The following is a 288,358-nucleotide window of genomic DNA, read 5'->3' as shown; positions in this document are numbered from 1 at the left end:
TCCTTGGATCGTCCACTGTGCTCCCATTATCCTCCTCCAACACGGATTCTTGTTCTTTGACACTAACAGGGTGTCACGCAATCACAAGCATTTTGTTTTTCATATAATTTTTTTTAATAAAACTTGAAGTATACGAGACAAAACATGGCACATGACGGCATTTGCCTGTTTGCCGGCTGCGGATTACATCTGCAGAGCATGCTGTGTTTGTACGTTTGCTTGTGTGTGTGAGAGCGCGTGTGCACCACGTGTTTGGCTGCCTCGCATACCAGAACAGACACAAACACAGACATACTTCAATATGGTCCCTGATTAGGACACCAGACTGTCCTGACTTCAGCCTCATCACAAAACATGAACAACTCTATCTAAATACCAAGAGTGATGCGAACAGTGTTTACCAACCTGATATTCCAGAGGAAAATTAGACTGGAAAAGTTAAAAAAAGGGATATATTTGCAGTTTTTCACAGTACGTCTTCATCACTTCATAATGGGTAATGGCAACACGATATCTCATTTTTAGCACTGTCTGACTGTGCTGTTTTTGTCTTGTGGAGTGTGAGGAGGATCACATCTCTCTGTGATCACTCGTCTGCTGTCCCTCACAGACATGTGGGCGTCAGACTCTGGTAGGTTACATTCAAAATCCCATTGAATATTATGTACTTATTTTTAAGCAGAAATCAGCAGTGCAAAGACATGCATGTTCATCCAAACCTAACCAGATGAGAAATAAGAATGACATAGTCACTCAATCACAAATAATTACATTTTTAGAACCTTTTGGACTCAATTACCTCTGATTTGCCTAAAAATCTTATGTTGGACATATAAAACGATTGCTGTGACATTTTAGATTAATATCGTTTACTTTTTAGGATGATTTTTTAAATGGTCTGTTGATGAAGATTTCACTGTTCTTTTTGTTTTGCCATAGAAAAGAACCCGAATCTGTCAAAAGTACAGACATTAAATTTTTCATATATACAAATAAATGTGGCAAAAGTTCATTAGGAATAACAACTAAGCTAATTTCACATGGCTCGATTGGTACTCTGATATAAGACTCTAACCCTAATACAAGCAGTGCTCAGGCAGTTGGCATGCTGACCACCAGAATGAATGCTGCAATAATTGTAATTTGTTTTTAATACCTCTTAGTATATTTTAAACTTAACCTGTAAGATGCTAAAACTCCTCCAGGGCAATGTGCTTGCCAACAAAGTGGGTCTCAAAAATGAAAAAGAAACAATTTTCTGAGATATAATTAGAATACCATCTGGAATTTTGTTCTATTTGGATTAGACTGTCTGCTGATATTTTTGTTTTTGTGGTACAACTTGTCATATTTGCTCAATCCAGCGTTACATTTGAATAAAAATTGCATTTTCTACATTTTTGTGAATAAATACTTCTTCTTGTTCCACATCCTAAGTGACCAAAACCTAATATATTGCAGCTGTAAAATACTCAGTTGATGTATTTATGTTTGGCATGTATTAAAAAAATTACAACAGTATAAGCTTCTGTTTGTGCAGTTCATTAATGTATTTGCTCAGGGTTTCCCTTACAAAGAGTTGCCACAGTTGTGTTTATTTGGAAATGAGTCCATGTATTGTGTGCAGGTCTCCTTTGCATGCCCTCTAAGTTTACACACTATGCACAGGCTGCCCCCCCTCCCCAATAACACTCCATGCCATATGTTACCCCTAAAGGAGCAGCTAACTGTTGTCAGGCTGTTGCCATAAAAAGTGAATATAACTTGATGTTGTCTGGGCGATAGGCTGATTAGTGGGAGAACAGCGTCCTCACAACCTCCACACATGTCTGCATGGCAACCAACTTGTTTGTCTCCTTCGGTCTTGTCCTTCCTTCATTTGTCTTTAGCTCAGGGTATACCAAACTATTAGTGCATTGTTAGAGGATGTGTATGATGTGCATGCTTTCGTGTGTATGTTATATAATGTATGTCTCACAAAAAGTTGCATTCATTAAATTCCACCTTTTTTGAATCACTATGCATGGTTGTATTTTCTTAAGGGACTTACTCACATACTTTTACTAAAACTGTTTTGCTTTCATTAGCTCATCCAGGCAAAGGACTCACTGTCCACAATATTGCTGCTCCTCATAGATTTTTGGTATTCGTTAAATTTTAATGAAACTTGCACATAGCGTATTCTACCAAACGCTAGCTTGAACTATCACTTTCCCCCAGATGTTGCACACTTCTTATATCCTGATCATGGAAGGAGAGGTCCTATAGTTGTCACATTAGGAAGGTGTGTTTGGGCCTTTCTATCAACACTGCTGACATCAGTCATATGGTCAATGCTTTGACATGTGGATGGGTTTCATGGTTCCATCAATTACAACAAGTTGTCCAGGACCTGAAGCAACAAAGAATCTCCAGACCATCACACTACCCCGACCATGTTAACTGTTGGTATAATGTTCATTGTATTAGACCCTGGGTTAGTTTTAGACCAGGTGTAAAGGGGTTCAAACTTTACACAGAGTTCAACATTTGCATCACCAGTCCACAGATTATTTCCCCTTGAGGATCAAGACGTTTTTTTGGCAAATGTAAAATGAGTCTTTGTGTTCTTTCTGGTCATCTGCAGTTTTCTCCTTGGAACTCTCCCATGGAGGCCATTTTTGAACAGATTCTTCTTACTAAACATGAACTCTGACCTTAACTGAAGCAAGTGAGGCCTGCAGTTGTTTAGATGTGGTTCTTGATTCTTTTGTGACCTCCTGGAAGAGTCATCAGTGCACCTCCAGGACGCAATGGATTTTTTTTTCCATTTGTGGATAATGGCTCTCCGTTTTCTGACCGATCGATGTCAATGACTTTGTTTGTCATATTTTCTTGAGTTTCTTTCGATCATGGCAACATGTATTGCTTTTTGAGTCCTTTAGGTTACTTCCCTTTTTCAGACAGATTTTATTTAGTAAATTACTCGGGTTAACTTAATTAACAGTCTTCTCCAGTTTCTTAATTTACTTTAGAAATCCAGATTTTTTTCTTAACAGTGGATAAAATGGAAGGAGATGATGACCCAACACTGCACTTCACTAGGGTTACCGTGTATTTCAATGTCTTTCAGTTCTTACTTCATCCAACTCTATTCTTAACTCATTAACTAAAGCAGCTAACATAAAGGTCTCCTGCTACCAGCCAACTACTAAATGATAAACAGGAAGATGGCACATAGCTGGTGAGCATTTAGCGACAGAAAGCATTTGAGTCTAATATTAATATTTATATATGTATATATTATTCTGTATTATATATATAAATACTTCACATCTCTGTCCATAAAATGCAAAATAAATATGTCCCTTCAAGGTATCCTATTGAGTTACTTTCCAGGGTTACTGCTCCATTTCCCTAGAAATCATTTTCTGACACCTTATATATCAATATCACGAATAATATCAACTTTTGTGTCAAATGGACCCCCTTTCCTGTTGAAGATTATCACTAGTTATACCAAAGAAAGGTCATCAGGTCAGGATCAGGAGGGTAATCAGGAGTATGTTTGTAGTGCAAATCAAAAAGTTTTTTTGAGGTACAATAACTCTGTGTCACTCAACATATCACCGGCTTGCTGGATTTTACTTTCTTGGGACTTCATTGTTCAGTGCAAAGAGATCAGAAGAGGATTTCCAGGAGAGCTGAGATTTGTGCAGGAATTCATGAGGAGACAACCTTGAAGTCAAATTTAAAAACTGTGTTTTGAGCCTTTTATCGGCAAAGTCATTCAGTGCGGGTCCACTTACATAAGAAGGTGAGAAGCATGACTTTTTTGTGACAGCTTTGGTTTTCAGTTTCTATTGTAACCAGTAAGGCCTGAGATTTTTTTTAAAAAAGAGAAAAAATATATTTCTAAAAGAGTGATGGGGAGATAGAGACCTGCAGTAGCAGCATGGTGCTTCATCATTGAAAGCTTTCCTGTTTATGACTGCCTCTGTCTGCCTAAGTCAACAGCCAGACAGGGAAAAAGTAGTTCTGGTATGCATTCTTTTCCATCATACTCACACTCTCCCTGTTTTAGTTTTAATAAGCTGTTCCTCTGCTTTCTCCTTTCCCTCACACTCAGTGCTTCTTTATTTATTTCTTCACTCTTCCTTTCTTCTTCTTTGTCCACCCTTCTCACTGTGTTTTTCTTATTGCTTATTCTGTTTCACCCAGCTATTTCGCTCAGTATCTCCATCTTAGTTTCTTTCCCTGCTCCAGCAGAGGCACTTTGTTTGTGTCAGATCTTGGCATGGGTGGCATGCTTCCATATGGAAGTGTTCAGGAGATGATATACAACATATGTGACCCCAGTTCGCTGGCTAGGGACTCTGTGGAGATCACACCGTGTCATTACTGCGGCGAGAACGCCAGCACTGCAGTGCAAGGGAGGGGAAAGAAGGACAGATATAATTAGGTTAACGAAGGGGGAAAGGGCAAAAAAGGAGGAAAAGAACAAGAAATGGTGCTGAGTACATCGTGTCCTTTGTGAAGCTTAATGCCTGCCTAGCTGTGTGTTCTGGCCACCTAGATGGTTAGGTCCCAGTGATGTAGTAAGCTGAACTGAAGCAGAAAAGGCCAGGTAGACTCTCACGCTTCAGTGTGCATTCAGTGTTTGCTTTGAACCTGAGTCTTTTGGGACAAACTTCAGTAAATTGATTTTCTCTCAACCTTTGTGTAGCAAAATCTGTCAGGAACCATTAATGCACAATCCCGTAGAGAAAGACTACTTAGTTAAATATGAGGCTTTCATAACATTTACCCAAATGTCAGCTTGCTAAACAATAAATCCAAGATTCCACCAAGTTACAAAGATATGCACTGATGTCATAGCGCTTCCAGACCTCAAAATGAAAACCAAGACTTGATCTTCAAATTTTCCACATAATGCTTCACACAGAACGAATCTGTTTGGATTGTTGTTGTCACAGGCTGGCCTGTGGAAGGATTTGGTCAAGCCACAGTTATTTTGGTTCAGCTTGTGAAAGTCAGCAGAGCCTAACTTTATTCCCTTACATTGCACACTGTATGAGAAATATTGCTCATGTTAAGCAAATTCACTGCAGTGCAGCGCCACAAGGGACACTCATAAGAAGTATGAGCTGATCTTGTTGGATGTGTGGTTTAAAGTAAATATTATATATAAAGTAATATTTAAAAATATAAAAAAATAAATCAAAGTTGATGATAAACTTCCAAACAAATAGAATATAAATGTGTTGTACTTACTCATTTAGTGCTTATAATTTTTCACAAGGTTCTGTCAACAATATTCACCCCATAAGAGAAGAAAGTGATCTATAAGTAATGTAATGTCTTACTCCAGTCAATTGTAAGCAATTTCCTTTAAAGCGACCTTCATTTTTAGCTTTAATATGTGCAGTGCAGTAGCCCACATTACCATCTAGTGGTTTTATTTTCTTTGCTAGGATTCCAGTTAACAGCATATTTCTACTTCTGCTGTTCTTCCCGTGGTTCACCACACACACAAACAAAGGCATACATGCACACACACTATAACTATAACCTACATAAACATACTTTCAGACATTCCTGCTAATCTCTTAGAAATGTTGTATATACACAACGGAATAGGAAAAGATATTTAGAGAGGCTACACAAACATTGCTTAAAGTTACAGTGGTTACAATCTCACCACCAGATGTCAGTAGATTGCAGATTGCAGTCAATCAAATTTGCTTTCTTAACCCTGTCAGTTCAAGTGCATGAGCCTAAATACAGTGGCCGCCGTAGGACAACCAACTCCGCCTGAGTGTAGGATGTTTACCTCAGCTGTCAATATGTTTCCATTCCAAATGAGTTTGATATGAGTGGGTGAAGCTCACATCTGTCCAATGACAGTGAGACTGAGGTGAGTTGCTGAGGAGATCCTGAACTTTTCTGGCGGTAAAAGCTGGGGTTTTTTTTGCTGATGTTAGCTGGCATGAATTAAACCTTTTTTTGAAGTGGATGTAATTCTGTTGGACTCAAACACTTAGTGGAAAAACTCATATGAGTCTCATAAGTAAGAATGTAATCAAAATGTTTATCAGAGGAAAACGTATGACTGTTTTAGGACACTAATGTTAGGTTATAGCTAATTGTTGCTGTTGTTGTTGTTTAGCCAGCTTGTTGTAAGCGGTCTGGAGACAAGACGATCGCATGAGCTATTTGTGATTTTAATTTAAGGGTAATTTATAAGGCGCACTACATATGTGGCCGGTCTCTAGTAACTAGAGATGGCACGATACCACTTTTTTATGTCCGATACCGATACCGATATCATAAATTTGGATATCTGCCGATACCGATATGAATCCGATATAGTGTGTTTTTTAATCAATAAAACTGTTTTTTTAATATATTGCTGCATTTTGTATAAGTTCATACTCAAGTTTAAATAAACAACAACACTAAAGCTATTCTGTTATACCTGTATGTAAAAAATACACTGCACCCAAAATATTTCATAGTTCAGCAATACTGATCAATCTGATAAACTTAAACCTACTCAATCCTCCCTATTTTGGTATTTTAAAGAGTACTTAGCAGAAATATTAAGCAGCCTAACTAATAGGGAAAGAAAAGTATGTCTTTGTGCCCCTTTTCCCTGTTAATGCCCTATCGGCCCCCCTGGCTAAACTTTGCTAGATCCGCCCCTGCACAGTTACCAGCCGTCAGCTATGTAGAAAAAGATCCTGGTGTAGAAAGTAATATTAAATAAATTCTAACAACAGATTATCAAGCTTAAATGTGCTGCTGTTGTTTAGCCGCTGGTTTCTTCTTTCTGGCGAGAAGTGGGCCAAAAACAAACAAGAGAGACGGAGTCGCGACAGAAAAGCCGATCAGCTGATCATTAATCAGTTTCAGGATTGAAGTAGCAGCAGGAGAGGGAGAGAGAGAGAAGAGGCAGTCGCTCCATATATCGGTTTTTAAGTTTAATGTGGGAATGCTTTACAAACATTCAGAGATGAGCTTACACACTTGCTTTACTTCTCTCTGGGATAACTTCATCGGAGATGAAATGCTGGTTTGGTAGCAAGGCTACAAATACACACAGCCGCTCTATCACATGATGCATACTGCTCCAACGTGCTACGGTTATGAGCCGAGTTATGCCATGTTGCAAGTTTTGTGAGGTGCTTTTTTTGATATTTAATTGATCGGATTACATTTTTTTTTCTCCGATATCTGATCCAGTAATTTAGGTCAGTATCGGACCGATACCGATACGTAATATCGGATCACCCATCTCTACTAGTAACATGCATGAAATGTGATGGTGTCCATCTTGGCCATATCATATATTGGAGGGAAGATTTTTTTTCATCCACTGCTGAATTTGTAAGTTTGCTCACTTCCAAAGAAATTACATTTTCATTAAGTTTTACGGTATTTTAACTTAATGGAGAAAGACGAAATATCAATCAAAACTCCACAAAAACACATGGCATAAAAGTTGGACGTTGATTTGCATTCATTGCATTTATTTGTTAAGTGAAATATAACATTTATATACAGTATATATTCAGTATTTTGTCCACTAAAACCCAGCCACGGCTCTATGTTTTTCTATGTGGCACACAGATTACAGTCAAGCAGTCAAAGGATGTCAGAGACAAGACTGTAGACCTACACAACACTAGAAAGGGCTGGAAGACCATCCGCAAAAAACATTGGTGAAGTGCTGACAGCTATTGGTGTGATTATGCTTGTTAATGATCTGAAGGCAACTGGGACCACCGTCACCAGGGACAACATTAGTAGCACACTATGCTGTAATGGACTGAAATCTTGCAGCACCCTCAATGTCAACCTGCTCAAGCAGGCACATGTACAGGTCTATCTTAACTTTGCCAGTGAACATCTAAATGCTGCTGTGGTCTGATTAAGTGGAGCCCAAAGAAAAGCATCTCAACAGTCAAGCACGAGGGTGGAATCATTATGCTATGGGGCTGTTTTTCTGCTAAGGATACAGGATGACTTCACTGCATTGAAGAGCCAATGAACAGGGCCGTGTACCGTAAAATCCAACTAGAATAGTTCCTCTAATGGTGTACGTTTTACCCAAATTACTCATGCAAATGCAGTTGCTGGAGTATTTTTGGACCATTTTATGATTAGATAATAATAAAAATATAGAAAATGGTTTGCCTTGTCTTTGAAGACACGAGTCAGCAGACTGACAGGTCTCTCTGCTGCTCAGCCACCAGCTTGAGCTGATGACAAGCATCAGTCTGTGGGCTGCCTGCGGTTTTTGCATTTATATATACTGCTAAGCAAAAGTGGCACAGATGTCTGAAGGAACAAAATAAAAACTAGGTTGCAAAATGTCCCAGTTTTTTATAATCTCAAATTTCTTTCTGTGAGGAAAAAGTAAACAAGAAAGCAGAAAACCATTGAAGTTATACCGATGCTTTTTGGATTAAAAACAAACAAACAAAAAACTCAGTCAGCATTCTCAAAAAATGTTGCTGTTATAAAAATCTAGTTGGTTCTACCTAACTAGAAAGATCAGCCAATAGATGAGTGTGTCTTTTAAGAGCATTAAAACCATTTGCCTTATCAAGTCAAAATACAAAAATACCCTTTTTTTAATGTAGTTTAATTAATGGGTCAGGAATAGAAAAGATGTGGTTGGAAGTGGGGAAGAAGAGAAAAAGAGACAATAGCCTGTGGGGTAAGACAAAATGCTGAATAATTCAAAGGAAATTAGGAACATTTTAAAGTAAAAATCGGATTTAATTAGTTGACAAAGTGTATGTAAAACAGTCAAAACTGAATAAAAGAGTATCTGTAAGAAAAAGGGTCAGCGTGAGCAAGACAAGGCAGTGAAGCTGAACAACCGGGGAGAAAGATGGCGTCTGGCTGAGAGAGACAGACGGAGCTTGTTTGCTCAGGCATTGATTCAGGGCCCCTCGAGGCTGCGTCTTCCATTTACCAATTTGTGTCTTTCCTACTCTCATCCTCACCTCCGCCCATCTTCCCTCTCTCTGGCGGATCATTCGCAGGGAACAAACAACGTCGCTCGGGAACACCGGACCCTCGGTTGCCAGGCAACCACACACTGACTTGATGGAGTGGAAGCAACTTCAGAGGCCTCTGTGAGAACAGTATCAAGGTTGTTATTAGACTTGAGTCCCGATAACCCCATACACACAGATACATGCAAAATGCATCGGAAGTGTGTAGACTTGCTAGAAACACACAACCGCATAAAAAGATATATAACCTCTGCTACTATTAAACGGCTGCTAACCGACAGCTGGCTGCCGTTACAGTTCGCATGTCAAACTTCTCCTTTGCCACCCTCCCTGGTTTTATGATATATAAAAGAAGCACGTCCTCTCTCCTCCCTGCTAAAGATGAGTGTGGTTTTTTATAATAACAGACACAGTTATTAATTAAAGGGAAACTGACTCATAGCTCCCCCCTTTAATTCACCATCACGCCACAAGAGGTTGAGATGTGGAAAATATACGTGCGCGCATGTATGTGCATGCCTACTACATTTTTTTCAGCATGTCGTCTTAATGGAATTGTATCTATGTCCTTATTAAAGCAACTATGTCTTTTTAATTTATATAATTAGATATTAGGTTTTGTTTAATTGATTAACTTAATATCTAACTATGTGTGAGTTTGTGTTTACAAATAGATAAACACTCCAGCACTGTGAGTTTTGAAGTAGAAAAATGTACTTACTGTACTTAAGTAGAACTTAAGTCATATTTTATTTAGCATTTATTTTTGAGTCAACGTTCTTTTACTTTTACCGTCTGTATTTTACACAAACATCCCTACTTTCCACTTCTTATGTTTTTTCAAAGCAGGCTTGTTATTTTAGGCTTAACACATCTGGAGGCAGTTACTGTATCCTGTCGCTGCACGCCTTTAAACGTCAAGCTGATTTGAAGCTAAATGGGGGGAACAATAACACATGAAATGTTATCCTAGTGGTGCATTGCTGGGATTACTGGTTTTTATGGTAGACAACAAGAAGAAGAAGAAAAGAAAAAACATGTAATTTATTCATCATTTATAGAATTACATCCGGGTTAAAATGAGTTAGACTCATCTAGAGTTGTGTTTTTGTGCAGATGTCAAATTGTACTCAGCATTTCAGCACCTGCATTAGCTGGCGATATCAATGAGGAGTGAACATAAAGAGGCCAACATTTTTTTTAAGTGGCAGATAATTTAAAGTTCAGCATTTATAACAGCTAAACATTTATCATCAAACATGCAAACTGTTTCTGTGGAAGCTCATACAATATCTGCTTATATCTTGATGAGTGGAGAACAGTAAACCTCAGAGCAGCAGCACAGCTTAGCTCACAAAAAATACACTGAAGCTCACAATAGAAATTAGTGTTGTTGTTTTTTTAATACACTAGAGACACATATGCCAAACCCCACTTTAACCCCTAACTCTAGTTACAATGAGCTACAGTTACAATGCAGGCAACAGCAAATAAAGTCATTTTTTTCTCTGCTCCTGTTCTACGCAACAGATGTTCAAGCCGAGAACATTCATTATAATTTGAATTTAGTTTAAAATAGAGTTGATATTCCCTTAATTTTATTTCATTATTATGTTAATAAAAACGATTAGTTAGCTTTGCACAAAATAACTGGCAGAAATTTCCTCCAAAGAGCTACTTTTCACTTGTTATAATACATTTCATAGCCTGTGCTGTTTTTGCTTTTACTTGAGTAGGAAATTGTATCAGTACTTCAGCTTTTACCATTGTGGTCAGAAGTTCACATATTACTCAAAAGCTTTCTGAATCATCCAGCTTAATTAAACTGTAACACAAGTTGCACACTTTCAATATCCTTCAGCCTGACATCTCTACCACATAGATCTAGGGTGTCTGATAACCTCTGGTTACTAGAGATTGTATATTCCCACAGTAGTTGGCAATGGGTCTTGGAGGTTGCAGACCAGGTAAAGTTGTCACACAGAGGAATGCAGTGCTAACCTCTTTTCAGTTGCTTTGGTCACTAGCAGATTGCCACAGTTACACATAGTTTGCATAGAAGACACCAGCTTGTCAGGATTTCACACCCCAAATTAATTTATATCTTTAATGACTTTTTATGCATATGCAATCAACAGTAGTGAAACATTAACTTTAGGTTTCTTGTTTGAGTTCATGAACTTTAGAAGGGGCAGTTATCCATGCTTGCTAAAAGCCCAGAATTTAGCAGGTGAGTTTTTAAGCATGCTTTATTCATTTATGTTGCATAAGCTATAAGCTGTACCACCTTAACACTTAACACCACCACACACATTTATTTTCACCATGAGGGTACATTAACTGTGTTGTAAATAATAATCCATCTGCCAGCAGTGGTTCAGGATGTGTAGCACATTTTGCATAATATAGTGATCTGTAAATTTCCACTTGGGGGAACACACACACACGACATATACACAACATAGCTGATGTCTGTCAGTAGAAGCTTTAGATAAAGCTTGCAAAGAGGACAGGCACAGAAAGGGGACAGCCATCATACAACACTTGGTCACAACCTCTGTGCCGCTGGGGATACTCTACACTTCCTTTTTTCCTGTTTTACAGAAGACAGAAAAGCTTTGACTTTTATTACAGCTTCTTCTGGGAAAACAAAGAGGCAAAAATAGGATTTTATGGGCCTTTATAATGCATGTCTTACTATGCAGAAGATACGTTCCAGGTATACGGAGCGGTATCTTGGCAATAAAATAGTTGGGGTGAGTTTTGGAATGCAGATTAAAGGGCTGTTGGGCTATATCTCACTCATCTGTAAGACAAGTGGTGCGGTGAGACTTGATTTCTGCCATAGGAGAGAAAGAGATCTACTTATGCTAAAGTACAGTGAATGTTGTTTTCTCTGTACACAGTGGAACAAAAATTTAAACTACTTTATCAAAGATCTAAAACTAGAACAGTAATCAGGTAAAAAGGGAAAGAACAGACAGAAAACATTGTTTTTTTAAAAAAGGATTTCTTTCTTTCTTACTTTCCATGTTATATCTACGTGCCATTATTACCTGTGTAAGTATTGCATGATGAGTACTTTTTTTCATTTTTTGTAAATCTTTTTAATATATTTGATCAGTTACAAATAACTATTAAATGAAACTATTGAACATATTTCATACATGAGCAACTAAACATCTATCATTCTCTTTAAAATAATCCCAGTTTATAAAGGGTATTTACTCAAACAAAAGATGCAAATGTCATTTTGTAGATACAACAATGTCTGAGGTAGACATTAATTGCAGTATTTTGTAGCTAAATGGGTTTTTAGGCAAAGGGGTGCTAGAAAGCCATGCACAGAGAGTGGTGGACAGTAGTGTGTCTCTGCTAAAGGGGGCAATCTTAGCCTTAGGGAGCAAAAGTACTGTAAACCTGCCTGCCCCACATAAGTATATTATCTTTATTGCTTCAATATTTGAATAAGATGAGATTCACATACTAAAAAAAAGTTGCAAAAATATAATTTCCATCGAATGTACTTAAATTTCCGCTTTAGTGTTTACGTAAGTATGTATAACACAATAACACATCAGCTTTGTGCCTTCCCTTATTTCAAAACCAAGAACTGTGTTTACTGTCACAGTACCCTCCATACTGTGCATAACATCACCATTGAAACAATGAAATAGAGTAACATTGGACAACATGGCACTGCTGAAATTTTCTTTAAACTAAACTAAAAGTCTAAAAAAAATAATCACAGCTTCAAAGCACACAAAATTATACAGACATTTTGTCCAAATACTTCAAATACACATTTAATACTTTTCAGTTTTTCATGTATTCAGTAACATATTTATTCAATTAAAATATCATGACAATACATTTTAATTGAATTAAACTGAGTTCAAACAAGCGATGGCATACACATCTGTGTTCCAGCTGCCACAGTTGAGGCACATTTTGGGATAGTGGAAAGAAAGGATTCTTAATCCTTAAAGGCTGCAGGAACTTGTAGAGAGGCATTGCTTGTATGTTTCTGCATGCACCCTTCAGTCTGTGCATTCATAGGATCTGTGCACAAATGCAACGTGGTGTGTGACCCTCTGGCACCTCTTAGAGACAGCTTGGCTTATGCAAGTCCATTCTAATTCATGTGGATGAGGTATTACAAACTTCCAATATGAGTGGTGGTGTTCTAATGACCTGGCCCGCCCAGGTATTTCTCTGCTTTCCTCTAATGCCTGCCATCATCCTCTTAGTGGGCCAGAGGTCGATTAACCACAATGAAATGTTCCAAAGAGAAGTGTGCAAGCAGTGTGTGTGTGTGTGTGTGTATGAGACCATATATGCAGCTATGCTGTGTGAAGGCTGTAAGAGGTGACAATGCCCGGCCTCGTGTTGCAAGAGTATGCAGGCAGTTCCTGGAGGATAAGCGAATTGATACCACTGACTAGCATCCACAGTCACCTGACTGAAATCCAGCAGAATACCTCTGGGACATTATGTTTTGGTCCATCTGATGTCACCAGGTGTCACCTCAAACTCTCTAGGAGCTCGGTGATACCCTGGTCCTCATCTGGAATGAGATCCCCCTGCCCTGTTGTCTCAGCATCCCCTGATGCTGCCAGACATGCACGCAAGCACGTGGAGGCCACACAAACTAGTACCATTCTGAGTTGCTGCAATGACATTTCAGCAAAACAAACTAGACTGCTGCATCATTTTTTCACTTTGATTTTTGGGGTATTTTTGATTTCAGTTGATAATTTTCAGTTCCATTAAACAATGTGACATCCTTTCATTCCTAACACATTAACCAGTCCATATCAGTATAGACATCCAGCATGATGTTTTATTGAGATGTGCTGTGTTTTCAAAGTGTTCCTTTTTTGTGGATATGTATATATAGACCCATATTCATCCGGTGGGAAGGGTTCTGAGCATATATGGGAAAACTTTTCTTTCTACTAATTTCTTTTTTAATTATCTTTTCTCTACATTTCTGCCTACCGCAGCTTTCTGCAGTCTTTTCAAAGAATCAATGCAACCCAGTGGCTGTGATATGAATTCTCGTCCCTTTATACCAGATTAGCATCCATCTGCCGCTTTGGAACTTGATTGCTGTAAAAAACTTTTTTTCTCAGTTGCTTGAAAACATACTGAGGTAACTTTGCAAGCTGAAGATGTGCAACTGACTTTTTGCTAAGTCTGACATCCAAAGCATCACAATATTCATGAGTGTTGTGATAAAGAAATATATGAATCATCTGGTGTATAATCTAACCAAGAGTTAAGCAAGCTGATCATTATGACAACCACTTCATTATTTGTGTTTACACTGCTCTAACACTTTTTAAGGTACTAGAAAACAATCAGAAGTAACCGATGCTGGCCACAAATATAAAGCCATGGGTGACTTCAGGCCACCCATGTGCTACACTTGCATTATGTACTAATCTCATCTCAGCAGCAGTGTACTTAAACTGTCTGTGCTCATGCTGTTTATTCTTTTGCTGCATGCCTGACCGACCGACTAACAGACAGACAGACAGACAGTCAGTATCATCTTGTTTATGTGACCAGATATTAGTTACATAGCATATTTGCTACAAACTGATATTCATGCTTCAAGCATTTATACTATTATTTGATTATTTTTGTGCTATAAAACAAATTAGAAATACATTTTATATTACAAACTAAATGATAATGTTTTTCAGTGCATAGAGACATTATAGGCAAATAAAGTCTTGGGCTGAATTATATTTCAGGTGATAACTGCAGCAATCAATAAATTACCTTCAGCTGCACTCCAAACTTTTCACTGTCAACAAAAACTCTGGATTCAATTTAAAAGAGGATTATACTGGCAGCAGATGGGATAAAAGGCTATTAAACCTAAACCCTAATTTCAAAGCCTCAAATTAAATCAAATCCATGTATAAAAAGGGATGCATTTATGAAGCACACCACTTCCCTGTCCTTTGTAAGGAGTGCAGGCTGCTGTTGCACACATCTACTCTGGGACATTTCTTTGAGTTTAGTTTTTTATGGGGTTCATTTCAGATTTGTCATATCTTGCTAATGTGGGAAAAGGTGGGCTATATATTTAATACCAACCAGACTATATGTCATGCCAAAAAATATGTAAAACCACAAATCAAAAAACCACGTGTCCATGCTTCACAAATGGTTACACAGACTTATTTACTCTATGAAAATAAATATTATTCAGGATTAAAGACACAAATTCAAGCAACGTTGAATGAAATAATAAGATGATTATGCTAAAAGAGAATGTGGGATAACAGTGAAAACTAAATGTGCTATTTGAAAATTAATAGCCGAAGTCTTTTACAAATCAGCGTTGTTAATTTTAAAGACGGAACCAGTTTGGGCAAGGATGGTGAACAGAGTTGGAGGAATATGGAGTTTAGAATGAGAACACTCTGCATGTGTCCAATTACCTTTAACCACATCAAAAACAAACCAGTTTGAGATGGTTTGAGCTCTCTGACATGGCATGTTATCCTGTTGGAAGAAGATGGGTACACTGAAAAAATGACAATGGTCAGAAAAAACAAGTTGGCACTAATGGACCCAAAATGTGCAAAAAATGATCCACCACACTATTACACCACCAGCAGCTTGAGACCTTTTTGTCTGTGCCACATTCTGTCTGAATGTTGCAACAGAATTTTAGATTCATTTGACCGACCAACATTTTTGTAATCTTCTGTTTTCTAACTTTGGCCTGTGTGAATTATAGCCTCAGCATCCACTTAGCTGAGAATTACACCTGGTGTTGTTTTCTGCTGCTGTAGTAGCCCATCTGTTCAGAGATGCTCTTCTGCATGCCTTTGTTGTAACGAGCGGTTACTTGAGTTTCTATTAACTTCCTGTCAGGTCAAAATAGTCCAGCCATTCTGATGGTCAGTTTCAATTTCTTGTTCAGTTAGAACATCAACATCTTCTACTTTAATTTGCTGTTCTGTGACTGGCTGATTGCATATTTGTTTTAATGTTCAGTTGAACAGGTGCACCAAATGAAGAGGCTAGAGCAGGGGTGGGCAATCTCAGTCCACGAGGGCTGGTGTCCCTGCAGGTTTTAGATCTCACCTTGGGTCAACACACCTGAATCACATGATTAGTTTGTTACCAGGCCTCTGGAGAACTTCAGGACATGTTGAGGAGCTAATTTAGCCATTTAAATCAGCTGTGTTGGTTCAAGGACACATCTAAAACCTGCAGGGACACCGGCCCTTGTGGACTGAGATTGCCCACCCCTGGGCTAGTGAGTGTAAAAAGAATGTCCCCATATCTGCATTTACAGTCCATAAAAAGATTGTCTTGGGTCTACTTGCTGCTGTGTTATGGCAGGACAGAAAGACTGATAATAGGACTACAAATCAACAACTTATGAGATAAAATCAATAAACTTGCTAGCTGCCCAAACACATTTTACACACAGCAAAAGCCAAAAAAAAAAAAAAAAAAAAGCCAGATCTCTTCAGATGTAGCTAAAGTTGGGCCTGTAAATGACCCCAATATTGTCCCACAAAACATCCTGCAGGAAGGGACCTGTGGATGGTGATCCAAACCGTCATCTTGGAGATCCATCTGTCAATCCAGCTGTCAGCAGTCACAGTGCAACAGTTCAGTGCTTCAAGTTTGTTTTCCAGTGTGTCGCTCATTTAACTAGAGAGATTGTATATTGGGCTCTGGGTGCTTCTATAAGTAACCAGCAGCTTATTTCAATGCCCGAATTTCTTCTGTGTAGATATAGAGAGCATTTTAGCTGCTACCATGCTTACTATCTGCTCCCGCTACAATATTTATGTAGACCCTGTGTAATTTGCACATTTGCAGTTGTCTGATGAGCCATAACATTTACTGAAATTTATCACAAATAACATTTGTGATCTTGAATCAGTCTACCCTGTCTCTGTGTGCTATAGTTTATCTGTCATATTGAATATTAAACATGTACTAATAACAGTTCCAAAAGCATATAAGCAGCAGCATAAATAATAATAATATTAAAAACCCTGAAAGCATCCAAACATTAGTTTGGTGTTGCACTTCAGACCTAATGAACTTGATATATCTATCTGATATTGGATACTTCCTCATAACTACCTAGATATGATTATTAAACTGAAAGAGGGTAAAGAAGGAGAGAATAAAATAAATCCTGTAACAGCAAGACGAGACAGTGGCAGCAAGTTTTTCATCTGTTGTAAAACAGAATATGTCCTGAGTGGGACATATCAGAGGGGGCCCTCCCAGAGAGCAATGTCTCCAGATTGCTCCTGACACCCTCTATTACAGGGTTATGTGGTTGTCAACAGTGGTTTGAAAAAGGGGTCAATGTGTGAATTGAGGTGCTATGAGGGGGTGCTAAAAAACCGAGACTATTTCACACAAAACATGAAGGTGAGAGACTCTCCATTTACCACAAACATGTCTCTCACTTTCTCTCGCCGAAACCTCAAATGAAGCAGCACAGCTCTCCAGCTGTTGCTGAAAAAGTTCCAGCATGTGGCAAAATGTTCTAAATCCTCACTGTTATTTTATGGTAACAGACATAAAACTAATCACACCGTGATGCGCTGTTTATTGCACTTTAGCTCCACATAGATTGGATAAACTCTACCACTGGGATGCCTGAGGCAGATCAGACAGTGGGCGGGGCCTGTTTTACCATGGCGACCTTGTTCATTTGCTGTTGAGCCCAAGGGGAGGTACAGAGGAGTGAGGTCGAGAGAAATTGGAAATCTGATCCCCTTCCAAAAACAGAGAAATGACATTCTAATAACCCTGAGACCTTTGCTTGGACCTGCCTCAGATAATGGCCTGGGGCCAAAGTGAGTTAGTGTGTTTACATATTAATAATGTACACACACACATGCATGTGTGCACCTGAATGTCAATATGAAGCCACAGTTTCTGAATAAAAAACAGAACCTCAAAGCTTAACTACAAGAGTTGGTGTTTTTTGAACCACAAATCAAGGAGCTTGGAATACTTACAGGTTCTTATAAAGAAGTCAGTATGCAGACAAGAAAAAATGTTATGATGGAAGAGGTGGAAAAGTTGTGAAATTAAAAGTCATGCAGTGTTTCGTGGTCAGGGACGATAACGAGGAGTGCTTGGAAGGCTTACCGGTATATTCTTTTTATCTTGTCATGTTGGACATCTTTAGGAAGCCACTTTGCCTCAAAATCCTGTAAAAATAATAATATTAATAAAAATATAATAATATATCAAAATAATATTAATATCACCAGTATCATTTTGTTTCTGTTGGAGGCTGTTGGCATATTAGGCAACAGTTTTGTTCTATAACTAAAATGTGCATGTGTCTTTATGTATACATTTTTATGACTATCTTTATGACTTTTAGAGTTCTTGACATATGAAATGAAGGCGTTACATAAATGTGAGGACATTTCGTCTTGTCTTTCTCTACTCATATGCCTTCAAAAAGCTTTCCCAAAGCTTTAAGACGCATGGTATAATTAGTTTATGTTAACTGGGATAGTTAACATTTGGGTAATGGAAAAGGGAACACATTGTGTCTGGAAATGCCTTAGAAAGATAGAAGTACAAAGAGTTGATTAATATGCATGTGTATCAGGTTGTGTTTTTTGCTTGGGGGTAGATTCACCTTGTTCTCAGTAGCAGCATCTACTGTTTCACAAAGGGGAAGAAAATCTGTTTGTATTTACCCGGCACACTCTAGAAAAAGAAATGAAAAGGAAAGAATAATATGTATAACATTTCCTGCTACTCACCTAAACTTGCATAATCATAGCATTCCTCTGTTGATAAGTAAGATAAATACTGTCCAGTGAGCAGAATGGATTTTCCTATGTTTCCTGCCAGTATTTTTTTTGTGCATCTTGAATTAAAGAATTTTGTTGCTCCTTTAATTGTAAGCTGATATTCAGTTATTATTATAAATTAGTAATAGAGTAAATCAACCCAAAGTACTGGATAAAGGGAAAATGGTTCTCATCGAACATTAATGACCACTGCTGGCTAACACAGTCTTAACCCTCTCGAGGCAGGCGTTGCCGATTTGCAACAGTTAAAAACTAACAACCTGATTACCCCACATACATATTTTATGAGTTTTTTTTTTTTACTCAGAAGTAAAGAAAAAACTTGGTTGCAGGACTTGGTTGTGCATTAGCAACAAAAAGTTTAATTTGAGCCTGAGAGGGTTAATACTTGGAAGATTTCTCCCCACCTGATGACACCTGCAGTCCTTTCATGTTGACTTAGTACATAATGTCCCAAACTACAGTCGAACCGCCTCAAACAGATGCTAAAAGAACTGTATTTGCCCTTTGAAGTAAATCTAGTGAAACTGACAGAAGCTTCTCTGCATCTGTTGTGCAGCAAATGCATCCTGCAGAAGCCAAGTCCAACTGTGTGAGCCGTCTTCACTGCGGATCATTTACTCTCTAAATCGTTAGGGATGTCTGGAGAGGAGACCCCACACACACCTAGCTTTTCGTCTCCAGACGGGGAGAACACTTACTTCAGGTAGGGTAAGTGACTTCTGCTGTATGTTTACAGTCCTCAATCAATGAGTGTTGCATAACTTTTGGTTGGACAGTCACCAAACTGCTTGTTTCTTCCCCCCTCGTTCCCTTCTAAGGCACTGCCCCTTCATCTGTAAGGAAAGCCACCTAATCGAGGGGAGCTGTGACCTCACCACACTGTTCCCTCATTTACGCATGGGCTGCTCCCTAATTGGCAGCTGAGACAACAAGTGGACCACAGTGGTATCTAATTAACAGCTGCAATTGAATTATTGAAAGGAGAGAAGAGAAGTGATCCGGATCTTCAGCTTCATAGAATGATATTTTCGTTTCAACAAAGGCCCCAGTGTGATTTTTCTTTATGCATTTTTACTGTAGCCAGTGAATTTTATCAGAACCCATCCTGAGACAGGTTTGCACATCCATGCAGATTTTCCCCATGATAGCCATAATGACCTAATATGAGAACAAACAGTTGATAATAACCTTTGCTGAAATTATGCTTAAGTTCATTTAATTGATAATAATGTCAGTCCACAGGAGCCACAATCTCAGTTCTCAGTTGAAATCATATCAATGCCAGTCCACATCAGCTGATAGCTCAGCTTTCACAGCTCCCTTTATACAACGAGTTTGCAAATCTTATATAATACTCACTGAGCCATAACACCAAACACAAACATCCACAGATAACATTATAACAATCTCTCTACTATAGTGGTCCTAGTGACCTAAATTCATTATAGGTGATATACACATATTACCAAAAGTATTTGCTCGTCTGCTTTCACATGCATATGAACTTGCTGACAGCCTATTCCTAATCGATAGGGTTGAATATGCCTTCACAACAATAACAGCTATAAAAGCTTCAACTCTTTTGGCTTTCCACAAAGTTTTGGTGAGTTTATGGGAGTGTTTTTTTTCAGAAACACATTTGTGAGTGCAGACAGTGATGTTGGATGTGGCCTGGCTTGCAGTCTCTGAATTCCGAAAAATATTTCTATCAGGTTTAGGTCAGGACCTTGTGCAGGCCAGGCAAGTTCGTCTGCACCAAACCCGCTCATCCATGTCTTTGTGGACCTTTATGGACCTGGTGCACGGTAATGGTGGACCAGGAAGGAGCCATCCACAAACTGTTCCCACAAAGTTGGGAGCATGAATGTAGCCTTATTTTCATTGAAACTAAGGCTACGTTCACACTGCAGGTCTTAATGCTCAATTCCGATTTTTTGATCAAATCCGATTTTTTTATCTGCTCGTTCACACTACAAATAAAATGCGACAGCAAACGCTCTCTAGTGTGAATGCTCAAAGCGGCCCGCATGCGCAAAAGAAGATGTCACACACAACGCGCTCTGTTTAGACCCAGAGCAAACAGTATTGTTTGACTGATGGCCCTTAATATAAAGACTTCGGACTTCACGTTTCCCAATTTTTGCTTTAAGTTATTTTGTTATTTACATAATAATGTAGATAACCTAATAATGATCCTTATTGCCGTTTAAGAGAGGAGCGGTGCTTCAAAGGATAGCTGTAGATTTCTGTCAGAATCTGCAGATTATACAGTACAAATAAAATGTTTACGTTGTCTTCCCAACAGTTTCACTGACATCTACACTGGATGGCCAGGAAGCGTTCGCGATGTCTTCTCGGGCGCTTCTCTGGCGCTGATAATTGGCTTCAGTCTTGTGTCGGTGACGTAAAAGGCGGATTTAATGCGACTTGACCGTTCAAACAGCAGTCGCTTTCTAAAACATCGGATATGTATTGGATTCAGTACCACATACGAAAGTGACCCAGATCGGATTTGAAAATATCGGATTTGCGCCGTTCACACTGTCATAGCATGATCGGATATGGGTCGCATAGGGTCAAAAAAATCGGATTTGATGCGCTTTCGCCTGCAGTGTGAACGTAGCCTAAGGGGCCGAGCCCAACTCCTGAAATACCATAATCCCCCTCCACCAAATTTTACACTTTACACAATGCAGTCAGACAAGTACTGTCTCCCTGATAACCACCAAACCCAGAGTTGTCCATTGGATTGCCAGACAAAGAAGCATGATTCGTCACTCCATTGAATGTCTCCACTGCTCAGAGTCCAGTAGCGGTGAGCTTTATACCACTGCATCTGACACTTTGCTTTGTGTTTGGTGATTTAAGGCTGCCATGCAGCTGATCAGTCATGGGAACTCATTCCATGAAGCTCTGTACACACTGTTCTTGCACTAATCTGAAGGCCACATGCAGTTTGGATGTTTGTAGAGACTGACTGTTTATTCTGGGTGGCTGTAGCTCAGGTGGTTGAGCAGGTCACCTACTAACAGGAAGGTTTGTGGTTCAATCCCCAATCTGAATACTAAATATCCTTGGGAAGGTACTAGCCCCAAGTTGCACTCCATGCATCCAACAGAGTATGAATGTTAAATAGAAAGCCCTTAGAGCATTGAAAAAAGTGCTTAGGTGATTGAGGCAAGTTGTGTAGAGTAGAAAAGCACTACATAAGAGCCAGTCCATTTATTGACTCTGCAGAAAGTTGGTGACCTGTGCACACTATGCATCTCAGCATCCATTTACACCACTCTGTGATGCTGCTTCATGATTGAGTTTCCATCCCAATAGCTTCCACTTTGTTATAATACCACTAACATTTGACTGTGGAATATTTAGCATTAAGAAAATTTTCTCTTGTTGCACAGGTGATATCGCACTGTATCACGGCACCACGCTAGAATTCACTGAGCTGCTGAGCGCGACGCATTCTTTCACAGATGTTTGTAGAAGCAGTCTTCTTGCTCAGGTGCTTGATTTTATACACCTGCGGCCATGGAAGTGACTAAAACACCTGAATTTGATGGTTTGGATGAGTGAGTGACTTCTTTTGGCAATATAGTGTATGTAAAAAGTTTCAAACCTGTATAATTAATGCCTATTAAATAGACCCCTGATATTAACTGTGAAAGAACAGCAGCGTCACTTCCAGGGGTTAAATGGGTCGCAGCCCACCAGAGCTCAGTTCCGCCTCCTGTCTAAATCACACCCTGCGGGAGAGCATCTCTATCTCCTTCAGTATCAGACTGCTGCCAACTCTCACACAACTCTTGAAACTGCTTTCAGACACTGTCTCATGTTGGCTCTTTGTCAATGACTTTATTAAACAGCTAGCAGCGGGACCGATACATGTGTCATCAAATTGAGAAAGGGGCTGTGTGTAATTTTCGCACATGGCCCAGCAGTGAATACTGCTAGATTCACAGTTTCTAAATTGAAGTCGGTGGGAATAAAGCAGCCACAGAGTGGATGAGTCTAGCTCCATCAGAGCTGTTATTTTGGGCAAAAGTCCAAATATCCCTTCTTCTGGAATATCTAAAGATTTTTCCTGCTGTGTCAAGTGGAGCATTACAAGACATGTTCTGCTTCCCAGTTATAATATAAATTTGTACTAGAGGCCTTCTGCGGGATTGGAACCTATGTAATGACATTACTTTTTTTATTACAAAACCCTCAGTCTAAAGTTTCCTGCAACAATAAAATTAATCAACTGATTAATTAATTTTTAAAAGAAGTAAAAATACTTGCTATATCCAAATATGTTACTACTGAAACATATTTGGACATATATATATATATATATATATATATATATATATATATATATATATATATATATATATATATATATATATATATATTTATTTGTAGGACTCAAAAACTGAAGTGAATATTTTAAAATTCAAATTACTAATGTAAGGAAATCAATTCAAATAAATCGTTTGGCTCTCGGCGAAGGCAGTCGCACTTTTCTCCTCTCCTCCTTCCCCTTATCTTCCCTGCTTAGCCTCTTGTGTCCTTGTCTTGTCTCGTGTGTATTACTTTCCCTGGAACACTCTCTCACAGTCCGTTCTCTAAAACCTAAAAGAGAATTAGGGATTTGATCAACTGGTCTCTGAATGGTCTCTCTTGACACCCTTTTCTCAACGAGAAGTCTGGGCTCGGGAGAGCCCGAGTACCCTGGAGGGACTTTCCCTGCCGGATACACGATGGACGGGTGGCAGAAATGGAGGGTCGTGTGCCTGGCGGGACTGTCGATCGAGGACGCTGAAGATATACTGTATCTACCTATTCGGAACCATGATAACAGGGTTCTTGCTGATCGGAGCTGGCTTGGCCCTGGCTTGTCGGAGAATTAAGAAAACGGAACCGGCTGTTCAAACCCCCACGAGGCTGCCCGCTGGGATTGAAATGATGGGACGAGGCGCAACTTCTCAGAATGGGCTCACTGAGTGCAGCATGGTTAAGATCTTGGAGAAGCTTACGGCTGCCGTGAATACTCAGAATAACACCTCTGAGCGAAAGTTGGATCACATCGTGGAGCAGCTCACTGCAGTCGTGAGTTCTCTGAGCACAAGAATGACAAGACCACGGAGTGCAAGTTTGATAACATCATGGAGAAGCTCGCGGCTCTCAAACGGGAGATTGAGAGACCAGTGTCGGAGTGTTAAAGAACAGCTTTGAAATTCTCATGAGTTGTTCGCATAAAAGAAAAATCAACATCATAATGCGGATATCTCTTCGGCGCCAGCTGTGGGCTCAAGGCTGGAGCCGAACAAAAACTCCCTGATAACGACTGTGTTTTGACTGTTCTTCCCACTCTATGCAAGGCCACCTGGGTTGGCTGGCAGACTGTTTACTTAGCCTGGTAGGGCGAAGGACACTGTCTCAGCTTAACTATGGACACGCACACACATACATTTACACTGATAAGCATTCACACATCCCCCATCCCCTTCCAACGCCTTCGATGCTTGTTGCCTCCTGGGAGCACGAGGTGGGTCTGGGCCCGCGCTGGAGAGACGTCGCAGTGGCAGGATGGCTGCTGTGTTGCCTGGGATTACTTCTTATCCCCTATCCAACCCTGTTGCTGGTCACGTGCTCTATAATGTTGTACTGTGGACATTTATGTGCTTTCTGTGCAGAGGAGTTTTTTTTGTTTCCTGTTCTCATGCTGTCCTCCTATCGCCCAGCATGAGTAGAGGTCTCTTTTTTTCCTCTTGTACTTTCCCATTGTAGTGTACATTTCAGTGTTTTTTCTGTAATGCAACCGTTCTCTGACTTGTATCCCCATGTGATGTCTGTGTTGTGTGTGTAAAGTCGGGGGACGGGTTCATTCCACTGCAGGGCAACCTGCCACTGCATGTGCCGAATAAAATTTGAACTTGGATAATGTTGTTAATTGTTAAATTTACCCTTCATTCTAATTTGTGTTGTACAGTTATTTCATTTTTAACCTTAATTTATATTTTATTCCTTCCTAGTTAAATTTACCCTTTTTAATTTTTCATATTTATTTCCTATCTTATTCATAGCCTTTTCCTTTTTTGTTTTCTTTAGGTCACGAGCAGTTGTCCAAGCATTTCACTACATATCGTACTGTGTATGACTGTGTACGTGACAAATAAAATTTGAATTTGATTTGATTTGATTTTAATCATCCCCACAGCTAGACCTTGCTTAATCAGGAATTTCCCCAAATCAACACATATGAATGGACTTCTGCTACACATTTAAAACATTTTAAAAATAGTGTCAATATTACTGTGAACATTCCACATTCAAAAGCTATGAAAAACTCCTGAATTGTAGGGGACGTTTAACATGCCCATAATAATAACAATTTTGTTATCTGGTTTCATGTAATGCACAATTTAGTGATCAGCACCTGCACACTGGGCGAATTCAACAGTGCTGCTGTAGCCACATCCGTAGTGTGTGAGTGTGATTTATAGGAGATGTCCTGTAATAAAATGGGTTCTTTAAAGTGCAGAAGTGCAAATATGGCCCAAATAAGGTCTATTTAAAACCAGAATGGAAATTTGGGCAAAAACTATGCCTGCTGTAAAGCTAGTAAACCTATCAGTATCACCATGCTAAAGCAACGGAAGCTCACGGCAGTTGAAAGCATTATATTGCATAAATGCATGAAAGCTTTTGCCTCCTTCTTTCTTTCTCAAACTGTGTGACTTGCAAATTATATATAAGATCCGCAGTTGCTAGATTTAAGGTAACATTACAACAATAAATCCCGTTAGTCTCATAGTTTCGAAATGTTTTGTAGCCAGCAGGGCAAAATGCAATGAATAAGGTTTCTAGGTTCTATTGATGGTCATCAGTAAAAGATGGCCTCTAAAACATACTCTCCTATTTTTATAATCTGCAAAATAAGGGTTTTACCAGGAATGATGAATCTATTTTCCAGTGAGCAGATTGGTCATCAGAAGGTAGTTTTGTACAGGATGATCTCCTTTTCGAAATATAAGCTGCAGGTTAGGTCCACAGCATAAGTTACCATGGCAATGTGCTGAAGAATGACATAAACTGCCTTTTGTAACCTCTTGAAAGCACGGAGTTAAACCTGAAGTTACCTAATCCTGCTTAGTAGTGCAGGCCTCAGGTGTCTCTGCATCACTCTGCCCATTTCTTTCAATCCTTGATGTTTCCCTGTTGGCTGAGGGAGTCCTGGATAGGCCACTGCTATTACTGAAAGATCATCCAGCATCCGGCTACATCATTTGTTTGCCTTTTCTGTTTTCCCTTACAGTTTATATAGCGATATGTTCATTAATCGTGTCACATTGTGTGCGTTGTGATGCTGTGTTCCCCATTGTACATTAAAAGTCTACTCCAGCTGGTGATCTTCAGAGACATTTTGAGGTGTCTTCACCTTTAAGGAGACGGCAGACACAGAGAGCTTGGTAAATATTGGGGGTGTGCTGTCGAATACATTATTGGCAGCCGACACAGACAGCCAGGAATTTTCATTTGCTTTGTGTGTGTGTGTGAGATTGTATACTAAATAAGTACTTGTGTACACTGTGTTTGTGTGGATAATTAGTCCTTGGAGTGTACATATATTTGTATAATGGCCATTGACCATTACAGTTATTATTATTATTTATTTTTTTGGCATTTTAAGCCTTTAAATGTCATGTCTGCTTTGTTGAATTGTCAGGCAGATGAATCTCACCACTCTAATGTAATGGTTGAAAGGACGTTGTCACTGAGAAGATCAGCGAATATGCTAGTAGCATCTAATCTGGTTACAATAGCTACAGTGTCACGTACTGGGTCTGGCACCCAGTGTTTTGTGTTTTTTGATTAAGTTATATTCTTGGATTTATTGTTTTTCATCATTTTGATTCTCACTGTTGTTTATAGTTCCTGGTCTTTAGGTTTCTGTCTGCGCCGCCGCTGTCTTCCTTGTGTTACATCTAGTCAAGTTGTGTTTTCATGTCTGTGCTTCTCATGTTCTCATGTTTCCTGTTTTACTTTGAAGGTCTCATGTCCTATGTTAGTGTTTTCAGTTTTGCTTTCTCCCGGTCTCGTTGTGTGTGATTACTCCCAGCTGTGCTCTCCTCCTGTGTCTCAGGTATTCATGTATTTCCCATTGTTCCTGGTTTTTGTGTATTTTGTTTTTCCAGTTTAGCTTTATTGTGATTAGTTTCTCATTTATCTAGTTTTTCATGTTTGGGTCATATTCTGTTTTTTGGCCAGTTCCGTTTCCACATTTCGTTCATCTGCATTTAGGTCTGCTACTTTCCACTCCACATGGTCTGCAGACCTTGACATGCAGTATTTAATGTAAACTTTTGGGGGGGGGGAACTATGACCATAAAGACCTTTTTGATCTCACCTTTAGCCATTATACCCCCTGAATCATTGTCACACTGCTTTCGATGGCAGCAATTCAAGAAAGTTACACATTCAACAAAGTTCATGAAATTAAGAACAAAAATTTAATAAACTCTAACTTTTCTTTTCTTCTCCAGATAGATACAGTAGTCTGGTAGATAACAGTGTTAGTGAGATTAAAGACTTACCAGAGGCTGATGTGACGCTTAAGCTGTTTTTAAGATCTCAATCCATTTTGTGGTGATTTCATACAATAACTGTAAGGGTGCATGCAGTCATGTGAACACTGCGTATGGACTTTTATGTACTCATGTACTGCATGGGTTTTGAGCTCTTCCCAGTGTATCTTGGCAGCAGTTGAGCTGTGATGAACGAGCATCAGCACTGAGCCAGTGTTTTTACAGCTGGAGAGTATTACATTGAGAATGAGAAGTATTTACAAAAACACTCAACCCTAGTTTGTCTTTATAATCCAAACGGATATCAGCGATTGCACAGACAGTGAGTTATCAAGGAACTGTAAAATCTACACCTGCACTGTAGTATCTATGTATATACGCACATACACAGTAGCGAACCCCTACACTCACCTTTGGTGGTTCTATTCTTAAATACTTTTCACTTTTTTTTAACCTTTTTCATTTTGCAGCAGTATAATGGGCCAGGGGTCATTTGGCGTTAGAGTTAGGTGTGTCTGGCAGGCAACCTGCCTCTCACTGGGATGGGCCCCATCTCTAATTCTAGCCTGCCAATCTGTTATTGGCATATGGATGTCAGCCAGTAACAATAATTTAATACTTGCCGCCTCATGCTGTGAAAATTACAGCAACAGACACAACTCTATCAGTTCCGATCTATTAGTTTTTATTACCCATTTTTCATGTTTCTTGATATTTAGAAATGAGTGCACAGTGGGATGTCAGAGAAGGTGAAGCTGATGTGTAATTAAATCCCACAGCATTTGATGTGGATGCTTCATTATTATACTCTCTGCTTGGGATAAACACATCAAAGGTAAGTGCATTTTCTTTGGTCACCAAATTCCTGAGCAAGCTTAGCTTACACAAACAAAGGCTTTTAAATCTCTTTTAAGTGTTACTTTTAAGTATGTCAGCATTCTGTCAAGATCAATCTAATTTTGGGTAGCACTGTATAATACTGACTGTGACTGAGGGTGTAACTCCTCTGAATTTAATTTACCTATAATTCACAATAAATACTTACCAATAGAAGAGTAAAATGAATATGTTTTTACAGGGATGTATGTTTAAAAATTTTCACTTCTTTTTTTTTTTATGTAGATACAATAGTGACAGGGAATTTTCCTCCTCCTGCTCACATTCACTTTCATCATAAAAGAAAATAAAGAATAACAGAAAAAAAGAGAGCAAATAAGCAAAAAAAATGTAAATTACAAAAAAATCACAAACTTTCCAAATAAAAATATATATATGTAAAATTGTTCGTAGGTAGCAAGAATAATTTTTGGTTATTTCTGTCATGTTCAATTTTGGGTTTACATATTAATACAAAACCAATTATTCTTAATTTATGTCAATTCAGTTTTTTGTAGTTTTCTTACAGTCCTTTGAAGTTCTGCTTGTTAGCTGAACAGTGTTTGTGAAAGCGAAAATCAAGTTAGGCTTGGATCCATCATTAGAAGATCACATGAGCCTACGTCCGGCACAATTTGATGGTACTTGTTGAGTAAGCAGAAAAAGGAGAACTATCCTTATTACATTTTTATGTGTAATAAAAGAGGACACTTGAATAGTGCATTTATTTGGTACATAAATCTAATTACAGTCTAATTTTAAGAAATTCCACTTTAAATCTGGTAGGATCTCACCATTAGTTGTGTGCCATATTATATAGCACTGCTGAATTTTCTTTATGTACCCATGGTTAAATTTTTGTAACATTAACAGTAACAATAAAAAACTGTGTTAAAGTTCTAAGATAAATAAAAATCTAATCTTGTAACTACCTATTTCAGTGTAAACAGAACCATGGTGATTTTGGTTGAAAGTCACTGTGACTATTATAAATTATACTTAAAAAAAAAAGGTTCAGAGAATGTGTCATATCATATAGATTTATGGTTAGATGGATGCAATCTAAACATAGTACGTGAAGGTGGAGCGTTTAACATTGGAAACATTTTTCCATTTGGAAAATTCATTTATTTAAAAACTACTGAAGCCACAGAAAGACAGCAGCTGTATGGCGAGACAGATGTTAAAGTATACAGTAGGCCATGTGTGGTGTGTTTGTGTATTTTTCTTGACACTTCCAGCTGCCAAGTACTTTCGTGCTTTGATGCCACAAGACAGTCGTGATCTGTCTAGTGATGAGTACATATGTTCGAGAGAGTGCTAACATAAGGGCACTGAACTGGTAAAAAAACTCTGGATCTACCCCAGTTTTTAGGGATATGGAACCTATATAGGAAATAATGGAGGATTTACCAGCTCATTTGTTTGAATATCCATCCTTCTGTCTCCATCTCATTTTTCTCCATTTGTTTCCATGATACATCCTCTCAAGAAGTAAAGGGGTTCCTCGTGGATTTATGTGTTACCTGTCAAAGATCTAACTTATGGAGAATATGTTGTTGATGCTTGCGGTGTTTAAGTGATTATGTTGATTTAACGTTACTCCTTCAGAGTGAAAGACATGTCTGCTGGTGTGGGTTTTTTGTTTTCAGAAGTTCTCACTGAACTTGAATTGAACTCGCCAGTTATCAGTGTGTATGTAGCGGATGCTTTCCCGTGTTTGGGAGTACTGAACCACACGTGATTAACACAGTGGTTTATGTTGGGCAGTGGCTATCAGTGATTCACATGGTTGATCTACTTTGTCTCCATTTTTTTTTGTTTTGTTTAAATGTTGACACTACACACAAATTTGCTTCTCCATCTCTGAAAAGCTCCAGTCTGTTTCTCATCTTGAGTGCTGTGAAGGCACCGCCACCGCCACGGAGCACCTATGTGTAGGGGTGGCTGCCTTCATTGATCTGTGCTCACATAGCAACAACATGATCAGTGTATTGATTATTGCTATTTATCGACACACGCTGAGAGAAATTCTTGCATACGTGGCTGATTGAGTAATCCTGCTTGGGCCACCTGGAAGGCAGATGCCTGACTGATGGACACTGTATACAAAATCAAACCTGACATTCCTGCACTTCACACTGAATAGTAGGGTCGATTTTCTTTATTCTATCGTTTATATGTGAATTTTGCACTTTTTGCAATAAAGTCAAGTGAGTGGTAGGATTTTCCAGCCATTTCGTATCACACTGCAAAGTGTTTTTTTTAAGTAACTATCAATTCAAAGTCGTTTCCCCTACAGTGGTAAGTCACTGTTGGGATATTCACCGTGTCTTCAAGGCAAGGCAAGGCAAGTTTATTTATATAGCACAATTCAACAACAAGGTGATTCAAAGTGCTTTACAGAGACATTAAAAACAAATAAAAAGCATGATTTAAAATTGATTCACTCTGCCCAAACTTGCTATAAAGCAAACACTGGTCCATCAAAACTCAGTGCCCTTTCGATTCCACACACATGGGAAGAACTTGTGCCAGGACATGCTGGTGCTTACATCTTACCTCATCCTCTCACCGGGATTGTAATATTTTCAGGCTGTAACATCCTCTCTTTAAAAACAAGCTAATAATAAAAAGAGTTCCAGTTTGCATGGGTTTGTCTCACTGGCATGCTGCATCATGAGCTAAACATGTCTACACTGTCTCATCTCTCTAAAGCTGTGCTGCGGACAGAAGGACCCAGCTTACATTAGATTTTGTGTTCATTCTGATTTTTTTTCTCCCGAAACTCCTTGCGTGCTCCTAAGTATCGATTTCTTCACTGACAGTTATTTTAAGGTGGATTTTGAGTTGTTGCATGGTGTTCAAAGAGTTGCCAGCACCTGTGGCTGCACAAAAACGTCGTCATCAGACATGGTAAACCAACTGTGACTAGTGGGCGGACAGTAAACGGTAACATGGAAGGCATTATACCACAAAGACGCACATTAATGCTAGCAAGGTATTATTAAAAGATGTGTGAATTTAAAGTTGACAAGGCCATCTCCTGCCATGCCTCTATTTGTTTACTTGTTGTCTTTGTCAATTAACTCTAAAAGTGGGACAAGGCTGCACATCAGAACAAAGCTGCTGCTGCTGTCAGTGCCTCGCCGATCTCTGACTGTTAATCACAAAGTGTATTTTTCTCTAGTCTGCATTATTACCTTCTGAACTGAGAGCAAAAATAGATTTTCTTGGAATTGATTTCATGATACAAATTGAAATAGTCCATTCCAATGTCTTGTTGCCCTAGTGTAAGTGTACGCATGCAAACACACACATACTGTATACACGCATTAAAAAAAAATGCAACGTAGACAACGACCAACTCACAGCTCACAAACACGCTTCAATTGCAGCCGTGGCAACTGTTTTTCTTTCTTTCTTTTTTTTAATTAGAACAAAAGATCAGAGAAATACCAAGTGTCAATACCACTGAGAATGAGAATATGGCAACGGCGACCTTTTAGAGCTCCTTGATCTTTTATAATGTCAGGGATGGAGCATCTCGTTCTTTTCTGCTGTGAGACTATGCCCTCTTCCACACCCCCTACATGAAAATATAGAGAACTGCAGACTAGTAACAAGCATGACTATGTTTCATATGGAGTTTTCGTAAAATAGTCAGATGGCGTCGAGCGTGGGACTGATCTCAACAAGTCTGAAACCTGACACTATATCGTTAGACTTTTTAGGGGTTGTCACCAGTCCTGTTCAGATTAGGTCATATGTCATAATGGCCATGGACTAATTTGCATCCTTGTAAGAGTATTTTCTAATTTCCATCCCTTAAACAAAACCTTTTGCAGGTAGAGTTAAGCCAACCAGTAGCCCAGAATTGCTCACACTTGTTGCTACTGGTCTGGTGAGACTAATATAAGATATTTAAGAGGTTGGTTTGTTGAGTTGAAGGTTAATACCAACAGTTGGTGGAAATCGGCACATTCTGTGTCATCATAACCATCATGATCCTAGTATCCCTTTAAAAGGCTCTAGTTAGACAGAACAGCTGACAAGCAAAGCAAACAAAGTGTTTACTTTGGTTTGGGGAGAAATTTGTCAGTTAGGATATGGAAAAGAACAGTGTTTGGGTTAGAATAAACATTTTCCCAGCGCTAATTATACAATGCAAGGTTAAGCTTTATTACCAGGGTTACAGTCCTTTCACAGTGGCAACAACAGCAAAGCTAAAATGGATCCCACTCCATTGAAAAAACATGCAGGTTGAGACATGGCAGACGTTCAGTGAGCATACTGGAGTTCCAGTCTTGTCTGTGAATGTGGTTATTGTCAGTTGTGATTTGCAACATTAAACCCACAAACAAGTAGAGTTTTTTTGAGGCTGCCAGCGTGACAACTTCAGTACAGTTTTTACTGTGAATATGTTTTTAACTGTTCTGGCAGAGTGCATGATCTGAAGCCAAAGTTTGATTTAAACACAGATTTATTTAATGTTATATTTGGAGGAGGTGTTTTAAAAAAACACTTCATGTAAAAATGAATCAAATGTTGTTTGCATGGAAAAACAGCTCATTGGCTTGTTTTTGTGCTCTTTAAATGAACCCGGTTTGAGACAACAACAGTGCTATGAGGCACTTCTGCCACACTCTGTGCAGGCCACATGCTCCTTTCCCACTTTCCCCAAGCAGCAGGCAGAGGATGAGATAAATCACCCAGGCTAGAGGCCCACTGGCTTGGATCACTTCTATCTGAGCAGCCCTCGTCTTTTCTTTCTGTAGATGAAGGTGTTAGCAGTTAGCACAAGTATTAGCCTAAGGCTATGAGATAACCAAGGATTTCTGTGTGGAGCTTTTGGCCTGGTCATGTGGAAAGCAGCCGTATCCCCTAATCCTGTTAAATAGATGGCCTGTATTTATGTTGTAAGTAGGCTGGAATAAAAAAGGAGAGAGTAATAAGATCTATAATAGCCTGTGAGATAAATGTGTTCTTTGCCCTTCTTTACTGATGATGTTGGGGGTGGTGAAATGATAGCTAGGGAACTCTATGACCCTCCATTATTCTGTTTGTTCTTCTTGTGAGGTACTTCTGACTTTAAGCAGTATGTTCACACTGTAAAAAGGATTATATCTTGGTGGAAATGCTGTTGATTTCTCGCCTAACACGATAAGTGCAGTAGCTGGAGAAAAAGCCATTCAAAGAGATGAAGATAACAACAGCGTCAGGGCCAGATTTATCAAATGGTGAATCAGGAAGATTGAGAGTGAAAAAGAAAATATTACCCGAGTATCAGTAGACATGGGGAAGAGCAGCGGTGATATGTGTGTAGTGATTGAGCACCACGGTCTTAAACTATTAAGTATGTGCATGCTCCAAGTTTATAGTCTGTGTGTGCTAAGGTGTGTGTGTGTGATCTCATGTCCATGCATGACTGCCAGTAGAGTGGGTTGGCCTGGCTGGTGGCCTACGTTTGTTTAGCTGTGAATTCTTCCTCCCAACCTGACTCACAGCCTGTTTGTGTGCCCAGAAAACATTCATCTGGAGCACATGGGGCCAATATCATTGTATCACTATTACTATATTACATTTAATCAATGTCCAGCTGCAATACAAAACGGAGTAAAACAGTTCATTAATGGCAAGTTAAAATTAGTTTGAAGTCATTTAACTTTAAATGGAAGGGCACTGAACATTGAGCTTGTTCATTTTTAACCATGTATGGCCAGTAAGTGATCCAGAACAATGATATAACATTTCCCTTTTTGAAACTTGATGACATCAACTTAGGACTTGCAAAGATATTGCCACAAAATCACAACAAATAAATAAAAGAAAATGATGGTAAGCTTTTAAAAGGACAGGTAAAGCCACATGGCCCTTTAAAATAGTATCATCCCACTATGACTCTGATCATCAAGACATGGAGCAAATTGTTATAAAGTGTGATTCGCTTCTGTAAATTAACTGCGCCCATGTCTTACAAAGATTAAACAACTATATCCTGCCATTTGAGTCAACTGAATTCAAAGACACTGCAGTTTTGGTTTCTTTGGGCAGCCAAGAACTATCATCTAATACTTGCAGTCTAACCCCAAAACCCAATTTACAAAAGGTTGGGATGCTGTGTAAAATGTAAATAAGCATCCCCTCTGCTTTTAACAAGAGAAGTTTTCACTTGCTGAAACTTCTACTATGAGGCCATGCTATTGTAATAGATGTAATAGATGTGGTTTAGCATTGTCTTGCAGAAATATGCAAGACAAAGGCATATGTTGCACAAATACCTGCATGTATCCTTCAGTACTGACTATGCCTTTCTAGATGTCCAAGCTGCTAATTCAATAGGCACCAATGCACCCCATACCATCAGAGTTCGAGATAAACTGTCTGAATTTCGGGAGAGGGACCACGTCTCCCAACACGCTCCTTTTGGTTCTCATCTATATATGTTCCCCCAGCTCTACAAGCTGTTGGTTTTCGTTTATGTGCCCCTCTCTCTCTCTCCCATTTTCAATTCTTTAACTTCTTCACTTCTATTTAGTACATGGGGATCTGCCAGGCCAGGGAGCCGCCGCTAGTCCCCTTCGAGGCCTTGCCCATACCGCAGCTCAATTCACGTCCAAGCCATTCACCTTTATCTACTAAAACGCTGTCAAACCTCAAATGAGGACACGGGCCCAACTAGTGAAATGCAGGCTTTAAAACTGAGTGCTCATAATAAACCCCGGTTCCCCTCCTCTTTAATCCCGAGTGGTGGCCGTGTTTTTAGAAAATAATTTCAAATTTCAATTTGTCTGACCACAGAACAGTTTTCAGTAATATCAGTCTATTTTAAATGAGCTTTCGCTCAGAGAAGACCGTGGAGTTTCTAGATCATGTTCCCAAAAGGACTTCTTCTTTGCAGGTTGCAGAGTTCGAACCTGCATTTATGAACTGTGTTTGCAGACAGTGATTTCTGGGAGTGTTCCTGACTCATGAATCCTGCTGCCTGAGGGCACAACGATCACAGGAATCCAATATTGACTTTCTGCCTACTCCCCTTACAAGATTTCTCCAAATTCTAGGAATCTTTTGATTTTATTATGTACTGTGGAAAATAGGGTTTTCACAATTTTGTTTTGAAATTGTTCCTCAATTTGTAGATCCAGTTGTTTGTTTTTTGCAGATTGGTGTACCTGTGGCCATCTTCATCTGTCTAAGATGCTCATGTTGTTGACCTGTTGCCAGTTAAACTAATTAGTTTCTTTTTAGTACCACTGATTGCCCTGCAAAACTCTGATGTGGCTAAAGCCTTTGGACAGAAAGACATAGACATGTGCTTCAGTAAGCAAACATTTCAACGTCATCATTTTATGTTATGACTTTACTGACTCCACTGTATTTGCAGATACAGAAAGTAGGAGTGAGTCAGGAGAAGGGTGAGGATGATCCAAGTGTATGAGCTAGTCAAACAACTGTCTCCAATGACTTTCAGCTCATGAGTTCTCTCCAGGTAATCCAGCTTCCCCCAACAGTCCAATGACATGCTTGCTAGGTTAACTGGTGATTCCAAATTGATGGTAGGTGCGAGTGTGAATAGTTGTCCGCCTCTCTGTGATGACCCTGTAAGGGATTGGCCGCCTGTCAAGGGTTTACCTTGCCTTTTAACTGCAATGTCTGGGAACTGGATAAGTGCAAGGAAATGGATTGATGGTTGGATGGATTTCAGCCAGTCTCCATTTAAGTAACACTGTAGCATACAGAAATAAGAAATCAGAATCAAGTAATCATCTTCTGTTATTGGTTGTGTTGAAGTGTTCACACTTAACAAATCCAGCTGTGTTTCTAGAGCTATATTGTAAAATATAAAATATATTCTCATGTTCTTGTTTGTTTACTTTGTAACTATCAAACCTTCTGATGTGCTCAGACTGTAAATATGTAAATATGGACAAATATTAAAATATTGTCCCACAAGAGCCAATAAAAGAACTACATTTATAATGAGATTTTTCAGATCATTGAAAAGTTAACTTATTTTTCTCCAAGAACTCTTTGTTTTTGTTGTCTTTATTTAAAAGTGAAGTTAAATTAAATAGCTCCAGCTGCCCACAAACAGCAACAGTAAGCTAGCCTTCCACTTCTGATTATCATTTGTGTCACATGAACCCACAGTTCATGTGACAATCTCAGCGCAGGCTTTCACAGAAGCTGAAATTCTCCCCTATTTGCTTTGTATTTGGTCTCAATATACTCGCTATACATCAGATTACGATGTGTAAAGCATAGTGTAACACAAACAAACAAAAAACCCATTTTCTGTACTGTTTTTTTGTTTTTGTTTTACAAATGTCTGTTAAGTAATTGTTGTTTTATGTGTGTGTGTGTTATTCAGAAATTTAAATTTAAAGCACCATGTTTTGAATGAAGTCTTTAATGGAAATTTCTGAGGTTCATGTCTCTGAGTGTTCACATTTGTATTTGAAGTTTTAACAAACTGAGCAATGCTTTCAGAAAATGCATGAGAAAAACTGAAACATTCAAAACATTTTATTGCTGAAATCTGAAAACTGACTTTGCTATAAAACATTATTACTTGGTAAGAAACATGAACGGTCAAACAAACATACACGGTTTAAACAGATCACCACATCAACAAACCTTTGGGGAAGAACAAACCAACACGGAAATGATCCTTTGTGAGCGTTTTACACAGATAGACTTTTGGCCTTAAACTTGACCTTACTTGCTGTAGTTGTGCAAACACCCCACACAGGACGACGTTACAAATACTCCTTATCTGGATTTCCTCCTTTTTATGTGAAAGGTTTAACCTCTTGTAAAATGTGTATTTTTACTTCAATTTCCAGGTTTTCTTGCACCATTAGACGTATATTAGAGAAATCCGGGATCGTAAAACTTTTTGGTGAGTATAGTGCAGACACTTACTTAAATTCATCTTGCATGCAGTATTTCAGGCCACACTGTTGGGCAGGTTCCTCTTCTCCCACAATTGAAAAACCTCAGTGATAACTCTTTCTTTTGAATCACTTATTATGCTTTGTCAAACACAGAAACAGTGCTGATTGCCTTGCTTTCACTTTACCTGCAATGAAGTAATGTTTTGAGTCCTCACACAGCAGATGTGCTCATATGTCTCAGACTTTCTCGCGGAGGTCAAAAGTTCAATCAGTTCCTAAACCTAAAATGCGATTACTCAAAATCTTTATGTCTCTATGCTTTTCTCACCTAGTCAGTGCAGTGCAGCTTAAACTTCATGTGTGACTTCCAAATTCTGCCTGAAGCAAAAGCAATAAATTAACATTATGTTAAAAATGTGTCGGTATTATTTGGGAATTGCCTGAAAGCCAGGGGTGGAGCAAATAGGAGTGACAGAGAAGGCAAGGAAAAGAGAATTTATTAATAGTGTGGTCGTGTGAGAAACAGACTTTGCAAGGCCAGGGGGACATGGAGGGAGTGTTAGAAGAAGTACTGGCAGTACACTCTGTTATTGTGTGTGTATGCATGTGTATGTGGGACCCAGATGAACTGCACTAATGTTACTTGGAGAAGAAGAGAAAGAGTCATGTTGCTTGGGAAATTGACTTGTCTACAAAATCTGTTGAATTCGTAACATCTCTGCAGAAGATGTTGTTGTACTGCACTGTCAGCTGTCAAAGGTAATTTATGCTGGCTGGATTTTCAAGAAAGTAGCAAAACATTCGACAAAAAATCAGTCAAAATAGAAGAGAAGTGGGAAAAAGAGAGGAACACACGTCTTACCTCGTGATGTACTTTATACTTTACAAGGCTCGGGTAAAAGAGGAACTTTAAACCTTAACCTAAATCAGCTTGACCGTACACATGTGCAGGAAAACGCCTCAGAATTGTTCTTGTTACACAAGTGGCCAGCTGGGTGGAAATCAATCAGGTAAATTAGGTCAGGGAAGAAGAGGAGTGGGATATGTGGGAGGTCTCGGGGGAGCAGGCCTTTGTTCCACATACAAGGTAGATACAGAAAGATGCATCAACAAAACACCCCTGGCTTTCTCCTAAGCTGCAGAAAACACACCAGCTACTCGGTACGAGTCTCCAAGTGGTGGATGAAATGTATAAAGCAGCTTTTTCTCTCATGTGTTTGGAATCTGCTCGTGGTGCAGCACATGTGCATCTACAGGTTACACAACATTTGATCCACATGTCTGTGCACAGTTGATCGTTCTCCATCTCAGAGGTGATGCCTTAAGACCCAGAGCCCAGTTTCACTGGGGCATTACCTCTCCTTTTCCATGGAAAGTCCAATAAAAATCTACCTTGCTAAGCCTGATCCAGCAAGACAGATCACCATGTTATATACTAAAAAAAAAAAAGTGCAATGTAACACTCAAGCGCTATGCACAGACAGGATGAGAGTTAGATAAAAACTATTCAGAACCAATTTCTGTGTACTGTTCTAATAACTGGTGTTATTGCATCCTCAGTGGTTTCCCACATACATTGAAAAATAATGAAGCGCAGAATCAAATCAATGAAATCCATGCACTTTGATGTAATGGAAAGATGTATTATAGGTTTATACGATTAGTCATGCAGTTTGTTCATTTATGAACCGCGTGTCCTCAGGATTTACCAATATTTATTTTAGGTGTTGAATTTGAAATCGTAAGTTATATAATGATTTGATTATGCATCGACACAAATTATTTTGCATCCTCAGTGAGTCGGTGTATGTGAGACAATCTGCTTCTCCGCATGAGCTGCGGGGCAGTTCCATAAAGTTTAATTATATGTTGCGTTCCCAGTGGAAGGGCTGAGATTAAACCAAATTAAATTGTGTTGGGGTGCGTTTCTGTGCTGCAGAGGATATGCACACACTCAGGAAACACGCCACGCTGCAAAAGGGATATAAAGCATCGCATTGTTTTTAGAAATGATTTATATAAAGTGAAGAAAATGGTTGTGGTAGTGATTTTTTTGAAGTGAAGTTTTATGTCAATCACACAAAGTTACCGACTTGTGAAAGAAAATGTACAACTCATATGATTGTATGATAGTGTTTTTAGCTGTTTGTACAACCGAGTTTACAAAATGAGGGGATAATAGATACTTTTTTTTTAATTAATCAAAACAGTCATTTAAATGTGTTTTTTTTGTTGTTTTTTAACTTCATGCTCAGTTGGAATTTAATGTGTTCAAAGGATGTGGAAAAAAGACCTCACCAAAAAAAGATTGGAAAGGTTGAGTAATGCTAAAAAAAAAGAAAAAGAAAACCCACGCACCTGGTACAACATCTGAGTTTAATTAGTAGCTCTGTGTATTAAAAGGGCAACTTAAAGAGTAAAGACAGGGACTGTTTCACCGCTCTGTTAAAGTAAATCCTTTGATGAATATTCTTACCGCTGAAGGATTCTTTTTTTGGCAGTGTTCACCTGTGTGCGTGTCATTCTTTCATTATGTCAGTTAAAGTGAATGAATTCTAATAAAACTTTGTAGGGGTCATGTTAACAGTCCATTAATAATTGAGTCATCAAGGTCAGCTTAATGATTTATTGATTGAAAATGGACAAAAACCCTTATAATTCGAAAACAGTGATTTTTACAATTGTCCTGTGTATCGTCGTAGTAAAATATCATGTCACATTTGACCTCTGACCTCTTTTCAGGGTTGATAGATTGATCTGAAGGTTAAAGTGATACTAATGCTATATAGAGCTATTTAATAAAACTATGATTCTCAGTAATTTAAAAGAAAATTTCTGCTGTAAACTTCTTTCTAGATATATAAACCCATCAATCAAGACCTACATTATTTCGTCATTTAAAAACTTGCATTGGGACAGTATGGCAGGAAAAACTGCACTCCTTCTTCCTTCTTCTCCCCTTTTTAAAAAAGAGCGTAACAGCTAATTCATCTAATAAATAACTTTGAATCAGAATGCTGTATAAAAGCGTGTTTTTAATGTAAATACCTGATGTTTCTTACACATCAGAATCATCTCTCTGTTGTATTGCAAACATCAAACAGCAGCACTTGTAGTCCGACTCAGTCGGTTTAGTAAGATAAGAAACAGACTTCAGAGCAAGAGGCCAGGTGTGGCCTACTGAAGGCATACTAAATCTTATTCTGACATACTAAATAGTTTTGTAGTCTGGGTGTTGGAACGCAGATCTGAGGGGAGCTGCAGAATTGGCTGGTAATTTGCTCTGTTATTATTGTTGGGAGCTACTCTATTCACATGAAATTAATACTCAATCCAGTGTTAATGTGAAAATATTAAACAGCACACTCAAAATAAATGAAAAGAGCTATGAAAAACAAAAGTGAAGCGTAAATATTAGTAGCATTGGTATGAATGGAAAAAGGCCCAGATGCCTTGATTTGGACACCACTGCGCAATGAGGATAAGCTCTGCTTTACTTTGGCGTAGTGTTTATCCATCAGTCCTGTATGAATCATGCACCTATAACACTTGTTTATTTTTATTTGTTGTTGTTTGCTTGTTGGTGGAACTTTGTTCGAGTTTAATGTAAGATATTGTAGTTAAAACCGAATATATGTAATGACTGAAAAACACATTTAATCAACTCTAAGGAACTTTTCAGCTCTGGTCCTCCTCTCTTGTGGCTCTGTGTGGTGAACACCAGCATCACTGTGTTTGATTGTCCTTATGAAATGTTCTTCTCTGGTATTCAAAATATGGCTCAATGTGTAATGTGAGTGTCCTACTATTTTGAAATGCTATCAAAACATGCCACAAGCTTAATTAGGATTAGAGCAGTGATTATGTTTTACTATCAAAGCAATAATAGTATGACACATTTTACATTTAGCTGTGTTAATCCAGGGATAAGTATTTATAATACGGAGACAAATATGGATTGGAACATCGAGTTGTTCACCACGCTCTGATAGCTTGCTGTCTTCCAATTTTTTTAATTGTGGTTGGACTTGATATGACTTGTCTTCTTCCTCTTTTAAGGTCTTTTTCTTCCCACTCTTGCCATGTTTTGCATACTTAAAATAGCAGAAAAGAACAGATAGTTGGTTTCTGTACAATTGTGTTTGTTGTAGTGAGTGCGTGTGTTTGTCAGAATATAATAATTGTGGAGATCGGAATCCGTTCTGATGTATTCCATGTGGTGGGTGTCTGGTCCTGGTGGAAGTTATTAGTCTTTTGAGACACTATAAATATCCGCTGGAAGAAGAGAGTGGTCATTCTTCTTTTATGACTTCACTTTAAAAATGTGGCTCGTGATGCTAAGAGAACCAAAATACGAATGTGCGCTTACTCTTATGGTTTGATAGGCACTTCATCAGTAAAGCTCTAATGTACTCACGTGGATAAAGCATGGAAGCTAACTCTTGGCCAAACAAGTGAATAATCTAAATACATAATATTTTGAGTTAAACGTGATTGGAAACATCAGAATAACACAGCTTACTTTTCATTCGCGATCATTCATAATAAAGTGAACAAACCTTTTCTAGAAACATTTTTTTTTCATAATCTGCTCAAATGAAAGGTACTAACTGTCTTTCAGTTGCCTCCTTTAGGGGTCCCCACAGCAAATCATCTGCCTTCTGCCATTCTCTGTCACACCAACTCTCTGCACATCCTCCTTCACTACATCATTAAAATCTCCTCTGAGGTCTTCCTCTTGTCCTCCTGCCTGGCAACTCGGTATTCAACATCTTTTGCCCACTATATCCACGATCCCTTCTCTGCGCGTGTCCAAACCATCTCTTTGCTTCTTTAACATTGCCTCCAAACTCTCTCAACCTGAGCTGTCCCTCTGATGTACTGATTTCTAATCTTGCTCATCGTCGGCATTCCCAATTTGTTATCGTTTCCAACTATTCCATCTCAACCTTGGCCTCCTGTCTTTTTCTCAGTAACACTGTCTCAAACCATACATAAGGTCTCACTACCATCTTTTAAACCTTGCGTTTTGCTCTTGCAGCTATGCTTACAAAATGTGTTACAAATCACCCCTGACACTTTCGCTCACATCATCCTACCTGTGCTCCCTTGTGCACTGTCCATTGCTTTGAATGGTTTATCCAGGTATTAAAAATCATCCACTTTCACTGCCTCTTCTCCTTGCACGTCGCCCTCTGATTCACAGACATGTATTCTGTCTTGCTTCTATTGACTTTTATTCCTCTTCTCTCCACAGCATACCTCCACCTCCCCAGGCTCTCTTCCACCTGTTTCGTACTCTCACTACAGATCAGTGTCATCTGCAAACACCATAGTCCAAGGAGAGTCCTGTCTGATCTCTTCTGCCAACCTGTCCAACATCAAAAAAAGAAGGAGCTCAGATATGATCCCTGATATAATCCCATCTCCACCTTGAACCCATCTGTCTCCTGGTGCACAGCTCACCACTGTCTCACTGCCCTTATACATGTCCTGCACCACCCTCACATATTTCAAATGGCCACTCTGCCTCCCCTATATTGTTTTTTTTTCCTTTTTCCTCCACATCTCTTGCTCTTTCTGTCATTACATAGATAGTCGCCTTTTCTCTGTCTTTTTCTCCTTACCGATGCCCTAATTTGTCAGCCAGCCACTTCCAGTGCTCACCCTGACACCCTAAATCGTTTATCCTTTGATCTCGGACCGCTGGCCCTGCTGAAACTGCAACTGGAGTTAAGACAACAGGGAACACCCACCAGTCCTGCTTGTTTTACACACAGCTCACACTCTAATGCATAACTATTGTCTATATTTGCATGTGTCACAGAGCGTTCAGACTTTATCAAGAATTGAAATGACCTTTTTTTATTATTTTTTTTAGTAATTTTCATTAAGAAAGAAAACAATGGTTAATGCGGATCATTCTGTGACTCCTCTCTGCATTTTATTTTTAAACACTAAACAAATCGTGGATTCAAGCAGGATCAGCAGACTCCTTCAATACAACTTCCAAAGCATCTCGTTTGTTAACACCTTCACACACTCCATTATCTGGATTATGATTAAAACTGGCTGACACCCTATATGTTGATATAAACTAAGCATTTGATTAACAGGAAGTAAGAAGTAATAGAGTCCACAGCATCACTGAAAAAATCCACCACAATAATGGAACAATACTGCATCATCCTATTCTCATGAGACTGTAATGCCAATGTTGCACCATTAGAGCAGGATGTGACTGCACCAGCCTCGACCCCGAACTCACACTATGCACAAGAGGAGAAGAAAGGCCTTCTTGGCCTCTTGCTTTCTGCAGATCTGATAATGTACCTACAGTACGCATGCGTGTGTGTGTGTGTGTGTGTGTGTGTGTGTGTGTACATGTGTGACCATGCAATCATAACTCTTATTTTTTAGAGAGCTAGATGTTCCTCTGAGGGAATATCCCATCTTAGCAGCAGCATTGTGGCCAAAAATTGCTTTGTCCACTTTACAGAAATGCTAGCCAAGACATTCTTTCTATAAACACTCCTTCACACTGAAACAGGTAACTAAATGCAGCTCGTGTCAACGTTATTTTCTTTAAATCCTCTGAAGGAATACTTTAAACCTCAAACTACTGTTTGAAGAGACCAATAACAATTAACTATTTTCCCATCAAACTCTGAACCCGAGCTTTTGAGTCCAGAATGATCACACTGGCCTGTTCTACAGAGGGGATTTGCAAGCATGGCTTAATTGCAGAGAAAAAATGCTACAAGCACAAATTTACATAAATGACTGCCCTGCAAATTGCAGATAAATTTGTGAGGCCTACAGGGCTCTCTAAGCACAGGCGTTAGTTGGGTTGCAGATATGTTTTTGAATATTGAAATATAATAAATATAATTAACCATGGGGAGAAAATAACTCTTGTGGCAAGTTGGAAATAGATTTTATAAGTTAAAAAAAAAGATCAATTTTATCCAAATAATTTGTTTGGCACAGTTTTGAAAAAAAGACTGTTTATGGTGCTGGAAATTGGCATTTTCTTCTTTCTTGTACAGAAATGGGTAAAACAGCATAAATTAAAGTGCTATTGGCTATATTGGGTGACTTAATTACCATCTTCCGCTGGATTTGCCATTTAGGGCTGCTATTGTCGGTTATAAAATTCATACAAAGTACACTTTTTAGCCTCCATTTACTATCACTGTCACGGGAGTGGAACGGACTCAGGCGCAGACTGAGGTAGCACAGTTCAACGACACTTTATTAATCACACTGGTGCACTATATACACGTGAAGGGGGGGGAAACACCAGGGTCCCGGGGATCACTTGGCTGGGGAGACACACTTCTTCGCACTCGCTCTGCTCCTCGTCCAAACAGTCTCCACACAAGCAGCTCAGCTCACTCTCCTACTCACGGGGTCCAGGGGTCACAAAAGGGCTGATCCAGGTAAACCTGTTTACACAGACGAGGGTAAGTCGAAGGCAAACACGGGAACAGTAGAATCGCAAGGAAGCCAGGCAATACTAACGAGAGTTACTCAATATTCCAGCGACGAACAGCTCAGAGCCCCAGCCTTAAGAGCCAGAGAACTGCAATCCGCTCGAGATCAGCTGCAGGTGCGTGGGCCAAGGGCAGGAGCCCAATCAGAGCTCCGCCCAGGCAGACAGGTAGGAGAGACAGAGTGAGAGAAAAACAACAAACACTTGTGGCCACACTGGGCTGGCCGGGGAGGCACAGGGACCATGACAATCACAGCTTAAGCAAAGACACGAAAAGGCTCAGACTGGCAATCAGCTAAGTTCTTACTTATAGACAGGGAACTGAAACCGAGACAGAGGCAAATAAAATGTCAGATCAGGTAATCAGACAGGCACAGAGGTAGGAAATAAGCTTGCAGTGTTAAAGTAAACACACAATGGCAATCTGGCTGCAGAGTGAATTCTGAATATTGATATTTCTATACAGGGGAGCTGAGTGAAGGGGTGGGGATGATCAAATGTTCTGACAGGCGGTAAAGCAGGTGGAGTGCCTGTTGCTAAAAGGGAAGGACAAACAGTAACTGAGAAAACAGGCAAGCAGTTAAACAGTTAGTGATTTACTGAGTAACAAAGATTCCACAGCTGTCAGACTTCGAGCTACAGAACAGGGGAAGATTTTCAGCCTTTGTCTTCCAGCATATCACCCTTGTCTACTCGATGACCTGATCCTGTCATAGGAGCCTTAAAAAAAGAACCCAATCCAGACATTTCAATGCCTTTTTTTTCCATGCCATGGATTTTTCTTTCTTTTTCCTTCTTTCTTGACTCCCCCCCCCCCCCCCCCTTTTCTTTCTTTCCTAAATCTCACAAACACATACAAACTCCCATGGATAATTATAGTACTACAATAGTACTCATTCTTGGGCAGGACATTGAGCTTCCTGTGGTCAGGATAAAATCAGTGACCACTGTGCCACTGAGGTCAGGGAGCAGAATCTGTCTCTTCTGGCATGGCTCCCTCTGTGTGGGATGAGGCACTGTTGGAATTAAAAGCCAGACTGCCCTCGATCATCCAGGCCCATTTCGAGTTTCCTATTGCCCTGGTCACTGGCACAAGCCAGGTCTAGGCAAAGATTAAAATTATCCAGAAAAAAAAATCCTCCTAATCTTCTTATGTGGGATGAAGATTAAGAAATATTAATTTAGGGCTGATAAAGTACTGAAAACAAAACAAAACATTTCCCCATCAGCTATTAAGAATTATTTTCTTTAGGTTTTTTTTTTTTTGCATATTTAAATAAAAAAAACAAACTTTTCTTTTTTTACGTAACAATGCTGTAATGTTAGTAAAACACACACAGAGATAGGAGCTGGATATTAGTTGAAAAACAAAAGGCACCTCCATGCTCCAGTTCCACAGCGATCAGTTATCTGATCAGTTAAGGGCAGTAAAGGGAAATAGGCCACAGGCACCCACTGAGAGCTTAGATAACATATGGTGCATGATAGCAAAGGCTTGCATGTGTGTGTTTGTGCGTGCATGCCCTTGTGTGTATTTGCCAAACTAAACACACACCTGAAGAAGGTCCTGCAGTGGATTGGCATTGTGAAAGGTATTGACAAAATCAGTCAGTTTGCTTTAGTGTTGAAGCATAAAAATTTGAAGGAAAAAATCTTAGGAAAGAGTATGAGCTGTATTGGTGTATCCACCACTGACCACTTTAGTGTTCTCTAAATATTTTGCATTTAATCCTACTATACCATAGGTTTTTTGTTGTGTGTTGAATGTAGACACCCTCATTGGCTGAACCGTGCAAAGGGTTATTTCAGGTAGGCAATGAAGTCAAGCTTGGCACAGGCCCATTTTGAGATGTCTATCATGGTGATGGAGAATCCAGCCTCAAACCCAAGCTCATGCTTTTATGTTGTATCTGGCATAATTGGTGCCATGACTGATAAAAACACTATTGATGATAAATGCACAAGCTATATTACAGCTTTGATCGGCGCCTCAGCTGTGATGATCTATGCAGTCATGTAAAGAAAATACACATCATGTGTGTACATCTCCACTGTGGTCCAAAAAACAATGGCCGTCATTGGGTTTTTTGCAGTTTCTCTGAGCATTGCCTGGTGTGACCTTGGCGAGAATTTTCTAGGACAGCCACACCTGTGAAGAGTTCAATTTTTGAGACCAGCAACCTGTCAGAACTTGTGCTTTTAAAAGCTGGTCACACTTGCTGAGAATCAGTTAATCAAGCGGTTTTGATGGGCAGCACCTGGATCCTACTTATCCTCTCAAATCCTGCGGAAGCAGTAAGGCTGTAGCTAGTTTTCCACAGGACTGTGCAGTCTTTTTTTTTTTACTTCCTTTTTACTTCCACTGCGTATTTGTACAGACAAACTGTGGCACCAAAGCAAATCAAATCATTGATGTGAGTTTTCATTTTCTTCTGGGCTTTTGGGGTTCATCAATAACCCATTATATTCCTCATAGTCTACACATGAAATGCAACTATAAGCTATGAGAACTTATATGATAGCCAGTGTATTTACACGTGCAATACATTGTTAACACCTGCCTTTTTATACACAAATGCATACAATCACACATTAATTTCCATGTAGAGTTATGACAATCGACTTTCAGGAGACACCTGTGTCCGAGTTCATGGCTTTGACTTGATGTGCTGTCATGGGGCTTTGATGTCTCATCATGTAACCTCTTTGAGACGCTGGAAACACCTGTCCTTGCATTCATAAGATATGCTAATAAATGCTGACACATGGTGGCCTGCTGCCTGACCTTGCTAGGACAGCAGGAGTCATTGGAGAGACTGGCAATGGTGGCCCTGCAGGACACTTTTCAGCATATGCTCACTCAGTATAGCCCTTAACACATGCAGCATAATCAAGTTGCTAAAACACAAATTTGAGCAAAAACCAGAATATATTTTTAAATGATTTTATGTAGTATTAATAATCTAGTAAGGATTCACTTGAATGCCAGTACCCGGGGATAACCATAATTCATTAAAGTGGGGGATAGACACTTGAAGGGGTAATCTAATATAACAATTTGTAATTAAAATCTATATTAAACGCATGAAGCCCTGAAACAGTGCAACATGTTGAGAACACAACAGATTTTCTCCACTTGTCTCGTCTGACCATGTAGCTCTATTTCTCCACTCGCAATCTGTTTGCACATGCACAGGCAATGGACATCTGAACACCCACCTCCCATAAAAACACACAAACATAGGCCTGCACACACACACACACACACAAACCCCGGCACCGCCAAACCTAGTTATAATAACCTCCACAAACACAAGAGTTTGTGCGCTCGTGTGTGTGTCTGTTTGTCTGGAAATAGGGATATTATTGTCTGTCTCTCCTCGACTCCTTCGAAGTGCACTTTTCAAGGTGCAGGGCTTGGTATCTCCATGGCAACAGCAAAGTAACCAGGAGCGAGGGGTGGGAGGAGATGGTGTGAAGGGTGGTGGGTATATGCGGGTAACGGCATAAGTGTTCATATGGAGGCAGGGTGTCCACTGGTCACAGACTGGCATGCAGGGTGTGTAGATCGGGAACGCTTACATGTGCGTTGTTATGGTGGGAACTCGAGGCAAAGCAGGGCGTGGCTTTTTCCTGAAAAAGAGGTATTTTTGTGTGTGTGCATCTGTGTTCCCCTGTACCCAAACAGGCTTGTGAAGATCCAGGCACTGCGAACCAAGGTGTAACCGTGATGCTTGGTGAAAGATGACCTCTCACTGCGCAATACACACACACACACTGACACAGTCGCACTCTTTCTCTCTCAGCAGAGGGTCACTGTGTGTTTGTATGGCGAAGACCTCCAGGTATAATTGGACTGTGTTTACATGTGCGTGCTTTCATGCTGGCCCAGATACGTCCCCCTGTCTGCATTATTCTTCTCTTACTCTATCCTTTCTCTTTTTTGACCTTAACATGTCTCATGTTACTTTTTGTTGGCTTTTCTTTTTGATGTAACAAGGTTTTTTTTGTTTTTGTGCGTGTGTCCTTGATGTTTTCTTTAAAATCCTTTTCATATTTTTTGTTTTGTTTTGTTATTTGTTTTTTGTCTCTCCTGTTCATCCTTGCTCTCCGCCCTTTCTCCTACCCTCAGTGGCGTTTCTGTACATTTATGGCCATCACTTTATTATGTTTTATTCACATAGAAACAGTACAGAATACTCGTACAAAAATCTTTAATATTGTGATGTAATTATAATAAGGAAACATATCTGAAACACACACCATTTCAATGTTACATATAACAATAACTTACCCAATGAATTTTGCTCATTAACTGATCCTGTTGACAGGGTGAGCAGTCCTGCCAAAAGTAAACTATTTCCTAATTATTTCAAGCAGTGCACTGCATGACTATGTCGGCAAGACACTGAAATGTTAACATTACTTTTTCTGTTTCTTCCTACATCACTATTTCTCAGGCTCAGAAAATAACATTTACACATATGAGGTGGCCTTAGATTCATTTTGGTTTAGCTCAGCTTTTTTATTCTTATTTTTATTTTTTAGAATAATCATTTTGAAGTTGCTTCTTTACAGTGTAACTAAAGACACGGAATATAAGAAAATCTAGTTCAGACAGCATGGAAACCACAAACAGAACCAAAGGCAGTGACTATGTGGACATTCATCAGCAGTCTTCCAGATTTCTAGATATATTTAATTTGTGTAAAATGGTGGGATATTTTAATTAGAACTATTTTGTTATATTTTGAAACTATAATTTATTTTAGTTTAGTTATTTACTATCATAGGGCAACTGTGACCACATAATTTCCTGGGATTAATAAAGAATTCTGTTTCTCATGATTCCAAAGGAACAAACCAAAGAATCGTCTTGGGTCTTCACTCACTGGACATTTTGTTAGATGCACCCGTTCAACTGCTGCTTAATGCAAATATTAAATCAGACAATCACATAATAGCAACATATTGAGTTTAGATATGTAGACATAGTTAACAAGTTCAAACCGAGCATAAGAATTGAGAAAAAGGTGATTTATGCGACTGTGACTGTGGTATGATTGTTGGTGCCAGATAGGCTGGTCTGAGTATTTCACAAACTGCTCATACTGGGTTTTTCCCACAAAACCATCTCTGGGGTTTACAGAAAATGGTCTGAAAGAGATAAAAATATCCAGTGAGTGGAAGTGCTCTGATGCCTTGTTGATCTCATAGGTCAGAGGAGAACGGCTAGACTGCTTTGAGCTCATAAGGAAACAGTAACTCAAATTATCATTCTTTACAACCAAGGTATGCGGAAAAGCATCTCTGAATGCACAGCACATCCAGCACTGGAGCAGAGCAACAGCAGCAGAAGACCACATAGTGTGCCACTTCTGTCAGCTGAGAACAGGAAACTGAGGATACAGTTCAAACAGCCTCACTAAAATTGAGCAACAGAAGATTGGAAAATGCTGCTCAAATCATCTCAGATTAGTTTCTTGAACGTACCATTGAGTATTTCATTGGCCTCCATGATCACTAAAACCCCAACAGGATCCAATAGAGTAACTTTGAGATGTGTTGGAGCAGGAGACTTGCATCACGGATGTGCAGCCGACAGATTTGCAGCAACTGTGTGATGCCATCATATCAATATGAACCAAAATCTTTGAGGAATACTTCCACAATCTTCTTAAATCTGTGCCATGAAGAATTAAAGCAGTTCTGAAGGCAAAAATAGGTCCAGTACAGTCCAGTACTAGCAAAGTGCACGTTTCAAAGTGTCTGGTGAGTGTATATTACCACCTTTACTATACTGGGAAAAGCCAAATTTGGGCAAATTATGACTGACACGGTACATCGTACTAATCGGTAACAAGATTCCTCTGATAAGCTTGGAGATACGTAAACAAATTCCTTTCTTTAAGCCTTTTTGTTTAAAGCTGACACACATAAGCACACACAGACACACACACAGTGGCGTGTGGAATTAGCTACCAGATCTTTGTAGAAATCAGAGTCTAAAAGCCACTGTAGCAGATCTGTGAGGCTATTTGCACAGCACTGCTTTGATCTAAATACTAATTAGAATGCTAAAATGCTCACAGTAAGCAACTTTATTTGTGAAGCTGACAGTTTTGTCAGGCAGCTGTGACTTTTTCGAATGTTGTAGTCATCCGAAATTTACAGCGAACAAAGTGTCTCCAAGGAAAACTGAAAAAGCGTATAAGTCAATTCATATCACGATTTGTAATGATTGGAAATTACAGTATCATTAATAGAATTTGACCCATACAGCTCTGTGTTCAGCACTTATTAATCATCAAGAGTGAACTTCACTCCAGTGCCAGAGGCTCAGTGATATATGTGTTAAGTATAAAAAGAAAGCTGAAGACGAATCATTCGTATTTCAGATTTGTGGTAAGGCACAAAATCATATAAGTCGACTTACTTTATACTGAGTATATTTCCTCAATGAAGCGCATTTAAGAAAACCTTGGTAACAATATATTTAGAGCAGAGCTGCAGCAGATTCACAGCAGTTTTAAACAGAACCTTTTATCTGAAATATTATAATAAAAAAAATGTTACAACAGGAAAACAGCTATTTTAATTAACCTACATTTTTAGACGCTAATAGCAAGGCCACTCAGACAATTAACTTTTTTAAAAGTTAAAAATGTACAATTTTCAGTTTTCCTGTGGCTTCCCATTATTTACCTGACATAAACTGTCTGCCTCTAGGTTGCAACCAAGCAGCACTACACTGACTGAGCTTCTGCAGAAAGAGTAATTAATACCATCATCTAATTATGCACGATGCTTTATTGGATCAGCCTGAGGGGCTCAGCGAAAGAAAGCCTCTACTGTAACTGGTGGTTAGGCTACTGATTGTTAGGATTGTTTGGGGTATTTTATTGAGGGACAGTAGATCTGTTCCAAACTAGCAAGTAGCACCTTCTCAACTGACAGGGTTACTGTTAGACAGGTGGGAAATCTCTGCTATTGCACGATTAATACTGTCATTTGAAGTTATGTGTAACCTTTAAGCAGCTGTACAGGCTTAACTCCAAGAGCAATCCAGGCCGATTATTTTACCTCTGTAAAAATCTGTTTTCCTCTATATGTTTTTCTGTTCCACAAAGAAAAATCAGCTGTGTGTACTGAGAGTCCCACAAGTAACTGTCTGTTAAGTCAGTTAAGAACTAGGATGTATTATTTATTTATTGGTTGATCTTTGGTGTAATTCTTTTTTTCACAATTATTCCATTTTTTAACACCTGCTCAGGATCACTGTAGCCTCCTCAAAACACACACCTAGACGATCATCCACAACAGCAAAAGCGCTGAAAGGTGAAATGAATAACTTGTGCCATAAGTGCAGCGTGAAGCTGGAATATGGGGGAAAAAAAGCCCAGGCATGCACAGCTTGAGGAAAATGACAAAGAGCCCAGACTCCAAACTCCCCAGATCCCAATTTGATCGAGCATCTGCGGGAAGCCGTCCCACAAGACCCAAAGGATCTGCTGCCAACATCCCAGTGCAGGACACCACAGCACACCCCAAAATCCATGCCCTTGAGGTTAGAAGCTGTTTGACCGCATTGAGGAGGACATATATTAGTCAGATGATCATATTTTAAAACTAATGATGTCATGGAGGAACGGTCAATTATAATTACGCTGATTGTTTTGCACTTCAATCTGATGTGTTTTGCAGTATTTGGAACTAAGTAAACAGTGTTTTGCATCTTTGGAACTCTTTGATCGCTTTTTGTTGCTTTGAAAATCTTGGCACAAGAATAAAAATGAATAGAAACTAAAGACTATAAATAAATCTGCTGCCTTAAAAAAATTTTTTAAAAAAAGCTTATTTTGCGACTCAGCAGATTAAATTAATTGATTTTGATGTTATTTTAAAGATTTATTTATTTACCTCTCCTTAATGTTATTCTTAAAAGGGAAAAAAAGGAATTTGAAATAAAAATGGTTTGCCTCGTTTCTGTAGTTCACGTCATGCATCTTATTTCTGTTTACAACAGTTGAAGATTAGTGGTCAACGAGGGTAAATGATGTGCTAAATGAGGGCAATGCAGGTTATGGCTATAAGGCTTCTCTTTTCTCTCTTTTCTTTTTTCTTCTTCTTCTTTTTTTCGCTGGCTGTAAATTGGACCCTTGGGCCCTGCAAAACTCAGTGCATTTCTACCAGCACACCACGCGGGGCGCTGCTGCGTACTGAAAACAAGAAAGCTTAACGGAATATTCAAAGTTTACAAAGAGGTTCGCAGCTCGTCGGAGTGCGGTGGAGTGCAGGGTTTAACAGCAGTTATGGTCCCGGAAAGGGTGTCTAAGTGTAAAAAATAAAAAATAAGAATCAATGCTTCGGGTTTGTGACATGCGCTTGATGTACCATGAAGCGCATTTCTTTCTTTCTTTTCTTTCTTTTCTTTTCTTTAAAAAAAAAAAAAGAAGCTGTCTGTCGGTCCATCAGTGCAGCCGCAGCACAGCCACCGCTCTCACATATCCTCACTTATCACACAGAGGAGACACTCCCGGCGGCCGGTCTCTGTGTGTGCGTGTGTGTGTAGTTTCAGAGAGTTGTCAGAGGTAAGAGAAATAGAAAAAAGTGGGAGCACGCAGAATTCAAGAGAGAAGTTGGGAGAAAGAAGGAGAGACAGAGCGGAAAGAGAAGAGTTGAGTGAGAGAGGGCGCGAAGAAGAGTGAGCGAGCGAGAGTGAGAGACCTCGACGGAGAGGAGGAGGAGAGAGAGAGAAAGAGAGAGAGAGAGGGGAGGAGAGCTCCGTCTCTCCCGGTGCACTTGGCAGTCTAGTTGCGGGCTGCTGTGCTGTTGCTGTCGTGGCGTGGCTGGTCGCGCCAGGCGGGGAACTTCACCACACTGGAGCCCGGAGTCCCACTCTCTCACCTGCGCAGTTCGGAGCTGCCATGGGTTTCTCAACAGGATATACTGTCCTAATTATTCTACCGGCCTTTCTGCTGCACACCAGCGGCCTTTACATCGCCAGTAGCGTTGGTGAGTGGAGTCCACTTGAGCGTGGTCAGTGTTTACGTTGTTCTTCTTATCTGATCATATCTTATCAGCTGGGCTGCGCGGGGGCTCTCGCGCGCTCACTGGAAGTGTGGAAGCTCATCGTAGCGGGGAGGCACTGTCCTGCTTCTTGCTTGTGTTTCATTTTTGCCACGCTTTTGCAGTTTTGTTGCAAATGATATTGTGGTGCGCATTTGCAACTTCTGTAGCCCGTGTCCTGCTGTGGTGCTTAAAGGGACTTTCCGAAGGTCCCTCAGCGGTGCAAGCAGTGTTGTGATTTGCCCCCCCTGTCCAGGGTATAATTTTATCTGGGGTGTAAGAGGGCATCTGATGCACCGGTTTACTGTCGGATTTCGCAGGGAAGTAGCCTAACATTATCCGATTCGGCCGCTGTCGCATCTATCGATCTGTCACAGGACGCTGGAGTCGGATGTCAGCCTATTGATCACACTATTATCAAATCATTCCTCCAACATGGAGGATGAAGAAATGTTTACACTGTGTGTTTGGCTTTTATCGGTTTGCAAACTTTATGAATTAGATGTTATAGGTGGATACTTAAATATTAAAATAAAGAAAGAAAGAAGTGGATCTGCATCCGGGGACCATATACAAGGTGACAGCAACATACTGTTTGACTGTGTAATGGCATTGACACCATAAAGTGGCCTTGGCTCAGTGTGTGCAGGCTATGTGTTAGTGTATGAGCGCTGCGAGGTTGCACCTGTAACGTCAGTGTCACATGTCACTAAAAGAGAAAGAGCTTTCTAATCTTAGAAATCGTCATTTGATATCAGTTAAAAACGTGTGTCTTATACTTATCTGTACGAACAGTTTAAATATAATCACTTAATCATAGATATTGATGATCATGAGAACAGTGGTTACAGATGCATTTCAGTTCATATTGATAAGAAGCGGCTGAGGGGGGGATCTGAGCCACTGGATCAGTTTTGTTGTTGTTGTTTTTAATAGAGGTTTTCTGTTTATTCTCGGTTTGAGCAGGTTGTGGGTGATATAACAGCGTGATAAAGCAGCAATTAGCACCTTGATCTTGTACTGACTTTCCCGTTGATGGTGGAAGGGCAACAGAAGGTGTCAGGAGCGCAGCGTGCACTGCTGAGGCTGCCGTTTCCAAACGCAAACTGCCGAGCACGGGGGTCGCCTCTAGGTTCATGGGTGGGGCTGTGTGTGTGTGTGTGTGTGTGTGTGTGTGTGTGTGTGTGTGTGTGTGTGAAAGGTTACTGATTTCACTTTTTATTTATCACTGTGCTACCCTTACCGCAGCTTGGAATAAGGAATAAATAATTCCTTGCCAAACTTGACATTTTCCTAATCCCTTTTTTCCTCCCCCCACCTCTTTTTTTCCATTCCCATGACTCCTGATTTTCCCCACTATTTATCCCCCATTATTCACCCATGACGTACCCTCCTCTTTGTGCTGTTTTTTTAAATTTTCTACTTCTCCCTCTTGACTGCCTCCCACATTTGTGCATTTTACCATCTTTCACCTTCTCTTGTCTCATTCCCTTCCTCCCTCCCACCCAACTTACCTGTCCTTTTCCTAGACTCCCTGCAGCACATCCTGGGGGAGTATGGACTGGTTAGGCCGATCAGTGTGGACGCAGAGGGCCGCTTCTTGTCACACGCCGTCTCGGCTGGCAGCATGGCAGGAGGGCAGTCCCGTAGGCGCCGGAGGAGGGAGGTAGGAGAAGGCAATGATGAGTGGGAAGGACCAAGAGGAGCTGTGCCCCCTCAGGAGAGGCTTTACTACAACGTCACCATCTTCGGCCGGGAGTTCCACTTACGTCTGCGCCACAATGCCAGGCTGGTTGCACCCGGAGCCAAGATGGAGTGGCATGATGACAACGACAGCATCCGGTACTCTGAGCCATTGCACGATGAATGCTTGTATGTGGGTGACATCACAGACAGGCCAGGAGCCACTGTGGCGATCAGCAATTGTGATGGCCTGGTAAGTGTGTGACCTGTGCTCTTCTCTCGTGACTGAAAAGTTGTCTGTGGACAAAATGACACAAGGAGACACAAGGGAATGGATAGAGCTGATCATAAAAGATTTGATCCTCACAAGCACTCGTGGGGTCAACCATCCTGCTCTGCCTGGTGTCCTCTAAACAAGCTTCAACACTAGGTCTGCCCTGAGAAAAGCCTGAGTCATGTTTTCATCCCTCTGTCCTCTTGCCTCTTTTAGTTTAGTCATGCAAAGAGGAAAAGGAGGGATTACTGATGTTTCAAAGATAACCTCTTTATTTATCACTACTTCAGCTATTAAAATAGCATTTAGCAGGCTTGTAATACATAGATACAGAAGGTGTGGACAAGTCGCTAACACTACAACAGCATTCAAATTTAAATAGCCACCACAAAATATTTTGGTTGCACAACAGTTGCTCAAAGAGCTCAAATTGTAAATGCTTTTAATAGAGCTGATGATGAATAGAGAAAAAAGAAAGGAGACGGCAAACAGTTGGTGAATGGCTGTCAGTAAGGGAGAGAAGTGAGATATAGACGGTGTGAAAACTGTGCACAGGAACCGAAATGAGACGACGCAGAAAGATGGAGACCGGTGCTCGGGGAAGAGGTGGAATGGACAAGTGTGAAAGATATGCCTCGGGGCGGAAGAAAATAGGCAAGCAAATATGAGGAAATATGCACATGGGGGTTTGCAACCCACAGGCACTGATGAGATTTGGGGAGGAGTTTTCCTCATTAGAAAAAAGGGTTTGTTAGTCAGCCAGATCTGCCCCCCGCTGGAGCTGAGCAACAGCAACTGGATCCGTTTAGGGTTGGGGACACTAGGGACTGAGCGAGCAACTGAGAGAGCAGGCAAGGTGCCAGGACAGCATAGGCCTGACATGCCCACTTAGCTTGACACCAGCCAGTGGCAACTCACTGCTGTTGCTGCTTGCTCCAGACTGTCATTTCAGAGCCTTTTGGCAATTTCTAATAAAGATTACTGTCGCAGTGTAGCTGGTTACACATAACAGATCAGCCAGTGCTGATCATTGGTTTGTTGAGCGCACTGCTTTCTTTTATTTAAACATGCTACTTGTGTGCATGGATTTTGATTTTTTTTTTTGATATAATCTTGATCTGTCCATAGTAAGAAATGGGGAACAAAATCCCATGTTATCCACATTCAGGATGTGATAGTCAACTAGACCATGGCAGGTCCGTCTAGTGCAATTTATGGTCCCACAAATGTGTCTGTTTGCATACGTGTCTCTGTGTGGACATGGAGATGGGTTTCTGCAAACGTACTTCCTTGTAGTCCTTCAAAATACCAGTTGCATGTTGCTGGGCATGGATAACCTATGTGTTGGTGGAATGCTGAGTGGTTAAAAAGTGGAGCAGAAAAGTGAAGGGAGTGATGAAAAAATCAAAAATACAGCATGAAAAGCACAGAGAGTGGCTGCGGTGGACACTTTTAAGTGTTTTGAACACTCGGTTTCAGATCTTTGCATGTTATAACGTCGCTCTTCTTCGCGGCTGGTGAACAGACCAAGAGTGGACCACAAACTGGTTGTACCACATACTTGTGACACTGCCCACATTGACAGAAAACACTCTCTGCAGGTATAGGTGGACTGCCTTTGCGCTACACCTGCATAAAACAAGCATCTCTCACTCACTTTGTCTGAAGTGAAGTTAGAGGAAAGGAAAGGAAAAAGGCGACATCTGTACTAACAGTGCTGTTGTTTGGGCTCTTTGCAGTGTTCGATGTAAAATAGGATCAGCTGTATGGTGTATCAGGATAAACCGGGATATAATCAAGCAGCTAAAGGGGCATGTAACCATATTCTGTACCAACGTGTGGCTGCTAACATGAGATAAACCACAGCTACTGCTGCTAGCACTGCTATAGTGAGTTAGCACGTTTCAGTAACATTTTAAACATGATCTGATTCACGAGGAACATCTTTAATCGTATATATATATCTATATATCCTAAATACAAACTACACAGGTTCCTTTAGTGTGCAACTACCTCCATTTAAAGTTTGCTCAGTCTGACAGTTTTCTGTCTTTTAGACTAGTCAACTAGTCACATTTTTTTCTGTTGTTTAAACGACTAATAAATTAGTCACTAGAAAAATCCCTAATCTGCATGGATGAATTCCTGAACACTCCACTGGTATTATAAACAGTAGTAACTCACAGGGACGTCATCATACCAGAAATTTAGTCGTTGGTACAGATACCAGAAGAAGTGGTGGCAGACTGCTTATTCGACAGCTTAACGTTACATTTTGTTAACAGGACACAGACAGAAATGCTGGGATTGTTGCTGAGTAGCCCGCTAACGTTAAACCAACCTTATTTCATTACATTAGTTTAAGCCATTATATCTAATTATCCTGCATGAACATCTTTTCTAATGTCTATTTCAGGGTAACAATGCAAAATACTTACATAGCTGACTCTTACTGCCTTTTCTTGCCAGTGAATCCGGGCATCAGCACTAGTCACCATCTTCCTCATGTAGTTTCTGCTGTGCCATGTGTACTTTTTCCTGTGCTTGTGGGCATCCTTCTTCTTCTTCAGCATGTAAGGAAAGACTAGAGCATTTGTGTGCTGCCCCTCACGTCTGTGTGGACCTTTTAGGTATTAAACCAGCCCAAGAACTTTCTCTTATCATAATCAAGTGATATGAGAGACTCAGCATAATCATAAATAAGTTGAATAATATTTTTTGTCACCAAAAGTGGATATTATATTGCAGTATTTCATACGCATTGTCTGTGATATGTTCAGTATCCACATATCTGTCTGTCAGTCTCCTCACTAAAAAATAATATCCGTCCACTTTTATGTCCTGTTGCTTTTCAGTTACACATTAACTCAAGAATGTAAGCAGTATACATAAAATATAAAACATACATAGATTTGAAATGCACTAAAATATATTTTAGCCCTCAAGTAATGACACAAAGTGTTTTGGAGTATAAAACTAAATGAAAAGACTTCTCAAGACAGGCTTAAGAATCGTTTAAAAATCGTATCTTCTTTTGCAGTATTGATGTCAGCGTTGTAGGTAACACGTGAAAGAGTCAAAAGAAAAAGAGAAGAAAAAGCCTTTTTAATAATCACGTGAGGCTGTCTGCTTAGATTTAATTTGTTTCTCTCTGCCCTTGAACAACTCACATCATTACTAATCAATTCTTACAACCTATCTCCCATGCCAAGAAATACAGCCAAGTTCTGCCTAGCTGTGCCCACATCCGTCTTTTTTAAAGCCAGAAGAGCCGCGCAGGACATCTTTGCCCAGCTATTTCATTGTTCTTGACAATGACAATAAATAAATAGATACCAAATACCAAATAATACCTCCGCTTTCTTTTTTTATTGACCCAGACACCTGGTTAGAGTGTCTTCTGCCCTCTGTTGTCATTCACAACCAAGAACCTTTAGCTGGCTATGACCCAGGAGTGTGGTAAGGGAAGAGCGATTACAAAAAGGAAAAGGTAGTGTTTAAATGAAAAAATACAACTTAAACCAAAGCTAACAATAATAATAATAATAACCTCTTAAATTCTTTTAAAGGCAAAAATGGGGCAGAATACCATAGATGGTGAGAACTGAGCAGTGTGTGTGTGTGTGCATGCATGCATTTGTCATTCTAAATGAAATTTAAATACAACTATGGTGCTGTAAAAACATCAAGCTTCATTTCTTTGCACAATGCTCTTTTAACTTTGAAATTCTCAAATATATATATATATATATATTTATTTATTTTTTCATGTAAAAAAAAAAAAGCAAAAGGTTTATAAAATAATTCCCTTCATAATTGTTGTGGTTTCAGGGTCATGCTTTTGTGTATGCTGGCTATGTAAGCGCCAGGTTATTGGTTTACCTGTTTGACTTTGAAAATGTTGTGTCTTCAAATATAATCCCTGTTAGAGGAGGAAAATCTGACAATTCAGAGAATCACAGTCTTGATTTTATCTGATTAACGTATGCAGCAGCATGAGTGGAAAACCCTCCGACTGCAGCCATGTCAGAAAGGCTTTATTCGGTATTTGAGTTTGGAGGTTCAGAAGAATTGTTCCAGGATTTTTTTTGGCTGTGCTGTTGCAAAGATAGAGGGACATATTGGGGACTGCTGCTTACTTTACATTTCAAATTTGAAGGCGAGGTGGTGCCGTGGTTGGCACTCGGAGCAGGAGGTGCATCTTCTCTCTCTGCCTATGCGGGTTTTCTCCGGGTGCTCTGGTTGCCTCAATGAGGTTAGCTGGCAATTCTAAATTGGCTGTAGTTGTGAATGGTGTGTCTATGCTTTCATAGTAGCTTTGTGATTGTCTGGCAATCTGTCCAGTGTTAGCACAGCTGGGATAGGCTTCAGCCCGCTCCGCTTTATTTGGATAAGTGGTTAAGAAAGTGCTAAATGGATATTTAAGATTTTGTCATCATTATTTAACAAAAAACAAAACTCTCTCACTCTGAGCTTACGGTTCAGCTTTGACCTTAATAGGAAGAAACACTTGCTTAGATAAAAGCGGTTTTATGAAAAACTGTACAACAAAAATCTGGAGTTTTCTGAGACACAAATGAACTGTGAGAAACTGGAACTCCATATAGAGACATGTTAATGTCTATGTGTATGTGTGAGAGTGATTGGCCATACTTGTGGCTTTCCTGCCGTGTTTGTGACTGTGTTGGCCTGATTGTGGAAGGTCAAGGGTCAGAGGACCTCCTTTTCCCCTGCAGTTATAGGACATCGAGGATTACAAAATTATCCATTAAAACGTTCTCACCTTGAGATTCTGAGGACTGACACAGGGTAGCTTTGTAAACTGTCAGCCAGAGATGCAGTAATTTCCACTTGGGAGGCTTGTACATCATATAAATTAATTTTTCTTTCCTAGTAATGCTTTTCTTTAAGTTTTTATAAAATTCTGCTTTCGATGAGCTCCGCTTATGAGACCAAATAATCAGAGCGAGCGCTCTATGCACACTATTAAGTTTGAAGTGGCCCTGTCTTTCAAGTGGCCACACAGGCTGAAATGGTCAAGGATTACACTGCAGCAGTTCATTCTAAACTTTAAAGTTTGGCACACATAAATGCGAACACACAACAACTAAAGAGAAAGCTTGTAAAGACAAGAAGAATCTTATAAAAAGAAGGGAGAGAGAAAAAAAGATTATGGACAGACAGGAGATGATGGAGTAAAATGACTGAAAGTGTGAAATATCCACATACCCCACCTGGAATATCGACATATTCCATCAGAAATATGTCAGTATTCCCGGTGGAATATTTAGACAGCCGTTTACAGGTAGAGCTCCAACCGTAATGTCAAGACTGTGCAGCAAATCGTGTCACAAAGCAGATAATGCTTGAATAATGTTTAAACTGTGGTAGATTGAGAGATGAATGCTTTGTCCTACTAGCAGACAAATATAATCTGCAACTGCAGCGTGGCAAATGCAGATATTTATCTCCAGTTTGAGGCTTTCTGATTCAGGTAATCAGCATGTTGTGACAAATGGGGTGTCAGCTATAGTCTACTGTGGGAACAGAGGGTCTGGGTAGGCCAAAAATCTGGGAGTATGAGAAGCGATCCTAAAGGCTTTAACAGAGGAAGTGAGTTACCTGTCATCTTGGCTTTTTCTCCTAAAATCAAGGTGGATACACACCTGGATAACAGAACCCACATTTCCACAGATAGGATATATGTTGCATACCTTGTCGGTCCTCATAAACACAACAGAAAACACACCTTTGCAATTCAGTCAAATGCTCAAGCAAATGGTAAAATGAAAAAAAAATTTTTTTAATCTGAACCATCTTTACCTCTTTGCATGACAAAAACTACTGCACACATTTCTCTTATTGTCTCCACCCCTCACTTCTCTCTCTGTCTCGTGTTTTTTGGCCAGCAGCGGTAGCAGCAAACAGGAGAGCCCTCCTAATGAAGGTATTAAAAGAGTCAGGGAAATGACAGAGAAAGAGAAAGAAAAAGAATGTGGCTCCCCAACACCCACAGATTCAGAGCTCCGGCAAAAAGGAAGGAGACAGTAAGAGGCAGTGTTCCTTTAGTGAGCGGGCTTTGTCTGTTTTTAGCAGCAGCTCTGCTCCTAAGTGTTGATCGCACAAGTGGTGTTGGGGGTTAAGGGCAGTGCCCGCTGTTTGTGTTAACAGCAAGCTCAAGATCTTACTAACTAGAAGATATTTTATGTGTAGTATTTTCATAAAGTGGCTATAATTATATTAGCAGATAATTAGTCCTGAAGGCGTAGCCCTTTCTAGATTCTAATGTGCCGTATTTATGCGTGGCTGTGTGCCGCAGTCTGTTCATGTGTGTTATTAGTACACAGCAGGAATGCCGGAAGGCGGCAGTGTTATTTTGGTGTTTTCATTGAAAAGACTCAGATATGAACTGCAAGGAGAAATGCCAAAGCACTGACAGGTGTTTTATTTATTTATTTTCTGTGGGTGGATGCTTGGAGTTGGCACATTCCTTGCAAATACTACATACTATGAAAAAATACATCATTGTATTAATTCAATGCAACTGACGTTGTTACTGTTCTACCTTAAGTATTAAAGATGGTAAAGTTTTAGCTTCTAAACACACACACACACACACACACACACATACACACATGCATACAGTATGGGAGTACACACTCACATGCACCCAGCTCTGTGCCAACTGAGGGGTAATCATGTGAGAGAGTGTTGACAGAGGGGCAGGCCTATCACAATAATAGCCCCAGAACTATTAAATGCCAGCGACACAGACACTTGCGCCAGCCATGCCCCTGTAATGCACTCAGTCATTACCTCTGCATTAGAAGTCAATAGAGAAGGAAGCCCTGGGCTGAGCCAACTCATCCATCCATCCAGTCCAGCAGTTAAGCTTGGTCAGGCGTGACAGCTCGCTGGGCCCTACAGCATGTTATTCCACCCCGGGTCACACGATAAGCAGCTCTCAACTGTAATCAGCTCAAATTGAAATGATGACATCAATTACAGCACGGCGCACAGCTGTTATTGACCCCGGCCCTCGCTGGCTGTGTAGACTAAGCTGTGTGTAGAAAGAGAGGGAGAAAAAAAACGAAGCATAGGGGTGAGCCCTGCAGGAACTGCAGGGCTGAAGGGAGGGCTGGGTGTGGAGAGGCCAGACTGCTGAGGCATGGTATGAATGAAGAGACAGAGAGAGAGAGAACTGTGTTCTCAGTATCTGATTGCAGGTTTCCACCCTACAGTGTAGCGCTACTCAAACACACAATTACTCAATCTAGAGCTATTATCAGATCGAGAGAGAAGCAGAGGGAAAGAGAGCTAGAATCAGATGGAGAGGAGGCCCATTCTGAGGAATGCAACACAGAGCAAATGAGTGCTTTTACCAGAGCTGTGATTACTGCCACTCACTCAGTGCACTTAACCAGCCCCCTTGCCGTCCTTTCCCCTCACTCTCTGTCATTCACAGAGCGCTGGCTGCCTCGGAGCTCTAGGTTTGTTCGAGTGGTTGAAATAACAGGATTCACCGAGGAAAATAACGCAGTGGAACCCCAGGTGATTTTTAAGGGAATCACCTCTGTGATGTCATGATTACAGAGAGTTATTTTTATATGCCGAAACCTGGTAAAATAAGCTCAAATGACGTGGCAGTGGGGATGAAATAAGGCACTTCGTTGGAGACATTTTAAGAGAGAGACGAGGCACTCAGTGAATCCCGAGTGGAAATCTATGGGAGAATTTTTTTAAGGGTAAAGTTTAGCTGCCATAACTCAACAGCCGAAGCAGAACTGTTCCACTGATTCACAAGGTAGATGTTCACAGACCCAAAACAGGAGTTATCATAATAAAAATCACAAGTGTATCCATAATATATATTATCATAGCATAAGTTCATTAGTTGCTCTGGTGAAACCTGTTTTCTAACTTTTATTATCATATTGTTCTGCAAACTCTATACATAGAGTTTTGTGTCTCTGAAAAATTTGCTGTGCTATTCCCTCTTTGAAGCAATACAACATGATCTGGACTTTGCATTAGTGAGTTTGCCAGTTAGAAATTGCCTCAGACATTTGTGTTCTCACATGTGCCGCCGCCAGGTAAGTCCAGGTGAAGTTCAGGGCTGCAGTGCAAGAGTGAAGCCTCCTGGAGCCAGAACCAATATGGCTAATGGTATTGGGATTTCCTGTTTCCATTATGTGCCCTGGGCTGGCGACCTGTCCAGGGTGACCGCTTCTCTCACCTTATGACAGCTGGGATAGGCTGTCAGCAATCAGGCATGTCATTTCAGGCAGTGACAATGATCCAGAGTTGTACCACTTGACTGGACAAAGAGCATTTCAGGATCAAGATAAACAAATTAAGCCTGTCACGCCCAGTTTCTTACAACGAGGAGAAAAATGCAGGGATAAAACTAAATTGAATTCTGACCATCAAGTTAAGACGAGCTAAGTGAAAGCACAATAAAAATGAATAATAAAAAATGCAATTCAGAAGAAATGAGCATTTTTGGAAATGTTTTCTTGCCTGCTGGACAGCCACCATCAGCTTGACAGACATTCAGTTAGCCAGCCAGCCCCACAGGCTGCAGGAAGCTGATCGATGTTGGCCACATCGGCAGTTCTGTAGGTCCCAGCAGCCTCCGAGGAGGATCTTGGAAACAGGACGAGACATCCTTTGCTTGTTTCAGCATCTTAACAAGCCTTCTGCCTGCCTCCCCTGATTGACCTGACCCAAGTCTCCAGCGGCCACACTGTTTTACCTCCCAGCCACCACACAGGTGGCTTTGTAGTCTTAAAGCTTCCACTTGTCTGGAAGTTTTCCCCACATAATCCTCACAAACAAAACACAACATGAGAGAGAGGGAGAGAGCGAGCGAGAAAGAGACAGACAGGAGGGAGTGTGGGGGAGGGAGGAAAATGAGAGTAACTCGGGGGTGGGGGGGAAGCACAGCTCAACAGAATCTTAATGTGCGCAAACCTGAACAAGAACAACAGCGACGACATAACCATCACCACCTGCTCAGTGCTCTGAAAGAAGGAATAGAGAACGGGGCTGTCTTAATTAACTTGAAGAATTGTGGCTTTTTATTGTTTCGACTAATCCGAGGTCACTTACTTGCATCCAGAAGCTCACACACTCTGACCGAGCATAGATAATATATGTTTACAGTTCCTGTCCGTGCGTGTGCGTTTTCTGCCAGCCTGCTTGTATTAGTTGGATTGTGCCTTCTCATTTTGGTTTTCAGTTTGCATGTTCCTTAACGAAACAGATCTTGTCTATCTGTCTGCATCTCTGTCGGCATACAGTATCTACAGTTCAAAAAACATTTTGCTTGGTGCAGCAGGCAGCTAAGCGGCAAGAATCGCACCTCAAAACAGAAACTCACACCCTCCTCATCTTACTAAGGCTTTCTGTTTTTGTTTTCTGCAAGAGAAAAATAATCACTTTTTCTCTCCCAGCATGTTAGGTTTGGGGTTTTTTGCCAGTGTATGAGGATCTCGGGAATTGTTACAGTACCAGCATATGTAATATATTATATAATAATATATTGTATTCTAATAACTGACTCTGTGGGGGCTGGAGTGGAGCAGCAAAAACAAAGAAACACATCTAGTGCTTTGATCACTGTGACTGATCATCTGCCAACATGTACAGGGAAAGCTTTGGATACTGCCTTACAATTATGTAATCTGTTTGCCAAGATGTAATGGAGACTTTGAGATGACCTTGACCATGTAAAGCACTGTGTGAGATTTGGCAACTGCATTGTTAGGCTGAATGCATCCTCTGAATCAGGGACAGGGTCATGCACCTTATCAACAGCTGCTGTAGGTTTTAATAGGATTAAAAAGAAGTTTAAACAACATCTGAGATGGAATAACAACAAAAGCGTCATCATCATTATTATTATTGTTATTATTATTATTATTATCAATACAGATAATACAGAGCAAGGCAGAGAATGTGAGAGAAAAGCAATACTTTGTCATTACTCATGAGTATTATTCGAGCTTAAACAAGTAAGTTCATGGCTAAAAACAAAATTAAAAAATTACCAAGGAAAGAAAAGTCAAACGTACTCTCATATTTAACATTTCCAAGAAAAATAATATAAATGATTCAGTGAAATTAAACCCACTAATTCAAACAGGGAATGACAAATGGAGTCACTGTTGATGAGGTTGAGTGCATTTTTTATGGATTGTGTATCAAGCAAAATCCTTCCACCCATTCATTGTTTTCTTTCTTCTCATAAGTTTCTGACTCTAATCTCAGAAAAATTCTCCCCCAACGCCCTATTGTTTATTTTTATTTACTATTATTATTATTATTATTATTAGTTTATTTTTTTTACTTGCATTATATTATAAAACTGCCACATCTCAAAGGTGCTCTGTTGGATTGAGATCTGGAAGCTGTGAAGGCCATGTGAGTTCAGTGAACTCACTGTCATGTTTAAGAAACCAATTAGAGTGAATCTTAGCTTTGTGACATGATGTGTTATCTTGTTAGATAACACATCATGTAAACAATGCTAAGTTGGTACAATGAGGCCCAGAGTGGGCCAATAAAATATCCCTCCACACCATTACACCACCACTAGCACCCCGAAGCACTGACATAAGGCAGAGTCTGTTGTCCGGTTTTGGCAAGTCCATGAGAAATGTAACCTCAGTTTCCTGTTTCTAGCTGACAGGAGTGGCACCCAGCGTGGTGCTCTGCTGCTGTAGGCCATCTACTTCAAGGTTCAACATGAAGAGATAAGAGATGCTCTTCTCAAACACACAAACCTTGACTGCAATGAGTGGTTATTTGAGTCACGCTCTTTGACTCAAAGAATTCTGATGTTTGGCATAAGCTGAGGATGAAGATCTTGGCCAAAATCTGATGTGCTTTTTTTTCTGGATTTTTGGTTGGTGCTCCCCATTAAAATTAGACTGCCATAAAAGATAGTGATTGATCATTTCTTTGTAAGCGCAAGCTTACAAATTCTGCAGGAGATCAAAGAATTATTTACTGAACTGTATATGCCACTGACACATTAATAATAGTATATGATTATGCATAGAGGAAGCCCCCCATTAAGAATATAGGGCTGGAATCCAAAATCAAGGATATTACTTGGGTAAATGACGTGCAGAAAGGTGTCCTGAGAAGTAGGTCCTGGATGAAAAGGAGGTGCAAGAAGATGTTCATAACTGAGGCTCTAAAAAAAGAAAGATTTGCAGCTCTGGCCACTTGGCTAAAGTGATAGACCAGAGAAGCAGAGGCCAAAAGAGTAAATTGCCTGTTTTCCGATCATCCATCGCTCAGCTACAAGGGAAAAATAGCACAAGAACAGACGTACCCAGAGCTGAAACCAGGCATTACTAGAAAAACATCTGACAGAAAGATGCATCACACAGAGCAGACCACAGCAACCTCCTAGAGCAAGAGCCAGTCAACATCACAAAGCCAGACATCCAACAATAAATCTTTGAAGAGCTGGACAGCACCTGACAAGCTCCACACCTACTGGCTAAAGAATCTTAAAGAAGCACTCCATGATTACCTGGCAGCACAAATAACAGGGCTGCTAACAGTAGGTAGTTATCTATACTGGCTAACACAGAGTAGAACAATCTTGATCCAGGGTACGACACCATCAAACTACTGGCCAATTATCTGCCTCTCCACAAGATGGAAGTTCCCCTCAGCAATTGCAGCAACCAAGCTGAGTAGACATGAGTCAAGACATAGGCATAGCTCAGAAAGGCATGGGGTCTAAAGTGCCAGAAGGCCAAACCACAAGGTCCTGGTCGATAAAGCATATGCAAGGACTTTAAAACCAGGCAGTCCACCTGAGCACCGCCTAGACTGACCTCAAGAACGCCTACAACTGAATGCCTCACACATGAATATTGGAGTCCTTGGCACTGTACAAGGTTAATAGTGCACTAATAATATTTATCAGAAACTCAGTGGGACATCACTAGAGGACAATTACAAGGCAAGTGCACAAGTTGCCATCAAGTATGGAATATACCAACGTGATGCACTGTCCCTGATATTTAGGCCTCAGCCTCGTAAGCCCAAATGTGAATATAGATATAGATTCAGGAGTAAAGTGACCATAAGTGGTCTCCTGTACATACAGTAGATAACATCAAGCTATATGCAAAGGAATGATTGAGGCACTAAGTCACTGATCCATCTCACCAGGACTTTGGAATGTGATTTGAACTGGATAAGTGTAGCCTAAGGGTTGCAAAGAGAGAAAATGTAATCTGGACTGAGGGTGTGGAGTTACCAGAAGGCAGAGTAGCAGGTATACAGGAGAGCTTCAAGTATCTGGGTATCCCACAAACAAGTGGGAACCATGCTAAAGATGTACAAAGGTCAGTGGCTGACATCAAGATATCCTGCCAGTGGATAGAAAATGTCGGCCTAAAGGACAGCACAGAGGCTCATTTCATGGCAGAGAAAGAACAGCGCCTAAACACCAAATCCACAGAGGCAGAAGTCTACCAACAACCAACAGGACCCAAATTGCAGACTATGTAACGGGGCCCCAGAGACAGTCCTGCATACAGTAGCAAGATATATGATGCAGACTGGGACCACAAACACTGAAAGGCACAATCAAGTCGCTGGGACAGTGTACACAAACATCTGTGCTGCATACAGACTAGAATTCCCCAATTTATGATGGGAGACACCATCAAAGGGGGCTAAATGTGACAAGCACTGAAGTCCCGTGAGACTTCAAGCTCCAGACAGCCAAGTAGCTACTGGCCAACCAAGCAGACATAGTGGTGAAACCACATCTGTAACTGTGGCAATCCCAGCAGACAGCAACATCAGGAATAAGGAGCACAAGACAACAGAGACGTACCAGGGGCTCAAGGAACAACTGGAGTGAATGTGGAAGTTAACGTCCAAGGTGGTCCCAGTGGTAAAGGAGCATTAGGATCTTTAACCCAAATACTGGAAGACTGGCTTCAGCAGATTCCAGCCACAACATTAGAGGCCTCTGTCCAGAAGAGCACAGTCCTAGAAACAGCTAAGATACAGTGCAGAACCTTCAAACTACCAGGAAAAACTCATGAAGGCTGGATTTAAAATTACACCAAAAAATAACTTCCCTTAATTTTTTTGAGCACTAGATAAAAGAACTGGTTAAACTGCAAGCAGATAGTATATTTTTAAAAACCCTGTCATCATAAATCAATTAAATTCTGCTTTTTTGAAATGTTTACAGCTAGAAAGCTTATATCCCGATCAGTTACTTTAAATTTAAACGATTGTCAGTATATTGAATATGATCATCAGATTAAAACAAATCTGCTCGGCTGAAGTGTCCGTCAACCCCCACACGTCAAGCTCCTTTCATAGCCAGCCCTTACCCCTGGCCTCTGTGGAAAGGGGAAAGAAAATCCCATCAGTGATCAATAAAGAATGAGGTTAAACAATTTCCTAGTCCACCATTTATGTTTGCATTTGTGTAAGTGCTGCACAGGTCTCCTTTACTGCGATGTCGCTATTTATTTTTGAAATGCATGGTGCCATTTAGTCACAAGGTGTATTAACTATATCAAATGGAAATGAAGGAGCAAAAGATAAATGCTAAAATAGCTCTGCTGTCAGACTATGACTATTGGTTTTTTTTATGGCCATATCCAAAACATTCTTTTAGCTACCAACCTATTCCCTCTCTCGCTTTCTCTCTCTCACACACGCACACACGCACACACACACACACACACACACACACACACAGTGAGTGCTCCTTTTTACAGTGCAGTGATTGACAGCATCACTTGGAATACAAAGGGAAATGATTCCTTTCTCACAAGCTAATCCTTCGCCTCTCTCTTTCACACAAGCTGACACTCAACTACAGACACACTGGGGAGAAGGGACTTATTGTCAGGTTGTGCTCTATCTCCACAGTTCATTTCTAATCCTCTTTCTCTCTTTCCATTTCACCCACTCCTACTCACACACAAACCGCCAACCAAACTATACTCTGCAAGCGCTGTCCTGAGACTGGGATCCACCCCACAAATCCCTGTCATGGCCAAATCTGGGAGACTTGCAGCATGCGAAGAGGGGAGGGAAATGGCTGGATGACAGGCAAGCTGGATGAGCAATGAGATACAGCTGAAATAAGACATTTTGGAGAGTTGAGACTAATAGAAGAAGGAGGATAACAGAAGGGGATACCACCCTCCTCACCTCTCCTGTCCTTGCTCAGCAGCAGGGTTTATGCTCTGAGGGCGGGTGTGGCTGCAGCTGACTGTGATGCGATGTGATAGGACCCTCTTCTCTGTCCTTTTTGCTGGCGTGTGACAGCATGAAGCCATCATTCACCCCTGTGTTTTTATTCCCCCAACCTAGCTCTTTATTTATCACCAGCTGAAAAAAGAAAAAGAAAAAAAAAATACATACGAGTATTTGTGAAGTACCCGCTGAGGAAGAATGAATAAGGATTAACATCTATTCAGTTACAAATCCCACGAATAAGATTTGATCAATAAATAGTAAAACAGAGGGCTGCACACACTAGATTTACTGTTCGAGCAAATAGCGGTGCTGCAGATAAAGTGCTTGAGATTACATTTATTCAGTAATTTTGGGAAACATGCTTCCTCATATTTCGGCTGTATTTGCAGTACAGTTCTTCTGTCAGCTGAGTTTTTTTCTGGTCAAGAGTTTGGAATCAATCATAATCGCCATGGAGTTTTCCACTGTGTGTCATATATTTTTGGCCAAATGTAATTTCCTAAAGCCACTCATATTTTTTGTGCCTTTTGTTGTTTGGGCGTGTTGGCTTTGTGCCAACTGAGCCGAACGCTTTCCTGTAGGAGTGAGCTCCGCGGTCAGTTGTCAGATGCACTGGGATCATTTGCAGGTAAAAATGCAGCATGTGTAGACTGTATTTGCGCTGCTTGTTTAGTTGCTGAGCTAATATAAAGTTCGAAGTACCTAGTGAGCTGATCTTTGTGATTTAAAAAGCTAAAATCTGTGCTTTGGAATGAATCCTATTCAAAATTACACTGAAATCCTGCATTTTTTTTTTATATGATCTGGCTCGTTGTAAGTGCTAACATTAAGGTAAATTTTTCATTTTTTTGTATAACAAAGTCTTGGCATAGCTCAAAAAGACTTCTTCTAAACTGCTTAAAGGGTTGAAAATGTTGCACCATAGTTGTAAATTTTGTATTTACTACATGTCTTTGTAAGATAAGCTACTGTGTGTCATTTCCAAGTGTTTTCCACCGTATCGGTCTAGTTAAAGATAAAAAAAAAATAGTCTTTACGAATTAAAGTGGCCAAATTTTTGTGTAGACCTTTAGAAGTTTGACACTGGGGCAGAAAAAGGATGCAAAACAAGTGTGTTTTCATGTTGTCAGTGTTTCAGAGCTTGATGGCGGCTTGGTAAGACTTTTTTTTTTGTTTGTTTTCTTTCCTTTTGCTTTTTCTGTATTTAATATATCAGCACAATTATTGGCAGCTGTGCTCATGTCTTTGAAAGTGCAGTCTCACAGTTAAAAGCGTTAATTCAACTAAATAACCTCTAACTAATCATGTGTGTGAGGATATGCTGAGGTGTTTAGAGCATGACAAAGGCAGGTAAAGGTGTTCAGATAAGGCTGATGTTTTGAACTGAAGCCTGCTTTGTCTGATGCACTTTTCTTTTTCTTGCTGTTTCTCTTTTCTCCCCCGGCCATCCATCATTATCTCTCTTTTGGCCTCTTCACGTCTTCCTCCCTCCCTCCCACTACAGTGTGTAGAGGTCATAGCCCCGGCTGAGCCACAAGCTGTTGTTGCCATACACTGAGTACTCTACCTGCTAATGTTACCAGTGAGCCCAGTTTATCATGTCACTCTCAAGCTCTGCATGAGAAATATAGTACACTGTCAGCTTTAAAGTTGCATTGTTCACTTAAAGACAGTTAGGACAGAAACCTGGTATGACATTCGTCATTTTTGGATAAAGGTGAAAAAACTATTTAGTAAACCCAGAATTTTAAGGCCGGTATCAATAACGGTATTTAGTGAGTTATAAATCCGATATATTAGCCAATTATTTTTCCTTTCAGACATATATAACATAGATTTCAATAACATGTGATATATGTAGTTATTTACACGTCTTTACTATGATAAAATGACTATATAGTTTCAAAATCATCGTGGATTACTCTGTGGTGCAAACAGGTGTTGCAAAGCTCCCTCTGGTGGCCAACCTATGCAACATCAGCATTTATTATATTATTGAAGGGTGTTTCTTATCTCTTCTTTACTTTTTAAATTGGTTTTATCGGCCAAAATAAATCCTGATACTGATATTTTTGGCAAATATGTGCTTCTGCAAATATAATGGTCAGTCTCCATGAATTATTTCCAAGAATATTTTGAAAACAGTGCATTCAAGTGTATTTTCTGTTTTTATTTTAACCGATGTATTGTATCAATCAGATGTATGATTGGCCCCAGATGTTCACATTCTGATGTCCCATATAGCATTTGATCCAGTAAGAATTTGCAGCATTTTGGATTGAATTAAAGGAAGATTCACTAAAGTGATATATTACGATATTCACATTGACATCAGATGGCGCAGAGATCAAAATGCATTGTGGTCTCCACCTGTTTTCTCAACAGATTGTTGATTCTTAAAGCGTTCATGAATGAACAGGCAGGCTTTTCCTCTGCGTTACAGTGGGAAACTTTGCTTGCATTTCTCTGTTTACTTTGAACAAAGGCGCTGCTTCATGCTTCCCTGTGTGCAGGAGGATTTTCAGTGATCGTAAAAGCATTCACAAACTGGCTATAAATGTTATAGTAAATGGTAGTAAAATTGATAAGCAACAGGAAAATATCACTCTTCTTCTAAATGGGTTTTGAGCTTCTGCAGAAAAGCTGGGATCTTTCTTTGTGGAATTTATTCATTTATTCTCATTTCTTCTGAGATGCGACTGGACATGGCTGCTGTCTTTTTTTAGGCAGCTGTTTTCTGAAACTCATCTCTCAGTGTCTAACGGATGAGGGGGCGGGTGAAGCAGGGGTTGGGGGTAATTTGGTTAGAGGAGGTAACTATGAGATATGGCGGAGAGGAAGGCAGCCTTTTTGACACAACCATTCGCTGGTGCTCTGCTGTGATGTATAATGGCAATACGAGGGAGCTTGCAGAGAACAAAAATGGCCCGCATGAACCACACAAACACACAAGAAAATTGCAAACAAACTGAACGTATAGGCTTTCTCCCTACCATGTGAAGTAGCAAGCACGAGCCTGTGTGTGTTCTTAGGATTAAGGTGTCTGTTTGATCTCTGAGAAAGTATTACATGAAAAAGAACGCAGAGGATGTCTCTCAGCAAATTGCATAAAAACCTTTTCCAAAAGGAGCTCAAGTCATTTTTTGCTCTCTTTCAGAATATGATAGCTTTAAGTGTCTTTTGCTGAAGCCCAGACCAGCAGCGCTTAGCTCAAACCAGAAGTGAAAAGGGGCTGATTCCCTCCTAGACAATGCGATTCTATAAAACTGTGGCTGTTGACTCTGCTTCCAGACCCCAGTAATTGCGGGCAATAGAGGAGCGTGGTGCTTCCCCTTTAGATGAAATCTCAGTTTTAGCTCAAATGGGGCAAATTTACTGTGTCTACTGTACCCAGCTGCTCAGGAAAACAGTGTTTCACATGTATGTCAATGCGCCTGTGAAATTGTGTGTGTGTTTTTGTGAGATAGTACACGTTGGAGGGTTTACTGGTGCACAAGCACATATTTATTTGTTTGAAAGTGGTGGGATTCCCCAGTGATTGTCAGTTTGATAGCTTGCCACATCTTTTATTTTGCTGGAGTTTTCTCTGAGGAGATGCTGTATAAATGTTTTTCCTTTTTTCCCCCTTTCTGTATGTGTCAGTGCATGTGTGCTGTTTATAGATTTGGGATTATCTGTTATATTACCCTGAGCCTGTAGAGCAGATTTTGGAATCCTATGTAGATAAGTCAAAGTTTTTTTCCCTTGTAATAGTAAACACTTTAATTTAGAAACTGCAGTTTGTGTTTAGTTCTGTTATCTTTGTCTAATATTTAAATTTCTTTGATGATTTGAAACAAAAAACAATAGGAAATCAGGAAGGGGGCAAACACTTCTTCACACCACATTATATGTGATACAACATATAGTATAATGTATGCGCGCTGAATGTCCTTAGCTCCTTTCCCTTGCTCCTATTGTGTGCTTGCATAGACACTCTTTATGTAGTGGAGGGTGTGACTCTACCTGTTCTTTTACTGAGAAAAATTTACTGAGGAGATTTAGCTGGTAGGCAAGTTTTAATTACTCGATAACATTACGGTGTTTAATAAGGCAATACCTGGAAATAATAACTAAATAATAACTGGAAAAGTTATTATCTAATTAAACACCAGTTTTGTAGGGCAGTGTATTAAAAATTGAGATGTTACTACTAGTACTACGCATAAGAGGGATCTTCATGAATCTTTAGGCTAATATGAAAACACTGTTCTTACTTGTTGTCCTTTCAAAAATCGTATAAATTGAGCAGCACGACCACCATAATCAGGGCTCGTCCACACTCATAATTTGCACGTGTTTTGCCACCAGATATTGTCGTTCATAGCTGAAGATGCAGTCTTTAAAGTCAAGATATGAATGCACAAACTCAGATAAACTATACAATGGCTGCAGTTATTTATCCCCAACAAACTGCAAATATCATAATATGCTTTAAATCAAGGATGTCAAGCTCATTTTACATTGAGGGCCGCATGCATACAGGCCACTTCATACTGCAGTGGGCTGAACCAGCAAAACTCCCGTCTCTGTCAGTTTTAAGATGTTTCACAACACATTTTATCCTATTTAATATAAGAAAAGGAAATTCAATTTTAACAGCACATCTCACTTTTTCTACGCAATAAAGAAACTTTGCTGCAGTAAATGCAAGAAATTGAAATTTTTATAGTAGAAAGTAGATAAAAAAACACCTTTTTTTGTGTTTTAATTGTCATTGTTTATCTATAATTAAATTATTTTTAGTGTTTATCAGTAGGAAACAATCTTCTCCTTCACATTTTCCATCTTGTGGGTCGGTTTGGGGTCTTTGCTGAGCTGATTCTGGCGCCCCGGCCTTGTGTTTGACACCCCTGGTTTAAGCAAATAGATGACACAATGAAGTTTCAGTGTCTCATTAATTCTTGTTGAATATCTTTAGATAGTAACCCCTACAGCAACTTCTGGTTGCTAGTGAAAAATGCAGGTGGGGAACGGTTGCTGGTGGTCACAAGATGAAATATATACAGTACTGCACCAAAAATCTCCTTATGATGGCTTTGGCTGCTAGGAGAATGGTCTGAGCCAGATCAGCCCTACAAAAATGATCTCGCTCTGCCGCTGGTGTCTTCTGTTTTTGTTACTTCACACCACACAAAATATGGAAATAAAGAGAGAGCTCTGAGATTCTGACAGCTCTAAGTGCATGTTAATCTCACCTGCAGGAATTCATATCTATTTATAATTATGATGTGAGTTTAAAAAAAAATAGAGACCATCTTACCATGGGATCACGCCAGCGTCCTTCAGCGTGTACTACATGTAATTACTACTTTATATTTTATAAATACACAGCAAGTAAGGGCGGTATTGTTCGGCGATGCCTCTGTCCATGTCATTGTAGCAAACTGCGCTCCTGGTGAAAACCGCTGTAGAGTCTAACTTCTCTGATGTGGTCTGATCTGAGATCTGTGTTGTTTGTATTTCAGTTTGACTTCTGTTGTTTCACCTTGATTTTTCTGGGGGGATTTTTCACTTGCAACAAATTAATCATTTATACATCACAGTCACAATAAACAGAAACACCAAATCCTCATCAGGCAGGTTGGTATAATAAATCTGACCAAACTGACAAAAACTTAGGACATGTTGCTTGTGTTTATTTAATTTTAGTTAGTTTTGTGAGTCCACACTACTGTTTCTGTTATTGTGTGTCTTTTTCAAGTCTGGTCTTGTCAAACTAAACTTCACAGTTGCAATGCCGTTGCTTTGTTTGGCCTCAGACTGACAAAAGAGACAGACAGTCATATAAACATTTGCCAGAATTTGCCTCTGTCATAGTGCGAGCTCCAGTTGATGTCTCCAGGATCACTTTTTACTAAAATGACAAGTACACACAGATTTATATTCAATTGCGTATAACTGTATACTTAAAATTATACCTTTAAAAAAACCCTCCATTTTTTTTAATATAAATGGACACAAATTTTCTCTCTCTCTCTCTTGCACTGACACAAACGCACACACATGCAAACACACCTCTCCAGGCAAAGAAAGTGAAGCTCGGAGCATGTCTGGGAATATTGTTTCTCAATTTGTGTGTGAGTGCCATGAATGCACGGGTGCTGGCGGAGGCCCTCCTTTGTCATGGAAACACCAATTTTTAATCGCGGGTCCTTGAAGATATCGCATCAGCTAACTAACTCACTGACTAATACATTCACCCCAGTGTAAGTGATGCATGCGAAATGTTTGTCAGATCTGAGCATGCACGCGTTATTATGGATGCAGAGGTGTGCAAAGAGGTGGAATATAACAAGCTGAGGTCCGACGGATCAAACAGCACCTGGGTTCTTAATAACATGTTGCTGTATTAAGATTGCGGCAAAGATGGCAAGCTGAGAACTGTTAAGGGTAAAGTGCTAAGTGAGATTTGGAAAGGAATCAGCTTCTTCTCTGCATAAGGAAAAAGAAAAAAAACAAAACAAAACGAGACTGTGATTGATTCTGGATGGCTCAGCAAACACAAGGTTTGCATATTGGATGCACTTTAGATGTAAGTTATTTTATGTCCAGCCTGTTTTTTTTGTTTAAGACTAAGAACATGAAACGTTAACTATCCAACTTTGAAACCACACAGTTTATAAGGTTTCAAGGAGCATAAAATTGTGTCCTTCATAGTGGCAGTTTTTTTATTTTTTATTTTTTTATTGACACGTACATGTGAGCGTTGACAAACTAGACTTTGGCCACACCCATATTCTACATTTTCACAGGCGGCTCCGATGGTATCCCTGGCTACCGCTGGTAACCTTGGTGATACCGGTGGAGATATGCTGCAGTCAGTGGGCGTTGCCAGGGCGTGATATGAAAGCATAGCTGGAGCAGTGTGTGTGCGTATGCATGTTTATGTGTGTGCTTGTCTGAGATCCTGATAGCAGCCCCTGCCAGTGCCTTCATTTTGACATATCCTTTGATGATGGCACTGGCATTCGAGCAGCCACACACACACACGCACACGAAAGGGGAAGGGGGAGAGATCGAGGGAAAGCTGTGAAATATGAAACAGGAGCATCTAAGTTCAGGTACACCATTGCATAAACATCTTATTAATTAATTGTGGAAGCTTGCAGCTCATGAGAGAAGATGTTAAGTGTTTCTTTATAGTACTTCTGCTGTATAAACTGTAGTGTGCTCGTGTCTCTCCCTGTGGGCCTGCCTGTGAGAACGCTGTGGTCCCTTTGTATGTGATTTATGGTTGAATAGCTGTGCTTAATCAACAGTTTTGTACATTGTATCTCCAGAGAAGTACAGCTGGACATCCTCAGCGTGGCCACTAATTCTGGAATTGCTAGGCTATAAGGAGTGGATAATAAGATAATCGATAGAGAAAAAAATTAGCATTTGCAACTATGTAGTGCAAACTGCAGATTCAAGTTGAAAATAGTACCCCTCTGATGCACAGTAAATTAATAGGAATTTTAATGTAATTTAGTGTAATGTTTAGCACAATTTTAGCTCCTAAAGCCGAAACCATTTGCTTTTTCAGTGCTGTTAAGACAGCGTGTGAAAGTAAAGAATGAAATTAAGTCGCTTTTCCTACTTTGTGCTAATCCTGCACGCTCCTACATGTTCTTGCCTTTTAATGTGCATAAATCCCTCCCTTCCATGTTATCACAGGCTAACGTACAAGGAATAGCAGAGTGGAGGGGATGCAGTTGCAGGCTCAAGCTAGCAGCTTCCCAGAGAGGGTTGAGGCGGAGGCCAGTGATGTTCACTCGTCTGTCGAACACGCACACTGTCTGTCTTCCACAGGAGAGAGACTCCCTTGGCCTGGACTGCCTTCATCAACACATTAGCAATGTGCTGCGGCCAGCGTTTTTGACTCACTACAACAACACAAAGACACTTTCCAGAGACACGGGGAAAAGTGGGGAGGAGGTGTGAAGAACAGTCACCGGTTACAAAGTTCTGTGTATTATGACAGTCGTGCTTTATTTACATTTTCCTTCTCCACTACCGCCACTACTCCTTCCATCTCTTATCACCCTCCCCTAAGAGAAAGCGGTCATTACTAGGCCCACCCGCCCAACATCCCCAGTTCTTCATAATCAAATATTTGACATAATGAAGGGTTTTAATTACTGGTTGCCCAGCACTGGAGGTGTCAGATTACTCCTTCCCCTTTTATCCCCGATTTATCACCATTCTGACTGCAAGGTGTGTATGCATGTGCAGCTATGTGTCTGCACTGCATTAGTGCGGGTGAAAATATTCTTTGACGCAGCATGGTGAAGGAGTGAGTGTGGACCTGTGTGCAAATTTGTAGTTAGTTGGCCACTTGAGACCGTGCTAGCAGAATGGCTTGTTGGAAATGGCATCTAAACTATGCTAATAGTTTGGTTTTTTTTCTGCAAAAGCACAGCTGCGCTTGCACATTATTTCTCCAGGTCCAAGCAAAACATGGTGATCATAGCTATGTGCTGCTTCTTTTTTTGTTGTTGAGAATGTCATACAACCTTGAATTTTTTATGCTAATGCACCAAAATTACTATGGGTGCCAGTACACACACAACATAACCACGTGTCCAATATTGTACAGGCCCCTTGAGTCTCTGGAACAGCTCTGCTTTGTATAGGGACATGGACATTTGACCTCTGTATTTGTCCTGTGTCCTGTGAGAAGTTGATAGTGGATACATTGGTTAATTTGGGGTGGGTCTCCACAGATCCAAGTTGGGATCTTGGAAGTATAAATGTGTTACACCCAGTCTCGGGAAACCTGAGCAGTGTATTCTTTCATCCCCTACTTCCAACATTAGTGAGTGACACAGCAGTGCTAAAATCCAGGACAGAGTTGGGTGAAAAGCTTAGGCTCTTTATTGTATTCCTTGTGCACTTTTAGATGCCCTTCCACTGGGAAGGGCCGTCTATATGAGGGGGTTGGTTCAAAGCCACTCATAACAATGAGGTATGTGTCAAATGGGTACTAGAAGCCAAGGGTGTCCCACCAGAACATGCATTGTAGTGAGATGATCAACTGATGATTAGTTTTGTACACACCTGTCAGTGCTTTTTATGTTGTGGCTGACTTGTATATACAAAAAAAAGCACATTTTTACACTCATATGTGTTTGCTAGATGTGACTGGATCCAGGACACACACACACACACACACACACACACACACACACACACACACACACACAATAGTACAACCTACCAAATCCATTTAGGTTATACAAAATGAATAATCTTACAGAATCCCAACACTGCAAGAAAGACTTGAAGCTCAGGGGGTGTATCAAACATAGTTACCTAATTTGCTGTTGCCAATGAAGTCTCTGGATTGCTGGTTAATTTAAATTAACCAACTGCTCTGTGATTTTGACAAGACTGTAATGAATATAGTTGGCAGGCAGGGCTTAACATGAGGCATTTGTCATAGAGGACAGCTGCTACCCACCTTCTTTAACTGCTGTTTACTATTGAACATGATTCATTCTTCTCTTCAGACTTTCTGGGTTACACTACAAACTTGTTGTTTTGAGTCATAAAATCTATATTGATACAAGCATAAATGTTTGCCAGACAACATGTTTTTTCTGTGCTGTTTGTCAGATGTAAGTTTGCATGGGAACATTTCTGGCTTTTAAGTGATTTTAAGTGCAAGTTTTTTCTTTTTTCTCTGTTTTTAATGATGTGCAATTTTTATTTTGAATTATATATCGGCTCACATGTGCATAACAACAAAATCCTAATGTCCTAATGTCCACATTTTGATAAGTGTAAGATGACTTAGTAATTGGTGGAGAAACACTTGTTGGAAAGCATGTAAGATGGGTTTGCACACATCTCAGGAGGGGTTGAGATGTAGTATGTTTTGTGTCACTGTCATGCTTGAGGACCTACCAATGATCCGTCTTCGGTATTTTGGATGAGGTAAGGAGCTTCTCATCCAATATTTTACAATACAATGCGGAAGTCATCTTCTACTCTTAGCCAAAAAACAACCCCAAAGCATAATGTTTCCACCTGCATGTTTGATGTAGGGTTGGTGTCTTTGGGTCATACTCAGCATTTCTCTTCCTCCAAACACAGCGGGATGAGTTGATGCCAAAGAGCTCAATTTTGGTTTCAACTGGCCACAGCACTTTCACCCAAGCCTTCTCTGAATCATTTACATGTTCGCTGGGAGATGGGTCTGTGCATGTGCCTTTTTGAGCAGAGGGACCTTGCGGCCAGAGCAAGATTTCAATTCATTACAGCGTAGTGTGTTACCATTGGTGCTCTTGGTGACTGTGGTCCCAACTGCCTAAAGATCATTAACAAGCTCCTCACATGTAGTTTTGGGGTGATCCACCACTTCATGGTCACTCCCCCCACCCCATAATGCAAGATCTCACATGGCGCTCAGGACTGAAGGGGATTTTATGTTTCTTCTATTTCCAAATAATTACACCAATAGGTGTCAGCTTTTGTCAGCCTATTCCAGTGATGTGCAGGTCTACAGTCTTGACTGTGATGTCCTTTGACAGCTCTTTGGTTGTGTCTGGGTGGTGGAGAGGTTGAAGTGGAAGGAACTGATTCTGTGGACAGGTGTGTTTTATATACATAATGGGTTGAGATAAAAAAAAGTATCTGTAATTGATTGATTGATTGTAATCTGTGTGCCACATGGGTATAGTGGGAGTCATAATTCTGGATGGGTTGTAAGGTATTAAATACTTATATGACTCAATGCATGCAAATCAAGTCACAACTTTCATTTTTGGTTGATATTCTGTTTCTGTCCATTAAAATGAAACTACCATGGAAAATTACATTTCTTTGTAAGTGTGCGAACTTACAAATTCAGCAGGAGATCAGATAAATATTCCCCCCACTGTAGCTTCAGCTAGAACACAAACTGCACACATATTATATTATCAAAGTATGAAAGTGAGCCTTGAACCATTTATGAACTCCATTTACAGCAGGAAGCAGAATCTTTTCAACCAAGTCAATGATTATACACTGTATACTTTATACTATAATTTAAGTACAGCAGCACAGAACAAATCTCTGAATAAGAATATAATTTTCCACCCATCTCTTCCAAATAAAATGCTGTTTATCATTGCTTTGCTTTGGATTTCACCAAATACTGAGGCTTTGCTTTGCTTAGGTAGGAATCAACCCTGCACTTTCATCCCATGGAGGTGAAATATAATTTGGTGAGGCTTCTATCCAGTGAGTCCAGTGTAACAGAGGAATATGAGCAGAGACAGACAGCTCTACTGTGAACCATAGAGCAGCTTTTGAACCATAATTTTTGTCCTAGTTTCAAATGTGTCATATCAGAAATGTTGATCCTGGTGTTAGATTAAAGTTAGACATTCTCAGGTTTCTCTTATTGAATATCCTGACCCTTCATATCAGTGTACAGTGCTTTAAATGACTTTTTAAAGTTGTCATTGATTTACTGTATGTTTCATTTGCTCAAGCAGACACAATAAGTATCAGTCCCACCTTTACAAATACAATAAACACAATATATATTTTCCAGTTTAATGGATCCCAGCTAACACACAGGAAAGCCATGATCATCTTTGTTAAAGAGTTGAATCCTCAGCTACTTGTGTGTGCTGCAGATAAGGTGCAGTGCATGCATATGAAAAGAGGGAATGAGAGTGGAAAGATCAAGTTATGCTCTACTTCTTCGCCATACACAGAATTTTTTCCTGTGGTTCCTGTGGCAGCTCCCATCTCCACTCTTCACATCAATCCCCTGAGGCCTAGTCTGTCTCGCTAGGCCCTCTCCTGACCCAGTGAGGGTTAAAGAAGTGTGAGGAAATTTGAGGGGATGTGGCAGTTTTCCCAGTTTTAGTAGCTTTCCCTCGCCTGTCCAGGAATTATTAGGCTAATTCCGGCTAATGAGAGAGGTCATGGTGACTGCTGGATAAATGCCGACATGCAGTCTGTGTGCGCGTTATGTGTGTGTGACATAAATGCCTGAAATCACTAAAATGCAAAACCGCACATATTCCTGACCTACTGACCCTGTGTGTTACCATGACAACGAGGAGTGGTTATGTTCTGAGTGCACCGATGTTGTTATAATTCACTGAAACATTAGGTGTATGATCTGTGGACCCTTGTAAACCATTGAAAATTAACCATGAAAACTGCTACACAGCTTATGTTTTCACTGTGTATCTGTGAGCAGAGCTTTGTGTTTATGCCGCCCTTCTCAGTGTCTAAATAGTCGTGTCTCTTCAAAGCGGGCGGTTTCATTTGAAAGCAGCTCTCTGTAACCTTACAGCTTGCAGAAATATCAATAGCATTACCACTAAGCTTTCCTTGACACGTCTTGAAGCATCTCCTCCATACAGATTGAACAAGATTCCAGCTGATAGATGATGTTATGCTTTTCAAAAGACATCTCTGTACTCTGTTCTCTCTAGGATCTTGCCTGCTGTGCACAGTTCTTATGGCTTCTATTCACCGAGTGGCACAAGGTTTGTGACATAAAGACGAGTTGACCTTCAATGTGCATTTGGGGTTTTTTGCGTGACGAACACAGGAACATTGAGGCAAAGGGTCAAGCGAAAATTCAGTAAAGCAGTTTTGTGTTTGCATCTACCTACTGTATTTACAGAAGTTACTATTCGAACAACTTGTGTCATCAGAGCTTCCGTGTTGTAAAACTAACTCAAAATATCAAGTTTCTAATCCCTATTGAGGAGCAATAAAAAAGTATTTTAGCCATGTTTTTTATTGGCCCATTCATAATCATTACTCTGGTGTGGTGCATAATATGCTGACAGTAATGGAGTATTTTATTCTCTCATCTCACTCAGTCTTTCATTCTATCTGTCGCTTTCATTTTCCCTCATGTTCTTGATAATCACAAGCGTTCTATTTTAATCAGTGCAGCCATCAGTCATCAGACTGTATCAAGTCTAGCCACTCAATACAACATCTTGTAATATTAAGCTGTTTGAGTTTTAGCCTAAGGTAAGAGAGGATACCCAGTTTGCGTGATTATCTTCTCATTAATTTGAACGCTGTACTCACTGGATGCTTTGATTTTGAGTTGGGCCCTCTTTTTCCTTCAGAACTGTCTCAATTGTTCGTGGCATAGATTCAACAAAGTGATGGAAACATTCCTGAGAGATTTTAGTCTACACTGACATGATAGTATTACGCAGTTCCTGCAGATTTGTTGGCTGCACATCCAAGATATGGATTTCCTGTTTCACCACATCCCAAAGGCGCTCTATTGGATTGAGATCTGTTGACTGTGGAGGCCATTTGAATACAGTGAACTCATTGTTATGTTCAAGAAACCAGTGAGAGATGATCTGAGCTTTGCAACATGACACGGTATCATGCTGCAAGCAGGTAAACTGTAGTCATAAAGAGGGAACATGGTCAGCAACAATTTTCAAATAAGTTGTGGCATTTTAAACAATGCTCAGATTGTTGTACCACTGCCAGCAGCCACTGATACCAAGAAGGATGGATCCATTGCTTCCATGTGGTTTTTGCTCAATTGTGACCATCTTAATGTTGTTGCAGAGTTAAAGACTCATCAGAGCAGGTAATGGTTTTTTCGTTCAATATTGGTGTCCTTGGGCCAATTGTTGCCTAATTTTGTTTGGACTCATTGTTCATAGCTGGCAGGAATGGCACCTGGTGCAGTCTTCTTGCATTCTGGCCATTCTCCTCATGCGGTCGGAAGAGAATGCCCAGGTATTTTTGCCCAAGGAACTACCACTCATTGTATATTTTCTCTGTAAACCCAACAGGTTGGTTTGTGGGAAAATCCTTGCCTATCTGGCACCAATAGCCATGCCACATTCAAATCACATCACCTTTTTTCTATATTCTGATGCTCAGTTCTGGACTCGAGAAGGTCATCTGTACTATGGCTACATGCCTAAATGAATTGAGTTTCATATTTAGTGGTTGAAAAGGTTCCCTTACTGAAGTGTCTGACTGTCTAACATAACTGTTAAAAAAAAAGCTGTTCTGACTTTAAGGTTGGACCACAAAACAAAGGGCAATCCTATAGACATACACAGTTTAGAATGTGCAGCCTTAGTTTGGCTTTTCACCCAGTGCAGTAGTTTTCTGTGCTATTTACTGATTTTAGTGCTTACTTTAAAGGTAACCATCCTCTTACCGAGAAATGTAGTTTGGCTGTCCCTATAGTGCCATTTATCCCTGCCCGTTACACACCTAGAATGTTTTAAAAAACAGAGCTCATAGATGTGCTTTCAAAGCTTTAAGACCTCAGAGGATCTTGTCTAACCTCCACACTGTAAACACGGATTCTGTTTGACTTTGTCAGAGGGCTAAATAGTTCAATTTTCAAATGCTCCCTTTGGAACTCCAGATCTGATTTTCTCCTGTCCTTTTCTCTGGATTTATTTTTCTTGTTAAAACTTGGTCTGATGTGGAAATTTCTCTCAATGTGGCATGTTTTAGGGGTCTGTGTTTTCTTTTTCTTTCTTTCTCCTTTTGGGGATTGCTGGTGGAGGACTTATAATCTTATATAGTGCTGAGATGATGCTTCAGTGTATTAGTTATCCAGTATGACACTAATTTTATTCATATAGAAATAAAACCAGAACACAATCTTGAGCTTTGCTTTAGGATTAAACTGAGACGATGGACTTTCTATCCATGGAACTCATTGCCCAATTTATCAGGAATTGGGCAATGAGGAAAACTCCTGTTGATCCAGAAATGATGAAGAAAAAATGTATTTAATTGCTTTTATTTGACTGCAGCATGTTTAAATTATTATCTATTTTCAGACTACACCCTTGATTTGTTCAGAAATTCAGCGTAGTTTTAATTCTGGCAGGTCGCTGCGTTAAGCTGAGCCAGCCATCCCAGCAGATCAGCTGCTCTAGATGCCAGCTCATATCAGCTGATGACACGTTTCTGTGGATCCTATTGTCATATTCCATAAGCAGCGTGCTATTTAAGCCTGCATGCTATTGCTCCTGCCTCTGCAAGCCACTTTGCAAACACACCTCCACCCTAGCCAGCACCATTTCAGGCTATTCACGTTATATCCAGCTTAGTCAGTGTAGGATCTGCTGGCACTGTTGCCTGCTCTGTGAGGGGGTCTTGCTGCTGTTCTCCCTGTCATTAAGCTTTCTGTGTACTCACATGTCCCACAGCAGAGCCATTGCTGCGTATGAAATTAACAGTCCTACTTTGACTAAAGTACTCTTGGCAGAACTTACACTTATAAACATCTGCTTGTAAACATCTCTAGCTTTAGTGAAGCTGTAAACAACATATATTTGGCACTTTTCTGTAATAAACATGATCACAAAATGATTAAATGAAGAATGACTTGGAAAAAAATCTTTCAGGCCTACAGGGGGTAAATATTTGGTGCCAAAAGAAAAACTTTCTTTCAAAAACCACAATGTAAAGCCCTCCTCATGTAGACTTGTTTGTGCCAGCATGACAAGAGGAATGAAAGCTCTTATATCCTTGCCAAACACATACACAGACACACAAACACACGAATGCAGATGACCCCATTGGCAGGTGACTTCCCGTCTCGGTATCCAGTCGTCTCTGCAGCAGCGCCAAGGGTGCCGGGGGCCTTTCGGTTTTGTTTGAAGTGCAACAAGCCGTCTCTGTCCTCACACATGTCGCAGATGGGAAACCTGAGCTTGACTTCAGGAGAGAGAAGGGACATCCTGGAGAGATCAGTCACAGGAAACAGAAAAGTGTACAAAAACCTGGATATTCAGAAAAGAAAAGTGTATGGCACACACAGAAAGCCTTGTTCTGATCTACCGAGTGGAGAAGAAGGACTGACAGATAACCAAAATCCGTTTGTGCCTCAGTGTCACTTCCTCTGATTCCCGCCTGTGTAGGTTCTATAGTGCTGTCCCGACAGCTTAACTGAATCACTTTATGATCATCTTCCCAGAACCTTCCAAACTATGTTTTGTGTTCTCATTGTCATTTGTCTCCCCCTTGTCGCTTCCACTTTGTTTTATTTATTCTAATCCCTCTTGTACTTTGTCTATTTTTTGTGACGTAAACCCTTGTTGGTGCAGAGAGCGCAAGCAGATTTACTCACCAGCAGGGAGCCTAATATGTCGGATCAGTCTGTTTGCATTTGAAGTGCAAAATCTTAAAAGAGGGATTTGAAGCATGCATTCGTTTAATGAGAACAAGTTTGTTGACTTTCTTGACAAAAAATAAAAAAAAAGATATTTAAATGTCATCTTGGGTCCTGGGAGATTGAGCAGGACATTTTTCACTATTTCCTAAATGTTGGTAGGTCAAAAGCTTAAACAATAATGAGGTTAGACAGATTGATTATGGAAACAACTCGTACCATCGTTTTCAGAAACGACAATCAGCCACAACAATAACCTGTCTAATAAGTAGGTAGGCCTCCACACACAGTTCTGTCCCCTTTGGAGCACAGACACAGTATAATAGCAAGTGTCCTAGCTTTGGTGAGTGACACTCGGATAATGGCAGATCCTTTTGGTCCTTTAAATTGTGGTCTAGGACCACCATGTATTGGGCTTGTTTCAGCAGATCCAGTGGATGCAATGTTAAATAGGAACAGTTAAACTTCTTGGGGCCTTTTTTATACTCCTTGACCCTCTCCTGAGCAGTTTTTTTTGTCTGCAACAATATTTATTTGGGTGCTACATGTATGCGAGGAGTCCCTTCACGTTAAAACAATCCTCAGTGTCATTCGCTTTGGCTGTCAGTGGCTTTAACCCATCAAAGCCAATTGGATCATAGGTGAGTTTGTGCGAGTTTCTAAGAGTTCGACATCATCCTTGACCTCCCACCCTAATTTTGTAATTATAATAGCCTCTCTATACAATGGTCAGCAAATAAGGCATACCTGTGGTGGAGTGATGGGGTGCCTACTTTGTGCATTCAGTATAGAAGTATATGTTAGGAGCTTTGTGGCAGTATTTAGGCATGATGGTACTTTGAGTTAAATTATGATAATAGCCTGACATCATGCTCACATACTAGTGCATCTCAAGGAATCTGAATATTATAAAAAGAACATATATATATATATTGTTTCATATTATTTCATATTTCTTACCCTTAATGTAAATTAAAACCATCTGCCCATTCTCTTCCACGTATCCATTTCAGGGTGATGGAGGGGCTAAGGCCAATCTCATAGGGCAAGAGGCAGGGTTAAATTAAAACATTTAAAAAATGAATAAATGCATTGTTTTTTTATATTTGTTAATCATTCATAGGGCTTATTTTCTTTCTGCCAAAAGATCAATGAGCGATAAAACAATACATTTCATCAAAAAGATGTATGTCCACATTATATTAAAGCTTGTAAAACAATCATATTCACAGACAGACAGTGCAGACAGGTTGTGTCTAGATACACACAAAATAGGCCCACTTAGGGAAACACACACACACTCATATACACAGTCAGACAGAGGAAAGATCAGAGATCAGATGTACACAGACAGTTCAGTGCAGGCGGTGCTGCTCACATCTCTATTGGCGTCTGGGCCAGAAGAGGAGACATCAGGTAATTAAAAAGAAAAGTGAGAGAAAGAACAGGAGTGAGGGAGATGGGGAGAGTGGGAGGGAATGAGAGAAGAGGCCAGTAGGGAGAAGGATAATGGACAACCTCATGCAGCTTTGCCTGAAAACATAACTTGTCATTAGCACTGCCATCAGCAACCACCATGTTAAAGCCTGTGGGTACCGCCAAGAAGCCGTCACTTAGGTAAGACTCTGAAAGTTCTCCTGGAGGAGTCCCGCTGCCTCTTTTTTATCATCAGCGTGCATTTAAACACTTCTGTGCATGCCCTGCATGTGTACAATATGGCTATGCGTAACTGTGCCCGTCCAGTGGTGAAATATTAAACTGGAGCTGTCAGAGTTGATCAGGAGGAATTTCGCTTCCAGGCATGTCCACCTCAGGCTTCCAGAAAGCACAAAAAAAAAACATAGAGGAAAAAGGTGAATAAGTTCAATCATTTACAGCAGAAAGCAAAAACACTACTACAGAGGGAGAGTGAAAATTTCACAGGAGAGAATGCAAGTGACAGATTTTTGTCTCTCTCTTCCTGAATCCTCTCCAGTCATCTGTACAGCATGAGGGAGAGAACGTGAGTGAGAACAGGGAGAGAGACAGAACTGCCATTATGAAAATACAGTATGTTTTAATTTGTTTTGTTTTCTGTTGTCATGGCAGCAGCAAGCGAAGTTAGCCTGTGTCAGGTGCCTGTTGGTTTGACCCCTGTCTTTGAAGCTGACAAGCTCCCGAAAGACACACCGAGGAGCTTGGATGTTTCCGTTTCACACACCGTCGTAGGATCACATACGCATGCAGAGGGACATTAACATACACACACACACACACACACACACACACACACACTGTGGTGCAGGCAGGCCTGCATGAAATGTTGAAATCAAAGTTGATTGCAGCTTGTCAGTCATCCTCATAGTTCTTTTAATATAGACTGAGAGATATTAAAAATATGCGTGTGGAAGAGAGATGGGAGGGATGTAGAGAACAAGATGTCCTAGAGAATAGTCCAAGTCCAAAAGCACAGAACACTGCAAAAGAATTAACAGGGAAATAAAAAAAGGAAGAAAGACACACAGTGTACACAGGGTCAAGCTAAAGAATAGGATAACAGTGGGGAAGCCAACAGGAAGAAACAAGTTTGTCTTTCTACTTCCTCATCTTTAAACCATCTTTTTGCCCGTTATCAAACTGAAGCAAAGGTCCAACACACAGGGGCAAAAATGAATAAGTAAAACAAAAAGTCTCCATCCATTTGAACTACGTGTGCTGCTACAGTGCAGCAAAGAGGGAGGAAAGTGGCCCGGCTTGCTCTCCCTCTCTGCTCCAGCTGATTTGAAGTGAATGAGCCTCTGGTTCTGTAAGCCGTGTAAATATTTCAGCAGTGCACACGCTTGTGCTAAGCCCAGCCACAGCGCTAACATGTCATTGACCATTAGTGCTAACCTGCTGCTTCTGCCACTCTGCTTTATCCGTTACCTCTTTTGTTTTTCCCAACTTTATTTCCCTCCTTTTCCCTTTAATCTCATCTCTAGTCTGCCTACATTTATATTTTTTTATTCATATCAGGCGTCCATCATAGAGATATCAGCTATTATTTGATGTTTTTAACATAAAAAAAAATAGCAAAAATGATATGGGGTCGAGGCAGAATTTAAAGCTACCTTTAAATTACAATCCCCACATTAGAGTGTCCTTACTAAGCCTCGGTACAACTTCCATGAGTGAGTTACTATAGAAAATACATGCACAGTTGTTGATGTAGAGGAATTAGCTATGCCAATAGCTACATCTTTATCTTTGGTCTAAAGTTGCACATTTTAACACTGGGTTTGATGCCTAAGCACTAGTTTGTTCATTCCAATTTTTTGTATATAATAAGATGCATCATTTGTGTAGTTGTATAAAGGTATAGAGGGATCATTTTATATACTTTTCTTAGTATTTTGTAGGCACACATAGACTTAGAACACCCACCCACATAACACAGAGTCTGGATCAATCAAAAAACAACAAGCCCGGCCTGTCAACTCATGCACAGTCTGAGTCCGATCGATCCAGAGGCAGATCTTATTGGTGTACTCTCTATTTGGGCTGCAACACACACACACACACACACACACACACACACACACACACACACACACACACACACACACACACACACACACCATAAATCCTTCACAGATGTACACAGGCGTTAGATACAGGCAGGAAACAAGTTGTTTTGGCAATAGCTGGTCGTCTGTCAGTACCACATAGATGCTGTTGTGGGATGTCTCTGAATGTGTGGCTCACTGTTCAAACCATTACCATAGATTCTGTAGAATGACAAACCTTTCTTTTAACATATATATAATTTGTGTATTAGAAAAATGTTTTAAGGTAAGCGATCAAAATTTATAGTGCTTTTCACAGGTAGTAATGACACAAAGAAAAAGAAGTACAAGAGGAGAAAAGAATATGAAATTAAAAGAACAGCGAATTTATACAAATATTTAAATGTATCATAATTAGGAGAAAAAAAACAATGAATAAAGGGTTTTTGTTGTAGGCAAATCACCAAATAAACAAACATGTCCTTTGCTGTTTTAAATGTCAGTGGAACTAGCAAACCTGAAAGTGGAAGCAGAGAATTTCGCAGGTCAGGCGTCACCGCCTTAAAAGCTTGATCACCCCATGTCTTGAACTCTTTCTAGTTGACAGCTGTTTGCTATTGCACAGTCAAGAATCTGGTTGCCTAGGTAATGTATCTAACACTCCCTCATAATTCAGCTAGTGATACCCTTCACTCTCATTGCCAGTCACTTCAATTGGTTGCCTTAAAACAGTTATTTCGCCCATTGTTGGTTGAAGAAACTGAATGTCTTCAAAATTTGATGATCTCTCATTACCACATTGCTGTTAGTCAGTTGACCACCAGCTTGGGCATGCATGGAACCATGGGATCCAGCAGTTGTTTGCATTCTGCATTGCTTACAAGCACTCCAGGGCAGATTTACTGGAGTTGATGCTGGTTGAGATAAATAAGATGATGTAAAGGCCATCAAGGGAAAGTCAAATGGATCATATCTTATTAGCAGTCTTTTATTGTAGTCATTCATATTTAAAATAATAATAACATTTCAACAGTAAGTAATTTGCAATTTATTTTAAAACTAACAGCAGGCATGAAATGAAGACCCAGAACTGAGCCCTGTGGGACACCAAAGGACAGTGGGAAAGAATTAGATGCATTAGATAGTGAATTAGATGTGATATAAGAGATAAGATTTGAACAATTTTAACTCTGTATCTAAAATGCCCAATATTTTGGCCAGTATGCCAACAGCTGTTTTTTTGCTAAGCCACATTCCTGGAGGGTTGAGGTTGTGTGTGTTAACATTTTCGTTTTGTGTTTTTCTGGCTTAGAGTAGCCCTGCATTGATAAGCACATTTTTATGATCTGGTCTGTCACTTGTGGGCATCCATTGGTCCAAGTTGAATTGAAACTGCAACCCTTGATATTTTTACAAAGTTTTTTTTTTTTATAGTGTGTGATTCTATCCATTTGGGATGCCTCAGCTGCTTTAGTGGCCCACAGGTCCAGACTCCAGATCTGCTATGGCTGGTTACCTTGCAGCTTTTAAAGGAAAGCCAAAACAAGAATGGACTAAAATGATTATTCGCTTCCCTTTTCAGGCAGCTTGATTGTTTGTTTAGAACAGCTTAATAAGTTCAACTGTTCTGTGCTCATAAAGGAAACAATAACTGCTGATAAGGCAATGTGGAATACAATTGGTCTAAGTGACCATGCAGTATACAGGCACTTCCTGTTACAAAGTATGAAATGCACTTTGTTATTTTAAACTTTTGTAAGAAAAACTTTTAATTTCTCTCAAATATTCGCGCAGTAAAACTTGGAATAGGATTCCAGTCAGTACTGCAGTCTGAACCACATGATCCTGTAAATATGACAACTTTCAAACAACATTTTCTCATTTCAGGTTTCACACCTGTATTAGTTTTAACCCATCTCTTGCTTATAATTTATATCTGCCTCTCCTATTTTAGACTGAAGCCCCACCGTGTGTGTTTTGCTTGTATTTTATTTGCACTATGATGCAGTGAAGTTCACATCTGTCTGATGTTTCTTTGCTAATTAAAGCTGAATTATTGATGGTCTAGTTAATTATTCAGAGGAGAAGATTAGATATAGAAACAATGGAAAACACAGGTACAGCTGCACAACAGAAGAAGTGAGTGGGGAATTCATATGGACAGTGAGAAAAGGGACGGCATGGCTTTTATTCCTCTGGCTGTTTGCCACCCCTCTCACTCTTTGTGGCTTCCTCCACTCCTGTTGTTTTTTCTTCCTTTTTTCTTCATGTCTTCATCTTTTTCATATCCTTCCCAACAGACCAATGTTTCTGTCCTTGACTGTACAGTGTTTGTGTCTTCCTTAGTTCCAGGGTGTCTTCCTTTCCTTCTTTTTCCTACCTTCCTCCAAACATTACATCCTTCATCACTCAGTTTCTCCTCCCTTACCTCCTCTTTCTCGCCTGTACCTGCTTTTTACTCGTTTTCTCTGTGCCGCACCCATTAGACTTTCCTTCTCCCTGTTGCTATGACATTAGCTAGCTGGAGCAGTGTCAGGCTGGTCTTGAGGGATGAGACTAAAGAGCTAAGTCTTGCTCTTTTCATTTAATTACTCCCTCCACCCCAACCCCCCCTCCAAGCCTTATACCCCTGTATATCACCCTGCTTTTCCCTCCCTCCTCCCCCTTTTCCCCCCTTTCTCATCCTTATGCTGCTTTGCTTTTTCCACTTTTTCTACCTGACTCCACCTGTGTTCGATCATGCATCCTCTCCCTCATGTTCTGCCTGTCTCTCTGTCTTCAACTCACAAAAAAAAGGAGGAAGCGAAGACAGGGGGGACATAACATCACACCCACATCCTTTCTTAGCAACTGTTGGGATCACATGGGAGGCTTATAGAACTCCACCCTTTTGCCTCTTGCTTTTGCCTTCCTTTCTCGTTTGTGAAATAAAGCTATATAAAATGGCTATTTATTGTAAATGTGTTGCTAATTGTGGCTGTGCATACACAATCACTTCCTCACTGGCTCCACAAAGTGTGTGTCTGCCTGGTGTGTCTGATTCTGTGTTTTGGCCTAGGCTTGACCTTGATTACCACAGTGATGGTGAGGCTCCTCATTAGTGCTGGACTGGAGGAAACAGGGTAATGAGGGAGTGGTATTGTCTTTAGGCACACAAATGCACACGCATACACATGCGCGCACACAGATGCCAATGCACGGCTTCGTATTAGTGCTTTCACGCACCTGCTGACACCTGAGCTTATGCAAGATCTCATACATAAGCCTCATGTTCACACACATAAACACACACACACTCCTTCTGAGTACATCTCAGTCTCATGGCCCCCCACTCAGTTGTCTCGCCTCACCTTCTGTTTAGTGTTTTTTTCTCTCCCACACACATTCTGCCTCTTCCCCTCGTCTCTGTCTTGCTCTCTCTGTTCTGCCCACCAGACAGACCTCGCAGACCTTGCTGCCCACTGAGTTCCTATGGACCCAGAACGCCACAGTGTTGCCCTCTGGTGGTAGCACTGACACCTCAGAGGCATATGCCTGGAAGACTTGATGAGAAATTTATGAAATATGGTGTAGTGGACTTTGATGTGTGGCAGCTTACAGGAAGTAGGGACTTTACAGGAAAAAAAAATGCAAAAAATGTATTATTAAGTCAAAACAGTTTGAGAAACATAATACACAGACTTAAGAAATTAATCACATCGCTGCCTTTCACTGTATGGTGCAATTCAGTGATTACATTTTAGATCAATGGATAGTCAGGGAAAAGTTTTTAGTTAAGAATTCCCGTTTTTGTTCTCTTCCCTTAGTAATAATAATATTATAAGCTTGTCATAGTGTGTAGAGCTGTAATAAGAGAGATGCTCCAACTTGGTTAGCCTGTCCAAGAACAAATACACAAATAAAATGTAAGGAACAGATTTAATATGTTTAAATCTCAGGGATTTAACAAGGACAGCTGGATACTGGATTACAAGATGTCGCCTTATTCATTCAAATGAAAGCTGCTTGTGGCACATATGGCCAAAAGAATTTCCAAACTTCCACTTTTAAGTATCTGGATGTTCTGTTTTTTGCTTCCCCAGTTTTAGGCCTGTGAGGACGAGCATTAGCATTCATCACAGTTGAGCTGGTAGAGCGCATACGTGAATAAGACTCCAGCCGAGCTGTCTGATTTCTTGTTGGCTCTTCACACACATTAAAGGGATAAAAACAAAAAAAATCATATAGCTCTTCTACAGTTTTTTTAATGTTACCAGACAAAATTGATCAAATTTTCAAGAGACTCTTTCCTGATGAGTGTCTCTGGGGGGGAAAGCTTTTTGGACCAGTCTGCAGTATGTGATGAGTAATTTAAATTGTACTAACACAGTCTGGCAGGGAGGCAAACCTGATCGTTAGCATGAATAAAATAAGACAGTTCACAACCACTTTATCAAGTAAGAACCAGACCTTGATGGTAACTTTTCATCTATCACTGAGACGCAGTTCTGCTTAGCGAGAAGTGTGTTTTATAATTTTTTTCCTTTTCAAAAATGTAAAATTTAAAACAGTTTAACAGTTTTGACACCACCATAACTGTAAAATTTTAAATGTGCTGAACGTGAAGTTGTTGTAGTACAGGAATGCTGGACACAAAAACATGCATAGACTGTAAATAGATGGGCATAGCCACCATGATGTCACCTACTGGTTTGCATTTTTTTTGCTGTTTTCACCATCTCCGTCTTAGCTTTGTGAAACCACATCACAAACACGGGTGGTGCACGGTGACTGTGAATCCAGTCATACAGTGGCAACTTCTCAATAACAAGGTGGCCCCACCCTAATGAATGCCCTGCTTTAACATTCTTCTGGACACTGATGGGGACCATAATTTACAAAAGTAAAGCTTGTGTTGTATACAGCAAGACTTGAAACCAGCCACTGATGTCTTTTTGCAAACGCATAATCGTAAAAAAAAAAAAAAAAAATCAGGTTTAAGCCATTTCCACATAAGGTTCACTTTTCAGATTCCAAAGTTGCATCTGGAGAAGAAGCACTAACATACTCATACCAGGTTGGACTTGAAAAATCATCAGTCTAAATAATCAAAAACTGATTTTTTTATGCAGGGGGAGAAATTATCTATAAGTCTTGAGGTGCAGTAATAGGCATTGAATATCTAAAATGAGTGGTGCACCATAAACTGTTCGATTGTACATAAAGTATACCAACAGCATCTGTAGCTCACTGTTTCAACATAATCAACTATGAGGGTATTCTTGAAATAAGATATGGAAATTTAGGATGGGAAAAAAGGTATGACAGACTGAATTGCATTAATAAATAACCCTACAGCTGGTCTCAATATGGCAGCTTTGCCTTATACCTTCCTCCTACACTTACATGCAAATCTATAGGCACACACGAACAAATAGGTCAGGTAGAGCTACGATGGACGGCATACCTGGAATTTTTGAAATGCTAGTTGAAGACCATTTGTCTGTGAGTAGAGTGAATAGATCAGCTTTCCAGTATGTGCATCAAGTCTGGGCCCATGTGAAAGGGAATATTTGCAATAGCAGTTGTGTGTATTTGTTCGGACCAGCATCTCGTTTCCCCCTGTCTACTTTCCCATCTTCCATCTATCCGACTAGAGGCTGATTAAATTTAAAATTTTTCAGTTTTGATTCCCCCTCCCCTTCCTCCCCATTGACACAGTGCAAGGGAGTGCTGTAACGATTCAAAGGTAGATCTTCTCCCTCGCACGCCACCTTCCTCCCATCCACTCGCATTAGTTGTGACAGATTCCAGGAAAGGAGCAGAAATGCAAAAATACAAGAAGAGAGAGGCGACGAGGCGATGACACAGGACAGGCGGATAGAGAGATCAAAGAAGGAAAGATAAGCCAAGGAAAAAAAACCCTGCATGCATTAAATATGTTCATTTAAAACACTGTTTACAAAGTGCTTGATGTGACACAGCAAGAACTGAGCTAAAACTCAAAGATAAGGACCAAAGGATAAGACGGATATAAAGGTGGATTTCAAGCAAAACTTCCAAAAGAAGAACACCAAGTCAGAGTGTAAGTTTACTGTTGATGAGTGCTTGATTGACATTAAGAAAGCAATTGATCATTATAGCATTATCTGCAACTGGGGAAAAGGAATGTAAATATAGATCTGTACATATAAATAAGCTTTATAAGCTCTGAATGTTAAAATTTAACTTACATATTTTTAAGGTTTTGCACTTAATATTGATTATATACCAGGGGTACTTTGGGATCCGTAGAATAATGTGGGTGGGACACATCTGTAGACCATTTGTTCCTGCACTGTCGATGCTGTTTGTCAGGTTTTTTAAGCCCGCAGTTTGTGTCTTTTAGTTTCAGCTTTCAGGTGTATTGTATCTGGGTATTGATTTTATTGCAAAAAAGAAAATACTATAGTCTATCCTACAAAGAGGAAGTATGGGCATGTCAATACAAAAGGGTTCTGAAGGAAATAACGCAGTGTTAGGGTGGAAAAATAAAATGTGCTTTGAACAAAGTAGGTGTTCATGTTTTCTGGCCACATAGCGACACCGATGGCTTTGGATTTTGGATGTTGATTTTGCACCACAATAGTACAGCAGGAACGCGCATTGATTCATCTAGAGAAATAAATCAAGAAGTATTCAGCAGTGGTCAAAGAGACACGACAGCAAAGAGGGTATTTTTTTATTAGTTTGTAATGTCAGTAGCCAAGAGAGGCGGAAAAAAAAAGAGTAGAAAAGGAGCAGGCCTTGCAGAGAAAATTCGGTATGAAAAGCAGTCTACCTAACATTTTATTCACAGTGTATTCTGTGCATGTACTGAGCAGTTTATATGTCTTAGTCTGGAAGACTACTCTTGCAGTCGTTCATCAAGAATTCTGCAATCACACATTTTATTTTCCTCTTTAGTAAAGTACTGGTTCACATAATCAACACAGAGCCCAATGCTGTGGTCTCTGTGGTCTTTATAGACCTCTCCTTCTGTGTAATGCGTAAGCATGCATTGCATGGACATGCATACTCCTGCATGTGGGGTCAAAAGGGTGGAGAGCAAGGGGCAACTCCCAGTTATAGCAGAAATTTGATTGGCTCTTGTTGCTGCCCTGACACGGTTTGATTGGCTGTTAGGGCTAGGAGTCAGCGCAGTGAGCAGGTAGGGGTGGGTCTTTGCTCAGCTCTGTTGCTAGGTTACAGGTATACCCAATAGATGTGAAGATAAAGAGATAGAGTAGAGATAAGGTTGAGGATGGGCGTTAATCGGAGTGTCTATGTGCGTGTGTGGAAGTGTCACAGTGTGTGTTTGTAGGTGATTTTAGGCATCAGGGAGAGGTCAATGGGTCAGGAAAGAACAGTGACACTGAAAGAAAAATAGTGAGAAGGCTTACCTGGAAAAGACAAGATAGGAGTGGGAAAAAAGCCACTTTGAAGTCTTCAAGTCTTCATACAAACATTCCAACAACCCCAGCTGACAGCTTATACAAACAACTGTAATACGGACAGAATATGGAGAGATGTGAAAAAAACTGAATTTTCTTGCTGTTTTATTTGGTTGGTTCTAGTTGGTTCTGGGATGCTTGTATAACACAATATGTCATGGTTTTGCCACAGACCTCAAAATTCACAGGTGGAGCTGTGTACGTATTACCGGCCAGCAGATCCGAGGCCTGTGGTTGATTTGTAATTCATTAAAGTGCTGTTGTATTAATCGCAGACTGCTCTAGACAACACTGCCCCGAGAACAGCTGTTCCGCTACACTTAAATTGCAATCATAGAGCGGTCAGTTGCCACTAATCGGGGTCATTTATCAATCTGTACGACCACGCACAAAACTGTGAACACCCCAAAAGAAGAATGCAGACACAGTCGCGCGCGCACACACACATACTCACTGATCGATGGCAGGGCTTGGGCAGTGAGAAGGATTGATGGGTACTTGGCTGGAGCTTTGTGTGTGTGTGTGTGTGTGTGTGTGTGTGTATCATTAAGAGTGTTTGCTGGCATGAGCACAGGAAAGGCTGGGAGCACACAAAGGCTAAAGATCTGTAAAGATTAACCTTCAGTCCATTAAAATGTGTGTCAGCCCTGTTCCCTACAAATCAGCTGGACTGCACAATTAATTGTGGACTTTGTGTTTCAAATTATTTCCGCAGATCAGTTTTTCATGCCAAAAAAACAAACAATTTTGGAACAATGACAGATTTATTGACACTTTATAAAATTATCTCAGCAAGGTCACTTAATACCTTGTTCCACAGCTTTTTATTCACATCTTAGTCTTTTTTCACCTTGCAGAGGTCATTGTCGACTCGTTTGCCAGCATCAATGCTTTAAGTGTAATCTGTTACATGCATAACTCACGCCATAGGTTTGTTAATGCATTTACTTTTATCCTTGCATTAATTTGTTAGTGTATATAAATAGACTGTAAACATCTGTTGAATTCTTTATGAAAGAAGTGATTTAAAGTTTCATTTTTTTCTCATATGAACATTTAAATGCCCTTGTAGCTGATTTACACTGCATTAAAACGGTTTATAAACAGTAAATACAGTGTAATTAACATCTTGATGCACGCTCAATTATCCAGGTAAGTAAATCCCCAAAAGTAACTTCCCAGCCGATTGTTCATTCAGTGGTGCTGGTTTCAGTCATTATGCAAATGTTCTGTTTATAAGGTTGGGGAAACCTGCAGTCAGCTGAGACTGAAGAAGTCACTTGGATGAATGACAAAACGTTTCTCCCACTGAAACTGCTATGACCAGATGAAAAGAATCAACTTTTTGGGAGTGTAATTAACAGTTAAGTGTTAACAAGATACTTTGTGTTATGGATAGGCGTAGCTTTGGGTCACGTGGTGTCAGTAATAGTGATTGCTATATCACCTGTTCACGGCCCGAGGGAAATTTTGTGAATGAGTGGGTGATGGGGGAAGTCGACTTTTGCTGACCGCTCAAGCTTGGAATGTTTTTGATCACTGTTTTTCTACGGATTTTAAGGATTTGATAACAAATAAAAGAGTTTTAACTTGGAACTTTGACTAACGTTTTAAACAGCGGGCGCGTCAACATTATTCCCCTATTCAGCTGCTCGGCGACTCAAAGGCTTGAAAGTCGCCAATATTTGTCAGCAAAAAGCGCGACGGCAATGGAGCGTCCCGCAATCAGCGCTGAATAAACGCCGACGCGAGCCCACACACCGCCACCACTACACCCATAAAATCGGCTAGTCTGACAGATAAGGAGAAGACGACGGTGGTATGTAAACTGTGTTTTTGTGCTGCGTATTGTTTGTTTGAACGCAGTTTGGATTCTGACCATACGAAGATGTTTTTGTGACACGCCCACCGCTACGTTTGCTATTCGGTTTGGTGTGTGTGTGTGCTGTGGCTCTGCAGGCGTTCACCTGAGTTTGAAGGAATTGCTGTTGCCTTTGTTTTGGATTTTGGCATGCTGCTTATGTTGAATGCTTAAAATGAGTGGATCACAGGCTGCATCTGTTGTTGGAAAAACTGAAAAGGATAAAAGAATAACTTCCCTCACTGAGAAAGCTCTTGCAAACAAAATTGAAACCATCCAAACAGATCGGAAAAGGCATGTAAACAAAATGAAAAGTGTTATTATGTCTCTTAAAGAGCTAATGAAAGATGATAAAAATCATTCACAAGTCAAAAAACAGTTTGATGAGTTAACACACCTGTTTAAGGATGCCAGTGCATTGCATGAATCTTTACTTTCTCTAATCTCATTTGATGAGAAAGATAAACAAAATACATGGTTCTCAAGCATCTCTAAATACAATAAAGGGTTTATGGAGGATGTTAACATATGGCTTTCTGAAACTGATAAACATTCAGGGAGGCCATCATCTGACAAGGCACAGTCACAGGAAACTTCCCTGGGAGGAGAAGTGGAGGTTCGAGAGCACACTGGAAAAGAACCACAATTATCTCTTAATCCTCAGAATGATGTTAATGATGACGTGTTGCCATCCGACAGTGTGTCAAATCAAGGCAGTAGGTCAAGCTCAAGAGTATCATCTACTTCATCTGCATGTCTCAGGGCAGAAGCTGAAATGGCCGCCTTGCTCGCACGTCAACATATGCTGAAAGAAAAACACTCTCTTGAAGAACAAGAGGAACAATTGAGGAGAAAGAAAGAACAACTTCAGCTTGAAGCAGATATAGCTGCAACTGTTGCAAAGGTGAACGTGCTGAGAACTGGATCCGCTATGCGGAGCGTCGCTTCACGGAAATCTAATGGAATGGAATCATATTTTAAAACAAAGGGAAACAGCCTTGAAATTCTTAATGCGGATGCAGAGACTTTTGTTCCTCAGACGCTTACAAAAGGAAATGCAATCACTGGGAATGCAGAGCTTCAAGTAAAAACAGTGCAACAGAATATCAAAAGGGAAAGGCCTGCACCAGCTTTTATGGGGCCTTCTGATGCTTTTGGATCAATTCCACCTTTGCCTAAGCCACAAGCTGCTCTTCCAGTAGCCAATGAAAATCTGTTGTCCATTATGGAAAAACAAAATGAATTAACTTGTATGTTGGTCCATCAGCAAGGTCTTTCTTCACTGCCCAAAAGGGAGATTCAAACCTTTGATGGTGACCCTTTACATTTTCAGGCCTTTATGCGCTCGTTTGAACAGGTCATAGAAGCAAAGACTGGCGATGCTGGTGACTGCCTGCATTATCTTGCACAGTACACCAAGGGGCAGCCCAATGAACTTGTTAAAAGCTGCCAACATATGTCTGGAAGTGCTGGATATGTAAAGGCAAAGACTCTGCTGTATGAGCACTTTGGGAATGGACATGTGATTGCATCTGCCTATTTGAACAAAGTTCACTCATGGCCACTGATTAGATCGGAAGATGGAAAAGCTCTTCAGGCATATTGTTTGTTCTTACGTGGATGCTGCAATGCAATGGAAGAGATTGATGATCTCTCTGAATTAAATACACCTGCCAATATGCTTGCTGTGATTAGAAGACTGCCATATAAGTTAAAAGACAAATGGCGAACAGTAGCATATGACATTCAGGAGAGGCAACATCGCAGAGCCGCATTCATTGACATTGTTTCCTTCCTTGAGCGTCAAGTTAAAATTGTAACAGATCCCATCTTTGGAAATCTATGTGACGTTCCAGCAACACATCTAGCAGCCAAGGGCAGCAATGGAGGGAAATGTTCTCCACATCTAAAAGCTAAAGGAAGTAGCTTCGCCACAACAGTCTCTGACGTCGAGAGACAGAATCAGATAGAGGCTCAAGATCGTCACAGCACTGTGAAGGCTTGTTTTTTCTGCAAAGGCGGACACACACTGGAGTCATGTGCTCTGCTTGATAAGAAACCTCATGATGAGAAGATTTCTGTTCTTAAAAAGAACCGCATTTGTTTTGGCTGTTTGTGTACTGGGCACATAAGCAAAGAATGCAGAAAACACCTTTCATGTAAAATCTGTGGCCTCCGACATGCAAGTATACTCCATATCCACCACAAAGAGAAGAATGAAGTCAAACCTAATAATGAGGCAGATAACATTCCTGTTACGATCCAGACTAGTGGTCTTACTGGGGCCGGTGAACAGGACTGTAAGCTTGCCATTGTGCCAGTTAAAGTAAAATCAAAGAGATGTCAAAGAATAGTGGAAACGTATGCCTTTCTGGACCATGGGAGTTCAGCATCCTTTTGTACAGTGGGTCTTATGGACAAGCTGAATATTGCTGGGAGGAAGACAAAGATTCTCCTGCGCACCATGGGACAGGAGAAAGTGGTGGACAGTTTCATTGTACCTGAACTTGAAGTTGCTGGATTGGACAGTGACATGTACTGTGATATGCCTAACCTCTTCACTCAGCATAAAATGCCTGTAGATACTGGTAACATCCCAAATCAACAGGACCTGGATGACTGGCCACATTTGAAGCACGTTCATTTGCCAGAAATTAAGGCCAATGTTGAGCTTTTGATTGGCATGAATATGCCCAGAGCTCTAGAACCTTTGGAGGTCATCCGGAGTGTAGGTGATGGACCCTTTGCCATTAGGACTGTGCTCGGCTGGACTGTGAATGGGCCACTTAATCGAGAATGCTGTGGAAGGCCAGGATGTTTGGCAACAGTTACCGCCAACAGAGTTTCTGCTGTCATACTGGACAAGCTATGGAAACAGCAGTTCAAGATGGATTTTCCTGAGAGCAGCAATGATGAACAGATGGGGCTGTCAAAGGAAGACTTGAAGTTCCTGGAATTGGCCAGCAAGACGGTGACTTTGGGGGATTGGCACTACAGCATTGCCCTGCCACTAAAAGACCGAGACATAAGAATGCCTGACAACCGTGCAATTGAGCAACGAGCCTTAGGTTTGAAGAAAAGGTTCATCAGAGATAAAGACTTTCACAAAGACTACACTGCCTTCATGACAGATCTTATATCTAGAGGATATGCAAAGAGAGTCCCAGTCACAGAATTAGAGCGCCAGAAATGGGGAAGGATTAAACGCAACTTCGTTCCCGGAGATGTGGTCCTTATAGTGGATGATTCTGCACCTCGTGGTTCCTGGATCATTGGGAGAGTCACCGGAGCTGCACCAGATGAAAAGGGGCTTGTGCGTCAGGTCTGGATTAAGACCCCAACCAGCCATGTGTGCAGACCCATCACAAAGATATGCCTTCTTCAGGAGGCTTCTGACCCATGACTATGACATTTTGACACAGTGTGACATAACTAACTTTGAATTGACTTTAATGTTATGAGATGTACATTACAGACTGACTATATTTAGGCTAAGTGCTGGTAACCTCTGGCCTATGACTGACTGACCATGTGCAGACAGAAGAAAAGAAGAGAAGACATGAGAAAATAACTTTGGTGGACTTTTTGAGTATGTTATGTTGTCTCACTGGGTGTTTGTGATATGATGAAGTGTGTGTTGTGAGTTGTGGTGTTGGATGTGTAATTATTACTGTAAAAATGCTACGCCTATCCAAATGTTATGGATAGGCGTAGCTTTGAGTCACGTGGTGTCAGTAATAGTGATTGCTATATCACCTGTTCACGGCCCGAGGGAAATTTTGTGAATGAGTGGGTGATGGGGGAAGTCGACTTTTGCTGACCGCTCAAGCTTGGAATGTTTTTGATCACTGTTTTTCTACGGATTTTAAGGATTTGATAACAAATAAAGGAGTTTTAACTTGGAACTTTGACTAACGTTTTAAACAGCGGGCGCGTCAACATTATTCCCCTATTCAGCTGCTCGGCGACTCAAAGGCTTGAAAGTCGCCAATACTTTGATTAGGGATGGGTATCGTTTAGGTTTTATCTGATACCGGTGACAAATTGGTACTTTTGACATGGTGCCGGTGCTTAAACGGTGCTCGAACCGGTGCTTAAAGAATGGAGAACACAAACTTTGTCCAAAAACCTCTTATGTTTTTATTTTTAGCAGTCTCTTTTTTCTGCAAAATGATAAGCACTGTCCAGCTCACGCACGGGGCGATCCACGCTAACTCGCTAATGGAGATTTACTACACCGGCAGTAGATGTGCTCGGTGCTCGGTCTTGCAGCAAGCTATCAAATACAGTACATTTCTCGGCTTTAAAAAAAACGCTATGCATCGCCAGGATTCATCAGATTCGAGGCGTTATCTCCTTTGCACAGTATCAGCTTAAAGCACTTGTTGCAGGCTGCTGAGTTTGCATCTTTTGCTGTGAAGTAAAGCCAGGCTTTTGACCGCTTCGCCTTGGGCATTTTTAATCTGTAGCTCTGCTCTAAAAGAACGTACGTACCTGGGCCCGCCTACTATCCTTGGAAAGGTAAAATGATTGGCTAGAATCCAAAGTGTATGACATCTCAGGAAAAAAAAAATAAAGCACCGAAATGTGCGCTGCTTTTCGGTCTGGTTACTACCGTTTATCGGTACCCATCCCTAACTTTGATACAGTTGTACACTTATAAATAAAGGACTCAAACCTATGTCCTATCAACAACCAAATTCCCCCCAACAAAGTGATTTCTGGAGGAATTATGAATGTAGTTCCATCAGACAGCCCAGATTTTTCCAGATTCTCTGAATCTTTTGATGATTGTGTACTGTATATCATAAGATATTCAAATAATTCCATAATTCATAGGAACATATTTTTTTATATTAGTGAACCTCTGCCCATCTTCACTGTTAACTCTGCCTGTCTATTCATCTTACGGACCTGTTGCCAATTAAAAAACGTAGCTGCAAAATATCTTTTTAGCATCACATACTTTCCCAGCTTTTTATTGGTCTGTTACAACTTTTTTGAGAAATATTGCTGCCACTAAATTCAGAGCTAATATATATATTTTTTAAAATGGCGCATTTTCTCACATAAACATTCAATGTGTTTTCTGTATTCTGTTCTGAGTAAAATATGAGGTAACAGATTTGCATATCATTTAATTTTGTCTTATATATGTTTATATATGTCTGTGTTCGTAGCCTCCAGCATCCACATCACATGTGTCTTGCAAAATTAACTCAACACCTTTAATATTTTCACCCTGCAAAGTTCTTGAATTTGTTCTAATAGTTTTTCACTTAACTCCTAATGTACACTGGATATAATGAAAATTGCCAAGGTGAAAACAAACACGAAGCCCTATAGGCGTGCATTTCCTCAGAGACCATCTCTGTTACAGCGCCCCAGGGTTTGTTTGGAGTTCTGAGTTTTTCTTAACAGCATTGTTTTGTCATTGTTGGGACAGTGTTGTAAATCAGCTCCTCTCCACACAGTTGTTCATGATTAGAATAAACCTTCCTGTGAGATTAGAGTAGCTTTATGTTATGGAGCCTCTGGCTCTTCAAGTCAAACCTGACACTCTGTTCAGGAATTACAGGCCCTCTGCTAATACCTGAGCCACACAGACAACAGTAGAGACCAAGTATGGCTGCTTCTGATAATTGAATCAGTTGATTTATTCCAGTTTTGAGCTAATTGTGATTAGGTTTTTAAATTATCTCTTATATGTGTTCTTCAGTGACTATTCATTGACCCATAATTTCCCTCAAGTCTTTCTCTAGACCATCCGCAATGTCACACTTAATTCTCACCTGTCACTTTTAAATTGTCTCATTTTTAGCAGAAAGAAACACCTTTACCCAGCTGGTTAACACATATTTCTGTTGTTTTGGCTCCTCTTTTTATTCTGTCTACACTTGCCTGTACTGCTGATTCATAATCTCTGTTTGGATAGACAGCAGGGGGAGGGAGCTTCTGTCCTAATGAATAACAACAGGAATAGGGAGAGAGACAACGGGACAGTGAGGCAGCTCCAAACTGTCTGTCTGGCTAGGTCTAACTGCCAGACTGTCAGCAACTGTGTTTCTGTCTGTGTCAAAGCTTTGACCCCGAACCAAAATTTCCACAGATCGTGCTGTCAGGCTAACTAAGTTTGGCTTACTACTGCTATTATTAGTCTGTTAAAATAATACGTGCTGCACTCTGCTTTTGTCCTTTTCCAGCACCTGGGTCTTCACTCTCACCCATCGGAGGCCTTCCCCACTTACTTAATGGAAAGAAATGGAGGAAAGTAGAATGGAATGCTTACAGAACTGTTTGAAATCATTGCAGATGCAATAGCAGAAGTTTAAAAAAAAAAAAAAAAAAAAAAGGGGGGGGAAGGGGACACAGGAAAGAGAGCTGATTGGCCAGAAACAGAAAATTCCATAAGTGCATCAATGGGGAAGAGTAAAGCCCCAGAGTGGTGTTGTAGGGGACTCACAGAGGGCTTTTCCTGTATACTCGAGTCTCATCCTCTTCCTTTGACTGCTTTGTTTTTTGCTTTTTTTTTTCAATTTGTTTTATACAATTTGTGTTTGTAGATCTTTAATTTGTGTCGGCCTGAGTGAAAATTTTAAACCTGAAATGACCCCTAGTGTGTGCGTGTGTGTGTGTGTGTGTGTGTAAGGGAGAAACATAGAGATAGGGTGATCTGAAATGTAGGTCAAAAATGCACAATTTAGAAATGAGGTGCAGAAAGAAGACTTATAAGGGCGACTGGGACAGAGCTGCGACGTGTGTGTGCGTGCGTGTGTGTGTGTGTGTGTGTGTGTGTGTGTGTGTGTGTGTGTGTGTGTGAGAGAGAGAGAGAGAGAGAGTGTGTAGGTGAGTGCTTGCAGGTTTTTTTCTTCTGTTTTTAGTGGCCATTTTTAGAGACCACTCTATGTAATGAGCTGAGCAGGGTGACAGGGATGAGGCAGTGTCACTAAGTCCTCTCTGGCTTAAATCACACTGGCATCTGGCTCACACACACACACACACACACACACACACACACACACACACACACACACACACACACACACACTCGGTCATCCTATGAGTGTGTGGGAGCTGAAGTAGAAAAGCTTTCAGAAAGTTTAAGTACAACAAGGCCTGACTCTCTTTATGCGTTTAATGTGTTTAGATTCATGTTTTTTTCTGCTGTGTCAGATTTATTCTCCTCATCCTGCTTCCATATCCCGGATTAACATAATTGGGAAAATGCCTCACTCCTGACAACATTAAGAAAACAGTTTAATTCACTTAATGAATCTGTCCTAATCTGAAGTTTTCTGCTGCTTTTGCTCTCCATCTCTCCCCAGTGAGAGTCAAGCGGTACATTTTTCCAGTTTCTTTTATATTTACCGTCACTAAAGGCTGGGTTTGAGTTATATAAATTTACATTATTTCCAGAGCCGTATTTATAGTCCACAATACAAATCTTTTTTTTTTTTTTCAGAGCTTGTTTTCGCTGAGCCAAAAGCTATAATTTGCTGCTGATGCGAGTAATTAAAACAGTATTAATGTTTGCGATGACGTCTCCTCTTAATCTGTCTCTCTGAAGTGTCTCTAATTTTCCAAATCAGCTTTACTATTGTATGACACTGATTATCTCATGACTCAAAGGGTGAATGAATGGAGGGTTACACAGTGAGAGTGAGTCACTATCAAAGCTATATTTGTGCGAAGATGTGTGTTTGGGTTTGTGTGACTGTGCCTGCTCCGCCTGCCTGTGGATGCATGTGTGCAACTGTGTGTGAAGTAAGCCAGCAGTAGCAGGGTTATGAATCAGATCAAACACACACACACACATACACATATAGTGACACCAGATCAAACATACGCATACACACACAATGACTGCCACTGGACTGAGCTGGAGGGTCCCAACCGGGTGTGACTTTGATCCTCACCACAACATCCACTCCTCCACTCCAACACGGCTTTTCTGCTACTCTGTCTCATGTCCTCCTCATGACACTTACCCTGGACTCAAGTTACTACCTTCACATCTTCAAATAGAGCTCAGTGTGGTTTCAAATATCCCCCAGATGTAAAGTGAGACTCAGTTTAGGATCCGCATTTGGATTCTTCAGATGGACATCAGGGTCTCAGAGGGAGGGTTGTGGTTAGTGTCACTGTCTCAGTTGTCGTGAGAGTAATGAAAACCCATTATATACAGCACAGTTTGCTGAGTTGTGAACATGAATGATTGTTTGAGTGTGAGCCAGAAGTGAATATGTGGCGCATTCTATGTGCTAATGTTTTCATACTTGATAGTCGATTAGAATGGCAATTCACTGGCGGTTGTTTAAGCTAAGTTTAAGCTGCATTTGTTTCACTCTTTTAAAAAAAAAAAGTATAATTTTGGCATCGTTTTGAGTGTGGATACAAATTTTGGTGACCATGAAGTTACGTATGGGTGACATACACTGAACATGACATGACAAACAAATGCAAATGGATGCATTCACAGGGCGATGATAAATATGAAAATCAGTAGAACTGGGATTTATAATACATGTTCATGATCACTGTATGCACGACGATGTTTGTGTAAAGTTCCTTTGAGATTCGCCCACCAGTTAAGGAGGAGATTGGGTATATACAGGCATATTTACATACTTAAGGCTACGATCATTATACTAAGAAGATGTAAAAATCTTGGTTGTGGCTCCTCATCTACTTTCTCTCCTGCTTACTGAGATCCAGGTTCCAGACTGCAATAGCAGTCTAGACCTCCTTTTCCTTAGGGACCTCCTCCAGCCCTTCTGGGAGACTTAAAAGTGTTCCCAAACCAACCAAGAAAGACTTTAGCTTTGAATAAGCTCACGAAATAACCTCAAAGGCTAAAGCCATGTACACGCTGAAGCTCCAGTTGCCTGGGTGACCCTCTAATATATTTCCTAGAAGGTCATATCTCAAGTAACTGTATTCTTCAGTGTCACTGGCTGTCTCTTAGGTCATTTACTGAAAGTTTAGCATGGGTGGACTCTACTCTCTTCTTGAAAAGTAAAACCAAGGACGACAGTCTCAGATGCCTATTTCAGAGTCACTGTCTTTAAACTTCCTGTAGTATTGCAGTAACCCTAACCCAGAGGGAGTAAACTGTCTGCACTTGTTGGTTGTCAGGTTGAGGTGGCTAGGCCATCCTTCATCTGTCTGTAAATTTGGGATAGCACAGAAGATGAAGATTTGCAATATCCCACTTTCACAGCGGTTGGTGGGACCCAATCCATCTCTAAGGGGCCTCCCAAACAAGATATCCAAGACACTGACATATCAGGTTGAGTTGTTTTCCCCTTCCCCTGCAACAGGTAGCAACACAGCATCATTTAAAACACTGCAGCACTTGAAAGCGATGTCTGCCACGCCAAGTGAAAGTTCACTATATTTGACCAAAACAGAGTGAGGGCCAAAATCTTCCTATCTGTCTCTTGAGGAGCAGATTTGATACATCAAACATGCTAAACTATGTGTTTGTTAAATGCACATTTATGTTTTGACATGAACAAGTGTGTGGTCATAAATTCTCTGTGGCATTGTTTCTTGAAGTCACTATCGATATCTATAGAGACACGTGAGGTTCAGTGCAAAGGATCAAGATTTTACGATTCAGTTTAGTAATTACTTTCTAGAAGTGGTTGTTCTTTTCAGTTTTGCTTTTGCTGCTTATAAACACATATATATATATATATATATATATATATATATATATATATATATATATATATATATATATATATATATATATATATATATATATAATAAAAGCTTTTTATTCTTCTTTTAATTAGCTAAATTGAGATTTTACATTTTCAGTTTGGTTTTAGCTAACTATATTAATGGGGGGAAAAGGAAGACCCATTATTAAATTAATTTTTTTCATTATGTTTTGCCTTGTTTGATCGTGTTTTTGTCTTTGTTATTGTTGTATTATTTTAACACCTTAAAAATAAAGTGTTAAAATAATACAAGGTACTGTGGCTTTAAAAATAAAGCCACAGTACCTTGGTGTGTGTGGTGTACATTTCCCAGCATCTACCAAAAGTAGGTCACTTATGTTACCACCTGACAGCTTCTATTGATTAAAGCTGATCAGGCCTGAAAATGTGGGGGTCAGGCTCAAACCCTTCAAGTTTAATTACAGTGAGGCCTTCAGGGGTTCAAATACCCAAACAACACATTATATCATGGCATCAGGCAGACAGCAAAAATGTTTGAAGTTTCAATTTCCTTCATTCATCATTACACATAAGTTTTTTTTCTTACCACTTCTCTTCACCCTCTAACAGACGAGACACAGGTGCCACTAACCTGTGGAGGAGTTTGAAGCTTTTGGTTTGGTAGGGAATAGCGTGTGTTACTAAGCGTGAGCATAGGGTGTGTATGCTATCACCTGTGTGTGTTGTAGGTGTAGCACCGTCTACTGCATAGGTGTCAAACTCTGGCCCGCGGGCCAAATTTGGTCCGCAGCCTAATTACATTTGGCCCGCGAAGACATGCCAAATTACTATTAGAGCTGGCCTACTGGTATTATACAGCTAATATATATATCGTTTAGTATTAAGCTTTGCTTGTTCCATATTCAGTTTTTCAGCAAAACTTGTTTGAGTCCATAAGAAAAGATTCATTCTTATATCTAGAGGAAGATTTTTTTTTCAATAAATATTAATGTTAGCCCGTGACTTTGTTCCAGTTTTGAACTTTGGCCCACTGTGTATTTGAGTTTGACACCCCTGGTCTACTGCAACCATCAGCTGAGTCAGAGTAGTTGCATGTCTCTCAGTGTTGTCCCTGCTAAGGCAGTCTGTAGCCCAATGTCCTTTCTGATAGCACTTGAAACACATGTCTGGGTCATATCGTCCCATCGCTTAATTGTTAAAGATAGCACGCATCAAGCAGGAGCTTTGTACATGGTTGCTGTCAGGGCTTCTGGCACAAAGGCTGTAGCTTGGCTAGACTGGTACATGGTTAGAGCTGCTATGCAGAGCTCTTTGTCCATTTTTTGAGGAGATTGTCAAGATGACATGATGTCTGACCTTACACGGGGCTGAAATGACCTCCCTGTACGCCTTATTGTCATCATCATCCGAGTCATGATGTTGTCTGCTGATGTCTCATGTAGGATATTCACTAGAATTTTTTTTTCCTTAGTTAGGAGTCAAAGGTCGAGCAGGGGCTGTCCACTGATGCATATGAATCGGAATTGGAGGGTCTCACTGTTTGGTGGGATATCGGGAAAAAACTCTGACATGAAGGTGGTTGTGCTTTCTCAGGCTTGTTGATGTGAAACCTTCAGTGGTGGGCTGTGGTCAGAGAATGGCTGGAAGGGTCAGATTTAACTGTTTCATTCGTATCCCCTTTACTGTTCTGCTGAGCCCTTTCCCTTAATTTTCCTTCTGTCCTTGGACTCTGTGTCAGATTTCTACACATTTAATGCCTTCAGGTACTTTTCAATTTCAATAAAATGTTTCATTTTTATTTTTTTCTTGGCTTTTGCCTCTTTTATTTGATCTTTATTTCTTCCAGCTCCATTAGCTGTCTCATGTTTTACCCAAACATGAATAATAGAGCCCCGTCTCCATGTTTTTCCTTCCCCACATTTGGAGACATGGCACCCATTTTTCATTGGGGTTTTCTTTACTGGACTTGTTGTTTAGAACTACGTAGGTTTATATGTCTGGTGTGCTAATCTCTACAATAGACACGTTTGCCACCGTGAATCCAGATTATCTCTTACTCAAACCTGGCAAAAGTAGTCACAACAGCAGGAAACCTTTGGAGGACCCTGTTCTCAATTTACTTTCTCCCTGAGAAAATACTGTGTTCCGAGAACACAGCGTTTACTTGGCTCTGTAATAACTAATCTCTAAACCAGATGTGAACCTGGAGAAACAAGCAGTTTTCCTTTTTTTGGATTTAACTTTTTATTTGTTTCTATATTTTTTTTTCAAAATGATAGCAATTTATTTCAGATGTCTCACCTTTAAAGACAATGTGGTCCATTTTCCCAGGATGATCAGTTACTATCTATCTCAGACCCTAGATCCAGATTCTTGCAAAAATCTAAAATAAATTACAGTGCACACAATGACCTTTGCAAAGAGGTCAAACAACAGCAAGGACAGCATGGCAGCAGCCTGCCTGTTTTTTTGACAGTTAGCTATCAACCATTATGGCAGACTAAATTCACAACACTGTATGCAAACGATAACTCACATTAACATGTGGCAATCTAAACTATTACACATTGACAGAATAAGACAGTACAATATTGCAGAGACATGCTAATCAAGACAATGCTGTAAAATCGAGAGCTTTGACAAACAGGGTGGATCTCATCTGTCCTCAGCCGCCGAACAGCTAATGAATAACTCAGATAGTTCTCTGCTTCCTCTATGGAAGTACGGCATGCCACTGGAATTCAGGAGATCCTCAAAATATTCCTTCCACTCCCACCACACACATTTTTGCCTAAAAGCTGCTTCACCCCTCTGAGTTTTCTGACAGAATTTCTCTTGTTCCAAACCACACTGAAATCCCATCACACTGGTTCTTGCCTTGGTAGCCACCAAAACCACATTCTGCTTAGCCCATTAGTACTTGTAAGTTCTCTCAAGAGTCCCACAGGTTTGACCAATTTTGATAAGGCTTCTTAAGGATGGTGGCCAACTTTACCTGTGTTGTCCATGATCTAGTTTTTCGAGTTATATTGGGGAATATGAAGCATCCAGACTCGCTTGGAATGTTGCTGAAGTTTTGCAGGAGGTGAAGGTTTGCCTTTGCCAGACACTCCCATCACACCCTCACTATAATATTAGTGACACCGCATTATATCTATCAACTGTGCATAAGCACTCACTATGTAATTAACGAGTGCTCCAGCAACACTTAAAGTCATATGTTTGCATTTTGGTTGCACGTCACCAGCTGCTAATATCTCCTCCTTTGTAGACTACTTTTACTTGAAAGCATCTTTTTGCCTCAAGTGGTGAAAATTGTGTCAGAATAAATTTCGTACATATTTTGCGAAGTATAGTGCGCTTCAATTTGTGGAGTAGCTCCCTTTATAGGTATTAAATCATCATCAAAAGCTGACACACTGCTCTTGCTCTCAGACATGCCTGGGCTCGTCTCATTGTTGTGTTCACTAGGGGATGTAAATGCTGCTTCTTGCAATTTGACATTTTTATATCAGATAAAAAATATATATACCCCACCAAAGAAACCTAAGAAGTCCCAATGCTCTACACTGGTTGTTGATCAGAACCAAAGTGAAGTCTTAATCTCGTTCACTTGAGAGAACCCCAGCCAACAGGCACTCTACCAGGACTACAGCTATACACAGCCCTATCACATACGGCTATCATAAAGTGAATATATAAATATATATTTACATTCATATGATGAAAAAGATATTAATCCTCCTTGTGAAATTCACGATCATTCCCAACCTTTTCACCCAAACCCAAGGCTGCTTTATGTGTGTGATCTAATATACAGATTATAAAAGGTTTTTAGATGATGATGAAATGTAGAGAGTGATTCTGTTAGAGTTAAGTGCCTCATGAGGGGAGGGAAGCTAATAAGCTAAATTTTAACATGTCAAACTTAATAAAACGTGAGGCTCATCACCCAAAGGAGCACAATGAATTTACCGTAATAAGAGAACAGCAGCTAGCAAGGCAGCTGAGCCTAGAGCAGTCCCCGAACAGGCAAAACTAGTTATAGGGCGATGATTTTTTAAGCTACAGCAATTACAAAGGAAATGAAAAAAATTCATAAAAGCAGCTGAATATCCACTTGGCAGGAAGCTTGAGATTTTACGGATCACCAGATGACATCATTTTAATGTGTGTTTCTGATGTTACATAATTTTAGAGGAATACAGACATTTGCAAACAGTGTTCTTTAAATGGAGACAACATTTTTGTGCACTATTATTGAAGTTACCCATCAGCCAAATGCCACACGTCATGCAGAGCCATCAGATTGCACAACACTTACTGCAAGGATCATCGAATTAGCAGAAATCACTCTCCTTAGTCAAAGTAGTGCAGTGTCAGTCAAGGATACGTTTCTTTGCAGCTTTCACCATTAAGCGTATCGGTGTGATTCAAGCGGGAAAGATTTTACGTGAAAGCAACGACTGCCAAAGCAGCGTGGTTTGAAGTCATTAGACTTCAGAGGTTACGACTACAAAGTTTTAAAAATTACACTTGTGAGCATTTGTGAGTTTTATGGAAATTGACAAAACTGAATTATGTGCTGATGCTCTTCCTGTTTTCTTTCATGGGAGTTAAACAAAATGATCCCTGTGTAAATGAAAATCGCTGCTTCCGTTTCTAATAGCAAGTGTTATAGTTGAAGCTTTTCTCACAACAGGGAGACAAACAGTAACACACCTCATTTTTTCATGAAGACCAATAAAGGAAATTTCAAATAAGAGAGACTTAATTGAGTAGCAAAGCTAGCAGAGTCCAGGTTGCCTACATACAAACATGGTTTTCAGTTGTGTCTTTGAATGACTCTGCTTTGATGACTCTGTATCTGAACTTTTGCTTCATCCGGACAAAGCATTTGGACAAGCCTCCCTTTAATCCCCTTGGCTTGGACTTGGGTGTCCATGATTTAGAGGAGATAAAGACGGTGCTTTTCACTGTTCATTCTATTATAGTGTCTATTTACATCACTTTCTCAAAGCTTTTCTCCAGTTCTTATATGATCACACTCATTTTCCTCTCTCTGACCCTCCACCCCCACTATGCGGGCTCTGGTTGATCTAAGCATGTCTCCCAGTCCTACATGTCATCTTTTTTTCTTTGACACGGCTCTCCTCTCACATCTGCTTGGTATTCTAGAGTGGGAAGGCATGCACCATCGCAGATCCATCAGATCCAATCAGAATGCTGCACCATAGCTCGAAAAAATAGAGGGATGGGAAGAGAGAGCTGAGAAAAGAGAAAGAGAAAAAGAGAAAAGGGGAGGCAGGTCAGTGACTTGTCAACATCCTTCTGGGACTAAAGCATCAGACTGGCAGGGTGAAGGAGAGAGGCAGACAGAGGAAGGAACGAAGAGAGCAAGAATAAGAGCACCTTTTAATTTCTAAGGGGCAACTTTTGCTAATATCCTTTCAAATCAGCCTCTCTGAGGAATACTAGGAGCATACAAATTCATATTCTCCATTTCTGATAGAAAAGTCAATAAGTACTACGCATACTTTTTTCCACCAAGCATATTTCTTTAGATTTGATGCATTTAGACTCCCTGTACTCTACTATAGAGACATTACTGATACAGATGTAGCCAATAAAATGGATTTTTTAAAGACTGCACTGAATAAGAAAAAGAAATAATGACAAATGTAGTGCATGTGTTATTTAACTTTTTTCTCACACAGCATGAAGTCTAATCAGTTGTATTCATACAGCGCAGTGGCAAAAAACACACTGTACATCGCATCAACTAAATTCATCATTCGTGTGTATTTGTCCACTAAATCACAAGAAAATGATCTAATGTCCTAGAAAAACTCAAGCAAAAACAGAAATGCTTTGAATTTCTCCAAATACATAAATAAACACACCAAGCAAATAAACAGACAAAGCTTATTTTAATTTTTGGTTATGACTGAGGGATTTCGAGGTCCCTCTACATCAGCGGTCCCCAACCTTTTTTGCGCCACGGACCGGTTTATGCCCGACATTATTTTCACGGACCGGCCTTTAAGGTGTCACGGATAAATACAACAAAATAAAACTAGTACCAGTATCGAAAAAAAGATTTATTCATAACACACGTGAAAAGACCCAAGAAAACCGAGTTAACGATAAAAACGATAACAAAATAACACTGAAAACCGATAAAAACCCTGAAAACCATACATTTCACACCTGAGCCTCAACTCTCGCGGCCCGGTACCAAACGACTCACGGACCGATACCGGTCCGAGGCCCGGGGGTTGGGGACCGCTGCTCTAAAGGTCCAGTATCTTATATTGGATATAAAACCAAACTAGCACCATTTTTTAAAGGTAGCATGGCACATTCATTGAAGAGCCAGCCTAATTATTTAAGTCATGTACTCATTCCATTGATCTAATGACATCTTGATCGACCTTTGTAACCTTTCATATTTACCATATTAGGCACTCAGGTATATATCAGATTATAAAATCATCAAATCCTATATCAGTTGGACTGTAATGTGTCTTGAGTCTTGAGTTTTACAATGGAACAAACACATAGGTTATTATGAGATAGCATGCTTGTCCAGGAGTTTCACTAAAAACCTTGGAACTCGCTACAATACACTTCATATAAACTGTTCATATTAAAAACCCTTGTATTGGATTAAAAGCCTTCTTTTCTCAATAAGCCTTTATTGTGTAACAGTTGTTGGCATACTTTGCATTTAAATTTGGCACTGTGTTGCAGGGGGACATGCATTTGGGGTCTGCTTTTTAAGAGATCATGTTGACCACGCCCCCAGACATTATCAGAGCTTAATAGACTGCCTGTTTTTATTTGAGGTGTTGGTATCATTGTAAGGCTTCTGACTCCACCTGCTTCAGCTAATCTCTATGCAGTACAGTACACACGCAGCTATTTATTCCTCATTCATCTGTAACGCATGTTTTTTTTTTCTATCATCAGCTCACTTTCCTGTCTTCAGCTTGTTCGTCATATTTTCCTTCTCCTGTCAGAGCGGAGAGAAAAGCCGACAGGCACATGCTGATCGTATCAATGTTTTCCCTTCATTTATCACCCTCTTTCTTTTGCTCTCTTCCTCTCAAAAGCCTCGCAATCCTCTCTGTGTGTTCTCTTTCCTCTACAGCAGTGCGTTGCCTTGGTAATTACCAGTTGTCTTAAACAGACAGATGGAATAACAGAGAGTGACGGGCAATTTTCCTAGTGCCTGTTTTCCCCATGTATGTGTACGCAACCCCCTTTTGTGTGTGTGTTTTGTGGGTATTCTTCTTTACTTGCCACCACCTCTTCTTCCTCACCCCTGTTCACATGCACATTCCCAGTGAGCATGGCTGATGTGTGTTGTGTGAGTGTGTGCACAAGGGATGTGGGGAATTACCTGACAGGATGTGTTAGCGGAGGATGGGAGTGGGACAGTCTCATCTCCTGCTCTTGTGTTGGCCATTTGAGATGCCAGGTGTCACTCTGGACCTCTGCGGGGGCCCCAGGAGGGATCACCGCTCTCCCCTTCTCTTCTCCTTCGATTCTTTCTTTAAATTATCAGGGAGGTGAGGGATGGAGGCACATATTGGATGAGGAGAAGCTGGGTGTCATGTTAGCGACTGATAAGTATTACTATGATATAATGAGTCATGTTTCTTTTTCAGGCCGGTATGATCAAGACAGAGAGAGAGGAGTTTTTTATCGAGCCAGTCGAGAGGGGCGATGGAGTGATAGAAGAGGAGGAGGAGGGGGGAGGAGGAAGGACACACATCGTCTATCGCTCTTCAGCCGTTAAGAAAGTGCCCATCAGCAGCGCAGCGAACGACTACCACTCCAGAGGTTAGTCTGTAGTTCTCATCGCACTGTCCTCTACTTTTGAAGCTCTTTAGGCACGATTCAGCTCTACACTCTCCTCTCTTTTTATATCGGAGCTAGCCACACGTGGAAGTTATTCAGTAACACTGACTTCCAACTTAAGTGCAGGTCATTCACACTAAATTTTAAACCTGGATAAGTCGTGCAAGTGTTAGTTGTGCCATGGTTATGTTCTCAACAATATATGCTGAAGCACAACCCAAGCTGTTCTCCCATTAAATAAACTCTTCCCTAACGCTCACCTTGTTATATAATCATATCAAACTATTGTGTGCAAAGACAGTGAGTCACAGTGCGAGCGTGCCTCACTGTCAAAAAGATTACACCTACACACCCTCAAACACATCTTGTCACTGCACTAATTTTCCAGTGAGGAAGGAGTAACATATGGAGACACACATGTGTGACTGGTGAGGTACCACCCTCTGTGTTCCTGTACAGAATTATGCACTGCCTTGGCTCCCTTAATAATTGACAGCTGCGTCTTAAGTCTTTTGTTTCTCGTCGCGATTGCCTCCATTTTCCACTCTACAGATGAAATCAATAAACTGAAACAACAGGTATGGATGTCATTTTGGCGAGCAAAATATAAAAGTTTCCCATGTTGTGTCAGCTCACGAATTAGAGGAAGGGAAGATGAGTATATAGTCAAATACTCAATATTCTGAATATTATGATATAAATGTAAATTTATTGCCAGACAATGCAGCAACTAAAAGAAGAAGTTAGTCTTAAATTGTTTGAACTCCATCAATCGGTGGAGTTGAACATTGCACAGCTGCGGTGCTTTGGCTGTCCGGAGGCTCAATGTGCAACACAATAACCCTGTGATTACATGAGAAACATAATTTACGCATAGCTGTACATAAATGCTATAAACATGTTTATTCTGGTAATACTAGTCTGTGTACCTTGGCAGTGTGTTGCTCTTTGTTCATGGTCATTTGACCACTCAGAAGAATGCTATTAATATGTTGTTTGACAATGACCTTCAACCATATTAAATTTTCAAACACATTTAGATGCAAAAAGGTTTCTTTTTAAAGGTTGATGAGTGGTCAACCTTATTTAGCAATAAAATAATGCAAAAAAGATGATGGTTCATGTGGGGGTTGGGTTTAAAAAACCTTTACTGATGCAACCTTCCCACTGATCCCAGCTTGGTACCTGCAGTTGGAGTAAACTAGCTTGTGTTAACTCATATTTACATAGATCGTTGTGGAAACTTCACTCTTTCCACTGCCGTGTCGTGCTCTGTTGTTGTTGACCTTGAATCTAGCTTGAAATTTTTCCAATCTCACTGAGTTTGCTCTCAACCACAGATACAATACTATTCAAAAGAGCTGAAGGTTTTAGATACATGAGTTTTTGAAAGGTCTACATCATCAAGCCATAATCCTAACCTCCTTATATGCTAACATAAACTAAACAAATAGAAACAAATATACAAATTGATTCAGATTATTTATTTCTTTATTTTAATTGTAAAAAGGTTCAATAAACACACCTGTTTATAGTTAGTCATTCATATACTGACTAAAGCAAATGTAAAGCACGCATTATTGTCAGAATCTGCTGGGAAAGCTTCTTTCTTTAACGTCGTGTGAGAAATACTGTTTGTTATTTAGCAGATCTAAATCAAAGGAACTGCAAAAAGTCTGCAAAAAAGAACTGGACTAATTAGTCTGTTACATGTTACAAAAACCTACTAGTATTAAATTTGTTTGTTTTTGTTTTGTTTGGAGGTATGTGAGTATTTTTTTCACAAGGCCTTCTTGTTTTGTGCTATTACTAAAAGAATTAATCAAACAAAAATCGAAAAATTACCAGAAAATAGAGCGCCGCTATTGCTCTGCACGCCTCAGGCCCGAGTCAGTAGACGTGACCCTCCAGTTGCTCTCATTGATCTGATGTCTACAAGTTAATAAACTGACCAGTTCAAGAGTCAGTATCTCCCACGATCGCAAAAGTGAAAATAATTTCAAGGAAATTAAGCTGCCGCGCAGTTCAGGTGTGAGCTGAAGGACTTTATACTGAGTGCATTGCAATAGATGAGATCTGTGTCTTCCTATTCTGAGCAGTTGACTCAAGAATGTCTAATAATATACAGAGAGAGAGAGAGAGAGAGAGAGAGAGAGAGAGAGAGTTTCCATAGGAACACCCAGTGAGGACAGACTGCATTAGAGTAACACAGATCTGCTCCCACTGTTACTGATACCTGGCAGTACATCCACATACATACATGCACACATGCATATGGGTTTACAAAAACGAAAGAAAGAAAGAAAAACTTTATGGAATCACATACATATACAACCACACACAGCTTACACAACTCCCTTGATCATACGTTTACACTTAGCCTTACACATAGGCACACACAACACGTCTCACTGCTCCTTCTTGCCTTTGAATCTTTCTTTCTAATGAAGAGTGGGGTGCAGATCAATAGCGTAGGATAGAACAGGCTACTGTGCGAGCCCGTTTGTGTGTGTGTGTGCGCGTTTGTGTCTGTGTGCGTGTGTGGCGTGGGCATGAGTTCTGTGGTCGTCTGGCTTTGAGTGCTGGGATTTTCAAGGCTAAGCGGACAGACAGACTGACAGACAGACAGACGAGCAGGCATGTGCTGCTCCCAGTAGCATTTGATGTGGATCGCTCTCTTTGTTTCTCTCTCTTTTTTCCTTTTTATCATTTTTGTCCTAGCTATTCTAGACCACAACATTATGTAAACACAAGGTTTACCTTCCAGTTGTTGCATCATATCGCTCAGCGCTATACAAGAAATGCAGTATAGATCTTACACACAGATTCTTCTTCTCTCCACCTTCCTCAGGTTAAAAAGAAATCAATTCTTTCTTCTTCTTCTTCTTTTTACTTTCCTCTTGTATCCCCCTCATATTCTCTTTCCCAGACAATCACTCCCCACCTGTAGATCAATCGAGGACATTAGCAAATTAATTAATAATAGATCAATCATTTCTGAAGATCTCCTATGCCAGGCTTGTGTAATTCACAGCCAGATATTGAATGCTGGACTCATTTCCTGGCTAAAGACAGAGGGAAGGAAGTTATATTTAGCAAGGTAATAGTGGAGCTCAAGAAAGAGAGAGGGAGATGAAGAAGGAGTGAGATTGATCACTTTCTTACACCATAAGCTGAGGAAGGTGTAAATCAATGTCCAAAGTGGAGAGAGAGAGCTTTATTATTAATGTGACACATTTGTCAATTAATTGCTGGGGCAATAAAAAAGCAAAGGATTGCCGTATTTGTCTTCTTTTTTTTTTTACTGCTGGGCGGGCAGAGCCCCATCTTTTAATAAGGCATTTCTTCCTCCCCAGTAATTTCATTTTATCTCATTTTATCTGGTTTTTGGTCAGTGCCCTTCTGTTCAGCTAATTTTCCTTAATCGTCTGCTCTCTTATACAGAGTTTGACTTTGCTTTGCTTACTTTATGCCCCAGACAAATTCCAGAGGCCAGCCTATAAGGCTGTAGTTGAATGTTTAGTCTTTGGAGGCAGGACTGTCTGTGCATGTGTTCCTCCAGCTGCATGCATGCAAGCATGTGTTTTAGTGCTACTGCAGTGTTTGTCCAGGGCGCTGAGACATGCCCAAACAGATGGACTACTGGAGGGCTTTTTCCCCATAACGCTCTTCACAAACTCTTTTACATGTGCCTGAATCTCACATAAATATTCTTTATTAATGCTACTGTATCCTGCATTATTACTTAATTACATCGGATCTATTGCTTTAGATGATGCATTGCTCTAACATTCTGTTTGCGTGGTATCATTTGGTTTTATTTTGTACTTATATACATAATATAAATGTAATTCATTGCAGCTCTTGTGTTTTCCCTGACATTTCGTTCCCAAGGTTGATATTTTGTTCTCAAGGCAGAAAGGCTCCCTGCAACCTTGGGGGGAAATGCCTGCAATTAGCTGGTGGGCTGACACCGGGCGAAGGGCTGTGGCAGCTACACGGGGCTTTATACATGCATACAAAGCCTACATTTGTTTTACCCCGCAGGCGGTGATATTCTCTGTGTTCTCGCATGTTTTGTGCTGTACCCTAATCCGCTTTAACGTTCAGGGCTGATGTGAGCTGTTGTTAGATTGGTGCTGTTGTGTTGTTCGTGTGCGCCACGTTGCACAGCGCCGATACGATGACGTGTCAGTCTTGGCCTGAGCTAAGAGGAAGTTGGAGAGGGTCAGACAGAGGCCAGTAGTGCTAGTCACTGTAGCTTAATGTCTGCCTCCCACATCCAGAAAATGAAGGAGGCTCCCTCGGGTCCCGCTCTCTCTCTGTATATCTTTCTTTGCCTAACTCTCTCACTTTACTCCTTTTTTATTTCCTTAAACTGCATCCCCTCCACCACTGTTGCCCCCACCTCTCCGTCTGCTGGTGTGACACATGGATAGTCATATGGTGCAAGGGTTTTAAGAGGCGACTCATGACTAAGCACTTAGAGATGTGAGCACACGCAACTCATAAATGGCCTGAACTCATCTTCAGCGTGTAACCGGGGCCCCAGCAGACACTTTGCATTATGGCGTGCCTCTTGATGGAAATCCCAAATAGCTACGTGAAATGCTGGGAAGGTCACATTCTCTCTTGCTTGAGTCATTTTTAACCCCTTTGTTTCAGACCACAAGCTTTAAATGCATGAAGAGAAAAAAAAACGACTTCCACACAACCAAAGTCCCATTTTTAAACTTTTCCCCATCTGCTTGTATAAGTCCATACCAACCCTCTGGCTCCAAGCTATTACTCAGTTCATTAAGGCTTTTGTCTTTTTAACATGTTGTCATGATTTATGTCTTATTTTATTTAATAAAAACAAGCCCCTAAAAACAGAAGCCGTTCCTGTGAAGCATGTGTTTAAGCTAAATCCTTAAAAACTCATTGTGTAACCACAGGGCTGACGGTGTCTGAAACACCAAATATTTGAACACTTAACACTGTTGATAATTTGCTAAGACCACAACTTTCTCACAGTGCGTAATCCAAACCATGGAGAAATTTATGACTAATCTCATGTTGTGGGATGATCTCCGGTGTTATCTGGTGAGATTTGCTCCATTTCAGTTCTTCCTGCTGTATGATGGTTTTTTATCTCTGTTCATTGATGACCCTAAACTTTTATTGAGGAAAAATGTAACCCTAGTTTTACATCGTTCTTATATTGTGTTTATATTAGCCTAAGCATAGAATTGTAGCTAGCATAGCAGGTAGCAACATTGTAGCTAGCATAGCAGATAGCACATTATTATACGTTAGCTAGCCCAAGTTCAAAACTCTCCAAGCATTCCTGTTGTTAAGTTTTGTGTCTTTATTTGCGTTCAAAGTGATAGGAGAGCTGTACATTTTATGTATTTATTTATTTTAGAACAAGTCAGCACCTTTAGATGGAAACTAATGAGTTAAGTTCCTGCTAATTTCTAACTCTGCTAAACCCTTGTAAAGCCTCTTTTATGGGTGCCTGGATGCTAGATTTTATTGCAACATCTGGGAGAACAGCCACACTGATCATTTTATTGGAGCTGTAAGAATTTGGAGAATTCTTAACTCTCGAGCTTCAGTGTTTGTTTCATTTTGGGGAACCAAAGGAACCTTTGGACACAGAAATGGTTAATGATGTCAGACCATTCACGCTTACATTCTTACCTTCAGCCAGTTTAGGATCAACCTAAGTCAGCTTAACTTAATTGTTGTCTTTGACCTGATGGAGGAAGTTGAAGTACCTGCACTGTCACAACTGGGGCAACTGGCCAAGGATACTTTAGCACACGGAGGAATCAGGGATGGATCTACCGACTGATAGTTGACCCACTCAACCACCTGAGCCACAGCCACCGTTTTCTTCCTTAGTCTCTCTCTACCAGCTCACAACCAGAATTGCTCAAACTACCAAAATAAACCAGAACATCTAGTACCAAACATGTGTCCCTTGCCTACAGATTCTACATATTCATATGCATCTATCTGTTTATAGCGATTAATTTCCAACTGTTCTGATTGCCTAATCACAGCATGTTAACAGACAACAAATTTCCTACAATCAAAGCTTAACAGACACAGTACATTGCACTTGCACAATCGGGTCCCTCGAAACATCGCCCATCTCACTTTTAACTGGCAGATTAATACTTCTGTCAATTTGCATTATCTGGCCCAGTTCCCTGAAGCAACATAATCCCATTCCAGCACTGTCTTTCCATTCACCCTTGAATAAAATGGCTCTCTGAGCTTTAGCTGAATGAAACTGAGCTGTCTGACCTTTGTCTTAAGGCTGGTGTTTTTAGCTCTGGAAGAAGCGGTTCTAGAGGAGAACCTTTACCATATGTAACCTGTGTAAACAAAGTCATTTTCCAAGGCTGGGCATCTAAAGCAGGGAAACCCCAAAGTTGGCAGCAAAAATTATTAATTTAAAAACCTCACTGTTTTTAAATAGGGGCAAAACTAAAGCTAGCTGTCCAAAATAAATATAGAGAGCTGTAAATGGAAAACCATTGAATTAAGAGTTTTTTATTTATACCCAAATTTTCTAACAATAGTTTTGCAGGCTTTTCTTTTTTTTTTTCCAAAAAAGATACTAGTCTCAGATTTTGTGCCAATAGCTGCCTCTGTAACATGAGCCTCGTGTTTGTAATAACTTGTAATGCTGTATAATAATATGGGTGTTATATTGGGCAGCAGGGATCCACTTTGAATTAGCCGTGAACATTAGTGACAGCATAAACACACACTCACACACACAGGCGCGCGCAGTCAAGCAGAACTAAAGAAGAAACACATACGCAGATGCGAAAACACACATGCATGCATGCACTGTGCGCAAACATACACAAAGCACACACGCGCATACAGTACGTATGTGTGAATGAGTGTTGGCCAGGTGTGCCTCTGGGAGGAAATTACAGTGCTAGGAGGGGAAGTATTTTAACAGCCAGCTGCTTCCTCTCTCTCTCTCTCTCTCTCTCTGTGGCCACTGGCTCCATCCCTGAAGAACATGACTGCCTTATTACCATACTCAGCATGTGTGTGTTTGTGTAGTCATGTGTCCCTGCATGTATGTGTGCTTCCCACTGCATTTGACAGTTTTATCCCTTGCCTGTTTAACTCACAGCCAACTAGGAGCATTGATGTTTATGTGTCTGCCGGTGTGTAGGTGTGTATTTGCCGGTGTGCCTGCACTATGTCCCTCTGTGTGTGTTCTCCCTCTGGTTTGTCTGACTCCTCACCTGCTTGTAAGCTCCCAGCGGGCCTTCCATTGAGCTGTCACTCAGTGCGCCACAGCACTGCCTTTAAACTGAACAGGTCTCTGGGGATAATAGCAGGGTGCGGCCGACCTCTGTTCCAGTCTGCAGCCACCGGTGCCGCACTGACCCATGCACACACAGTCTGTCTGTGTGTTTGTGTGTTTGTGTGCATGTGTGCGCATGTGTCTGTGCGTGGGTGCCTGTCTGCCTGCAAGACAAAGAGAGAGTGAGTGAGGTGGAAGAGAAGGGAAGCCTTACAGGGATGAAGGGGTAGAGCGTTATTACAGGCCTAGTGATTGAGAGAGTGTCACTATAATCATGGTGATCATAGTGCTCTGACAAGATTAGCACCTTTCTGAGCCTCTGCACTGCCTCTGGTGTGGTGTTCAAATATTCAGAGCCTTGCCCTTGATGGTGAAATTCGACGGCACAGTTAAATGTGCGGCCTTTTAACTGGATTTTCTTCAAAAGGGTTCTCTTTGGGTTTTTGTTTTTTTCAGCACCGTCAGTTAAATTGTAAATGAAGTGCAATATTGAAAAGATCACAGCTTAGATGTTTAGCTTAGATTTAGATAGATAGATAGACATTCTAGCTGTGATTCTAGAAGACGTGCGCCATCCTGTTTTCGAAGTATCCAACGAGTGTCCAAGAAAGGGATCTCCTCTCTATTATGCTAAAAATACAGAAATTGCGTCAAGAGCACAGAGCAGACGAGGAGGGCTGGAAGTCAGACAGCGCTGAATATTAAAAACACAGCCTGTACAGAAACTCTCCCACTGTGGTGGGAAACTGTGTGAAGGACAGAGCAAAGCCTTACTGAGGACGCATACCCACATCTGGTGTATTTATATAGCATGTTTACAACTTATTCAGGCATTGAAAGTACATCATACAGCTGTTAAGCCTTAGTCAGGTATAAAATATACTTAAAGACAAAATAAATAAAAACAAAGATAGGTTTATTGCTTCAGATTTATATGTGGTATAATATTGATCTAATTGACGAAAGTAATAAATTGGACTGAAAGTGTGCAAGGCTAATACAATAAGATACATTATTTCTACCTGTGCAGGCTTCTTCACAGGGCTGGCACAAGGCAGCAGGTACTGTGTAACTACAATTTCGTGCCACATACCTCCCTAGAGGTGGCCAGCGTTCTGTCTTGACATCAGTTATATAACCAGCCAACCTAAGGGACAGACGCTCAAGGAAGATGAGATGGTGTGTGACTTCCTTCCTCCCACTACTGTCACAGTGCTGCAAACATGCACATACACACACAGTCACACACATGCTGTGTTAAATCTGGCACACCTCAGAGAAGCGCCAGATCCGCTGCCATTCCTAAAAATTCTGCGCCTTGGCAGAATTTTGACATTGTTTCCAAGGGTTAAACCTTCTACATGGCTCCGGTACAAATAAATAAATAAAATAAATAAAAAGTTATTTTTCCTGATTATGGTTCCTCCCAGGATAATTTCTATTCACTTGAATCTGTTATGGCAAGGCAGCTTGGAACCAAATAACCTGGATAACTACTCCAAGTTTATTACTGACTTCCATTGCAGTTCAACCCAGCATAAGTGTGAGATTAACTATAATCAGCCAAAATAACTTAAAGTGCCTGTGTGGGTGTACGGGGACTTCAAATTGCAATATAATGGCGCACAGGATGAGAAACCATTCATTGAAAAACCGTGTAGGTTAATGCAGGAATGTTTGTGTGAAGAGGATGTAATACCGAAGCAGCTGATTCGGAGGTTAATGGAGCCTCTCATGTGAATGAGGCTTTCATCCCTGTGGAGACAGAGATGCATTCAGCGCTATTACAGCAGATTCCCCATCCTGTGTGTAGCGCTTACAAGCACGAGTAAACATGTTCCTCAAAAGCAAAATTATTAGTGAGTGTGTAGAGAAGGGGTTTGTTCTTTTGTTTAGTTTTTTTTTTTTTTAGATATGCAGCATGTGATATTTAAAATACACAGTTCTTTAGACTTTATTCTCTCTGTGTGTGTGTGTGTGTGTGTGTGTGTGTGTGTGTGTGTGTGTGTGTGTGTGTGTGTGTGTGTGTGTGTGTGTGTGTGTGTGTGTGTGTGTGTGTGTGCGCGCGCACTTCACCTGATATTACAGCCAACTCACATGGTGATATATGATAACGCTGAAAGGTTAGTGTTATTGATATAGTTGCCTTCAACTAAGTTTCTTAATTTACTGGTAATAAAGTCAAACCACATATTTTGTTTCTGTTTGTGGCTTGTGTAAATTAAGCATTTTTATTTTTTTGAGTTTGTGTGTTTCTGTTTGCACGATAGCAGTAAAGCTCAGATATCAATGCAGCGAGATTGAAAATGTCAGAGAGTGTGTGCTTTGTTGCCTTTGCCTGATTAGCAGGGTGATGTGTAGTGGTGGGAGTTTGTTAGGCTGCAGTTCATTTGCCGCTGCGCCCCCTAGGGACTTTAATTGAATAAAGCGCAGCTCTGTGCCTGTTCATTCCACAAAGGCTATAATGCAAGTATCGAAGATAGACGCATGCAGTTATGACTCTGGGAAAACTCGCTGATGGTTAACATAGTATTTAAGTCTCCTTTTTTTTTTTTTTTGTAATCAGTGCCTTTTTTTTTTTTTTCAATGTCATGAAGAAAGATGAGGGAGGGGAAGGGGAATCATCAATCATCCCTTTCTTCCTGTGTCTTTTCTTCCACCGAGCCGGCTGATACGTCTTGTAGCATTAGTCTGATGTGTTCAGATTTAGCTCGAACAAAAGCGGCGAGTGCGTAGAGATGAGAGGATGAAGAGAAGGAGGAGAAAACAAGGCCCGATTAGAGCTTAGAAGGAGATGAAAATACCCGTTTTGTTATTCCGTTTACTGCACCCACTGACCCGGAGTGACCGTCAAATCCAGATGGGTCATTTTGTGGTTGATATACCGCTGATCCCTGACTTTTAATCATATGTGCTTGTGTGGAGCAATTACAGTAATACAGTAGTGGTACTGTAGGAGACAAACTCTGCAACTCAGGCTCTGCAAACCCTTTTTGTAATAGGACTGCAGCATCACAATTTAGTCACTATGAGGGTGGATGAAAGGCCAAGTAATGCATTGTTATTTATCTATAATGCAACTGGTCACAATTAAGTAGAAATGTGAAATTAAAAAGTTAAAAATTGATAATGAACTAATCTGCTATTCGGATAAAACATAATTTCTGTTTTAAATTATGAATTTAAGATTGAGTTTTACAGTTTTTCCTCTTATTAACATTGTTGTCTTTAAGAAATAACTTTTTGAGAAAGAGTTTCTGACTGCTCACTTACTAGGACACTGCATTTCCTGTGACTACTTTATTTCAATAACGAGAGATCACTGACCTCCAGAGTTTTGACGCTGATATTGGAGCAAATGGACGATGATAACTTGGATGAGGCTTTCTGAGCGTCTGGGATAAGGTGCGTGAATGACAGAACTGAGCTGCATTTTAAAGATACTGATTGACTTACATTAGTCTGGCAAGATGATTATCAGAATAATGAGAAGAGCACTCGGTTTGACAGCGTGGGAAACAGGAAGTGACAAAAACTGCAGATTAGACACAGACAAGCGAACACATATCTTTGTTAATTAGTCTGTTAATGAGAAGATGCAGCAGTATAAAATGTTCTGTTTACATTGGCAAAATGTTGCTATAAACACTTTTTTCATAATACTGCAAAAATATAAATAATGCGCTACCTTCATTAGTGGTTCGTGTGTTCAAACACCAGCATTACGTATTCTGCAATGAAGACTGGCTTTTTCACAGTTATTTTACAACAGGTTCATTTTAGACTCACATTTCCCGAGAATCATTGAAATCTCAGCTCATAATACAAATACTTCCAGGATATCTGTACATCCCTAGCTTTTAAGTCTGCTCTAGCGTCTGTTGCTTTAAATGCAAATGAGTTGCTGCTTGCCACACCCATTCCAGAACGAGGCTGTACCTTTCTAGCTAGCATCATGGTTACCAAATATCATCTAAGATTAGGCCCACAGATTGGACAGCGACCCCGGAAAAGGGTTCCTGGAGGTTTCTAGTTGTCGCAAGGTGAAATTGGTTGCAAACAGGGTGCCACATCCAAAAATTGTTTTTGATTGCTGCAGCTGCCTATAGTTTGCATGGAAGACATTGGGTGGTAATACACGTGAAAAAGTCCAGTGCAAACCAGAAATGGAAAACATTTACTTTTACGGGAAACTCATGCTTTCTGAAATGCCTTATTGTTGAAAAGTAACTCATTTTAAAAGGTGCAACTTTTACTTGAATGGTCTCAGTCCCATATCATGCAAAGTGTGTTCGTGAGGTCTTAGGCTTTGGCAAAGGTTCTGTTCTAGCTGGAGGTGGTAGTATGATGCTCTTCTGATGTCATTGTGAGCTGAAAAAAAAGTTTTTAAAAAAGCACATTCAGCCATGCTTTTACTTTCTTTGGAAAGTTTTCTCGTGTTTTATGGGGCATAATATTTTGTTGAAAAGCAAAATAATTGATTTTGCGATGTCCACTTTAATTTGAAGTCTGCAAGACTTGTTACTTTAAACATATAAATGAAAAATTATATGTCAGGAAGAGAAGAAAAAATGTTTTTCAGGCAATTCAAAAAGGAGAGGTCATAAGAAACTTTTATGTAGTTGGACATGAAATACATAACACTGAATCTGCATATTGTTTTCCGTTTTTAGATATGTTCAAGATAAATGTCTCCTTGTTGTGGTGAAGAAAACTAATGAGATAATTTGTCATTGGGCATTACATTAAATCAAACGTACTTCATTGTGCAGACAATCCAGACTTTTCTGTGTAGGAGCAATGATGATAACCAATAAGTAAAACCTTTAAAAATCATATCAGGGTCAGTTTGATGTGTTAAAACATTTCAGTTTGTTCCAACTGCGGAGTGTTTAATGGCCATAAATAAAGCAGTGGTTTGTGCAGTCAGTTGAACTACTGAAGGTCTTTGCTTTTATGTAATACTCCTCTGCAGCTGTGGTCACAATCACACTGAGAGAATTACAGAGCGAGCTGGCATGTCATGAGTGTGGCGCTCTTTGCTTGTGCGTATGGGTGTGTGTTGTCAAAAAGCAGCTTATGTGTAGACTCTACCTCTCCTGCCATGTGTGTCATCCTGTAGCAATGAGAGGGAGATAGATCAGTCTCCACAGAAGATGTGCTGACACCAGAGAAAAGTTAGTTCGCTTCCTTGGCATATTACCCACAATCCCCCTGTGATCCCTCACTTTCTCCAGACTTCACCATTGCTCAGAACTCTGGGAGATTTCTGAAAGTATTCCCAGGCAGTCTGATAAACCCCAGTTTTTTGGCTTCTATGTATTTTCTGTGCTTATTCTGCTCATTCAGCACAGCTAACTTTTCTGTACCCATGCATTCTCCTTTTGACCTCTGTTTCTCAGCATGTTCTTCCTGACTTTCAACCATCTGTCTCTCTCTTTTGCTGTCTTCTGTTTCTTAGCCTTCCAGCTTATGCGCCGTCACACCTCTAAAGACCCCCAAAAGGGATACAACACTATATTGAAAGAAAAATTGTATTTGAAAGACAAATAATGAATAAAATCAAATGAATTATTTTGTTTGGGTTTCTGATCTAAATCCAAAAAGCTTAAATCCATCCATCCATCCATTTTTCTGACCTCTTACTGTATTATATTCAGGGTTGCAGGACAGTCTATCCCAGGTGACATAGAGCAAAAGGCAGTGTCCATCCTGGACAATAGAAAACAGTGTATGGATTTGAATTTGTTTTTGGGGTTGGGAGGCTTCAGGATTTTAGTTTTTTGGGGAGATGGAGCTGGGGTAGCAAATGGCCAGGTGAATGTGACTTTCAGGGGCCGAGTATATAATTGGAGTGCGTTTTTTTTAAAAACATAACTATTTACCTAATTAATATTTACTTAAGTCTTAGTGTTATACAGTCAGCATGCCACTCAGAGTTAAAATAAATGCATCTGATGGCTATTAACATTTTCAAGCAAAATAAAGATTTTTAAAATCGATTTAACTCTTACAGATTTAAATCTTGCAGTTTATCTATTCATTAATGTTCTCACTCCTTCCCCGCTTCTCCCTCTTCCCTTATAATAATTGTCCTCTAGCTTGCATGCCGAAATAACTTTGAGCCATGTTTGCCATCACAGCAGTTCTGACTATGCAATATTCAGCATGACTCACATGCACGACAGTTCAGAATTTGGGCCAAGTTCACTTCTCGCTTTTCTTCCACATTTCTTCCCACTGTGTCGCTATGCATGTGATATGGTGTCAATATCACAAGAGTGCAGTGGCTTGCAGACTTCCTCTCTAATAAGTCCTCTGGTAGTTTATCACTTATGTATATTTAGGATCTGTCTTACAGTGTACATGTCTTACGTATGCTGTTTATTGTTTTTTGACTTGAACTAGATTGCAAAGGTTTTAAAATAGAAACAGGATCATGAGTAGATAAGTGAAGTGAAGGAGAGATGCAAAGATGCTACATTGCCTGGGTTCTAAAGCTGTAGTTCATGGCAGGATTATCTGTAATTTAGTCACTGAGATATGATGTTAGGGGCCATTAAACAAAGAAAGGCTGTAAACAATCAACATCTTCTTAAAATAACTGATGGGAACACAATTAAATGTTTCACAAACAAAGCTGTCAAGTGCTTTCAGGAAAAGAAAAAAAAGAAAAAGACTGCCATGAGGAGCTGTTTTCAAATTTCAGCAAACAAAACAGGAATATGTCTTTGGCAAAAGCTGTGACACTGTCACAACCTCTCTACATGGGTTATTTTTACTGTGAAAACAGATAAACAAGGCAATTACTAATGTTTAGCTGAAGTTCTACAGCACCAATCCTTCCTTTCAATAATCCTTCCAATTAAGCCCAGAGGTTAACAAAAAGGCAATATTTCATCTAATAATTCATGAAATCATCTTGCATCAAGCTGATTTTTACTTTTTATTTAATTGTTTGGTTAATTTTACTTCAATTGCATGTATTTACTCTTACTTTGTTGTTAGCTAGCTAGCTAGCTAGCTGTTCGCCTGTCATTAAAAGACTTTTCAGTGATGTTACATCAACCAGCTTCCAGTTTGGATTCAAGAGACAGGCACTATCTCTACTTTTAAGATTAGGCTTAAAACTTTCCTTTTCGCTAAAGCATATAGTTAGGGCTGGACCAGGTGACCCTGAATCCTCCCTTAGTTATGCTGCAATAGGTGTCGACTAGTGATGTGTCGGTTGCGAACGAAATGGCTCTTAGAGCCGAATCTTTGTGAACGACGCGAACCAACTCCTTATTGGAAGCGTTTTTTTCTCTCTCTCTTTCTCTCACCCTCTCTTTCGCACTTTTTTTCCGCTTCACTCCGCACGCCAGCCTTGTGCTTGCGCTGAGCAGAGGGGGGAGGGGCGGTAGGTAGGAACAGAGCGGAGGGAAAGGGAGAGAAAATAGAGCCAGGGACAAGAACATCACATTAGAAAGGTATAGTAATCATCCACAACTATTTTCAGTTGCAGATGATAAAGGATTCAGAAAGTTTATTCATGCAGGCCCATATGACAGAGAATATGCATGTTCTTTTTGTTTTCATATTTTAATTTATATTTAATTGTGTTGTGGTTTGCAGTGTTTTGTGTTGTTTCACTTTAAATTTGTTTAAAAGGAAAAAGCTGAAAATTGAAATAGTTAAAAGTTGAAATGGAAATAGTTGGTTTTTGTATTATATGATTTATTTATTACATTTTATGTGGAGTGAATAAATAAAAGTATATTTACAGTGGCCCCTAGAAGCAGCACGTGCAAACTCTAAAACACGTACAAACTCCGAAGTACGTAAAAACTCCAACATAAATGCAAATTCCAAAACACATACAAATTCTGAAGCACATACAAATTCCAAATCATGTGAAACCTCCAAAACAAGTACAAACTCCAAAACACAACGGAAGTGCTTCAGGATGCTATGGGCAGTGTTGAGCTTTTGTTACCTAGTGGCTACACAAGCCAGGAAGTACCAACGACCGGATTTGGTGTGTGGTAGTAACAGGTAAATGAAAATTTTTTTTTTAATTATTTGAATATATGTGAGTGCTTGTGTATAAATACACAAACAATACACACATGCTTTCAATTATATAATTTAAGTGATCTAGGTAGCTCTGTTTTGGAAGTTCAGTTAACGCTAGCAATGTGTTTTGGAGTTTGTACGTGCTTTGTCTCTAGGGGCCACCATATATATTTATATGTAAACATATACTAAAAACCATGTTTTTTTACATTAGTAATTCCTTTTTGTATATTGTTGTTGATAATAAATTAATTAAAGCAACAAAACAACCTGAAGAGCCGGTTGGGAGCTGAAAGAGCCGGCTCTTTTTAGTGAGTTGAGCCGAAAGAGCCGGTTCTCTAAAAAGAGCCAGAATTCCCATCACTAGTGTAGACTGCTGGGGGATTCCCATGATGCATTGAGTATTTCCTTTTCAGTCATCTTTCTCACTCACTATGTGTTAATAGACCTCTCTGCTGGATCACACTTGTTATTAATCTCTGTCTCTCTCTTCCACAGCATGTCTTTATCCTGTTTTCCTTCTCTCACCCCAAGGTCGCAGCAGATGGCCGCCCCTCACTGAGCTCGGTTCTGCTGGAGGTTTCTTCCTGTTAAAAGGGAGTTTTTCCTTCCCACTGTCGCCAAAGTGCTTGCTCATAGGGGGTCATATGATTGTTGGGGTTTTTTTCTCTGTATGTATTATTGTAGGGTTTACCTTAGAGTATAAAGCGCTTTGAAGCAACTGTTGTTGTGATTTGGTGCTATATCAATAAAATTGAATTGAATCGAATTTAACTTTATTGTGGAATGTGGTTTTAAAACAGCGAAGTTTGTCCTCTGGTGGACAAACTGTATAATGTAAAAACTCATAACACTTGCAAACATTGTTTTCTCTCATCTCTTCTTAATTTGTTAAATTTTCACTTATCCTTTATTGGTCTTTATAGATGTTGATAATATTTGGTCAGCATATAGTGTCTTTCAGTTGCACAGTTATTTAATTTCAATTCATGTTTATTCATTATAGGGACAGATCACAACCATAGTCATCTCAAGGTGAGTTATACTGTAAGCATAAGTATTCTGAAGAAAACTTTTACAACTTATGAGCAAGTACTTTGTGACAGTGGGAAGGAAAAACTCCCTTTTAACAGGATGAAACCTCCGGCAGAACCAAGCTCAGGGAGGGGCAGCCATCTGCCATGACCGGTTGGGCAGTGAGGGAGAGGAGTCACCACACCGCGGATGTTTCCTGATGCATCCTTTGAGGGATTTGTATCTTTCCATGGTCTCAAACCAATGATCCTTTGCGTTTTAGGTTAATGTGTTAGCCGTTTCATAGTGCAGTGGCTAACAGCAAATAGCTAATATTAGCCAATATGTTAGCCAGCCTCTAACCATCACTGTGGAAACTGTTAAGTTCAAATAAACCATTGTTTTTTTTAATGAATTGCAGATGCATAGTGTAGAAGGTCCATTTGTCCTTATGCTGGCCTCATGCATTCTTGCAACATCACATCTACATAAAACACAAATGCTTACAAATACTGGTGTGTGTGCTCATATCATGTGCATGCCCCTGATTTTGATGTGCATGAGTTTTGGGACTAATTAAACACCATTATAAGGCCTAATCTGCTTTAATCACAGCCTTGATGTGGTGATTTGCAGCTTTAATACCTGCACTCTATTCAAACACCAACACAAACAAAAATGAGGAGATTCCTCCATGTATGTTGCTGTGTATTTGTATTTTTTTGTGGGGGGTTTTTCAAGCTGTTATTTCATCGTTGTAATACTTATATTTATTATATGCCTGCCATCATATTTCCTGTAGCAAATTTGACTTGGAGCACATGAAAAACACACACAGACAGACACGTTGGTGGTGTCTGCCTGTGCAAGCGTGTTGCTCTCTCTGTCTGGGCAGTTAGGGCTGAGATTGCCAATAAATAGTGGCCGGTGGCCTTCAGTATCACCAGTGGGGAGAGATTTGTGTCCTCGTGCCTGATTGGCCGATGTCTGAGGAAGAGAACAAACCATCTCGTTAATCAGGGAACGCTGTGGGGACACAGTGTGTGTTTCTCTCGCCACTCACACTCACGGTGGCACGCTGTCAAAATAATGCGTGTAAAAGGGAGAGACAGAGAAAGTGTGTGTGTGGAACATTATGTCAGCTGATTGAGATGGCAGCAGTGCAGAGCTTAGTTGACGTATGACAGATGGGTGTTGAAGGCCGCAGGAGCTGCCATTATTCACATACACACATGTGCGGACTGACTCCTTGCTGCCATGGCTGTCACATTATAATCCTACCTGTGCTTGCATTTTCACTTTTAGGACTGTCAAATAAAATCTAATGCAATGGCAAGTTTGAATGCTAGCTCTTATAGGCTCCAAGTAATGTGGGAAATCCTCAGCTTTTTCCAAATACTGAACTTTTATGGACTAAGAACAGCAGACAGTAGTTTGGTATTGATAACTTTACTTGGTTTATTACTTTGTTGAAGAGTTGAAATTCATTACAGCTGTTTTTGCTTACCCGGTCCAGTGTGTCTAAAGTGTTTTGCTTTTAATTGAATGCAATTAAATTAGCTGCTAATTGCTTAGAGCCTGCGAAGTATAGCCTTGAACTAATATTACACACCTAACATTACAATAGCATCAAATAAAATTAAAACACTGATGTTACACTAAAATAATGAATGAACATGGGATCGTGGGATTTATGTGATTTAAGTATTGATTTCTCAAGTTTCTCTTTGAGAAGAATACTAGATACTAATACTAATAATACTAAATACTCATACTAAAAACACTATCATTTATCATCATGGCACTGGAATAAAGCAAAATCATTACAGCAGAATCTTTAACCAAGTTATTAGTAGCAGTTTTTCAAACTTTTTGCACTGATAATAACAGGATATGACGTTAAGTTTGCATTGCACTGTTGAAGTGTGGTGTTTTTTTTAACTGGCACAGACTGAATCAGCTGAAAACTGTAATATTTGGGGCCAAAGGAGTCAGTATGGTGCATCTCTACATAGGTCTGTTCCTTTCTTAACTATCACCACAGGGTGACTGTTTTTTTGAACCTGACTCAGGTGACATCAATTTATGAGACATTTTCTGGGCCATGAATGGCTTTATATAATAAATGTATTAGAACTCTTTCTATAAACAAACAAACCAACAAATATATGGTGAATAATGCAACCACCTCAATTTACAGTAAAGACCCTGCTGACTGAATTTCACCTCGAGCAGAAAATACCTGCTTAACTATAAACCGCAAAATTACACAGGGAATGCACATCAGACTCTCTGGCACTCTACAGATAGAGTACTTAATCCTTATAGAAGGTGTGTGGAGGATTCCTGATTCAGCGCCAGGGAAGCCCAGAGTTGCTGTTGTCAAAAAATATCAACCACAATACCGGAAAAACAACAGAAGGTGAGAAAATAATTGTTAAATGTAACGAGTCGATGAAGGATTGTGAACTAAAACAACAGTTACATTCATTTGTTTTACCTCTTCTCTTCTTTCTCTTCACTTTTCATGTCACAAATCCTAACTTATTCCACTTGTTGTGTTTCCTCCTTTCCTTCTTCCAGCTGCACTTCTGTCCTGGTGGTAGCCCCAGGCTCTTTGTGCATTTGTGTTTGCACGTATGTGTGTGTATCTGTGCATTCCTGAGTGAGCAATGTGCTCACCTGCATTTTTTCAGCAAGTACAGAGTGAGCATGCGTCTCACTTAGATATTTGTTGGGCTTATTCTGCAAAAAATAAAATTAAGCAAGATTGCGTTCTGTAGCACACATAAAATTAAAATGTCAGTTACTCCTTCTCACCATACTTATTGAGTAGCTTCTGAAACTGAAAACTGGAAAATAAATAAAACCTCAGTCACACCAATGAAGTGTTTAGAGACCGGTCGCTGAGCGCCTGGAAACAAACAGTTGCTATGAAAAAAATGTACATTCCCCAACCAGTTTGTGAGCGGCTGCTGACGGCTGGTGGCTGTTACCAGGTGAAATCATACATACAAGTATATGGTACTGCACTGAAAACCTCCTTATTATTGACATGGTCACCTCTATTTTACATTGAAACTTGAAAAGTGTGACACAAACCGGACACAGAAAATGTTCAGCTTCAAAATAAAAGCTGTGCCTTATTGCTGCAACCAACACATTTCAAAATGTGCAGCTTTTACTTTGAAGGTGAACAGTTTTTCACACTTGGTGAATAGTTTGCAAGTGTTTGCAGATAAGTCCACATTCTAATGCAAACTACCGGCAACAGTTGCAGAAAACACACTTTTTCCTCGCGATCGCTCCCTAACGGAGGGGGGGGAGGGTCACTCACTGATCTCTAGGCCTGTGTGACTGTGACTTTACCAGTCAGTTTCACAGCGACTGCCAGCAACCACTCACCACCAGTCACAGGATACACTTTTTTCCTGGTGAGCAGTTGTTGCCACGTGGTTGCAGACCAGTCTCAAAGCCTGTGTGTCTAACATGTCCCTATAAATACATTTTGAAGTACAGTTTAGATCAGTTCCACATTTTTCACCAAAAAAAACAAAATTTCAGTTTCATCTGGTCCTGCAGATCTTTTGCAGTCGTGCTGGGGTTTAACATTTCATTCTGCCAGAACCACAGTTTTATTTTAAACTTTTCTTGGTCTTCCAGGTTTTGCCTTGATTTCCACAGCTCCTCTTAGTGCTTTTTAATAGTGACATTATGGATGATAGAAAACAGCAGCTGGAAGAACTTTGATACCTTCTTTATAGCATTTCTTTGCTCTGTAGTTTCATTAGCTGACTCCAAATGACACGTCGACTCTCTTACAAACCCTAACAAGGGAATCAAGACTTAACGAGTGTATGAAGTTCTGTGACATATCAAGTAGAAAGCTACACAAACATTTCTCATCCGCTTTCAATTACTGTGTCTTTTTGCCATAACTGATCGATTCCAGTTCCAAATCAGTTCCACAACAAATTAATTTCACTCAGGCGTTCACAAAGCAAACTTAAACTATGCAGCTCACAAAATATCCAAAGCAATAATGCGGTGTGTCACTGTTAAAACAATTTTCCCCTATCAATATTCCCAGTCTGACATAGCGAGGAGCCACCAGCGGGGTCACGGGCAGCAGAGTGAAAGGTGGCGTGCTGTATTTAAACGAATGAAATATTAATAGAGGCAGCCAATTAAAATAGGGGCAGCCGGAGTGTCCCAGGAATCCAGAGCAGACATTAGCACAGCTCTAATAAGATGATTTCCATCAGCTAGAGACAGACAGTGCAGGCAACGACAGCCAGGGCCAGAATGTCCTGGGGTGGGTGGGCAGCAGGTTGGGTGTTAAAGTCTGACTTGTGCCTGGGGGGGGGGGGGTTAGGGTTGCACTGGGTAGTGAGGAAGATGTCAGTCAAGTGGGAGGAGAGGAGAAAAAAGAAGAAGAAGAGGAGCAGGATACTAAAACAATTTGGGGTTTTTTGTTTTTTGGGGGGTTTTTTTGGGTTTTTTGGGGGTTTTTTTTGCCTGTCCCATTTGGTTCTTTAGCCGTCAGAATTGTTGTCTGAAGACCAACAAGGATACCCAATGGATTTATTTTGCCAAATGGATCATCATGACAATGCCGTATTGGTCCATTTGATCGACCTTTGTTTTTATTATTTATTTTATTTTATTTTCAGTTGTTACAGACGGGACAGACATGAGTGAGGGATAGGAAAGGGAGAAAGAAAGAGGAAGGAAAAGAAAAACAGAAGGGGAGAGGGACAGTGAGAAAGGGAAAAAAAATCTCCTGGATCACCTGTTGAGAGAGAAAGAATAGAAAACAAGCAAAAAAACAAACAAAACAAAGCAACATACTAAACACAACACCATCGCATTAATCTAGCTAAGTGTAAACAGCAGTAAATACTAAATATTCAATGTTGTTGTGCAGCACGCAGGACAGACAGCGCACAATGTGCTTTGAAGTAAGAAAGGTGTAATTTAAGTCTACGAGCAGTGAACACCCGTGTGCACACCTGTGTGGATCAGCGCGCTTGCATTCAAATGGTTTCCACATGTAATGGTCTGCAAGAGGATGTAGAGAGCCATAGCCCTGTCCCCAGGGCATGAAGCAGGCATGGAGGAGATCCAGGCCCCAGACATCCAGAGGCCCCAGAGTGCGAGAGCCCAAGGAGGACCACCGGAGGGGCATCCGTGCCACCCTCATGGGAAGGGCTGAGGATCCCCAGACGAGGGGTCACCCAGTAGCCACCGAGCAGAAGCTAGAGGGGGCTGCACCGGCGTGCCCGCCGGCTCTGCCAGAAGCCAGCTGTGCCAGAGTGAACCGAGCCGCAGGCCCAGAGGCCGGAGGCCCGAGGGCCCCCCGCGCCCCAGAAGAGGGCTGACCGAGCAACAGGCGCCAGGCCCAGCCAAGTAGCCACCGGGAGTGAGCTGGTACATACCTGAGCGCCCAGCCCCGGACACCAAGAACCACCAATGCACCGACCCCTGAAGGCATCAGTCACCGGCAGGGGGTGAACAATTGTTACATGGATTGTTGAGACAACACTGCATGTGGATCCTTTAAATCTAGACCCACATTCAGCTGACCTGTGACTGTGTTACAACCCTAACAAACACACAGTACCTTCCTTCTTCTTGTTGTTTAGCACTTTCTTTCCTCCTGTCTAAATACAGCTCAGTGTAATTCATCAGGGAAATGAGAAATGTGAATTTTTCAGGTGTTTGAGACTCTCAAGTACGAACACACGCAATGTGTGTGAGAGAGTGTGTGCGCGCACCTCATGCTGCTGAGGCATTAGTACGCTGCCCTTTTCTTGCAAAAGCGATGCCTGTAGTTGTATTTTATCTTAAGCCAGCATATCACAAGCAAAAAATCATTTGTTAGTGAATATGTCATTTTTGGGTTTCTTTTTATTTGACATGTGTGCCACTGTAATTCCCCTGACTCATCATTCCTAAAGGACACACAGCTCCTGGTGTCACACTCCCCTTTTTATCTGCAGCCTTACTTTCTCTTCCTTTTCATGGCTAGCCCTTGCTATTCTTAGCAGAGGATAGGACAGCTCTCCATTACAACCCACTGGATTCTGATGTCTACTCTTGCTTTCCCATTGCCTTAGTGTGTGTGTGTGTGTGTGTGTGTGTGTGTGTGTGTGTGTGTTGTGTCTGGTACTAAGCTAGCTTAAGCCAGCTGCATCGCACACGACTCATGCATGGCTTAACTGAGCGAATGCTAGTCTGTGTGAGTGTTTCTGTATGTCTTTGCATTTGCAATTGTATTTATTTGTGTGTGCGTGTGTGTGCACGTTGTTTCACCACGTTAAATTCTTTCCCTTGTGTCTGTGCACGTCTCTTCATATCATCCCTGCATCCTCCGGCCACACTTCTGCTCTTTTGTCCTTTGCAAAACACAAACACCAACGCTGACATAAATTACAATGGATTTATCATCGTACATTAACCTTTAACATCCCCGGTGTTATGTAATTTAATAATATTTAATTTACCTCAGTAATGCAATGTCAGTGATCATTTTGGAGTCATTCACAGTATAATATGCCAGTGACAGGCAGAACAAATACTTGGCTCACGCACTGTGAGTAGGCATACTTCCATGTGTATACACACACACACACACACTCAGTGGTATTCACAGAGTAATCAGCACTGCAGCTATTATTAATGAGAGAGAATCAGGTCATTAATATTTAAGCAGTGTCACTGGGGCTACTGCCATGAGAGTGTGTGGGGTCTGTTTGTGCATGTGTGTGTCCACATATAGAGGAGGGCAGAGGGACTATAAAGCAATTTCCTCAGGCAGGGTAGTGAGACCCACCCATTACAATACTATAGACATAGATGGAGACATATTACTGCCTTAAACAGAGAGAGAGAGAAAAGAGAGAAGCAGAGGAATCTGATTTTGCTTCGTTCACTTTAGTTTCTATCCTCTCCCATCCCCATCCCATCTCCATCAGTTGTTTCTGTTCTGTGGAGGATAAAGAGGCTCAAATGGGAAACAGCAGATATCTCATTACATCACAGTGGATAGGATAGGCCTGGGAGCTTCCTCTGTGCGTGTGTGTGCGCGCGCACGTGTGTGTGTCTGTGCTGCCAATGTGAACTCTTCTAAATGAACACTGTTGGGGATTGCGACTCTTTGCATGGTGTCACACTGGGTATGCACTGGTAACAAAGCACTCACACACATACAGAAAAATCACACATTTCCTTAAACCCACAGGCTTGCAGAATCCTGGGGTCTGAGGCTAAAAGTTTGAATGGCTGAAGAAAGGGCTTCAGTACAAAAACTAAATAATGACATTAGCTTTATCATGTATTCTCTGTCCTGCTCTCAGCCCCACAGTGTCTTTCTGTGTCTAGGATTAGTTGATATTACTTGCTCTGCTGAGCGAGGAGAATGAGACAGGTCTTACTGCCAGTTCCTAGATTGGGAGGACAGGGAACGTTGTTTTTGTGTGCGTGCATATTATAATCTCTCATTATTTAATCAAGCTGGAGAACACACAGCAGCTGAGCAGCTTCTGTACACCTGCCAGCACGTGTGCTCGGATAACGCTGAGCTTTTTTCTGATTTAATCACTGTTAACGCGCTGATTGAAAGCTAATTAGTTAATCTTGAATTCTTTATGATATGGTGCGTGTGTGATTCAGATGTGACTTTCCTCAAATTAATAAATGTGAAAATTAAAGTTAAAATTCCTGATCAAATGCTCTCTTTTTGCTCTCTTGGCTTGAGCTAATCTTACCAGGCGAGGGCCAGGCAGGGAGAGAGTCGGGCCATTTAGGGACAGGCGAAAGCACGGTGCCCTGAAGGGCTGTGCTGGATTTATAACAACAGCAAAGCTAGATGATCATTGTGAAATGGGCTGTGGCACACTAAGTGTTTTAGCTTGGATAGCTTATATTTTCTTGAAAATAAAATTCAATCAACTGCCCAGCCCTGAGGAAACATCATTCTGGAAACCTAACCACACAAAATATTTACAGAATCGAGAGTATGTTTTAAAATTTACACTCAGCTATCACACAATCTGTTCGTCAGAAGGAGTTTGACAAAACTTTATGCAAACCTCATGCACGGTATCATCCCAGCTGCTGATGTGGTTCTAGTGATTCTTCACAGCCTGTTAATCAAACGCAGTCATTTGTCTGCAAAAACATTTCAAATCATCATCATAATAGCAATCTGCCACATTACCTTATACTTTCAGTCACACAGCTCTCATTTATTATAGGATCACAATCTAGTTAGAGTTTGGCATCTATAGGCACCATCACTAGAGTGATGAGAAAACATCCTCCTGGAGCCTACAGGTGAATGCTCGAGTGTCAGAGAGTTTGAAATAAGGATTCAGGTCTGCAGTACTGACATGTCAGAAGGAGAGAGGAAATTTCCCAGCTTAAATAGATCCCCAAATTGAGAGAGTGTGTTTGGAGGCACGAGAGCGAGCTATGTAAATGCGCATGACAGAGTGCTGCTTGACAACTGAGATACACATCCACTTCAGCCACTACAAACAGGCTTAATTGATGTATCCTTGATCATTTAAAAGAGGGATGTCAAACTCATTTTACACTGTCAGCCACATATATCCCAATTTCATCTTAAATAGGCCGGACCAGTGAAACTCCCCATTCTATCAAAGTAAAGAAGTTTAACTGTTTACATTTTTAAAAAAAAATTTACATCGTCATAACATATCAGCATTACGTGACATAGAAATGTTGCTGTATTAAAGAAAGATCTGTCGGCACGACTCTTTAAATTATAAGATATAAATGTGAAAAATTGCATTAAAAAAATTAAAGTAGATTATTGCCTAGGCTGTCTTGTAATATATTCATTAAAAAGCAGATTTTTGTTAATTCACAGAAAAGGCACTTTTTTTTTTTTTTTAAATTTTGCACCCATAAAAAAAAGACACATTTCTATATTAGATGGTGAAAAAAAATGGATTTTACTGTCTAATACTTACCATAATTTTCAGATTATAAGGCACTGGATTATAAGGCGCATTAAGCGAAGCAAAACAGTCAGATAAGTCAAACTTTATTCAACTCATTCACAATAATTCTCAACACTGTTCAGTTGTAACACAAAAAAACAGAACAATACACTCACTTTTTCAGTTCATTCCTTTTCCACAAATCCATCAAATTCTTCATGTTCAGTGTCTGAGTTTAACGGTTGGGCGATTTCGGCATCAAGCATGCCCGGATCCCTCTTGTCATTGTCCATGTCACTACTTTCCTCCGCGAGGCTCCTGACTACAGTAGCCGTACTGCTCCAACAATCCATCAAGCGATGTAACTTTGTAGCTTACCAAAGTCATACTAAAACATTTTGACAGATTTTTGAGCGCCATGTAGCACATAAAATCAGTTCGAGGTCAGTAAGCACAACCAGAATTAATACACAAGGATTATACGGTGCACTATCGATTTTTAAGAAAATTAAAGGATTTGGATTATAAGGCCGTATTTTTCGGTCTTATAGTCTGAAAAATATAGTAATTACTTTGGTGTAGTATGAATGGCCACGGGGAAGGCTTTTATCAGTAGGAAAAGCTGCAAAACTCTCTAATATTTATGCCCTACTCTACATTTTCCAAATCCAGTGGGCTGCATTGAAGTGTGCACTGGGCCGATTCTGGCACCTGGGCCTTATGTTTGACACCCATGATTTAAAATATCATGTGGGTTTAGAGCTATATTTACCTGCACACAGATTTTCTTTGTTGTTCTATTCTATGGTATCCAAAGCACATTTTTTTCATTCTTTTCTTCCCCACTTTTTTTTTTAACATTTAAACCTAGACTTGTCACAGCAGGAAAGAACAAGAGCAGAATGATGGATATTTCCCAGCAACCAATGCCATTAATTTTAGCAGTTTGACTAGTGTTTGACAATTTGAAAAGATTCACTGAGCTTTAGTTTGACTTTACATTTTTTCACTTGATAATGAGATAACGAGCCAGAGCTTATGGCCATAAATAAAACTGAATAAAGTTAAAGAGAAGTTAAAACGCAAGAAAACAGTGCATAAAAATACATGAGACAGTTAAAAAAAGAGAGGCACAAACAATTAAGAAGGAGAAAAAAGAGAGAACTGGCATTGCTCTAAAGAAAGTTCATAAAAATGTGCTTTTACAAGTGATTTGAAAGACGTGATAGATGTTGCGAGCTTTACCTCCTCAGGCAGATTCTTCCAATTCCAAGAGGCCCCGATGGTCACCTCAAGACTTGAGCCTTGATTTTGGAGGGAGGCATTTGAGGATCTAAGGCTCATGTGGAGCCATCGTATCTGCCATGTTGCTTGGAGCCAGACCGCAACATGCTTTAAAAGTGACGAGTAAAGTTTAAAGATCAATTCTAAAGCGTACAGAGAGCCAAATGAGATGAGCCAGGATCGGGGTAATATGATGCCGTCTGCTAATACCAGTAAGACGCTGAGCTGCTGCATTTTGAACCAGCTGGAGAGGAGAGAGTGACCAGAAAGAAGAGAGTTGCAGTATTCTAGCTGAAGGAAAACAAAAGCCTGGCTGCAAATATTGGTTTCATTTTTGCTCCTTTTACTGTTAACTTTTGTGATTGTTAAAAGGTTAGGGATGAGTTGAAAAACACCCCAAAGTTTCTGGCAGCTTGCTTCTTGTTTGCATGTAAGGGGTCCAAGTTTGGATGGTTTCATTATAAGATTTTGGATTTCATTGTATTCATGTATTTAACTGGAGAACAGTTTGTGCCATGCAGCTGTCCATATCACTTAGACAGTGAAAAGGGGCATCTAGGGTTATGGCATACTGGCCACCCAGTTGGAAACCAGTCAGAACAACTCAATTAATTAAGAAATCTGCAGCATAACAAGGCTTAGGCTTATCTGTCATGACAGGTTGGGGTTAAGGGGACAGAGACAGGGCTAAAGACACACTGTGAAAGAGAGAGATAGTAACTAATGATTAAACATATAGTGAGTGAAAAGAGGTGCGTGAAGAAGAAACAGTGCATCATGGGAACCCCCCAGCAGACGAGGCTTATTGCAATATTTTAGTGCTTTAACGGGCATGCAGAGATAAATGACACATTGGGCATATTAAACAAATTTGCTAATGTGCAATATCATGGTCATAAGTAGATAAGTAGACTCAGAAAAAAGAAAGAAGTCATTTGAAAATGTAAAAACGTTGTCATGCTCCCATTAGGAGCACCCAAATGTTCGCTTATTGGCCATCAGCCTGTGTGTGCAGTGATTTGATTACCTGGAGCTTCATTAGGACAGAGAGGCAGAGGAGGCCATGCTGGTAGCTCCGCTATCCTCCCTGCTTGGGTATAGAGTTACATTTGCACGGAAGACACTGCACTGATTAGTGAGCCTGGAGGCTCGGAGGGTTGTCGTCGCACTGTGTGCCACTGTGTATGGCCTGCTTTCCCCCAGTGCATCTTTGCATTAAGATCATATCTACTTTGGTTTCCAACAAAGCAAAGATAATCTGGATATTGATATGGGAAGCCTTTGTGAGGGTTTTCCAGGAAAGAAGGAAACTGTTTGTCAATCAACCGAGCGCACACAGATAGACTGGTAAAAAGCTTCATACCCACACGCGGGCTGCACTGGCATGCCCTAAGGATGGACATGTTTGTGTGTTTTACTGGGAAGTTCCTTCCCCGCTTGAATTTTAAATTTGTTTTTGCGTGCGTGTGTGTTGTCAATATTTCTGCACAGAATCTGCTTCAGTAGCCATGTGTTTGTTTGATAGACAAGCACAGTTCTGTCCAGTGGAGCCAGTCGGAGGTGGGATCTTTGCAAAAAAATAAAAATAAATAAATAAAAAAAACACATCAGTTCTATCAACATAAATCTCCGTTATGGAGCTCTGTTGAAACAGGATTCTTTATTATGTTTGATCAGCTTCTCTTGTAGCGCTGCTCCCTGTATGGAGCCCGCTTTGTTAAAATGATGAATGGTTCTTTTAATTGTTTCTAATTGATATCTGCTCTGAAAGACTTTGTTATGAAACACCGCCAATTTAGTAACACCGATACTCTGTAGAGCCTTATTAATTCTCCCCCGTCTGGCTCGAGTCTTGTGCAATTGAAAAGAACTCCGTCTGTGTGTTTGTAGGCCCACTAGGCAGTAATATTTCTTAGTGTGTTTTTTTTAAATGCCAAAAGACTTTTTTTTTTCTTTCTGTTTTTTTTTTTTAAATTATTATTTTTGTGTGTTCACCTCCTTATGTCCAAGTCTTTGGTGCATTCAAGGGCTTCATGCCTTAATTCTTCAAAACATTACAATGTAATTTGTGCTGATTTACTACTCTGTTTAGGGAGCTGGCGTAGAGATGGTCTATAGCCATCTTACAGCCTGGCAAATGTGTTTTTTTTTATCATTTATGATGAGGATATATTGGATGATAAATTCTCATTCAGCTGCCCCGTGGCAGGCATGCGCTCGCTCTGCTGGCGAGCTGCTCGGAGAGAACATTTGCATACATATTGTCTCACACCTTTAGATAGACTTTCCCTTTCTCTCACCCATTCGCGCTCTACAGCTAACCTTTCAAAGCACTTCCAAAGGTACATTTAATGAATAAATGAGGGAATTAAGGAAACAGGAGAGAGAAAGAATGCAAAGAGGAAGAGAAAGCTAGAGGAAACACTCGGGGGTGGTCGTCAGTCAGCAGGCCTAATGACACCTGTAACCCGTCTGCTCATTTGGTTTTTATGGAGGCCAATCACACATGTGAGCTGCTGCATTAGTATTTGTTTACTGTTTCCACGTACTTTCCCTGCGGGTGTTCGCCGCTCCAACCCGTGATCACCTCGTCAGTTCATCCAGGTGTAAACAGGACGCTAGAAATAAAAACTGACAATAAATCGGATAAAAACCAAAAAGGACATGAGGCTATAGAGATGCGGAGATAATCTCAGAGACGTATTAACTTTAGATTAAGGGGACAAATACGTCGCACATTACATGCATCTTGTTTGATGCTTTGCCATGCATGCTTTGTCCATTTGTGTCGTAGCATGTCGTGAGCTCTGCATTTGCAGTGTACAGACGGTACTGTGTTTGCTTTACAGCAGCCTGTTTTAGAAAACCTTTACAAACCAGCTGACTTTACAAGCTGCCAAAGGTGCTAAATGGTGCTAATTAACTAAATGAAAATACTGCATTCTAACATAGAACTGCTGAAAAAAAGCAAATGATGTAAAGTCTCTTAAATATATCTGTCTATTTAAAGAAAATGTGAAAAAAATAAAGTCTACAAAAACTTTTTTTCTTCCTCTTAATCTGTGGCTCTGGGGAATATGTGTACCAGTCATGCTGCCCTCTGCTTTTGCCTCTTAAAGCATGAATGAAGCCTGAATATCTAACTGAAGTTTAAAATGACAATACAGTAATATCGTCCAGTGCCTACACTCACTGGACACTAGAGGTGGGAATCACCATACAACTCGCAATACGATATTATCACAATACTTAACGCACGATACGATATTATTGCGATTTTTTAAAATATTTTGCGATATTTAAATTCTGCACATAAAGGTAAACTTTATCAATATTCATTTCATCTAATATCAAAGTCTCACACTCAGTCTTTCTCTCATTTCAGTCAGTTTTATTGTTGACAAACTTGAACGGTTTGTATTACAGTCTAGTCCAACTTAACTGAATGCAACCATCTGGTACAATTATAGCTATTCTGAACTATGCAATTTATGAAAACTATGCAGCCCATTCAGCAACTGAAGAATTTGAAAGTAAATTTAAAAAAATATAATTTTACATTAAATAAAAAAGTTTTAAACTTAATTAAAATTAAACATGTCTTAAATTAAAATAAGTAAACTGTCATGTTTATTGCTGCCAAAAAAAAAAAGTTAAACACATTTGGACAGTGAAGGAATGTCAGGATTCTTGCTCAGAAAAAGGATCAACATGCTGTGAAGTCAACATGCTCTGACTCCAGAGCATGTTGACTTCAGAGAAAAAATTGTTTGTAACAAAATATCGATTTCTGCTGTCCCTGTATCGATACATTATTAGCAAACAAAATATCACGATACTACACAGTATCGATTTTTTCCCCCACCCCTACTGGACACTTTATTAGAAACACCTTACTTGTGTCAGGAGGTGACCTGTAGTTTTCATCATATTTTTCGTTAATGACCTTCTTTTTCTACCAAAAACATCACTAAGTAAAAACTAATGCATGATGTCAAAAACTATGATGAAATGTACTGACACTTTCGTCAGCAAATAAAAGCGAGATGAAAATATTCTGGAGAGACAAGATCCAATCAGGACTAATTAAGTTTGGAAGTGATCCAATCAGAAGTAATCTTGTTGTGGAGTAAGGTTAGATGCATACATTTGACTCTTTTTAATTTTTGCTTTTTCTTGTGTGTGTGTGTGTGTGTGTGTGTGTGTGTGTGTGTGTGTGTGTGTGTGTGTGTGTGTGTGGAGATGCTGTTTTCTGCAGGTCATCTTGACTGTGTGTAAATACCTAAATAGACTGAGTTGTTGCTATGTGGTTTGCTGATTAGTGATTTGTATTGACAAACAATTGAACAGCTGTACCTAACAAAGTGGCTAGTGAGTTGAGATAGCATTACAGATGCAATACTGAGAGAATGTTTCCAGACTTTGGAGGCACGTTACAACTGCAAGCCAAGCTTTCATGTTTGATTTCTCATCTTGAGAATTTAGTATCTACTCCTGCTACTGGTAGCCCAGTTCACTGATATCATATTACTTTTTCTTCTTGTCTCTCTTGCCTTTATTTCAGTAATTTTTCCTCCTCCTTGTCTCCACTCCCCCTCTCCAAGACCTCCCCCACTCCATCCATCCCTTCAGTGCTCAGGCTGACAGATTTTGCCTGGCTGTCCTTTCGTAAGTGGTGCTGTGTCTCAGGTGGCTGGTGTTGGCTGTTCTTTGAGGACAGGACAAGGCAAGACACTGCGTGGATGAGGGAGGCAGCAAACAACCCACTGAAAGCCTTGATGAATGCAATTTAAAAGTAGGCAGAGGTGAAAGGACAGTAAAGGAAAATCAACAGCACAAGTGAAAGCCACAGCATCACTGCAAACGCAGAGCTTAAACTTAGCCTTGGGTAACTTTGTTTATATACACTTGCTCTCAATGATAATTATGACCCAACTCTGCAGATGCTGTCAGTTCCTAACTCACTGTTTTGTTTTTAAGCCCACAATTTCACTGTTTTGTTCTCCTTCGTCACTTTCCACCACATTGTTTTCAGCCACAGCAGGCAGCAGTTTTTAGCTGCAAAATAAAAAAACACAAAAAAACCCCAAAAGCTTTGATAAAGCTGCTTTACACTAGCTGCCCAAACAGCAGAAGGGCAAAGTTAGCGACTCGCTGGTGTTTATATCGGATTCTTCAAATTAATGCCTGTGCTGCGATGTGGAAATGGGGCCACTGTTCCCTACATTTACATATTTTAAGGTGTTAAAATGTCACTCTCTGTTTACAGCTTGTTAAACTACCCACAAGTGACCAAATATACCAATTATTATAACCAGGAAAAGTACATTTTTTCAAAAGTTGTTTCACTTCAATTCATGCCATTTTAAATTGCATTAAACCTTTTGTTCTATAAGCTGCTGTTACCACTCGTTGCATTTAAACACATTGAAATAATTTAGCAGTTCCATTTGGTAATTATAGGGTTGATAAAGAGGATATATGATGGGGATTAGCAGATAGTGAGATAGGCAACCATCCAGCGGGAGACACCCTCCTGCTGGCTTGAAGGGATGCTGAGATTTATTGTTACTCTGTTAGATGGACCTTGCACTTTACTGTCAGTCTCTCTCTCTCTTTGTCTTCTTGCTGTGCACCATGATTCCCAGTAAGACAGATCTATAGCTGTACACCTTTTCAGGCAGTGACGCGTGATAAAACAGTAATAAGAGATGAAGCTAAACAACTGGTCTGCAAATGCTGTCATCTACATACTGGCGCCGTTGTGTATCATTGCCGGCCTGTGGTGGTTGTGGTTGTTTTCCTCCCTTTTTTTTTTGTGATTTCATAACAGACCTTTATAAATGTCCTGAGACTGATGTAGGCAGACGCAGAGAAGGACAGGCAGACAGGCACTCAAACAGGTCAGTTTCAGACCGAAAGAGACCGGTAAGCCCTATATAAGCTTGGCTTTACTCTCTTATTGAACACTAAAGCTCTCCCGTTTACATTGAGCTCCATGCATCCAACCACAGAGCGAAGAGAAAGAGTTTGGGGGACATGATTTATCTTTGCCAGCAATATTTCTTCAGTGGATGACAGTGATTGCATTAATTTGTTTTGAGATCTGTTTGCAATGTTCACGCGGACTGCTCGTCTTTCCCGCAATTATGGACGTCCTCACGGCTTGAAATGCTGCCATTGAAGTTTTTGGCACATTTGCGATCGAACCGTTCTGACTATGAATTATGTCAGGTTCAAACCTCAGCGAGGCTTATTTCATTTGGATGCTCTGATTTATGAATGTGTAGGTGCTGCATACATTATAGAGTTTATGAAGGAAAGGCTCAGCTCCACTAATGAAACCACGGTACAGGAGGACACGGGGGGGATCGGCGTGCACCGCAGCACCTCCCAGGCAGCCAGCGGCCCTGTGTGCTTCTGACAGACAGACGGTTATGTAAGAAGGCAGAGCTAAAGGTTGCTTTGTCTCCTGAACCACCAGAAATCCACACAGCAGCAGCGAGTATAGGTAACCCACTCACCTGCTAATAATAAAAGCTTCTTCGTGCAATGATAATAAAAAAAAATTAAATAAAAAAAGACCCTTTAGTCCACTTCGTGGAACACGGATAAATGAAATTCAACAAACTGAATGTTATGGGTGTTTGGATGTGGGAATCACAGCCAAGGCTCAACCACTCAAAACATCTAATCAGCATGATCGAAATTCCCGGTTGAAAATAAACAGCCCTAACCTAAAGCAGTTATTAATTACTAGGCCAAGTTCAGTACTTGATGTATGAATAATTATTATGATCTTCAGGGAACTGTCCATGTAAAATTAGATTGCTGATTGCCAACCTAAATAATTAACAGCGGTGTAATTACGGGGGACTGTGGTTCACTATGTGATCCTCTCTCTCTAGCATTTGCAGCTGTCATATGGCAGCTTAGGTATAATGAGCATTCAGTATAGGGACATTGTTTGGGACAGCATGACATGTTGCTACCTGCCCAGATGCTAGCAGCAGTATTAACAGTCCACTGTCCGAGCGATTCATCACCTTGACAACGCATAAAGCTGTCACTGAGGAGACAAAATATTTGTGCCCTGAGCTATGCAACCAAGACGTGTCTGTAAGCAAATTAGTTGACGTGTGTGTGGATGTCTGTGCCTCCCTCTGGACAAGCAGCCTTGAACTCAGGTAAGGACTAATGAGTTTAGCATCTCCCCTCCTGCTGTTTGCTACTCGTAAATAAGCACTGTGTTTGAAAAATAACTAAAGCACACATAAAGATTTGAACCACTCCTGAGGGACAAATTGTTTGCGTAGACAGAGCCACATGTTGTTGGTATAATGCTCGCTTCCGTGTTTAATATGAGCACTTTTTCACTCTAAGAACTGAAACAAAGCAGCAAAATTATCAAGAGTTCTCCACGAAACAATAAAACAATCAGTTTCCCTAAAAGCTATGGCTTCTATCCTCCAGGACTCCCCATACCTAATAAAGAAAAAAATGGGAGTGGATTTAAGTCGCATAATCTTTTGTAATTTAGCAGCCATAGACACTTAACACCAACCTTATTTTCTAAGGCTTTTCTTTAAAGTCATGAAAGACTTTAAAGTAAGACTGTAAGACTCGACTTAGAGGGAAATTTAGAAGAACTGGGAAGCTTGTGGCTGTTCTCAGTGGACACACGTGATAGCTGTTTAAACACCGAGCACTCTCTCCTTAAACGTATTGATGCTGTTTCACGTTTTTGTGATTAAAGATTGTTTGCCAAACCAAATGAAAAAGAAGAGACCCAGATGATGCGTTAAGAGCTGGGAGTGACATGATTCCCAATTTGCATGTGTTCCAGTAGTAAAGTCAGCAGCATGCTCATGGATAGAGCCTGGTCGGTGCTCTGCGTACGGCCTATTTAGCAAGTCACAAATACATAATCTTACCAGTGTAGATGTGTGGATTTTATTGACAGTTAGATGCAGTCCTACGCCACAAAAAGAGATCAAAGCTAACAAAATAACCAAGCTTATGTTCTCTATGCTGTGGACCCATCTTACTGTATATGGCACAGAAGCTTTTGAGATATTTTATGATATGATAATGATACTGCTAAGCAATGTAAAATAATACATACAAACTCAAAAATGCTCTGAATCACACAGGGTTAAGGTTAACACGTCTGGTTAAAAGTAGAGAGGGTGTATGCCTCCCACCTCCTAACTGGGAGCTGGTTCCTGAAATCTGAAGGTGCTGCTTCCCATTTTACTTTTTGGCCTTAGCCCTGATTTTTCTGCCTGTGTTCAGACAGCAGTACCTTGCGAATGCTTTCTGTTACCATGACACATTGATAATAATATCCCCAGTAAAGATGACCTTTTCTTCTTTCTGAAACCTTTTGAATTTTGTCTCTAGCACAAAAAATAACAAAGTTACTGTCATTTAAAGAGCATGTGTAAATTGGCCAATGGGGGGAGAAAAAGTTAGGAACTATTTATTAATGTTTATTTATTAATGTTTAGATGCACTGGCACCATCTTAGATTATAAGTCAGGGTTGGAGGCACTCCAGGTGTTCCACCTGGGAACTTCAGATAGAATGAAGAGGCAGAGGAATGTGCTCAAGCTCAGGTCTGAAAAAGTGTTGGTTTCAGAAAGCCACCATGCCGTAGCTCTAATACATCCATAACCCATCCATCCATCTTCATCCGCTTTATCCGAGGCCGGGTCGCGGGGGCAGCAGCCTAAGCAAAGAGGCCCAGACCTCCCTCTCCCCAGCCACCTCCTCCAGCTTATCCGGGGGAATACCAAGGCGTTCCCAGGCCAGCCGAGAGATATAATCTCTCCAGCCTGTCCTGGGTCTGCCCCGGGGCCTCCTCCCGGTGGGACATGCCTGGAACACCTCACCCAGGAGGCGCCCAGGGGGCATCCTTGTCAGATGCCCGAACCACCTCAGCTGGCTCCTTTCGATGTGGAGCAGCAGCTGCTCTACTCTGAGCCCCTCCCGGATGGCCGAACTTCTCACCCTATCTCTAACGGAGAGGCCAGCCACCCTTCGGAGGAAGCTCATTTCTGCCGCTTGTATCCGCGATCTCGTTCTTTCGGTCACTACCCACAGCTCGTGGGTAGGTGAGGGTAGGGACGTAGATCGACCGGTAAATTGAGAGCTTTGCTTTTACACTCAGCTCCCTCTTCACCACGACGGACCGGTGCAGCGTCTGCATTACTGCAGCTGCAGCCCCAATCCGTCTGTCGATCTCCGGCTCCCTTCTCCCATCACTCTCGAACAAGACCCCGAGATACTTGAACTCCTCCACTTGGGGCAGGAACTCATCCCCGACCCGGAGTGGGCACTCCACCCTTTTCCGGCTGAGAACCATGGCCTCAGATTTGGAGGTGCTGATCCTCATTCCCGCTGCTTCACACTCGGCTGCGAACCGTTCCAGTGCGAGCTGGAGACCCTCACCCGATGAAGCCAACAGAACCACATCATCCGCAAAAAATCAGAGATGAGATTCTGAGGCCACCAAAGCGAAAGCCCTCCGCCACTTGGCTGCGCCTAGAAATCCTGTCCATAAAAATTATGAACAGAACCGGAGACAAAGGGCAGCCCTGGCGGAGCCCATCACCCACCGGGAACGAGTCCGACTTATTGCCGGCAATGCGAACCAAGCTCTTGCAACGGTTGTATAGGGATCGAATGGCCCGTAGCAATGGGCCAGACACCCCATACTCCCGCAACACCTCCCACAGGACACCCCGAGGGACACGGTCGAATGCCTTCTCCAAGTCCACAAAACACATGTAGACTGGTTGGGCAAACTCCCATGCACCCTCAAGTATCCTCGAGAGGATAAAGAGCTGGTCCAGTGTTCCGCGACCAGGACGAAAACCGCATTGTTCCTCCTGTATCCGAGGTTCGAAGAGCGGACGAACTCTCCTTTCCAGCACCCTGGCATAGACTTTCCCAAGGAGGCTGAGGACTGTGATCCCCCTGTAGTTGGAACACACCCTCCGGTCCCCCTTCTTAAAGATGGGGACCACCACCCCAGTCTGCCAGTCCACAGGTACTGCCCCTGATCTCCACACAACATTGCAGAGGCATGTCAACCAGGACAGCCCTACAACGTCCAGAGCCTTCAGGAACTCGGGGGCGGACCTCATCAACACCAGGGGCTCTGCCACCAAGGAGTTGTTTAACTGCCTCAGTGACCTCGCCCCTGGAAATTGGCGGGTCATTCCCCTCATCCCCAGACTCTGCTTCCTCCTCGGAAGACGTGTCAGTGGGATTAAGGAGGTCCTCGAAGTATTCCTTCCACCGCCTGACAATTTTCTCAGTCGACGTCAGCAGCGCTCCGCCAGCACTATACACAGTGCAGGTAGAGCACCGCTTTCCCCTCCTGAGACGCCTGACGGTTTGCCAGAATCTCTTCGAGGCAGTCCGAAAGTCTTTTTCCATGGCCTCTCCGAACTCCTCCCACACCCGAGTTTTTGCTTCAGCCACTGCCCGAGCCGCATTCCGCTTGGCCTGTCGATACCTGTCGGCTGCCTCCGGAGTCCCACAGGCTAACCAAGCCCGATAGGACTCCTTCTTCAGCCTGGTGGCTCCCTTCACCTCTGGTGTCCACCATTTGGTTCGGGGATTACCACCACGGCAGGCACCAACCACCTTGCGGCCGCAGCTCAATGCAGCACCTTTGGCAATGGAGACGCTGAACATGGTCCATTCGGACTCAATGTCCCCAGTCTCCCTCGGAATGCTGTTGAAGCTCTGCCGGAGGTGTGCGTTGAAGATCTCGCGGACTGGGGCCTGTGCTAGACGTTCCCAGCACACCCTCACTACGCATTTAGGTGCACCAGGTCTGTCCAGCGTCCTCCCCCGCCACCTTATCCAACTCACCACCAGGTGGTGATCAGTTGACAGCTCAGCCCCTCTCTTTACCCGAGTGTCCAGAACATATGGTCGCAGGTCTGGTGATACGATTACAAAATCGATCATCGACCTACGGCCTAGAGCGTCCTGGTGCCACGTGCACTTATGGACACTCTTATGTTCGAACAGGGTGTTCGTTATGGCCAAACTGTGATTAGCACAGAAGTCCAATAACAAAGCACCGCTCGGGTTCAGATCAGGGAGGCCGTTCCTCCCAATCACCCCCCTCCAGGTCTCGCTGTCGTTACCCACGTGAGCATTGAACATTGAAGTCTCCCAGCAGGACAACAGAGTCTCAAGGTGGAGCACCTTCCAGCACCCCCCACTCCCCCCCCAGGGACTCTAAGAAGGCTGGGTACTCTGAACTGCCACTCGGCGCATAAGCGCAGATGACAGTCAGGACCCGTTCCCCGACCCTAAGGCACAGGGAACAAACCCTCTCGTCCACCGGGAAAAATCCCAACGTACCGGCAGCAAGCCGAGGGGATATTAGAATACCCACTCCAGCCAGCCGCCTCTCACCAGGGGCAACTCCAGACTGAGACAGAGTCCAGCCCCTCTCCAGGAGACTGGTTCCAGAGCCCAAGCCATGCGTAGAGGTGAGCCCGACTATATCTAGCCGGTACCTCTCAACCTCACGCACTAACTCAGGCTCCTTCCCCACCAGAGAGGTGACATTCCATGTCCCTATTGCCAGTCTTGGCAGCCGGGGGTCAGTCCGCCAGGGCCTCCGCTCCTGGCCGCCACCTGGCACACAATGCACCCGACCCCTATGGCGCCTCCTGCGGGTGGTGGGCCTGCGGGAGGATGGGCCCATGTCTCCTCTTCGGGCTGTGTCCGACCGGGCCCCATGGACTAAGGCCCGGCCACCAGATGCTCGCCCTCGGGCACCCTCCCCGGGCCTGGCTCCAGGGCGGGGCCCCGGTAACCCTATCCCGGGCAGGGTAAACTGTTCCCTCGATATCCTTTTCATAAGGGTCTTCTGAATCGCTCTTTGTCTGGTCCATAACATGCAATATAATCCAAATGCACTCTTTCTCTCCCTCTGTCATCCACATCTATCTCTAACCTGGCCAGAGTGACCATTATAGGTCAGTTCCATCAGAGTGATGCGTCACACCCAGCTGCTTTTAAACCAAAGGCCGCTGCTCTGTAGTAAAATGTGGCTTGACCTGAATTATCATCACCATTCACGCCCTCTCTTGTTGTGGCTTGTAGTCACCGCTGGACTGGATCTCTCACCTCCCCTCACCAACACTCCCCCCCCCCCCCCCCCTCCACTCCCCACCCCAGCCCCGGGCAGTGGGCACCTAGACATTCTTGACATTTTGCAAAGGTTGAAAGACAAAGAACCTTTGTCTCCTAATAAGGCCACGGTCTATACCCCACCTGAATAAAAACACTGGGAGAGCAAGAGCTCTGTGTGGGTGCGTGTGTGTGTGTGTGTGTGTGTGTGTGTGTGTGTGTGTGTGTGTGTGTGTGTGTGTGTGTGTGTGTGTGTGTGTGGGGAAGCTTGTGTTTAGGTTGAGAGGTGTGCATGTGACAGTTGGGGGCATGGAGGTATGGCGTACAGGAACACTGACGGTAGTGTGAGAATGTAAATGAGCACTAATAATGGGTAGGCACATCAGAAAGAGGAGAGCCGCAGGTAGAAAACAAATGAAGGAGTGTGTGTGTGTTTGTGTGCGTGTAGGAGGAGGAGGATAGTTAGGGTTCAGCCTGACACTGTGTAAAGGACAGTAAAAGCATTGTTACGATCAGATCCCTATACACAGGTTGATAGTGTTAACCGTTTGGCTTCAGAGGCTAATGCCTGCTGTAAGCTGTGAGAAACACAGCAGTGCACCCCGACGCTTCGCCTGCAGTCACACAGACAGACTCAAGACAGGTTGTTGCTCTTGAAGAGAGCGAATTTCTCCATCACTGCAGGAACTTGAAGCGGAACTCACAACAGCCAAGGTCCTTCTGGTCTCATCTCTCTCTTGCTCTCCCTCTCATCCATCCATCACACCCCCTCAGCTCTACATCTCACCTCTCTTACCACCTCCCTTGATCTCTCCTGCAGTTTATTCCTCCGCGCTTTTCTCTGAAAATCTTGCTCCTAAACAGCTGAAGCAAGAGAGAGAAACATAGTGTTGCAGCAAGAGTAAGCAAGGACAGAAGTGGGATGAAACAACAGGTTTAAAAAGTCAACCTTGTTTGGTTTAGTCATTTATTGTTCGCCACTCTGCTTTTGTCACTTTGAGTTATTTCTCTCATCCACTCTCCGTACAGTTGTGGTCCGGTGTTATGCAATGTCCCTGCACTGTTGTACTCACTGTTTTCAAGGTACTGCAATTTTGTGGCGACACAGAACTAAAAGTGAGAACACAATACTTTTTTTTTTGTTCCTGTACTTTTTTCCCTTAACATTACATAAGCAAAAGGTAAAAATATCTGGACCTGTCTTTAGAAGCAGATGGTGTGGTTGTGACATCAGCCTCGTTAAAGGCAGCTATAACGAGGAAGAGCCAAGGGTTGTTGTGAAAAGTACACCGCCTTAAGTTCAGCTTCCACTGCTAACAAGGAGAAGAAATGCTCAGTGTCTGTGTGAAATGTACTATGAAACAGAACAAAAGTATGTGTGGAAAGACAAAAAAAAAATCTTTTAATTCTTTCCGGATAATGCTGCCTGTCTTTGCCCCCCACCTCCTGTTTCTCTGCTTGTATTCTGTCACTCACTGGAATGTGGGCAGATATGGGATAATAGTCAGACTTTCAGATTAATTCTGTTAGCAACTCAGGAGCCAATGTTAACCACGTGGTTATTGTTTTACCCATGAGCCCGTTGTCTTGGAAACGTTGCATAAGAGGGAGTGGGAAATCAGAATGCCCCTTGCTGATTGGGAGACAAGGTGGCAGATCTCTCTTTCTCTCGCCTCGTCTTCCCTTTATCTCCGTCTTGTTTTGCTTCCTTTTTCTTTTTTCCCCCCTCTACTCAGCACCATATGTGTCCAAGCAGCGGCAGTCCAGCTGCACCCCTTGTGGCACATGTTGAATGGAGATTCGTATGCAGCACCTCCCAATGAAGCTGAATGCAATCTAGGGGTCCTCCCACAGGATGTTTTTAGCATCAAATACTTCATTTCCTGCAAGTCGGGGGGATTTTTATGCACACGTTTTTGCTATTTCTGCATCAGCATTATTTCTGCATTGTGATGTACAAGACAACACAAACACAAAAAAAACAAAATTAGGCACCAGGTGACAATAATTGGAATATGAAGCAGGCAGGCTCTCAGGCGTTCTGCACCGCTGTAGATCTTTTCCAGTTTAATGTTATCGTTCCTGATGCACACAAGCAGGCTTTTCTTTTCTGTTTTCTTTTGTGGGTGTTTTTTCGGTTTATTTGTTTTGTTTTTGTTTGTTTGTTTTTTACTCTAAGTGTGCACATGGCATCTAATCATGTAGGCATTTTGATTAATTTTGACAATCCCTAAGCTTTAATAGCTTATGCTCGCATCATGAAGACTTCTGTTAATTTCTGCTCGAAAATGAAAATTCAAAACATGCCACTTGTATGTTTTTGGGTACATATTTTGGGACTCATGCAGCAAACGTTTCAAGTATGCTACTGAAGCTGACAGAAAGCTATCTTAAGACTGGTTAGTAAGCTTCCTGATTGAGCAGAATGGACAAGATTAGAAATGAGAATATAAGAGGGACAGCTCAGGTTGAGGGGTTTGGAGACAAACTTAGAGAGGCGAGGATGAGATGGTTTGGACATTTGCAGAGGAGGAATAGTGGGTATACTGGACAAAGGATGCTGAATATGGAGCTGCCAGGCAGGAGAGAAAAGACCACAAAGGAGATTCATTGATGTAGTTAAGGAGGGCATAGAGAGGGATGGCGTGACAGAGGAGGATGCTGGAGATGGAGGCAGATGGCGACTGCTGAAGTTAGCTGTCCAAAGAAGGAGAAGTTAGCAAAGTACGCTTCTCCAAGTAAACGGAAAAATGTAACCTGGTGGTTTAGAAATTAGCTTTGACACAAGAAAAATGTCTTCATCTTTTCCCCTTCTGGTTTCATCAAGCTGCTGGCGTGCACACAGAACCAGAGCTTTACCATGTATGGCGGGGGTGCTTACACTTGTCTCAAAGTAACTATATGAGTGCAAAATTCACATTATATTTTGTTTGTAAGGAAAAATAAGACCTGCCCCTATTGGTAACATTATGGAGACATCTGCATTTCCCCCCTTTTTAACTGATGGTAACAAATGCATGTTCTGAATATGAATAAAGATGTCTATGCCTGTGTCTACAGTCACAAACTGTACAGCTATTACAGTTTCTCAACCATGCAGCCCAGTTTCAACTAAATTAAAGTGCCTGTTGGCACAATGATTTATTGCCCAATTGGAAATGTTTGTCCACAGAGCGCTCACACACACACACACACACACACACACACACCTGTAAACACTCTCTCTTACACACACACGCCACTCTTTGAGTTGTGCTATGTGTCGTCCTTGGCTGTGGGAGGCCTTGGCTGGAGTCAGTGAGAATAGCGCTTTGTTGAATCCACTGAGACCACATGTTCCAGACTGCATGGCTTGGCCTTCCATGGCTTCCTTACGAGCAAGGCTGCGCGATGCTCGCATATACGAGGAGGATGAAAGAGAAAAGGAGACCGGGGTTGGGTTGTGTGAAGAAGGACAGCGCGTTAGGGAAGGATGGCCTTGGCTCTGGAGACAGGACAGTTTATCTTCTGTAGCCTCACTGAGTCTGCCTCACTTAAAATGGAGGAAGAAAGATGATCAGATCTGACATTTCAAACTTAATAAAAGCTTTCTTCTTCTTCTTCTTCTTCTTTTTTTTTTGAGGCAGGATTGGAGTTTATCCAAAAAGACTCAAAACACAGCGCTTAGCCCGACATACCTGGATGTAATTAGCGATCTGAACAAATCAGGGCTGCTTTATGTTGCATCTTCTTTGACAGCATAACCTTAAATTCAGTTTCTGGTGCGATTTGCATTTTTTTCGAGCATATAGCAAGCCAAGAAGAGTGCAGGGTGGGCAACCCCTTGTGTAAGGGAGCTGTCTTAATCCATGTGTTTAGCAAGCACCATCTGTTCCTTTTATTCAGATGGGAGTAGAAATATTTGGTTGATTAGGAAAGGATCTGTGAAGGATAGCTGCACCGTTACCACCAGCTACAAGGGACGCACATGCTCGAGTCTATCAACTGGTGTCTTGGAAAGGAAATGAGAGACAGACATACAGACATCAACATGCGAGTGCACAGATAAGTACATGTGCATATGGATGTGAACACGAACAGCACACAGACAGTAAGCATATTGTGTTTACAAAAGTGTAGCAGGCAGAAGCAGGCACACACCAGCTGAGCTGAGCAGATTTTAAGGAGTGTACATACAGTACTGTGCAAAAGTCTTGAACCACCCCCTCATTTCTTTATATTTTGCTTCCAAGGAGCCAGACTTTCTTGTATTTTTTAAAAGTGGTCTTGACCAATAATTCTCCAGGCTTTAAGAAGGACAAATGCTGCTTTTTCACTCATTTTCAGTCCAGTCCTTGTACTTGACCATTTTTATGTTGGGGAAACCTGCAGTCAGCTAAGACTGAAGAAGTCACTTGGATGAGTCATGAAACGTTTCTCCCGCTGAAAATGTGACATCCAGATAAACAGAATCGACTTCATGGGATGTCCTTATCTGGATGATTGAGCGTGAATCAAGACGTTTTCAGGGGATTTTTTTTTCTTTGTTTGTTTTCTAGTCGCATAACACATAGCACAAAAAACGCAACTAACTCAAGGGATGAATCAGTGTCTACACATAACTGACATCTTAGCCAAGAACCTGTTTTAAATTGTATTTTTGGACCCTTTGTGACAAGCAGCCTGCTGCAAAAGAATTTAATTCAGTTTCTTAGTTTAACCTAAAAAAATGCTGGACATGACAGTTTAACGGGCATAAAATTGGATTTTTGGAGCAAAAAAAAGCAAACAAGTTAACCTGACTCAACTCAGGATGGTGTGCAGTGTGCCATTCAAAATTTTAAGGAAACTGGGCGAAGTGAAGAAGAGGTGGCAGGCATAAAAATCTATCTACAGCAGATGAAAAGTGTCTAAAAATTTTTTAGCAAAGACATTGCACAAGACCTGAGAGATCCATCTGGCTCTTCACCTTATCCAGCTGCTGTTCACTGAAGACTCATCAGAAATGTTCACAGTCTTGGGAAGGGAACATCTTTTCAAAATTGATGGAATTATAAAATACAAAAAAGGATGTGATTGGCAACTGCATCATTTTTCAGCATGACAATAATCCCAAATACACTGCCAACACAGTAAAAGCATAGCTGGATAGAAAAGCACACAATGGACCACTATCAGTCATGTATTGGCCTCCACAGAGCCTGAAGGTTGAAGACTTTAATACTACTTAAAAATCTTCAAGACAGCGTTTCTAAGCGAGTTCGGACTATGTTGAAGAATAAAGTGGTCTTTGCAAATACTGACTTTCAAGCTCACTAGAATTGTACAAACTCTAATATTGCTGTTTATGTTGAAACACTGAAAGTGCTATTGTAGGACTGGAGTAGAGGCTTCTTTAAAAGGCTGTAAGCAAAATCAGCCAAAAAGCAAACCATGATGTATGTTAGTTTTTCACAACACCGTATTGATGTGCCTTCTGTTTCTAGGCGCAGATCTTGGTGGCCTGATGGATCTGGAGTCTCTGTACCGTGGTGTGGAGCAGAGCATCAACCACACGCGAGCTGGGCGAATGCGCAGACAGACCTCTGACAGAGCCTACAACATCGAGGTGCTGCTGGGCGTAGACGACTCAGTGGTCCAGTTTCACGGGAAGGAGCATGTTCAAAAGTACCTTCTCACACTTATGAACATTGTAAGTCGATAGCTAACAAAGGGGTAAGCACACTAACAAAAGCAGACAGACAGAGGAGTGAATGAATATATGTCAGGTAAAATGATGCATGATTGAATTAGGCATTTCCCACATAAACGAACATCATCTGGGGTTAATTAAAGGACTGAAATCGGACATATTTCAAGCGTCACATTAATGTACACAGGTCATACAGAGATTTCCAGATGCCCCAAAATGAAATCATCAAATGGGGAAATTGTTTCATTTGAGCTGAATAGAAAGTAAGTCACACAGAGGTCAAAGAAAACGGGTAGCACACACCCACCGACTGAATGGGATTCAATTCCCTTCCTACATGTTCTCATCCAGCAATCAGCCGCGGGTAATCCTGTCTTCTCTATCTGAATATGATGAGATTTCATTTGTGCATGAGTGTGTGTGTGTAAGGTGAGCCCTCTCTGCTGAAGGAGCTCCTACATATCGTTTCATCAGGCTTTGTGTCATGTCATCACTCATTGTGAGTGTGTGTGTGCATAAGAGAGAAAAAGAAATAGAGAGAGAGAGAAAAGGAGAAAGAGAGATGCAAAAACAGCAGGTAGCATGCTTCAGGCCACAACAACACTTAGCATTTACACACCCAGGTGTTGTTACGTGTGTGTGTGTGTGTTTGTGTGCACATGTTTTTGTGTGTTGGTCCGACACTGAACACACTGCAGACTTTAATCTTTGCAAATGAAACCTGCGTTGAGCGTGCCGTTTGCATGCATTCGTAGATGTGCGTGCGTGCGCATCTGTTTTCTGTGTGCGCTCCTGTTTGCTTTTTGTTTTACCGCGACCCACCGCGCAAGGAACCAATCTCCGACTGTTATGCAGGTGCAACAAATCCTTCCACACCTCTTTGTCTAAGTTCAGCGCTTGAGAAAGAACAAGTGCCGCTGTGCTCTCTGCCTCCCCTTTTAGATATTTGTTAGACAATATAGGAGAAGGGAATGCGCAGCCCTGTCACAGCCCCCCTCTCATCTGTGGGATAGAGAGAGCGAAACAGAGGGAGAAGGAGTATTTTAAACAGCGCATTCAGAATAAATTACTGACAGCCAGATAAACAGAAATAAATAAATAAGGTTTTGCCTCCCACGCGTGGCATCTGGGCGACTTTCTTCTTGAAAGTTTGCTTTGCTCACTTCAGGATGGGTGTGCTCTGTCTGATTCTCCCTCTCTCTTTCTTGCTTTCTCTATTTTTCCTTCCTCGCACTCTCCCAGGTTCCCAGCAGTGTTGCTCCTTGGTTTACTCCTCCCTGACTTGGGTAGTTTATGGCAAAAAATCCTCAATGGTGTGGGGGAAAAAAATCTCAGTATGATAGGAGTGAAAGCACGGGTTTATTGGAAGACATACTGGAGGTAAATTTATGATAAGCAGAGATATGTAGAGGATACTTCTTGCCAGAAATGCTAACTAATGGTAATTATAAGTAGGATTGGGAGTTATTGCATTAGTGTAGTGCTTAATACTGAGCAGTTAGTAAAAACAACTTGATGATAGTTTTCATAAATTAATATTAGCTCCATATTGTCTTTATATTCGAGCTAAAACAGAGGCTGAAACTAAGAGCTGCTTTGAAACTATGCAAACCTCTACTTTCCTTAAACACGTGTTCTCTTTAAAACATTCAGTTCACCCAACAAAAGACATTTATTCACAACATCTGTTGTACAGCCACCTTTAAACGATAAGCAGCTCGCTTGTGTTTTAGTGCAAGAGGCTATTGTTTAAAATAACAGCGTTTTCTTTCTTTATTTTCTCTTAATTTTTTCTTTCTTTTTTCGTAGGAACTCATTTAAATTTTAGGCGATGGACTTCAAGTTCATAAAATCTGAATTGTTAGTTTTTAGTGTGAAGATACACTGCACGTTTCAGGAGACAATGCCCTGGTCATAAGAACAGGTGTCTTAACAACAAAACGGTCGTCAATTCGAGTCAAGCAGACCCTCTCATTCTTACAGATGCACAATCTAAAATGCTGGCAACACTGTGCCCAAGCATGAAACCTGAGTGCTTTCTCGACATCTCGGTATTAAATAATCGAGAATGCTATGCAAGAGTGCTTTTCTTCAGTTGAGGTTTTGCAAACATGTGACCTAACCATGTGCTGTTAACTTGTCTGCCATTTTGAAGGTTTGATGGCGATGGCAACAGTGTAGGGTCATGTGGCTAAAGCCTCAGTCACATAGGCCTAGAGATTGGTCTGCAACCATCTGAAAACCACCAGTTGAGAGAGAAAAATGAGTATTCTATGACCGGTTGTGATTGCTGGAGGTTGATGGTCACTGGCAAAATGCTTGGTAAAGTCCCAGTCACGCAGGCCTACAGACCAGTTAGTGATCCAGTGGGAACGACCTGTTACCAGGTGGTATTCCCCAACTAGTTGCTAGTATATTGCTGCATTTGCAGTTTAAATGGAAGTGGTGGACAAACATTGGTGCAGCTGCTCTCTGACTTATAAAGAAACCCTGAAAAGTGCAACGCAAACCAGAAATGGAAGGCTTGCCTTCAAAATAAAAGTTGGGATTTTGGCTATATGTCAGGCAAACCTTCTCCATTTTCATTTGCAACCAATGGCTAGTAGTTATATTTGTGGGCTAGCAAGTATTTGCAGACAAACAGAAAGACCTACAGGGAACTGCAGCAGTCTGTTAGCAACCAAAGCAGTCAATAGGAGCAGCACGTTCTTTGCAACCAGTTTCAATCAACCACAGCCAACAATGTCCAAAAACCACTGTCAACCAGTCAGGGAATACATGTTTTACCCTCATCACATGAGAAACCTCAACGCAGATATCCAGTTTTGTGAGCAAGAGGGGGAGAGCAGTTGAGTTGCTCCTTTCACAAGAGTACTGGTTAAAACCGATCAAAACTGAAAAACTCAAGCACATCAAGCCTAGAACACTAATTTGAGTGCTGGTCAGCAAGAGGACAGTCACACACAAGCACAGTGGAAGGCAACCACGCCTAGTGTGAGCATGATCTCAAAGACCAATTTGTGGGATTCTGTGGCATCTGGCAGCAACTTAGCAAATACCCCTTACTCCCCCAAACCTTTCTGAGATCTTCTTTGACCCAGTGCTTGGTTTGTCTGTTTAAATGTATCATTTAAAGCTAAAAGAATAAACATTAACTTATAGTGGTTATACAGGACACTAATTAAAACAAAATTATGTATAGACTACTATACTGCAATATCAATTTCTACTGAGAGATCCTCCTAAATCTTACACATTCCTCAGTTAGGTAAAGGTTAAGCAACTAAAATTTTGAAACATCTATGAAATTCACCCAATCATTGCCGCCTAGAAAAACACACACATTACTTTTAAAAGTGTAACACAAGTATATGTTTTACCAGGACATTTGGATGGTTTTACAGATGCAATACAACTCTGTAAGAACTTGCAGCTGCTGGCTTACACTTTGGAAATGATTTCTTCTTATTACTGTATCAATCACTTGCAGATATCTAAAACCTGCTAGATGCTCGAATGCAATATAATGCTTCACATTTGTTGCCAGTACGGCTGATACTGACTTTTTTTGTTCATTTTGGATGGTATAAAAATATGAGATTCTGAAGCGATATGCTCATTAAAGCCTTCAAACGTTCATATAGACTTTTGCATGCATGTATGCGTGAATGAATACATGTATGATGGACATTAGACTATACTGCATAAAATATGTATGTGGGGTAATCAGGTTGTTAGCTTTTAACTGTTGCAAATCTGCAACGCCTGCCTTGAGAGGGTTAACACAAGGAAGGTTCTAGGTGTCCACAGACATGCCTGAGGGTTAACTGGTAATTCTAAATTGGTCTTACATGTGGAGTCTAGTCTCTCTGTGTTAGCTGTGATAGTCTTGCACCCTTTTCATCCTCTATACATTAAAAAAATTACGAGAATGGATGAATAAATAGTTGAATGGATGGGTTATGGCCAAATGTTGAAAGCTGGGAACTGCTTTGCCTTTGTTATTTAGTAAAAGTATCAAGAGTCTGTTATTTGTTTGTATTTGTATCAAAACTATAGCTGAGGACCATTTTTTGTATCAACCCACCCATACATTGCTTTTTGTGGGACAAACAAAGTAGTGTAGTGAGGAATATTCAGTTCCAGAATAGGTCCAGGGAACAAGTGAGTGTAAAAGTAGGCAGATGGGGTAGAGGGCTCAGATAAGGACACTGAGGGTAACAATTGTAACAGTGAGGACGATGCACAGACAAGACTTAAATAGGGCATTGGACGTTAAACATTCCCAATACTGACTGCAGAACTACAGTATGAGGGTACACATGTCTGTGAAGGTTCTCAGTCATCCAGGTCATCGTAGTCTAAGGAGCTTGGAAAGAAGTCCAGACGCTTTTCTTTCCAAGCTCCTTAGAGTACACATGGCTAGCTTCTCTAGCACAGACTGTGGTGTAGCTTTCACTCCAGTGCTTTGTTCGACAGTGCATATCATCAACCATGCAGCACTTCAAGTCTTCAAGGTAGTACATCCGCTAATCATAAATAATGACAGTCAGAGCGGTGAATCAATGAGCTTATTGCAATATTAAGCAATTACTTAATATCACAATGAATGTGTTGTGCTGTGGCACTGGTACGGTAATCTTCTTGCGGCAGTGGTGATACACTTTGTTGCCAACGGTGATTTGTCTATATGCCTTTTCCTCTCACCCATTAAGGGAGACCTTTGCAGAGGTGCTACAAAGTCTTAATTACACTCTCCAAAATAGTCTGCTAATGGAGGTGCGTATGTGTGTGTGTGCAAACATGCATGTGCATATATAATTTTGATGAGGCACGCTGATGCTGATGCGCGTTTCGTCTACAGTTTTATGCCTCCACTATGATAAAGATCCTGTCTATAAGAGCTGTCTGGAAAGTGGTGCAGATCTTTCACTTTTGTCTTTACCAAAGCTCCTAGAGGCAGTGAAAACTCATATTAATAGGTGGCAGGAAGAGCTGGGAAAGGAGATGTAGTCCAGGTAATAATAGACACCTTGTTAGCGAGAAGTGTCACAAATGTGTAAGGAGCATTGTGAGACTGAGAACTCAAATCCTGGGTTTCAGTTTTTAAATATTCCCATGTGTGTCGATGAAAAAAGATGTAGCGAAGCTGTCTAAAGCCTTATCTAATTTATGTAGCACTTCAGCCAAATTTTATTTGATGACTCAGTTCTGTCTCATCAGCAGCTGAGAATGTTTTTAAGGCATATTTCCAAAATGTATCTCTGTAAAATCGTACCGCCTAATAAATGAAATCCATTTTCCAAGATGAGCTTCTTTAAACACATGAAATTTGAGTACGAAGCACTGCAAAAATACTGGCTTAAATGTATTAAAGTCCTTATGAAGGCATTCGTAGTCTGTCATTGTAACACTAAATGCAGGTGTGAACCTGTGAATGAGGTGACAGCAGTTGAACAAACATGCAAGTTAGGGTTAGGGTTAAGTTTTGGTTTTGTTTTACATGAGTTGTTTGTACACATAAATAAAACTGGCCTATATTCCCAATTATGATGAGCACAAACAAACAAATCAACACAATTAATTTGAATTTGAAATATGTACTGCTGTAATTTTTGATGATTAAGTTTGGTCATGCCTTCACACTTATTCTTGTGCTCCTTTCATTTTAGTGTCATCTCTCGCTGCAGTAAATATGTGATAGTGATGACTTTGTGCATTGTTGACCTCTGAGCCTGTAGTAGTTAATACACAAGCTGTCTTGGATTTGCATGTATAGGCTTGGTTATAAGGAATGACACCTAGTGTGGCCCTTTCAGAATGTCAGAAGACAGCGAGCGGCACAGGGACCGTGCGTGTGAGTGGATAAGCGTATCTCGGCAAATATGTGGGAGTGTTTTGGATTACGGTCTGCTGTGCCATATCTGTCCTCCAGCCTTTACCATCTGTGAGATAAGTGTGTAAGAAGACACATAAAGCCAAAGTTGGCACCGAAAGGACACTACACTGCCCCTGTGCATGTGTGCATGCATGTCTCATTAGAGCATCAGGGTCGCCTGGAAGTCAACTTCCCCTAATTGGCATAACAGTTGTCAAGGAAACAGGCTGGAGATCAGGCCCAGGGAAAAGTGACCAAAGTGTTTATGTCCATCTTAAACAAACACAGCGCACAACCTGCAGAGTACATATGTCACCCCCAGGCATATGCTTCAACCTGCAAAGATAACAAGGGACTGACACATATATTCTCAAATGAGCAGAATTACCAGTAAGTAAACACACACAGGAAAACAGAAAGGAGGAAAGATGAAAACTGCAGTGGCACACATTTAGTCTCTCTGTGTCACCCTCTCTCTCACACAAACACACACACACACTCACACACCATCTGAGACTGGGTTAAGCAGAGACAACAACAAACCTGTGTAGTGTAACCGTACTCAAGGTCGCCCGAAGAGAACTTTTCCTCGTCTTCCCACTGTGTCCCACATTGCATTCTTTCCATCTATTCAGAATCCAGCAATAAATAGAGAGAGAATTTACTTACGCGTTAGTATTATTGAAATCGGATGCTATTTTGTACTTAAATTAGACCTTATACCATCATTACATTTGTCTGGTAGAACACATTTACAGCATACGATGCCTTGTTTTGAATTAAACAACGCATCACCTTATAATGGTGAGAGATTTAGCTCAAGTTGCTGTGCTGTTTTTCATATTGAAGCATGTTCTGTTCCTTCTGTTACTTACCTTTAGTCGTAATTCAGTATTTTCCCATATTGTCACTCTGGTTCCACTATTTCCTTGGCTGGGTACTAAGTCTAACACAGAGTAAATCATGGCGACTGGTTTAGCTGAAGGATAAATGTAATTATATCACGATAAACATCCTGAGATGTATCACTTTATTTTAAAGCCGGAAACTGAAGGGAATAATTCTGGAAATGCATATGGAAATGCTTGGAAATGCATCAAGATAATCTTACATAACCAAAGTAACTTTTAACAGTAACAGAATTGACTCACATAGTTTCAAAGTACAAGAACTGCTGCTTGCTAGCCATGTTTCCCACACACACGACATGCTAGTGATGCTAGCATAAGTCTATGGCATTTTATATTGTGGCTGTTAGCTTAATGGCTAGCTGATTTTTCTGTTACACAACTCCTAAAAATATACTGTCTCACTCACCACTGAGCACGTTCTGGACAACAAACAATACAGAACAATAGGGATGGGTATTGATAAGATTCTCACGATTCCGATTCCATTTTTGATTCTGTTTAACGATTCGATTCTTTATCGATTCTCTTATCGATTCTTATTTTTAAAAAAGGAGAACACTAATTAGCTTAGAACTTTGTTTTATATCTTCTCTTTGAACAAGAAAAAAAATTGTAAATGTAAAATAATAAAATAAATATTCTTCTGTAGCAATAACAAAGTATAACATAAATTATTCTGTAGCAATTACACAAGAATATCCAGTAATGTCCCTGCCTACAATTAAACACATTCACTTACTGAAAATTGGGGGCATCTACTGTGGCAAATGGGTGCAAGCCTTTTACCACAAACTTGGCCTGAAAGGAGACGCTACCGGTAGACTGCAGCGAGAACTGCCATCATCTGAGCCAGCCAGGGAATCAAAAATGCCAAACAATTCTAAGGAATTGAAACAGTGGGAAAAAAGAACCGGATTTCGATACCCATCCCTACAGCACAATCACTTTTAGCCTCAACACATGTGCTCGACTCACACAAATGGCGCAGATATCTAAGAATGATGTTCAGCTTTGAAAAGCATGTTGGCTCACCTATGCTTGCTTGTTTTCAATGATCTGCAGAGCAATGCCCATTTTAAATATATTGTAATTTAATGTGAAATAGAGATAGATAGTTATACATGCATTTATTTCGTCAAGACTTTATTATTATTATTCATTGTATCTTTTCTTGAGCAAATCATCCCTGGATTGCTTACAACTGAACCCTAATGCTGCTATGAGGCTTATCACCAGGTCCCCTAAAAGTTCCATATAATACTCATTCTGTATTCCTTACTGCCATAAAGTTTAGGGTTCAATTTAAACTTTTGGTGATCAATTTCACATCCTTCCACAGTCAGGTGCTTCGATATATAGATAAGGTAATACATCAATACGTAACGTCTAGATCTCTGAGGTTTTCTGATCAGTCCTTGTTGGCTGTACCTAGATCTAGGTTTAAAACAAAAGGCGACTGTAAGATTCCGGCCATCAAGCTGACCTAAGATCTGTGGACACTTTTGATATCTTTAAAAAGAAACTTAAGATCCACTTGTGCAGACTAGCCTTTATTTAGTTCTATCATTTTATACCCTTTTAATTGTTGTATCTTGTTCAGTATTGAAAAGCAATTTGTGACTTTTGTTCTTGAAAAGCTCTCTCTCTATATAAACCTTAGTTACTTATGTATTTTTGATGCTGTAACATGAACACAGTGGTGACTGCAGTGGGGCAGCAGTAGGGACTCATAGAAAAACAACACAGGTCATCTAATTCATGTATCTCTCAGTTAACCAAAAATGTTTATTTGAATTATTAGAACATCAAACATTAGTTTTTACTATTTTTCTAGCTGGGCTACACTCTGTTGGTGGTCTTGCTACTTTACTAGTGAAAGCCAATTTTTGCTGGTAGGTGAATTCACAAAATACACATCCAGCACTTTTAGTAGTGCTCAGTTCCCTATGATCAAATCACCAAGTATTACCTTCTTGTCTATAAGCAATGCTCTGTCTCCATTCCCACTTAAAGGTCAAACAAAAATTTGCAGTCAGTTTCTCAGATTAATTACAGCCTGCATTATTTTCACTTACCACCGATGCTTTCAACATGTGATTTTCTTCATGCAAAATACTTCTTGCACTGAAAGCTGTTGATGTTACCATAATAACATTTCCCTCCATTAGAAAGTTACTTCAGACTGCTGGCAGCTAACAGATGTCCCAGATGACATAAATGCAACAGTGAAAGCCAAACATGACTTTATTTTGAGGTTTCAGAACATGTTGTAAAGCTCTTACTGCTTTAGGTAGCAGACATGCTTGTGCTTTGACGTGATGAAGTAAATAAATTCCAGACAGTTTGTGGATAACAAGTTGCTAGTCAGACTTCAAGAATGAGGCCGCTGGATTTTTCCGAACAAGATGCTGGAATTTCCAACTTTACTCTCCATATGTAAAAAAAAAAAAAAAAAAAAAAAAGGAAAAGCATTAGCTCACTCATGGATTCTCCTTCTTTTTTTCCCTTAAAAAGATAAAAAAATCTTCTCACACAACTCTACGTAAAAATGCTTTCCAAGCTTTTCCTCTTTTCTTCCCTTAAACCTTTGCTGCTTCTCCCCTCTACGCTCAGCTTCTGGTCTTCTTTCCGTCTGCCTCACTGTCTCTATTCATAGCATTCCTTAACTCTTTCACATAGCTTTCGCTCGCTGGATGTGTCTACAGTTTTGTTCCTAGTCTCTCTCTCTTTCCGTGTGTGTGTGTGTGTGTGTGTGTGCGTGCGTGCGTGCGTGCGTGCATTTGTGTGTGTTTCTCCTTCTCCACAGCATGTCCATCAGCCATCTCATTATGGCTGTCTGTTTTTACATCCCTTTGCCTCATTAGGCACCACGCACAGCCACTGAGGACAGCAGGTCTCAACTCCAGTGCCAATTTACCTCTCTCTCGGTGGCTTTGTGTATGTGTGTGTGTGAGAGAGAGAGACAGAAGAGAGCTTTCTGCATCTACTTTGCCACAGATTACCTTGTTTTCTTGTATTATGGCTCTTCCCATCCTTTGCATCTTTCTCATCTGTCGTCCATCCATGGTCATGGGATACTGAGTTCCCTAACCAGCCTCTACATGCTTTACCCATCCCTTCTAAATTTCGACTCACTCTCCTCTATCTTTTTGTTGAGCTCCTGTTATAAAAAGTCATATCTTTATTAGTTATTTATTTATTTTGTTTGTTTCACTCTTTAGTTAATAAATATATCCTTTTTACAACTTTCTAATGAAGCACTTTTTATATCAGCTTTGTAATCTATAATTACCCATCCATCCGAGTGCGAGCTGGAGCCTATCCCATCTGTCACAGGGCAAGAGGCGGGATACACCCAGAGTCGTAGGTCTATTGTAGGCCCAACATAAAAAGACATAGACCCATTCATGGTCACATTCACACCATAGCCTAACATGCATGTCTTTGTGGGTGAAAGCTGGAGAGTCTGGAAAGAAACCACAGAGAAAGAGGGAGACTGTACAAACCCCAGAGTAGGTTTAAACTAAAACCCCTCTTGTTGTGTGCCATCATTGAGGACCACTATAACACTGTGCTGTCACATAATTGTCACTTGTAGCTTATGACTTGTAGGTCATAGGAGACTTCATAAATTAATTAAGACTGCATAAGAACATAAGCATGTGTAGCGGTTAAAAACAACAGATTTTAGGCGTTAATTCTCTTTCACTTACTTCTACTTTTCCAAAATATCTACAGGTCATCTAGATCAAAACCCTGTTATAAAGCAGAAGGTAAAAATACAGTGGCTTGCAAAAGTATTTGGTCCCCTTGAACTTTTCCACATTTTGTCACATTACAGCCACAAACATGAATCATTTTATTGGAATTCCACGTGAAAGACCAACACAAAGTGGTGTACACGTGAGAAGCGGAACAAAAACCATACATGATTTCAAACATTTTTTACAAATAAATAACTGCAAAGTGGGGTGTGCGTAATTATTCAGCCCCCTGAGTCAATACTTTGTAGAACCACCTTTTGCTGCAATTGGAATCATGGATGTTTTTCGTTCCACTTCTCACGTGTACACCACTTTGTGTTGGTCTTTCACGTGGAATTCCAATAAAATTGATTCATGTTTGTGGCTGTAATGTGACAAAATGTGGAAAAGTTCAGGGGGGCCGAATACTTTTGCAAGCCACTATATGCTCTTTGGAGGCACAAACCACTTTCCAAATGTAAGTAAAATGTAAATAACGCAGAACTGATGTCTGCAGCATGTTTAGAAAAATTGGGGCATGGGCAGCAAAATACCTGGTGGAACATCTCACAACTATTTAGCAACTTGATGGGTTAAAAGAGAGATAGAGAGGCAGAGAGTCTTCCCATCCCAGAGAGGGAGAGTCTTGCAAATTAAGGATGATAAGGGCTTCACTGCTGTGTGAAACATGGCATTTATATGTAATTTTGCTTCTGTACACCACCACAGCAGACTTTAAAGTAAAACAGTCAAGATGTGATTAAAGTGTAGAGTGTAAAGTGTAGATTTCAGCATCTTGCTTATTTCAGCAAAATAGTGCTAAACCTCAATCTGTAGGCAGCATAATAGTACAACAGTCTGCCTTATGGTAAAATGGACCAAAAGAAAACTTAACTTTTATCAGTTTCTTGGTTTGACATAAACACTGCAGTGTAAAAAGTGCTACCTACCTCCTGGTAGACAGACTAATTTGAGAATCCTACATTGCCACGTGCCCAAGTTATCCCATGCACAACTTTACCTTCAAGTCAAGGTCACTGAGATTGGAACTTGTCCGAGATTTTTAGTAGATGCATCTATAATATCGATATAAAGCTCCCTACGTCATCCCGTTCTCGAGTTATCACGTTCACAAACGTAGGTGTAAGTGCTGCCCGTCTGCCCGGCAATGTATCAACAATACCCCATCAGCCTTTTACAGATGAAGGGTAAAAAAGCAGCAGTGGGACAGATCATTACTAATAATAGCATCCAAAACAGCTTCACATGAGTTCCAGTGAACATGGCTGTAGCTGGGAGAGAGCACCTTGAGGGACGCTTCCTGTGAAGATGCCATATTTCGAGATGTCGCTATAGAATAAAGTTTTCTGCCTTTGGGGAGCCAACCGACAGCCAGGTGGCCAGTGCAGCTGCGCATCTTAGCCGTTCGCAAGCAGCCTGAAGTGTATTGAAAGTGTAACAGGAAATAATTTTTATCCGAAATACGATTATTGCTCACTCTTACATCCTTTATTAGTTAGACTAGTGCAATCCTCGATTAAAGCATGCATGTTCTGAATGGACCAATCGTGGATTGCAGGTATGCATAGCTGTTTTTACACACAGCCTCCAGAAAACGGTGGAAGAATCAGGTTGGAAAATTCTCTGAAGTTGTTCTTTTTTTCACATGTAACACACAGTAGAAGCTCGCAGTCCACATTTAGTCTACATTCGCATTACTGGAAATACCCTGGGACAGGAGAGGAAGCCGTATAGAGCGAGCACAAGGCAGGGCACATGATGCCATCTCATTTGCTGTTATTTCACCACCTGTGCTATTCTCAGATGTGCAACATACAGTATGGATGTTGCACAAAGGAGTTAGGAAGTTATCCACTGTTTAATGTCTGATTTGTGTTTTCACATATAGCTTTGTTTTATAAAGACAAGTATTGGGCTTCAGGTCATGTGTACATAAATATGCATTACTGTTTTGAAAAGAAGGGAATCACCTGTGAGGAGACGCTCACTGAATGAAGATGTTTTATATTTTGCAAATGCAGTAATTCGAAGCATTTTTCTTATTACAAGCCTCATTCACCCATTCACATTGTGACAATCTGATGGATGTCCTCGGGGACACTTGGGGTACTGTGTCCAAGGATACTTTGGATACTGTTGCCCCAGGATAACTCGACATGCACATTAAAGAATTGAACTACCGACCTTCTAATTGGTGGACATCCCACTTGACCTTCTGTGTTAGTACCAAACTCATACAAATATAAGCTCACAGTTGGGAATCCAGCACAGCCGTAGGGATGCATTCACTGAACCGAGTGAGTGTATCCCAAAGCATCAACACCTTTAAAACTGTTGTGACTGTTCAGTGACACCCTGACAATTCTTACCAAGACAGCAAATAAGCATTTTGATGAAAATGTTAACTTGTTTGAAACTTTGAAAAATTGTTAAAATTTTCAACCGCAGACAAATTATTTTACAATCAACCAAGTTCTTTGTTACACCTCAGAGTTTGTTTAGGTTATATTAAAGTGTTCTATAAAGGGTTGATTTCTTCTACTGACGCTGTTTTTTCCCTTGTGTTTCGGTGTATGATTCCAGGTGAATGACATCTACCATGACAGTTCTTTAGGAGCAAAAATCAATGTGGTTCTGGTGCGGATTATCATGCTGGGCTACGGCAAGGTAAGACCTGAAACTACACGAGTTCTGCTGAAATACCAACTGGGATGCAGTTCCTGGAAAGTGAACGCCTCGTCTCTCTATTTTGCTACAGTCGCTTTAAGTACCTATAGAAAGCATGGCAAAGTCATACATACAGTGTCATAAACAAACACACAGACACACCCACATACTCATCAGCACACGCTGATGCCCAGAGCCTGTTATTCCAGTGGACTGAGCAAAAGAGGAACTAAAAGCATTCAGCATCCCAAGGGAGTGTTTTCAAGTTGCACGCCTTCACAGTTCAGCACCAAAGCACATACAGAAGCTCTTCCCGTTATGCAATCAGCCTCCTTCCCAGTGGGTTGCAGCACAGAATCATGGGAAGTCCAGGCAAAGATAAACAATCAATGATAGCCCTCCCTCATTCATAAAGAGAGAGAGACTGGACAATGGGTGGCGGGGTGGGGTGGGGGCATCCTTTTCTTCTTGACTGTAACACTATCTGCACATCTGTGCTGAAAAGAGGAAGAGAGAAAAGTGGAAGAGAGGAAAAAGAGCGATAAAGCAAGACATGGCAGAAATGGAGTAGGGCAGGGATTACCACAACAGATGATACAAGTGATTTTATTGCTGGATAGGTGCTCTGTGATATACTTACGCTGCTGTAGCCTTATCGCTTCCTCTCTTCTCTCTACATGTCCACAGTCCCAGTAGAACTCTGGAAACACACACTCGCACACGCACGAGCGCCACACACGCGTGCAAACACACACACCGCACTACATTGGTCATTCTGGGCCAGCCCCTATGCAGCTTCAGCCAAAGCTCCGGCTGTCCATCATTCCCAATTACCGTGGCAACAGAGCTGCACCCAGACAGCCTGCAGATTGGCTGTGTGACCCTGAATGCGGGTGCACTCACACTCCCACACTTCACACACTCCAACACAACATTTACACACGACACACCATTGCAAACACATTTTGAAAGATCATTAAAAATACCCCCAAAACACACTCACGAGCAACTGATGAACATGAGGAACCACATAGGTGTACCGTGCGTTGTCTAACGGGGCGTTTACGCAGCGTGCAGGCTTCACACTTCATCATGTGTACAGAGGCAGGCCATATGTCTTCAGTGCAACTCACTCACACCGCGCGCGCTCTCTCAGCTGTGCATTGTGCATGCGTGAAAACAGAGAGCGAATGTAGAAAAGAGGCAAAGGCAGACATGGAAAGCTTCGAAGGGGGCGGGGTGTAGATAAGCAGAGATCCTAATGAGAAAGAGCGTGTGAGGTGAAGGTGAGTGGAAGCAACTGCAAGCATCTGGATGTTTGTGTGGGTGTTGGCATTATGCAAGTAACTGTAAGTAAATATTTTGTAATTGGGCATGTTTTTGACTACTAGTGCATAGCTCGTTAGCAGGCTGCTTTTGTTCTAGTTCATGTTCATGACTGAAATTATCAATTCAGAGTTCATTTATTATTTTGTAAGTACTGTCCTTCCCCCTGAGTGTATGTGTGTGTGTGTGTGTGTATTTTTGTTGTACACATCAGCAATTTACAAGATATGCTGACAATATATAACATTGTGACACTGCCCTCTACAGGGCTGAGGAGGATAATGTTTCAGAACTAGAACAAGAAACGATGTTTCTTGTATGATTTTTTTGATCCCTCTTCTTATTTTACCTTTGCGTGTGAATGTCTTTCCAGTCCATGAGCCTGATTGAACTTGGAAACCCATCCCAGAGTCTGGAGAACGTGTGTCGCTGGGCCTTTCTGCAACAGAAGCAAGACACAGGGGATGCCGAGTATCACGACCACGCCATCTTCCTCACACGGCAGGAATTTGGCCCCACGGGAATGCAGGGTACTTAAAGACATGTACACAATCAGCTTTCATAATGTGTTTAGCATAATGGTACATGTATCCAAATCAAATGCATTTGCTCCCCTGACAAAATAAAATCCATCATTCAGAGAAATCTCTCCTCTTTCTGCCTTTCTCTCATATAGCTGCGTAGTGCTGCTGTGGCTTTGGTGGTTGGTGGTTTTTCTGTGCAGCAGAGTACAGGCTAACAGTCAGGCCCAGGGGAGAGGCCTCTAAAGGCAGTGGCCTAGCTATCCAGAAGCCCTTCAGCTGCCCTTGGGCTCATCCTTAAGCAGCAGAAAATCAATAAACAGAGAAGGGCCAGCCACAGAGTCACAATTAAAGGCATTTCAGGACAGAAAAGCTCACAGGGAGCAAGAGATTAGCATACGCAGAGGTGGGAGGGGACGGTTTAGGGTTAGGATCAGATACACAAATCCAAACACATTTGTTCTTATGTGGGTGACACAGTTTTCTTTCTGGGTGTGTGGATCATGCATCATATATATCTTTATATAGCAGTCAGACATTGGGGTGAGAGGTAAGTGTGTCTTTGGTTTCATCTCACCAATCAGTGTATTTCAGTATGACTTTGGTGACTGACCAGAAATGTTCCAGTGTGATTATGAGCTTGATAAGTAAAATTCTTGTGAAAATTCATGTAATGTAATAGATCAGTGTGAGGTTAAACACTACTTTTGACTGACTGAGCGGTGTCACAGATTGTCTTTTGACTGTCCAAAATTGTAACGCTTTGTCTCTATCATTGTTTGAGCGTCTATAAATCTTTTAGTGTGTCTATAAATCTTTCAAGTTTTTCTCTCTCTTCCTTGTCGCTAAGGTTATGCTCCGGTGACAGGCATGTGCCACCCGGTTAGGAGCTGCACCCTGAACCACGAGGACGGTTTCTCCTCCGCCTTTGTGGTGGCACACGAGACCGGACATGTGTAAGTGCGTTGCCGTGATGATGGTTCGAGCCTGCTAACTTGGCACAACAAAAGAAAACAAAGCAGTCACTTGAAGAACTGGATTGATGCATTACAGCTTTAGATCGCTGGTCCACTTCAGTAAATATCTGTTGAGTGAATTAACACTGCCTCCCGCCTTTGTTTCATGTTCTTTAACTCCCACACGTTCCCAATCTGTCTCCACTGGTTCATCTTTTTTCCCTTTACTTCTCTCTTGATGTCTCATTTTTTTTCTTTCTCTCGCTCTTGTGTAGGCTGGGGATGGAGCATGATGGCCAGGGAAACCGCTGCGGAGACGAGGTGCACTTGGGCAGCATCATGGCTCCTCTGGTGCAAGCTGCTTTCCACCGCTTTCAGTGGTCCAAATGTAGCATGCAGGAGCTGGGACGATACCTTCAGTGAGACACAGACACATACACATGCAACCCCACGTACAGAAGTATTTGATTTATGGGCTTTTAAAGGTCAGTGCTGGCATCGGTATGATTTGGATCCAGCTGATGCATGGATATTGCCAGTCTGTGCTGTCTTTAAGATTAGGTTTGAATAAAAAATATACAGGGCGTATCAAACCGAATCAGCCGATTTCAAAGCGCTCTAACTCTGCAAACATTCAGTGTTAACAATGGAAACATGTACTGCTAGAAAGAGCAGATTTGTGAGTTTCCTCCTTTCCTGCTGATAGGTAGCCTAACAACATCAGCGGCTGCATGCTCACAAATGTATGGGACAGGTTTGACTGTCTTATGGGTGTGGAGGGGGGCATATTAAACACTTGTAAACATTGTAAGTTTTTTATATGTAAAACTTTGCATTCATTCATGTGTTTTAAAATTCCATTTCTTTAAGTCAGGATGGGGAACTCCAGGCCTCTAGGGCCAGTGTCCTGCGGGTTTTAGATACTACCCTGGGTCAACACACCTGAATCAAATGATTGGTTCATTACCAGGCCTCTGGAGAACTTCAAGCCATTTAAATCAGCTGTGTTGGATCAAGGACACATCTGAAACCTGTAGGACACCGTCCCTTGAAGCCTGAAGTTCCTCCACCCCTGCTTTAAATGATATAGCCTTTTGGAATGAGATGATTCTTTTTGATACACTCTGTACTTTACAAAGTACAAATATCCTATAAAATTATGTCGTCCATGATGTTCACACATATAAAGACTAGCGATATCCTAAACTTCTAAAGGCACTTGATTACTTCTTTGCATCACTTTTTAGGTGCTTTGACAGCATGGAAATCTACAAGTCGTGCTAAAATCACACTGAACCAATTAAACTGTTTGTTTCTGCTAATGTTTCATCACTGATCTCCCTTTATATGCCTCTCTCTCGGGCAAAGCTTCACTGCTTCCACTGTGGCTGCTTCTTCCAGTTCACTCCCTCAGTGTCCCTTTTTGATTACTTGCATGTGCGCTCTGTGATTTTCATCGTAGACCTCAAATTACACAGAGAGGAAACATCTGCGTGAAACTGATCCACTTCTAATGTTTGGGATCATTGCTGGTGATGAGAGCTGGAACTCTGGCCACACCTCAGAAATCAAACAGTAGCTTTTAGTAGAAAAATCCAGTGTTCAAGTGAGAAGGCAGCACATCGGGTGAGGATTGGAAGAAGCTGTCACGCACAGAGCACCTCAGACATCGCTTGAATACGATGTGGCGCATGCCATCGTGCCACCCAACAGCACATTTAAACCCGCAGACATTGTTGGGCCATGCCAACACCAGTCTTTGCTCACCAGATTTTTCTACTTCCCCAAAATTAAACTGAAATTGAAGAGTTGCTGTTTTATTCCACTTTATCGATTCAATTTTATTTATATAGCAACAAATCACTACAACAGTCACCTCAAGGTGCTTTATATTGTAAAGAAACTACAATCGTGGAGAGAAAACCCCCATGGCTGTAGCGTCATTTGATCGTTTTGATTGACAAAACGATCAAATGGCCCCCTTTGAGCAAGCGCTTGGCAACAGTGGGAAGGAAAAATTCATTTTTAACAGGAAGAAACCTCCAGCAGAACCAGGCTCAGGGAGGGGTGCCATCTGCTGCAACCGGTTGGTGGAGCGAAAGTGATCCAGTGAGCAGATGTACATGCTCAAGTCATTAGAATGGGAGAAAACTAAAGTCTGCCAAATTGTGATAACACCATTTAATTGTTAATTTATTAATACTAGAATATGATATTAGTCCCAGTCTTCGTTTTACGGCTAAAGAATGCCAGACGAGAGTGTACATAGAAAAGAAAAAAGAAAATAAAGATGAACACGTTTTTAAACTCTTCTTTCAGTTCCTATGACTGTCTTCGTGATGACCCTTTTGACCACAACTGGCCATCGCTGCCTCAACTTCCTGGTTTGCATTACTCCATGAACGAGCAGTGCCGCTTTGACTTTGGCGTGGGCTACACGACGTGCACCGCGGTAAGAGACCAGCGTAGTCCTAAACAGTCTCTTTACTAGCATACAGTCGCTAGCTTACGGACACCTGAAAACTCCGCTAACACAACAATGGCATCCTCTGCAAACTTTGCATTGCTTTATCCTCTCGCTCGCTTTGAATTGCTTGTATCAGTTAATTCAGTTCAGTTTGCTGAATTTCACTGTGGCATATGTACTTTTTATGTGACCCCTTAAGCTCTGAAGGTTTTCCTTACTAACCAAGGGCCACACTGTAATGAAATGAGAGTCACTCATACACAGCTATTCACGTTCTTCTGATGTCCTCTGTTTCCTCTCCCGGCCTCTGGTGGGATTGACATCTTACTTAAAAGCAGGTAATTGGTTTTGATAGATACTTCTTTTCTGTTGTTAATGTTAAATAGCAATCAACTATTTATTTGTTTATAATAACACTACATATGCCTTGATACCACAGTGCCTTTACATGAAACTCTCACAAGCAGCTCTTTGTAAACACGAAAAGCTTCACCCAGCTGCAGCATCTTGCCAGGCCTTTTTACCCCAGTCACCCTCACCCGCTCTATGACTGTGAAGCCACTGTGGCACGCTGTTGGGAGGCTGTTGCTTATTTGACTGACAGCTTGTTCAGGGGCTTTGCACACCTTGCTAGATTACCCTCTATTCTCTTGTCAAACTCATTCCCCTCAGCTACAAAAGGCGGGGCAGGCAGGAACGCAGGTAAGGTTACCCCATCTCCTGGAAGACATGTGGCCTCGTCTTTTATTTTCTCAGACTTTCTTTTTCTATTTGAAGTTGTAACTGTTTGTAATGTTGCTCCTTATTTTCAATTTTTTTTTCTTTTTACTGTACTTTGTTTATCTGTCCTACCCATTGTCATAGTTTGGATGTTAACGTTGGATGTTAGTCTGCAGGATTCTAAAATGCTTCAAAGTGGCGCTAAAATCTTTCAAAACAACTGTGAAGCTACTGGTTCATTGGTTGGCTGTGGTGCAATCCAGCAGTTGAACAGTACCATATCCCGAGTCCTCTTCTGCAAAATCTGTGTTAAATCACTGCAGCCCTGGCAGGAAGAGCCTCATTATATTGGCACTCTCGCGACTTAAACGAGCGGAAAAGGTTGGAAAGATGCCTTTCCCATCCAAGGGGAAAGGGCCTAGCCAGAACAGAGGCTGTTTTTCCATGTTTTCTCCTCAGCTTTTAGGATCCTCCAGTCTGATCTTACTGCTGATTACCTACCGCAGTCTACCCACTGACTGTGACTCACACTAAGACCTGTAAAGGTCCACTGGGGTCATGGTGGGTAGAAAAGCCTTTGGAGGGAGGAGGGCACCGCCCCTCAGACACTGGACTTCACTTCGGTTTGGTTGGTTGATATCCTCATCTGTGGCTCATATCAGACAAGAAGGAGAATTTGGACTTGATCTGTGTCCAGGGGCATTTTTAGAGGTCACTGAGACCTCACTCTATGGCTTTTGAAACCTTTTGCCCTCTGCCCTCCGCGGTGACATTCTTAACTCTAGGCTGTCTCATTATGAGAGTCTTGTCTCTCTCACGCAAACACACATCCATTGGTTTAGTTTGCATGAATGGCTGTGTATCTCTCAGTGGAGCATAATGTACAGTGCAGTGACTCAGCACAGGTTTGGTGTTGTTAGTGTTGGATATAATACTATTGTTGTGGCTATTGTTGTTGTGATATCTCTCCTCCCATCTCTACTTGTGCTTCCGTTATTCAGTGTTTAATCTCATCCTAGTAGCGTGTGTTGGAAGTTGGAGCTTTCAGCTATGAGAATGGGTTTCTCTCTGTGTCCCACAGTATCGCACATTTGAACCATGCAAGCAGCTGTGGTGTAGCCACCCAGACAATCCATTCTTCTGCAAGACTAAGAAAGGGCCGCCCATTGATGGAACCATGTGTGGGGAAGGGAAGGTATTTATACACTGCTTTAGTACAATAAAGTGTAGTGCAATGCTACTGGAAGCCAAAGAAAATGTGTTTTATTGTACAACATTTCCAATTGGTAACTTATGCGCTTGGACTGTTGCAGCATTGCTATAGAGGTCACTGCATCTGGCTGACCCCCGACCTCATGAGGCAAGATGGAAACTGGGGTGCATGGAGCGAGTTTGGCCAGTGTTCGCGCACCTGTGGTGGAGGAGTACAGTTTCGCACACGCAGCTGTAATAATCCAAGGTAGGAAACTCTTTACCACTGCATGTATAAAAACAAATATCACTTTTAGGTATTGTGTCACTCCTGATAGAGGAGCCACTTATAAAAATGATTAAAAAATGTGAATGATTAAGGTTTCAGAGGTAAAACATAATCTAGAGCAAAATATTCCCGTCCTCTCTGACCTGCCACTCCCCCAGACCGCACAACGGAGGCCGGAAATGCGTGGGGGAGGATTCCCAATTCCAGATGTGCAACACCAACGAGTGTGAGGATATTTACAGCGATCCAAGAGAAGAGCAGTGCCACGCTTGGGCCCTTCCGTCTGAAATCTACACCAACAAGCACCACTGGCTGCCTTATGAACACCCAGACCGTGAGTATGCACATGCAAACAATGTATTGGGGTGGAGATATGAACCAGACAAACCTTAAGTGATGATATACTGTGGAAGTCATAAATATAAATGAAAGCCAACAACAGAAGGAAGCACAGTCTTGAATGTGGTTGGGTTGTGGAGCGTTTATATATATATATAGGTTGTGTTTTTCTATCATCAGTGACATCTGGCAGTGGGTGCAGCTTTGAAGTATGGCTACGCCCTCCCACAAAAAAAAAGTAAAAAGCCACAACTTTAAAACCATTTTTCTATGAACTCAGTGTCTTCTTTTTCTCCACCCTTTTGCTGATGTCATTTAAACTCCTCCTCCAACTTTTTCTGCATCCATACATTTGGCACATGTGGACAAACTCTCATATTCACAAAGAACCCAAACCTAAATTTATCCAATTAATATTCCAAACCTTTGACACTACACTGTGTAAGTGTGAAGCTCCACCCTTGCCTCTGAGTTGAGATGTCACTGCCTTCCTGATACATATTAAATTATCGTCCAACTAAAGGGCAGCCCTCGAGAAAAGTGCTGAGCTGTCTCTTTATCTACACAGAGGTCACGCTACTCAAAATCAGCTAAGAAGGCTTTGCTAAATTGTTTTTCTTCATTTTTATTATTTCCAAATGGCAAATTTTTCAGCAAAGCTTTTACCATCTCAAATTACTTTTCGATGTGTGCGCTCGTGTTTGCATGGGTGTTAATGTACACATGCTTCTATGAGAGGGAAAAAAAACTGAGGTTTAACTGAATTCAATTCATAGCTTGACATCTCCAGAAGTGTGTGTACTGTGACTCTGACAAAGTACAGTGTCTGCTCTGAATGTGAACTTCTAGTTTCTCTTCTATAGTTTATCAGTCTATATGCATAGAACCTCATCTATATTTATCTCTTGTGTTAACCCTCTGAGGTTTAAGTCATCATATGTGCTAACCTTAACTCTAATACTTGCAATGTCAAACTGAAAAAAATACCTGAATCCAAAATATCTTTTGAAATGATCTAAAATATAACACTATATATAATTCGGAGTGTTTTTGCTTTTGCATGTATTATTGTACATAGTTGAACAGTATGTCTGAAGTTAGGAAGAAATTTCAAGAACTAAATTGTTGCAACGGTGGCATCCTATTACAGTACCATCCTCAATACCATTTAGTTCATTACAACAACTGATTCTTTCTCAAATGTTTGTGAAGGTAGACTGCATAGTTATGGGCTTCATTTTATACTGCTGAAATGGCAAACGCCTGATTTCAAGGATTAAGAGGTGTGGGCCATTACATCAGTCTACATCAGGGGTCCCCAATCCCAGTCCACGAGGGCCGGTGTCCCTGCAGGTTTTAGATGTGTCCTTGATCCATCACAGCTGATTTAAATGGATAAATTACCTTCTCAACATGTCTTGAAGTTCTCCAGAGGCCTGATAATGAACTAATCATGTGATTCAGGTGTGTTGACCCAGGGTGAGATCTAAAACCTGCAGGGACACCGGCACTCGAGGCCTGGAGTTGCCTACCCCTGATCTATGGCCATGACCTGCTAGAAGTGAACAAAAGAGGGAGATTGTGGATACAAGCAGTGGAAATGTGCTTCCTGTGAAGGGCGACTGGGCTCACTCTTAGAGATGGGGTAAAGAGTTTGGTGCATGTGGCGGAGGTGTGGTCCCGGGCGCGGCTGCAGGGGAGGAGTGGTGCAGTGGGCTCAACGGGGTGGTGCTGGAGATGCCGGTGAGAACAGCTGATGGCGATTTGGACTGATAATGGTTTCCTTCCCTTTTTATAGTGAGACAGAGAGGAGCGGAGTACGAGGGAAATCAGCTGGGACCGACAGCTGTCAGACTGTGTTCATATCATAACCTGGGAAAACTATAAATAAATGTGGAAGCTGGTGATAAAGACCTGTGTGTGTGTGTGTGTGTGTGTACCTGTGTGTAGTGCATTTCACAGTGCATAAATAGGGATTCAGTGTAAAGCCACCACTGCTCATCCACATTCAAAGGAAGCAGTTGAAGTAGTTCAAGCATCTGACTGGGATGCCTCCTAGGTGCAGTGTTGTGGGTATATCTAATTGGGAGCAGGCCCCACATGTTGGACATATTATGTCTCTCAGCTGGCTCAGTGTCCCCCCCAGAAGAAGTGAAGGAGGTAGCTGGGGAGACCTAGGTCTAGGCATGTCTGCTTAGACTGGTGATTCCTCAGATAAGAACCAGAAAATAGAGGTTATATATTTTGTTGTTTAGCCTCTGTAGTTCTTCTTCTCCACTGTAATGTGTGTGCATGTGTCAACTGCCACAGAGCAGCAAAAGACTTAGAACACTGAGGAGGGATTTTGTACATTGTTTGTGCATTCTCAGTCCAACCTGACAAGATTGTGTTTTCTCCACGTGATCGAACTGAGCAGTTTTGTTGCGTGTCTCCCACCTGTTTATTAGTGTCAACGGTCCAAAAGACAAGGTCTCTGGATTGTAGCCATCTGTAATAAATGTGATGAAGTAGGAGTGTTCGTTCGCACTCGGACTATCTGCCAGGCTTCATCTCTGGGGGCTCGTGCAGTTGTAGTATGACTCACTCAGACAGACACAATGAGACAAAGTGTCGTGCTGACTCACAGAGAGCTTATTCAGAGCATAAAAATAATCGCATGTCGGTTGTAAACATGAAATCTTCTAGTCAGACCACAGGGGTGACTCTGTGACAATCACTTGGATAGTGGTTTTCATTCTCTATGTTCATTTTTGTCCGCTTTCCAGCTAGCAAACGCTGCTACCTGCATTGTCAGTCCAAGGAGACCAGAACCGCAGTCTTCACGGAGACAGTGGTCCTGGATGGTACGCGGTGCTCATACAAGGACCCACACAGTGTCTGCGTGGGTGCGGAGTGTAAGGTGAGGGGCATGCGCGTGGAAAGACAGCCGCACACGTGCTGAGATCAGCATGTGTCAAATTCTAAGTTTCTTTATTAACAGAAAGTGGGATGCGACGGAGTGGTCGGCTCCTCGGAGCAGGAGGACAACTGTGGAGTGTGTGGAGGTGACAACTCCAGCTGCAAAATCTTCAAAGACACCATCTCACGTAACGCCAAGAAACAAGGTAACCCACTAACACACTGAATAACCCTTAATTTGTTTCATAGAGGAGACTTGACTCAGTCCTACCAGTCTAGCAGCCAGCTGTCATTCTGGTAAGCATAGTATAAACATTTGACTGGACTCTCTGTTTTTATTTTATCTTTTGGTTAAACATCGCCCTCTAGAGCAAGGTTTTAAAATTGCCGCAAACCTCAGTAAAAATCCAAGCTCACATGTTTCCATTTGAGCATTGCCAAGAAGTTACGTCAACAATCACTTCATAACCTAATATTTATGACAGTATTATCTAACCCTTGGTGTTGGGAGAGTTACATGTTATAACAGCGAAATTCTCAGAATCAGATGTTTTCCCTGGATGAAAATAATCACGACTGAAGGGATTTTCAGTAGTGCGCAAGGGTATTTAATTGAAATTAGAAAGGGAGCTTTACTGGCTTTGGTGCAGTTCTTTGGTATGAAACAGTAAAATTGACTTTTTGGCACAAACCAGATGTCTGTTTTATTTCAGGGTTCTTTAAAGTTCTCGAAATCCCCCGAGGAACGAGGCACTTACTGATCCAAGAGCTGAAAGCCACCTCGCACACTCTAGGTATTTTAAATTCGAGCTTCTTTTTTCTTCCGTGCCAGATACTGGAATGTAGATTTGCTCGTTGCAGTGTTGTCAATTTTTCTCCCATCTGCAGTGGTGAAAAATGTGGCATCAGGACAGTTCTTCATAAACGGGGACATGGAGAAGCCAGAATCCTACTCGGTCATAGAGAAGGGGGTGGAGTGGGAATATGAGAATGACAATGACAAGGAGACCCTTCAGTCAACCGGGCCTCTCAGACATGGAGTTCTGATCATGGTGTGCAACAACATGACTTTAAAATTGAATCTATAGTTACCTAAATTTCATAATAATCTCATAATATCACATTTTGTGGTTGAAATTATACATTATCTTGATTCCTTCATTAATTTTATGATGATCTGTCGGATTTTAGATGAAATTACACGGGGATGAGGATGTGAATTTGTCGTACAAGTACTTGATGAGAACAGACTCTGACTCTGGAATTCAGAACAACATGCTAGTGGAGGACAGCGCTTATGAATGGGCCCCAAAGAAATGGTCTTACTGCTCCAGGCCTTGTGGTGGAGGTACAGTAGAACAAAGAAAATTCTCACAGTGAAACCGTTGTTTCTTTGACTTATATGATGTCCGATTTTCCACCCTTTTTTAGGAAAGCAGTACCTGCGATACGGCTGCAGAAGAAAAGTCGACAGCAAGATGGTTCATAAAAGGTTCTGTAACAAGTCCAACATGAAACCGAGAGGTGACATGAGGGACTGCAACCAGAAGGCCTGCCCTCCTCCCATGTATGTATTCACATGAGAAGCACAACATCTGTGAAAATGTGACTTACAGTAGGAATCCACACTCGGATTAAAGCAACTTTTTCTGCATTCAGGTCGCCCTTTGTTCTCCTTTGTGGTCGATATGTTTTGATGTCCCTCGATGCTCTTTCCTCTCTTTGCTGTCATATATTCTCCAGCTGGGTGACGGGCGAGTGGCAGAACTGCAGCAAGCCATGTGGAAAGACGGGCATGCAAGTCCGATCGGTGAGCTGCGTCCAGCTTTCGGATGACAACACAACACGTGCTATCCACAACAAACACTGCAACGACAACCGACCAGAGTCGCGCAGATCCTGCAACCGATTTCCCTGCCCCACCCAGTGGAGAGTTGGACCGTGGTCACAGGTATGTGGGCTAAACTAGAGCCTTCAAGATGCTTGCACTTTATTCACATTTTGTAAGTAGTTTGTGATGATTTTTTTGCATTGTGTGTTTATTTTTTGTATCCCTAGTGCTCAGTGACATGTGGTAATGGGACCCAGCAGAGACAGGCTTTGTGTCACACCAGGGACAACACCATCGGCCTGTGTCTCGACAGTAAACCAGACACCATAAGAGTTTGTCGCCTGACACCGTGTTCCAGTAAGTGTTGTGCGAGCCCACCCGTGAGTATTTTTTATAGGTTTAAAATGTCCAGGGTACTCACTTCATTAGGTACACCTTGCTAGAACTTGGTTTGAGCCCCTTTTTGCTTTCAGAGCTGTCTTAGTTCTTCATGGCACAGATTCAGCAAGTTGCTGGAAACATTTCTCAGGGATTTTGGGCCATAATGACATGGCAGCATCACACAGTTCCATGATGTGATCTCCTCATTCCGCCACATCCCACAGGTGCTGTATTCGATTGATATCTGGTAACTGTGGAGAACTATTGAGCACAGTGTACTCATTAATATATCCAAGAAACCAGTTTGAGATTATTTTAGCTTTGTAATATGGCACGGTATTTTGCTGGAAGCAGCCATCAGAGAATGGGTACACTGCTGTCATAAAGGGATGGTCATGGTTAGTAATAATACTCAAACTGGCTGTGGTGTCGCCACACCTGAAAAGTGATATAAGACGGATGGATCCATGCTTTCATGTTGTTTACACTAACATTTGACTCTACCATCTGAATCCTTCAACAAAAATTGAAACTCAACAAACCAGCCGTGTTTGATGTTTTTTCAGACTTCTGTTGTCCAGTTTTGGTGAGACTGTGTGACTTGTGGAAGCACCCAGTGTGGTCTTCTGCTGCTGTAGCCCTTTTGCTAGATTTAATGTGTTATGCATTGAGAGGTATTCATTGCATACCTTGGTTGTAACAAGTGTTCATTGGAGTTACTGTTACCTTGCTATCACTTTAAAGCAGTCAAAAGGCATCAACAAAGCATTTTCTCTCAGAGAACTACTGCTCACTGGTTTTGACCATGTGTACATGCATAAATGCATTGAACTGATACTTGCATTAATGAGCAGTTGAAAAGATGTACATAATGAAGTGGTGCTATAGATATATTTTGTTTCTCTCCATGTAGAACATGCAGAATTGGAAATAGATTACATTCAGTTTTTAAAAAACCAAGATGGTAACACTAAGGGTATTCCACAAATCAGTGAGGGGCTGTGTCCATTTATTACATGTGTCGCGACCATGTAATAAATTGTCACAAGGTCACTGTCATTGCATGTAAATATGTCAGTTCAAACTGAACCGATTTTAGTCGTAGCTTCAGCTGAAATGTCAGAGACACATTCTGGAGGCGTAATATATTTAATAAACAGATAAAACTAAACTAGATTTAGCCCCTGGCATCAGTGTAGAAGCTAGGTGTGATGGATGCTAAAAGAATTAAAAGGATAAGGATGAAAAATTGTTACATATTGCTCATGTTCCCTTATAGTCGTTCTTAATGTTTCCATGCCTCTCTCCATGTTTCTCTGCAGAGGGCCCACCAGACCTCAACAAGAACGGCAACATTTTGATCCAGTGGCTGTCACGCCCCAACCCCAACTTCCCGAAGATCTCCTCACGTAAAACCTCCCTCTATAGTTCCCAGCCTGGCCTCCACAGCAGCAGCTGCAGCTGCATGTCTGTCCTCTGCTGGGCCCTGCCCATTTCTGTCCTCCTGTCCCTGCAGGGCCGGCCCCGGCTGGCCCCCTGACCCGCCCCCTGCCCCAAGCCTTGTGCCTGTGCCACGCCCGTGAGCGAGCGGCAAAAGCTTTCGCTTCTCTTTTGGGTGGGGGGGATGTTGTCTCTCTCTCTCTGTGTCTGAGACGGCTCTGACTGGGGGAGGTCTCTGGCTCCTGCGTGTGCTAGTTGGTTCTCTCTTGCTCTCTCTCTCTCTCTAACTCTCTCTCTCTCTGTCTCCTTTGTGGAGCATTGTGTTGTAACCGCTGGCCAGTCGAAAACTCAAAAGATCAACAAAAAATTTGATGTGAAAAGGATTTCGTAGTGGCAAGGCGAACAAGTTTTCATTGGCATCTCCTGAGATGTGTCGAAGAGCCGTTCACGTGCGAGGGGACCCCCCCCCCCTCTGCATTCGGCGGCCGTGATTTGCGCGAGCTAGCTGCGTGCTATCATGCAGCTGCGCTTTTTTCTTTTTGTAGCGCATTGTCAATGTGGGGGAGAAACAGGTGTCAAAATAAACAGAAAAGGTATAAATATCTATATAGAAAAAATATATATATATACATATATATATAATATGAAAGCTTTACTGTGAATGTGATCTGAGGACATCTTTGCTAAAGTGCTCATCTGACATATTGGTTCCATTTGGGGATGAGAGTGGTGTCTCATCCCACGTTCCATTCTCAGATTGACAGGAACTCAGCACAGAAGCAGGAAGTGAAGTCAGTAAACCTTTTGATTTTTGTGGGAGGGTCTTCTGAGGTGACGACACAAAAAAAAAGAAAAAGAAAAGAAAAGAAAAAAGAAGAAAGAAAAAAAAACAGGGTAGTTTGACCAATTGAGGTTGCTTCCCATTTCACCTCATCATCAGCCATCCTCTCTTTGACTGTTATACAAAAGTTCAATAAATGCAGCTTATTTGTGCTTGCAGACTTTAAACAAATACATCTATAAATATATTTGTATTTATATATAACTATAAATATAAATCTATATGAGTAACAATAATATTAATAATGTTTTACCATGAATAAGCTGTAGCTTATTTGCCTAAAATCTTTGGACTGCTATTGATCGCTTAGATCCTTGACTGTTATGTGTATTTTTTTATTGATTTTACATGAATACAGATGAATATTTAATAAAGGTAAAGTGTTTTGGGGGAAAGGGTTAGACCTATATTATGCAGGACTTGGTCAGTTATTTGCCTCTCCATTTTCTCAGATGGATCAGTGGTTTACTGTTGCTTCTCGTTTTCTTTACGGCCAGGATCACGTTTTGTCATGCACATTTGCGTCCATCACCTGTGTGTTTGTATCAATCCGTGCGTGAGTGCACTGGTGTGTGTGTGGGTGCGCGTCTTTGTGCATGTGTGTTTGGGAGGATGTATGCGTTAGATGAATGAGCGTCCTTAATCGTTGCGTGATTGTGTGTGTGTGTGTGTGTGTGTGTGGTGTGTGTGTGTGTGTGTGTGAGAGAGAGAGAGAGGGTGCTTCATCATTTGGGCTTTTACACATTGCGATCAGATACAGAAATACCTCATAAACTTTGATTTTAGAGCGTCCGATGATCTCATTTTATTTTGGTGAACATTGAAAACATGAACAATGCCTTATCTTGGATTGAATGTAATGGCATTTATCTGTGAAAGAGATGGCTTTACTCATTCAAAGTTTCACTCGGAATAGAGGCAGCTTCAAACCAACGTAACAAACTCACACCCGCCAACCATCAAACCTACCAAGATGATGTTGGACCAATGTCCGACTACTGGGAAGGGTTTCCAAGGGCCTAGGGTATTGACACATGTGGCATCTAGAAAAAAGAAAAAAGAAAGAAAAAAACACTTCAGACTTGTCATTGTATTGTGAACACATATTTCTGTTGTGACTATGTAGCGAGCTATCCAAGGTTTCCTTCTGCTGGAGTTGGACTGTATGAGACCAAGCCAGACCTAGCAGTGCGATACTGTATATAACATTGGTGTTGACTGTATTTAATAATGTTCATGACTGTTATCTTCTTCTATAATATTCTATACTATGGGTAACTGTTTCGTGGCTTCACTGGCCTGCTGCGTGGGGCTGGCTAACGTTTGGCTAACGTTGAAGAAACATTCAGATGGACTACGTGCACTGCGTCTATATGCACTTTGATTTATCAGGGAAATTTTATTAATGTTTTGTAAATGTTTCATATGACACTTAATGTGCCATTCCAGTTTTTACATCAACATGAAAATTATGTGTTTTATTTAAGCAGCAAATATCATTTATGTATTTCATCTTTGTTTGTTTTCTTTTGTTTTCTTTTTCTTCTTCAATCGATAAACAGATTGACTGGTTGATTTCCAAGTAATCAAGTGTTTTACCAAAGTGACTGTGAACTTGTAACTTTCGATACAGTTGAATTATTTTTCTTAAGAAAAAAAATATATCTATATATTGAGAGGGGAGGGCGGGGCGTACATCTCATTGTTTCAGTTCCTGTCATTCTCAAAAGCAAAGTTGTATCAATAAAAATCGTTTTAAAAAGTGTGATCTTTCTCCTAATGGGAATGTTCACTGGTTAGATTTTTTTTGTCAGATTGGTATATACTGCAATAAGAAAGTAGTTATTTTTGACTGGCATGGTACAAAAAGGGTACAAGTCAAGTGGTAGACTTAATATTGAACTGAAAATGTTGCACGTCTGAAAAAAATGAAGAAACACATGAGCAGAAGCAGAATTAGATGAAAAATCCTGATCTCTTATAGGTGCAACACAAGACTGGCGACCCTTATTTTCCCATTTCAGTTGCTCTGGATGAATCTCATCAATGCTCTTGATGTGTGGATTTTTCTCCTTTTTTCTCCTTCCTGCATCCTCTGCTAGTGGTCTGGCTTTACTACTGTACTTCTAACAGCGTGAAACCAACATGTACTTTCACTCACATGTGCATGGATTTATGTCTGCGTAACTTGAGAGTAATGCCAATTTGTAACAATATAGTTTTGTTCACGTTCTTTAGCATAGAGCAATCTCACACACACATATTATCGTAGCTTCTACCTCTCTGTTCAGCTTTGTTTTTTTGTTTACAGGCCGTTGTCATGGAGACCGGTCTGTCTTCTGTCGCATGGAGGTGCTGAAACGCTACTGCTCTCTACCGGACTACCAGCGCATATGCTGCGAATCCTGCAGCAATGTCCCTAACATAGTGCCTGTCCCCAGCTCCACCCCCAGAGCCACATCCATCACAGTTACATCTCCTCCAACCACAAGCATCCCAAGCTCTGGCTTCACCACCTTACAACCCTCCAAAGCTCTCATCACATCAGTTTCTACCATTAGTTCACCGTCTACTGCTCATCCTCCTACATCTTCCCCTACAGCTCCTCATGCCACCCCACTGAGTACCGCACAAATGATTACCATTCATTCACCGGCTACCACCAGAGCCCCTGTTTACCCTACAACTTCTTCCATAGCAATCACCAGGGAGTCCACAACCATTCGCAGTGTTACTACATATCCTCTACCTTTGCCTCCTCCAGACATAAACAACAGCACTGAAAATCTGGTGCACACATCTACAAATACACCAGTAACATTTGGTTTGAAAACGGACACAACAACAACCACTCTGCCAATGACCCAGCCAGCAGAAAACAGTAAAAAGACAGACATCCTACAGAACTCCAAGCCTAAGAAGACTATTCCGCCAAAGAAAACCTTGAAAAAGATGAGTCCAACAAAGCAGAATCCAAAAAAGAATACGACCCCGAAAAGCAATCCAGGAAAACCCTCTATACCAAAGCTCAATCCCAAGAAGAAGTCATACAGTACTCCAAAAAAGGTTACCTCAGGAAACACTTCTCCGAAAAAGACTACTCCATCGAGCACTACTCCGAAAAAGACTACTCCATCGAGCACTACTCCAAAAAAGACTACTCCATCGAGCACTACTCCAAAAAAGACTACTCCATCGAGCACTACTCCGAAAAAGACTACTCCATCAAAGAATGTTCCCAAAAAGACTACTCCAGTAAAAACTACTCTTAAAAAGAATACTCCATTGACCACTTCTCCAAAAAAGACTACTCCATCAAAATCTTCTCCCAAAAAGATTATCCCATCAAACAATGCTCCCAAAAAGACTACTCCATCAAACGCTACCCTCAAAAAGATTATTCCTGCTATCACGTCTCCAAAAAAGACTACTCCACCAAACACTACTCCAGTGAAAAAGACTACTTCATCAAGCACTGCTCCCAAAAAGGCAACTTCAGCAAATAAACCCCCCAAAAAGACTCCAGGGGAAAAAATTAAACCTTCCCCTAAAAAAGATGCTCCACCAAATTCCAATACTCAAAAGAAAACTGAACCAAAGATAAAAGTTACAAAGCACAAGCCACCAAAGAACCCAAAACCAGCACCCAAAAGTGGCTTAAACTCACAGGCAAAAGTTAATCAGAATATATTTAAGGTGGTAAAGACTTTTCCAAAAAAGAAAAAACATCATTACACAACTACTCCTCCTTCAACCAAGCAACCACCAACAGAGGACTTTTTTTCTACTATTTCTTCCAGCATTACCTGTACAACGATAAGCTTCCTTTTCCCTGAGTCAAAAATCAATGTGCCATACAACATTAATAACGTAGAAGTTACAAATGAAACTCCATGTTGGTACCATGACAGCACAAATACTGGACCAACAACACTCAGTACTTTCGATGATCTCGTAATACCCACTGAAAATAGTTTGGTCGAGGATGTCACAATACCCAGGGAAGCCGTGCCTTACATAGATGTCCCAGTGACTAAAAGCGTTGACGTTTCAGTTACCAGTAGCAACAATCGCGATGGTGGTGACATCACAGTGTCTTACACTAAAAGCGGCACAAACGTATTAACAAAGCCCAAGGTTAACAAGAGTAGATTTAAGGTGGTAAAGACTTATCCAAAAAAGAAAACACATTATTACATAACTACTTTCCCTCCCTATTCAAGTGGGCAGCACCCAATAGAGGATCTTTCTTCTACTATTTCTTCAAGCATTACTGGTACAGCAATGATCTCCCTTTTCCCTAAATCAAGAATCAATGCCCCATATGTCAGTAATAGCATGGAAGCTACAGATCAAACTCAATCGTGGTATGATGACAGTGCAAATGCTGGAACAACAACACTAAGTACTTTTGATGATCTCGTAATACCAACTGAAAACAGTTTTGTCGAGGATATCACAACGCCCAATGAAGCCATGCCTTACATCACTGTGCCAGTGACTAAAAGCGTCGATGTTTCAGTCCCCAGTGATAACAATCCCAGTAGTGATGCCATTACAGTGTCCTATAGCAAAAGTGGCGTAAACTTAAAAGCCAAAGTTGATAAGAGTAGATTTAAGGTGGTAAAGACTTATCCAAAGAAGAAAACACGTTATTACACAACTACTCTCCCTCCCTCTTCAGAAGACAATGGTAGCAATTCCAGTGGTGATGACATCACCGTGTCCTACAGAAATGTGGGCGTGGTCAGTAACACCATGGTGATAGAGGACAGCCTCACCATGGCATTCCCAATCATAAATGGAGATGACATGACAGAGCTAAGCTCTTCATCCTGGCTGGATCAGGCGGAGTACATCCCTGCGAATATACCTGTTGACACAACATCTTCAAACACAGGTACTGCCTCACCTCCCACCACAAATGCAAACCCAACAACCCTCACCACCACCATCTCCACTCTAAGACCTCCACGAAGTGCTGAGAAAAACAGTGAAGACAACTCGATAGATGTTTTTTACAGCAGGGTCATCAACTCGGAGAGCGACATCTCTCAGAACAACTTGATCCCAAAGCATCGGATCAACCTTAGAGAAAGAACCAGGAACAAACGCATTCAGGAGCTCCTAGAGGAGAAGCGAAACTTTCTCTTGAGGATGAAGAGAGGCCACGCAGTACAATAAACCAAGCCTTATCATTTCTCTTATAGAGATGAACACTTTGTCTGAAAACACCGCTTATCTGCCGCAATGCTTTCTAATGGGTAGTTCCACCAAAAAAAGAAAGAAAAAAAAAAAGCTGTCATATCAGTCAAATGTTTGCACAGTTGCTTTGAGTAAAGCCCTTTAGGGTACCGATTGCTGCAAATCGCCTTGCCTGTGCACACACAATAAAGAGAAGCAGAAGGAATTAAAAAAAATGTACATCCAGGATTACAGCACTTTACAAAGCTCGGCTTTTATTTCCCTAAACCACCCTTTGTTTTGCTTAAGAATTCAGTGATAATGTAGATTTTAAAAAATGACAGTGGTACTGACACTCGCACGGCAACAAAATCTACCACCTAGAATCCAAATTTTCATCCCATTTCAGATTACAGCCCAGGACTGCAGTTTGCACAGTACAAATATGAATACATTTCAGTTGAGTGGCCAATACGCAAAGCAGACATTTAGCTTCTATTTCACTTAACTGCAAACTAAATTGCAAAAGTTTACACTGGTTGGATTCTGTTGTCATTTCCAGAGCAGTTACTTATCTCTCAGGAAGTAAAGCTACAGTATGACAGTTTGATGAGGGACATTGCCAAATACTTGGTGCTTAAATAGTAAATTATAATATGTCATTAAGGTAAGCAGTACAAAAAAATAACCAGAGAAAAAGAAAAAATACACATTTTTATTAAAACATTTTTACATTCAAGGGTGCTTTGTTTGTCACGGCTGCTAAAAGCGATGTCCCTCATGCATTTATTTCTATAGGAAAACTACAAAAATTTAAAAGGAAAGTATGCAAGGCTTTTTATGGTATCTCTATCCAAAGAAAAACTTTGAAGGCCAGTTTGTTATCTTTATTTTTTTTTGTATAAAAGGTTTTGTTTGTGCATTTAATGTGCGGCAACTGCATCTACAAGTCTTCTTGTACAATACATGTATATATGAAACAGAAGTTAATGTTTACTATTTATTAAAGACTAAGTGCCTGTGGTATTTTGCAATCACAAGCGTGATTTTTGTTATTGTGGCACATGACAATACGGACACACAAACCAGCCATGGACTCAGCTATTTGTGAGTAGCCATCAGAATTATTACAAGCTGTCCTTTAATCTATTAATATTCCTTTTTAAAATTGCAATACCTGGCACCAGGTACACATACAAAACATAGAAGCTAATTCCTCTCAACATTGCACTAACATTTCTCTTGCTTTTCTTTATGACAACAAAATCTGATAATGTTAGGGCCATGATTTTTGATGTAATGTTATTCCATCCCAAAGGTCTGATTCTGTTCATCTGGACATAGCGTTTTCAGTGGGAGAAACATTTCGTCACTCATCTGAGTGACTTCTTCAGTCTCAGCTGACTGCAGGTTTCCCCAATCTTATAAACAGTACATTTGCACAATAACTGAAACTAGCACAGCTGAATGAGCAATGGGCTGTGAGGTCAGTTCCTTGATCATTAATATGCAAATTGTCATGACTGTTGATTAATGGCCATGAGTACCATTCACAGAGAGCTGGGGAATGACTGCAATCACAGCACTGTTAGATGGCAAAAGATGTACCCTTAGGCCCCCTCCTCGATTCAGAGATAGTCTGTCCCTTTTCACGTAAATGGCCTCCTCGACTCCGCCCTCAAAGCAGCGTTCCTCCCTGTCTAGAATGTGTACATCCTCATCATTGAAAGGGTGTCCACTGGCCTGTAGGTGTATTGATCATTGATCAGTGGTCTTTGATCAGTGATAATAGCAATTTCATATTAAATATCAAAGAACTGACATCACAGCCCATTGTTCATTCAGTGGGTTGGCTTCAGTTATTATGAAAATGTACTGTTTATAAGGTTAAGGTCAGGTGAGACTGAAGTACTCATTGGATGAGTTACGAAACGTTTCTCCCATTGAAAACGCTACGTCCAGATGAACAGAATCAACCTTTTGGTATTTCTTACCTGTATAATTGAGCATGCATCAAGACAAATGTTATTACATGTTATTACAATCAGGGTGTTACCTGTGTAAGTAAAGCTACAGTATGACAGTTTGATGAGGGACATTGGTGAATACTTGGTGCTTAGACAAAGTTTAGATGGACAAAATCTAAGTAATCATGGTAAAAGTGTTGGTGTAGCATGACCAGGAAATAAACTGACCTGAACTTTACAAGATATTTGACTTTGGCAACCTCTGGCAACCTTGTATACAACATTTAGCCCAGGACATGAATTACCTTTCCTTTTTCTTTTTCCTTTTTTGTAATTAAGATTCATGACTCTCTTATGTCATATGGGTTTTACTTTGATCACTATAAATTTCATATGGTCTATACTGTACTGGGTGCACAGGCCAAGCTAATAAAACAGCTGCTATGCATGACATTTTGTAACAGAGATAAGCTATTAAAGTGAACTTTTTAGGCTTCGCATTTATTTATTCACATTTTTACTTATTTGCTCTGTCTTATTGACAGTAAAAATTGTTTTTAAATAAATAGCTTATATGAGGAAGTATTACTCTAGCGATATTTGCAAATGTATCTGAAGAGCTGTGAAACTGTGTCTCAACCACTGTGTCCTTAATAATCTTTGTGAAATAATTTGGAAATTTTCAGAATATGTCGGTGCAGAAATGTACGTCCATGAAAAAAATCTAATGTGTGAACAAATTTGAAAATATACACTGACAAAATGCATTTGTTGAGCTGCAAATGTTTACGCATATTTGTGACCCCACCCCACTTAGTGTGCACTGTGCCTCAGTACTTTATATTTATTCATTCTACGCACCGAAAAATCTCTACATACTTGGAAATACGGATTGGGAGATTTTTCTTTTTCTACACACGTCAAAATATGATTACGCAACAAGATTCCGAGAAAACATTTTGCAGAATAATCAACACATTTAGAAATCTCAGTGTGCATCCAGAGTTTCTAATCACATTACAGACACCTGGACTGAGACACACTTACACAATTCTCGGGGGAAACATTTGCAAATTCTGCAACCATAATACCATCGAGCACATACTCAGATTTAGAAAACAAAGTTCAAACTTCACTACAAACGTTCATTTACATGCTCCCTCTGTTCTGTTTCTGAGTTTTTCAAACCTGGCTTGTACAGTCTATCATAAAGTGCCCACGCGACTCTTGCTACAGTCATTTCCATTGTTCCATTGTATCTGTCATCAGAATATTAAATTTACTCATAAATGCTTCACATGAGCATGTGCATCAAATTAAGGCTGCGTGGTCAGCAACGCTGGCTGTCAGATTTCATTTTGTGCCACTTGGAGAGAAACAAAAAGCACAGTGTGTGCTTGCAATGCTGTTAAGTGTAATATTTGTATCCTCGTAGGCTCAGTTGTTGCCCTCCTCAGGTCTGAAAAGAAGAGAAATATTAATTTACAGTGGAATGTCAATATTTGCCACATTCAATGGCATAATGAAATTTATTCATTTGCTCACACCAGTAAATTTTTGGATCAAAATGATTCACAAATGAAAGTCTATGTTGAAAGGCGTTCCTGAACTCAATAGTCAATCAATAGTCCTCCAGAAATCAAAACCACTTCAATAGAGTAAAACATATGGGATCTATTCCAAGTATATGACATTTAAAAGTCAGCATTTTTCTCCTAGCATGGTGTAACATGTTCACGCAGCCTATTAATTGTGAACCAAACATGTGACTTTTTTTTGTTGTTGCTTTTACATCAATTTGACAAGTTTGGTCTTATAACTTATAGCCTGCCATTTCTTCAGAAAGTAATCCTGGATAGCCCCTGTAAGACCAAAATGGTTCTTAAGTTCAATGTTTTCTGTAAGACTTGGAAATTTATTGAACAAAAGAACGTTAAGACTGTCTAACTGACCCGGTTTGACCCATGTTGGTACGATCGATAAAGAAGGTCGTTGAATCTTTCATTCAGGAGGAATCAAATCAGCTGTGGTCCACACGCACACAAACCACATGTGCAAACAGAATCTTTCCCAGAAACTAGCAGCTTTACAGGTGCAGAAGAGGAGTTCATAATGAGACGGGGAAAAGCAGATGGGCGAGTTCCGGGAACACTTCAGTTAACCAGATAAAGAACAAACTAAGTGAGCAAGATGAAGCCCAGAATTACATGTTTATGAAGAGAAACAACATAAACATGTGTAAACCGCCTGGGATTTTTAAGAAGACACCTTGAGGGTATCTGTAGGCAACATTTCCTGTTTGGAAAAGCAACAGCCTTTATTTCCAAACAGGTTTCCTGAAGGATGTGTTTGGTTTTTTGGAGTTTGAGCAAATGTTTAAGCAGGATCTGAACCAGCACTAGTAAAAATATGACTGACCTTAGCTTGACAAGGCCTCTGTAAAACAGCAGAGCGCTTTAGATTTTGTGATAAAGAAAAAGAACTAAAGGCAAAGCAAGTCTTGCTTCAAGCAAAAAAGCCTCTCGAGGTCCAAATCTATATTATTTGGCGACATGAACAAATATGTCTCATGGTGTACTGAGCCTGGTTATTGTTTGTTTGTTATATTTTATGTGGATTCTTTTTTAAAACTGACTCATGGCTTTGGGACTAGCTAGTAAATGACAGCAATCCTGGCTCATTACAGTGCTGTACTCAGTAATGTACTCCACAGATCACAAGTGGTGAATAAAAAATGCAAATCACAGAAAACACCACACAAGAAAATTTAATTAAGTAAGACTTCAGTTAATTGTGAACCATGAATTTGATTAGATTACAGTCATCCACATAAATATGCATTTTCAAACCGGACAGCTTGTATGCAGAATGATGTACGCATTATACACGTGTTATTTCTCTCCTCTTGTTATTTTGTCCACTCCCTATAATTTGATTTCTTTTTCTCAATAATTTGCAAACAACGTTTTCTTGGAAATAATCATCTTTCTGTGGAAAATTGCACTCTCTGCCCTTCAGAGGACAACTGCTGTATCCAACCATTTCCAAGAATCCCTCAGGCAGCACATTCAAGCTCCCTTCAGCCGCAAAACACAGCCATCCTCCTGTGACTGTCTAATTCTTAGTGAATACACAAGTGGTTGTAAATATGGGGCTAATGATGGTGAGAAGATATGCATAAAACAAGACTGAATAGATGTGTTTTACATCAGCTTTAAAAGTCCAGACTTGCAGCTTTGTGACAGTGCTGACATTATCTGTAACCAGTCACACAGTGTTGTAAGCTGCATATAAACTGTTAGATGAATGAACAATTCACTTTTTTGAATGAATAAGTATTAAACTTTAATACTGTGGTAGATACGGATCTGCTTTTTTTAAAATGACATTTATTAAAAAGCACAAAGCTGTATTGTAAAAAGATTTTAGAGTAAGTAAAAAGCCCATGGGTTTTAGCAATCATAACCACAACCTTTAACAAATGTTGGTTAAAAAACACAAAAAGTAATTCAAAATTTTTGTAAAGCTTGGAGAAAGAAATGGGCGGTTGATTTTACATTTTGGATTTTTGGACTAACTAACAAGGTAGCTGTCTTCAGTTTGAATTTTGTTATCCAAAAATATCATGATGTAGCTGCTAATTGGAAGTTGTTCTGAATGTTGAATAGGACTGGTCCCTATATTGCGCTCTTCTGCTCAAACTGAGCACTCCAAGCGCTTTATACAACTTGCCTCATTCATCCAAGTACTTTTTTCTATGCTCGTTCTATATAAGTGCTTACTATCTAACATTCACACTCCAATAGAGGCATCAGAGAGCAACTGAGGGTTAGCATCTTGCCCAAAGATATTTGGCATTGAGGTTTGGGTTGAACCACCAACCTCTGGATTAATAGGTGACCTGCTCGACCTCCTGAGCTACAGCGACCCCAGTTCTACACTACACAAATCATATCATATTATGCTCATGTACAGTTGAAAGCTATCAGAAAGTGGGAGCTTGAGAATAATAGCCTCTGGTATGCTCTTGATAAGTCAGCTATTTCCCTGTAAACACACACATAGAGCTACAGATATCATCACAGCTGTTGCTTAAAATAATCTTTTGTTTGTTGTTTCTTTCAGAAATTTGCTTGCTGCTGTTTTTGTAAGAACTAGCTCGGTCATTTATGTGCCTAGTGTTTGTCATTAGCAAAATAAGCATCAACTTGTGCAGTCAGTGTGGTGCCTGTTTGTATTAAACAGTCTGAGTGATGTAACTGAGGCAAGCCAGGCACCATTGTGTGCATGTGTGTGTGAAGCAAATTTAGTTTCTTGTGACTAGTTCATTAGAGGTCTATAAAAAGACAGAAATCTTTCTATAGGCTGATATAGGCAGATGTGTGACTCATTTTATACATTATAGGTCACGCTGCCTCCAGCACACGCCCTCACACACACGTGCAGTCATCAATACTGTAAGGGGGGAAGTGTTTCCCCCAAACACAAGGGTATATTGTTGTTTAAATACATGTTGGTTTGTCAAGTGTGAGTGAGAGAGAGATAATTGAAGGTCCTCGTCAGGCGATGAGAAGTGGGCTACTGGAAGAAGAAGGCACAAGGTGGCAAGAGATGAGAACAGGGCTGTTGGAATGCTACTACAAAAGTAACCCCAACGGAAGAGGTTACATGAAGAGGAGGTGTGACCTATGGAATTTTCAATACCCGACATCCAGACTGACGACGAAACAACTACTAGCTTAGTGTTCCAACATTCGGAAGAAAGAACTGCTATCACAACTGGAGATAGTAGATAGTGCTGTGATTGCAGATAGTAGAGGCCAAGATCAAGGTGGCAGAGAGGGACAACTATCAGAGTTGCAGAAACATGCAATGAAGAAAGTGACGCCTAAGAAGTACAAGCTGCTTATACCTGAGGCATTGGAAACTGCCACACTAACGTTTACAGCCTTAGCCAGTCGATTGAAGAGATATACCAGAAAGACAGATATCATAGCAGATAAGCTGAAGAGGCACATGATTTAATACACGAGCAAAGAATTTGTAGGAATACCAGAGGGGTGAAACACCAGCTCCTGGTAGATAGATCCATCCCTGGAGACTACAAAACCAGACTCACCAACCTGTGCACCACCTGGGTCCTGAGGAGTAAACTGAATGGGAAGAACAAAATCCTGCTCATCAACTCCCATGCCCTGCCAGGGATCAGACACCCTGCTGGGATAATAAGCTGGCCAAAGGAGGAGAAGCTAAAGATATCAAGATAAGGAAGCTTCTGACCATGCATAGAAGGGTTCACCCCAAATCCAGCACCCTGAGACTGTACGGTAAGGAGGAAAGCCGAGGACTGGTGTGTCAGAACCACAGTCCAGGATGAGACAATAAATATCTTGAAGTACATCAGGAAGATGGCCACAACTGACCGACAAAAACTGAATCCTCTTTACAAGCAAGAAGTTTGCCCAGCAGAATATTATCGTTTAAGATGAACGACCCAAATAAACTATAAAAGAGGCTTCTAGATTAAAAGGAAATCAATTCAATTTTAGCAGCAATGAAAGTCTGATTAGGAGAAATGAAAAGTATTGTGTGCATCCCACCACCTGCGACCCAGTTTTGAAGTCTTTACCCAAGTGACAAATAGCAGCCCCGTTTACCACGAACTGCAGAGGAGACACTGTTTTTGTTTACGTAACTCTCTTTATGTCTGCTCCAAATCCTCGAAATGCTCTTTTTTTCAAATAGTCCAGTTTAAGACAAGCTAAAGTGTTTTTGGACGAGTGTCTAAATGTGTTTTTAACCAGAAATTCAGACTGTTTCCTGGTGGGCTCTGAGTCTTTGTTTCTGTAAACTGCAGTCTGCTAGTGCATGCCACTGAGTATTAATGAAACATAATAACACAATAAAACACGGTCTATGAAAACTCAATCAGGTGTAAAAAGCATTTCAATTTTTAAAGGTCTAAAGAGTCAGAAATGTATCTGCAGAGGGGAACTGTTGACTCATGTGAATCATGAGACGGGTTTCCATAAGTCAGTGCTCCCATGATCACTGCAATGTGTTGTTTGCATTATGTGCACACACACGCACACGCATAAACACACACACATGCATACACAGAGCAAACGTACCCATCTGATCAGATTATCTGCATGATGTATGTCACAAACTTTACACAACATGTTTACAGCTCTGCAGTCCTTTTTCCATTTTTGTTTTTAGAAGGAATCATTCATTTTGGCACATTTTACCAAAATTACAGTGGCTGACTGTGTTCATTTACAATGAGACATTTTTAGAAATGGCGTCTTATAAGATGAAAAAAAATGTGGAAAAAATAAACCTGTCTCCACTTTGTTTGTTTGTTTTGTTGTTTTCTTCTCTTCCTCTCTCCCTCTCTCTCTCTCTCTCTCTCTCATCACCCCTCCTTTGCTACATCTGTGTCTGAGTCTCCTTCCTCTTCCCTATTTCTTCTGCATCTGTTTTTCTCGCTCCATCAAAACAGTCAGCCAGAGACAGTGCTGGGGCTGAGGAAATGGATGGTGTGTCTATTTTTAGAAGCAGGGAAGGAGGGCAAACCAAAAGTAAGCGAGAGAGAGAGGGAGCGAGAGAGGGAGGAGGAGGATGAGGTGGAGGAGAGGGAGGGGGGATGTGAGGAGAAGATAAACCTGCATTCTGCCTCTGCCTCTGGTCAGAGACAGTTGAAGCTTCACAGCACAATTAACAAGCAGCAGCAGATGAAAACAGAGGATCGTAAATAAAATTGAGGAGACAAAAAAAAGAGAGGACGAGAGCGACGGATGCAGGCTGCTATTTAAAGCTGCACCAGGAGAAGAGACAAGAAAAGATTCGGTGGACTCAACAAAGATCATCCGTAAAGGTGAGTGTGAAGGCAAATTGAGCAGAAAACCTTTACATTATTCCTGAGAATGCATGACGAACACACACACAGAGTGCCTGTTTTGTGCTTCAGCCTCGAGCTGCCGCCGTGGAACCATTTTTAGCTGTTGTATACAGAAGGTGTGGTCTATATTTAGCAGTGGTTACACCTTGGAAGAAACTGGGAGAGGCTGGCATTTTGGTTTGGCTTGCGCTATTTTTGTCATGAGGTCAATACAAGCATATATTGTTGGCTACGCTCTGGGTTATAACAACTCGGCGCTCCACACTCTGAAACAGTTTGAGGCTTTACGTGTCTGAGATCCCACAAAACAGTCATCTGTGTGTGCAGCCTCTCACTGGGATTGTTTGTATATTGAACGGTCAACACACACAACTCCAGAGTAAGCAGCGCACGGTGCCTGAAATGAAGGGAAGGGAGAGGAGAGGCTTCTATGTTTACTTGGTTTTATCGATACAGCCAGCAGTTGTAGTCGGTTGTGTTTTGGGAGCTTCGGGCAATGTGAGCAATGTCCAGATGCACATTATGTCATTAGAAAAACACATTAGACTGATGAGGTGATTAAACAAGAGGCTTTTCAAAAGAAACTGAGGAAAAATTTTTGCAAATACAATGCAACACAACAGTGTGTACGAATGAGAAATTAACTCCAGAAGTTATAAGTCAGTTCGTGAGATAATAGTGCACAGATTAATCTTTTTATTTGTATCGTGTGGAGACACATATTGCAAGTTTCGACATAAATGACACACACAAACAGGGCTCTCACTTTGTAAACTAGGAAGTAAGATTGCATACGCTGCATCTGACCCTATCAGGAATGTGTCACATCTATCAAAATATCCAGTTTTCCAAATGGTGATTATATTTTCCTAAAGGATTCTGCTTTTTTGAGACTTGGATGCAGTATTTCACATTACACAGTTTTTTTCCCCATCTAAATGAGACCTCTCCCGTCTTGTCTTTCTCTCAGCTATGCGGCCGCGGTCCAGACTGCTCTCCAAGAGGAGACTGACGCTGCCCACAATCAGAGAGGGCAGCGAGGAGACGGTTAGAGATTTGAACGAAGCCAACACGCTCCATAATTCTGGTCACTGCCAGGCTTTGTCATCGGAGGACTACCTCCTCTCCATCTGCCACCTGGCCCACCCCACTTTTCCCAGCCGGGATGTTTCCCCGGACACTTTCCACACACAGCAGCAGGACACTGCGCAGCAGAAGCTGAGGCCATCGTGGATTGAATACAACTCGAAAGAGGAGGCACGTGCTGCTGATGCGCAGCAGGCAGAGGGGAAAGAACTAAACAGACAGCTGAAGTTTGGCAACTCTGACCCTCTTGAGTATATTTATGGACACCAGAACAGCTTCTCTACCCTCTCAGGAGGTAGGAGGAGAGCATTTGTCGAGGGGAGGTTTATGAGGCAGCACGGCAGCGTATGGGAGAGCAGAGTGTGCGTGCGAGCCCACAGCATTGCCCTTGGTTCAAATCCAGATTTCCCACAACAACATGAGAGCAGTTGCTCTGAATTAAACAGCAAAACTGACACTTCAGTTCCAAACATCTCCCCAAAACACACCTTGGCCAGGTCAGAGGCCAGCATAGCTTGCAGAAAGGCAGAGGGAGAGAGGCTGAATCCAGCCATCAAACAGTCCCTCATCTCTCAGTGGATCTCTGACTGCAGGCTGGCATGGAGGGAGGCACGCACTCGAGCCTGTATGCTTCCTGCCATTGCTGAGGTGTAGCATGTAAATGGACAGTCAATGTGACATTCTCCAGTAAATTATTCTAATCTTTTGTGTCAGTGCATGAGACATTGACATTAGGAGACACATAGAAATACACATTTGAAAAGATACAGAGACAAGTAAAGACTACTACAATTGTCCATCTGTAACATTATATCAGTGTTAATATTCACTATTACAACCTTTCTGCTCTTAATGTATGCCAGTGATCATAACAAACCATGAAAATGAGCAATTCTGTAATGTCCTTTTTAATATCTTCCAGTGTTTGTAAATGACATGAAGAAATAAAGGAGTCTTTTGATACTCTCTCTCAGATCGTGTGAAACGTGCTTTTCCCCTCAGCTGCAGGCTTTATTTTCCTGCACACGGAGACCCTTCAGAAATGAACTCCACTCTTGGCTCTGCTGGTGCCAGGCGCCGAAGTTTCTATGGTAACTGTCATGGGATCCTGCACTGGTAAACACAAGTGTGGAGAGACACGGGCAGAGCAAAGATGGCACCGGTGAACCTCAACATGCAAGATGCTGGTTATTTATTGCTGCACTGGTACGACAGCAACAACGATGCATGCAGTAAGGTATAACTGGAAAAGGTGACGCTGAAGGACGCAATGCCACACTAATACATTTTCACATTCCAAAGCACAAATGATCTGCATGTAGAATAAAACGGTTCAATGAGGCGTGTGCAGAAAAAACTTAACAGGCCATGGCTGTTCTACTAAATAAGAGACACTAGAGGGCAGGCTTCCATCATTACTACTCAAGAAAACACTTTGCATAACTGATTCATTGGACATTTTATAACAGTAAATCTCCCGTAAGCCGTTCTTACTCTCTGTATGGTAAATAATTATTTTCAAAGACTATCAGTTTAGGGATTTAAGGGTCAAAGACAAAGTCATAACTGTACTAACAACCGAATGTTTTGGACTTGAGTCCAAGGTTGGATCCAAAGAAGGCTGTATGCTTTCAAGGCCAGGGTGTTGATATTTAATGCATACACCATCTGTAACTTAAGTTAAAAGGCGACTATAAAGTAGAATAATACGCCATTGTTTGAGGTCAGGGGCAGAGGGTCAGTTCCCCTAAACCAAGCAACCCCCCCCCCCCCCCCCCCCTTCATTAGTGTACTGCACTGTGCAAAAAGTCTCCAGCTACTCATTATTAACTCAAGAAGGTTATGTTTTTGGTTGTGTGCGCTCATGTCATCATTCTGCCTGTAACTAAACTTAACTAAACTCAAAAAGTTTTGAATGAAAGACTTTATAGGGGTGTAGATAGGAGTCATATTAACAATCCATTCAAACCTGGCTTACAACCACCAAGGTCTTCAAGGTCAGCTTAATAATTTATTGATCCAAAATTGAAAAAATGCCTTATAACTTAAAAATTTAGATTCTTACAAGACTGATGAGCTGTATAAGGATCTATAATAGCATGTCTTATCTGACCTCTGACCTCTCCTTGAAGGTCAATAGACTGATCTAAGTGTAAAAGTAGTAATAATTCTATATAGAGCTACTTGAAACTATGTTTCTTATTTCACTGTTTGTATTGACAACATGTCAGCATATAGGGAATCATATTTGTGGATTCTAAATATCATGTTACTTTATTATGACTTTAATATGTACATTATAATAACAGGTTACAATTTAAACACAATAAAATACAATGTTCCTGCATAAGTATGTAGATATACTACATTGTTTGTATACTGCTTATACATGCTTAAAAAACAAATTAAATTTCTGATGAAAACATTTTTTTCACTTGATGTTTATCATTAATATTCCAAATAAATTTTACTAAACATTTAATGAGTTCTATACCTGTACTATATCCATATAGATAAAAAAAAAAATACAAAAAATAATGGTACTCAAACCTATGTCAAGTAAAGGCCTGCACTTTGCATTTGTTTTTGCTGAACTACAATCTGCTTAAAGCATCTTTAAAAAGAACAAAAAAACAAAATGAATTTATAGAAAATACAATAATGACGTAAATGAGGAGAGCGAGCTTGCCTGGCAGACGTCTGAGGGCGTCTTGTCTCCTTATACCGTATTTTCCTTCCAAGCTTTAAAGTGGTTTCGAGTCATATTTCTCAGGCTTCCTGAGGGTGTTTTAGAAGTTGTAGACCTTTGAAGCAGTGTGGCAATGTGATGTGTTTATAGACATAGAAGAGAACAAAAGGCAGAAGAGTTCTGAAGGTCCTAGTAATTAAAGAAATTAGAAGAAAGCTTTTCTGACAGTTCAGCCTGTGTTGAAGTTGATCGTAAGAAATATTAATTTTCAAGCTCATTAGAATTGTAAAAACTCAGTTTTTGCCTTATATATTATATTTGCTATTTTCCTAACAAAACGTGTATGGAAACTAGTTGGCTCAAGACTTTTGAACAGTGCTGAAGAAAGTACTTTAAAACACATTATGTGTTTTTACATTATGTGTAAAAATGTAAAAACACATAATGAAAACGCTCCACAGAGCGTTTTTTCTTGTGTTGATCAATCGGGGTTACTAGAAAGTAGCAGCAGTGACTATGAGTACCGAATATGATTATTGTGACTGGAGGAAGTAAATCATTTTAGTTCTTCCGTACGCAATATTTATATGAGCAAAATAATGCCAAAAAAGTTGCTGATTGTAAGGTTATTTATTTCTCTGAAAGCAATGGCTTTTAAACCAAATATCAGATTTTTTTAATAGAGTTTGGGACTTACTGGTAGTATGGGAAACCTTATTTGCAGCAAGATTAGCATACACATTATTATTACTGTTGCCACTTCTTATTATTGCTTAAGTAAAAGAAGAAGAGATTTGTTGGGGGGAGAACCACAAGTACCCTGAGAATGAGATATGTTTTAATCAAATATATATTTGCTGTATATAATGCTTAGTGTGTGTGTTAGATTTCTATGTTCAGTGTTGCACATGCAGTATCATGTACTTTCCCTGGTGTTGATACAACGTTATTATAATGTTATTATAACTGAAGAATTCTTTCAGCCAATAAAGGAAGAAAAAAAAAGAAAAACACCATAAAAACTATAAAGAAAAGAAAAGATGTGTCAGCGTTAAGAGGGAGAAAGATGTGGTAGTTGCAGGAAAATATTCTTAGCTGCATTTCACACTTACCTCAACAGGAAGATGAGATCTATTTGCATCAAACTGACAGTTGACTACTAGTAAATTATTAATAATTGTTATTATTATTTAGATTTTTGGTGTATATTTCAGACCGTCCCTCAAAGGGTTGCTGATTTTAGTTTTCAAAATCATATTAAATTATTTTCTTCATAGCAAGTGTTTCAGTAAAGATTTTCAACTGTCAAGACCCAGTGTGTGATTTTAGTGTTCCCTTAATTTCCCTTGTTTTTGAGCAGTATAAATATACCTTAGTAATTTACTAAGGTTTTGTTTTGTTTTTTAGGCACACTATGTTAACAGGTCAGCAGCCTGTTAGCCCTGCAACACACTGGTGATTTGTCCAGGATGTACCCCGCCTTTCACCCTAGCTCCCCCACCCACCCAACCACCGCGACCCTGATAAGGATAAGCCAAAGCGAATGGATGAATGGATGGACTAAGGTAACTCTTCCTTATCTAAACTGTTTTCTACTACATATTTCAACTATATAGTACCACTGATCCATAAACAATTAAAAAATAAGGAAGCATCTTAACCATGTTGTGGAAAAAGTTCACCACACTTGGGAACCACACATACACATGTGAAACTTTTCACAGGATTCTTTGCGAGACTCGTGAAAAACTCCCCATGATTCAACAGCTCGTTGAACACATTTAACAGCAACAAGTTGACACGGGTTTTCGGTATGACTTTTGAAAGATTCGTCTGTCACATTGCTGAGGAATTTCAATGCCCTCTCTTTACAGTGCTTCTTAAGTTCATTGAGGTTTGTCGGCATTTGTTCATGCACAGCTCTCTTGAGGCCTCTCCGAAGTATTTCAGTCAGGTTGAGGTCTAGCTTTTGCCTGGGCCATTGGAGCACTCCAATTCTTTTCTTTTTCAGTCTGCTTTTTGTTTTGTTTTTATCAAAATTAATTCATTATGCAAAATGTTTAAGAAATAAATGTCCATGTGTCTTTGCCTGTTCACACAAACATTCAGCATACAAGTTCATCTCTGTGAGAATTTTTAATTGTTATGCAAAAAGGTTTAATGTTCTCTTGTAATGTATCATATTACCACAAAATGTCAAAATGTTGTACCACCAGCCACAGAGCTGAGGAGTGGGGGTGGAGGGTGGGAGGGTTGGTATCCAGTGCTGTTTTGAGCATCATAGGCTTGTTGTGTGACCCAATTTCACCCAAGCTTTGCCTGTCAGACGGATGACCTCACATTTGACTCTATAAAACTTTAGCATACAAGGATTTCATGGTCAATTCAATCACTGCAAGATCCCTGTGGCTGCAAAACAAGCCCAAATCATCACCCCTCCACCACCGTGCCTGACAGCTGGTACGAGGTGTTTGTGCTGTTATGCGTTTGTTTTGTAGCAGACGTGGTGCGGTGCATTATCACCCAACGTCTGCACTTTGGTTTTATTGGTTTCATCTATCCAGATCCATCTATCCATTGTTCCAGAACTCTTGTTGTTTGTTCAGATGCTACTTGGCGAACTTTGGCCACGCTGCCGTGTGATTTTTAGAGAGAACAGTCTTTTCCAGGCAATCTTTCCAAACAAGCCGTACTTGTTCACTTTTTCTTAAATTATGCTGTCATTAACTTTTCTTTCTTATTTTCTTTGTTCTTTGAATCCAAACCTGAATGCTTCAGAGCAGCAAACTTTCAAAATGTCCGCTTTTATAGGTGTGCCTGCACTTGCTTATGATGAATGGCTTGAGTGCATCTTATTTCCTATGGAAGTGTCAAGTTGTACCATTGTGTACTTTCACCTGGCTACATAAACTCTTGTGAAAACTTTCGTTTACATCTTCTCAACCTTATGAGTTTAGATCACGATCTAAACAACAAAGCCTGAAGCAACGGCTTTTATAAAGTTGTAGTTTTTTAATTCAAAGCCTTTGAGTTGGAGTCTGCATGACTTATGTGCATAAAAAATTTGAAAATCCCTTTAAATTGTTTCCTCTTTCCTTTTCCACAACAAGAAATATTGTTTAGTCGCTTTGTATTTCATCATACCTCCACTCCTACTAAGAAATATCACTTTTTAAATGAAATGAGAAGTGCAACCACACTGGGCTTGTCTAGAAAATTTGTACAGGAAGAGACTCTGCTGATGTTGCTAGTTCCTGTTGGTTTATTCCTATACGGGGTCACACATTGTGGTATTCACCACAAGTAAAGCGGCACACATCCTCACAAAAAGGAAATATAGTCTTAATATGTAAGGTTGGCAATCCCCTTATATACACAAACTCACTTTAACCCCACTACCATTAGGGCTAATAGGGAGGGGGAAAAGCCACTTTCCATTTATGTTCCTGGCCATATCTGTTCCACCGCTCTCCGTTGGACTGCAGTTGCACCACATTTTTGTCCCTGTGCCAGAATATCTGAAAGAACAAGCTGTACCCACAAATGGGAAAAGCCATTAAATATTAACAAAAAGTACATATAAAATATTCAAGCGTGCTAAGTGCACAGAAATACAGTTAATCTGCGTTGGAAGCACTGAATAAAAAAGCGTGATTTCTAAATCTCTCTGTGAGAGCAGGTTTTGATTTGATTTATAGTTTTCTACACGTTATAAGCGCTTCTGTGTCGTTTTAGAGAGGTCACACTTGCTGACCAAGCGACTACTGGTGTTCAGTCTGGCACCGCAAGAAAAAAAGTCCCCATTCTCGCTTTTTATTGGAAGGGAAGATCCCCGTGTCTTAAAATAGCATGCCTCCACTTTGACATTTGTTTGAATCTTTGGTTTAATATTTTACATTTAATCTTCGAATCCAATGATTTTTGTTTTTTAAAGTTCTTTTTGCATGCAACCTCTCAGAAAGCCCTTTTAAAATTGTATTAAATTTTAAATTAAACATTACAGTGCTTGAACCATCATTTCTGCCCCCAAAAACAGATTTTCACACTTAAGTATTGAAATCGATGTGAATGATTTGGATTGCAGCAGCCCACCATCACGGGACATCACCCACATCATTCCAGACGTAGACAGATATGTCAGAAGTTGCAGTAAGTCAAACCAAAACCTTCTGCATGGCTGCAAACGAGATGTTTTGTAGTTTGGGTGAATGCCAAACATGTTTCTGAAGTCCTCAGAGTTGACATTTTAGAGACATAACCCCTTTGATTAATACTATAAACACTAGTTTCATCCTCCTTTCCTCATTTTTTTAAGCTGCTGGTTCTCTACATCACAGCTTTTACAGGAAACTAATGTGAATTCTTCTTATTACATCACTTTCTGTTTCATTCTGGCTTTCTGACCTTCTTGCAGCTGAAAATAGGTTATAAAAAAAAAGAAGAAAATAAAAGTTGATTGAATTTCAGTTTGCCAAGCGTCAAATGAAAAGGGAAATAAAACTGAAACTCCGAAGCTTTCTTTTGAAACCATATTTGCTCAAGGCTTTGATCTTGGTGGCTTTTCTTATCAGATCTGATCAGATTTTATCTGGTGTGTCACCATCAAACCAAAGACAGAAGGCAGATAGTCAGATAAGTCAGAGATTACCGATTTATTCACACCAGAAATGTCACAAATGTACAACTACCGCTTACTACAAATGGAAAGAAATAAAACAAAGCTGCGTGTTTTTCCGAGCACTCACACCTTTCTCATTTGGAGATGAGAATGCTAAAGGTGTCAAACCACTGATGCATGTAACATCATGCCCTCGTGTTGCAAAATAAAAAAAAAGAAAGAAAGAAAAAGCCCACATGTTGTGTAAGTTGTTCAAATATCTGCCTTTGTTATGATAGCAATAAAAAGAGAAGGATATAAGAATATTACATTTTTCTGATGTTTGAACATTAATAAAATGATATAATTAAAGAAAAAGTTTGTTTCACTTTATTTGTGCATCTGCTCCCTATTTAGCTCAGATATATATTTTTTCTGGTTTATTCAATTAAATAATTTCATTTAAAAATTCCACAAAGCTTGATATGACGGAGGTTAAAGCCATTATTATTTTTTGGGCAGAAAGTTAAAAACATAAAATAAAACATAACTTTAAAAAAGTTATAGGAATAAAGCAGGTAAGCTTTTTTTTTAAGCAAATGTTAGGATTATATGAAATGGTGCATTGTGGAAAATGCACGTGTATGTGAACTGTATGTTTAATGGAAGCAGAAGTTGTCGTTTTTTTTAACTCTGAAACACTTTAATCTGCCCCCATTTTTTATATATATATATTTTTTCAGTCTATTATGAATTTGATATAAAGAACATGAAATTCAAAATAATTTTCAGCTCTCACAAAACCATAGCCAGTACATCTAAATAGTGGCAGCTTTCTAGTTTGTTAGCCAAGGCCTTGAGAGCTTATTTTACCTACAGCATGTGTGTGTGAGCTTTCAATATCCGCTGCAACGCCGATGTGTTGCAATAACTGCAACTAAATGTTTCCTGTAAAAGCTGCTTAGTCCAACACAGTAACTTAGATGACTTTATCCCTCCATTTAGAATGGCTACAGCTCTGGGATATTTGACAGTTTGCTCACATTAAGTCTTCTAGAGACAACTGATACCCCTGAGAACTCTTATTTTCCAGCAATGGGCTCTATAATGTATTATCTTTTCTGCATTAAGTTTAAACTCACAGCTTACTTAGTTAGATATACCTTACTAGGACCTCATTCTACCTTCAGCAATTACAGCTGTAATTGTTTGCATTCAACACATTGCAAAAAAATTCCCCACAGATTTTGGTCCATAAATTAACACGACAGCATCACACGGGTGCTGTAGATTTGCCAGCTACACATCCATGATGATCTACTGGACTGACATCTGACAGATGAGGAGGCCATTTGAGTACGGTGCACTCACTGCAATGTTCAAGAAACTGATGTGAGATGATTTGAGTTTTGTTACACTGCTCAACTGATACCGAGGGGCCCAAATAGTGCCGGGAAAAGATTCCCTACATCATTAAACCACCACCAGCCTGAACTGTTGACGCAGAGCTGGATGGATCCATGTGCCCATGTTCTTTCTGACCCTATCACCTACATGTTGACTCATCAGACCAGTCAATGTTTTTCCATCTTATGTTATGCAATTTTGGTGAGTCCATGTAAATTTTAAGCTTCAGGTTCCTGTTGTTAGCTGACATGAGTGTCACTTCTTGTGGTCTTCTGCTGCTGTAGCTCATCTGCTTTGAGGTTCAGTGTGTTGTGTATTCACAACAAATGCTCTTCTTCATACCTTGATTGTAACAAGTGGTTAAATGAGTTGCTGTTGCCTTGTATCACCTCGACGCGACTAAATCATTCTCCTCTGACTTCTGGCGTCAACAAGGAATTATCCCACAGAGAACTGCTGCTCACTGGGTATTTTCTGTTTTTCAGGCCGTTCTCTGTAAACCCTTGAGATTGTTGCTCAGGAAAATCCCGGTAGATTAGCAGTTTCTGAAATACTCAAATCAGCACAACAGGCACCAGCAAACATGTGACATTATAACTCCTAAATTACCTTGCTTCCTCATTCTGATGTTCTGTTTGAATCATGTCTACAATCCTAAATGCACTTATTTGGTGCCATATGAATATTTAACATGGCCCAAGTGTTTTTCCTTTTATTTCTCACAGGTTAGAAAGGTTTCATTTCTCACATGACCTAAATGTTTTGATGGTTGATGTGGGTTTTTTTTTGTTTTGTTTTGTTTTTTGTTTTGTTTTTATCAAAATTAATTCATTATGCAAAATGTTTAAGAAATAAATGTCCTTGTGTCTTTGCCTGTTCACACAAACATTCAGAATACAAGTTCATATGTGTGAGAACTTGTAATTGTTATGCAAAAAGGTTTAATGTTCTATTGTAATCTATCATATTACCACAAAATGTCAAAATGTTGTACCACCAGACACAGAGCTGAGAAGGAGTGGGGGGGTTGGAGGGTTGGCTTTTTCGATTTTGTGGCATTTTTGAGTTTCACTTTCCACTGTCAAAAATTTCCCTTTGTCACAGGAAAGATTACGTATGCAGCCAAAGTAAGTATTTAAGAGCCCACTCTGAGTCGACTCCTCACAGCACTCCTGTCAACAATCAGTCTTTAATTGTTGCAAGACTCTCTCTGGCTTCATTATTATCTTTGCTGCACGTTTTCAGCACCAGTGTCATCTTGAAACCAGCAATGTCAACCCTCATCAAAGCGTTTCTGCTCCTGGCTGTCATGGTCTGCATCTCCCAGGCCCAACGTAAGTTTCTTTCTTTATTTGTCCTTTTAGATGATTTAGATTCTTGGTTGAAATTACGCAAACTTGAATTTGTGCACGTCAAATATTAATTTCTTTTTCATTGCCTTCTTTTCTAGTCAAACAATCAGGACAGCAGTGTCTGTGTCACCGTGTCAGGAATCTTAACGGCATGAAGACTGACATAAAGGACATACAGATCTACCCAGCAACCATCTTCTGCAACAAAGTGGAGATTGTGTAAGTTTTTTTTAATATGACTTTTTTTTTCATTATTACTTTTGATAAATTCAACATGAAGATTTGCTAAGCTTTAATAAAGCATCACACAAGAAATTGCACGACAGTGCAAATTAAATGCATCCTAACTAAAAATACCTTTTTAAGGTAGATAATGATTTTAGAAAAATACTTGTAGGATCCTTAGCTTTTCCATTTAAATTGAACTTACCTCTATTTTCTATTTCAACAGTGTTACCTTGAACAGTGGCCTCCGCTATTGCTTGAACCCCGAGCAAAGAAACGTGAAAAGGCTCCTGACTAAAATCATGTGAGTACACTTCACCACACTCATCCAAGTTTTACATCCAGTACTCTGATTGTCTAAATAATAATGTTAGATTATTAGTGAATCGCTTCAGTTTATAGAAATAAAGTAATAAATGACATTTTTTTCCTAATGAGTGCACTGTTTGTTTGTTTTTTGTGAATTTAGGGATAAAAAGCAGAAGACCACTTCCTCCCCAGTGGAACCCTCCACAGCTGCCAAGTAATTGTCTTTTAAGCTCTCTGAAAGAAAAAGCACCTCATATGACCTCTGAACTCTCAACAAAGTCACCTTGACAAAAAAAAAAAAAAACATGGACATGAAATGATTGTAGTTTTTTTTATTTAATTTTTTTATATGTGCTTATATTTTATGTCCACTCCGTTGTATCCTGTTTTTATTCTTCTGTGTTTTTGTAAATAGATGAATGTCTCTTTGTACTTCTTGATATTTTTTTAATAAAATTATTAGCTCTTAAAGATTTGTTTCCTCATATTTCATGCCAGTAGGATTTTGTGTCTATACAAACATTTGAACTACTGATCTCTTTAGAATGTATAAACAGCCTAGTTGACGTTAATAAACTGATGATTAATCATTAATTACTGTGTCAGAGGTCAGCGAGCAAGAAGAGAGTAGCATATGTGCAGCTATCCTCTATAATTAATAATATCAATTCAACATTAATAAACACCTCAAACACAAAACATTACAAAGTGCTGCATTATTGCAAAACAGTCTGCGCATTCAAAACAGTCTTGCATGTGTGGGATGTGCACATGTGTTTTCCACACTTATTAAAATGGCACAGTGGCAGAATGATTAAGACTTTCCTCTTACAGTAAGAGGTTTCATAGTGTGAACCTCAGCTGGGGTCTTTCTGTGTGGAGTTGGCAGCTCCTCCCAGTGCCTGGGTGGGTTTTCTCTGGGTACTCCAGCTTCCTCCCATCATCCAAAGACATGCGTATTAGGTAAACTCGTGGTTCTAAATTACATGAAGTGGTTAAAGTGTTTGAATTGTACTGAATAAAACACTGTACACTCAAATATAAAAGGTTCTTCATCCTTAAAAGTAACAATTAAGCAAAATGCAACCAAAATGTAACATATTACATTTTATTTATGTAGTAACATTAAATGGGGAAACTTATATGTAAATAAATGAGTTAAAGTCAGTATTTCTGGGCAGAATTATTTTTGGAGTGTATTAATGTATGGTTAAAAAAATGTGACTTGCAGTTAGAGCACTTGCGTTGCGACAGAGTTCTGACAGGCCTGTCCCATAAAAAAAACATGCAGACGGTGTATGTGCAGTCTCACAATTTCAGTATTCCCAAAAACCAACATTTACCTTATTTTGACCCACGCTGGTGGATTTAATATTCAGTATGAAGTATGTATGGGTCAAATTTGATTCTGAATAGCCACGGTATATAAAAATTTGAATCATCTTTACACCAGTGTAAATATATATATATATATTATACAATATATATATATATATATATATATATATATATATATATATATATATATATTTTTTTTTTTTTTTTTTTTTGTGTGTGTATTTTCAGTCACTTCAGTCATCAAATTCCTGTGACTAAAAGAAAAGAATTTCAGTTGTTTTTACATCTGTTGAAATTGAAAATGGGTCAAATTTGACCCAAACAGCATGAAAGGATTAAAACTCAAGTGTGCGCTTTCTCTTTAAGGGCTGTAACTGTTCATATGCTACACCAATAGTGCTATCTTGTGGACCAGCGCTGGTAATGCAAAGTATAAAAATTAAAAATCGTCCATATAATCAGTTGCCATCCATTCATCCAGTTGCGGCAGCACGGTGGCACGGTGGTTAGCACTGTTGCCGCACAGCAAGAAGGTCCTGAGTTCAATTCCAACATCAGGCCGGGGTCTTTCTGTGTGGAGTTTACATGTTCTCCCCGTGTTTGCGTGGGTTCTCTCCGGGTACTCCGGCTTCCTCCCACCATCCAAAGACATGCAGCTTGTGGGGATAGGTTAATTGGATAATCCAAATTGTCACTAGGTGTGAATGTGCGAATGAATGTGAGTGCGAATGGTTGTCTGTCCCTGTGTGTTGGCCCTGTGACAGACTGGCGACCTGTCCAGGGTGTACCCTGCCTCTCGCCCTATGACAGCTGGGATAGGCTCCAGCGCCCCCCGCGACCCTGAAAAGGATAAGCGGAAGTGAATGGATGGATAATCAGTTGCTTCTATCTTTACTTACAATCTATGAGATTCTCTTTTGAATTCTTGCAGTAGTGATTGAATTTGAATATTAATTTGACTAAAAACTGATCAGACTTTCATGTCATTTGTAGTATTTTTAAAGAAAATGGCTTGATATTGCACATCAGTGCAAAAATAATCAGCTAAAAATTACTAAAATATGTCTCAGGGAAATGGAAAATATTATAGAATTTTCCACTTGAATTAGTCTTTTAACATAATGAAACACAGTGGCAACATTTAGCATATGCAAATAGCACAGCACAGCCAGTCACACACACAATCCTGCTATACATAACAAGAGGTAGAGGCTAAAGGAGACAAAATCAAACAAACAAACAAGACGGTTGATTTTAAGCAGGTTTGAGTTGCTGAAAAAAATGATATTCTAGAAATATGAAGGTATGAGACCAAAGAATGGAGCATGAATGTTCCCTCTAATTCTGAATTGTATTAATTTGACCCATGAGATGATTTTCATTTATTTTTTAGTCCTGTTCTAGTTATGCTTTATTTATACGTTTTGCTTATATATTTAATTAGTCCCTTCAGGATCTTACTCTCTGTATTCCACTTTGTCCTCCTCCCATGTTAAGTTTATTCATGTGTAAGCATTTCTTATTCTTATTCATGTCCCATTTTAGTTTTGTAATAATTTGTCTTCTGTGTTTCATGTTTAATTTTATTTCACCTCCTAGCTCGTTGCCATTGTCTTCACCTGTGATGACCTTGTGTCTGTTTATCCTCCTGTTTTCAACCTCCTGACATGTGTGTATAAATAGTCCTGTCTTACTGTCTTTGAGAACTTATTTCTTCCTCTTTCAGATTCCTGCACTTGGTTCCCTTTCCTGCAATCACAACAGCTAGTCCAATTAGAATATTACATATAAAAAATGTAAAATATATTATGAATTTCTCTCCTGGAGAAACCACAAGTAGATGGTACATCAACTTTCACATTGACTATTCAAAACCGTGAGAGCTTTTTATGTGTGTGTGTGTGTGTGTGTGTGTGTGTGTGTGTGTGTGTGTGTGTGTGTGTGTGTGTGCTTTCAGCGTCAGCTGTGATGACCCATTTCTGTTGCAATAACTATTACAAAATGTTTCAAAACCGTGAGAGCTTTTTATGTGTGTGTGTGTGTGTGTGTGTGTGTGTGTGTGTGTGTGTGTGCTTTCAGCGTCAGCTGTGATGACCCATTTCTGTTGCAATAACTATTACAAAATGTTTCTTGTAAATGCTGAACAGTCCAAGATGCTGACTCAGAAGACTTGCAACCCAACCCTCCATTCAGAACAGCTTCGCCTCTGGGATATTTGTGGAAGTGGTTGCACACTTTCAAGCAGATTGCCAAGCATTGAAATTAAGAAGTTAAAGTCTGGCATCAAATAGTACACATGACACTGAAGCTGCAAACAGACTGGGATTACAGGGTCCAGTCAGCAGTCAGCAATGTCCTCACTGACAGGGGTGGCTGAACTTTCCAGAGTCCTATAGGCTGCTATCCACCACACCCTCATCCACATAATTTGCATGTGCATTCCCTGAACCCAAGGGTGACCTTAGCCATCTACCAATGCTTTTACCACGGCTAGACCTCAGTCTAACCTTAGCTTTGAAACCAAGTCTTAAACTGCAGTTCCTTTTAAATAAAAGGCCAGGATCTTACAAGGCCCACAACGCTGATCACACTGATCAAGTCTAATCTTTGCAGATAACCCTTTAAACTTCACCATTACTGCAACTCCTCTTATGTAAAACGCTAAAGTTTAAAAATAAAAAAGATCTAAAGTTTTAAATGATAAGAATGAATGGGGATTAGGAATTCACTGCAGATTCAAGCAAACCTGCCTTATCGCCTCAGCTTTGAAGTATAACATTCAGGATTGTTATGAGGTGATAAAATATACACAGTAACGATCTTGATCTATTGCACCACATCAAAACATACTGAGTCAAGTTTCAGCGGATCCCTCCGCGGCGGCTTAGGCTGCTGCCAAGGAGGTACGTTCACCGTGACGTGGGCATATGGACTCTGTTTGCATGTCCAAAAGTCATGGATAAACTAGCCGGCGAACAAACAAACAATATCTTTTTGTTCGTTATCCCAAATCGGCGCGACAGTGGCAACGAAATCACTGCAGCTGTGGAGTAATTTCAGAGGGACAGTGAGAGAATTCTTCACGGGTGAGTTTTAAGTTTTAAATATACGATGAAGGGATCGTGCAAATTCTGGACAACCTAAAATGTAGATCTTGTATGTATATACAAACTAAATGTATAGCCTATTGCAAATCACATCATTTTAAAGTGGTTTGAATGGGCTTCTCTGTTTTTACATACATGTATTTTTCTCGGGAAAACACTGCAGCGTGAGTCATGTATCATTCCTCATTCATTACAGCTAGTTTGCGTTTTTTTTTAAATCCTACACCGACACGAGTCAAACATCCCCATGACTTCTTTTCTTTCGGGGGAGGGGTGTGTGCGTTTTTTCTTTTTTCTTTTTTCTTTTTGCAAGTCACTGTATCTGGCTTCCATGAGCGCCGACGTGAACAGCACGATGTCAGCTGTCTGGAAAGTAGACCGGACTACTAAACACCACCGACCCGTGTCTGCAAAATCTGAATTCTGCTGCAATATGTATGAGAAACATGTCACATTCTGAGTTCATTTAAGAGCGCATTCAGCTGGAAAGTGAGCTCAGATCACGGCGATTGGGAGCTAAACAAGATTGAGTGTGGTTTTATTCGACTGAATAGGGAACTAACTAACTGTGGATCAGCTGTCAGACGGAAATGAAAAAGTGTCATTTCCTTGTTTAATCCAGAGCTCGGTTGTGTACTACTACAGATTGTGATATCAATCTGCTACCAAGAAAATACACTATATAAAGTGTCAATACCGATGCCGAATATGTTGTAGTTGTGTCATGATTTATGAAAGGGATCATCATTATTCTGCGATTTCTAAACACATTTTAACATTCACTACATACTCACTGTGCTTTTTTTCTTTCCAAAATAATGATTTAGCAAAATAAAAGCATACCTTTCAACTTTTCATATATTTTCTGAAGGAAACGGTTTCCAGGGCCTAATCCGTGGATCGACTTCCTTCGAGGCGTGGACGTCTATCAGCAGAGAATGTACCTTAGTCTGTAACACAGTCAAATATATTCTCAAGTAATATTCAAGCATGCCATTCAGCGTGTTAGTACGAGCTCGGGAGCAGCTTGGGAGAACAAGAAAACAGAGACTGCTTTAGATTGTCTTCCCAAAGTGACTCAATTTTATTCACAAGTACAACAGTTTATATAGAGGGTAAAATTCATGAGACAGCAGATTATCAGTTTAAACCAGTACAGACCAAGATAAGGCAGCGTCTTCCTGCCCTTGGGTGAAGAAGCATCCTTTGTGTAGTTTATCAATTCAGCTACAATTGTGATTATCTCAGCGACATATTTTCAAGGCACAAAACAAAGAGTTCTTTCATTAGTGAAATCTGAAACAAACCATTTGGCCTTTAACAGGCGTCTAAAAGATTAAGAAACTAATGTAGCTGAGGGAGTGATCTCTGTGGTATTTCAACCTTGTACCAGCCTGTGATTCTCACACATCAATTCTTGGGTCAAAGAGAAAAACACTGAAACAAAGGGGCCTTATTGAATGACAGAGTTTTCCTGCATAATGTCACTATAAAACAATATCCAGTAAATGCTACCATGGTACTAAAATACCTAACATTTTCAAAACTGTTTTTTTATTTATTTATTTTTTACCTGAAATGTAAATATTCCTGTCTCTAAACACTTTGGGTCAGCTTCTGATGCTTTGATGTGTTAGAACTGTATTAAAAATCTTTTGAAATTATTCATTGGGCTGAATACTGAACTTAAATGATAGAAAAAAGTGTCAATCTTGTCACGCTAGTATTAATCTGATACCAGTACTATCGACATTTGGGTAAATTTGGCCACCTCTGCTGTACTCCTCTGCTATCAGCAGGAATTTATGTGTGACTGATATTAATGGCGCTGCTGTAATCAGACTCTGTATTTCTATTTAAGGCAGGTCAGGACATCTTGCACTGTGTTCAGTAATTAATGTCTGTTGTGTTTATTTTTTGCACTTACCCATAATCATGTTGTTAAACATATGCATAGAGTACATGTGTAGGCCTACCTTCTTCCCCAGGTAAAAGAAATGACATTAGTGAGCAGTGTTTTACATTCGTTTCTGTGAGCCTAATAACTTTCCGTGTCTGGTGTCATGTGATGAAGTGGTCAGATCTGAGTCCAGCATCAAGCTGAGTGTCAGGTTAACGGCCAAGCTGTCAGACCCCACCGTTTCCTGCAGTCAGCTGCTCAGAACATAATGGCCTCAGGACGGGGAGACATTCCAGGTAAACAAGATTTGAGATATGGCAGAGTTAAACTGTGAGACAAGTGATTATCTTGTACTGATAACAGAAGTTTTTTCTCTTGTTTATTTGTTTGTTTATTTACACAGTAATGTGTCCTTTTCCTTCATTTCAGTACTTGAGTCCGGCACGCCGTCCTGCCTCATGGGTGCATTATCATCTCCAATTGGAATACAACGACACAATATCAGCTATGATGAGAACATGGATGGCCCTATGCATTCCCCACCTTCTGACTTGACTGTCAACATCCTGTGGAAAGAACCTGTTATCCCACAGAACAGGTTCAGGAAAACTGAGGTGCTCCCGTGTTTACCCTTATTTTCTAACCCACGTTGTTTTGAATTGGTTACCGGAACAAAATGATCCTTGTATTAGTTGCGTGTAAATGCTTCTTGAATGTTAGGTGCGTGCACTTCTGATTTGCTCCATTTCTAATAGTTTGTAAGTGCAGCCTAACACTTAGGATTTGTGTGACTAGGAAGGGAAGAGTGGTGGGAAGTTACTGAGCGTTGAGGGAGCACCATCAGCCAAGTCTCCTGGGCCTGTGGTGAAAGCCAAAGCCACCACTTTAATGAGCTCGCTAAGGATCAGTAAGTCCACGAAAGCAACTTCACTAAACAACTTTATTTAAAAATATAGAGTTACTTAACAAGGCCACTGTCCACTACATGAATTATGATGCTCAGAACGACTTGGCTCCCACTTAAACAATCTTAAGAGTGTTAGTGGAGCTATGCTGGAGTGCAGCACCTTAAACACACTGACTAGTTGTCTGCAATGTTCCCATAATCTCTCAGAGGAATCCCACAAGAGCCTTGAGGAGTTTGAGCACCAGGCTGGACTAACAGAGTCTGGTTATTACCCTCACAAGGGCCTTTCTGCTGAAGAGACCCACATTCACAGACGAGGTGATGTCACACTGCCGGTGAGTATTAACAGTTTTAATCACTGACCGCAAGTAACAATGAACTCAAAAGAAAATGCACACCTAAATGTCATTTGTCAGAAGGTTGTTGTTATTATTATTAAAAAGAGTACATTAAAAAAAACACATCATAAATCTGACCCTTATCAAATTAAGTTGATGGACTGGCTCAGATATATATTTAAAGCCTGTGCTACAAGGCAGGATTTCATCTTATTTGGGTAACTACAGAGTTAATCCTGGGTTTTCTTCCAAATGCAGATCACCATAGTAATTTATGCTGTGAAAGTGACCTACTCTGGGGCAGATTATCATGAAAATTAGAGACCTAGTTTTTTAATAGCTTGCAATGACTGTCTTTCCCCCGATTAGCATAATTAAGAAGTATATGTTAAATGTTCCATCCATCCATCCATTTGCTTATCCTTTTCAGGGTCGCGGGGGGCGCTGGAGCCTATCCCAGCTGTCATAGGGCGAAAGGCGGGGTACACCCTGGACAGGTCGCCAGTCTGTCGCAGGGCTAACACATAGGGACAGACAACCATTCACACTCACACCTAGTGACAATTTGAATTAATCAATTAACCTATCCCCACAAGCTGCATGTCTTTGGACGGTGGGAGGAAGCCGGAGTACCCGGAGAGAACCCACGCAAACACGGGGAGAACATGCAAACTCCACACAGAAAGACCCCGGCCTGATGTTGGAATTGAACTCAGGAGCTTCTTGCTGTGCGGCAACAGTGCTAACCACCGTGCCACCGTGCTGCCCATGTTAAATGTTAACATCTACTTTGTATGAATTATCGGCTGGATTTTAGTTTTCATACATGCATGAGCAATTAGTTTTTAGAAAGAAGAGGACAATATATATCCCTCACCACAACTAGCCACCCACCTACAGGTCCTCAAATTTACTATTTACTGACCTAATTCTTATTGACCTCACAAAGTTACTGAATATCATTAACGTGTAAAGATCACTTAGTAAGGTAAGCTAAGTAAACTTTTACTTAAAGAAACTTGATATGTGCACTTCTAATTACATAAAAACCTATTGTTAACATGGCAAAACGTCTTGATAAACAAATTACGTAATGAGCTCTGCGCTGGCTCCATAGGCTGTAGTTCTTGCAGTATTGTTGCCAAGCAACGCCCCTGCACAAACCAAACCCCTTCCTTTTTCCTGTTCCCCGAGACGGACCAATCACAGAGCTCCTACCAAAACCAGAAAAGGCCTACTTTGCTGCATAGACTGTATCGTCGTCGTTTTTGTGAAAAATAATCGTCAGTTAAACTGGAAATTATGGACAAAGTGAAAGAAATTGTCGGACCGAGGCGTCAACGAAAAGTTATCATAAAAAGGTTAGTCAGACGTCGCTGCTTTAGTTGACGACAGTCAGGTCGAAGGTGTTGTACGCCGTTAGCGAAGCTAGCATTCAAACAAACGTATTTATTCGGAACAATAAAAATAAATGATCGGCATATATCAACTACCGTGAATCTCGCAATACAAAGGAGGGGATGATGGTTTGCGTATTGATGGGTTAAAGTAGTTAACCATTGTGTGGTTCTTGGCCTTGGTTAGCACTGGCTAACTAGAAACCAGCAGACATTTAAAGGCCGTGTTGCTTACCGTGAGTGGAAGCTTCAGGTAAATAAAATAACCTGAAAGGGTAACTTTAGGGGCTTGGGAAGCCCTTCGCACTTGCTAAGTGAGCGTGATGTAAATATATAACTTGGATAATTACTCTGTTTGCCCCGCACTATCATCATTTTACTATCATGAGGCCTAACGCTAAGAAATGATCGAGGCACAGACTGGTGCTGGCATTATTTTTTTTAAACTCTTGTATCTGTATTGAAACCAGATTTCACACAGATTCCACTTTAGGTGGTGTTATTTGAAAAGCGTTTTATTTATTACGTAACTGTAATAAATGGGTTTTGTCTTGTTTTATATACACACGAGGAACAAATCGACTACCAGAGGTTTTCCGTGCGATATGTGTATTTATTTTTTTTGCTGTGTTAGTGTATTTGTGGTTTTTGTATGTCTTTACTCTTTTTTATTTTTTTTATTTTTTATTTCAGCTTTCTGACACTTTATAAGCTATACAGAATTGTTTGCATGTGGCAGGCTGTTGTTATGACCTCCATGTTGATCGTTCTGGCTGAGGGCCAGTCGGGTTCAAGTAGTGACGAACTAGGTTACTGACCCAAGTAATGTGTTTAAAAGGCCACTACGTTGCTTTGCGCTCTTCATTTGCAAAATGGACTCTACCCAGAGTAGAAAGCAGGACCTCATGCACAATGGAGATATGAGCTTGGAAGGGCATTTGCCATATGATTGGGAATATGCCCATACCGAATGGAAACTGGGCACTGAAAATGTTTTTCAAGAGATTAGTCATGAACTCAATTTAAGTCTGATGGCAAGTATAGTGGAACTTGGATTTGTTTTTGGGGTTTTTTTGCCTTTAGTCAAAAAGTAGCTTTTGTTTACTCTGTACTAAAACTGAAGACGACTGATGATTGACAAATACCGGTACATTAACATGGATTTGTTGTTTTTCGTAGGTGTTTCAGGGATTTCAATCAATTTTGTGAAAAAGTCGAAGTTATGTAATGAAAGCTTAATTTGGTGCGTAACAGTTCTGTGGTTCTTAATGTGTTTACTGCTGTTTAATGATAAATTAAGATGAGTAATTTTTGCACACTTTGTTTCTAACCTTTGATCTGTGTTCCCACCTGCATAACGTAGTCAATGGCAATAGGCTCTGAGAACCTGTGACGTCCTATTTTTCGATCTGCAAACCAAGTAAAACAGTGTTGACCTTGTGCATTGCGTATTTAGGGATGTTTGCTCTGTAAATACAATTAGTTGTTTCACTGACAGATTAACAAAAGATCATAAAACAACAAACTTACAAACAGGGTCACGGGGGAAACAAAACAGCACTGTTTGTGCTTTTGTGCTGGCCAGACACATGTGGGAAGATTAAAACTGTTTAATAAATTTACACTGACAGTGGAGCAGATGGGAGCTTGTGACTTTTTTTTTTTAAACTGTTTTTGTTTTTCTTGCTGTGCAGAAGTTGAGAATGCCAAGTGGAAACTTTGAGGACAGGCTTACAACATCAGCATCAACCACCCCAAGTGGCACCCCTTCTGTTACTCCCAACATCACCCCCTGCGTTAGTCCCTACTCTTCACCGAGTGTTCATCGCAGGTAGGAACTGTACTGTTGTAAAGCCAGTTGTCATTCAGCAAAGAAACCCCCTTATATTTATACATTTGTACAATTTCCAATTGGCTGTATGTTCATGTTGTTCTTGGGTAATGGGAATACAGGAACTGGTTTCATCTGAGTCCTGCACCTTTCCTTGCTGCACCTGAGACCCACAGTCCCAACCCAAGCACAGACATGGGAGGAAATGAAGGAGGAGGAGGTGATAGGTGGAGTTTCTTCGGAATCCGATCTGTGGTACAGAAGTCCCCCACTGATCCTGGCTCTGAAACCAGCACAGGTAAAAGATTTGTGCTCACGCCTGTTTCTGTATCTTCAGTCTTTTAGCATTTCTATGCCGATACTCTGCGAATAGGGTGAATTGTCATACCCCTGAACCTTACATCAAAAGAAACTGCACTGACCCTCCCTTTTATTTTTGGGGGAGAAAAAAGTTTGTAAATTGATAGCATTTGAAACTACTTCCTTCTAGTCATACCACAGCCATGTTGAAACCACAACCTGCAGAACTGTTTACAAAGACAGGCCTCGCATCACAGAAACCAAAACAGAAAATGTGATCCTAATCACATGTGATAACATAGCTTGTTTTCACTGTAACATGTAGGGCTGAACGATTATGGAAAATAATCTAATTGCGATTTTTTTGCCCCAATATTGCGATTGCGATGCGATATGCGATTATTTTTTAAGGTCTTTGTCTTCTGTATTATTAAACAAAGACAAGCAATACATCATATAGTATGGCCAATACTATATTACATTAATTTTAAACTGTTCTTTCCTGGAAGACAGACCTCTGTTATGATGACATGAGGTGATGCATGAATTGATGACTGACATTTTTATTTAACTTCTTCAATCACAACAGTATATTTGAACATACACAATAGTTTATTTTTAGCTTACAAACATCTGAGCATAAAGTGCTGACAAGGAACCCTGGTGTAAACATTAAAATGAAAGTCAGTACAATGTGCAGATTGCAGAAATATACATAAAAAAAAAATCAGTGGCTTTACCACACTCAGTTTTTCGACATCTGTGAACTACTAGACAGTCATTCAATTAAAAATTAATATTAAATAAATAAAACTAATAAATAAAAAATACACACATCTTACTGATCTCTGCAGTCAGTAACATTACACATAAAGTGCAAACATAATAGCAATTGTATAAACACACACACAAACACGCCTTTAAAATTTAAAGGCGTGAAATTGGACGGTCTAGTTCTGATTAGCGTCACCGCTGTCTCGGTGGAGTTTAATAAACTCGGCCGTCTGCTTCTTGCTATCTAAAATATAACCAGACACTGGTGTAAATTCTCGACTGTCTCATACTTCTGTTTAATAAGTTTTCTGTTTGACGTTTAGTCAGCTGTGTGAAAACCAAGGAGGAACCCACCCGGGGGATTAATAAAGTTTTATTTTATCTAATCTAATAACTTTAATCTCAGCCAAACCGATTTACTCACGAACAAACAAAACACTGAAAAAAGCCCAACAATAACATTTTTAGGTTGTCTAAGTGACTTATATATCACGTTTAACCCGAGCAGCGAAACTCCGCGGTGATCTGAAAATGATGTGCCGGGAGTTGTGCCGTTCTCGGCCGCATCAGTAACCCTCGAGCTCCCGGCTAGCTGTCGAGCTGGTGGGTAGCAGACGCCTCTGAAAACGTCGAAGCACTTTTGCAAATATGGGATATCTTGATAAACCGAGCAGATATTTGATGTTTACACAACTACTTTCTCGCCTGAAAATATGTTAAAAGTTTATTTTGTGACCCAGAAAGATTAGTATGAGTAATTTTAAAACTTAGTAGCGGCCGCCATTGCTGGAAACTGGAGTTTGGCTGGGCCGCGCTATGAATTCTGGGATATGGTAGTAATTTGGACAGCCTTCGGCGCGTCGCTGTGACGTAATCGGTCTACAAATGCGGCCTCAGGAGGATGCAGCCCATGAATTTGGACATGTCCAGAGTATAATCGCAGCCTTTGCGGTTAGAAAATTGCACTTGATCATGTCGCGATATTATCGCAAATGCGATATATCGTTCAGCCCTAGTAACATGCATATTTTAACCCTGTAAAAGACTAGACCTTTTTGAGACCTTGAGTTTGTCAGAAAGTTCAATAAACATTCCAGTTTTTTGTTTTGTTTTTTAAAGAAGAATTTTCTGGCAATTATTTCGTGGTTCAGGCTTTACATGGTTAAATGCAGAATAAGGTGCAATTTAAAAGTTTTCTTATAGAAGCTATAACGGCATGTAGGTGGAATATTTCAGGGAAATTTCACACGGTACACCAGTGATGCTGTGTGTTTCTCTTTGCAGCTCTTAAGTAATTAATGGCATCATCTACCACACCTCTCTCCTGCAGGTTTGTCTCTGCAATCTTATTTTGGTCTGCAGAAATCCTCAACCATGGATGGCACCAACACCCAGGTCAACCTCAAGGTTGATGACCCTACAAAATTTATGCCACCCAAGATTGAAATCTCAGACATTGAAGCCAAGCGGCAAAACCCACGGCCGCATAAACTCAAACCTCGGGACATGAATGTTTTGACACCATCGGGCTTCTGAAGACCAGCTATGTAGCTATTCCTCCGATTCCACATTCTCAATGTTTGTTTTGTTTTGTTTTTTTTGTCTGTCCTCTTGTTCCACATTTGCCTCCCTGTCTACCTCTGTTCCCTCTGCCTCCATGCAATTTCACTCAAGCTGGGGGGAATGAGGGCCCATAGTACCTACAGTATTAGCTAACTAGCAGCAGACTGCACTGCTTCTCCTCCCCAGCTCACAGATTCAGATCAGTTGCTGTCTGCTGTCTATGCCCCCTCCTCTCGTTCTATCTTATTAGCCAAATAATGCAACAAATGGAGTAACTTCATTTGTAACCCTAACATTGGTACTGCTTCCTATTGCTTTGTCACGTAATGGGTGCGTTGGTATGCATCGCCTAGATGTCCTCGTTCCATTGTCAGCGATGGCTTGAGATTAACGTTGAAATATCTTGCTGCTGATCATGCTAAAGTAGCAAGATAATTCAATTTATATCTCAGGTTCCTGTCTTTAATAGTTTTTGGTTTAAATTTATGTAGTGCTTTTCTCCATCAGCATGCAGAGTATCGTGGTATATGACTGATATTGTGCCTAAGGCTGCAATGGGTGTGCTTTTGGCATCAAATTTCAGCTTTTTTTCTTTTTTTCTTTTTGTTTTTTTCATTATATGTAAGAGCATCTGTGACCATGTGCCTGCTGACCTGAAGTTTTTTCTTTTTTTCTTTTTTTTTTATATGTATATTCTGCTTTAAATCAAGGTTTCTAAATTGTAGGTAGTGCAGTTTGTTGGGTTTGCCACTTTTTATTTTCTTCTTTTAAACGTAGGACTGAAGTGGCCATTGTCAACTTTTCAACTTTTTTTGTGTGTGTGTGACTGAATTTTCCTGCTGTTTTGTTTGGGGGGGGAAACTGATGAATTCTGCTAATAAAATGCACAAGGGAGCTCTCCCACTTTCATCTGTAAATAAATCTCATTATGGAACTAAATTCTTTTTTGGTTGTTTCTTTAAAAAAAAAAAAAAGGGGGGGCGGCGGCTATTCCCGGTATTTCATATTCAGTGCTCTGTTCAAACAGGAAGTGATTCAGAGGCTCCGAGCCAGATGCATCTCATTCAGTGCCAGAATTCCAGTCATGAATTTGAAAATAATACAGGAGTCACGAATCTATGTATGCTTGTCTCACCAATTTGCCAGAGTTAGAGTAGTACTTTGCATTGTGCTAAAAATGTAAAATATTGATTAAAATATGAAACTGCTCTTGAGCATCTAAAGTGGCAGTTTTCTTTTGTCCCAGTTTCTTAATAACCAATTCAAATATAACACTTAAAATGTTTTCTTTTTGGTTTTGTTGCTACAAGTCTTTTATAATTGTTAAACGTTGTCCTAATTCATGGATAGACCAGAGATGAGTCCTTATCTTTATATTTTCTATATTTTTTTTTTCAGACAGAGTATATCTAAACAGTGCAACCCTCTTACTATGCTACTAAAAGAAGATGCATTTAAAGTTTCCTACATTTAGTTGTACTATACTCATCCTCAACTTTCACAGTCCATTACTGTGAAATACTTTCATTTTTCAACAAAAATGCTAATGTTACCCTATTAAACAAACATTACAAATATATATTAGAAGTATTTTTGTCAGTCTACAAAAAACTAATGCATCCAGTCAACCCTGATAAGAACAGAAGACATTTAAATTAAAAAATGTAAGAATATAAAAATTATGAAATTAGTCTAAATGTTTTTTTGTTTTGTTTTTTTAGCTTACAAAGGTTTAATATATTCCCTTTTTTATAGTTACTACTTCGAGTGCTGGTGATACAGTTGTGCCAAGCATCTCATTGTTGGTGGTTCATTTAAATAAAACTGAAATTTACATTGAAAAAACTTCATGTTTTTTAGCATTTGTGAAACATAAATTGTCCTCCAGTTCTGGAATGACCCATTTATCCATTGTGAAATGCATAAACGCACTGTAACCTGTTCATCATTTCCTTTGCTATTGCACCATTTACAGTCATTACTGTAGTGATATAAAGATATAAACTGTGGCGCAACAACTTGGCACAAATGTTTTACCTACAATTTTTCACCACAAGATGGAGCAACAACTTCAACATGAGCTCACGGGATCGCTGTAAGTTTCCTCCTCACTTTGACTCTCAAATTTCACTGTGATGTTACTCGGACTACTTTGCATTAAAAGTTAAGAAGCGATGCACAAATTCTGCAGTTACACTGTAGTAGTAAACAGTTCGTGGGATGTAATGAGATAATGAATTTGACCACACAAGCATAAAAGCCTTTGAGGAGCCAGAGGGAGGTTATTGTTGTCTCCGGTCATCTACTGTGCACACACTGATTTAGTCTTGTCCCGTAGTCACAGAGCCTGGTTTTATTGCACTAATGCTACTGTTGACAGTTCCACACAATTGTCAAATTTCAATTTCCAAAGCTATTATTACCACATTAAAGCAAACATGTCATATTACAGCAAGCAAACAGAGTTTTTCCCCTGAAAGCTCAACCGTGTGATGGAAGACTTTACCTTGTTAAAGTTCTCAGTAGTTGGTGGTTAATGTCCGGTATGTTGTGTGTGTGTAGGAGAGAGAGGGAGTGAAACAACAGAAAAATGTCCTGTATGTTCATGTTGAAGATTTATTAAAGGACGGACCTTCTATTTTTAATAAGAATAGTATGCAGGGTTGAAATTCACAGCATTTCAATAATATTTTGGCTACCAACAGAAATACAGTGTCTTACTTTGGCTTTAGTGCTGTAATTTAGGTGTTAACAATGCTCTGTTTGAGGTAATTCACACTTTAGCTGGAGCTTTTAACTGGAGCACTCCTCAGCTTAATGAAAGGCTGTAAACAATTCACATGGGGTTTCCAGGTGGTGCTCAAGAACAGGCTTGTAAATCGAATAAGAAAGACAAGTGAGGACAGAAAGCTGATAGTCAAAAACCTAAAGGTGGTCAACCACTAAAAGCAAAACAAAATGTGGGGGTGGTGGCAGAGGGGACACAAGAACACAGGGTTAGGTGCAAGAGTTTGGAAAAACTACAAACCGAGGTGGAGCTAGTCAGCCTTTTCAGTCTTAAGCCACATTTGTTTAGAGATGTGCAATACAATACATAAACAGCTGACACAATAACCGTGTCTGTAACACTAAACCAAGAACACACAGCAATACAGCAAAGGCAAGACAAGCCGTGGGTGGGGGGAGTCTGGAAGGGAAAAAGAAAGACACGGGGAAATGGGGAAACAGAGAAGAGGGTGGAGTGCCTCAGCAGTCATGACATAACACAGATGGCTTTCTCACTGGGTCCGACATGACGTTAGTCAGTCGAGCAGCCCCCTCACCCTGACGCTGTTGCTCGACTTCTGCCCTGATCACGCGAAAATCATTTAATTTACTCAGAGATGTGCAATGGCAACCACAAAGCAAAACAAAAACAATCACGACTCATCTATTTTCGAAAAATTAGTCTGGCAAAACTGCCTCCACACACTCCAGAACTTAAGATTCACCACCCCGGCCTCTATACTATCTCGACATGGAGAGATACAAGAAACCACGCCAGGGTTTGTTTTTTTTTGTTTTTTTTTTTTGGAAGATCGCCTACCTCCAGTAATGCAAGTTTATGTATACCCGGACAACATTGTTAACGTTTAAATGTGCATAAAGGTCAGCCTGGAGAAAGATTAGGTGAACTTTTATCTAATACGTGTAGGAGTGGTAGATGCACTTTATGTCAGGTTGACTCCGGTGAGATTCTGGGAAATCCTTTTAAGCACATGCTCTCAAATGGAAGGATTTTGTAATGAAACACTGTTGGGCTGTTGATACGTGACCTAGACAGAGGAATTAAGGCATAAAGCATGTGTTTTCTATTTCAGCTGTACTTAAAATGTTCTTCACTGAAGTTCTTGAGAAAAAAATCTTATGGTGCATTACTAAAAGTGATGAGATATTACCACGTCATAGAAATTTTTATTACTGGTGTTACATTTCATTTATACTGTAGCTTCCACTGTATATATACTGCCACTTATCCGTCTAACTATTAATAATGGTGATAAGTAATGTGTCATTTTGCAGGGATAATGTAGCTGTTCACAGAGCTGGTGACGAAATGTAAGGAGGGATTTTTGAGACAAAGTGGGTGGGGGGTGGGGGGGTCTGTTTGACGTTTGTTGGGTGTTGTCTGTGTCGTACGCTACACCATCTGTCTCCAGAGTCACATCTGGGACTGATTTACAGTGAGCTGGCCCAGAGGTGAACCCACCAAGCTGAGTGAGTGAGAGATAGAGATAGGGGCTGGTGAGGTTGGGTGTTGACCACCGGGACTTGATCAGACCCTCAGGTTGTCCTCAGGTATCCTGTGAAAATAAATATCAATCATGTCCACAACTCTTGGATAGGGTTAAACTTGTATGGCTATTACCATAGATGTGGGTTGCGTACAAATCAGATCACTGTGCTTGTGTTATGCAATAACAGTTTTCTATTCCTCAGAAATCGTGAAGACATGACCCCTTGCTGCGTCTCTGTGTTCCCAAAGAGCCCCCCACAAAAGACAAAACGCAAGTGTCTGAGTAACAAATGCTTTGCAGCTGTGATTTTTGTAAATGTATTCAAAGCTAAATGTGCAAAATTTGTATGGTATCTCATTTTAGTAGCTTTGTCTCTTCTTGATAGGCTTTGATCTTGGATCACTTCCCTCTTAAACTATCAAGATCCAATATTGGTTCCAGCAGAGAGCTGAATTACCTCTGTATTGCCAAAAGACTCTCCGTTTACTGCACTACTTATCTAAGGCAGTATAAAAGATAATGGTATTGCTGTTTTGTAAAGCACAGTACACAAATTTAAGGCATGCAGTTCTTCTGGGTTTTATACACACACACACACACACACACACACACACACACACACACACACACACACACACACACATATATATATGGCTTTTTTCTTTCTTTGTGTTCTTTGTGCTTTCACGGAAAACAAATCAAAGAAAGAGGGATCTAAAGTTGCTACCTGTTTCCTATAAGCCAGCTTCCAGCCTCAGGCCCTCATGCTGTTGGTCTCTTCTGTGCAGTTCAATAGTCATTTTCCTGCCATCCCCCACAAAGATTGTTAGGCTCTCCTGTACTGGCCTCCGCGATCTAACTCGAAACAGATGTGAGGGGAGAATCCCCTACAAACTGTGTCTGAAACAGTCAGACTTAGCTGGTCAATACACAAGAACCACATCCGGTTAATGTACTCAGACCTCAAACATTCATTCAGAGCCTGTAAATGCCCGGAGAGTGTGACGATGTCTGGCACACTTTAAGCATTTCCACGAAGCCCCTGCTGTGTGTGTTCGCGTGTCAAAGCAAAACATATAAAAGTAGAGATGAATCATTTATTGGATCTCCTGATATAAATGAAGAATTTAATACCCAAGACACGTATTGTGCAATTGACCAAAGTACATCATATTTTATAATCTCAATCACTCCACCCATGCTTCAGTGTTTCCTTATATAATCTACTCCAAAGCTTGATGCGTCTTCGTTTTCGTTTATCTATGTGAGTTGGCTACTGACCAGGTGTTATCATCACCTTGATATAGGTGTTATCATTACTAATGTTTACACAAACTTCATTAATATTACACTATAAATTACAAGAACTGTTGCCAACATTGCATATCATGCATTTTCTACCAGACAGGTTCAGTTAATAATTTATGATTGTTGTTTTACTATTGTTTTTATATGGTTATAAGGTTATGGTATTTTTTTTATGGCTATTAGGTTTATGTGGGTGTGGCCTAATGAATATTTCTGGCACTTAGAGAGTTAGATGGTATTAATCACCAGTGAAATATCAATAAATCAAAGACTGACTAACTAGACAAATATAAGTTAAAGGGTTATTGGTTCAAACCCTCAATGTGAAAATGAATTAAAGCTTGACTGAAGCTGGGGCCAAACCTCTCTTTGAGCCCATCATTTTACATCGTTGTAGTCATTAAAGAACCTTTGATCTTTGGGGTGAATCTCATTGGATAACCGTGTCAAATCGCACAGACAATTATACTTATTAATCCCTTAAGCCAGGGGAGGAATGTGGTTCTTTGGCTCTTGTCACTGATTCTCACTCACAAACTTCTACAGCAGAACACCTTGACATGAGCTGGCAGAGAGTACAAAAAAAAGGGAAGAGGATTGTACGCAATAGGCTTCAATTAAACACCATTTTCAAAATAGTTCTCCCTCAGTGTGGGCTGATGGGGTTTGGAAAAAGCGAGGCGAGGCGTGTGACTTGGCCAGACCGTCACACATTCCTTAAAAGTAGCCATGGACTGTGGATATGATGTGGTCAGAAGGAACACAGGAACACCCTTTTTCATACTTCTCTGAGTCTGGGATTTTAATTTAACTGGGTGGACACATGCACACTACCTACTCCGTGTCTTTTGATACGTATGCAACCAAGTTACATGCCGGGGCACAGATAAGTTCATATCTGCCTCTCTGTCTAACTAACATCATACATAAATCGACATAAACCTGTCAGTCGTTTCATTTATTGTCTTCATTAACAATTAATGTTGCCTTGGAGTCAGTTCAGAGCACTTGGAGGACCTTTGCACCACAGAAAACTAGAAGCAGTAGGAACTATAAAACTGATAGGGGTTAAAGTTACAGTATAAGAAATAAAACTGAATTATTGGGCAGTTGTGAAATGAGTTTTTTTTTTTTTTTTTTTTTTTTTAAGACTTTAGAAATCAGAGCGTTTACCATTTCACCAGATGGTCACTACACAGTTGCAAGAACTCATCAAAGTATATTTTTATGACAGGGACTAGAAAAATTGCTTTTCTGGCCACATAACACAACAGGAACTATTCACATACTCATGGAAGTGGGGATCTATTCACAAAGAATTATTTTCCCACCAAATAAACAGTCATTTTTTTTCCATATGATTACAATTTAACAGCCCACACCATGGAGGCTATGTTTTTGATAGCGTTGTCATTCATCCACCAAGGTCTTCTGGCTTAACTTGATGATTTATTTGTTGAAAACTGAATGCTTCTTGTTACCAATGCAACTTTTAATCTAAAAAGAGTTTTATCAACAATTTTTAAAAATGCTAAGTTTATTAACAAGCTGAGCTGCTGGAGCGCCTGTGACTCAGGATGACTCAGGAGGTAGAGCAGGTCATCTACTAATTGAAAGGTTGGTAGTTTCTCCTGGCTGCTCCAGTCTGCATGCTGAAGTATCTTTGGGCAAGATGCTGATACTTCTACACGACATCGTCTCAGCCTGGCTATGTGCTAAAATCTCAGTTTCTGCAAGAAATTACATAATTATGGATAACTGATGTAAATATGCCCTGGGATAGCAACTGGTTTTGTTTTGTTTTGTTTTGTTTTGTTTTGTTTTGTTTTGTTAATCTTGATTATTCCGTACATTATTTGTAACATTAAGTGCAGAAAAATATAAAGCTTTATTGACATTTCAAAAGACAGCCACTCCTGGACATTTCTGAAGAACTCAACTTGTCACCTTTCACTACAAATGCAGGTTCATCAGGAAAACGCATTAAGGTAGCTTAAGTCACTGAATGGATGATTAGCTATGACAGAACTATAAATACTGGAGTGTTACTGTTTAACTATTACACTATTCCAACTGTAGGATATGCAATCAGCAGGATTAGGACTGCAAGTCCAGTCCGAATACACTGACCACAAGGTCTCTAAGGAATCCAAGAAAGCAAGGTTTACACCTACAAGGGAAGAAATGTAAGGAAACCTGCAGCTTTAGCGCTTGAAGAAGTAAAAGTTGTTTTACAAAGAAGCAATGGACGCTAACACACTCATAACAGCTAAAGAAAAAAACAGTGATCTCTGAAGCATGTAGACAACATTCCTGACATGCCATATTACTGAATGAATGAATCACCATTCCTGATAATGTTCTATTTTTGCTTCTTTTAAGTAGACACCCTTACACAATGGTCCTTGATGCAAGTTTTTCAAACACCTCGTTATCACGAACTGTGCCGATTGATTCCTGAGTTTCTGCTAATTCGGGGATAAGTACAGAAAACTAGACGTCATTTTAGAGTAATGCGTGGTTATAAACGGATCCCTGTTTAAAATGTTGAGTCTGGATTTAAATCGATTCGTTTTTCCATTTAAATAGATTAACAAATAGATTTTTTTTAAAGCCTGCATGCTTCAGTGATGGCGAAGGCCTGATTCTTCATTCAGAACCAGAAGTGCCGTGAAAACTGTTGAAGCTGAATTAGAGAAGGCAGGGCCCCACCTTACCCAAATGCATAACTAAAGAGAAAAGCCATTATTATTATTCACACTGTGGTCAAAGTCTACAAACTCCTGAGTCCGGCTGACGCTGGCAGGTGGGTTGGGATAAAACCAAGTTCATCCATCTTTCGACTGATGAAGTAGTGAACACCTGCGTCCGACACCAGGACGGGGTTAACAGAGCAGGCAACGGGGGAGGTGTTAGAGGAGGTGCGGCAGCCGCCTCTCCAGGATTCAGTAGTTAAATAGAGAGGGGGAGTGAACTGGAGAGCGCAGTCCATCTGGATTTAATGTAGAAGCGGTAGAAGCATCACTTCGATCGGGAAATTACAAACGTTCTCTTTCATTTTTCAGCGGAGCCGTGAGGACGAAACTTGAACCATGTGCGGTAAGACTTATCTTCGTAAATTTGCCTTTTTTTTAGAAAGATGTTGGAAAGGTTGCGGCAATTACGCACGGGAGTCGCTTTGATGGACAGTGGCCAGTGAAACTACCGATGATTTAAATGCAAGTTACAAAGCAAGATACTGGCGGACGTGTCATTTTGTCAAGGTTTTATGTAGTCACTTTGAACTGTGTGTAGTTTGAGCTCTGTTTTCGACTCTGTGTGGATTCCTGAAAAGTTTCAGACTCAGCTGCTACGTGTCAGTGTTTTTACTCACGGGTGTGAGGGACAGGTCAGAGCAGTTAGACCAGTCATCCAACTGTCAAAAGATCGGTCTGTTTCATTCACAGCGACCCGCTTTTGTCCCGGGAAGGTTGAGGTGTAATACTTTTTTTTTTTTATTATTTTATTGCTCTTAAAGAATAGCGTTTACAGTCTGAAGTAAATGTTTAACAGTTCTCCGGCCTCACCCCGAGCCTGCAAGGAAGAGGCCGATATTGCAGGAGTTTTACTTTACCCTCTCTACCTGGCTGCTACAACACTGCGTGCAATGTTTGTCCGTCAATGGCCAGCTGTGTGCCTGCGGGAGTAGAGCTGCCCGGAACATTCCTGCAAAGACACACACGTAGTCGTGTTTCCACCACTTCAGAGGACATATGCCCTAAACCTTACAACAAGTCCTTATACTACATTTTACTTACAGACTCGTTGTCGCAAAAATAAAGATCCTCTGATGATTATTCTTCCTGTAGTTGCTCATATGAAGTAGAGCAGCTTAAGTTTGATGAAGGTCATAGTGAATCTTTATTGCAGCTTTATCTTCTTTATTAATGACCTATTAATGAAACTCACCAAGTAATGTTTTCTATCCACTGTGTGTTTCTTGATGCTGTTTGCAAGAAGTATTCCTAATAAATTGTCTAAACTAAATGAACTTTGACAGCAGTTTCAACTCTGACTGCAGCATTGAGCCTCTCAGAAGATTCCGGTTCTGTTTCTGTTTCTCTAAAAGGGATCTTTGCCTACCTGAATTACCAAGTGCCTCGCACCAGAAAGGAGATATTTGAGACGCTGGTGAAGGGACTGCAGAGACTGGAGTACAGAGGGTACGATTCAGCAGGTGAGACACTCAACTTCACAGTTAGCACACACTCCCACACCCACACACGTATACACACGCACCACAGATGCTTTTAGTTCCCCTGTATGAAATCAAGGAAACATTTCACAGAATTCAATTCATAAACACTAACTAAATATATCAGGATTTGCTCTTGAACCCTTGTTTATAATATTTGCAGGCACGCAGTGAATACTGTGATCTCTATAAAGGCACAGTCTTATCCACTGAACCGCTTCCAGCACATGTAGGCTAACTTAGAAATGAAATACTCTCAAGTATAGAAGAACCAGTGTAGCATTCGATACCTGTAACTCTTAGCAAAGTGATATAAGTTACGTGTCAGCACAGCTTTCCTTCTAAAAGCATATTTGACCTACATACATTTCTAGCTGGTAGTGGTGTCATTCGTTTTGCTATCATTCCTATACCAGGTAAATACAGCGCCAGTATGGCGGATACCAGTACCCATCCTCTCAACCTCTAAAGGCAGCTGTAGGAGAAAGCAGTGCATCGAGGTTTAAAAGATAGATCATCATCAATTTGCAAATTCTGAACACATTTTAATAACCACTGTGGTTTTAACATTCCACAATAATGAGTCAACACAACAGAAACACATCTCGGAACACTCTGGGTCAACTTCTGTTTTAAAAAATAAGCTCACTGGACCACATTCTGAATTTAGAAGATAGAAACAAAGTATGGACCCTCCAACACTAATATCCTTCCGATATTGCCTTTATAGCCCCAGAGGAAACCTATTTAGACAATAACAACTTAAGCCTCAGGTTCCACATAATAGTATCTGACACGACTTCACCTACTTACAGGCTGCACAAAGATGAGGAAAAGTGGTATTTGTGCAGTTTACCACTGGATTCTTTTAAACTGTCTTAAAGCACTTTGAGTGCTCTGGGAGAGCAGAAAGCACTATAAAAGAATCAGTCCATTTAGCATTTACCAAGATCAAACTGGCCTCTGAGACACAGCCTTTATCTACTAAGTAAGCCTCATACTTAGCAGAAAGATCCTCTTCCTCATCTTCCAGCCTACTTGCTTGTGCTTTACTTGAAGGTCCTATTAGTTGTTTTGAAGACTGATATGACTGCAGATTTTTTAGACTCTTTGAATGACACTGCAAGTTTAATCACTTACGTAAGGTCCTAGAAAACAACATTCGCCTTCATATGAGGAGTCTTGGTATAATTTCTGATTCAACTATGAAATTCGAGAGATGGGACAACTGTGTGATTGTTTCGTTTTAAAGCTGAGGAATATTATCATATTGCATTGTGTCCTCTTTCTCAAGGATATGAACATTGTTAGTACTGCACTAATCTCCTACAGACTTTATTATTACAGCTCACCGCCCCCAACTTATTGCCCAGTAAACACTTAGAGCTGCTTGTGGACGGGTGAGCTCCGAGTATGTGGACTAGCTCTCCTATCGCAATCAAATGTTCTTCTATAAGCACACAGATGCATATTATATTTTACTTAATAACATCATGAAATGTTTTCATTTACATAAGCATGAAGCCTTTAAGTACAAAAAGCATTGCGCCTGCAGTGACAGTGATGAAGATTAACTTCTCCTGACTTCTAAAAACCAAAATGAAAGTATCACCATTTACTCAGGCACTGCTTAAATAAAATCTTTTGCCTTTTAATCGTTCAAATTTATTTCAACCTTCCAAATTCCTAAGAAAGATTTTCCAAGTTTGGCATCGGGAACGATCCACTCTTTCCGGTGTCTCGATACATGCTCAATCACCCAGAGAAAGAAATCCCAGAAAGTCAATTCTGTTCATCTGAAAATGCTACATCCAGATGAACAGAATCGACTTTCTGGGACTCTTTCCAGTGATTTCCATCAAAACCATTTCCCCCTCACCTGGCATATCATAGCAGCCCTCACAGGAATACCACCAGTTTCCAAAGGTGTGTTTTTCTTTCTGCCTTCCAGCCCCAACACGTTTCTACAGTTTGATTGAGCTCCTCCTCCACTTCCTGCTACACATCAAACCACTAAGTCAACAGGGAATTTCGTCATTAAATTTTATTGTCGTCTGTAAGCATGATCCGAAGCCGCAGTACCTTCATTAAAGAGAAACATGTCATGTTTGGGATAGTTGGGCTGGAAAACAATATGATCTTTTGACAGTGACATCTAACTCAGAGCCTTTCTATAGTATCCCATACAAAAAGCACACCCATACAAACACATGCTCGTATTTGTTCATCCTGTTAGAGCAGGATGAAGCAACAGAATCAGAAGGTCATTGTAAAACAAACACGCACATGCAAAATCAGAAATAGTACCTCCTATAATAACGTATTGTATCTCAAGCTGCTTTGATTGTCCTAACTTATCTTGCTGCAACTCATGTTCAAAATCTTTCATGTCTTTTTGTGGTGAGCATTATTGTTATAGTGAGCACAGCATTTTGACACTTTACTGTTTGCTGCCTTTTTGTTTGAAAAAATGAGTTAACACCTCACCTTCACCCTCTCTCCCTGTTACCAGGTATTGCTGTGGATGGCCCTAGCAAGACAACAAGTGACCGAAACAATAACAGCATCTGTTTAATCAAGAAGACAGGGAAGGTCAAGGCTCTGGACGAGGAGCTTTACAGTAGGTTTCTCGGGGGGGGGGGTTCTGTGTCTGTTCACTTGGTTCTGATTAGCTCAAAAACCTTCTCATCGTCCTCTTTAAAAGTACAAAACAATTGAAGGAATTCTGAAAAAACTTTAGCATTTGTCAAGCTTAAAAATCATCTGAATTCTTGTCATGTCAGTAACAGGGCTGGTTTTGTGTTTTTGCTTGTCCAGAGAAGGACTCGCTGAACCTTGATGAAGAACTGTGCACACACTTTGGCATCGCTCACACCCGATGGGCCACCCACGGAGAGCCGAGCGCTCTCAACAGCCATCCTCATCGCTCTGATAAGGATAATGGTAAGATGTACTCACAAAGTATATATTTATGGGATCCTCATAGACAGCAAGTCACTGAAAAACAAATCCATAATAACTGCATGTTAATAATTAGCATCTTGCTCCTCTTTGGGGCTGGTTTTTACTTTTACATGATCTTTTTAGATCAAATCAGCTAAATAGAATAAAGAGCAAGAAAGTCTACACAGGTGTACGAATAATTAATGTTGCAGAGCAAGGATATCAGACATAAGGAAGATATAGACGGGCAGCACGGTGGCACGGTGGTTAGCACTGTTGCCGCACAGCAAGAAGGTCCTGAGTTCAATTCCAACATCAGGCCGGGGTCTTTCTTTGTGGAGTTTGCATGTTCTCCCCGTGTCTGCGTGGGTTCCCTCCGGGTACTCCGGCTTCCTCCCACCGTCCAAAGACATGCAGCTTGTGGGGATAGGTTAATTGGATAACCCAAATTGTCACTAGGTGTGAATGTGCAAATGAATGTGAGTGCGAATGGTTGTTTGTCCCTGTGTGTTAGCCTTGCGACAGACTGGCGACCTGTCCAGGGTGTACCCCGCCTCTCGCCCTATGACAGCTGGGATAGGCTCCAGCGCCCCCCGCGACCCTGAAAAGGATAAGCGGAAGTGAATGGATGGATGGATGGAAGATATAGACTCCAATCCGGACTGCTGGAAGGCTTTGGAAAAATGTGAAAGAGTAAACTTTTAACTGTATTTTCATAACTTTTGCATTTTTTCCTACCAATAAAGAGCTCCCTAATGCCATTCACACAACACAAAATAATAAAGTTCCTGTTTTTCACTACCTACTATGGAAAAAATAATCCGGTGATTTAACTAAAACTGCGTTTTACAAATACAGGCCAGCCTGGGCAATGATCTACCACATCTTTTTTGCTAATTTTACATCTCTATAATTTAAAAAATGAGATTACTGTCTTTTTTATATTAAAACTTGTCGGGGATTAAATGTTTCATTAACCTCCTAGGACCTGGCGTCCACATATGTGAACATCACATTTTGGGATGTCTAGACCAAAATACCTAATTTTTCTCTACAAGGGGCTGATATCCACTTATGAGGACATTATACTGACACTTTTCTATCAACATTTTAAACGAATGTCCTCATATGTTGATCTAATTTTTCTCAGAAACCAAAATTAGGTGCATGCCATGAAAGAGCTCGGATCTCAGGAGGTTAAATATCTTTGACTCTGTCGGCCTGCATTAAAGCAAAGTGAGCTGTACATATGTGAAATGAGTTTGGCATCTCTGTTGTAGAGGGTTGACGAGAGACTTTCACATGGAAGAAGTTGGGTTCACGTCCAGGGTGACGTCAGAACTCTGCGCTGGCTCACTTTTTTCTCCTTTCCATGTGAAGCACATGCAAATGCCCTCTTTGCTTATTTGGTCAGAGTTGCTTAGAACGATGAGTTGAGGACTATCTGTTTTCAAATTCCCTCAGAATTCTTCCAACTACTGCTTTAACATCCATGCCCAACAAATTACCATGCTGCCTACCTTTTTAGTGCACAGGCACGCCTTCTATTCATGAACTGAAACCAAAACGTTTGTCCTAAGTGTGCCACGTTTACAGGTGTGTCAGTTATGTACCTTGGCTTTAGAACATGCTCATCAGAATTAGTGTGACAGAAAATTACAAAACTGACTCAAAATTAGTTTGCAAAAAAATATAGCAGTCTTATTATGTTGTTATCATTATGATAATATATGTTTTTGCACTTGTTCGTACTCTTTTAAATTGTCCACCTTGTATTGATAGTAGTGTTGAGTATCTGTTAAATCCAGTGCTTTGTGTTAAACTTGCCTAAGCGCATACTTAACATTGTTGTCCTAAAGGTGCAGCGGGTACATAGCTTCTATAATCTTTTCACTCTTGTTGTCTTTCTCAGAGTTTGTCGTCATCCATAACGGCATCATTACCAACTACAAAGAGCTGAAGAAGTACCTGGTACGTAATCATCTCATTAGAAAATAATCCTCTTGACGTAAACGCACTTCCTATGCTAAAGGCCTTATTGTCATTGCCATTTGTTCCATTGATTATAACACTGTTATTGTGGATGTAGATGGGTTTGGTAGTCAATTTGTCACATCACTTAAGCAAATAAAAGAAAATATATATATGTATGTATTAAGATACTAGATGTTACAAATCTGATTGGATTTTTCTTCTAATTTTCGTCTACATAAAGAAAATATGGACTTCAGTCTTAAGTCAAAACTTTAATCTGTTCCACATTAATTCTTTTGAGGTTTCTGAGCTACTGAGCATGCGTGTGTTGCTGGAAGATTCATTAAATGCTTTTAATACAGAAACAGTTCAACAGTGTGGATTAAATTAATATTAACTTCTTTTTTTTTGCCTTCCTCAGATCAACAAAGGTTACGAGTTTGAGTCAGAGACAGACACAGAGGTGATCCCGAAGCTGATCAAATATGTTTATGACAACAGAGAGAATGACAGCATCACTTTCTCCAAGCTAGTAGAGAGGGTGATTAAACAGCTGGTGAGTTGCTCTCATAGCAGCAATGCACAATGGCCTACTTCATGGCTTCACAGATGCACTCTTTTGCTTTCTTCTCCAGTTTTTGCTTCAGTTTAAGCAGTGGAAAAGTTTTACAGCGAGTTTGCTGGTAACCATGAAGGCTAAAAGACTGTCACTGAATGTCATAAAGTGTATCCGTGACAGTCATACACTCATGTACGTATTTTACTTGTTGTGAAACTGCTTAGATTTCCTGTCCATTAAAAAACACGCTCCATTACAAACACACATGCTATGGCAACCGCCTGGACAGCATCATCAGTGACATCATTAGTCACAGAAAAAAGGGAAAAAATAAAATGAAATAAAAAACGTCAGTTTTTAATCATTTGAGTAACGCTTTAATGTCACAGTCGCAGAGTAGAAGAACAGAGGAAGTATAGGCGGCCATTCTGAGTAATGGGAACCAGACGGTTGAGATGCCCACTAAAAAAATCCCGGATCATGACACCATCCCTTCGCCCTCTACTGAATGCTTGCTTACCCACTATCCACCCACCCATCCTTCAACCCCCACCCCATATTTCACCACCACAGCCACACACTCAGCCAGTTTGGCTTCAATAACCACCACAGGCAGACTTGAAGTCAGTCCTTTCGAAACACAGCTGATCTTGTACAATAGGGGTCTCTTTTCTTTTAACCCCCCCAGTTTCCACACGCACACCCACCACCTTGCACCTTAACATCCCCCCTCCAACACATACAAACGCACATGCGCACACACATGTTTAAAACCCGTAGGGCCAGGAGAAACATTTGTTTGTGCTCTGTGTCTCTCAAAGGTCCCACACTTTCCTGGAATGGTTAATTGACTTTACGTTAACTTTTTGAGATGTTTCTTTTTATTTTATTTTGATATTATTATTATTATCCTTCTTCCTCACCCTTCGTTTCTTCATCATTTATTGGACTGAATTATTTCATCAAGCTTAACTGAATTCTTTTTTCCCATTGCTTTTTTCCTGTGTTATAGGAGGGGGCCTTTGCTCTCGTGTTTAAAAGCCGTCATTTCCCCGGAGAGGCCGTGGCAACCAGGTTATTATGCACGCTCTGACGCACATTCAGTCACACACTGTCTTTCACACATACCGCCCAGGAATATGAACCAGACTCACTGGGAGTGACTCATTCCTGTTGTTACCACAATAAAGCAATACAATATGATTTTAGGAGGCTCCTTAGATTTATGTGTTGTGGCTTATCTGAGCTTACATTTACTATGACAGGACTCTGGAACTTCCTTTGTTTATAATAGTGGATATATGCGCTGAGGAAATTCTTGTTCGGCTATGTGTGAGTACAACCTGCATCTTAGGACCAGAGACTGAATTGAGAGCCTCCCCTCCCTTCTGGGCCCCTGGCCCTGGGCCACCTTCTCTGTAATTTATTAACAATGAGGGGTTCGCGTTTCAGCTCCAGGAAATTTGGCTGGGTCGCATGAAACTCCAGGTTAATTGTTTCTCATCAGTTTATTCATACCTTTCCTGGTTCAGTGACCCTGCCAGAGATCAGGGAAAAGGCAGCGCACTGGAGTAAGTTAAGAAGGAAGAGAGAAATGAGGAGGGCGGCAAAATGAGAGGTGGGCGTAAAATCTCACCGTGTTTTTAAGATAAATTTAAGATGAATCTCTGCTGTCTCAGCTGTCGCCTGCGTTCTAAAAGCCGATATCAGTATAACGCATGTCATTGGCCGTACTCGATGTATTTTTGTGGTTTACATGTTTAACAATCAGCATTGTCTGCCAAGACAGAGGGAAAAGGGGAATGTTTTCAATTATCTAGTGATGCTAGACACCACCCACCCTTTGCCATCATGGATGACCTTCACAGCGAAACTTTTACTCTCACAACCTCGGCTTTGCTTTCTGGGACTTTGTTCTGCCATTTCCACTCGTGTCTTTTATTTAATACAAGTCCCTGTCATACCCTGTTGAAGGTGTAGCATTGCGCCATTTTTCTGCCTCACCGGTCTCTGTAACAGGCACTTTATTGTTGTGCCTTTCAGCCTGGAGAGGAAGTTGTAACACTCTGAATCTAACCAAATCCGAAAGTAGATCCAGCACCATTCCATGCAGATGCTGTTGTGTTAGACGTCACACCCCTCTGATTCTGCTATGCTTGCATGCCATACACACTAGAGTGTGCTTGGTGTGGTTTAGTGTAAACAAGCCAAAGTGGTCCTTTAAACATCGTTATCATGATAAGGCTCTCCGTTGATTTCACTTCTTCCCATCTCTCCCTCCTTTGGCGAAACTACAATATTGTACTGGATGGCCACCACATGTTTCTGTTTGCAATCCTCCATTTTCAAGCCCCACGCCTCTTAAAACAACCATCGTGCTTACGTCAGCAAAGCCCCAGAGACATGCGAAGCAGAGAGAAAAGATGCAGACAAGAGAAGGAGGAGAAGTAAGGAGAGGCCTTTAGAATACGGCTTCTTAACTCACAATGAAGTGGTTTTGTGTTGACACACTGTTTGCACTGCGATCACTAAAGTGCGTGTAAAGGTGTCTCCTGTTTTAAGCTTGGCATCCTCACACCTTCCTCCCCCACCTGTGATACATGTTTACACTTTCTCTGCCTCCTGAGCCAATAAGAGACGTCCACATGGCATCAACGGCCAATGCGGACCCAGTGACTTGTTCCAGGAACAGTCAAGCAGTCTTGGAAATATGTACAAAATATGGAGGACTAATGTTGAACACACTGAATGTGCAGTAGTATAAGCAAGAACAAACGAAAATATTTCTTTAATATTTTGCTTTGTTTAGAAGTATTATAGTAAAGAATGTCAGGACATGTCCTGCAAAGCAGACGATGAATGTGAAACCTAATCTTTCTCCCATCTCTCCCCCCCCCCCTTATCTTGGCAGGAGAGGAAGTCCTATGGTCATCGGTGTGCGAAGTGAGCATGAGCTGCTGACCGAGCACATCCCCGTGCAGTACAACAGTGGTGAGCTCTATTCCTCTTTTAGTGCCATATTCACTTACACTGCACCCTAAACCTGCCCGTCTAGAGCAGGGGTGGGCAATCTCAGTCCACGAGGGCCGGTGTCCCTGCAGGTTTTCGATCTCACCTTCGGTCAACACACCTGAATCACATGATTAGTTTGTTACCAGGCCTCTGGAGAACTTCAGGTCATGTTGAGGAGCTAATTTAGCCCTTTAAATCAGCTGTGTTGGTTCGAGGACACATCTAAAACCTGCAGGGACACCGGCCCTCGTGGACTGAGATTGCCCACCCCTGGCCTAGAGTCTAACTGTAGATATGAAGATTTACTGCACGATAGAAAAGTGGGACATGATGAAATATTTGGAATGTCAAGATAAACGCTCTGTTAAATTATCTAACATGATCTCACTCCTGCTGGTTATCATATGGATATCTGACCCCTATAAGGAAGCAGTTGTAGTTTTATTGTTCAAGGAAGTTTCAACTGACTGGGACAGTCCCCCTGAAGCAATTTGCTTTCTTATAACAGAGCTGTGAAGTTTAAAATATAAATATCCCCCCGCCTTTTTTTTTAAGCAACGCTATTTCATCACTGCTTAAGAAGCATCTTAAGAACTGTGTGGTAAAATTCTTACCAATTTAAAGCTTGAAAATGTTTTTTCTTCATGTTTCTAGTACCAAGTTTAAATGCTCATTTAAGGATGAGGTGAAAACCCAAACCATTAGCAGCATTTTCTTACTTATGTGTGTTTCTCAGTCCCAAGGTTAGTCAGTCCAATTTAATTTAGCTAAACCTGTATAAATATTCTGAGCTCATACGTTTTTAATGCTTTCTGTGACAGTTTGGCACTGTCATTCTGAGCAAACTCATACTGGAGCAAATATTTGTTCGGCCTTGCTCTTAGCCACTAATAAGATGCACTAGTTAGTATTTATAGCAGCAGGATGGTGTATTTGGGACAGAGTCAAATTAAGATACAACGCCTATGTTTATGTTTAAAGAAGGTATAGAGATTGGTTCATGTATAGCCTACAGAAACAACCCCACACTCTCAAAATAATTTTCCCAGCTACTGTCAAAGTAATACCAGCTTTCCACTTTTTACTGTAAAGTAATAATAAAATAAAACATTTCTTACAGTGTAATAGGGAAACTTTGTGTCAAGTTTTAAAGGCAGTGGTGTTTTGGAAATTGAATGACATCTTGAGAAACATTTAGTTTAACAAAATTCGAGACTTCCCCAGTTTGGGTCCAAACTTTTTGAAACCACCCACCCTGGTGCATTCACTGACTCTAGTGGCGTATTCACATGATAGAGTGTCCACTGTTAAAAAACCCCAGTCCAGTGAGAGCAGCGGGAAGGCTGACCACTAGTCCCTATGCTCCATGAGTAAGAATAACACCGATGTTTAATCTGAGCGTGAGTTCTGCCAGGCTGTGGAGTGAAGCTCAGCCGGCCATATCAGGTCAGCTAATCCACATCAGATCAGCTGATGTGGATCTTTCTCATTTGCAATTCTCATACGTGCTGTGCTATTTAATATATTTTGGGGCTATATACAGTTGCAGCCTCTGCAAGCTGCTTTGCAGACGCACCTCCACCCCAACTCCTCAATTTCATGGTATTCTCACTATTTCTGGCTTCATTATTGTGACTGCCTCTGTTCTGTGAGTGGGTCCTGCTGCTGCTGCTGCTGTTCCTGCTCTCCCCACCTCGTGCTTTCCACAGCGGCACACGAAAGAGCAGGGAGATCCTGGATACAGAGCTAAATATAAATGACTGTAGTTTGAATAATAATCCCATTTTGAATAAAGTGATCCTGATAAAGCTTTTGTCAGGCGTTGTCAAACCACAACAGGGATTTGTTAAAAACCACTGCTGATCTCATTTAGACACTCCCAGTCATTGCTGCTGAATGAGAGATGGAGAAGCGTGCTGAACTGGTATTACTTGCCTGGCTATAGCAAACTGCATTTTGGTGTAGCCAGGCATGAGTTTGAATTTAAATTGGCATGATGATTCAGGTGGCTACATTGGTTTATAGTGATTGCTTGGCACAAATTCACACAGCCCTTCACCCACAGAACCTGCAGATAGTGGAGGGAACGAAGGGGAAAATGTAGTGAGGTGTTACAAACTGATCACAGTTTGAATGTCTAAAATCTAAAACTTGAAGTATCTTTTTTAAATGTCCAGATATTGAATCTTACAAAGAAATCCTCAGCTGCTACGATCACACCGCCCTGCTGGTGTTCTTTCTTTCTTTCTGTAGACTGTGTCCGCAGTATCTTATCTATCTGCGGTTGTTAATGAAGGCATCCAAAGTTCAAGGCAGAGGTACTTCCAGGGCAGGCACTGAAAAGCTTAGTGTCGTGTTTTAAATGACCTCAAAAATGGCGTGATAAGTCCTTTTTGGGTCATTTATTTAAATATACCATTACATATAAGATATTTTCTAAATTTAGTGACTCAAATTTAAATCCCCAGATTAGCTAACAGGCAAAGAGTAATTTATTAACCAGACATATTAAGTACAAAATCGGTGTTTCACTTCGTCTGTTGTTCACATTAAATGTATAAAATTTCTCTTTTTTAGTTTCAAGCCTTGTCAGAATTAGAAAACGTCCCAGCCTTAGCAAGCCCCTCTTCATCTTAGAAAAGTAACAGACAGATATGAGTAAAAAAGTCAGGTATACTTGGAAATTAACAAATTATAGGCTGATTTGTTTGTAGAGGCATGAATGCATACTCTGAGTAGATTCAGAGTATGTGTATAATGTGAGGAGGAGGATGGTTTGCCTCTGCAAATAACCCAGTCTTAGGTACACAATAAGACTTCACAGATGGAAACCACTCTTTCACCCTGCATAAACACTTTGTGTGGGGCTTCAGCAACCCTCAGCAAATTTGTGGGGGTTTTGTTTGTTTTTTTGTTTCTCTGCATACTTTTGAATCTTTTGATTTGCGATAAAAAAAAAACAGTATCTTTTTGAGCTGCAAAGCCACTCTACTTCTCGACTTTGCAATGTGCAGGTTTCTAATGCTGAGAATGTAATGTTTGCTGAATAAAAGCGACTTTCAGCTGCTCCCTTTTTCACAAGGGGGTCGTCACAGCAGGTAGCTCCACATGTTTGCTTTGGCAGATTTTTTTTTTTTTTTAACACCAGATGCCCTTCCTGACATAGCCCCAGAGGGATTTATGTCTCCTCCCTGTAATCAAACAGGACAACTTTTGTGTATTAGGCAAACGTGCAAACCACAAATGAATAAACAAAGGAAATACAGTGAAACAAACTCCAAGGATACAGGAATAAAATCCAAGATATTATTAAGTAAGCCATTCTTTGCACAGAAGCAAACAAAATCCAAGATAAGTCTAGTCGTAAGGGGAACTTGCTTGAAACTTAATAAGTAATAACAACAAGGATAAATGGCTGGGTATGTTGACTACAATTAGTAAAAAGACTAAATGGCAAAAACAGCAGCATGTCACTGAACCTTGATTTTTGACTTCTGACCTGCAGCTCAACACAAGGAGGAAGTCCATGAGAAGAACAGTCGCAACCGAGCTGACAGCTCCAGCGCCATCAACTCTGTGGGGGATGGCAGGGCTGTGGAGTTCTATTTTGCTTCTGACGCCAGGTGAGGCCTCTTCTATGTGACTCAAAATGCAAAAACATAATATTACTAATTTATATTACTCATTCATTTCTTTTCCCCAAATGACCTTTTCTGTCTACCAACAGTGCCATCATTGAGCACACCAACAAGGTGTTGTACATGGAGGATGATGACATAGCAGTAGTGACCGGAGGGAAACTCTCCATCCACAGAATGAACCGGCAGGCCGGTGAAGACCCAGTCAGAGCTATCATGACCCTACAGATGGAGCTGAAGCAGATCATGAAAGGTCAGAAACTATTTGAAATTACTTTGTGGCTCTTAGGTAGCTAATTTCAAATTGCAAGTACTGTGCATGCAGTGCAGCAGATTTAAGTCAACAGTTACACATGCTCGCCCTCTGCTGGCTGAATGCGTGCAAACAAAGCCACAAGACAAACTCCGTGCATCCTTATTTTCTGTCTCACTTCTTATTAGGAAAGCATTCAGCATGTCACGGTGTGTCAGAGAATGTGATGGTAATGTATGCCCCTGTTGTCCTTTGCAGGAAACTTTGATGCCTTCATGCAGAAGGAGATCTTTGAGCAGCCGGAGTCAGTAGTCAACACGATGAGGGGCCGCATTTGTTTTGACACCAAAAAAGGTGACAAGTGAACTGATAGCCAGTCCTATGTTCTAGCATGTCCCACTACCCTCTAATATAACTGGGAATTTAAAAAAAATGACTCTCAGATATAAAAACATGTATGTTATGATCGCTACAGCAAAAAACGTGTTTTTATGAGCCTTATTTACCTCCTAAAATGCACTATTTAATAACTGCAGGCGGTAAACACATGATGACTGGGCACTAAAGTGTATGACAGACATTAGTTGTGATGCAGTGAGTGATCAGTAGGTCTAACTGTTTCACGTTCTGTTCTCTCAGTTGTTCTCGGAGGGTTGAAGGACCACCTGAAAGAAATAAAGCGTTGCAGACGGCTAATCATGATCGGCTGTGGCACGAGTTTCCACGCTGCGGTGGCTGTGAGTACAGCAGTTACATCATTATTTTAGCTTGTATATGCTTGATGATGGCATTTTGCAGTAAAGAAGGCAATCATTAGTAACAGACGAGTTCAAAGAATTAAATTATTGTATGGATAGAGTGTAGCAGTGTTAATTAATCCTCTGTTTTTACTCACTTGCTCTACAGACCAGACAGATCCTCGAGGAGCTGACGGAATTGCCTGTCATGGTGGAGCTGGCCAGCGACTTCCTGGACCGTATCACACCTGTTTTCAGAGATGATGTTTGCTTCTTTATCAGCCAGTCAGGTGATAATGTTGCACAATAGCACTTTTTTATCTTCACTTTCCTGAAAGTGGCTTTAGAAAGAAAAGCTTTATTTACACTGTAATTTCCTGTGTGACACCTATCCACGTTCAGTGCCTTTTTCATTTTTTCCTGAAACAGGAACATTGTTGTGGTTTATGAACATATGTTTTCATTCTCTGTGCTCCTTAGGAGAGACAGCAGACACTTTGATGGCACTGCGCTACTGCAAAGAACGGGGAGCTCTGACAGTTGGTGTAACGAACACTGTTGGCAGCTCTATCTGCAGAGAAACCGACTGTGGAGTCCACATAAATGCTGGGCCCGAGATAGGAGTGGCTAGCACAAAGGTATGGCTGGTTTATGGTCTATACTTGTCTCGACTGGTTTTACCCCCAACCGGTTGTGGCAGATGGCTGCTCCTCCCTGAGTCGATTCTAAATTGGTGGGTTCTTCCTCATTGTTCAGCACAGGGGGGCTTATAAAGTGTTTCTGTGTGTGTGTGTGTCTTACACAGGCTTACACCAGTCAGTTTGTCTCACTCATTATGTTTGGCTTGATGATGAGTGAGGACAGACTCTCCCTACAGAAGAGAAGAGAAGAGATCATCAACAGCCTCAAGATGCTACCTGGTCAGTACCCCAACAAATCTTACAAAAAGGCCTCTGTGGATTCAAAATAAGTATTTAGATGTGGAGATTCAAGCTAAACAACATTAATGCATCGTTCACTCATCGTTCTTTTACTCTCTTAGAACTAATAAAGAAGGTGTTGTCCCTGGATGAGAAGATCAAGGCCATTGCCAATGAACTGTATCAGCAAAGGTCTCTTTTGGTTATGGGTCGAGGTTTCAACTATGCCACCTGCCTTGAGGGGGCACTGGTGAGTTACAAAAAAGCCATAATATCAGTCGTAAAATGAGTACAGTGGAATTAGGAATCAGGACATGTTATATAATCCTTACAGGGAAATTGTTTTGTAACAGTTCCTGAAATAAAAGCTATACTAAATAATGACTAACAAAATTATAAACAATCAAATGGCAACACTAAAAGAAGTTATGTAACTAGATGGCCATAGGAGTGATGTTCAGTGGAGCATTTAGTCATTATTAGTCTCTGGCTGAATGTGCACCTCTGGCTAACCACAACGCTGTGTAGAGGGAAGGGAACATTGTCTATGATGCAGAGGAGTTTTGACAACAGCTTCCTCTCTGCTACTACATGTAGACGGTCCAATTCCACCCACAAGACTCAGCCGAGTTTGAACAAGTTTACTGAGGTTTTTCGTATCATGCACCGTCAAGCCTTTGCTCTAATTTATCACAACACAGAAAAAACGTCTAATCATCAAAGGCTCAGGAAACGTCATCAACACTGTGACATTTACGATGAAGGAATAGCTTATAAAAGTAGTCAGTAGGTGACTGCGTCCAGGATCTGTTGAAGAAATCATTCAGCACTGGCTCTGTTGATGTCCCCATCTACATTTCGACTTCCGGCCTTGTAAATGGACTGGTTCTTATATAGCGCTTTTCTACTGTGTCTGAGCACTCAAAGCGCTTTATACAACTAATTCATTCACCCAATCACACCCATTCACACAAGCACTTCTTCTAAGGTCTTAAGTGCTAAGTATCCAACATTCATACACATTCACACTCTGATGGGTGCATCGGAGAGCAACATGGGGTGAGTATCTTGCCCAAGGATATTTAGCATGCAGACTGGAGCAGCCTGGGATCGAACCACCAGCCTTCTGGTTAGTGGCTGACCTGCTCTGCCATGCACCTGAGCTACAGCCACCCCTTGTAGCCATGGACAATCCACATGCCTTTCTGGCTCTGCAGCGTCTGTGCCATGGTGTTCCCTCGTCTATGATTCACTGAGTGTTTTAGATGTTTTTAATCTCCTTCCTGTCACCTGACATGAACACCCTAACATCTTATTTGCCACTCTCAGATTTCTTTCATTGCCGAGGCGACGTTGCATCTGCATGCCCTTCTGATTTCTGGGATATTTGTTGTTGAGCTGATAGCTGTGTGGGCTTGCTTCAGTATCATCAGCTGGTCCCTGATACAAAGAGTGTAAGCATGTAGCTGATGGGCAACAGTATTGTCCTTGAAAAGAGCACACACGCAGAACAGAAGATGTCTAACTATCATATAATCCAAACAAGTTTAAGGAAAGAATATAATTAAGTTGAAATCGCATGAGAAAAAGCTGCTCACACAGCTTTCATACCATGCAAGGAATGTAGGCTGTGCTGTAATTTGTCTTCATTCTTACTATTAATCTTCATCCTAAGCAAGTTTTACTATTCTTATTCTGATGCAGAAAATTAAGGAGATCACTTACATGCACTCGGAGGGCATCCTAGCTGGGGAGCTGAAGCACGGTCCTCTTGCACTCGTTGACAAACACATGCCAGTCATCATGATCATCATGAGGGACGCCTGCTACACAAAATGCCAGAATGCTCTGCAGCAAGTCACCGCCAGATCAGTAGGTCTTTAACAAAACACATCTTACACATCCACCCAAGGCACACACTCAAAGTACGACAAACAGACACAAATACTAAATTTTGAAAGTCCCAAGTACAACAGAAATGAGTGGACAGACAGACTGATGTTAATATTCTTGCCCTCTCGATGTCTGTCTTCATCAGGGTCGGCCCATCATCATCTGTTGCCAGGATGACACTGAGTTGACTAAGAATGCCTACCAGACCATCGAACTGCCGCAAACTGTGGACTGCCTGCAGGGTATCCTCAGCGTCATCCCTTTGCAGCTTATGTCATTTCACTTGGCTGTCCTCCGAGGATATGATGTAAGTATTCAATGCAACCGTTGGTTTGATTATTGACAAGAGTCCTGGGAATAAAGAAATCATCATGACCAAATCCTCATATTTAGATATATAATAGATATCCATAAAGACTAATAATGGGCATCGTTTTAGCAAAACACAAGCACATGCACAGTCACTGCGATGTCTGTAATACCTCAGTAATCACATATTGATGTTAATATGAGATTTATAGCAATATTGATTTTGTTCAAATTCACCCAATGCTAAGAGCAGCTAATTATGAATGTAATGTGTGCTTCTGTTGTTTGGTTTTCAAATGCTTGCAGTGGAATCTATTTGCATGTGGATTTGATGTTGTCACACATTCATTTCAATTCCACACTAACACACTAAGATACTTCATCTAGTTGTCTGATTTAAAACTGATTTAAACTGATTACAAAACTTAAATCTAATGGTACAGTCATGGCACTCGAACATGTGCAGAATTTGGCCTTGAAAAAGATTTCCTTGAAAAAGACAGTAATGGCAGCCAGCATGTGTTCTTCTAAGCTTGTACATACGCTTTAGGGATAGTGGTGCCCATGAATACCAATGCTTTGTCCATGTCTCTGGTTCTGCTTGTGTCTATTCATCTTTTCTTTCCTTGTGAATGCTTTACTTTACTAAGAAGGCAGCTCATGTTCCCTACTCACCACAGTGCAAACAGACTTTATCTGTCAGAATTGTGAACTCTTTATTTACAGTCCATGATCACAACAATGTACAATGTATAACATTTATAGCCAAATCCTTATTATGGCACATCTTTACCAGGATGCAATTGTTTTACCATGTACACTAATATAATGAGTTGGGAAATGTGTTATCAAAAAAAAAGTTATACAGTGCTGCTAAATTGATCATGGAGAATTTGTTATAACAAACTTTCTTTTCTTTTGTTTTGTTTTTTTTTAAAGGTTGACTTTCCCAGAAACCTGGCCAAGTCTGTGACAGTGGAATAATTACAGTTCACAAAGCCCTGGAGAGGAGAGACAGCTCTTTAGGAGATTAACAGTGCAATAGTGCAATCAAACATTAAGTGTGTGTGTGTGTGTGTGTGTGTGTGTGTGTGTGTGTGTGTGTGTGTGTGTGTGTGTGTGTGTGTGTGTGTTGAATTGGGGGGAGGAGAGAGGGGTATTGTCTATTGTACAATGAACTTGTAAAAGAAAAAAAAGCCAAATGTGAAATCAGACCAATACACTGCTGAAGAATGGCCGTGGTATCACTTGATGAGGCCTTGCAGAACAATCTATGAAAACGACATTCACACAGCTGCTGTGCCTTTTTCTAGTCACGAGATGAGCCAAAACCGTGTAAGAAGTTTAGCATTGAAATGGTATACTGAAGTGTTTACAGTTGTGCAATACGGGGGCCAAATGTGCATTATGAATGTACACAATCATGAGGTGATTGATTCAGAATTTCTATTTTATGAGTTTCGTATGTCCACCGGGGGCTGCATACCTCTAGGCTGCAATATCATGAAAAGTCATAAAATCACTGTGCCTGGTGGGCCAGTAACCCATAACTTTGTTTTTTTTTTGTTTTTTTTTTTTAATTTCATCTTAATATAAAATATGTCATCTTTCTGTTCTGTTTCACAGAATTCCAATTTCCCCCGCCCCCCTCCCTCCAAAAAAAACCCCCTTCCTTACTTATAGGGTTGAGCATTTCGATAAATTAAAAAGCACTTATGCAGCAAAAACAAATAATATATCATAACTTTTAATAATAATTGTTTTCTTTTGCTTTTTTGTTTGTGTGTTGTTTTTTGTTTCAGGCATTTGAATGGGTTTATAATGATTCTAATAATAATATTCTGTATTTGACTGTTTTTTTTTAATTATTATTATTATGGGGAAGACTGATAAAATTGGAGTTGTATCTTTAACTATGATTGTGTTTTATACTGTATCTTTATAGACAAATGGGAACTGCCAATCAATAAATTGAAAATTCATTCTGTTCAAAAGGTTTACCTGTCTGTTCATTCCCCCCACCACATCCCCATTCTAATATTTATGGCTAGTTATTGATTTTGTCTTGTGTGTCTTTATTTGTGCCCTCATAGGATTATTAGTATTATTTTGTTTTTTTGTAATTTTTCAAAACACAAACATTATTACATTAACCAATCACACGAAGAAGAAAAAGTTTTCCAAGTTTTGCGAAGAAAAAAAAACTTTGCGCCCACGTAAACTCTGCGTGATGACGTCATGCTTGTGCTGGGTCTCTGCTTGTTGTGGCGTTCCCTTCCTCCGCACCCGTCCGTCCGTGCTGCCGCTGGAGTTAGCTAGGAACTAAAGGAAGGTCTGTCAGTCGTGACAGCCGGACCGACCGTCCTTTTCAACTTTTCCAAGCCCAGGTTGTGCCTGAGGAGCTCGGGGAGTGTTTTATCTATATTTTCGATGCATGGGAGTGCCCTGGGAGAGGCGAAGGGAGAAGGTAGGTCTCGCCGCAGCAGCTGCATCCTGCTGCCCGTTCTCTAGTCCGCCGGAGCTTACAGTTCAGCCTGACTACCGCATTGCTGCCCACAGAATTGAAAAACAATGGTAGTGTAGGCCCTGCTAACTTCGTACCTTTACTGAGGTTTTGGAAAGTCAGATGTCGTTAATGCTGGTGTAACTTTAGCTGTGTAAACCGATGGTTTCTGACTGTGTTAAAGCACCGAGTGCCAACAGTGCTGCGGCCACGGTGTGTCATACCCGGGTGACTTCATACCTCACTGTGTGTGTGTGTGTGTGTGTCTGTTGTAGAGCAGGCGTGTGGCGCTATGAAATGCTAAAAATTCACGTCGTCTAGCTGTCAGTGCGCATACCTTACCCACAGAGCCTCGAAAACACACATGTAGTCCAAATTAATGACATTTGTGTAGGCCTGCTCACAAACCTTAACCACAGTCACCACAAGCGCAGGTGCAGATGCAATGAAAACTAGGGGGATTTTTTTTTTTCACAGCCCAAGCTAGGTTTTTCTGGCATGTCATTGGCAAGGCGAGCCCGTCAGTGATTCAGCCACTTTGTGCGCACTGAACTTTTTAGTGGGATCACATGGATGTTCAGAGTGTGTCCAAGTTTGCTGTGTTTTAATTTGCATCCTTCTTCTTCCCCGGGAGACTGCTCTCAAAGACTAATTTGGTGTGTCTAGTTCAGCAGCAGTAGACTCCCGTGTAGTTTTACCCATCCCTGCTGTGTTTTGTAACTCTGCTACATCGAGATGAGATGCTGAGGCTTCAGGCCATGCTAATATGATCTCATAGCCAGCTCACTGACTCCCCATCTTAACTCCCAAGTCTAGGCCACGTCAGACCCCCAAGCCTGGACTAGACTGAACTGAACAGTCACTGCCACGAGCTTTGGTTGAGGTCCATGATGCTTGTGTGAAGGTCACTTCTCTCATCAACTCTTTGATCATCATACCATTGCATAAATATGGATTAGTGTAATAAGTATCATCAGGTAAGCGAAAGAGTACATAACCCCCATCTTTTCATTCATATTCCAGATAACTGTATTCTTTACAGTTTATTTGAGTACATTTTCTCAGGCATAAAACTGTAACACTGTTTGCACTAAGAAAACATCCAGCTAAGCTGGATATTCTATACTATTCTGATTCTGATAAACTATTGCTGCATAGAAAACAGTTAAAAAAATTAAATTAATAAGGCTTCCAGGCCTGAAAAGTGAAACCAACTGAGAAGTATCTTAAGCCTTTTCTTTTTTTTTTTTCTCAAATGGCTACGTGGGCTGGTGTTTTCCGCTGTTGACGTCACATTTTCAATCTCTATAGTACACAGGAGGGTTTGTATAATAGGTAATATTCCCCAACTGGTTGATTATATTCTGCCTTGATTTATGGGAGTAAATATATATAACTGTGTAAGTGAGAATGTGTGAACAATGGCCACAAGGGCCCCGATACCAGTGTTTTCCGGTTCTGCAGAAGTTTACGGGAAAACAGACCTCAGGCTTGACCTCTGTAAACACTTTCCTGATGACATAATGAGCTCAGTCGCTCATATCTTCGATACAACATAAACTCCATTTAGTAAATTTTGGGTATTCTAATTTTCAGAAAGGAGGATCACACACGGTGTGCTTATTGAGCCTGCGGTGTCACTGTCAGACTCACCCCTCGCTTGTCACATCGCTTTTCAAAACACCAACCAGATATGACACGGCGAAAACACTCGGCTCGAGGCTTTTACTCTTACTACGAGTAACCCTTGAAGCTCTTTTCTGAACTGAGCGGATTCTGTCATATTTCAGGCCTGCTTATAGAACAAAATGACTGGGTTTGCATCATTAGTGAGGTCATCAGGGTTATTGATATATACTGAGGTATCGAAACTCACCATTAAGGGTACGGGTGAGGTCATTAAATCTCGTCTTTATGTGGAAAAGAGTTAAAACAGGACTTCACAAACCAGTGGATGATGTCATAGTAGCTACGTCTACCTTTAATTCAGTCTGAGGGGAAAAAATGGGGACACTGTTGATGACAGTGTTCCCTGTAAGCTTTGAGATTAATAGGCAGTTTTGTGGTTAACATGGTTTAATCATCCTTTTTAAAATAATCATCAACCTAAAGCAGTGTTTTGTTTGTTTTCTCTGTAGCGATTGATAAAGTGTTTTAGCAGTTTATCTGCATTCACAGGATCAGCTGCATCAGTGTCGCCCTTAACCTTGGCTAGTAATGATTAATGGTATCATTCATAAGCAGTTTGTTCTGGGATGTCTCTTCCTTTTAGTGTACCCACAGTTGCTGAGGAATCTCTGGGGAACTTTTTTCCACACGATCGATTTCCCTTTTGATTTTAAATAAATTCCTCAGAGCCTGCTGCCCAGAACTGTGGCAGGTGTCTGCCTATGTTTCTGTTTGGCTTTCTGAGCGGTATGTAGCTTTAATCAAACAGTTGTTCCCTGTCAGTGTTTGTGCTGAATCGACTTTAGAATGACCCAGTAGTTGTGACTAACCTGGCACCAGGTGACTGATGAAGCTACAGTGGTTTTGGTTATGAGTAATGGTCTCCTCAGAGCATGCTTTAACTTGATGTGTGTGTTGCAAAAGCTGCACACCAGCTCTTATATGAAAAAATATAAATATCTCAAAATGCTGTTGTCAGTGAGGCTAAAATAGTCTTTTCTGTATTTTTTAGCAGAAGGTGTTTGTGTCCTGTGGCCTAAGATCTGTGCTGTTGAGACGTGCAGTACAGCTTTGGTATTAGCATGCTGTTTTGCCTGTACCTACGTTTTACATGTATGTAAACAGAAAAGCTCAGCTTGCGTGTCAGTCACAGCAGTCATGAAAATATATATCTGTCAGGACCATCATTGGAGATATCTGTGAGGAGGCCGTAGGAACGAGGCAATTGAGGGGGATGTTAGTAGCACAATAGGAAAAGGACAAAGCCAAAGAAGTTGTGAAAAACAAAAAGAATGAAGGAAGTAAAGGTCTTTGGAGTTTTTCCTTTGGGTGTAGTCAGAGAGCCAGCTGGATTTATGTTTGAAAGAGAGGAGACAGGCAGAGGAAGAAAGTAACTGAGAAGGATTCATTTTTCATCTGACTAATGGCAAGGTTGCAGATCGGTACCTCCTACACGTGAAGGCTTTTTCCCAGTGTTTGTTCATGGGCAAAAACCCCGGCCTACAAGCAGGCAAATAAGTCATAACAAACCACAGTAGGAAATAAACAATCATATACAATGGCAAGCAGAGACGTGGACCAGTGCCATCAGTAAATGTCGCCTTATTTGTCGATAACAATGTTTGGCTGATATAGCTCTATACCAGTGCATATCAACCAGTAATATTATTTACACATAACTTTCTTTCTTCATCTCAAAATGGAAGTTAAAACTGCGAAGCGAACAATGAAAATCCACACACACACATGCACTGGAGATTATTTAGGACATGTTTGAAAACAATTACCAGTGGCTGTTATGCTTTACATGGCATGGAAAAGGCCCAGCTGAGGCATGTATAGGTTTTGAAGGAACTTAGTTTGATCTCCAGGCAGTGATCTTTTACTGATGGCCTAGCTTAATTCAACAATGTGGCACTTACTGAGTGTGATGCAGCACAGTGGTATGTGACCCCTTCTTCCAGCTAATTTTGAAATGTATTCCTTGTATAAAACTCAGAATACGCATCACCTTCAGGTAAATGTATAATTGAAATAATTTGCACGCTAATTCTTGATTATTGGAGAATGAACTACAATTATTAGATTTTCTTTTGATTAATTTTTAAATAAATGTTTCCGTCTCCAGTTGAACATTTAAACTAAAGACACACACTTTGATATCTGACAGCAGTTCTCTTTCTAATTCCTTATGTAGCTCTTTGCTTATTGCAGTGACTTTAGCTTTACAGGTTTTTTTTTTCTGGTCCATTTGATCATAAACATCCTTTATTTTTCTCGTCAGTACTTTGTGTCTGTGACCACGAAATCCAGTGAGTGCTTGTCTCGCTGTTCCCCGCTAAAGGCGGAAAAAAATTGGTCTGCTTTAAACTGATGACTGTCTTCTGAAGGAATGACAAACAGCCGTGACTGCTTGGTGTTGCGTAGCTACACGATTATGTGTTCTCGCCCACAGATGTATGCACATGCGCACATAAACTATTGCCAAGAAACACTTTCATATTTTGTTATAAACACTCAAACACATCGTGTAATTTATTAACATGTATGTGCTCATCCAGTGCTGATAGCTGAACGCACACTTGTAGTGAAGCTGGATGCAGTTCAAGAAATAATGAAGAGACTCAAGCTAAATGCTGCCTGTGTGAGTGTGCGTGGTATGTTCGTGTTTACTGAGGGAACTGTAAGCTGTTAGCTTTCTCTCTCCTCTGTTTTAACAAGCACACCAAACATTAAAGGCTCAGCCTTTAGCTCCAGCCTTATGCTTCTGTTATCATAAAAAATATTGGAGAAACGTAAGGTTATCAATTAATCAATGAAAGCATTTAAAGTTCCATGCAAATCAAGTCAAAGTTAATCTTGGATTAGATATTTTTTGGGCCCTAACACACAAGTTCATCTTTAGTTTTAGAAGGTTTTCAAAGTTTTTACCTCAATAAAATGCTACATTCAACTGAGCCTGTCTCTCATGTGTTAAGCTGTGCTGTGTGCTCCTCTCCAGCCCTTTTCACACACTTTGAAACGGAGAGCAGAGGAGAGCGTACATGAGATTAGAACGTGGTGATATTCATCTGTTTTGTTTTCCTTTGTCCTGCAGACAGCGCTGGTGGTCCTGACTGTTCAGCAGGATGAGTGAGGCGGAGGGGCAGTTCTACAGTGTTCAGGTGGTGGACTCCACCTTCACTGTACTCAGACGCTACCAGCAGCTGCGGCCCATTGGCTCTGGCGCCCAAGGCATTGTTTGGTAAGACAAAGAAGTTTTTTTCAGTCTTTGATTGATTAAATGGGCACAGGTTAAAACTTTAGACTGCTTTGGGAAATCTGCATTCTAACTTGCATAGTAAACAAAAACTCCTTTTTTCCCTACACCATAAACTTCCATACCATTCAAGTTAACACATAGTTACATTTCTCAGGAGGTGTAGGTTACTTAGAATATTGTGGCGTAGGATTAAAATGGGGTTACGGTGTAGATCTGACGCTGTATAATTCACATGTTAGTGATTGTTGCTGAATCGGTTGAGCCCCTTTGGGGTCAGGTGTTAGATAAGCTGGCTCATTATCAAGTGTCACAGCTTGCAGCGACTCTTAAATAGAGACACAGTTAATGTGATCAGTAGTGTCAGCTGTGTTTTTGCTTCCATCATGAGTGTAAATGTTGCTGGAAAAAGTACTGTTATGTCAATATCATTGTTCCAAGCTGAAAATCTCACATTTGTTGAAGCTATTGATTAGAAATATTGGCACCCTTGACTTAATTCATTATTGGCTACATGATTATATCAAACGGAGCTTGAATTTAATTTTAGATACATTTCCCTGAATGTCAGACTTGCAGAGTACTGTGCAAAAGTCCTGAGCCATTATTTCTTTGTTTTGTTTCCAAGGAGCCAGATTTTCTGGCTCTGTTCTTGAGCAATCTTTCTCCAGGCTTTCTGATGGTCTTCAAAGGTTTTCTTTGGAGATTGGCTGCTTTTTGAGGCCAGTCCATGTACCTGACCATTTTCAGAAGATTTGTATTTTTGTTTTGTGTTTTTGTTTGTTAAACCACTTACACCAGGGGTCGGCAACCTGCGGTTCCGCGTGGTTTGGGAAAATAAACTGGAAGTATTTAGCTGAAGTGTATTTTATTTATGTTAGTTCTTTTTTAACTTGTAGTTCTAGATTGGAAGATTATTGTGATATTGAAATATAAAAATAAAATTATATTCTATTATTTTTTCATTGCTCAAAATAAGCGTCACACTCGCGGAAGCCGGTGTACCCGCCAAAACGCCGTGCATTTATCGAGACTTTCAACCCCAGGTAGGCCAATTATGGATCTTCAGATCCACATTATGTCAGCAGCTGTTCTCTATTGTGAACTACGGCTGCTTGATTATGGCAAAAATGATAATCACGATTATTTTCACTGAAATTGAGATCTCGATTATTTGATAATATTTATTTAACAATAACAATGTGTTGAATAATGGCTTTAAAGATTGTCAAAAAATAATATAAAATAGTGTGCAAATACTGATAACAGTGCAAATGTTTGCAATATAAAAACTAAATGAAAAATGTAAACATTAATTTTTAGTGAACTTAAAAATACTGCATAATATTTATGCATACAAATAACCAAACATCAAGGCAAGCTGTGCAGCCACACAATGCACAATTGCATCAAACTGACATTGAGGTATGTCAACTAAAGTTGCTGCTCCTTCATTGTTTGATCGTATGTCACTTTGTGAGCGGTCTTCAAATGATTGAATACATTTGTAGTGTTGCTCTGTGGTGCAGCTACGACACCGTAGCAAAGTTTACACACTATGTCTACTTGATCCACGTCTGACTCCACGAGCCCATAATGTTTCCACACCACTGAAATCGTTTTACCTCTCTTTTCGACCAATGGCATTCTTTCTTCAGCAGCCATTATCCTTTCCTCTCCAAATAACTTCTGCAGAAGTTATTTGGAGGTTAGCAGAGGTTCAGGAGCAGAAGTCCCATTGTAAACATACCACGGCAGAACCGACGATGTTTGCATGAACATGCTTTTCAGCACCTCTTTATAGGCCACTTTTCACACACGGTTGCTGTACACATACAGCCAGTTGTAGCTTTTCAGCTCACAGCCCGACACATACCAACACAACAGCACAGATAGTGCAGATGTCAAGGCGGCGAGGCGTGATTGCGGGTGGCGCTCAGGTGCGTCCGCCTCCCCTGCAGCGGCGCTGCAGAGCATGCCCTGCCACACACATTAACCAGGTAAAATACATATTTTACATATACATATCTTATGGGATGATTCAGTGTTGATCCCTTAAGTTAGGTGTACAAAACAGACATATTAGCAAAGAACCAATGTAATATAATGTGTGTCTTTAGGCACTTTGTTAGACAGAAACACAATTTATTCAGATTTCCTTAGTTGAGTCAATGGAAAATGACATCCAAAGAACAGCTTTGAATCTACTTAAAGAAGCCTGGAGAACTATTCCTGAAGACTACGTGACTCAGGCTCAGGCTGTGTAGACGTTTAAAGATGTTCATCTCAATTTTTAACTTTCAAACTTGTTGGAATTCTATATAGTCTCCCTTTCACTCATATACTGTATTTAAATGTGTTTTTGTACATGTTTCAGTAAATCACTGCCCCCATTCAGTTCGGGTTCAGGTTGCTTTATGGGTACAAACCCATGGGTAGATTTGGTCTGCAGTCGTGAGTCATCTATCCTCACACGCACCCCACACCTGTTTTATGTTGTATTCTATTAATTTGCATTGTTGTGTTATACTTTTATTTTCGTAGGTTTTATTATGAAGCACTTTGTGATTTCTGTCTGTGAAAAGTGCTATATAAATACATTTTACTGAGAGTTAAACTGCTGTGGTTTAGGTCGGCGGTCCCCAACCTTTTTTGCGCCACGGACCGGTTTATGCCCGACAATATTTTCATGGACCAGCCTTTAAGGTGTCGCGGATAAATATAACAAAATAAAACTAGTACCGGTACCGGAAAAAAGAAAATTTATTCATAACACACGTAAAAAGACCCAGGAAAACAGAGTAAACGATAAAAACGATAACAAAATAACGCTGAAAACCGATAAAAACCCTGAAAACTATACATTTCACACCTGATTATTTTCCTCTGTGCAGCCCCGATCATGTTTAAAGTAGGGTCGTAAAAAATTATATTTTTATTTTTACTATTTTTAAAATGTGAAAGAAACTGAATGTGTAACTAGGAATTTTTGAATAAGCTGTTTTCTCTGGGATGCACTTAGTTTCTTCTTTGCTAACATTTGTCTCTGTCTTTTTTTTCTTTAATGAAATCTGTTGCAGCTCTGCTCTAGATACGGTCCTCAGTATACCAGTGGCAGTGAAAAAGCTGTGTCGGCCCTTTCAGAACCAGACCCACGCTAAGCGCGCCTACAGGGAGCTGGTGCTGCTCAAATGTGTCAACCACAAAAATGTAAATCTTCTTTTTCGACCTGCAATAAAATGTGTTGAACATTTGATGAAGGTTAAACCGAGGTGTGGCAGAAAAATGTTAAAGTTGATAATTTCCATCTTCTCATGTGTTGGACAATATTTCTAATATTAAGAGGTAGCCAGAACATATGTAATATAAATTTAAGTTCAAGTCATCTCCTTGGACTAAATATAACATTTCTGGTTTGGGGTAACAGAAGCCCTGCTGTGCCTTTAGTTGGGCCTCACCAGTAGGTAGGAGAGCGACAGAGTAGAGTAACGGCTTGTCTCTCTGCTTGCAGATCATCCGTCTGATCAATGTATTCACGCCTCAGAAGTCCCTGGAGGAATTTCAGGATCTGTGAGTGGCACTCAAGTGTTTTTTGGCTGCTTTGGTTTTCTCTCACATGCAAAGATTTAAGCTGAAGTATTTTGCGTCTTTTTTTCATTTAACAAACATCCTCTTATTTACTTTCCAACGTTCTCTAATCCTCTGCGTTGCTTTCATTCGCTCTCTGGTTTCTATTTTTCACGCTTTGCTTTTGTCACATTTCCTTTATCTGCTTTCTTATTTTGTCTTCTTTCTGATTGTTTTTTAAATTCCTGTTATTTTGTTTCTTTTCTTTGCACTTGTAGCTCTCGCACAGTAGCACACAAACACAGTTTGCACTTGTTCCCCTCCTCTCAGGTATCTGGTGATGGAGCTAATGGATGCCAGCCTATGCCAGGTGATCCATATGGACCTAGACCACGAGAGGATGTCCTACCTGCTATACCAGATCCTTTGTGGAATCAGGCACCTGCACTCTGCTGGCATAATCCACAGGGTAAGTGCAAGCAGTAAATGTGTTGCTGGCTAAAAGAGTCACTCTGAAAACACAGTAACTTAATACTTAAATAGCGCTTAAAAGTGTAACGTTTCCCATGTTGTGTCTGTAACCTGACAGCTCTTTAATATTTATTAATACATGAAAAAATTTGCATTTATTTAAACTTTTGCTTGTTTTGTGTATTTTAGCATTAGCCAATGAGTATATCTTTGATTCTGAAATAACATTATTCATTTTGTATTTAGATAATTCTTCCAAAGTTTACTTTATAAAGTGGTTAAAATGGTTGTATTACGTTTCCATCTGCTTGTCAACTTTAAGATTATTGTGCCTGTTTTCCTAAAGATTTATCGAATTTTTTTTCCCCCTTCAGGATCTGAAGCCCAGTAACATTGTGGTTAAGTCAGATTGCACACTAAAGATCTTGGACTTTGGCTTAGCTAGGACAGCCTGCACTAATTTCATGATGACCCCGTACGTGGTGACCAGATATTACCGTGCCCCGGAGGTCATTCTCGGTATGAAGTACAAGGAAAATGGTGAGTACAAACCAGCCTTAAAAAAATCTTTTAAACACTACTTGGTCAACATGTAACACTGCTCTCTTTCAGAATAATTATTTTCTAATAATCTGTTTAACATGACTTTATGTAGCGTGTCCGAAAATCATTTAACCCATCAGGACTATCAATACAAGCTGCTCCCTGGAGGAGTTCATGTTCTCGAAAAGCCAGGTTTTTTAAACTTTATGATTAATTTAATGCTCCCAAAAAAAAACCCAAACAACAACACTCACTGAACACTTTATTAGATGCACCCTGCTGGTACTTGGTTGGTCTCCCTTCTACCTTCAGAACTGGGAAATTCCCAGCAGATCAGCAGCCCCAAAACCACGCCACCTTCAGAGTCGCTTAAATTGCATTTCTTCTAGGGCTGGTTATCGTCACTGATTTCTAGGATCGATTCGAATCCGATTCACAAGGTCCCGAATCGATTCGATCCACAATCCGATTCGATTCATTTGATTTGAATTGGGGAAATTTTGCCTCAGACAGTCAGAAATATTATAATTCTGATCACTTATCAGTACATATCTATATTTTTATATCTATAAAAAGAAAGCTGACACTTGTGAGACTTTATCAAAGGTGTGAGCATCACAGCAGATTCCTTTGTGTCAAAGTAACTGAGGATAAAACACAGAAAAACATGAAGGCTGTTTTCCTGGTCTGGGTTTTTGTAGCAGATGACCTTAAAAATATTGTGCAGTAGATCAAAAACGAAGCAGAGCAAAGTTACTGAGGTTTGATTAGAGACACAGCTAAGCATTTTGCAATTTTGCATAATTTTAAAAAGTTTAAATTTGTTCAGTATTGAACAGCAGAAATGAGGCTTTCTTGTCGTAAGTAAAAAAACAAAAAACAAACAGCGACTGACACTGTAGACTGGTGGGTAATAACTAGGGGTGGGTTTTGATTATCGATTTAGAGAGGGAGAGAGAGAGCTCTACATGAAGTGTGATTTTTATCGTGGTGGAAGCAAAACAGCAAAAGTAAGAGGAAATTTGTGACGATGTTTATGTGAAGCGTAGTTTGGATCATCTTTAGTGGCTGGTTCAGTCAATATTGTTTGGAGAGAGATAAAAGATGCAGCTTCAGAATCGAGCGCAAAAAGGACGTAAACCTAAAGTGCCCGCCGACGCTTCAAAATCAGTCTGCTTTCAGCCCCGACGGCGTGAGAAAGGCAACATCTCACTGATTCGGATGCGCCGGGTCTGCGTTTTGTTTTTACATCTTTGTGCAGAATCCGTGTACCTGCTCTCATTTACTGTTTTAGCTGTTTGGTGGTTGTAGAAATTTTGTGAGGTTTAACCTGAGATTCTGGCGTTTCAGGCAAAATAAATTTATATTTAAAAATCGATTCAGGATTTTAATGAATCAATATCACGTTATCCAAGCCAGAATCGATTTTAATCGATAATCAAAACCCAGCCCTACTTTCTTCCCTATTCTGAATCTCACTATGATCTACAGCAGGTCATCTTGAGGCATGTCTGCATGACTAAATTGAGTTTCTGTCATGTGACTGGCTGATTGGGTATCTGCATTAGTGAGCAGTGAACAGGTGTGCCTAATAAAGTGAAAGGTGAGTGTATATTAGCAATGGTTCTCATGTACAAAGTGGAAACATTTAATGGTGATTTTGACTCGTCATAGTAAGTTTGACTCTTGATATATTAACATGATGTTAACAAATATGTTTACTATACCACCACTCTGCTGCAGTGGACCTGTGGTCAGTTGGCTGCATAATGGCTGAAATGATTTCTCACAAAGTCCTCTTTCCTGGAAAGGACTGTATCCTTTCTTGTTCATCTCACACAACAGTTGGTTGCTCTGTCTGGAGCCAGGAGACACTGAGATATTTTTGTTTATTAAAGGCAAGAATTGTTTATTTAGTTGTATAAAACACATCTGGAGGGGGGAATCAAAGCAATAGTTAAGTTAATATTCTGAGAAATGTATACTCTGTGTAGAGCCGTGTAGTTGTCAGTATAGCCATTGCAGTCAGAGATAGAAACCTGACCCATGATATTATTTATCTGCTAAACAGACAGGTTATCTCAATCTTTTCTGACCTGGGTTAATTACAGGGTGGAGCATGAAATATGACTCATCATATTGGGGTAGGTTTGCAAAATGGAAGTAGTCCTTGAACTGCTCTTCAAAGAATGTAGCTAAGCTGTGAGACCAATCATTTATAGGAGTGAAACCTGCCAAGTGTTTACATTTATGTAATGGCTGAGTGGACTTGGAGTAGATTCTCTGGAGATATTTTCAGAGAGAGAACTTTTAATTTTTAGTGAAGCTGAATTTCAGGGAAAAAGAGGAGCTGATGGGTATTTGCCCCTGACGACCACTGACAAGCAAGCAGTCGACTTGGAGAGTGAGAGAGAGAAACGAAATACAGCCTGTCCTGCTAAGTGCGTGCAATTACACACATGAAAAATGAGGGAGAGAGCAACAGCTGTGCAAACTGATAAGCCAGGCTGTGGAGAAAGGCGTGGAAAGCTGAGACTGACTCCGAGAGAAAGAAAAGCCTGAAGATGGCTATGATGAAAGCCTCAGGCCGCGACTCTGCTGGCAGATGCACCAAAACCGATGAGAGCTCGTGTTTCGCATTTTAAATGTTTCTCATTCAAATTTGAATCCATAGAGCATGATTTCCATCATTCTGTGTGTCACTTTATGTTACTATACATTCAGTGTGGATTGTATTATCTAGTTGATGTTATCTGGTCACTTTTAAGTTAATATCTCTTCTGTGTGGTTATGTGTGTGTGTTTGTGTGCATCTGTGCGTGCTTGTGCGTTTTCTGTTCCCAGTGGACATCTGGTCAGTGGGGTGTATCATGGGAGAGATGGTAAAGGGCAGCGTCATCTTCCAGGGCACTGATCGTATCCTTCGCAGCTCTCATCGTCTCTGTGCCAGTTGTTGTCCCTCCTCCTCCATCGTCATTCACACTCTATCAAATATTTCTAGTCTTGTGGGTCTCCCGGCACACTCGCATCTTCTCAGCTGCTGAATTTACGATTTACAAAACACTCGGGCTGAGTTTAAACTTAAAGTTTTGTGTTTTCTCTGCAGAGTCTAACTCATTATACACTGATAGGAAATATTTATTTTACAGATCATAACCCACTGATAATTTAGAGAAGTTTTTACTCCTAATACATCCATTATAGGTCAGGCTCTAATTCCCGTTTCTCTTCAATAAATATTAATCTCTCTTGTTACATATGTAAGCTGCCTCTTAGCTCCCAGCTTCCCCTTTGCATTCACACCCGAGTAGCTGAGAATGGATGCTGGGCACAAGTGTGAGTCGATGATAGATTGCTTCCCATCCTTTGAAGTAATTGCCTTGCGCAGAAGTAAGTCAACAGACCGTGCACATCTGTATTTTTAGCCATGCTAAAATGGTTTTTCAGGTTGTAATACTGCTCTGTTCACTTAACAGAGTGGCTAAATTAACCTAAACTGAAATTGGCCAATATCCACCTGATGGATTGGGACAGATACCCATTGTTCCCAGATTAGGGACTTTTTATATGTTGCCATGATGTGGTTACATCTGTAGCTTCTCAATATAAATCATTGCTTTTGTAGTTATTTGACAGTAAAATGACTCAGCATCTATTTGATGCATTTACATTTCTTTAGAGCACAAATTCTTGTTAATCTGAGTGTGAATGGTAATAATTGGTAATCCTGTAAGGTCAAAATTTTCATCTCTCCTATGCTTTGGTGAATTAAGGCTTACCTTTGCTAGCTTTCATACAAAATTATTTAGTGTACATGTCGGATCTATTCTGTACCTTTTCATCTGTTCTTTTCACTTGCTTACATGTGCACAGGCCCATCAATTTACTGGAGATTTCCATAACAAGTGTGTTTTCTAGACATCGACCAGTGGAATAAGGTGATTGAGATTCTGGGCACACCCAGTCTAGAGTTTATGAACCGACTGATGGAGACTGTGAGGAACTATGTGATGAACAAGCCACAGTATCCTGGTGTCAGCTTTGCCGAGCTTTTCCCAGACTGGGCCTTCCCTTCTGAGTCAGAACATGACAAATTGAAGAGTAAGAATTTTTGATACTCTCTTTATGTAGAGTGTTATTTTTAGTATCCAATGATACTCCTGTACTGCATAGATTTAGTAAAACTCTGCGGTGTAATGTTGTCGTTTAAGAGGTCACATCATTAAATAAAACGGAACAAATCTTGACATTGACAGACATGTTGGCCAAACACCATCAGGGACAATATTCAATTGTCAAACAGAATACTTAAATTTAATGATGTCGTAAGCCTGTTTCCATAGTAATCCTGCCCTTCCTGTGTTGTCATAACAGCAAGTCAAGCACGGGACTTGCTTTCCAAAATGCTAGTCATTGATCCCGAGTGCCGCATATCTGTAGAAGAAGCTCTTAATCACCCCTACATTCACGTGTGGTACGACCCGGCAGAGGCCGACGCGGTGAGCAAGCAGTTCCCCTCAATTTGTGGTAAACTTCATCAGTGCTGCGGCTGTGTGTGACATTTCCTTTTGTTTCACAGCCTCCTCCACAGATTTCTGACAAGCAGTTGGAAGAGAGAGAGCACACTATTGAGCAGTGGAAAGGTGGGATACACTGACCTCTAGAGAAGCAAACCAGCAGCGCACCATACCGGGCAACTGCTGTTCTACTGTTGCTGTTGCTTTTGTGTTGAACGTGCAGGCATGAGTGTGGTCACCACTGAAAGCCATTAACCTGTTCTGTTTCTCCACAGAACTTATTTATGAAGAGGTGATTGACTGGGAGGAGAGGAACAAGAATGGTCTAATGAAAGAAGATTGCTCAGGTACAAAGTTTTCCTCTATCAGCCCAAAATTGTTAGCATAAGCCCAAAGCTGCAGCCTCACTGGACGTGTCACTGTTTGAAAAACGCTTCACACTGACAGCTTCACCAAAACAAACACTCACTTTGATGTTCACAAGGCGCAAAAGGGTCCTAGAACAGTGTGTACATGTATGTGGAGATATATATATATATATATATATATATATATATATATATATATATATATATATATATATATATATATATATATATATATATATATATATATATATATATATATATATATATATATATATATATATCATATATAATTTTTTTTTTTTTTTTTTTCGTTCACACACACATATCTCAGTATGCAGCAGTGGAAACAGTAGTTGTCCCTAAATATTGTCTTTCAGTACAATACTCTTAAAACAACTACAGTATCTTAATGCCCTACTGTAGCTAAGGAGTCTGCTGGCATTCTCATGGGCCATAAGACGGGTATCCTTAAATGTGCCATTGTGGACACATGCACTCTGTTAGGTATACCTTGGTGGTACGTTGCCGGACTGCCTTTTTGTCTTCAGAACTGTCCTTAATTGTTCGTTGCATAAATTCAACAAGATGCTGGAAACATTTCTCAGGAATTGTGGTCCATATTGCTTTGATAGCCTCACACGGTTCCTGCAGATTTGTCGGCTGCATGTCCATGATGTGAGTCTCCCATTCCATCACATCTCGAAGAAGCTCTCCTGGATTGCGATCTGGCCCATTTGTGTAGACAGTTTGAATGCAGTGAACTTGCTGTCATGTTCAAGAAAGCAGCTCGAGATTGTTAGCAGAAGAAGCTAGTATAAGAGGGATACACTGGACATGGTCAGCAAGAGTCCTCAGGTAGCCTGTGATGTTTAAATAATGCTTAATTGGTACTAAGGTGCTCGACATGTGCCAAGAATATATGCTCCAGACTATTACATCACCAGTAGTAGCCTGACCTGTTGATGCAAGGCAGGATGCTTTCATGTTGTCGACGACAAATTCTGACTCTACCATCTAAATGTCACATTTTTCAAACCTGTGGTAAGCCCATGTTAATTGTAGCCTCAGTTGCTGCTTGCTGGATATTTCCTATTTTTCAAACCATTCTCTGTAAACCTTGGAGATGGTTGTGTAGGTCAGTAGTTTCTGAAACACTCAGACTACTCTGGCACCAATGACAATGCCACATTCAAAGTTACTTACATCATTTTTCTTTCCCATTCTGATTCTCCGTTTGAACTTCAGCAGGTTGTCTTGAGCATGTCTGCATGCCTAAATGCACTGAGTTGCTGTCATGCGATTGGCTGATTAGGTATTTGCATTATCAGTTTAACAGGTACAGTGGGGCAAAAAAGTATTTAGTCAGCCACCGATTGTGCAAGTTCCCCCACTTAAAATGATGACAGAGGTCAGTAATTTTCACCAGAGGTACACTTCAACTGTGAGAGACAGAATGTGAAAAAAAAAATCCATGAATCCACATGGTAGGATTTGTAAAGAATTTATTCGTAAATCAGGGTGGAAAATAAGTATTTGGTTACCTCAAACAAGGAAAATCTCTGGCTCTCACAGACCTGTAACGTCTTCTGTAAGAAGCTTTTCTGTCCCCCACTCGTTACCTGTATGAATGGCACCTGTTTGAACTCATCATCTGTATAAAAGACACCTGTCCACAGCCTCAAACAGTCAGACTCCAAACTCCGCCATGGCCAAGACCAAAGAGCTTTCGAAGGACACCAGGAAAAGTATTGTAGACCTGCACCAGACTGGGAAGAGTGAATCTACAATAGGCAAGCAGCTTGGTGTGAAAAAATCAACTGTGGGAGCAATCATCAGAAAATGGAAGACATACAAGACCACTGATAATCTCCCTCGATCTGGGGCTCCACGCAAGATCTCATCCCGTGGGGTCAAAATGATCATGAGAACGGTGAGCAAAGATCCCAGAACCACACGGGGGGACCTGGTGAATGACCTGCAGAGAGCTGGGACCAAAGTAACAAAGGTCACCATCAGTAACACACTACAACGGCAGGGAATCAAATCCCGCAGTGCCAGACGTGTTCCGCTGCTGAAGCCAGTGCATGTCCAGGCCCGTCTGAAGTTTGCCAGAGAGCACATGGATGATACAGCAGAGGATTGGGAGAATGTCATGTGGTCAGATGAAACCAAAGTAGAACTTTTTGGTATAAACTCAACTCGTCGTGTTTGGAGGACGAAGAATACTGAGTTGCATCCCAAGAACACCATACCTACTGTGAAGCATGGGGGTGGAAACATCATGCTATGGGGCTGTTTTTCTGCCAAGGGGACAGAACGACTGATCCGTGTTAAGGACTGAATGAATGGGGCCATGTATCGTGAGATTTTGAGCCAAAACCTCCTTCCATCAGTGAGAACTTTGAAGATGAAACGAGGCTGGGTCTTCCAACATGACAATGATCCAAAACACACCGCCCGGGCAACAAAGGAGTGGCTCCGTAAGAAGCATTTGAAAGTCCTGGAGTGGCCTAGCCAGTCTCCAGACCTCAACCCCATAGAAAATCTGTGGCGGGAGTTGAAAGTCCGTGTTGCTCGGCGACAGCCCCAAAACATCACTGCTCTCGAGAAGATCTGCATGGAGGAATGGGCCAAAATACCAGCTACTGTGTGTGCAAACCTGGTAAAGACCTATAGTAAACGTTTGACCTCTGTTATTGCCAACAAAGGTTATGTTACAAAGTATTGAGTTTTATTTTTGTTATTGACCAAATACTTATTTTCCACCCTGATTTACGAATAAATTCTTTACAAATCCTACCATGTGGATTCATGGATTTTTTTTTCACATTCTGTCTCTCACAGTTGAAGTGTACCTCTGGTGCAAATTACTGACCTCTGTCATCATTTTAGGTGGGGGAACTTACACAATCGGTGGCTGACTAAATACTTTTTTGCCCCACTGTATACCTAATAGAGCGGCTGTGAGTGGATGTTCCAGTAACAATGTACTAGGAAGTGTAAATGTTGTTGCCATATGCAGCTAAATTTCCTGTTCTGTCTGTTGTTTTTGTGTTTAATGTGTCAGATGTGGTGTCAGGTTCGGCCTCCCAGTCCTCTTCAGCCAACGATATCTCGTCCATGTCCACAGAGCAAACCCTGGCCTCAGACACAGACAGCAGCAGCATCGACACACTGACAGGACCTCTGGACGAGAATCACTGAACACAGACATTTTCCACACATCTCTCTCTGTCTGCCCGCCTGCCATCTCCAGTTTTCGCTCTCCAAACATCAGTAGCCCTTTTCAGACATGGAATATGTAACATTGGTGAAGTCAGCAATCTGTTAAAGTGACAGCACAATCTTTCAGACATCGGTCAGTTTTACATCGGTGTTTTCATGGATTCAAACCAACAAACATGACATGCCTGAATACTGTCAGCATTGCCTTTAGTTAAGCGGAAACACATTCTTGAGCGAGTTGTTCTCAAACAGGGGTACTCTGTGCGTGCGTGCGCTGCTGAGAAAAACCTTCCCACACAGGCCCCAAAACAAATCTCTTTCTTCATGAGTGGGAATAATGAAAATGAGGAATGTTTTAATCTTATTGCAAACCAAGTTTATGAGCTAAAATGTTAATATGCACATATTTTATTGTTTAGGGTGTTCTCTTGTGAGCTGAGCAACTCACAAAGACGCGTTCGCGGCACACCTTTTGGTGTTCGTTACCGTTAATGTCCTGCATGCTCTTAGTCTTGTGCCGTGCTGGAAGTGTTACGTAACTGTTACGAGGTCTGACCCAGGAGATTTGCCATCACAGGTTTGAATACATGAAGCAAACATGTTCAGACACCGTCAGGAGAGGGTACATGTCTGAAAGGGGCTTAACAGCCATCATCATCCTTTCTTTTCTTTGTTTTTTAACTCCACATACACTTGTTCTGTCCCTTTATGTCTTTAGTTTTTCTCTTTAGTCTCAATGGACAGGTTTATTTTTCTAATTTGTTACCCGCTCTGTCGTTGGAACTGCTGCCTGCAGGTAAAAGATACCTGTGCTCTCTGTTTTCTCCATTGTTTTACTTGATCACCTGCCTATATGCGGTGTATGCATCCATATTGATTTGCCAGGGAGTCGTTTGTTTTTGTACGCCTGTATTTTAAAAGTTTTATTTTTTTAGCAATTCGAGACCAGAGGTCATCGTCATGAAATCGGGGCAGGCAAGCATCACACTGCGACCTGCTCTAGTGCATGTTACGCCACAAAGAACAAAAGCTTACCATAAACTGATGGCATCAATCATGATCAAACACTGATCAAAAGTTTCATCAAAAGTATTGCAGATCTCTACAGCGGTGCGTTCTGCACAGTGTTTTTGTTTTTAATTGAATAATTAATTGGCTTGAGTGATGTTGGTTTTAAGCTTTTCCCCATGACAGCGAGGGGAAGCTGTGATTGCAGTGTTACTGTTTATTTCCCGATACAATGTACTGTATGTAAAGATGTCACTCATAGTGGCTGTAGACCCTTTCATTACAAATAGATAGGATGTGCTTGTTTGGTTAAGAAATTCAACATGTCTGTGGAGCTACATATATCTATATCTATATATAATATTGCAATCACCCTTATTTGACTTACGGTACTGACTATAAGTGTGTACATCAAAAAAAAAAAAATCGTAATCCTGTACATCCGGAAGAGGCAAAACAAGATACTTGTATTTATTTTTGTGTGTTCTTGCAGAGTGTTGCACACAACCACAGTGACGCCCGTGGGAATTAAGCCTCTTGTCAAAACGTTTCATTGACAAACGTGTGGACTGCTCCCTTTTGTCTTTTTTTTTCTGTCTCTCTCTCTTTTTTTTTTTTTTTTTTTTTTTAAACCATTCCATTAGTGCTGGAAAAGTTACACAATGAATCATGAAATCAGACGACACGTTTTAACCTGCATGAAGGCTTCACACCTGTAAGAAATTGTAGTTCTTGCTATACAAAGAAATGCATTCAAGAGCATTCTTTCACTCACAGTACGTTTCCGTTCTTAGTTCAGAAAGCTTTTAGAGTTAGGGAGCTGTTGTAGTTTTACGAGGGTTTGTTTTTTGTTGTTGTTGTTTTGGTTTTTTTGGCCTTAAATGTGTGTTGTATGTTTTACAAGAACATGCTGTGCAGCACTCGTCCTTTGAATAATCTGACCCAGCTGTTCCCAGAGAGAAAGCAGACATGCTGTGGTTTAAGCGTGGGTGAGACTGTGGAGTCCTGAGTTCAACTGAAGATTGAAAGTCAAAGATAAATGGACTGTGCAGATACTGCGCCCCCCCCCCCCCCTTTGTTCTTCTTTTTTTAAACGTTTTTTTCATAACTGATTGCACATGTGATGGACATGCAGAAAGAAGACACTATGGAGTCACCGAGAACTTATGCACTATGTTGTACACAACCATGACCTTATTCTTTCAGTCATGCCTTAAATGACCTGAGGAGTGGCCATCCAACTCTCCAAATCTTAGCAGATAAGGACTGAGCATCACGTTGCTCAGGTTATCTCATGTGTTTACTATGTTTTTAAAAGAAAAGATTCCATTGTATACACTGTACATCTCGGTTTGTTCCTCCTTTTATTTCCAGAGATGTCCTCTGTGATTGCAATGACCACAATATGACCTTTTGGCCAACATCTTTTGCCCATACTCAGCTAATAAAGTGGACATCAGTGATTATTTTTCTTTCTTTGATGCTGTTTTGTGCAATTCTCAGATTCTTCATGAGGAAATGACTGTACATTGCTTTATTAGTGACATAGTGATAAAAGACCCTCGTTAGAGTGTAATGACCAGCTCATCTTGTGCATTTATTTCCTACTCTTTGCACTCACTGCTCGTATCATAAGCTTTCTCAAAAGCTCTGCACAATGTGTTCTGTTTTCTTTTCCTCGTTGTTGAGCTCTCCAAAGATGTCGAAAAACTGCTCCATCTCCCTCTGCATCGTGGTGTTGTGTGCTTCCGCGGCAGCCCGTGCCCGTTCAGATTCCACGATCTTCGCCTGCACAACCTGGTACCAGTGCCGCTGCTGTGCGAGGTTTGTTTTCAGACGAACTACCTCCATCTGTAGCTCTTCATTTCTCTGCTCCAGACTGATGACGTGAGGAGGAAAAGAGAAGCAATATTAAAGTTAAAAAGGATAAAAATAGGGTGAAGGATACAAATTTATTTTTAATTTATTTAAAAATGACAGGATGGATTACTGGATCGTTCCTTATATCAACAGCATCATTGCAGTCCTGTGTAAAAGTACACACATTTTAATATCCAAGGTAACCTGAGTGAAAATAAAGTTTTTAAATGATTTCCTTTAAGGGGAAAAACACTATCCAAACCTACTTGACCTTGTATGAAAAAGTAACACTGCCAGCTTATTAAATCATGACTTAACTATGATTAACCACACTTTCTGGGAAGCCCAATTCAGTTTCACAGGGCACCTCCAGGCCTCATTGTTACCATATGTGTTAAACTAAGCAGTCACTTAAATAGAATCTGACAAACTGAAGTAGGCTAACTTGTTTCAAACAGTAACACATTTATTTAAAAAAAAAAAAAAAAAAAAAAAGCCCAGCAAGAAAGAATTACAAAGCTGTTTTTGTGGCTTTGGGACTAGTGAACAACAGAGAGAGCCTTTATCCACAAATGGAGAAAACATGGAACAGTGATGGCTGACCTACCAAAGTTACTCCAAGAGTACCTCGGCGACATCTAAAGAACGGCAGGCATCACCTGCCTCCGTTAAAGTCAGAGTTCATGATTCAGCAATAAGAAAGAAACTGGGTAAAAATGGCCTCCATTGTAGAGTTCCAAGGAGAAACCCACTGCTGATCAGAAAGAAAAAGGCTTGTTTCACATTTGAAAAAACAGAACAAAAAACTTCTTGATGATTTGTGAAAATATTCTGTGGACTGATGAGGCAAAGTTAAACTTTCTGCAAGGTTTGCATCCTGTTACATCTGGCAAAAAAAACGACAGCATTTCATAAAAGGAACGTCATATCGACAGTCATACACGGTGGTGGTAGTGTCATGGTGTGGGGCTGTTTTGCTGCTTCAGCATCTGGATGACTTGCTGTAACTATTGAAAATCCGGAAGGAGAATGTCCGGCCATCCGTTCACACTTGGGTTATGCAGCATGATGATGAGCCAAAATGAATGAAGGTAGTGAAGTGGCCTAGTCAAAGTCCAGTTCTAAATCCAACTCGGATGCTTTGGCATGGCTTCAAACAGGCTGTCCATGCCTGAAAACCCTCCAGTGTGGCTGAATTAAAACAACTCTACAAAGAGGTGTGGATCAGAGTCCTCCACAGTGAAAGGCTCACAATTATTCCAAATGCTTAATTACAGTTCTTGCTCCAAAGGGTGGCACAACCAGTTATTAGGTTTAGGGAACAATTGATCTTTCTTTTTTCTTTTTACACAATTTTGGATAGCTTTTCCCCCCTTAATTAATAAAATGGTTATTTTAAAACTGCATTTTGTGTTTACCCTGGTTATTTTCATCTAATGTTAAAATTTGTATTGCGCTCTGAAACATGCAACTGTGACTAATATGTAAAAAACTAAGAAATCAAGAAGGGGGTAAATCACAGCACTGTCTCGTTGGAAAGTCTGAACGGATAGTTCAAAAGCTTCGTGTGCAGAGTTAAAGCTGTCTTTTGTGACTTTTCATACCATCCTTATTGAGCTAAAAGGATTGTCATCTCCACTACTACCAATGCATTACCTTACTCTGAGTGTTGGTCTATCTATATCAGTAATAAATGAGGTATGTGTTGTGTCTAGGTCAGCAGCATGGCCCCTTAAATTAGCTCTCTTTCCACTGTCATGAGCTGGTCTATATGTCATGCACACGGGCTGTGCTTCTTTTTTTTGCTGGCTAACTAGATGGCAACAAAAAAGCAGGTTTCTTCTTAATTTGCCAGTATTTTGCCACAAACATAGATGCACATCCATTTCCAGACTAAAAAACCCAAATCCCAACTTTGGTTATCCAAAATGCAGTTTCGTGTGTATACAAGCAGCATTTCCATCATAGCACATCATGAGGAGATCTGTGGGAAACTATGACAAAACTGAATCGGCTCTCGCTGATCTGTGAACCAAACAGGATGTAGGGTGAAGCTTGGAGTCAACTGAGGGACCACACCAGCACAGCTGAGTGGACACATGTACACACTTTCTTTGCCTGGGAACAGTGTGTTACCCTTCATTGAAAATACACCACAGGCTGGAAAATTCTTAAAGTCATTGAGCTGTAAGTGTATGCTAATATTAAAGCCAAAAGCATCACCACGTTACATTTTAAGATACTTCATATTGTTTCACATGGCATAATTAATCTTTGTTGGGGATTTATAAATAGAAAATGTAGGACAAAGAAAAACAAGCTGACGTTACCTGATTATCCGTGCTTCATATTCCTCTCTCTGCTTCATTATCTGGTGCTGCAGGCTGGTGAGGAGGCTGCGTAAAGCACTGGCAGAGGGGTCTGCCAGGGGTAATGGAGGGGGCACTCTGGGAGACGATGTCTGTTTTGGCTGTTTGACATCAGCCGGAGGCCACAGCGGTGGGTCGTGAGACTTGGTTTGACGCATCTGAGCGGAATTTTGTGTAAGATGTTGAGGAAGCGACGTAGGGAGGTGGTGATGCTGCATCAGGTCCCCTTCTGTTAATCTACAGGATCCTGAGTCCAGCTGTAGCTCCGGTTCATGCTCCTCATCTTGGTCTAGTTTCTGGTCCTGGTTGCTAGAACATCTTTTACTGAGCATCTTTTCAGTCGCACAGTCATCCTCCATCGATCCCTGGATTTGTTTGGATGCTACAGCTTTGTGCATCTGCTCCTGCAAGTGTTCCTGGAGGCTTGTTTCTGTGTCAAAGTCCTGGAGGCTGTTTGATGTTTCAGCATCAGGGAGATTATCATACAGAGACAGAGCGCTCCGGTGCTCCTCACTCGGTGATGGGCTTGGGCTTTGGTTCACATGAACTCCCCAGCTACACCCCTGTTCTCCTCCTCTGTCTCCTCCTCTTGCTGTGTTTATGCCTCTGCTTAGCTCTGCTTCCCAGGCCTGTCTTCCCAGGCCTTCTTTACAGTTGCAGTAGCTGTGAGCTGGCCAAATGCCAAGCCCTCTTCCCCCACCGACCACTGTCTGAACCTCAGCCACAGCTGGGGCCAGACCAGGCAGTGGGCTCTGGGGGCCTGGGAGTCTGGTTACAGCAGGGCACACAACTCCACTCTCCATTTCCTTCTCCCTGGCTCTCTCTCGCTGGCCAAAAGGTGGGCAGTTGTCGTACGGGGGATCCGTGGAGCAGGAGCTGGCTGTGGTGGGGGTATCAGTAGGAAGGCAGTGCAGCTCCATGATCCAAGCAGGCACATGGGGGTGCTGAGAGAGTTAGATAACTGCCCTCCCCTTTTAAGTCTGCTGTAACTTGGGATTAAAGGCTTGGATTGTGGATTTGTGAAGCGCGGTATGGCGCCTCCTCTGTGCCAAGTGCTGATGTGTCGCAGGGAGAGGAAGGTGCAGGAGCCCTACTCCCCTTTGGCTGGCTCTCTTTGACCGAGTAGCCAGTGTGGTCTGTGTGCATGTGTGTTCATATGTGTGTGTGTCTTTAAGCAGGACTGACATCAGCTGTTACTTTAGCACAGCTTCTGGGGGAGGGAAGAGGGTGTAATATAGTCCGGACCATTCCTGAAGACTGTCACAGATAACTGGGACCACAGAAATAGATGATGGCCATGGGCACAAAGTGTGAAACACTCTATGAAAGCTGTAATTGCTACACAATGTTTGTGCATTTAAAAAATATATAAACCACGAGGCTGAAATTTACTGGAATTACTTTGAATGCACTCATTCTGCATCACTACAAGTCGTAACCAGCCGCTTGTACTGCAAGCAAAAGCTCACAGCATGAACTCCTGAGGAGTTCATTAGTGAATAAAAAACCACATGGTGGCGCTACAGACAAGCTTTTTAACAGAGTGTTTTTCTGTCAGTGGGTGGCGTACCCTTGAGATCACTCAGGATATTATTTAGTAAGCTCTTAGATGCATGTGATTTAATTAGCTCCTCAAATAAACTGTTATTGTTATTCAGTTTCTTTTGTTGCCTCTCATGCACCTTCATTCACCTGAATACTACAAAAGTGGTCAAACGTTTAGTCTATAGGTGAATAGTCCTGATAATTTGGGGCTCTTAATGATTTCTTTGAATGGCTCTTATATAGAGGGTATCAGTTGTATAGTATACATCTTTGTTGACTTAAATAAAAAAGAGTAGAGTATATAAATTTGACTTTAGTTTGGATTTTCACACCAGGCCAAATTATACACGCAGGCTCAAATGTATCCATACAATGTCCTGTTTATTTTAACCACTTGTCCCACTGAGGACCACTTCCTTTCTAGACCTTAAACAATTCCAAAAAATGTGTTTTATAAACTCGTCACAGGAGTGTCTCACAAATCAAGGATGCACCGCAAATGTATTCTCTGCACAGCCACATTAAACACTCAGTTGTCCATCAACACTGACAAAGCTCCACTTTTATCTGCCCTATGTAAATTACCCCATGCCCTTCAAGGCTGTGCAGACAGACTGGGGTATTTTCTGTTTGTAGTAGTGCACTTTTCTGCTTTACAAAAATCCTCCTTGTCAATCTTGAAGTTAAAGAGGGAATTGCTTTGAGATTTCAAAGCACCTCGAGTGGTCAACAAGACTAGAAAAGCACTGTATAAATGCAGTGCATTTACTACTGACAGATACGGGTAATTTTTTGTTGTAGTTGTGCTCAAGGTAAGACCAGAAAATACCCCACTGAGGCAAAGCAGCAGCAAGAAAACAAGCCAGACATTAACTGTAATCCCTCTCACATCCCTCTGAGGGTTTGCCCTGACCTTCATGCGTCATTGAATATAGGATGGCCAACCTCGCTGTCCCCCTCCTCGTGCTGAATGCTGTGACTTATCACAGCTTGATCTTCACCCTGCAGAGGTTAAGCTTCCTTCAAGTCCGCTTATCACCCCAGCCCACTGCGCTATTTCCATCCTTCTATACTTCCTGTACATCTGCGTAGTTGTTTGTAGCCATGACGACAGAATCCATGGCAACAAAGATCTCCCTGGTATTAAACTAAAGGTAGCTGTATGAGGGGGGAGGAAAGGCGGTGGGGCTGTGAGGGTGTTTTAATAAGCGTCTGGATGGAGAGTAATTGAGAAGGGCCTTGTTAACAAGAGACAAGGTCTTCTGCTTAACAGGCAAAGCTTCTCCGAGCAACACATGCTGATGGCTGTAGAGAGGCACGTACACAACGCACGATGAAATTCAGTTCGTGACTAAGTGTAAAACCAAGAAAAAGATAAAGGAAAGTGTGACTGTGAGAGTTCTGAAAAGGAGTGGGAGAAATCACACAGCAGCTTCGCGAGGGAAACAGATAAGAAAAAGGCAGGAAGGATTTGTCTGCAATGAGATGTTTTTGTCTGCATCCAGGTGTGTTTTGGCGAGATTAACATCCCTGCCTTTCCTTTTCTTTCATCTGCAGCCTCTCTGTGTGAAGCTTCTCTGCTACCTGAACAGGTTATGAACAGTTTCCTTGCAGTGTATGTAGACAACCACGTGTGCACTTCAGCAGTCACTCCAGCAGCTCTCGCCAAGCCTCTCAAACATCAGTGCCACATCAAGTATAGTGCCAAAATATGTTGCCATGGGTTGGGGATGTTTTCAATTGGGTTTTGCGTATGTATGTGTGTCATAATTGATGAATAGATTACATTAGCTCAGAAAAAATGGGCCTCATTCACACATTTAGAGATTGTCAGCAGGAAGCTGCCATACAAGATATTGATCTGAAGAGATGGGTTTAGGATTTATGTGTATGTACACACACACATGTATGTATATGTGTAAATATATGCAGCTTCCTTTCTAGTAAAGTCAAATGTTTCTCTCAGTATTATTCAGCACATTTGCATATTAAACTGTACACAGCTCAGTCCATACTGTGTTGTACAAAGACTCAGTGCTCATAGCTTTACCTTTGTACACCTACACAGTGGATTTACATCAAACCATGAAGATGCGATTGATGTGCAGACATTCATCTTTAATTCAAGGGCTTTTATAAACATTTTACATTTGTACTCTGATTGAGAAGGTGTCTGCAGCCTGTGCAGTAAGTGGTGCAGAAGGTGAACAGGATTATCCATGATGGATACCAGTTTGTCCAGTGACCTCCTCTTCACCACAGCTCAAAAGGGTCAGTGTCACAGAGCCGGCCTTCAGAATAGTTTTATCTAATCTGTTGGTGTCACCATCTCCAGTGCTGCTCCCCCAGCAGACCACAGCAAAGTACAATGACTGATAGAAAATCTCCAAACTTTGCTGTACGCACTGAAAAAAATTCTGCTTCTTAAGCAAGAAATATACATATACAGCCTCCGTGTTGGTCATTCTGTTCAGTCTGCTGCTGGTCAGACCGGCTTCTTGCTTTTGAAGTCGATCACCATGTCACCATTCAGAAGCAGAAGATTCCTCGCAGACCCATCCACAAAAACATCCACTAGTGCTCTGTAATCCTCCTCCTGCCGATCACTTATACATCCACTGCAGAGTCCTCAGAATATTATTGTAGGTGATCTGAGGTGTACAAGGTAACCAGGAATGGAGACAGTACAACCACCTATAAAGTTTCTGTACTGCACATCACCAAATCAGACTGAGCTCTGCAAAGTGTGAAGACTCAAACCAGAAATGGTGAATGTTTCTTCAGCTTATATTTTCAAAGACAAGCGTCCTCTGTTTGCAGTTTTTGTTGCACTTTTCACATTTTCACTATTCTGTGGGTGTTTTGTGTTTGCAGACGACCTGGCATCCTCCATGCAAATTACAAGTGGCTGAAACATCTTGCTAGCAATGTAAAGAATCTCAAAGGGGTTTTTGTTGCAGCACTATAACCTCTTGGTAACCAGCTTCACCGAGCAACAGCCAGTACAGCCAATACACATGTTGCACATGCGAGAGGTCTCTAAATCTGAATGACTAAGATCTTATATGACTGAGGACCTATAAGGTTAAAGTGTCTTATAATCTTCTAAATATTTACAATTTTCCAGGATATGAGAAAATTTTAAAGTGGGGTTGGATCGAAAACCAGACATGAACCAGAGAAGTGCCGATGAAGAGGAAGACTGAGCTGAATGCATAGGCAATCTGAGGCACAAAAAACATCAGGTTAATAGATGCATGAAGAGGAATAAAGCTAATCATCTAACAGCTAAATTGCCACCGTAACCACTAAAAAGGTAGAAATGAATGTCTGGGACACATTTGGCCTTGACTGACAGCAATGACTCAAGGTAAGTCTGGTTGCCTCAAGTCAGCAACAGTCTGCCTTATGTGGGCCATGTATAAGATGTGTTGTAACATTTGTACATCCTGCCCATGCACCATATGTTATTTGCAGCAGTCCATGTCAGCTCAGATATATGACTTTTGGGCTACATCTAGTCCAGAGAACACATAATTGAGCCACAGTTACCAAAAGTAGACCCAAAATAAAGCTTTATATATCTAAGACAGACTGGAGTAGATACCTATACTTACAGATAGACTGTGGGTAGATATCTACCCTGACAGAAAGACAAAGGTAGATATCTACCCTGAAAGATAGATCAGGATAGATATACACCCTGAACTAAAGATCGGGTAGACAGCTAACCTGAAAAACAGACCAGAGTAGATATCTACCTTGAAAGACACATGAGAGTAGAGATATCTAACCTGACAGAAAGACAAAGGTAGACTTGTACTCTAAAAGACAGATCTGGGTAGATATCTAACCAGAAAGACAGACCTGAATAGATATCTACCCCGGAAGACAGATCAGGTACATATATAACCAGAAAGATAGACCGGAGCAGATATCTAGCTTGAAAAACAGATCAGAGTAGATATCCACCCTGAAAGTTAAACCAAGTTTTGCCATTTTTCAGATGAGTAGATAAAAGCCAGGTGTGTTGAATCAGTAAACCAGTATGAGAGAATAAAGTACAACACCTGCACACACAAACACATCAGCATGAACAGGGAACTAGAGAGGCACAAAAAGAGGGGAAAACCCGGGAATTTTTTTCCTGGTTCTACCACGTACAGTGGGATGCAAGAGTTTGGACAACCTTGTTAATAGTCATCATTTTCCTGTATAAATCGTTGGTTGTTACAATAAAAACAAATGTCAGTTAAATATATCATGTAGGAGACACACACAGTGATATTTGAGAAGTGAAATGAAGTTCATTGGATTTCCAAAAAGTTTCCAATAATTCTTTAAACAAAATCAGGCAGGTACATAAATTTGGGCACCGCAAAAAAATAAATGAAATCAATATTTAGTAGATCCGCCTTTTGCAGAAATTACAGCCTCTAAATGCTTCCTGTAGGTTCCAATGAGAGTCTGGATTGTGGTTGAAGGTATTTTGGACCATTCGTCTTTACAAAACATCTCTAGTTCATTCAGATTTGATGGCTTCCGAGCATGGACAGCTCTCTTTAACTCACACCACAGATTTCAATAATATTCAGGTCTGGGGACTGAGATGGCCGTTCCAGAACGTTGTACTTGTTCCTCTGCATGATTGCCTTAGTGGATTTTGAGCAGTGTTTCGGGTCGTTGTCTTGTTGAAAGATCCAGCCCCGGCGCAGCTTCAGCTTTGTCACCGATTCCTGGACATTGGTCTTCAGAATCTGCTGATACTGAGTGGAATCCATGTGTCCCTCAACTTTGACAAGATTCCCAGTCCCTGCACTGGCCACACAGCCCCACAGCATAATGGAACCACCACCATATTTTACTGTAGGTAGCAGGTGTTTTTCTTGGAATGCTGTTTTCTTTTTCCTCCATGCATAACGCCTTGTTATGCCCAAATAACTCCGTTTTTGTTTCATCAGTCCACAGCACCTTATTCCTGATCCTGAATGAAGCTGGCTTGTCCAAATGTGCTTTAGCAAACCTCAAGCGGCTCTGTTTGTGCTGTGGGCAGAGAAAAGGCTTCCTCTGCATCACTCTCGCATACGGCATCTCCTTGTGTAAAGTGCGCCGAATGGTTGAATAATGCACAGTGACTCCATCTGCTGCAAGATGATGTTGTAGGTCTTTGGTGCTGGACTGGCGATTGACTCTTACTGTTATCACCATTCGTCGCTTCTATCTATCCGAGATTTTTCTTGGTCTGCCACTTTGAGCCTTACTGAGCCTGTGGTCTTCCATTTTCTCAATATGTTGCTAACTGTGGAAACAGACAGCTTAAATCTCTGAGACAGATTTCTGTATCCTTCCCCTAAACCATGATGGTGAACAATCTTTGTCTCCAGGTCATTTGAGAGTTGTTTTGAGACCCCATGTTGCCACTCTTCAGAGAAAATTAAAAGAAGAGGGAAACTTACAGTTGACCCCCTTAAATACTCTTTCTCATTATTGGATTCACCTGTGTATGTAGGTCAGGGGTCGCTGAGCTTACCAAGCCAATTTGAGTTCCAATAATTAGTTCTAAAAAGGTTTTGGGATCAATAAAATGACAACAGTGCCCAAATTTATGCACCTGCCTGATTTTGTTTAAGCAATTATTGCAAACTTTCTGCAAATCCAATAAATTTCATTTCACTTCTCAAATATCACTGTGTGTGTCTCCTATATGATATATTTAACTGACATTTTTTATTGTAACAACCAACGATTTATACAGGGAAATAATGACTATTAACAAGGTTGCCCAAACTTTTGCATCCCACTGTATATTAAGATAACATCAAAATAAAGCAAGATACAATGACGAACTTTACTCGACATGAAAATGTAGAAATGTAGTTTGAAGCTATTTCTGGTCCAAGCAGTTAGTGTGATCCCATTGCAAGATTTCTACCGTAGTTAATGATTTGCATCATATTCAAATTCATATTCAGTGACCTCCGCTGCCCAATTTTTCTTTCATTGTGCTACATTAGTATCTTGTCACCCATTTACAAGCTTTTCAGGACTGATTGTTAAACATTCAGATTTTAACAGAATCAGAACTTTTCCGGTCATGCAGCACCCTTGCCCTTTTAAAGTGCCTGTTTCAAGGTTTCACTTACCACCATGGATGATTTGAGAACATTAACAGTGTGACTTCAGGCAACAAGAAGCACGCGCTCACATGGATACACACTCCTGTTCTTTTTCTCAGACAATCCCACACAGATTCATACATTGGAGATGTGCGTCACTGGTATTCATGTGTGGGTAGGTTATGTTGCACACCATGCTAAATAGGATTATATTGCTTTTTTCTGCATGCACTCTCAGTTAAAACCCTCAACACATTTTAACTTTTGACACATTCACGCCCCTGTGCGAGTGTCCAGAGGCTCTATAGTTTCATTATAGCTCATATCATTAACATTTTGATTAGATAGCTCTTATTATCGTCTCTTGAGGCAGCTGTGCAATGTGATTATCTGCAGAATAAATCAGTGACACACTTTTGTTTGCCAGATTTTCTCTCATCACAAAGTATTACACATTTTGACAGACAATTAGAAGACCTCCCAGGGTTACCATGGGAACAACTTCTTTGAGAGTAGACAGGACAGGCGGGAGTGCTTAGGAGTAACATTTCCCAACAACTAGCCTTTCTGGATCACTTCAGCCCTGAGCAGCTGATGCATGTGTTAAATGTATATATGTGACTCCTATTTGCATAGCACAGCTGCCGTCCCAGGGTAGAGTGAAACAGATGTTC

At 40.7% G+C, this 288,358-nt stretch overlaps 7 protein-coding genes across 9 annotated transcripts; 6 read left to right on the top strand and 1 right to left on the bottom strand.

Annotated features, from left to right (window-relative positions):
• Positions 1 to 53,301: 53,301 nt before the first annotated feature.
• LOC146717551 (A disintegrin and metalloproteinase with thrombospondin motifs 2-like) lies at positions 53,302 to 195,644 on the top strand. The gene is made up of 23 exons (XM_085477911.1): positions 53,302 to 53,706; positions 55,290 to 55,696; positions 116,340 to 116,514; positions 160,809 to 161,014; positions 174,151 to 174,234; positions 175,934 to 176,090; positions 176,932 to 177,037; positions 177,313 to 177,456; positions 179,357 to 179,489; positions 180,177 to 180,206; positions 181,306 to 181,419; positions 181,538 to 181,683; positions 181,863 to 182,038; positions 184,809 to 184,942; positions 185,024 to 185,147; positions 185,655 to 185,735; positions 185,830 to 185,993; positions 186,133 to 186,289; positions 186,373 to 186,508; positions 186,685 to 186,892; positions 187,000 to 187,129; positions 188,476 to 188,562; positions 191,746 to 195,644. The coding sequence occupies exons 1-23, from the start codon at positions 53,619 to 53,621 to the stop codon at positions 194,616 to 194,618; spliced, it is 6,060 nt and encodes a 2,019-aa protein (XP_085334037.1). The 5' UTR covers positions 53,302 to 53,618; the 3' UTR covers positions 194,619 to 195,644.
• A 7,590-nt stretch (positions 195,645 to 203,234) lies between these two features.
• Positions 203,235 to 205,543, top strand: LOC146717550 (uncharacterized). Its single transcript, XM_085466065.1, has 2 exons — positions 203,235 to 203,465; positions 204,460 to 205,543. Exon 2 carries the CDS (start codon positions 204,462 to 204,464, stop codon positions 205,227 to 205,229), a length of 768 nt encoding a protein of 255 aa, XP_085322191.1. The 5' UTR covers positions 203,235 to 203,465; positions 204,460 to 204,461; the 3' UTR covers positions 205,230 to 205,543.
• An 8,891-nt stretch (positions 205,544 to 214,434) lies between these two features.
• LOC146717549 (C-X-C motif chemokine 10-like) lies at positions 214,435 to 215,616 on the top strand. Its single transcript, XM_085466054.1, has 4 exons — positions 214,435 to 214,602; positions 214,719 to 214,839; positions 215,072 to 215,149; positions 215,315 to 215,616. Exons 1-4 carry the CDS (start codon positions 214,539 to 214,541, stop codon positions 215,370 to 215,372), a joined length of 321 nt encoding a protein of 106 aa, XP_085322180.1. The 5' UTR covers positions 214,435 to 214,538; the 3' UTR covers positions 215,373 to 215,616.
• A 3,769-nt stretch (positions 215,617 to 219,385) lies between these two features.
• Positions 219,386 to 229,548, top strand: LOC146717548 (putative monooxygenase p33MONOX). Of its 2 annotated transcripts, XM_085477891.1 has the most exons (8): positions 219,386 to 219,578; positions 221,674 to 221,795; positions 221,929 to 222,113; positions 222,295 to 222,406; positions 222,614 to 222,741; positions 225,836 to 225,972; positions 226,095 to 226,270; positions 228,377 to 229,548. In XM_085477891.1, exons 2-8 carry the CDS (start codon positions 221,768 to 221,770, stop codon positions 228,580 to 228,582), a joined length of 972 nt encoding a protein of 323 aa, XP_085334017.1. In that variant the 5' UTR covers positions 219,386 to 219,578; positions 221,674 to 221,767; the 3' UTR covers positions 228,583 to 229,548. The 2 variants fall into 2 exon arrangements, with proteins under 2 accessions (XP_085334017.1, XP_085334025.1); XM_085477899.1 differs by lacking the exon at positions 219,386 to 219,578 and having other exon boundaries at positions 221,784 to 221,829.
• A 7,621-nt stretch (positions 229,549 to 237,169) lies between these two features.
• On the top strand, positions 237,170 to 256,648 carry gfpt2 (glutamine-fructose-6-phosphate transaminase 2). The gene is made up of 19 exons (XM_085477880.1): positions 237,170 to 237,293; positions 238,303 to 238,410; positions 240,941 to 241,048; positions 241,246 to 241,371; positions 243,284 to 243,342; positions 243,767 to 243,901; positions 244,917 to 244,978; positions 246,816 to 246,895; positions 250,422 to 250,539; positions 250,644 to 250,807; positions 251,066 to 251,161; positions 251,447 to 251,544; positions 251,714 to 251,834; positions 252,025 to 252,182; positions 252,350 to 252,464; positions 252,587 to 252,714; positions 254,169 to 254,336; positions 254,503 to 254,664; positions 255,606 to 256,648. The coding sequence occupies exons 1-19, from the start codon at positions 237,287 to 237,289 to the stop codon at positions 255,648 to 255,650; spliced, it is 2,058 nt and encodes a 685-aa protein (XP_085334006.1). The 5' UTR covers positions 237,170 to 237,286; the 3' UTR covers positions 255,651 to 256,648.
• A 281-nt stretch (positions 256,649 to 256,929) lies between these two features.
• Positions 256,930 to 277,260, top strand: mapk9 (mitogen-activated protein kinase 9). Of its 2 annotated transcripts, none has more exons than XM_085477843.1 (12): positions 256,930 to 257,133; positions 261,935 to 262,081; positions 265,177 to 265,306; positions 265,608 to 265,666; positions 265,994 to 266,132; positions 266,509 to 266,674; positions 269,521 to 269,592; positions 270,595 to 270,777; positions 271,051 to 271,175; positions 271,256 to 271,319; positions 271,469 to 271,540; positions 274,629 to 277,260. In XM_085477843.1, exons 2-12 carry the CDS (start codon positions 261,966 to 261,968, stop codon positions 274,763 to 274,765), a joined length of 1,263 nt encoding a protein of 420 aa, XP_085333969.1. In that variant the 5' UTR covers positions 256,930 to 257,133; positions 261,935 to 261,965; the 3' UTR covers positions 274,766 to 277,260. The 2 variants fall into 2 exon arrangements, with proteins under 2 accessions (XP_085333969.1, XP_085333978.1); XM_085477852.1 differs by lacking the exon at positions 269,521 to 269,592 and adding an exon at positions 268,421 to 268,492.
• On the bottom strand, positions 277,008 to 281,171 carry LOC146717545 (uncharacterized). The gene is made up of 2 exons (XM_085477866.1): positions 279,985 to 281,171; positions 277,008 to 277,673 (listed from the first exon to the last, which is right to left on the bottom strand). The coding sequence occupies exons 1-2, from the start codon at positions 280,941 to 280,943 to the stop codon at positions 277,436 to 277,438; spliced, it is 1,197 nt and encodes a 398-aa protein (XP_085333992.1). The 5' UTR covers positions 280,944 to 281,171; the 3' UTR covers positions 277,008 to 277,435.
• Between the last annotated feature and the right edge of the window lie 7,187 nt (positions 281,172 to 288,358).

Source organism: Copadichromis virginalis, linkage group LG2, assembly GCF_057382275.1.
Source record: "Copadichromis virginalis isolate Kocher_CV1m ecotype Utaka linkage group LG2, C_Virginalis_male_GT1.1, whole genome shotgun sequence".
Lineage (NCBI taxonomy): Eukaryota > Metazoa > Chordata > Actinopteri > Cichliformes > Cichlidae > Copadichromis > Copadichromis virginalis.
Note: the sequence above shows the minus strand (reverse complement) of the source record. Positions and strands in the feature narration are given on the sequence as shown.

Excerpts from the sequence above, each read along its gene's own strand:
- LOC146717551 (XM_085477911.1), top strand. The coding sequence starts at position 53,619 with ATGGGTTTCTCAACAGGATATACTGTCCTAATTATTCTACCGGCCTTT. Across the intron at positions 53,707-55,289 it reads TTACATCGCCAGTAGCGTTG|ACTCCCTGCAGCACATCCTG; the intron begins GTGAGTGGAGTC and ends TCCTTTTCCTAG. Across the intron at positions 186,509-186,684 it reads AAGGCCTGCCCTCCTCCCAT|CTGGGTGACGGGCGAGTGGC; the intron begins GTATGTATTCAC and ends TATATTCTCCAG.
- LOC146717545 (XM_085477866.1), bottom strand. The coding sequence starts at position 280,943 with ATGGAGCTGCACTGCCTTCCTACTGATACCCCCACCACAGCCAGCTCC. Across the intron at positions 277,674-279,984 it reads TATGAAGCACGGATAATCAG|TCTGGAGCAGAGAAATGAAG; the intron begins GTAACGTCAGCT and ends TCACGTCATCAG.
- gfpt2 (XM_085477880.1), top strand. Across the intron at positions 246,896-250,421 it reads CCCCGTGCAGTACAACAGTG|CTCAACACAAGGAGGAAGTC; the intron begins GTGAGCTCTATT and ends TCTGACCTGCAG. Across the intron at positions 251,835-252,024 it reads CTTCTTTATCAGCCAGTCAG|GAGAGACAGCAGACACTTTG; the intron begins GTGATAATGTTG and ends TGTGCTCCTTAG.
- mapk9 (XM_085477843.1), top strand. The coding sequence starts at position 261,966 with ATGAGTGAGGCGGAGGGGCAGTTCTACAGTGTTCAGGTGGTGGACTCC. Across the intron at positions 269,593-270,594 it reads CATCTTCCAGGGCACTGATC|ACATCGACCAGTGGAATAAG; the intron begins GTATCCTTCGCA and ends TGTGTTTTCTAG. Across the intron at positions 271,176-271,255 it reads ACCCGGCAGAGGCCGACGCG|CCTCCTCCACAGATTTCTGA; the intron begins GTGAGCAAGCAG and ends TTTGTTTCACAG.
- LOC146717548 (XM_085477891.1), top strand. The coding sequence starts at position 221,768 with ATGGCCTCAGGACGGGGAGACATTCCAG. Across the intron at positions 221,796-221,928 it reads AGGACGGGGAGACATTCCAG|TACTTGAGTCCGGCACGCCG; the intron begins GTAAACAAGATT and ends CCTTCATTTCAG. Across the intron at positions 222,114-222,294 it reads ACAGGTTCAGGAAAACTGAG|GAAGGGAAGAGTGGTGGGAA; the intron begins GTGCTCCCGTGT and ends TTGTGTGACTAG.
- LOC146717550 (XM_085466065.1), top strand. The coding sequence starts at position 204,462 with ATGCGGCCGCGGTCCAGACTGCTCTCCAAGAGGAGACTGACGCTGCCC.
- LOC146717549 (XM_085466054.1), top strand. The coding sequence starts at position 214,539 with ATGTCAACCCTCATCAAAGCGTTTCTGCTCCTGGCTGTCATGGTCTGC. Across the intron at positions 214,603-214,718 it reads CTGCATCTCCCAGGCCCAAC|TCAAACAATCAGGACAGCAG; the intron begins GTAAGTTTCTTT and ends CTTCTTTTCTAG. Across the intron at positions 214,840-215,071 it reads TGCAACAAAGTGGAGATTGT|TGTTACCTTGAACAGTGGCC; the intron begins GTAAGTTTTTTT and ends CTATTTCAACAG.